The sequence below is a fragment of the Homo sapiens genome, chromosome 2 (assembly GCF_000001405.40).
Source record: "Homo sapiens chromosome 2, GRCh38.p14 Primary Assembly".
Classification (NCBI taxonomy): Eukaryota; Metazoa; Chordata; class Mammalia; order Primates; family Hominidae; genus Homo; species Homo sapiens.
In genome coordinates this window covers 205,625,964-205,908,437 of record NC_000002.12, presented here as the reverse complement: position 1 = coordinate 205,908,437, position 282,474 = coordinate 205,625,964, and the positions used below count along the sequence as shown (strand labels likewise).

The following is a 282,474-nucleotide window of genomic DNA, read 5'->3' as shown; positions in this document are numbered from 1 at the left end:
CAGTCTGTGCTGCACAAAATTGTAGTTTATAGAGAGCATTTTGTTGATTCAGCCATAAAAATGTGACCTACAATATGTTTGTTGAAGAGAATGTGCTGCTGCTTTTTTATATGGAAGAATATGCTTTTCATGTTTCCAGCCAGCTTCTCCTAAAGAGAGTCCTTTGTGGGATTCTGGTTGTTTTTAAAGTTTCTTTGTATTTTGGGGACTGAGGAAGTGGTTCCTACAAAGTTAATTTGTAGGATCAGCTGTTCATGGACACCTGTAACTTAGGAAAAAGAACCAAGGTTGGGTGTTGTAGTTGGCTGAACAATGCCACCCCTGTCCCCAGGATAGCAGGTTCTAATCCTTGGAGTCTGTAAATGTTACCTTATTTGGAAAAAGGATTTTTGCAATTGTGATTAAGTGAAGGATCTCGAGATGGTGACATTATCCTAGATTATCTAGGTGGGCCCTAAATGCAATCACAAGTGTCCTTATTTGAGAAAGGCAAACAGAAAAGAAGAAGGCAATGTGACAACAGAGGCAGAGACTGGAATGATGCAGCCACAATCCAAGGAATGCCAGCATCCACCAGAAGATGGAAGAGGCAAAGAATGAATTCTACCCCAGAGCCTTTGGAGGGAGTATGGGCCTCCTGACACCTTCATCTCGGCCCAGTGATGGTGATTTCAGACTTCTGCCCTCCAGAACTGTGAGAGGATAAATTTCTATTGTTTTAAGCCACCAAGTTTGTGGTGATTTTTTAATAGTAGCCACAAGAAGATAATATAGGTGTTCTCTTCATTCATTATATTGATGTGAGATATATCCGTGTCTATATGGGTATATATGTACATATACACATACATATGTGACTATGACTTAGAGGAAGGCACGTGTTAAGCACTGTAGAGATGTTCTTAAGAGCTTGTAGTTCAGTACCTTGGTTAAGTGGAAGGGTCAGATTGCCTTAGGTTCAAATCTGTGACTTATTAGCTCTGTGATCTTAGACAAGTTAAATAACTTCTTTGGGACTTAGACAGGTCTTTGAAGATTAAGTGCAGTAATCCATGTGAAATCAGAGTGTCTGCCTGGGAGAAGTATGCTAGCCATACAGAAGTGGCTCTCGAGGCAGCCCCAGCTCCAGCAAAGCAGAATTGGACAATTTCCACATCTAAGGAATAAACTGTTTTAAGGAGACAAATGGGAAAGGAGTGACTTTTGGCTAAGGGATTTATGAAAGCATTAAGGATGAGGTAGCATTCAGGCCTAGGCTTTGAGAAGAGACAGGGCTTGGCCGGCAGAGATGGTGAGGTGGGGACAGGATGACAATCAGGTAAAGGAGATGGTCTGGAACAGGGGCAGAGTGAAGAAAGCCCTCAGTGTTTTCATGGTTTGGAAGGAGGGTTTGAGGGACACGGGAAAAAGCAGGTGAGACAGGTCAGGGCTTGGTAGAGAAGGGTCCTTGGGCTCCTCAGAATATTTGCTGCTCTACACAGCCACAGCATCTCCAGTGAAGTCATTGGTCATTAAACCCCCTGCTAGAAGCATGAGAAAATTCTCGGCATGGGTTGCTTACTGGAGTGAAAGGGAAAAGGAGTCCTCCATTTGCAAAGTGTCAGGAAGCCAGGAGTAGCCAGACACTCCCCACCAGGCTGGACTAAGCATTACTTTGGGCCTGGCAATTTGTGGCCAGGTTTTACAGTAATTGGAGTGATGCCTTTTTTCATCTACTAAGGAATCATTTTGCCCTGCCTTAACCACAGCTCTGGAATCTACACTATTTAGTGCATTCAAGTGTGCCCATTACATAGGTAAGTTATGCCAGGAGGCCTGGAACAAACGCGGAGGATAAGTGGGCTTTTTACAAAGCAAATAGCAAACCTGGCATCTCTCATGCAGCCTGTTGCAAGTTGGAATTCTCACGCAGTCTTCTGAGATTGAGGTGCCTACGTGTGCAGAAATGAAGGAAACGGGACTTCACACTTCACACGTTGAAATGTTTTGAAAGGGTGACTAGGGCACGAGAGCAGGCTATTCTAAAATAGAAGAGAATTGAGAGCTGAGGCCAGAAAGGCAGTGGACTACAAGTGGACATGATTCCTATGCTCAGAACTAAGTTTTTTGTTTTTTTTTCTTTTGGAGACAGAGTCTCGCTCTGTTGCCCAGGCTGGAGTACAGTGGCGCCATCTCGGCTCACTGTAAGCTCCGCCTCCTGGGTTCATGCCATTCTCCAGCCTCAGCTGCCCAATTAGCTGGGACTACAGTCACCCACCACCACGCCCCACTAATTTTTTTGTATTTTTAGTAGAGACGGGGTTTCACTGTGTTAGCCAGGATGGTCTCGATCTCCTGACCTCGTGACCCACCCGCCTCGGCCTCCCAAAGTGCTGGGATTACAGGCGTGAGCCACCACGCCCGGCCAGAACTAAGTTGTTTTAACAAAGTGAAGTATACGTACTTGTGTAGAATTTTCACTGTACAGAGTAAGACTGAAAAGAAGCCCCCGACCTGAAAAGACATTAATCCTTTTTTATCTGGCTAACACTGAAATTAACTTGCTTTATAACCAATGGGTGATAGTCCCTAGTGAGGCTGAGGTCTCAGAGATGTGGGGGAAGGCAGATGAAGCCAAGCTCTGCACCTTTACTTGGGAATTTGAGAAGGAAAGATTTGTCTCAAGTTACTGTGGATTCAAAATTCTCAACACAGAAGGTGGGGTTTCCAGTGAGATGTTTTGAGTGGGAGGTATGTCACTCTATTCCCTTGCTCAGCTAAAGGTAGGTGATTTTAAAAATGGCTTTATTTGTGGGGGAGGTGGGATATTTGAAAGAAGAGGGAAGAAGATACTTTTAGTGAAAGATTAGGCTGAATTGGTGGCAGTGGATCTTGGGGAAGCACGGTTGGGGAGAGAAGCACAGATGGAAGGAAACTCGGGAGATATTTTTGGCTCCTTCTGTCTGTCTTCTTAGCTGTTTATCTCCTTTTGTTATTTGCCCCTTTCCTGTTCTGAGTCTCTTCTTATTGGTGGGTTTCCTGCTGATAGCAGGCTTGCTAATTCTAGAACAAATCTAGACAATCTATGTTATAATATAGCCCAAGACCCAATTCTTTCCAATTTTTAGGATGTCTCCAAGCTTTCAGGAGAGGTTTATAAAAACCTTAGCTTTAAATAAACTATTAATACATGCAACAACATGAATGGAGATCGAATAATTATGCTGAGTGAAAGAAGTCAACCCCAAATAGTACATACTGTATCATTCCATTTATACAAAACTCTAGAAAATGCAAACTCACCTGTAGTAATAGAAAGCAGATGGGTGGTTGCCTGAGAAGTGAAGAGGCTGGGAGGAGGAGGGGCTGAGAAAGGGAGGGGCTCACACAGAGGTGATAAACATGTTCACTATCTTGATTGCAGTGATGGTCTCATGGGTATATACATAACCAAACTCACCAAATTGTACACTTCAAATATGGGCAATATTCTATGTCGATTATACCTCTATAAAGCTATTAAAATAACATTAGCTTCAGAGCATCAGCTATTTACACATGGGTCAAGGCAAGGAGAAGAGAATAGCCAAGTGGTCGTAAGGCCGTGTGGTAAGATCGGTGATGGAGCAACTGTGCAGAGACAGGACCTGTGTAGCTTTGTGGGGATGGAGGGTCAAGTTATACCTGCCCCATGCCTGTGATTAGAGAGTGACCTCCCGCCCTCTTGCTGACCACATAGCTGTTCCCCTTGTTCAGTTCCACACTTTGCAAGGAACAAGGGGGAGAAATTCATAAGCAAGAAAGCAGTATTCGTTCGACTGGAACCAGTGACTTTTCTGGCCTGTTTCCTTTTATTTGGCTAGTCCACACTCACACTCCACATACATCTGAGACAGAGAAGGGGCCAGAGGTGCTGGACCCCTAATGTGGCCCTTCACTTTTGCTGCCTCTGGTGCTCATACTTTGAGAAATGGGGAAAATGGAAGCTAATCTCTGAAATTCTTAATCTCACTGCATGGACCCTAAGTAGAAAAATATGGGCATAGATATTGTATAATCTAAAACTTTTTCAATGATTGCTAAAATACTTATTGAGTATGTATATATACTATGTGCCAAGCAAGATCCGTGCTTATAATTGGTAATAAAATGGTGAATGAGATGGAAATTGTCTCTCATAGTAGAGAGATGACAGCCAGGTGGGTACAGTAAGGACTGTCTGTATTGATAGTGGGCTATGGAAGAACAGAGAAGACACCCCAGATTTGGGGTTAGGGGAATCTTCTTAGGGTGAGATGAGAAAACATTTGAATTCCTCTTTATGAAAATATGGAGGACAACATTTTACAAGGAGGTAACTGAGTGCCCCAAAACACAAGATTCTGGAATACAGACACGGAGAAGGGTGGAACAAAAAGGATTCTGAGGCTGCAGCGAGGTCCTGGGAGAACAGTGCCCTAAGTCACAGCTGATCAGAGGCACCGGATGGAATGACATAAGGACAACATCACCACAGCACACCCTGCTGGGCTGTGGGAGCACCTGCTGGATGTGGTGACAGGCGGTACAAACATCCCCGTGGGGCCAGGCACGGTGGCTCGTGCTATAATCCCAGTACTTTGGGAGGCTGAGGTGGGAGGACTGCTAAGCCCAGGGGTTTGAGAAGCCTGGGCGGCATAGGGAGACCCATCTCTACAAATAATAATAACAACAACAACAACAATAAATTAGCCAGGTGTGAGGGTGCATGCCTGTAGTCCCTGCTACTCGGGAGGCTGAGGTGGGAGGACGACTTGAGCCTGAGAGGTCAAGGCTCAAACTGCTGCATTTCAGCCTGGACAACAGAGTGAGACTTTGTCTCAAAAAAATAAACCCTGTGCAATGGGTCTGAGGACCCAGTGACAAGGAAGTGACTACACGGAGACACGAACCACTTTCCCTTTTCACTTGTGGAACCGTGAAAAAAATCTAAGGCGGCTGGTACGGTGGCTCACGCCTGTAATCCCTGCACTTTGGGAGGGCAAGGAAGGTGGATCACTTGAAGTTAGGAGTTTGAGACCAGCCTCACCAACATGGTAAAACCCTGTTTACTAAAAATACAAAAGTTAGCTGGGCGTGGTGGCGGGTGCCTGTAATCCCAGCTACATGGAAGGCTGAGGCAAGAGAATCTCTTGAACCCGGGAAACGGAGTTTGCAGTGAACTGAGATTGCTCCACTGCACTCCAGCCTGGGTGACAGAGTGAGATTCTGTCTCAGAAAAAAAAAAAAAAATGTAAGGAAAAACAAGGGAATGTGGGCAAGATAGCCAATCAACTGCTAACACAGACCTAGACTCAAAAGGAAGAAAAAATCACAACTCAGCTGGATTTGTGATTCACAAAAAGTTGAGCCAGTAAAATGTATTCTCCAGAGTCCATGCCTGAAGTATAACTACAGTTCACAGAAATAATCATTCCGCGCACTCAGAAGGGCTTTCGTTGGGAGATGGTGGGCAAAGACGTCACTCTCGCTTTTCCAATGCTAACATGGCTTTCTGTGATGTCCAGGGCTCTCAGCCTGATCCAGGTAGGCTGCTTCGGCTGCCCGGAAGGGCGGGTGTTTTACAGTTTTCCACAAACTGCTGCTTCTCTTATCAGCATGGTCACTCTCTAGCTAATGAAAAACATCTCTCTGGTCCAAACATGACCTTGAGGTTTATCTAAATTGTTTGTTGCTCAGCAGAACAACATGTATCAGAAGTGAAATATATGCCAAAAGACACTTCTCATGCACCATTTATCTTTTCTGTAATTGATTCTCATGCAGGACAAATGCCCTGTGGGGATTCACAGAGGACTTAACACACTCTGCCATTATGATGACATCATCTCACAGAAGGCGGCCCTTCTGGAGGCCTGATAGATGACATGCTCTTTTTTCTAAGTGCTGCTCACAGCACTGAATTTAACTATGGGATTACAAGGAGCAACTGCTCCTATCACGCGTCCCCCACTTTGTTTTCTGACTGCACTGTCCAGCTAGCCCCACACTCCAATCAAAATGAAATTATTTCAAAATCCATACCCAATGGATTAGTCTTGCCAAAAGAAAGTCTGTAACAATACATATCCATCGACTTTCAGTTTGGGTCGGTGTTGAGATTTATTGTCTCTAGGCAAATATTGAGCTGGGTGAAGTTTCGGTCAGTTACATCCTTCTCAGTCAATAAATCTAAGTGTTGACTTTGGGAGGAGTCAGCGGCCATCACTCTGTGGCTTGTGAGCAGGCATTTGTGTAAACGGGTGCGTTTTAAGACTGTGAAGGTGACGCAGAGCCACAAAACCTAGTTCAAAACTTCCAGGACCCATGGGTTTCAGAGAGAGCACTTAAAGATGTACAATAAAACCTCCGAACCACGTGGCCAGAGGATGCTCCTGAATGTCACAAAGGTAGAACAGGCAACAGCCTGACTTTGAAGAATAGCCTAGGAAGAACAGGTCTCTATTGATAAAAACCATTACTGCAGTTATATATCATGATAATATTAATTACATAATCATTGAAATGGCCCTCCCGGATGTCATCCTCTGACCTGAGGGCTGAGCCACACAAGGCAGTTTAGCAGTAATTGGTAGTTTCTCTAGATGTGTTAAATGGAAGGGTGGGCAGCTAAACCCTGTCGCCAAGACTGGGTCTTAAAGCAGGCAGGCGGGCCTTGAGAGATGCTGTCAAGACTATTATACTGGCTGGGCATCACGGGTTCATTGCCAACTGCAAGAACATCACTCAGCTAAGCATATTTGTTTCTTGAAGCGGAAGCACACTGTTTTAGCCCTGAAATTGCATTAAAGATTCTTTTCAAGTTATGAAGAGGAAAAGGGAAAAGAAACATACTGCCAAAACATGCAGAGATTCTCAGCAGAGCCAATATATATTCTGTGTTAGTCAGGATGGGCTAGGCTTTTCTGCAGTAACAAATCTCCAAATCTTAGGGGCTGCATACTGCCTATTTCTCATTCATGTTACAGTCTGGCATAATTTGAGTGGCTTTCCTTGGTGGACTCCTTCACTCAGTGACTCAGGGATCAAAGCTCCTTCAATCTTACATTCCTACCATCTTAAACATATGGACTTCAAGTTGGTCACTGAAGAGAAAGAACTGGAGGATCACATAGTTTTGTTTGTTTGTGTGTGTGTTTTTAAGAAAAGTGGCTGGGTGTGGTGGCTTATGCCTGCAATCCTAGCAATTTGGGAGGCCAAGGTGGGTGAATTGCCTGAGCTCAGGAGTTTGAGACCAGCCTGGGCAACACGGTGAAACTCCGTCTCTACTAAAATACAAAAAATTAGCCAGGTATGGCAGCGGGTGCCTATAATCCCAGCTACTTGGGAGGCTGAGGCAGGAGAATCGCTTGAACCTGGGAGGCGGAGGTTGCAGTGAGTCGAGATCGTGCCACTGTACTCCGGCCTGGGTGACAGAGCAAGACTCTGTCTCAAAACAAACAAACAAACAAACAAACAAAAAACAAAAAACATACTGCCACATGCAGCACCTCATTTGGATGTGTCTGGAGCCTTGGAAGCTTCACTACCCAACATTTTCCTGCAAATGGACCTTGAGAGCTTGTTTGGAGGTTCTAGCAAGGGAATGCAGCTACTTATATACCCTTGACCAAATATTGGCCTTCTACTGGGGAAGGTTGTCTTCTTCAACCAAGCATGCAGCTTCAGGAGGGATGAACATGGAGTGGTGAGGCTCAGGAGGGCATACCCACCTAGCCAGCCAGATCAGCCGAATCAACCCTGGTGATCAGTGGGGTGACAGATGTTGCAGCCAGACCACCGTCACATCCTTGCATGGGTTGTTTTTTGTTTTTGTTTTTTTTGAGACGGAGTCTTGCTCTGTCACCCAGGCTGGAGTGCAGTGGCGTGATCTTGGCTCACTGCAAGCTCCACCTCCAGGGTTCACGCCATTCTCCTGCCTTAGCCTCCTGAGTAGCTGGGACTATAGGTGCCCGCCACCATGCCTAGCTAATTTTTTGTATTTTTAGTATAGACAGGGTTTCACCATGTTAGCCAGGATGGTCTCGATCTCCTGATCTCGTGATCCGCCCACCTCGGCCTCCCAAAGTGCTGGGATTACAGGTGTGAGCCACTGCGCCTGGCCCTCGCCTGGGTTGTTTTTAAGGGTCAGGCCTGAAAATGACTTTAGTAACTTCTGTTCATATTCTACTGGGCAGAAGTAGCACCCTGTTTCTAATTTAGCTGTGAATGAGATGGCTTAAATGACAGGGGAGCCTGGGACATGTCATCTTTCTGTGTGCCTGAGACAAGATGGTGGACACACAGCATTGTCTCTGCAACCATCTTCTAGAGGGGAAACAAGCTCTGGTAGGGCAGATGGTGTAGAAGATGCTGCTGAAGCCCTGCCCTTTTCCCTTTGGCCCACCTCTGAGTTCACTTGCAGCTGCAAAGGCCACTCTTGTGCATGCTCACAGCTGCCTACCACAGACGCCCTCATCTCTCTGCTTCTATACCTGAGGGATCTGTCAGCCAGAGCACAGGGCAGACCAGAGACGCCTAGAATATAATTCCCCCAGAGGTGGTCCCCAGCCTGTGAGGGTTAGGAATTGGTGGATAAGTATTGCAGCTTCCTTGGCCCTCCTGGGGAAAGTTCTGAGGTGTACTCTACAGTTCTTTAGTGGGGCCAGGCCAGAGTCTCCCATCGTGGCAGCCTCCTCACCAGCTTACCAACTCACCCTTCATTGTTTGCTTCTCCCTTCTGGATTTCACTTTCCCTTCTCATTCTCTTGCCTTTCCAGGATCTTTCCCAATAACCTATTGACTCTCAGGTCCTTGTCTCAGAGTCTGCTTCCAGGAGAATCCAAACCAGGAACTGATGCGGAATGCTTAGAAGCAGCTAAAAGAGTAATCCCATGGGAGGGTGTATTAGTCTGTTTTCACGCTGCTGATGAAGACATACCCGAGACTGGGTAATTTAAAAAGAAAAAGAGGCTTAATGGACTCACAGTTCCACGTGCCTGGGAAGACATCACAATCATGATGGAAGGTGAAAGGCACGTCTTACATGGCAGCAGTCAAGAGAGGAAATCAGAACCAAACAAAAGGGGTTTCCCCTTATAAAACTATCAGATCTCGTGAGACTTATTCACTACCACGAGAACAGTATGGAGGAAACCACCCCCACAATTCAATTATCTCCAACTGGGTCCCTCCCATAACACATGGGAATTATGGGAGCTACAATTCAAGATGAGATTTGGGTGGGGACACAGCAAAATGATATCAGACAGAAAGGCCGGTGAGTGGATTCATAGGCATCTCTCCTCATTTTCTTTTTCTTTGCCATGAAAGGAAGATATTCCAGGGAAGAGGGATTTGAGTGGGAAGTCTGGGAAATTTTCTCAGCAGGAATGATGCAGTATGCATGGAAACAAAGTATTAGCTGCAGATATGACATGATTAATGGCTTCTGATGCCTGGAAAGTGGTGGGGATGTGTGTGGTTTGATAAGTGCTGCTTATCTAGAATACAATTCTGTGACTTTTCCAAAATGCAAACTGCCTTAGTCATTTGGGCTACTATAACAACATACCTTAGACTAGGTAATTTATAAACAATGGAATTTATTGCTCACAGTTCTGGAGGCTGGGAAGTCTACAATCAAGGCATTCAGCAGTTTTTTTGGTGTCTGGTGAGAGCCTGTTCCTCGTAGATGGCACCTTCTTGCTTTATGCTCACGTGGTGAAAGAGGAAGGCAACTCTCTGGGGCTTCTTTCATAAGGGCACTAATCCCATTCATTAGGGCAGACTCCTCATGACCTAATCACCTCCCAAAGGCTTCACCTTCTAATACCATTACCTTGGTGATTAGGTTTCAATGTATGAATTTTGGGTGAACACAAACATTCAGAGCATAGCACAAACATTTTGCTTAAAATTCTTCACTTAACAAGATGTAAGCAAAACTCTAGATTCCTCAAGGTGGCATACAAAGTCCTTTGTGATTTGATCTGTCTTTCCATGTCCTACTCTTCCAGCATCCGGTCATGCCACCTGCTCTGTACCCAGGCTTCCAAGAAGACCTTCTTCTCCTGTGAGGATGTCTGTAACTCTTTCTTCAAGAAATGATACTTTCAAGAACAAACCCAACTAAGGCCTTTGGTGAAGCTTTCTCCTACTTCCCCAGCCAGATTTTCATTATTTATTCATTCATCGAGTATTTTTAAAATGCCTATAGCATGCCAGGCACTGTTCAATATACTGGGGATAGAGCAGGGAATTAAAAAAAAGACAAAAACACCTACCCTGACGAGTTTCGCAGTATAGTGTGGGGAATTAGAAATAAGCATCTGTCTCTTCTCTGGTCTTTAAGCACCTCACAGACACTGGCCATGTCTGTTCATCTGTTTATTCCCAGCATCTAACAGAGTGCTCAACACATCTGCTTGATGACTACGTTTTGAGCACTAGGAGACGACCACAGAAGAGCTAAGAAGTGATAACAGTTGCATTTAGTGGAGAACAGTATTCACACCTTGTTGTCTAGATTGCCTTGAAATCACGCTCCATATTTTATCTTTTATTTTTTCATTTCTTAGAAAAAACTGTTAATCTATTTAGAGTAATTTTATTGAGGAGTCTTTTTTTTTTTTTTTTTTTTTTTGAGACAGGGTCTCGTCCTGTTGCCCAGGGTGGAGTGCAGTGGTGCAACCACAGCTCACTGCAGCCTTGACCTCCTGGGCTCAAGCAATCCTCCCACATCAGCCTCCTGAGTAGCTGAGAATACAGGTATGTGCCACCCTGCCCTGCTAATTTTTTATTTTTTGTAGAGACTGGGTCCCACTGTGTTGCCCAGATGGGTGTCAAACTTCTGGGCTCAAACAATCCCCCCGCCTTGGCCTCCCAAAGAGCTGGGATTACAGGAATGAAGCATTGCACCTTTAAAAAAAAAAAAAAAGGCCAGGTGCAGTGGCTCAAGCCTGTAATCCCAGCATTTTGGGAGGCCAAGGTGGGCAGATCACGAGGTCAGGAGATTGAGACCATCCTGGCTAACACAGTAAAATCCTGTCTCTACTAAAAATACAAAAAATTAGATGGGCGTGGTGGTGCATGCCTATAGTCCCAGCTACTCAGGAGGCTGAAGCAGGAGAATCACTTGAACCCAGGAGGTGGAGGTTGCAGTGAGCCGAGATTGCGCCATTGTACTCCAGCCTGGGCAACAGAGCAAGACTCCATCTCAAAAAAAAAAAAAGAATAAAAACTATGACATTGCATAACACTGTGAATATATTCAATGCTACTGAATTGTACACTTTAAAGTGGTTAAGATGGTCAATGTTATGTGTATTTTAACTCTAATAGAAAAAAAAGTGAGGCTGCATTTCATTCAACAGAGAGGCACTCACTATGTACCTGGCACTACTCTGGGTTTGTGGGCTATAAAGATGGATAAGTCCCTGTCCTTGGAGGACTCAGACTTAGCAGGAGACAGGCACCTGAGCCACAGAGACAATCAAGAGTTGCTCCCTGTGCCCAGGGAGAACTCTGTTCAGCCCACAGCACCTTAGCCACTAGTGACAGCCACCTGACTTGCAGCATCATGAGTACCTGGATCATCACAGAGGAACCAATCAGTTTTTATATAGGGCTAACTTTGGTGTTTTCAAAAATGTCAAGTAAAACACACAACAGAACATTGATAAGAGCAGGATTCCAAGGTATCGGTTGGACAGTAAACAGAGGGGCCCAGCCAAGCATATTCCCATGCTGCAAAGCCACTTGATATTAACACACATCTTGAAGCAATCAACACTGCCCTGGCAGGCCCTGGCGGATGGCACTTGTGAATATTTAGAAATGGGGCAGCCCTGTTTGGGAAAACTGTCAGATTGACTGTAGGTTAGGAGAGAGGGGGTAGAGACAGTAATAGAATAATCACGTGACCCCTGACATGAGGCAAGGGAGAGGCTCTCACAACCCGCCCTGCATCTCAGAGACTGCCAGCTGCATCCCACTGCTTCTTAGCAACTCAGATAGCAACGAGAAGCATTGCAGTGGACACAGAATGTATGCTGTTCTCCAATAGCAAGGTGGAGACACTGGTGTAGGGGCTGATGTGAGCAGGTCGCCTGAGAGTTTATACCACCAGGGCAAGAAGAAAAAGCCCGGAGGAAATTGTGCCCTGTGGGGACCTGGCTTGCCTGGGGGTGAGGAGCTGAGACAGGGGGCATTTTTGAAACTACAGAGGGCATCTTAATAGAAGACAGATGTGTGAGTGTTTTCTGAGTTCTGTACTGGATGTTTCCGCCTCCCCCTCAAATCCAAGAGAGTCTGATAGTGTGCTTCTGGTTAGCTTGATGATGCTATTTTTCTTTCACGGCAGAGGGAGGCTATTGGTGAAGACTGTTGCAGCATAGTTTTTCCAGTGTGAAATGCTGGGAAGGATGCTGAGAGTCTGCCTGGGATGTTTAGTGCGACACTTGCTTCTGCACCTGTATTCCTTTTGGATGACACTGTGTGATGTGTCACCTCTGAGGATGATTTTTGTCTGGGCACTGATTCTTACAGTTGGAAGAGGGAAGAAGTCTCCCTGAGAATGTGTTCAACTAAGGTCAGTTTAATTTACATCTTTCGAATCCAACTTCCATTCATATAAAAAAAGACAGACTTGTTCCTTTGAAGTTTTCTGATCTCTGCCCAGATTAGGCATGTAGGTGGCTTAGGGCAGGTCCCTTATTCTCTCAGGGCCTTCCCACATCCGTAAAATGGACCAGCAGAGCCAGTTGATTCCTTGGGCGATTCTGGCTCTAACCTACCTGTCAGTGGTTTGTTCTATATAGATAGTCCCTTCCACCAAATTATACACTCAACTGGTGACTTGTGTCTATAATTACATTAATAAAGCCCCAGAGGCTCAGACAAACACGGAGAACATCAACTGTGGGATCATTTGGAACCAAGAAGATAATGATACGCTGTACCAATGTGTTTTGTACACACACACTGACTGGAAATTTGTTCAAGTCTAAAGAGGGCTTATGGAACTCTGATTTGCTGCTAATGTTGACAAAGATGAATAATGCAATAATACTGAACATTTCTCACTGTGAAACAAATACTTTTGATGATTTTTAGCACTTTCATTATTTTTTTTCTATATATATCTGTCACTTCATAAATATCTGTTGAGCATCTCACATATGTCAGGCACTGGTGCAGGCCCTGGCAATGGTGCAGTGAACACGACTGCCAAAAATTCTTTTTTTAAAAACATTTTTATTTCTAAAGGTTATTGGGGAACAGGTGGTATTTGGTTACATGAGTAGTTCTTTAGTGGTGATTTGTGAGATTCGTGTGCACCCATCTCCCGAGCAGTATACCTGGTACCCAATTTGTGGTCTTTTATCCCTCACCACCTTCCCACCCTTTCCCACCGAGTTCCCCGTGTCCATTGTGTCATTCTTATGCCTTTGCATCCTCATAGCTTAGCTCCCACTTATAAGTGAGAACATACAATGTTTGGTTTTCCATTCTTCAGTTACCTCACTTGGAATAATAGTCTCCAATCCCATCTAAGTTTCTGCAAATTTCATTAATTCATTCCTTTTTATGGCTGAGTAGTATTCCATTGCATATATATACCACAGTTTCTTTATCCACTCATTGATTGATGGGTATTTGGGTTGGTTCTACATTTTTGCAGTTGCGAATTGTGCTGCTATGAACATGCGTGTGCAAGTATTTTTTTCGTATAATGACTTCTTTTCCTCTGGGTAGATACCCAGTAGTGGGATTGCTGGATCAAATGGTAAATCTACTTTTAGTTCTTTAAGGAATCTCCATACTGTTTTTCCATAGAGGTTGTACTAGTTTACATTCCCACCGGCAGTGTAGAAGTGTCCCTTTTCACTGCATCCATGCTAACATTATTTTTTGATTTTTTGATTATGGCCATTCTTGCAGGAGTAAGGTGGTATCACATTGTGGTTTTGGTTTGCATTTCCCCGATCATTAGTGATGATGAGCATTTTTTTTTATATGTTTGTTGGCCATTTGTATATCTTCCTTTGAGAATTGTCTATTCATGGACTGAAAAAAATTCTTGACTTTATGGTGCTTCTATCGAAGTGAGGAGATAGTTGTAAAATAAATGAGGTCACTTTAAATATTTATAACTGCTATAATGAAAACAAAACAGGAATGAAATGGAACCAAATGAAAAGGAATGACTAGGGTGAGGGAGGTAAACAATGAACAAGGGGATCAGAAAAGGCCTCTCTGAGGAGGTGACATTTGAACTGAATCTTAAATGGGGGAAAATATGCTTTTCTGGTTCCTTGTCTATTAGTCTCTCTCTCTTGGTCTCTCTGTGCCTAGGCTGGAGTGCAGTGGTGTGATCTCGGCTCACTGCAACCTCTGCCTCAGGTGTTCTAGTGATTCTCCTGCCTCAGCCTCCCGAGTAGCTGGGATTAGAGGCATGCACCACCCCACCCAGCTAATTTTTGTATTTTTAGTACAGACAGGTTTTACCATGTTGGCCAGGCTGGTTTCGAATTCCTGACCTCAGGTGATCCACCTGCCTTGGTCTGCCAAAGTGCTGGGATTACAGGCGTGAGCCACCAAGCCCGGCCTTATTATTCTCTTTCTTGACCTGTGTTGAGTAGGATCCGTGCAGATGTCCAATCATCAACAAAAACTTATAGGGGATTCATTATGTGCTAGGTTCTCTTTTCTGGGATACAGCTGAGAAAAAAACAGACAAAATCCCTGTTCAGAAGGAGCGTATGTTGCTGATATTCAAGGGCAATGCACCTGTAGAAATGTTTCCACGTAAGTTTCTCATAGCACCTTGTGGTTAATGTAGATAGGGAGGGTGAACCATTTGAGCTCTGGGATCCCCTCTGCCACTGACCAGCTGTGGGGCTTGAAAGTTAATCGAGAAATGCCTCTCGGGCTCAATTTTCTCATCCAAAAATGGGGGTGTTGGATTTAGATATTATCCAAGACTCCGCTCACTTTTAACACTTTGAGATGTAGTTTGGGGTGGGGAGGAAGTTTTTAGATGACTTAGGATTTACTGAAGTTTCTCAATCTTGGGCATGGGGACTTTCAGAACTGACTTCGTTTTGTGTTCCCGTAAAGTAACCATTTCTCAGCCACTGCTGACCCTGTGCCATTCTGCTTAGGTAACTCGTGTGCTCTTTTATGGTGGGACCAAGTAAATGTTTCCCCCAACCTGTCTATCAGGATGCCTGGTTACTGCATAAAAAGGCCAGCCACAGGCATTCAGACGGTTGAGATGTGTGGAGACAAGTCTCCCCAAACAGAAGCCGCACGTTTAATGAGTGGAATTAAAAATGCAAATGATGGGCATGATTGCAGGGTAATTACACGATTAGAGCAGCTTCATCAGACTGGGGCTCCAATGGCCTGTTTGTGCTTCTGTGTCCTGTTTAAGTCTAGGCAACTAGCCCGAGGCCTCCTCTTGCCTTGGGCTTGCCGCCTCGGGGGACCCAATCGCCACTCACCTCCTTTCCAGGGGGCCACGGGGACTAATGAGGGAGCCTTTGAGATTCACTGATAAAAAGTACTGTAAAAGTACAAAGTCCTATTCCGCTATTACGAAACCACATTTCGGCATCTGTTACCCACCAATGCCGGAATGAAACTCGACAGCCTCTCAGCCCATTTGTCAAGCGCCAGCAGGTCCCCTCCTGGCACAGGTGAAACAATAATAATTAGTGGTTGAATGTGTATCCCAGTTATTTTAATAAAGTCGATAAAACACAGTTGCGCTGGCCCCTTTGGCTTTTGCCAACTCTGGCGCAGAAACAGAAACCCTCTGGGGGATATTCACTGACTGGGGTGTGTGTGTGTGCAAGGTGCAAGCTCATAGCCCAAGCTCGCTATTTCCTTTGGAGTAAAGTGCTTGGTGGATGCGCTTGGGTTACCATGGTAACCAAGGGACAATGCTCTTGGGCGTGCAGACCCCATGTTTGCAGCATTATGCTTTAGAAGGGGGACTTAGAGATGCAGAACAAAACATAATAAAGAAGCGTCAAACCTAGTAAGACTTGGGACTGAAAGAAAGCCAGGGACTTCTGTTTAGACACCACAGCGTTCTCGCGTTGTGGGTCTGGGAACCGATCCAAGACTGAAGCTTGTTCATTATACCTCCCAGGCCGCAGGCATTCAGAAGGGCTCTCTGCATTGAAATTGCAACTTTTTCTCACCTGGCTGCAAAGAGAACCCACTGAGTTTAGAACAGTACGCGAAGGAAGAGATTTTCTCATTTAAACAACATCCTTTTGTACCTGGTCGATAAGATACAAGGAAAAGAAAAAACCCAGCTTGAATATTGAGCAAGTTGCCAAAATTGGGCCCAGAAGAACCCCATGGTGTCTTTATTGGGTAACATGAATATCATTCTTGGATATAGCCTCGTTAATCAAAGCCTCAAATGCACTAAGAGTCTGATGGAAAGGATGTAGCAAAAGGTGGCTTTCATCATTTACATAATTTTAAAAAGTGCTGGGTTCTCTTCCCTCGTCTGAGGCCTCTGGTTACGGGCAGCTGGCACCTGCTCCCTGGGTGCGTGCTGTTCTTCCCTACCAGTTCCCTTTTGTTATCTGGGGTGGCCCCACATTGCCTTGTTGTTGGGAAGAAAAAGGTAACACAACACAAAACTAAGAAAGAAATTCAGCTGAAGATTACATTAACTAAGGAAGCATATGGTGTAGAGAAAAAAGAATGGTAGTTAATAAACTTGATTTTGGCCAGGGGCAGTGTCTGTAATCCTAGGACTTAGGGAGGCTGAGGTAGGAGGATTGCTGGAGCCCAGAAGTTCAAGACCAGCCTGGGCAATGTAGTGAGACCCTGTTTCTAGAAAACATTAAAAAATTTTGGGACTATAGGCTTGCTGACATGAGCCTATAGTCCCAGCTATTTGGAGGCTGAGGAGGGAGGATTGCTTGAGTCAGGGAGGTTGAGGATGCAGTGAGCCAAGACTGCACCACTGCACTCCAGCCTGGGTGACAGGATGAGGCCCTGTCTCAAAAGCAAACCAACAAAAAGACCCCTGATGTCGAGTCCCCTGTGGTCGTTGACCTGGTGTGTGAACTTTGGCCAAGTCATGGAAACTCAGAGCCTTGACTTTGCTCCTCAAGTGAGGCTGGGAGGCTCTACTGCAAGATCTGTGAGGGTGAGGACAGTTTCCTACACATCTTTGCATCTCACACTGCTTACAGTCCCCACGTTTAAGTGTTTCTTGAATAGGTGAATTCCCAGGAGTGTATGCAGTTCTATTAGACTCTTGGCCCAGAGTTGCCAGTGAAAGTCACTTCACACTGTCTTGTTGTGGAGGCCAACGAATGGCATTCCCACGGACCTCTATCATCTGAAGCCGCTTCAGAGGCTCCTCAGGGCAGATGCAAATGGGACAACTTAAGTTTGACCTTAAAACCCATATTTAAATATTGAATTCCGTCTTGGAGATGCCACCTTCCACCAATGTGAAAAATTACTGATGTTGCTCCGGCAGGGGGGTAATCAGTGTTTTAGAACTGCATTTTCTTTATTTAATTTTTTTAAAAAATTTTAGTTTCAGAGGGTACATGTGCAGGTTTGTGACACGGGTATGTTGCGTGATGCTGAGGTTTGGGCTTCTAATGATCCCACTGCCCAAGTCGCAAACATAGTACCCGATAGGTAGTTTTTCAACCCCTGTCCTCCGACCTCCCTCCACGCTTTTGGAATCCCCAGTGTCTATCATTGCCATCTTTATGTCCCTGAGTTCCTGATGTTTAACTCCCACTTATAAGTGAGAATATATGGTATTTGTTTTCCTGTGTCTACGTTAATTCACCTAGAATAATGGCCTTCAGCTGCATCCATGTTGCTGCAAAGGACATGATTTCATTCCTTTTTATGGCCATGTGGTATTCCATGGTGTAAATATATCACATTTTCTTTATCCAGTCCACGTTGATGGGTATCTAGGCTGATTCCTTGTCTGTTGTTGTGACTAGTGCTGCAATGGACATACAAGTGCAAGTGTCTTTTTTGTAGAACAATTTATTTTCCTTTGGGTATATACCCAGTAACGAGATTGCTGGGTCAAATGGTAGTTCTATTTTTAGTTCTTTGAGAAATAATCAAACTGCTTTCCACAGGGGCTGAACAAATTTGCATTCCCACCAACAGTGTCTAAGGTATAAGCGTAGAACTACATTTTCAACTTATCTCCTCTAACAGGAGTCTCCCAATATTTTTTTTAACTGTGAGGGCTTCCTCATCATAGTTCTACCTGAAGTATTTGCTCATAGAAAAAATGGATAAAGGGCAGACATGGTGGCTCACACCTGTAATCCCAGCACTTTGAGAGGCCAAGATGGGAGGACTGCTTGAGGCCAGGAGTTCAAGACCAGCCTGGTCAACATAGTGAGACCCTGTCTCATATTAAAAAAATGTATAAAGTGGTAGATTGCATTATTGTTCATGATTATTTTCTTTCTTCCTTTCTCTCGCTCCTTCCTTCCCTCCTTCCCTTCCTTCCCTTCCTTCCCTTCTTTCCTTCCTTCCTTCCTTCCTTCCTTCCTTGAGACAGGGTCTCACTTTATTGCCCAGGCTGGAGTGCAGTGGCATGATCGTAGCTCACTATAGCCTTGATTTCCCTGGCTCAAGCAATCCTCCCACCCCAGCCTCCTTAGTAGCTGGGATTATAAGTGCACACCACCACACCCAGCTAATTAATTTTTTTTTTTGTAAGTACAGGGTCTCACTCTGTTCCCCAGGTTGGTCTTGAACTCCTGGGCTCAAGTGATCTGCCCACCTTGGCCTCCCAAAGTGCTGGGATTACATGTGTGAACCACACACCCAGTCATGATGATTTGCTTTCAAAATAAATACATCCCTGCCCTTCCTGTGCCTCCAGTAGCTGAAGTGGCCATCCACCCCCACTTATCAGTCATGACAGGACATGTGATTAGATGCGACTGTGTGGCTTAGCTAGGTTTCATGCAGCATGTCACAGTCAGAGGCTGCTCCTTCAGCCTGGGTACCTGAATGAGAAGACACGTGGAGCAGAGCAGAGCCTGCTTCAACCTGCAGCCAGGATGGAATCAGGTGAGTAATAAATGCTGGGTGCTGGAAGCCACTGGAATTGTGTGGTTGCCTGTTACTGCAGTAACCAAGCAACAACAGGAAGCAGCAATACAATGAATTGTATCTTAATCATCATAACAACATCTATAGATGTTCGAAAAATGCTGGTACATAGCAGTTGGATTGATGCATGAAGGGGTGATTGGGCAAGACATACCTTTTTTTCTTTTCTTTTTTTTTAAGTTTGTGGGCCATACTTAATGTCCAATCTGAATTAGCAGCTTCCTTGACATAACTTGGCAGTATCAAGGGTTTCTTGCCCTGTAGTTTGAGAATCTCTATCCTAGAACAATTATTCTCCTGCAAATTTGTGGCAATTCAAAAAGAGAATGAATTTTGAGATAGGGAGTGTGGGTTTGGGTCCTGGCTTCTCACATCTTTCGTGTGTGAATTTGGGCATGATCTTTAGCCCATGATCTCTCAGCCCATGTGCCCATTAAAAATGGCTATGACTCTTGCACACAGGGCTGGTTAGGGCCTTAAATGACATGAGCCATGGGGATCTTCCTTCTAATGGTTGTACATGTTATTCTTAGAGTAGCTAACCCAAGGATGGAAGAGTCTTTGAAACCACCATTTCTCCCACACCCCGTCTCCCTTCTCACTGAACCCCCAAACCATCAGTGGAATGCCCCCACTCAGTTTTGAGTTTCATGGGTGGCACTGAGAAAGCACCAAGTCCCTATTAAAGGGGCGGAGGCACTGGCAGCTCTGGCTGGGGCAGGGCAGGACCTTTCATTTCAGATGAAAGTTGATTCAGACTCTGATATCCCAAGAAAATGCCTAACCTTGAATTACCTTCCTTGGAAGTCCCACCAGGTTGACTAGTGGTGGCTTTCTCTTTTCCTGCACCCCCGCCGCCAGTGTGTCTCTAATGGTTCCCCATTCCTTGGACTTGGGTATCTCAGTCCTGGATGCAATGGAACTTATGATAACTGAGTTAATTAGGACCAAGGGGAGCACCATGCCAGGCTGCTTCAGTCACAGCCTCTGCACCTTCCCCAGGTTGGGAGGAAGCATATCCTACCACCTTGGCACCTGCCAGCAAACCTGTGCCCAGGGGAGAAGCTGGAGTGAGGGTTCAGGGTCCCCATTGTGACGTTAGCCCTCTGAGGTCACAAGGTGGATCCCAGAGGGCTCAGACTGGGGAAGAAAGTTATGCCATGTAGAAGTAAATTTAATGAGGTCAGAAGGGTGAGGGGTGTGTGTGTTTGTTTGGGGGTGGAGTATCTTTAAAATGGCAAGAGGGAGGCTGACGCTGCATCAGCTTTGGCCACGCTGCATTTTGAGAGCCTCTGGCGTTCTGAGGCTTCTTCCCTCCTTCCTCCCCACAACTCCCTCCCAGGCCCTGCATGCCTTCCTGCAGCCCTGTTTTTCCCACGTTCGGCCCTGTACAGCCTGATCTGTGGAATGGGGGTGGAACCGTGCGGAGGCTGAGCAAGCGCTGACCACCTGCCAGCACCGTGCTGAGCTCCCAATGTACACGGATTGAACCAGAAATGGCCGGGGATCACCCACTTCACACCCACAAAACCACCAACTTCATATGGTGCAGCCTGACTACCACATTTAATTTCTCAGCAATCTTGAGAGGTATAAGGATTACATCTCCACTTTTCAGATGAGGAGAATAAGTCATCACTCCAAATCAAACATTAGTGAACAACAGAGTGAGAATTTAAGTTCTGAGCCCGGACTCCAAGCCCTATTCAAAACTATTACATGACACCGATAAATCCTTTTATACTAACCTGTAAACAATCAATAACAGCTTCACATGGTACCTCCTGTGTGGGACAAGGCTGGTTCTTTAGGGCATCGCTCAAATGCTGGCATTGGAAGATCCTGGATGCGAGGAGTCCTTTGTTCCTTCAGCTGAACCTCCCAAGATGTTTCTGATTCGCTTCGAGAGAGTCTGCCTGGCTCACCTGCCTAAGACATGGGTAGGAATGGCAGGCAGGTGGGCTAGGCCACAATTCTGCTTCTTGAAAAAAATGGACTGTTCTTCTGATTTAAGAAGTAAACCCTATTCAGTGTAGAAAATGAAAACAAATATAAAATATGTAAATAAAAATGACCAACCATCCTTAGCTAGAGGTAAGGATTGTCACAATGTTTCAGGATTGTACTTTTCACTTATCTTGTGCCTCTCTCTCTCTGTCCTCCTCTCTAAGTGCATAAATACATTTTGGAAGGTGGATCTAGTGTACATATAATTTTCCTTATTTATTAAATCTCCATTTTATTCTAAAGGATTCAGCATGGATTACAAAGGCACATAAAAAATGATAGAACAAACTAAAAGTGGGGTTAAGAAAGACAAATCTACACCATAATGCCATGTTCAGATTTGTATTTTTAACATTTAACATGACATTGAGCATATGTGCCCATTTGCCATTAAATAGACTGTTGCATTATTTTTTAAATGTATTAGTATTATTATTTTTAATAGAAGGAAAGCATATGACCGCAGAGCAGTGCACAGGTTGGAAGTGAATGGCTGGATGCGGTATCTTGTGGGTTTTTTTTTTTTTTTTTTTTTTTGAGACAGGGTCTCACTCTGTCCCCAGGCTGGAGAGCTGTGGCGTAATCTCGGCTCACAGCAGCCCCTACCTCCTGGGCTCGAGCGATCCTCCCACCTCAGCCTTCCAAGTCGCTGGGACTACAGGTGTGCGCCACCACACCCGGCTATATATATACATTTTATATATATATATATATATATATATATATATATATATATATATATATATATATGTATTATTTGTAGAGATGGGATTTCTCCATGGTACCTAGCCTGCCACATCATTCTTAATGTCTCCACGGCATTCCACTGATGGGAGCAGCGCTGTGTATCTGATCAGGCCCCTCCTATTTGCTGTTAGGCCGCTTCCAAAATGGCAGATTTACAAATAAAGCTGCAAACGACACCTTTGTAAAGAAATCTTTGTGCACCCCTCCATTTCCTGAATGGGCGTTTCTAGAAGTATTTCCAGCAACACCAGAGCCATGGAGGAATCCTATGTGTGAATCCCCCACTGCCCTGGGAGAGCACAGCATTTTCTGGTGCATCCAGAGGTTGCCCAGCCCCTCTCTACGTCAGTATGGACCCTTCGCATCCTAGGCCAATCACGTCGCCTTCCAGACTGTCCCCACGTATGTCCCCATGGCTCTGCCAGCTCCCTGCCCTTACGCCTCTCAGGGATGCACGGTTGGGCTACTACAGGAGCTACTGCCTGTTGGGATGAGCACCCCCGAAGTTGGGCATTGGAAAGAGAAATAGAGTCAGATACTTGCCGGAGGTGAATGATGTGGGTGAGGGAAATCGCTGCACTTGGCTTATTTCTGTTTGATCCTTACCAAGTTTTCTGCAAAGAAACTGCCTGGGATGCTGCTTATGCGGCTTTCTCATTTGCTGAAAAACAATGTGTGTCCGGAGTAGTGAAAAGGCAACGGACCCAAACTGCCTCTAGCACCAAGAACCCGGCAGTCCACACGAGGGCGCTGTTCTCCCGCCATGAAGGACTAGGCGGGCTCCTGCTTTCTGGGCGGAAAAGGGCGCCAGGAGGCAGAGCGGGAAAACCGGCAGAGGGTGTGGGAGGGAGGAGGAGACGTTTGCCTTCCCCGTCATTCTCCTTCCTTGCAGAGCCTCTCCTTTCCCTCAGGGACTCCCTCACCACCTCTTCCTTACAGCCCCCTCACTGCTTTTCCTTGCGTATCTTTCGGATGCCACAGTCAGCTCTGGGCCCATCCATGGCTCCATCTCCTATCCTAGGGTTGTCCCGCGGCGCCCTCTTTTCCAATGGATTTTCCCTCTCTTATCCTGCACTGGCTATAATTTTTTTTAAAGTGACATATATTTACTTGTGTATTTAACAAAGTTTTTGGTGCACTTAAAAAATGTTAAAGCAGAAAAATTAATCCTTTTGTATTTATTAATTTTTTTCTGGAAAATAGAAACCCACAAAAACAAGATTATTTAAGATTTTTTCCCCCTTGCATAAGGCACCTGGTTGCCTGTTATTTATATACGTATTTTTTGTGGATCAGTGGACCCGAAGAGAAAAATGATCAGAACTGTAACAAATATAACCTAATTGTCATCAGGTTCTTGGTCTTTGATTCCTTTATATTCAGGGCTGTAAACAAGTCTGCATCCGGAAGTGGAAATAAGGCAGCTAAAGAATTCATGAATAATAGTCACAATGTATTGAGCTTTCAATAATAGTGACAGTGTATTGACCCATGTCCTCCACTACCAGTGAGGGAGCTGAGGTCAGAGAGTGTGAAGAGCGAGGCCAAGGTGACCCAGATGAGGAGGGTAGCTAGGATTTGATGCCCGCTCTTAGTGGCTTCAAACCTTGGGCCATTTCAGTAGCAACCCATGAGACCATTCAAGTGGACCTGGGCAGTGAGTCCGGCTTTAGGGTCACTTCTGCGGAACAGTAAGGTCCAAGAGGTTCCTCATCCAGCTGAATGCGGGGCTTCAGTACCTTTCTGAGACCAAGGGACAGGGGGAACCCAGACTCAGGGAGCTGAGCAAGCTGACCCCACGCCTCTACTGGAGCTAAGGGAGAGCAGCGCCATGCACAGCGCTCTTTGGTTTAATTGTAAGGCACCATTCTCGCCCACACATGACCAATGGCTGGGTACTCATTTTTCTTTAGTGATAAGGAAGAGCAAAATCAACCCACATGATCTAGAGCAGTGGTCCTCAACCTTTTTGGCACCAGGGACTGGTTTTGCAGAAGACAGTTTTCCATGGGCCCACCAGGGTGTGGGGATGGTTACGGGACTATTCAAGCCCATTACATTTATTTTGCACTTTATTTCTATTATTATTACATTGTAATATATAATGAAATAATTATATAACTCACCATAATGTAGAATCAGTGGGAGCCCTGAGTTTTCCTGCAACTAGACAATCCCATCTGGGGGTGATGGGAGACAGTGACAGATCACTAAGCATTAGATTCTCATAAGGAACATGCAACCTAGATTCCTTGGGTACACAGTTCCCAATAGGGTTCATGCTCCTATGAGAATCTAATGCTGCCGCTGATCTCACAGGAGGCGGAGCTGAGGCAGTAATGGGAGCCACGGGGAGCAGCTGTAAAAACAGATGAAGCTTTGCTCATTCACCTGCTGCTTACCTCCTGCTGTGCAGCCTGGTTCCTAACAGGCCATGGACCAGTAGTGGTCCATGTACTGGTCCATGGCCTGGGGCTTGGGGACCCCTGACCTACAGAGTTGTGTTAGGGTTAGGGGCCAGGCATGGTGGCTTGTGCTGTAATCCTAGCACTTTGGGAGGCTGAGGCGAGTGAATTGCTTGAGCCCAGGAGTTCAAGACTAGCCTGGGCAACATGGCAAAACCTCATCTCTACAAAAAATACAAAAATTAGCTGGGCATGGTGGCGCACACCTGTAGTCCCAGCTACTTAGGAGGCTGAAGTGGTAGGATTGCTTGAGCCCGGGAGGTTGAGGCTGCAGTGAGCTGTGATTGTGCCAATGCAGTCTAGCCTGGATGGCAGAGCCAGACTCTGTCTCGGGGGGTGGGGGGGTAAAAAAAAAAAAAAGGAGTTAGGAGGCTGAAGCTATGAACCCCTAAATAAAGAGCCCATTCCCAAGGTACAGCCCAGCAAAGTATTATTAGTCATTTTTACCACAGTGTGCAAATAGAGATATGTCCTTTCCCATCTCTGGTCCAGAATTTTGAATTTTAAACTTTATCTCATTGAAATGAAGGTCCCTATATTCAGTGAAAAGTATTTCAGGCCACCTCGGGGGTCAAGGGAGATCTTTGCAGGGCACTTGAAATGATGCCATGAGATAGCTGTGGCGGTCACCTCACCCTTCTCTTAAAAAAATAGTAACCTAGTCACAGTGGTAATTCATATCTGTTTTAGAAAAATTGGAAAATATAGAAAAGCACAAAGAGGAAATCAATTATAACCCTTCTCAGCTTAACACCTTTAATTTATTTCTCCAAAACAAAGAGTACAGCAAAAAGCATTAAGCTAAAGGCTATTAACATAACAAAAAGGCCTCCGGTCTCTTCTCTGTAGAACTTTGAAGATCGTGCCGGCCTCAGGGCTTGGAGCCGAATCCCACTTTCATGGCACTCAAGCCTGCCCCTTGAAACAAGTCACTTATGCCCCTCCTGTGACATTTTTGGAGGTTACAAAGATTATTCCCTTACTGGCAAACGCTAGGTGGGAAGAGAGAAGTGGATGCACAAATATAGAAATGTATTTGTTTCTACCACTACATTCCACAGTTTTTTTGGATATATTCCATTTGTTTCCAAAAATAGTGTTTTCTTGCTTTGCTGTACTTGTCAAAGAACAAATCACATTTGGAAAAAAAAAAATCTGTTTTTATAGGCATTTTCAGGAGTAGTCGCATAAATATTCCCTGAAATTGATCTTCACAAGGAGAAGACCTTACTCCATGAACAACCTAGAAACCATGGAGCAGAGAAGCAAGCAGGGGGTGTGATCTCCATCCTGTGTGGTGCCTGGGCTGGGCCGACCCTCAGGAATCGGGTTGGTCATAGGTGCTGAGGGAGGACTTCTTCTTCTCTTCGTTATTCCCACTGCTTGGGATGGCTGCTTATAATATTTTAGTGTCTCTATGGCATTTTTCTTATTGAATGTTAGAAATTTCCCTGTGTTCTGAAACCAGCGTCTTAAATTTTAAAATACGTTGTAAAAATTTTCTTGAGTCCTTCACTCCTTACAATGTCATTGTCAGTGGCTTCCGAGTACTTCTTTTTTTTTTTTTTTTTTTTTTTTTTTGAGACAGAGTCTTGCTCTGTCGCTGAGGCTGGAGTGCAGTGGTGGGATCTCGGCTCACTGCAACCTCTTCCTCCTGGGTTCAAGCGATTCTCCTGCGTCAGCCTCCCAAGTAGCTGGGATTACAGGCGAGTGCCACCACACGCGGCTAATTTTTGTATTTTTCGTGGAGACAGGATTTTGCCACGTTGGCTTGGCTGGTCTCGAACTCCTGACCTCAAGTGATCTGCCCACCTCAGCCTCCCAAAGTGCTGGGATTACATGTGTGAGCCACTGTGCCAGCCCTGGCTTCTGAGTATTCTATCATCATTTCTTTAGTTCTCTTTGTTGGGTATTTGGGTCTTCCTCCCTCACCCCCCTCAACTTTTGCTAATCATTCACAATGCTGTAATGAATGTATTTGGGTATCTGTCTTGGCACACATCCATGATTCTTTCCTTAGATAAACTCTTGGAAGTAAAATTTCTGGGTCAAGGGGTATGTACACTTTTAAGACTATTGATGTGAGTTGCTGTAATTGGCTTCAGAAAGTTTGTATCAGTTTGTACTCCTATTATCATTGCATGAAAGGGCCTTTTTTCCCCATATTCTCACCAATACTAGGTATTAGATGTTTATCAATGTTGGTCAGTGGGCAGTTAGGTAAAAAATAGTATGTTATGGGTTCAATTTTGAATTCTGGATTACAACATTGCTTCTGTTTCGTAAGTAATCTCTACCACCTTTAACCCCTGGGGGACACCATCCTCATTACTAAGGTTCATTAAACATGTACTTTGTGCCAAGCACTTTGCATATATTGCCTCAATTATTTCTCATAGGGATCTTTATATAAATTGCCCTCAGTTAAAGATGGAGTAAAACACAAAGCTGAGAGTTGAACCCACACTTGTCTGATACCAAAGTCTTGACTCAAAGTTTTAAAAAATTTGTTTCAATCTTCAACCAATCTCTTTGGAAGTTTTATTCTTAACCAAACTTCCTTCCCTCCCTCCATTCCTTCCCTCCCTCCCTCCCTCCATTCCTTCCCTCCCTCCATTCCTTCCCTCTCTCCCTCCCTTCCCTCCCTTCCCTCCCTCTCTCCCTCCCTTCCCTCCCTTCCCTCCCTCCATTCCCTCCCTCCCTCCATTCCTTCCCTCCCTCCATTCCTTCCCTCCCTCCATTCCTTCCCTCCCTTTCCTCCCTCCCTCCCTCCCTCCCTCCCTCCCTTCCCTCCCTCTCTCCCTCCCTCCATTCCCTCCCTCCCTCCATTCCTTCCCTCCCTCCATTCCTTCCCTCTCTCCCTCCCTTCCCTCCCTCCCTCCCTCCCTTTCCTCCCTCCCTCCCTCCCTCCCTTCCTTCCCTCCCTCCCTCCCTTCCTTCTCTTCCTTCCCTTTCTTCCCTTTCTTTCCTTCCCTTTCTTCCCTTTCTTTCCTAGATAAAGTCTCATTCTGTCACCCAGGCTGGAGTGAGTAGTGGCATGATCTCAGCTCACTGCTGCCTTGATCTTCCCAGCTTCAGTGACCCTCCTTCCCAGGCACACCACCACACCCTGATTTATTTGTGTGTGTGTGTGTGTGTGTGTGTGTGTGTGTGTGTGTGTGTGTGTGTGTTTTGTGGAGACAGGGTGTTGCCATGTTGCCAGGCTAGTCTTGAACTCCTGGCCCCATCCCCAGATTTAGATAAGATAGAGGAGTGTTCCTGCTGTAGTCATTGATTTTATACTTTGGGGGTTTTCATATAATTTGGGGTGTGTTATTTTCATGGTTGAGGCTCATTCCATATTTTATATCCCTCCCTCTCCCTATCATAGGACTCAGGGTGTTGGACTGTGATTTTGCATTTGCACATTTGTTTCCTGCACTGGACTACAAGCGTAGTGACACTAGGAAGCCCCCTGTTACCCCTATGTCCCCAGCACCCAGCGGAGAGCTACCAGGTGACTGCATCACCCTGGGTGTCTCATTTGCATTTCAAGAAGGAAGCAGAAGAAAGAAGAAAACATGAAGAACCAATCACATGTGTCAGCTGAGTCCACTCCCATTTATCAGGAAAAAAACAGTATCTATGAGTTCTAGAAATCCACTCAGAAATCCTTACATCTCATTGTCCAGGACAGAGTGATTTAGCCACCTCTGGAGTAAAGAAATCCAGGCAAGGAAGGGGCAGATTTTTTTGGTTTGTTTTGAGACAGGGTCTTGCTCTATTGCCCAGGCTGGAGTGCAGTGGCAAGATCACAGCTCACTGCAGCCTCGGCCTCCCAGGCTCAGGCGATCTCCCCGCCTCAGCCTCCTGAGTTGCTGGGACTACAGTCAGGTGTCACCATGCCCTGCTAATTTTTAAAATTTTTTTGTAGAGGCAAGTTCTGACTATGTTTCCCAGGTTGTTCTCACACTCCTGAGCTCAAGGGATCCTCCCACCTCAGCCTCCCAAAGTGCTGGGATCATAGGAGTGAGCCACCTTTCCCGGCCTTCTTAACTTTTCGAAGATAGGTATCAAACTCATTTTACAGGGGAGAAAATAGAGAGTCAGAGAGGCTTATTAATTTTCCCAAGGACACTCAGCTATAAGTGGAAGGCTTATATTTTCAGTCCAATCCTCAGTCATTCCAAACCTTTCTCTCCTTACATTACACCACACACAATACGTGCCCTTCCAGCAGAGAGCAAGAGGCATCATCTCGGGGCTTAGAGCAGAAATGGTTGCAGGATGCAAGGTGGGTTGAGAAGCCACAGAGCTTTCAAAGCTTTTGGACCGGCGGTGGCTGCCAGATGGGTGGGAAAAGAAAAAAGGATTTGAAAATGTTCAAAGGAAAAGAGAAAAAGAGAAATGGCAAGTGAAAGAGGAAAACAAAGCCCCGTCTGCACTGCTCTCCAGGGGGATTTTCCAGGCAGCTGAAAAGCGTGCGTGCTGAGCGGCTCCAGGTGTCCGATGGCTCCGTGGCTGCGATGACTGACTGTATTTGCCACTGGGCGTTTTTGGTGTGTGGAGCCAGGCAGCTGCACGGATCGCTCTGCTCTCTCGGAAGCACTTGAACAGTTTTTGGTACTGTATTCTGAAACCACAGTAAAGACATTTATTTGAGGTAGGTTGGGGACAGGGCTATCTGAGTCAGGGATTTTCAGAGCAACACAGCAATAGATCTTATTGGTTATAGATATTGATTTCTATACACGTAATTTATAAAAGGAGGTTTATGGTGAGGAATTAGCTCTTGTGATTATGGAGGACTTCTGCCATCTGTAAGCTGGGGACCCGGGAAAGCCAGCGGTGTGATGCGGTCGGAGTCTGAAGGCCTGACAGCCAGGGGAACCGATGGTGTAAATCCCGTTCTGAGGGCAGGAGAAGGTGAGAGGAGCTGTCTCAGCTCAAGAAGAGGCAGGAAAAAACAGAGTAAATTCCTCCTTCCTCAGCCTTTTATTCTATTCAGACCTTCAAGGGACTAGACGAGGCCAATTCACGTTGGAAAGGGCAATCTATTTTAACAGAGTCCGCTGATTCAGATGCTAACCTCATCTGGAAACATCCACAGATATACTCAGAAACAGTGTTTCATCTGGGCACCCCGTGGCCCACTCCCATTGACCCCCACAAGGGCCTTGGATATTCCAGTGGGTTCCTGGCCACAAGGGAGTTTTCCATCATAGGAGACCATCAAGCAAGACAGGAAGATGCCTCCCTCAGGGAGGGTGATGTGAATGGCATTGAATGGGAGCTTGCACCAGTTCACCTCTTGGGTCCTTCCACTGCCCAAATTTTCTGATTCTACTGAGAATTGGTGGCTTTTTCTTTCTGTTTTCAGGAAAAAGATAGAGATTAGAAATAGCATGACTTAAACATTTCCCCAAAGTGAGTGTGTGTATGTGTGTGATACATGTTAACCATAAACTAATAGTGTGAGGTTTAGTGTGAGGTTGGCCCCTCCCCTTGAAGACCTTGAGACACCCCCTCCCTTTTTTTTTTTTTTTTTGAGACAGTGTCTCACTCTGTTGCCCAGGCTGGAGTACAGTGGTGTGACCACAGCTCATTGAAGCCTCGACTTCCTGGGCTCAAGTGAGCCTCCTGCCTCAGCCTCCCAAGTAGCTGGGGCCATAGGCGTGCCACCATGCCCAACTAATTTTTTGATTTTTTTGGTAGAGATGGGTCTCACTATGTCACCCAGACTAGTCTTGAATTCCTGGTCTCAATCATCATTCTGCCTTGGCCTCCCAAAATGCTAGGATTACAGGCTTGAACCACCACGCCCAGCCCCTTAAGCCCTTCTTGACCCTCTATATCAGCATAGTGAGGAGGCCTTGGCAATGAAAGGTAGAATACACATTGTCAGTACAGGCCCTGGTAGTAATTGACCACACCCATTCTGGGTGCCAAGCAGCTGTGAAAATTCGGCTGAACATATAACACAAAATGGAAAGTTGATTTGCTGCTCCACTGCAGAAGTGTCTCTTGCCAATGTCCCAGTCAGGCCAATGACAATTGCCTGTGCCTCAGCCATCAGCCCTTGCTGCCTTGCTTTACCATGGGGTAGGAAAGTTGGGGGGAAGGGTGATGAGCTGACCAGACAGAATGTCGCAACCAGAATCTATTTTCTTCCCTCTCCATTGGTGCCTATTCTCTGTAACCTGATGGTTTGACGGCAGCTGCTTGAGAACCCTACAAATCTCAAGTTTGCCAGTAAAGCAAAATAAATATATAAATAAATAAAAAATCCATCATCAGCTCCTGGCCTCCTGACCCAATCTTGAAATGTGTTGCAAATATGCTGACGCCAGGGTTGCTGTATTTAATAGCAAACAGCATCAGACTCCAGCTCACACCTGTGCTGGGCTGGCCTCCACATTAATATGCTTCAGAACCTTCTGATGGGCCCCAGCCCTCACAACACACTCAGAATAATACATCCAGGACTGGGGAAGGCTGAGCATGGGGGAGAAGGGATCTGTCTCCGACTTCTAATTCCTACTTGAAACTGGAAGTGATAATAATGACAGTGGCCCTAATGATATCTGGAACTTCCCTTCTGCTATTAAGGATCTCAAAGAACATGCTTGATGCAATTATCTAATTAATCTTTATCTGTGACTGATGGGCATTCAGTTTTAATTTAGAGAGGCAGACAGGAAGAGAGATCACTTATTCAAGACTTATGACAAAATGACCAGGTAGGAAAGGCGGCTCTCAACCCTGGCTGCATGTTAGAATCAGCTGGGGCAACTCTTGAAAAATACCTGGGTGTTACCTGAGACCAGTTGTTCTGAATGTATTTAAAAGTTTTCCAGCCAGGAGAGGTGGTGCATGCCCTGTTATCCCAGCACTTTGGGAGGCTGTAGTTGAGAGGATCACTTGAGCCCAGGATTTTAAGACCGGCCTGGGAAACATAGTGAGATTCTGTCTCTACAAAATACTACTACTACTACTACTACTAATAATAATGTTTTCCAATAACTGAATTGAGCATAAATTTTAAAATTGAAATTAAGTCAGAATCTCTGGGGTTGGGGCCTGATCATCCATTTCTTTAGGAAACTTTCTTTTTTTTTTTTCTTTTTGCGACAAAGTCTTGCTCTGTCACACAGGCTGGAGTGCAGTGGCACGATCTCGGCTCACTGCAACCTCTGCCTCCTGGGTTCAAGTGATTCTCCTGTCGCAGCCTCCCAAGTACCTAGGATTACAGGTGCATACCACCACACCCACCTAGTAGAGATAGGGGTTTCACCATGTTGGCCAGGCTAGTCTTGAACTCCTGACCTCAAATGATCCTCCCACCTTGGCCTCCCAAAGTGCTGAGATTACATACATGAGCCACTGTACCTGGGCTGTTTAAAAAACTTTGTAAAGTAATTCTATTATGCAACTGAGATTACAGAATATATTCCTGCAGATAGGCTAAGTTCCAGCCCTCCTTGCACTTACCAATATGTATCATAACAAAATAGAAGTACTATTCTATTTATCCTAGCTTAAATAGGTGTTTTACATGCCTTAGCATCCAAGATCTCTCTGGCCACTGAGGGGAAGAGAGACCTATATTTATGGATTGCTTACTTTATGATGTAGAGTTAGCTCATCTTAGCTCATGTTGGTCTTCATAGCAACCCTGTGATGTGGACATAATCTAATTTTACATATGGAGCAATGTAAGATTTGGGGAGGTTACTTCCCAAAGGCACAGTGGGGAGGAATTGGAGTTTGAACCCAGGTCAGAGTCCATTGTGGCAGAATTGTAAATGTGTACTATTGCCTATTCCATGTGAATGATAATTGTCCCTGATGCTCTTTTCTAATAAGGATGGGGAACAACACATTTGTCAAGTCAAGGGCTACACAACATGGACCTAAGACACTGTTAATCTGTTCCAGGAGGGAAAGCACATGGTGGCTGCAACTTGAGCCTCTACCTGTTGAGTTTGTGGTGGAACACAGTTATGGTGTAGTATCTGTCTGCTTTTTGCAGGGGCCAGGATGGTGAATTAAATGGAGACATGATTGGAACCACAAACTCTGCATCCTTTAGAACAATGCTTTTCATTGTATGTATAACACAAACCATATATGTAATTTAAAAATGTTTAATAGCCATATTAAAAAGGTAAAAAGGTGCAGTAAAATTAACTTTAGTAATATATTTTAACTCAATCTATGAAAATAAATCTAATATGTAATAAACATAAAATATTAATGAGATATTTTATAGTTTTTTGGGGGGTAATAAGTATTAATACTTCTAGTATATTATAAGCCATATAAAGTTTTAGCAGAAACACTGACTTATATTTAGTTTTCATGAAATTTACAATTGAAAAAGTAGATTCACATACTCAACTTGTTCCAAAAATACTTAAAAGTTTTCCAATATCTGAATCACACACACAAGTTTTTTTTTTTTTTGAGACAGAATTTCGCTCTTATTGCCCAGGCTGGAGTGCAATGGTGGGATCTTGGCTCACTGCAACCTCCACCTCCTGGGTTCAAGCAATTCTCCTGCCTCAGCCTCCCGAGTAGCTGGGATTACAGGCATGTGCCACCACGCCTGGCTAATTTTGTATTTTTAGTAGAGACGGGGTTTCTCTATGTTGGTCAGGTTGGTCTCGAACTCGACCTCAGGTGATCCACCCGCCTCAGCCTCCCAAAGTGCTGGGATTACAGGCGTGAGCCACCGTGCCGGCCACACACACAAGTTTTAACATTTTACTAATTAAAATAAAAGAAGGCCAGGTGCAGTGGCTCACACTTGTAATCCCAGCACTTTGGGAGGCCAAGGCGGGAGGATTGCTTGAGGTCAGGAGTTTGAGACTAGTCTGGCCAACATGGTGAAACCTTGTCTTTACTAAAAATACAAAAATTAGCCAGGTGTGGTGGCGGGCACCTGTAGTCCCAGCTACTCGGGAGGCTGAGGCAGGAGAGTCACTTGAACCCGGGAAGCGGAGGTTGCAGTGAGTGGAGACTACATCACTGGACTCCAACCTGGGTATCAAGTGAGACTCTGTCTCAAAAAAAAAATAAAATAAAAAATTTGTCCCTCAAGTGCACTAACAACGTTTCAAATCCTCAATAGCCCCATGTGGTTAGGGCTACATTGGGCAGTGCAGCTTTAGATCCTTGAGAGAGGGCCTATTTTTTGTCACACTCCTTGGGCATGATTTTTTTATTTTCTTGTCTAGGAGGTAGCAGGTAGAAGTTTCTCCCCAGGGATGACGTTTACCCTGCAGACCAAAGATGCAATGTGCGTGCTAACCACCAAGCATATCAGTTCTGATTACACATTCAGGAGCTGAGGAAATAACCACCAGATGGGCTGTAGCCTCAGCAGACCTGAGAGGTGAAGCCAGCTGGGCTTCTGGGTCGGGTGGGGACTTGGAGAACTCTTCTGTCTAGCTAGAGGATTATAAATGCACCAATCAGCCTTCTGTAAAAATGGACCAATCAGCATTCTGTAAAATGGACCAATCAGCACTCTGTAAAATGGACCAATCAGCAGGACATGGGCGGGGCCAAATAAGGGAATAAAAGCTGGCCGCCCCTACCAGCAGCGGCAGCCAGGTCGGGTACCATTGAAACCAGTGGAAGCTTAGTTCTTTCGGTCTTCCTGATAAATCTTACTGCTGGTCACTCTTTGGCTTTGCACCACTTTTAAGAGCTGTAACACTTACCGCGAGGGTCTGCCGCGTCATTCTTCAAGTCAGCGAGACCACGAACCCACCGGGAGGAACAAACAACTCCGGATGCACCACCTTTAAGAGCTGTAACACTGACCGTGAGGTCTGCAGCTTCATCCTTTAAGTCAGAGCCATAGACCATGAACGCACCGTGAGGAACAAACAACTCCGGATGCACCACGTCTGAGAGCTGTAATACCGCGAGGTCTGCAGCTTCATTCTTGAAGTCAGCGAGACCAAGAACCCACCAGAAGGAATAAATTCCGGACACAGACCCAGTATCTCTTAAACCTTGGCCATGGTTCCGTTTATCATCTAGCTCCCCCAGGATCCTACTCCAGAAGGTCTCTGGATATTAGTGTCAATTTGGATCTTGTGTCCAACATTTCTCAAAATGTTTGGGTTATCTTCCTTTCCCCAATTCAGTCGTCTGAGTAAATAGTCAAAGATCCTTTTGTGGAAGAACTGGGGGAATCAAAAGTGTGTGTGCCTGCTGTGGTCTTATGGAGTCCTTTCTCGTGGGTACCTGATCATTCCTTCAGAAAACGGGCTGTTGGCGCATAAAAATGGACTAGGGATGATGATATTAAAATAACTGTCCTTAGTCATCTGATTATCCATCTGTGATTTCTTTAGTTGGTATCAACTGAGTAGTAGTACCCTTGTTGTCTGCCTATTTTGCCCATAGGTATTCATGTTCTAGAAACTAGCTGCATAATCTCTTTGCAGGCCAACCACCTCCAGCCTCCCTGCTCCAGTCTTGCCACTCACGGTAATTGAATCCACTTGGCTCCTAATGGTTCTGAATTGTCAATTTGCTTCTGTTTAGGAGTCCTTTCATTCCATCAATATTAGAGAGTATAGTTTTGTAGTGGCGTTTCCTACTGTTTGCCGAGAGAGGAGAGCCACCACTGAATTTTTTAATGACACTGAGGCCCTTCTCACCAGCAGATTCTTTCGGGTCGTCTTTTGGAACATAATCAACTTTCATGATTTTCCTGGCCTTTCTTGGTATATCCGCTCCAGCCTCTCCACTTTTCCTGAGACTTTTAATCCTTTCTTCCACCATCAGCCATGGCAAATCCGGCATTTCCACCTCATTTCATGTGAGCATTGCCTTTTTTGTTCTAGGAGCCATCTAAGTGTGGTTCTTCTATCTTCTATCATTCCTGCCAGAGTATTCGATCTTTCATTCTGGGAGAGGCTCTCAAATGTACAAACACTTATTTACCCAGGCTTATATTTCAACCTCCTGATTAAGCACCATCAAAATACAATTCCATGTGTACCCTCCCAGTCCTGCTGGTACATGCTGGCTAGGTCTTGGAGCTTCTCAAGGGTATAATTCCTTTTTTTCCATTATCAGTCACAGTATGTCCTGGGCTGGGTTATGTTGTAATTTAACTAACTCTAGCTAGAGGATTAGTGGCTAAGAAGGGAGGTGAGGGCAGATGTCTTGTGTAAGACACTTGGGGCCTTATAGGGGGAAGGCTCATAATCCCCATCCAGTGGTGGAGTGTTGCTTTTTAATAGGGAAGGTGGGCCACTATTACAGGCTTGGAAAATTTGGGAGATAGGGGATTAACCCAGCTATTCAAATTGCTTGAGTCAGAGTCCCAATTTATCCTAACCACAGCCCTGACCCTGGCACAGCAGATCTTCCTAGGTTAGGAGTTTAAACTTTGGACTCAGCTATTCTGACAATTGCGTCCTGTGGCTGGTCTTCAGTTTTCTGTGCCCTCCCACTGCAGCAGACAAGAACCTCTTTCTGTCCTACTGAGAAGGTTGGGATGAATCCTCTCAGCTTTTTCTTTCCTCTTTTCCAGACTGCAGTGGTTCCCCCTTTATCCAAGTTTAGCTTTCCCTGATTTCAGTTACCTGTGGCCAACCATGGTCCAAAAATATTAACTGGAAAATTACGTAAATAAACAATGCATACAATTTAAATTGCATGCCAATCTGGGTAGCATGATGATATCTCATGCTGTCCAGCTCCATCCTACCTGGGACATCAGTCATCCCTTTGTCCATCAGATCTATGGTGTAGATGCTACCCACGTGTTAGTCAGTTAGTAGCCATCTCAGTTATCAGATCAACAAAACACGATATCGATAGGGTTTGGTACTATTCACACTTTTAGGCATCCACTGGGGGTCTTGGAATGTATCCTCCAAGGATAAGAGGGGACCACTGTATCAGCAAAGCTTAATAATAGCCATCATTGTCCATAATTACTATTACTGTCATATTACCCAGGCCATTTACTCAGGACCTGGGATACAGAATACATACAACAAAACCACTCTCCTCAAATAATTCACAGTTTAGTAGGAAACAGACACACACAATCAATTATAATTTTAGAAGCCACTTACTTTAATAGATGTGCAGGTAAGAAGACAGACAATAGCTTTTAATTTAAAACAGTTTAAGGATCTCTGGATTCGATATTGTAGTAGACATTGGGTTGTACCACAGATTCCCCTTCAGTGAAAGACTTGCTGCCTGCGCTAGCTGCTAGGAATGCTGTTGACAGGCAGCCTCCAAAGCCAGTTCTTCAGAGAGTCTTCATACAGTTCCTGGACAATGTAGGAGTATGAAGACATGGCCATCTTGTGTCAGATATCTGATACATTGCAATAGCAAATGCATCCCCCTCTGCTGGTGTATATCCCAATAATCCGCCAGCACCTGATTTTACAACTAGATCGGACCACTGAATTGTGCCAGGGGCTCAGTGTTCCACTGTCCACAAGTGAGTGCTGGAGTCTCATTGCCAGCCAGATGGGAAGTGATACAGTCCCAAATTCTATCTCTTCTCAAGTTTTCTCTTACATTGGTGGTACTGATTGCTGCAGGTTGGGCTCCTTGGGAAGCTGACTCCAGAGGGAGTTGAGCGTGGAGTTTAGCATGTAGGAGGTTTATTAATGATGGTCCCCAGAAAGGAAAAGGAAGGAAGCAGAAGGGCACAGAGGGAGAAATTGAGCTGCTGCTGCAGGCCCAAGGACAGCCTCGGCTCAAGTCAGGTCAATTCTGGGAGCTAAAATGACTTCAGAGTTATCTGAATGGGGACGAGATGGCTGGGTCTGTATACTCCTACACTGTCCAGTAACTGGATGAAGGCTCTCTGAAGGACAGGTTTGGAGGCTGCCTGCCCACAGCATTCCTAGCAACTGGGCCAGCAAGTCTTTGATTAAAGGGGAATCTGCATGGTGCAATTCAGTGTCCACCAAAATGTCCAATCCAGAGATCCTTAAACTGTATTAAATGAAGAGTTCTTATGTGGCTCCTTACCTGCATGTCTATTGAAGTAAGTGGCTACTAAAATTAGAATTAATTGTGTGTCTCTCAGTTCTACTAAACTGAGTTCTTTGAAGGGTGGGACTTTGTCTTATGTATTCTGTATCTCAGGTCCTGAGCAAATGGTCAAATGCCTGGGATTAGACACATAGAAGGTGTTTAAGACTTGTCTGTTGTTGAACGTTGAGTAGGTTTTATGGTTGACCGTCTTTGATGGGTAGATAGGCTTTCGGGAGTACCATCGTTGGTCATGAGAATCCAAGCCCATCACTAGAATGCTTCTCCTCATTTGCAATCCTGGTAAATTAATTCAGCAAATGTTAATGATCACTTGCTAAGTGCCAGGTATGACTCTAGATGTTACAAGAAATGTGATGAACAGGATACCATTTTTGCCCTCAATGGGGTGACAACTTTAAAGAACAGGACTCAAAGGAAATTAGAGCTATATCAAGTCATATTTTGAGATTCATCAGGAAATTTTGATCTCTTGGTTGGACATCTCTGAGCTGATTCTCATAATTCTAACTGTCTGGATCCAGGCCAGGTACATGTGATAGGCTGGGCCAAAGTCAGTGGAAGAGTTATGTTTAGCTGAGAAATGAGAGAGGGTAGAACACCACTCACTTCATCCAACATAGGTGTCTTTATCAACACATCAAGAAGAATCTGTGCAGTTTGAGCCTATATAGCAATGTCTTTGATGGTGTTAAGTAGCAGTACACTGAAGTATAACACAGGCTTTGAGCATAGTGGTTTATACCTGTGCTGTTCAATATAGTAGCCACTGGCCTCATGTGGCTATTTAAATATTCAATTAAAATTAATTGAGGTTGAATAAAATCACAAATGTAGTTCTTCAGTTGCACTAGTCACATTTTAAGTGCACATAGTGACATGTGGCTAATGGCTACCCTATTGGACAGAATAAATTTTAGAACATTTCCATTCCTGCAGAAGGTGCTATTGGATGGCAATGATTTAGACTATCACTGGCTCACAGAACATTAGAGCAGGAGCTGTATTACTCAGTTATTAGATTGGGACACTGGGACCTGTAAAGCAACTAAGACTGGGATCACTTGAGTCTCAGTTCAATGATTTGATTCTTTGTTTACAGACTTCTTTCGGTTCATAGGCATGTAGATCCTCTTTAATAGTCCAAGATACCTAATATTAATATAATACAAATTATCCTTCCATGCCTCTGTCCTTCCATCCATCCATCCATCCATCCATCCATCCATCCATCCATCCATCCATCCATCCTTTCCTCCTCCCATCCCCCAGCACACTCTACTTTTCATTCTACCTGTACTGGTTACATTGACTGGGACTATCCCAGTCAATAAGACACAATTCCTGGTGAGAAGGAGATTATGTAAAACCTAATAGAGGACTTAGAAATATGATGATGCAATATGATTGGTGCTGTGGTTGAGGTCAGAGCCAAGTGCAGAGAGCCCAGAGGAGGTAAGATGAATCCTGGCTTGGGACAGGCATTACAAAGGAAATGACATTGAATTTGAGTGCTGAAGGATGAACAGGAGTTTATTAGGTAAGAAAGAAGAGAAGGCATCTAGGAAAAGGGAGCAACAGGAGCCAGAGTGTGAAGGCATGCAAGTGCACTGAGCCTGGGGACAGTGACAGTTCACTGTGGCCTCGGTGTGGCTGTGGGAGGGCTGGGGGTGTGGAAGCAATGCTAGGAGACAAGGTCTGGTCCATCTGTATGAGAACTTGTATGCCAGGCTGAGAGGTATGGGCTTTATCTAGCAGGCAATGGGAGCCTTTGGAAATAAATAAGAAGGAGAAGGATGTGAGTGGATCCGTGTTTTAAGATCAGTCTTTGGAGATGTAGGGAATGGACCAGGGGTACAATCAGTTCATCTCCCTGCATTTGTCCAACATGGAATCAAACTCCTGAATCTTGCGCAATAATGATGTTGTTACTTTCTTCTTGGAGTTATATCACAGTTAATTCCCTCCAGTTAAACATTGTAAGCATTTCTGTCTTACTTTTGCTCCTCCTCTTTCTGACTCATTACCCACAGGACTTCCCCATCAGCCTCCCGCTAAACCACACTTTCTCCAGCATCAGGTCACATGGGAGGTGGAAGGGAGTATGGGGGAGAGGCCAAGAAGCAGTCGCCACCACCATCGGAGCAACCCGAAGCATGTGTAGCCCTAATGCCTGTGTCCCTGGTGTCCTCTGTACAGCTCATTGAGAAACGCCGCTCCTGCTGTTTCCCAGACACAGGTGGATCCTGGGATGATGGAGGGCCATCCTCACTCCTGCCTGGAAGAGAGCTGAAGTCATCCACAGGGAAGAATGAGTCCTTCCTCAACTTGATTTTCTCCAAGAAAACTTAAGGAATGGAGCAGCGAGGAACTTAGAGAAACCGCTTACCCAGTGGAAGAAAATTAGGCTGTGTCCCCATCCCCTTCTCCTGAGGAGAGAATGCTTTGTTGGGCTAACAGTTATGTTGGACTAACAGCTATGACAATATGCAATTAATAGTAAGTTTCTTTGTAACAGATAATAGTCAAAACATCTTGAAGCCCATTCACAGAGACAACTTTGGGGGAAGCCTCGGCTGTCCACACACACATCGAACACTGTCATTAAGCCCTCCTGGAATGACAGTAGCTATAGTTCATTATCCCGGGTGGTGGTTGTGGGGGGTACTCTATTCTTTACATTTTCTTTGAGAAAAAAAATGTCTTTTAAAACTTAATTTGCAACACAACACAGTCACATAAATGGAAAAGGATGTGGCCTGATGATTCATGAAGGAACCCAAATGATGAGGGGCTGTGCTAATTTCTGACAACTGAGTGATTTATTTCAAAAGAAAGGCCCTGCACCCCCTAATTGGATACTTCCACTGGCTAGATGAGCATGAGTTTCTCAGCAGAATTTTACATAAATAAAATTAAGTCATATCTTTGTCTGTGGATAGACATGCTGAAACACATCTCTTAAAAACCCTATTTATTTTTATGAATAAAAATAAGCCCAGTCTTTTCATTTCAATCAACATCAAACATTGCAGTTACTGATTCAACATCTATTCTGTCTTCTTCCTTATGAAGGAATCATATTTTGTTTAGAGCAAACGTGCCTACTTAAAAATCTCACAGGAGTGGTCACTCACGCTTGTAATCTCAGCAATTTGGGAGGCCAAGATGGGAGGATAGCTTCAGGCCAGAAGTTTGAGACCAGCCTGGGCAACTTAGTCAAAACTCATCTCTACAAAAATTTTTTTTTAAAAATTAGCAGGACATGGTCACTCATGCCTGTAATCTCAGCAATTTCAGAGGCCAAGTTGGGAGAATAGCTTGAGGCCAGGAGTTTGAGACCAGCCTGGGCAATATAGAATGTGTCTCTACAAAAAAATAAAAAAAAATTAGCAGGGCGTGGTGACACACAACTGTAGTCTGAGCTACTTGGGAGGCTCTTGTGGGAGGATCGCTTCAGCCTGGGAGGCCAACGCTGCAGTGAGGCATGATTGCACCACTGCACTCCTGCCTGGGTGACAGAGTGAGACCCTGTCTCAAAACAAAAACAAAAGCAAAATCTGCTCCTTCCTTGCATGGATTTCTTTACCACAGGGGAGGCTAAGTTACTCTGTCCTGGCCAATGAGATGTAAGGACTTCTGAGTGGATTTCTAGAACTGATAGATACTGTTTTTTCCTGATAAGTGGGGGTGGACTTAGCTGACAAATGTGTTTTGTTCTTCATCTTTTTTCCTTCCTTCTGCTTCCTGCCTGGAATGCAGATGAGATACCCAGGGTGATGCAGGCACCTGGTAGCTCTTTGCTGGGGGCTGGGGACATAGGGGTGAACAAGGGGCTTTCTAGTGTCACTATGCTTACAGTCCAGTGGAGGATACAAATGTGCAAATGCAAAATCACAATTCAGCATCCTGAGCCCTAATAGGGAGAGAGAGGGATGTAAAATATGGGACCAGCTTGAACCATGAAAAAAACCTAAACCCCCAATTATATGAAAACTCCCAAATTATAAAGTCAATGACTACAGCAAGAACACCTCTCTCTTATCTAAATCTGTGGATGGGGAACCTAGGAAAACATAGGCAGCCTGTCAGCTATAACTTGGAACAAGCGTCAGGAGTGGAATGGTCCAAGTGTGGAGCAGCTGGATTTGCTTCTCTGAATTCCTAATCATGGTTCCAGCCTACATCACACCAGGCTGAGCTGGACTTGGATGTGATTCTAGGGAACACGTGAGCCTTGGCCCTCAGGAAATGTCTCTTTTTTTTTTTTTTTTTTTTTTTTTTTTTTGAGACGGAGTCTCGCTCTGTCGCCCAGGCTGGAGTGCAGTGGCGCGATCTCGGCTCACTGCAAGCTCCGCCTCCCGGGTTCACGCCATTCTCCTGCCTCAGCCTCCCAAGTAGCTGGGACTACAGGCGCCCGCCACTACGCCCGGCTAATTTTTTGTATTTTTAGTAGAGACGGGGTTTCACCGTTTTAGCCGGGATGGTCTCGATCTCCTGACCTCGTGATCCGCCCGCCTCGGCCTCCCAAAGTGCTGGGATTACAGGCGTGAGCCACCGCGCCCGGCCAGGAAATGTCTCTTTTGAGGATGACTGTACTGCCACTACTAACCTAGGAAAATGAGTGGATTTGACAGCTCAAATTGGTGGAAGAAACACTTGGACCAGCCTCAGGCACTGCTTGGGCACTTAGCCAGCTGAAACAGGCATGACTAATCACGAAGCTCATTTGGTGGCATAAAAGGGACAGTTCTATTGGGGTCAAGTGAGAGGCCTGGGGAGTATTCCCAGGCGTGTGCTTCCCAGAATCAAAGGCAAAATGATTTTTTAACAATGACAGGACGGGTGGCATGACCATTTCCAGTACTGTTGGCATATTTCTCCCTCCTAATCTTTATAATCCCAGGGGTGTTGGTAAAAACATTTAACCATCAGTGTGGTAATTGAACTGACCATTCAGAAGAGATGCTGGGTGTAACGTGGGATACGGTCTCGCCTGGGTGCACCTGATGATTTCCAAGTCTGTGCTGTCCTCTGGCTTCTTTCCAAAAGGCTCATGTGAAGTGTGCACCTCCCAGAGCACACTGCTCTGTGTGTGCTTCCAGAACAACACACACACATTTGCCTACTGAATGGTCGTAAACCAAGACAGACACACTGATGCCAGCAAGTGGTTTGGATGCTCTGTTCAAGAGGTGTTGTTCTGTGAAACACTAATCCTGCAAGACGGTGTGCTGGACCAAAAAAATCTGTTTCATGGTCAAATACATTTAGGGAAGTGCTTCATCTTCTGTTTACTTCTTGGCAATTTATAATGCACATTTATATACTAAGAGCTTTGAGAAGTCTTGCAAGAATGAAACCTATTTAATTTTGATATATAAGCATTTCCCACCTTTTCCCTTTTTTTAAAAAAAACCCTGGAATTTTCCTGCCTTCCTCCCATCCCCATAGACTCCCTGTCCATAAAACAAACTTTTGTGTTTGTTCTTGGACATATAAATAACAAAATAAAAATGATAAGACAAGATGTGAATGCACAGCAAAAGTACGTAATTATCTGTGTGTCAAGAATAAGTCTATTTTCATGTTGAACCTGAGATGGATATTTAAGGTACATATGAATTGCTGCCAATTTAGGCAGCAAGCAAATCTCAAGGCACTGTTCAGCTAGGGCTAGTGTTTTTGTGATCAATTTCTGAGGAATAAACCACCACAAGACTTAGTGGCATTAAATAACATTTATTACGCTTAAGATTTTGCAGGTCAGGAATTTGGACAGAGCTCAGAGGGAACAGCTCATCTCTGTTCCCTGATGACTGGGATGGCTCACATGGCTGGAGATGGATGGAACAGTTCAACTGGGGATATATATCTGAGGCTATGTTTCCAAATATCAGTTGGGTTTCTCAGTTTTTCTCCATGTCACGTCTGCTGGGGTTGCAATGTCCAAAGTGACTTTTTCGCTTCCATGTCTGGTGCCTTGGTTGCAACAGCTGGAGCAGCTTGGGCTAGCTGGTCATTGTTCTCCTTCCACAAGGCATCTCTGCTCATCTAGCTTGGGATTCCTCACAGGATGGCAGTCTCAGAGTAGTGAGACTTACATGTTGTTGGCTTCTCTCAGATTGAGTCTTCTAAGAGGCATGGCAGAAGCTACAAGACTTCTATAACCTAGCCTTGGAAGTTCTAGAATACCACTGCTTCTGAATTCTATGGATCAAGCAAGTGATGGCCAGCTCAGGCTCCAGGGGATGGAAAATGCTCCACTTTTTTGATGAAAGGAAAAGTAAAGAATTTGTGGTTGTCTTTAATCTACCACAGGCATCTCACTGGTCAGCTCTCTTAGACATCAGTCTCTTAGCCGAAATGTCAGTTGTGTCCCACCTGGCCTCAGATTTATCTTAAGCAATGCTTGGAAAAATTCTTTTAGCTCTGGATGCCACTCAGAAAACATAAAAGATTAATGACTGAACCCATCTAGACAAAACAATAATTTAAATGTCCATAAAACCACAGACTAGAATTACTATTGCATGTGGATCTAGCATTAATGCCTATCATCCTGTATGAGGGATGAACTGTTAGAACCTTTCTCCAGACTCCAGAAAGGGTCAGAAATGCCTCTGGTCTGGTCCTCTCTGATCTTTCTCTCAATATCCTGTTCTTATGTCCTCCACATCTCTATGATGCTCATTAGTTTCAGCTAGATCAGTCATATTTGGGCCTTTATATAAACTATCAAGAATACTCAGTTTCTGACTAGGATTGCTCTAAGATTTCTTTTCAGACACATACACATATTTAATTTTGAGAAAGTAATACAGAAGTTTACAGCTACTATTTGGTATCTGTAAACTTTAATGGCCAAAACTGCAATTACTTTTGCACCAACCTAATACATAACCAACAACCATATTCTCACTTCCCTAGAGTTTACAAATATCAACATGCTAATCTGTGTTCTACAAAGTTTATTGTTATTATTATTTATTTATTTTTTGAGACAGGGTCTCACTCTGTCGCCCAGGCTGGAGTTCAGTGGCGCGATCTCGGCTCACTGCAGCCTCTGTCTCCTGGGTTCAAGTGATTCTCCTGACTCAGCCTCCCGAGTAGCTGGGATTACAGGCATCAACCACTACGCCCAGCTAATTTTTTGTATTTTTAGTAGAGATGGGAGTTTCACCATGTTGGCCAGGCTGGTCTCAAACTCCTGACCTCAGGTGATCCACCTGCCTCGGCTTCCCGAAGTGCTGGGATTACAGGCGTAAGCCACCACCACACCCGGCCTGAAGTATTTTTTTATTGCATTTTTTCCCCCTACATCCCCAGAGGTAATCACCATCATGAATTTCATGGGTAGGATGATATTTTAAGTGTAGTGTTTTCGTCAACGATTTTATAGCTCTATTCTTCCCTGTTTCTAATTTACTGCTGCACAGATCAGCAACTGAAATTTAAGGAGGCTGACCGTCTCAAAATTCTCTCTGCTCTATTATTTGTGACTAGCTTTCCTCTCTCTATATGGTGTGCTACTGAGGGGATTATTATCCAGGCTTTGTGGAAGAGAACTATTTTTTTAGGAAGAGATACCCTGAAAATATTTCTCCGTCTGAGCAGAACCATTATCCCCACCATAAATATTATCTGCAAGTTGGTACTTAACTGTTTCTAGGCCACCACACCTGTAACCTTTGGGCTATAGTTACAGAAACCACAAGGCTTTGTCAGAAAAATGTGTAAATTCTCTGGCCTTTCCAGTATGTTGGTATCAATGTCATCTTGTTCCCACAGATGCAAAGACTGGCATGCAGCTCAGCACTCTGGTTGTGATTCTCAACTCTCTCAGACTTAACTCCTCTCTTTAAAAATACTGTAATGCTCCTTTTCATCAACTACATAGATAATACAACTTACCTTCATAAATAATTTAAAAAATAATGTAATGACCTGGCTACAATATAAAAGGGAGATAATCTTATAGTAAAATAACATTTTTCAACATGTAAATGCTTGGATACAATACCATAGTCAGATGATGGTACCTGTATGTCAGTCATCAGGAATGAATCAGCCATGGCCAGATGCAGTGGCTTACACCTGTAATCCCAGCACTTTGGGACGGTGAGGCAGGCGGATCACTTGAGGCCAGGATTTGAGACCAGCCTGGCCAACATGGTGAAACCCTGTCTCTACTAAAAATACAAAAATCAGCTGCGTGTGGTGGCGTACACCTGTAATCCCAGCTACTCAGGAGGCTGAGGCAGGAGAATCACTTGAACCTAGGAGGCAGAGTTTGCAGTGAGCCAAGATTGTGCCACTGCATTCCAGCCTGGGCAATAGAATGAGACTCTGTCTCAAAAACAAACAAACCAAAACAAAACAAAAAAAGGAACTCAGCAGCCATGAATGTAGGCTGATCTAGGTATAGTCATTAGCAGGGTGATTTTCTGAAATAATGAGCAATTTTTGGTAGAGTTTCATATAAAACAAAGTACAGATTTCTTAAAAGTTAAAGAATAACCATATGACCCAGCAATTACACTCCTAGGTATATAACCCCAAAGAATTGAAAACAGGTATCCAACCCAATACCCATCCATGAATGTTCATAGAACCACTATTTATAAGAGCCAAAATGTGGACACAACCGAAATGTCCATCAGTGGGTGAACGGATGAAGCAAATGTAGACTATATGTATAATGAAATATTATTCAGCCGTAAGAAGGAGTAATGTAGTGATACATGCTATAAACGTGGATGCACCTTGAAAACAGGCAAAGTGAAAGAAAGAGGACACAAAAGGTCTCATCCTGTATATTTCCACTTATATGAAACAAATATCCAAAATAGGTGAATCCACGGAGACAGTAGATTGAGGTTGCCAGGGGCTAGGTTGAGCAGGGAGCAGAAAGTGACTGCTTCATGGATGTGGGGTTCTCTTTTGGGGTGATGGAAATGTTTTGGAACTAGATGCAGTGGCGGCTGCACAATAATGTGAATGTGTATTTATGCCACTGAATTATTCGCTTTAAGATGGTTAATTTATATTATGTGAATGTCACTTCAATAAAAAACAAAGACTGGATGCGGTGGCTTAACGCCTGTAATCCCTGCAGTTTGGGAGGCCGAGGCGGGCAGATCACCTGAAGTCAGGAGTTCGAGACCAGCCTGGCCAACGTAGTGAAACCCCATCTCTACTAAAAATACAAAATTAGCCAGGCGTGGTGGTGCACGCCTGTAATCTCAGGTATTCAGGAACCTAAGACAGGAGAATCGCTTGAACCCGGGAGGCGGAGGTTGCAGTGAGCTGAGATCGCGCCACTGCACTCCAGCCTGGGCAAGACAAAGTGAGACTCCATCTCAAATAAACAAACAAAAAAGTTAATCTTCCCTAGATTTACAGATTAAGTGCATTTTCAGAATTCTGTGACTATTAAAACCGTGTAAAAAATGCTTGGTGTTTATATGCAAATCCAAGTTAGGATCTAGGCAAAGATAAATTATAAGCAGGTTTTTCCCTGGAGGGTTGTCTGGTGTGGGACATTCAAAAATCGGGCAGTATTTTGTCATGCGGGACAGTGCCTTTCCTTACAGAATGTCTGGATTCCCCATCCTCAAAACGAGCGCACACATTTCCAGCATGTGACCTGAGGGAGGTAAATTGGTGCCACATTCTGCACCCCTAACTACCCCGTCGCTATATGCAATGGCTATCTGCTGCCTCGATGTCCTGCTCCAGAACCGGGAAAAGAATCCACCGTGAGACCTCTGGGATGGTGTTAAAAACATTTAACTCTCTCCTCCTTTTAAAAGAGAAAGCCTGGTACATTATTCCCAGGTTGACAATCTCAGAGCTGTTAGCAGACATAGGCTCGGAGACGTCGTTACATTTCGTTTTGGTTTTCTAAGACACTAACGGCCAAAGCCACAGTGCTGAAATACGCTGTTTCTTTGGCTCTGTCTGTCTTTGGCTTTTGAGAGAGATGCTACTGCTAATGCTGTTTGGCTTGAACTGGCTGCATTGTCTTTTGGAAACCACTTTCTCTTTGCTTTTGCTTCTTCACTCCCCTGAATGCACCCTTCTTGCCAGGCCTACTCTGGTGTCAGCAACAAGGCAACCTACTGACAATTTCTCTGTCTGTTGATGTTCCTGTTTAACCAACAGACCCTTGGGGAAGAATTGCCAGGTGCCTAGAGAGCTGACCTTTAGACCTTCCAGAATGGAGTGGTAAGAGAGAGAGCTGCCTGAAACGTGACAGGTGTAACAGGTTAGGTCAGGGCGCACCCTTAGGAATCCACTCCTCTTTGGATCCTTTAAGACCTGTACAGGGTCAGTAGCTGCATCTACTGTGGGGTCCTGGAAAGGGCTGGGCAGAGGAGCTGTCTCTTGAGGGTGGAGGTCTTCTTTTGTTCTTTGGGGACCAGGCTAAGGGAATCCTGTGTGACAGAGGTGGTACAGGGCAAGAAGGGGAGGATGGAGAGAGAGGACCCTGATGCATCCCCAGGAGCCTGCCAGGGGAGCACGAGGGAGGCAACCGGAGAAGAATGCACCCAGGCATCTGTGAGTGATTTCCTCTGTCTGTCAAAGCCAATGCACTCCTCAGATGTTTTTACTCTGAGCCCAACTTTCTGCCTCTTGCCATCATTTTCTTCAGATGTTTACCAGGAGCTCGAGGCCAGCCACGTGGCAACAGCCTCATTTGTTTTTATTTAGTTCCTGTGAACGTAGGCTGTTTTGCACATAAAAAGAACCAAGTGGACATTAACTGCTAGCCACTCAATCGTCCCTGCGTACGTTCAAGCTTGGATGGTGCACATGTGTGCCATGTGGGAACAGACGGTGTTGGGTCCTGCTTCATTCATTTTGCATCATTCCACGTTCACCTGGCTCAAGCTTGCATGCTGGTACCTGGTCAGAGTCTCTCATGGGAAGACATCATAAGAGACCATCCTTTGGCTGCATGTCTGTGGGATTCCAAATTTTCTCTCACAGAAATAATTTTTCCAACCACACAGTGCCATTTTTCTAACTTTTCTATTATACTTTTAATGTATATTCTTCCCCAAAGCAATTGCCAAGTTAAAGGGCCTGAACTCTGTTACTGTATTTGCAAGTTCCTAGGTTACTCCCAAAAGATGCATTCAATACTCCTTGACCCCGGGGAGCTGGGACACCTCTTTCGTCACCATCATTCAATCATTCATCCAGTACAGGGATTTACTCAGCATCTATTGTGAGCAAATGCTGTGTCAGGAGCTGGGGGGTTCTGATCCCTGGCCTCATGGCACTCCCAGCTTTTGAGGTGGTTTCTCAAAATAAGGTTCCTGGATCACTACAATGGAATCACCTGGAGCAGGTACTTACTAAAAATGCAGATTCCTGCAACTCACCCAGTCTATTGAATCAGAATCCCTAGATCCAGAGCCCAGGAATCTGCACTTCCAATACAATTTCCTGATGCACATTAGGATTTGAGCACCATTGGGCTGATGGAATGACTCAAAGCTCCCTTGTGCTCAGGAGACAAGAGGGATTCAGAATGGGGTATGGGAGACTAGCTCGATGGTTCAGCTGGAGTGGGAAGAGGAGAGCTATGCAGGTCTTTTTGCCAGAATGTCCCCTCCTACAGGACACAGAAGAAGTCACCAAGCCCAGGGCAGGCTGTGACTAATCAGCAAACTGTGTGGATAATTTTTTGCTTCAGCTGAGCGGGTCCACCCACAGGCGGAGCAACCCAGGCCGCAGAGCAGGATAAGAGCATTTTCTAGTGTCAAGATCACTGTTCCAAATTAGTTGAGTGAAGCCAAGCAGCGCTGGGGAGGGGAACATGTGGCTTCGCTCAAGAAGGGAGCCGTGTGTGAGGTGCACGTGCCCACCCATTCTCCGTGTGCGATCTGACCAGACCAGCTGGCTGGTCCTGAGAGACTTTGATGTGAGTTGGGACGGAGAGAGAGGTGGCACCGGCAGAGGAAGATTAGGCTGCTCTGCCAAGTTAGGAAAATGTGTAGATTTCATCGCATGAGCCAAGGGAAGAGGACTTGGACCAGCTGTGTGGGAGTGGCTTGGGCATGCCGTCAAGCAGAACGGGCGGGGCTAATTGCGAGTTGTGGCCCTGGAACAGAGCAGATACAAACCTGCAGGTGTCAGGTGCATGGCCCCAAGAATTCTCCCAGGCTTGTGGCAGCCAGTGGCAAAAAACTGAGCTGTGCTTAGCTTGCTACAGATAGAGCTGACCCCTCAGATGATATACAACCTCAGAGACTTGATGGCTTCAATAGTGTCCATTCTGGGTCTCCTTTTCATGGTTCCTGAATTGACCAAATACATATGTCCAAGATTCTTTAGGCATTTTGGGTGCTGCTGTTGTGAGATGGTCCTGGGCTCACTGGCAGACTCAGCTTTGGTTTATTTCCCCATATGGAACAGCCTGCTTGAGGTCAAACAGCCTTGCACACTGCACCCCAAAGCAGGGTGTTCTGTTGCACTGCTCTTGGTAGATACCAATGTCCTCTTTGTATAGATCATAGCAAGCTGAATTTCTGATTTTGCTCAGACAGGCAATCAGCCCAGTATTCGTCTTCATTAAGGCCTGAGTCACCACACGAGGAATAGTTTAAGTTCTAGTTCAAAAATGCTCCATCTGTGGCTTTATTTCTCAAGAAAAATGAACATTACTTATTTGTTTTTCTGGCCTGACCCCCATGGTGCCTGATCATTTAAGAGCAAAATAGTTGACCCTAGTTGATGAAGCATAGGCATCGTCTTTGGATGCCAAGGTGACTTAGGGTTGAGCATTGAGGTGGAAGCATTAGGCTACTGTTCCAGGAGTGCAATTCCCCAGGACTCTTGTTCTGCACCGTGTGATTCGCTCTCATCATCTAATCAAGGGCATCTAATGTTTTCCAGCTACTGAGGTTGGGGTGGTTCGGGGGATTCGTGGAGCTATAGAAAGACCATGTCGGCATACGTGGAAGTATCTGTGACCTCATTTCTATGAACTCAAACTGCTTACCATCTGTGCTGGGAAGTAGAGGAGGTGCATGTGTATGTGTGTGTGCATGTGTTCATTGCATGCAATTCCCCAAAGAGCACAATTGTAATAATTAGTTAAAAAGTAGAGAGCTAAAATGAAAACAATCAGGAAAGAATATCTATTGATCAGCAGCAAAGCTGTATTTGGTGTCTGCTGGAAAAGAATCATTCATCATAAGCAATCAGAGAAGAGAAGAGAGGGCAGACGCTCCCCACCCTCACAGCGCGCACTGCTGCCTTTCACAGGAACACAGCTTCTCACGCAGAAAAATCTGTTTTCAGTTTGACTGAAAAACTGCCCCTTGAGTCATAAACGTCTCTATATTTGTTAGCCTCTTCACAGTTGACAAAGGATTTTGGCAAAGTTTTTTTTTTTTTTTTTTTTTGATCCTATCCACAGGGGTGGAATGATGAACCCAAGACCGCACAGCTAGAAAATGGCACCCTGGAAGCTGGATCGGGCTCTGATGATTCCACATTCAGCTCAGGGGCAGCTGCCTCTCTAAAGACCAAGGGTGTTACAATGGTGGAGAGGCTGTTGAATTCAGAGGAGGGGAGGTCTGTGTTTTTACATCTTGCCCTGCCATCTGCTCTAGGGAAGGTCTTAGCTTCATTTTACCTCCAGGATTTAGGACGATGACATGGATCTCCATCTCAGCAAGTAAAAAGTATCAAGCGGCTTTTCAAATTCTGTGAATAAAAGGATTGTGCAAATATTGAAACAACAAAAAATGCAGTTCTGGAATAGTTTTTATTTATTTATTTTTGAGATGGAGCCTTGCTTTGTTGCTCAGGCTGGAGTGCAGTACTGCAATCTCAGCTCACTGCAACCTCCGCCTCCCAGGTTCAAGTGATTCTCCTGCCTCGGTCTCCAGAGTAGCTGGGATTACAGGTGCCTGCCACCATGCCTGGCTAATTTTTGTATTTTCGGTAGAGATGGGGTGTCACCATGTTGGCCAGTCTGGTCTCGAACTCCTGACCTCAGGTGATCAGCCTGCCTCAGCCTCCCGAAGTGCTGGGATTACAGGCGTGAGCCACCATGCTTGGCCACTGGAATAGTTTTTAGATACAGCTCTTCATCTGACTTGTTGATCTCAGGAGCAATTCCGTTTTATCTCGTCCAAAGGTGGGTCACATTTACAATACTGTTAGCTGCACACAAAGAGGAATGAGACCCCGTTGAACAGCCAAAGCCAAGAATCAGTAGATTTGCTTTAGTGTGGATGGTTTATGCTTTATAGGAGTTACTGCCATCCTCCGAACACATGGGTCATCCTCATAATCATGGATGTTAATATTATTAATATGAAGCAAGAGCCTTTATAAAGTAGATACAATGTTTCATTGTTTAAATGCATTTATATTAAATGAATAAGTGATGTGCGTTACATCTAAACTGAAATATGCACGTCAACATCTGTACGTCAACTTGAACTTTTTCTTAATATTGTTATTAAGGGCTACAGACATATTCTTTTTCTATACTTCCATCAGGAATGCAGTCTTAATGTGTCATTACCTGCCTACTCTTGAGCTACATTACTGGGTTTCTATTTATATGCTTGTTCAGTCCCTATCATCTCTGGACCTAGGCGAACAGCTTATATTGCTAAGAAAATTACTTTGAGTGGGGCAGGCGCGGTGGCTCACGCCTGTAATCCCAGCACTTTGGGAGGCCAAGGCGGCGGATCACCTGAGATGAGAAGTTCGAGACCAGCCTGACCAACATGGAGAAACCCCGTCTCTACTAAAAATGTAAAATTAGCCTGGCATGGTAGGACATGCCTGTAATCCCAGCTACTCGGGAGGTTGAAGCAGGAGAATCCCTTGAACCCGCGAGGTGGAGGTTGCAGTGAGCCGAGATCATGCCATTGCACTCTAGCCTGGGCAATAAGAGTGAAACTCCGTCTCCAAAAAAAAAAAAAAAAAAATTTATGCCAAGTTTACATCAGTCATTTCCCTCATATTTCCCTAAATTTTCATATGCAGAACTGAACTGATTTAATGATACAGACCAAAGATGTGGGCACTTTTTTTTTCTTGCCTGTCTGCATTTACCATAGCGTACCTCAGAGGCAACTAACCATACAGGACGTAGAATACTTGACTGTATGTACAGTGTGGGAGCTGAACTTGGTAGTGCTGACTTCCCCACTGTTGCCACTGACAGTGAACTCCTCGGCGGGAGGAGCAGCACCCCTCTTCACATACAATCAGCACCAGCTGTAGTCCAATTAAACTCAACAGTGAACAGGTGTTCACAGTAATGACTTCCACACAAAAGCACACTTCCCTGTAATACTCTTACATCCGATACACTAACAGCCCCAATGAAAGGGTAAAGTAGAAAAGAAGACGGAATTCAGTGAAGGAAAAACAGCAACCCCCAAACTCCTCCACAATCAGTATCAGAAACCCCAATTAGCCTCAACATTTCACTGGTGTCCACAGGAGGGTGTTTTATCAGAACCTACTCAAATCAATTGTTCCCTAGAACTTCTTTGAACACATTTGGCAAAGTTTTTCAAATCCAGGCAGCTCAGTCACCCCGGTGCTGTTATTACCACTGTTTAGTGGCTTTCAGGAACATAACCCTGCTAGACACACTTGGGCAGAAATATTAATGAATCTCATGGAGATCCCAGAAATGCTCTTGACCCATTGCATTTTCCCCCAAATTCTTTTACATCTGGGGCCTATGAGCCATTGGAAATAGAGGAATGTAGGGAGCACTTGTTGAAGGTTAGTTATTACTTCTTCTCTATCCTAATTAAACAGTTATTGAACATCTACCACGTACCTTGCTGATATGGTTTGGCTGTGTCCCTACCCAAATCTCATTTTGAATTGTAGCTTCCATAATTCCCATGTGTCATGAGAGGGACCCAGTGGGAGACAATTGAATCATAGGGGTGGGTCTTTCCAATGCTGTTCTCATGATAGTGAATAAGTCTCATGAGATCTGATGGTTTTGCAAAGAGGAGTTCCCGTACACAAGTGCTCTTGCCTGCTGCCATGTAAGATGTGTCTTGCTTCCCCTTCACCTTCCACCATGATTTTGAGGCCTCCCCAGCCATGTGGAAGTGTGAGTCAATTAAACCTCTTTCCTTTATAAATTACCCAGTCAGGTATGTCTTTATTAGGAGTGTGAGAACAGACTAACACACTTGCCATGACATAGGATTGATAGTGGGAACTTTTCATGCTGGTACATCAACACTCCTTTAGAATTGGCTAACAGCTCAGGACCCAATTAGAATCACTCCCAGTGGCTCTTCCCAGGCTGGATAAATGGTGACTAATATTCAGGGGACTCTGGTAAATGAGGTGATGGCACTTTTTCTCCAGCATCCCTCACCCCTCAGCTTGGTGGCCACTAACACCGGTGGTACTGCTGGAGTTGGCACCTTTTTTGACTCTGCATCTTCAGGGATTTTTCTCCTCTGAGGAGAGTAGAGAAAAGGTATGAGTAGTTCCAGGCTGGGAAATTCAGAATTCTGCCTCCCAGTTCAGTCAGGGAATAAGGCAGCTTGTGGTGCACAAAGCCATTTTTTTCTTTTGTCAGGAGCAATTTGATAACTCACACCAGAAGGAAAGCTATGGAAAAACCAATCCCAGATGTGGAGAAAATACTGGTGAGGATGTCAATTGGTATAATCACAGTGGAAAACTAGTGAATTTCCAAAACTGAATCTGGACCAGTGACCAAATAATTCCATTCCCGTTTACAATCCCAACAGAAATTGTGGCAGCCAGACTCTAAGATGACCCCCTGTGATATCCACTTCCTGGCATTCATTCTCTTGTGTAATCCTGTACCTCTGAGGGTGGATGGGATCTGTGATTGTCTTCTAACATATAGAAGCAACTGTGATGGGATATACTTCTGTGATTGTGTTACATAAAATGCTCATTTCTGTTTTGCTAGCAGACTCTATTGTTTCTTGGCTTGCATGCTTTGATGCTGGAGAAGCCTACATGGCAGGGAAATGAGGATGGTTTGTCCATCTAGGAAATGAAGCCCCTAGTCCAACAGTCTTCCAAAAACTGAATTCTGCCAACAACTATGTGAGCCTGGACACAATCCTCCCCCAGTTGAGCCTTCAGATGAGATCCCAGTCATAGTTGACACCTGATTGCAGCCTTGTAAGAGACCCTAAAACAAAAGACCCAGCTAAGTGGCATTCGAACTCCTGACCCACAGAAACTGTGAGATAATAAATATGTACTGTTTTAAGTTTGTTGCAGCAACTGGCTTCACAGCAATAGATAACTAATACATAAATGCCTACGAATATGTGCCCAAAGACATGTATAAAAATTTCCATAGCAACATTCTTCATAATGCCAAAATAGAAAACAATTCAAAAGTCTGTGGGCAATAAGATGGATAAATAAATCTGTGGCATAATGGAACACTATAAAGCAACAAGGAAATAACCAACCCCAGCTACATGCAGCAACATGGGTGAGTCTCACAGACAAATAATTGAATTTAAAAAGCTTGACACAAAAGAGTACGTACTGTGTGATTCAATTTACATAAAGTTCTAAAACAGACAAAACTAATCTGTCACCCTGTTTTAAATTAGAATGGTGGTTACTTTTGCAGGAAGGTAGTGACAGGGAAAGGAAATAGGGAAGCTATTGAGATCCTAGTAAGAGTCCTGTTTCTTAATCTGGGAGCTGGTTACCGGGCTATTTTGCCCACTTTTGTGTAAGTGTAGGTTAAAAAAACACTACTCCAAATTCTTTTCTAGAAGGTTGATCTTTTCAGTGCAGGATGTGAATAGATGTGTGGTTAGGGGAGTGCTTTATCTTTGTAGACACAGTGTTATACATCAGGAGGGCTTTGCAAAACACTGATTTCAATTGCCTCATTTAACAGAGGAGAAAACTAAGGGTCAGAGAGGTAAAGTGAGTTGAGGAAGTCAAGCTTCCCATAATTGTCAGAGCTAAAACTGCAAAGCAGGTCTCTTACTTTAATGTAACTGGTTTGGATGTGAGGGCCATCTGGCTGTGGCCTGTCCTTCATGGTTCTCTAGGCTTGAGTCCCTTTCTTCACTATCCCATGAAATAGCTGTTGATGTTGCAAACTCAATTAAAGAAGGTTACTTTCCCAGATAGCTCAGTGCCCAACTCAGTATTGTGCTTTCAACTAGTCAATAACCAACAAGAAAGAGCTTCCTGGTACCCTTGTTTTTTTCGAGCTTCCACCCTGTTCTATTTCACTTGAACCCTCTTTGCTGTTGGCTTCCAGTCCTGCTTCTTGCACCATGGCCAGTGACCTTTCCCTGATCTATGCACCGTCTACTTCTCACCCAGTACAACTGAAACTTGATACCCTTCCCTGGCATTGAACTTGGCAACCCTTCTTGGCTTTGACTGGGATTCATCCCTCAGTGTGTACTTGCTGCCAGCAGCTCTGGGTTACAACCTTGAATGAGAGAACTGCAGGCATCTTGCTGGGTCGGCTGTGGCCCTAGAAAAAGAGGAGAGAAAGAGGGGAGAGAAATATTTTTTCAGTCAAGGATCTATAAATATCCAATCTTTTCTACTGAGACCTCCAAATAAGCTCTTACATTTCATTCTACAATAACATCAATTGGTGTAGACAGAGATGAGAGTAAGTCCCCTGCCCTTTCTCTTCTGTTCTTCTTCCTAGCTTTGCGAGCTTGATTAAAAATTTAACACAGTGGATGATGCCAGCCATACACAAGTGTACCTTAGAGATAAAATGTCCACCATGTCAGAAGAAAGCAGAGTACAGATCTGGCAGTAACTCTACTGATGGATGGCATCGGTGTGTCTAAAGGATGTGTCAATCAGAGAGAAAGCTGGTGAGCACAGAATTAAGACAGGACAGACCAAAGGAAGCCCATGACATGACTGTTCCAGCACTGATGGCTTCATCAGGCCCTAGTAGCCTGGTGACATTAAGCTTCCAACTCCTCTAACTAAATAACTCATGCTCTGATTCCAGACTCACCTAGGAGCTTTTTTATTGTAATTTGACCTCCTTAGTAGATTTTCTTCAGGGAGAAAAAAATGGTGAAGACAATAATTTCAATATTTGATCTCCTTGACAGTCACACACCTTCTTGTCAAGAGGTATTGCCACTTTGGTGAGTAGTTTTGGAGTTTTGTGATTTTAGTTCGCACAAGTCAGCCCTCCTAAGTTAGGCAAATCCTGGCACACTAAGAAGATTGAATTTTTGGACCTGTAAGTCTTCTGTCCAGACCTTGGACCGTGAAAAATTCATTAAGATAATGCCACTTTTGAATGTCTCTTGGTGGACAGCCAGCCAGCCATTTCCTGGCAATATTCAACATGGCTTTGGGCCTACTTTAAAAATCCTGATGGTATCTAACTGGCTTGAGAGGAAGGGAAAGAGGGAGCAGAGAGAAGAGGAGGTAAAATGGAGTAGTCCACTAAAATTGGCTTTCACTGAGGCTACAAGTGGAAATTAGGTCTTATTGAAAATGGACTACCTATGTGGTTTCTTAAACGAGAGTAGATGCCCTTCTGGGAATATGTGGCAACGTGCTCCAGTTGAGTAAAGATGTGGGATGAAACTCAGCACATCTTCTAAAGATTAACTTGTCCCATAGATTTGGGAAGATGGAGAAGTTAAAACATTAACAGTTACCCGGAGTGTTGCTAGGTAGTCAGGGACTATATTTTCAGCTACCCTTGCGTTTAAGTGGAGCCCTGTGACAAATTCTTTCTCATGGAATGTTGGGAGAATGGCTGTCAATTCTGGGCTTAAGTAATTAAGAGACCATCTTAACTGGCCTTTCCTCATCTGCTAGTTGAATGGGAAGGACGTACAGTCCCTGAAAGAGGGTGGAGTCAGAAGACCAAGGGGCCAGGCTATCCATGGACCAGCCACACTCACCTGGACTTTATGTTGTGAAAAATAAATGTCTAAAGTATCACTATTGAGCTTTTGAGCTTGATCTATCATAGCAGACGGCGCTACTCTAGTAGGACTTATAAGTAACTTAAATATTTCTACGTGAAAGCAAATAATTAATGATAGAATGCAAACTTTACATGAATTCTCAAGTTAAAACGGAGGTTTCAAAGACACATTTTGCTCAGGGTAGGCTGCTGGCATTATCCCTCTGTTCCCATAGAGTGGTCCATTCACTCTTCTCTGCTGTTGGGGAATGTGATGGCAAAGTTTGACAAGAGCCAGACAAATTCCTGTGGTGGGAGGATGAGAGCTACGGTTACCCTCTTGACTGGAGAGTCTGTGGTTAGCGCTCACTCATGGCAAGATGGAAAAAGGTGAAGGTAGACTTCCTGTAGGCATTCCCCAGCCCCCTACCACCAAACTCACAGGGGCTTCTTGTATCCTTCTACTGCACATCAGCGCCATATTCCCTGGCCTGCTTTTCAGGCAAAATTTTCACCATCTTTATCCCTCCAGAATGTCCGTCCCAGCTTACATTTCCTTAGGGGCCTGCTCTTTGTTGGGGATAATATATTCGAATAATTCAGGCTAAGAGGCAGGGATGGCAAATACATGGCACCCCTAGCATCCAGCCCCTTTCCACATCCGTGGCAGATATCAGTATTCCCCACAGTACTGCTTTCTGCTGAGCCAGCTGTGGCCTCAGGGTCTTTAGGACAGAACTCCAGGCGGCTCCGGTGAATCTATCAGGGCTGGCCGTTGAGTTGAATTCCATTTGCAATCCTGGATGACTGAGAGATCATAGTTGCTTCATTGGTTATCCCTCCCAGAAAACATTTGCTTTTCAACAAGGTTTTCATTACCCCATTAACCCAAAAGAGGAATCTGGAAATTTCCAGCACTCTGGCAGTTACAGTAGGAGAGAGATTTGAGGCAAGGGACCAAATTTTCCATTGCTCTTCAAATTACACCGCTAACCCGCTGCCTATTTCAATTCATTTCAATCCAACAGATATTTATTTCACTTACAGTAAAGCAGGTTTTGTCTAGAAAGTCACATCTAACACCATCACCAGCAAATTTTTATTGAGCACCTGCTGTGTACATGGCAACGAACTAGGTGCTCAGGTGTTTCTTCTGTGATTACGTTGACTTATAATCACCATATAGAGAAGCACTGTTCTTTCTCTCCCTCTCCCCTCTCCTTTCCTCTCTCCCTCTCTATTGCCCCAAGGGGAGCTGACTTCCAGGGGGAACCCTCTTGTTCTGCTGTCCAGGCCACCTGGGCTGCCATTCAGACCCCTCTCACTGCTCTTTCCCAAGATTGCTGAGTGGGGTGAGCATGCCACCCTTGTGCTGGCTTTCAGGGACAGGGTTTGCCTGCACTCTCCCCCTTCTCTGTGTTCCTAAGCTGAGGCATCCCAACGGGGCCACATTTCTCTCTGCAGGGACCCAGCAGTCTCTGCCAGTGGCCAATCACACTTTCTTGTCATGAACTTCTCCAGAGCTGCTCTCTGAAGTACCGCTGGGCAAAAAAAAAAAAAAAAAAAAAAAGCTTTTCCCCAGATATCCTCCATTTGTTTTTCTTTTGAGGGGAAGGGGCTTCAATGGCAGGATTTCTCTCCCACCCATCCATTCCAGTCGTGTTCTAGGCTGGCAAGGGCAGATCCATCCCTTACCCCCGGCAAAACGTGTCTAACTGGATGACTGTGGCTGCTCAGCAGAGCTGCAGCTATTCTGGCAGCTGCAGGAAAGCTGGGGGAGGGAAGCTGCCAGAACTCAGGCCTGGAGATGTACCCCCAAGCGATGGTCATGTGCATGGACCAGTTTTGAATACTTCCCACTTAAGCCTTGGAAGGAGCTAGGAAGGCGTGGCTAGGTGGGCAGAGGACAAAACACAGCTTCTCTTGTCTTGGGCTACCTGTTGGGTGTTTTCATATGGTTGGGCTATGAGGGAAACAGGGCTTTGGTGCCCATCATGCTAGCTGTGGGCACAGTGGGAAGGGTTGCAAATGTATGATTAGTTAATGTAAACTTGGATTTTGCAGAAAGCAGCCAAATCTGTGGAAGGGTGGCAGCTGCTGCATTGAACACATGCCCCAGGAAAGCCCTAAACTTGTGGAATCTGCATATTTTCCTCACCCCTGCCTAGAAGGGCAGCGCAGAGCAGTCATTACAGGACTTTCCTGGAGGCATCAGGAAGCCAGGGATGGTGATTTGTTTAGATTTGTCTGAGTAGTTGTGGGTTGCCAAATCACACAGACAGCTGCAGTCAGTTGCTTTCTTCTTGCTGTTCAATCCACGCCATGCATTTTATCAACCACATTTCTGCTCCACCCTGGATGTCTTGGGAAATCATCATAACTTAATGGAAAGGCAGAGCCTTGAATCTGCTCCCTTTCTGCAACATCGCTGCGTTTATTCAACTGTATCATTAGCTGGAAGATAATAACCAACCACAGCATCATCTTTTTCCAACTTTGGCATTTGTTTATTGAATCTTTGTAAAAGCACAATAGACTCTATGTGCCATTCTCTCCACTCTTCCTTCCAGAAGTAATGGTGATGACAGTGAGGAAGAGAAATCCAATTATGTAGAAACTGCGAATTTGGTGTGATGGAAATTCTGTGGGCAGCCTGGTTTTATCTGTGCAGAATTCCTTTAGATAAAAGCAAACCACTTTTTCCCCTGAATCAGGTTGGTTTTGGGGTGAGTTTCCAGGTAGGCTGGGGGGAAATCTGAGCACTCACCTTTGTTGCCATCTTTATGTTTTTCGTACAGAGTCAACCCACAATGATCATCTTACTAATTTTTTTTTTTTTTTTTTTGAGATGGAATCTCCCGCTGTCACCCAGGCTGGAGTACAGTGGCACAATCTGGGCTCACTGCAAGCTCCGCCTTCCAGGTTCAAGTGATTCTCATGGCTCAGCCTCCTGAGTAGCTGGGATTACAGATGCCTGCCACCACGCACAGCTAATTTTTGTATTTTTAGTAGAGGCGGGGTTTCACCATGTTGGCGAGGCTGGTCTTGAACTCCTGACCTCAGGTAATCCTCCCGCCTCGGCCTCCCAAAGTGCTGGGGTTGTAGGCATGAGCCACTGAGCCCGGCCTCTTACTATTTACAGAAGGCTGCAAAACTGGCACAGACTGGTACTTGGAAGTTAGGTTGTAGGAATGAATTTTATGGGCTTTCTCTTGTTTGACCACCAGTTTGGCTTAAATTGAATCATAGAATCTTATCATGAAGTGAAAACTTGGAAATAATCTTTTACTATCTTTCATTGTATAGATGAAGAAACTGAAGTAAAAAGAGAGCTTTACATTCTTAAAGATCCAGATCAATGGCAGCAATCTCCAGGTGTACCAGGTATAACCAGGTATCCAGGTGTATGGAATCTCCAGGTATACTGGGTCTCCAATAGTAAGAAATTAACAGCAATCACTAATAATAAAATAGAACACTTATAACAACATGCCAGCATTGCTTCTCTTGCACTTTGGGGCCATTACTAAGTAAAATAAGGGTTACTGGAACACAAACACTGCTGTACCATGACAGTCTATCCAATAACCAAGATGAGTCCTGAGTGACTGGCAGGTGGGGAGCATAGACAGCGTGGACCCGCTGGACAAATGAAGAATTCACATCCCAGGAAGGACAGAGTAGGACAGCAGATTTCATCACATTACTGAGAACAGCATGCAATTTAAACATTATGAATAGTTTATTTCTGGAATTTTCTGTGTAATATATTCGAATTGCAGTTGACCACAGTACTGTAGTAAGTAAAACCGTGAAGGAGGTAGGGATATTGTATTCGGCATTCCTTTACTTCCTTTGTAGATTGTTTCATCTTGTATCAGTCAGAGTGTGATCATAGAACCCTAGGAATGAGATAGAATAATAGGAAAATTAGATACAGAGGCTGGGTGCGGTGGCTCATGCCTGTAATCCCAGCACTTTGGGAGGTCGAGGTGGGTAGATCATGAGGTCAGGAGTTTGAGACCAGCCTGGCCAACATGGTGAAACCTCATCTCTACTAAAAATACAAAAATTAACTGGACGTGGGCGCACATACCTGTAGTCCCAGCTACTCAGGAGGCTGAGGCAGGAGAATTGCCTGAACCCAGGAGGTGGAAGTTCCAGTGAGTCGAGATCGTGCCACTGCACTCCAGCCTGGGTGACAGAGCAAGACTCCTGTCTCAGAAAAAATAAAAATAAAAAAATAAAAAAATAAAAAAATTAGATATAGAAAATGTCTTCTGTGGCCCCTGCTAATAAGAACTATGCAGGGAAGGGAATTCCGGGAAGTGTAGTTCCGGCTTAGGTAGTTGGCATAGCCTAAGTCCATCCATGCTCATTCAATGGTATTCCTACAAAGCTAGTTTTTTTTTCTTTTTTTTTTTTTTTGAGATGGAGTCTCACTCTGTTGCCCAGGCTGGAGTTCAGTGGCGCGATCTCGGCTCACTGCAAGCTCCTTCTCCTAGGTTCACACCATTCTCCTGCCTCAGTCTCCCGAGTAGCTGGGACTACAGGCGCCCGCCACCACGCCTGGCTACTTTTTTTTGTATTTTTAGTGGAGACGGGGTTTCACTGTGTTAGCCAGGATGGTCTCGATCTCCTGACCTCGTGATCTGCCCGCCTCGACCTCCCAACGTGCTGGGATTACAGGCGTGAGCCATCGCGCCCGGCCCAAAGCTAGTTTTTTAAAAAAAGTTATTTAATTTTATAAAAAGCATGTTATGCTGTATGGGTTCATTCAGGACTTACTTTTTAAAAACATTATATTTTTAGAATTTCTATATACTGTGGTGTACAGCTATAGCTCATTCCTGTTGACTGCTCTATTATGTTCCATTGTGTGAATATACCACAATTTATTCATCCACTCTCTTGTTGAAGGGAATCTGGGTTGTTTCCAGGCCTTGCTATTGTGAACAGTGTTCATATGAACACACTTTTCTTGTAGATGGCTCCAGGTGTTCATGGGCAAAAGTCTCTCATAAAGTTACACCAGGAGTAGAACTGCTGGCCAGAGGGTGGGTAGGACAGTCCTAGTTATGCCTGTTGTCTGAGAATAATGATATATTTTGCCTTTATCTTCTTGTCATCTGTAGCTTGTTTTTCACTTTCTTTTGACAAATAGGGGTTCTTAATTTTAGTATGGTCAAATTTATCAATTTTTTAAAATAGTTAACACTTTTTGAGTATTGTTTATGAAATTCTACTCTATCTCAAAGTCTAAAAGAGTTTTACTAAGAGTTTTAAAGTTGTTTTTTTTTTATAGTTAAGCACTCAATCCATCTGGAATGAATTTTGGTATATGGTATGATGTAGGGATCTAATTTCATGTTTTTCTGTAGGCATAACCTTTTTTATCCAGCTCAATTTATTTTCCCACCGGTCTGGCAGGCCTCTGTTATATATACTAGAGTTTCATGCATGTGGTTGTCTATTTCTGAGTGCTTTATTCTATTCTGTGGTCTGTTTGTCTGTCCCTGTGCCAATACCATCGTGTCTTAATTACTGTAGTTTCAGAAATAAAAAAGCATGTTATTAGGTGGGGCAAGTCTTTCCTCCACGCTCATCTTTTTGACAAAAGTTCTGCCTGTTTTTTTTTTTTCTTTTTATTATTTCATGTAAATTTAGAATCAGCTTATCAAGTTCCTCAAAAACACATGTTAGCATTTTGATTGGAGCTTTATTGAATTGCGGAGATGAACAGTACTATGTGATCATCTTATTCACAATGTGGTATACTCTTCAATGTATTTGGGTCATCTAACTGGCTATTAATAAAGTGTTATAATTCTCCCTATAGAGGGCTCCAGTGTATTTTTATATTTATTTCTAGATTCTTGGTATCCTTTGAAACTACTGTAAGTGTTGTCTTCTCTTTAGTTACATTTTCTGGTTGTTTATTCCAAGAGTACAGAAATGCAATTGCCTTTTGCTAAGCTTTCTTATTATTTCTAACAATTTGCTCATACATTCTTTTTGTTTTTTGGTGAAAACAGTTATTTTGTTTGAAAATAATGACTTTTATTTCTTTCTTTTCATCCCTTCTTTCTTTTTCTTCTGCTTTTGTGCTGGCTGGGGCTGTCAATATCGCACTGAATAGAAATGATAAGACTAGGCCATCTTACCTTATTTTTGACTTTTAAGGAAAGTATCCTAATGTTTTCCCATTTAGAATGGTGTTCTAAATTTACTTTTTATTTTTTGAGACATATTCTCACTCTGTCACAAGGCTAGATAGAGTTCAGTGGTGCCATCTTGGCTCACTGCAACCTCTGCCTCCCTGGTGCAAGCAATTCTCGTGCCTCAGCCTCCTGAGTAGCTGGGACTGTAGGCATGTGCCACCACGCCCGACTGATACTGGTATTTTTAGCAGAGATGGGGTTTTGCCATGTTGGCCATGTTGGTCTTGAACTCCTGGCCTCAAGTGATCCGCCTGCCTTGGCCTCCCAAAATGCTGGGATTACAGGCATGAGTCACTACACCTGGCCTTAAAGTTATTATTTTGTAGGTACTCTTTCTCAGACTAAGGAAGTTTCCTCTATTCTTAATTTGGAAAGAATTTTTTCTTCTGAAAAATTTTTATTGTGGTAAAAAATATATAACACAAATTTGCTATATTAACCACTTTGAAGTGTACAATTCAGTGGCATTAATCAATTGCCTTCACAATGTATGCAACCATAATCACTATCTCCAAAGCTTTTTTATCACCCCAAAAAGAAACTCTGTAACCATTAAGCAAGAACATCCTGTTCCCCTTTTCTCCGAGGCCCTGGTACCTCTATTCTACTTTCTGTCTTTATAAACTTGTCTACTCTAGATCTACCTTCCTTCTTTCTTTCTCTTTCTTTCTTCCTTCCTTCCTTCCTTCCTTCCTTCCTTCCTTCCTTCCTTCCTTCCTTTCTCTTTCTTTCTTTCTTTCTTTCTTTCTTTCTTTCTTTCTTTCTTTCTTCTTTTCTTTCCTTCTTTTTCTTTTCTTTCTTTCTCTCTTTCTTTCTCTCTCTCTCCTTCCTTCCTTTCTTCCTGTCTTTCCTTTTCTTTTTTTCCTCTCTCTCCCCCTCCCTCCCTCCCTTCCCCTCCCTCCCTCCCTCCCTCCCTCCCTTCCTTCCTTCCCTCCCTCCCTCCCTCCAACGGGGTCTCACTGTGTTGTCCAGACTGATCTCAAAGCCCTGCATGCATACGATTCTCCTCCCTTGGCCTCTGAAAGTTCTGGGATTATAGGTGTCAGCCACTGTGCCCAGCCTAGATATTTCATATAAGTGAAATCACATATTTGTCCTTTTGTGTCTGACTTCTTTCACCTAACATAATGTTTTCAAGGTTCATCCATGTTGTAGCATGTATCCAGATTTCACTCATTTTTATTGCTGAATAATATTCCATTATATGTATATACCACATTTTATTTATTCATTCATCTTCACCCATTCAACTTGGGTTGTTTCTACCTTTTGACTATTGTGAATAATTCTGCAGTAAGAAATTCTTTTTAAATTTTGAATTTGTATTGAATTTTATAAATGCTTTGTTTGCAGCTACTGGAATCATTATGTGTCTATATATTCTTTTAACCTGGGAGTGGGTGAATGACATTTTAAATCATGCAGAGTTTCAATCATTTTACTTCTCATGCACTTTTTCTCAGGAAGCTACTGGAAGATGTGCTCCACCAGACTGAGGTTGCAAACCAAGGACATGGGAGATAGTTAACAGAAGACCCAATAAAGGAGGGAAGAGAAGGGACTAGCCAGGACCATGGTGACAGCCATGCACCCAGAACCAAGGAGTTGAGGGCAACCTGGAGGAGTTAGGAGGACCTATGGGAGTTTTTCACTCAATAAGGTAACCTCGAAAGTCTCTCTATTGCATCCAAACATATTGAGAGATGGGGAGCCTGGGATTGGATTAATGGCAACAATATTGATAACAAGAAAGCAAAATAAGATAACTCCAGGCAAAACAAAATGTGTGCAGGCAAGGAAAACTAATCATAGGATAGTACGTGGCTTATCTGTAAATAGCATTTAGTCATAGATATAAATACAGAATATTAATCTATCTGAAAAATGTGATGTCATGTCTTAGGGACCTGTGGGGCAGGGGGAGTCCATGTGTGTGTGTTAGGGGTAAAGGGAGTTGGCAGGAGTGCTAAATCCTCATCTTCCCCAGCGGGAAGTTCGTAGATAGTACCTAAAACAGACCAATCAGGAATTAGACATACACGCATGTTATGTACTGATATGGACACAAATACTAACAAAAATTAATGGTAAGAATTAAAATTAGTTGCCTCTGGGGAAGGAAAATGGGGGCAGGGACTGCTATTTGTGGCAACAAGTCTTGTAGAACTATTTGACTTTTTAAAGTATGTGCTCATGTAACCTTGTTAAAAACTAAATTAAAGGGCTGGGTGTGGTGGCTCACGCCTGTTATCCCAGCACTTTGGGAGGCCGAGGTGGGCGGATCACGAGGTCAAGAGATTGAGACCATCCTGGCTGACAAGGTGAAACCCTGTCTCTACTAAAAATACAAAAATTAGCCGGGCGTGGTGGCGGGCGCCTGTAGTCCTAGCTACTTGGGAGACTGAGGCAGGAGAATGGCGTGAACCCGGGAGGCGGAGCTTGCAGTGAGCCAAGATCGCGCCACTGCACTCCGGCCTGGGCGATAGAGTGAGACTCCATCTCAAAAAAAAAAAAAAAAAAAAAAAAAGAGGAATTGAGTTGTGTTTCCCCCTTTGCTATTTTCTGGGCACAAGTCTTTTATCATGTGCATAATTTGAAAATATTTCTCCCATTCTGCAGATTGTCTTCTTACTTTCTTGATGATACCATTTATAGCACAAATATTTTTAATTTGGATGAATTCCAGTGTGTATATTTTTTCTTTTGTTGCTGTGCTTTTGAGGTGATATCTGAAAAACTATTGCTCAATCCAAGGGTATGAATATTTACTCCTGTGTTTTCTTGCAAGAGTTTTATAGTTTTAAGTCTTACATTTAGATCTATGATCCACTTTCGAGTTAGTTTTTATGTGTGGTGTGTGCTATGGTTTGGATATTTGACTTCTCCAAATCTCATGTTGAAATCTGATTCTGATTCTCAAGGTTGGAGGTGGGGCTTAATTGGAGGTGTTTGGGTCGTGGGGGCAAATCTTTCATGAATGGCTTGGAGTCATCTTCAAGTAATGAGTTATTGCTTCATTATTTCCTGTGAGAGCTCGTTGTTTAAAAAACTCTGTCACCTCTCTCCTCTCTCCCTTGCCTCTGCTCTTGCCATGCAATTTCTACACGCTGTCTCCCCTTTGCCTACTGCTGTCAGTGGAAGCAGAGGCTCTCACCAGAAGCAGATGTTGGTGCCATGTTTCTTGTATAGTCTGTAGAACTGTGAGCCAAATAAGCCTTTTCTCTTTATAAATTCCCCAGCCTGAGGTATTCCTTTAGAGCAACACAAATGGACCAAGGCAGTCTGAGAAAGGGGGCCAAATTCATTCTTTTGTATGTGGATGTCCTTAGTACCGTTTGTTGTTGAAAAGACTGTTCTATCCCCATTTTATTGTCTTGGTACCCTTGTTGAAAATTAATTGACCATCAAGTAAGGTTTATTTCTCAACTTTCAATTCTATTCCATTGATTTCTATGTCCTTGTGCCAGTACTGTATTCTTGATTGCTATAGCTTTACAGTAAGTTTGAAATTTGAAGTGTGAGTCCTCCAAATTTATTCTTCTTTTTCAAGATTGTTTTGGCTATTATGTCTCTTGTACTTCCATATGAATTTTACAGTCAGCTTGTCAGTTCCCCTCAATCCCCCAAAAAAGCCAGCTGAAATTTTGCTAGGGATTGCATTGTGCCTATAGGTTAATTAGGGAGTATTGCCATTTTAAACTATTAAGTCTTTCAATCTATAAACATGAGCTGTCTTTCCATTTGTTTACATCTTTACTTTCTTTCAACAATGTTTTGTAGTTTTCAGTGTATAAGTCTTGTCCTTTTTATTCCTAAGTATTTCAATTTTTTGATGCTAATGTAAATGAAATTGTTTTCTTAATTTTATTTTTGGATTGTTCATTGTTACTGTATAGAACTACAACTGATATTTATATATTGACCTTATGTCCTACAACTTTGCTGAACTCCTTTATTAGTCTCATTTTTGTGTGAATTCTTTAGTTTTTTTCTAAATAAGAGATCATGTCATCTGTGGATGGAGAGAGTTTTACTTCTTCCTTTCCAATCTGGATGCTTTATATTTCTTATTCTTACCTAATTTCTCTGGCTACTCCAGTATAATATTGAATAGTAATGGTAAGAGTGGAAAACCTTGTCTTGTTCTTAGTCTCAAAGGGAAAGTAATCAATCTTTTATCATTAAATGTGATGTTAATTTGTTTTTTCATAGATGCCCTTTATTCTACTACTTGTTTGCTGAGTGTTTTATTGTTAAATAATATTGAACTAACACTACATCAATTAGGCTTTGGTACAATAACAGTGAATTATAGGTAAAAGGATGGTAAGCTCAGACTCTATTTACTAGGTAGTATTTAGAGAAATCCAAAGATAATAGGGGGACAGAATCAAAGACAAAGGAAATTTATCCTTTGACGCCTGCAGTTATAGCAAACAGTAAACACAGCCTTGCTCCTAGCATAAACGAAAACCTCACACTAAAGGCCTGTTTAGTGCTCAGTTCCTTTTACCCAGTATGTCATGTCTGGCTTTCAACAAAAAAAATTATAAAGCATGCTAAAAGACAAAAACACAGCCTGAAAAGAAAAAGTTAAGCATCAGAACCAAACCTAGGTATGGCAGATATTTTGAATTTATGAGACTGGGTATTAAAATAACTCATTCATATGCCAATAGCTCTCATAGAAAAGGTTGACAATATACAAGAGATAGAAACCCTAAGAACAAATCAAAAGAAAATGCTAGAAAGAAAAAACACCATAAAAGAAATGATGCCTGATATGGTTTGGCTCTGTGTCCTCACCCAAATCTCATCTTGTAGCTCCCATAATTCCCATGTGTTGTGGGAGGGACCTGGTGGGAGATAATTGAATCATGGGCTCAGGTCTTTCCTGTGCTATTCTCTTGATCGTGAAGAAGTCTCATGACATCTGATGGCTTTAAAAACGAGAGTTTGCCTGCAGAAGCTCTCTTTTTGCCTGCCGCCATCCACAAAAGATGTGACTTGCTCCTCCTTGCCTTCCACCATGATTGAGAAGCCTCCTCAGCCACATGGAACTGTGAGTCCAGTTAAACCTCTTTCTTTTGTAAATTGTCCAGTCTTGGGTATGTCTCTATCAGCAGTGTGAAAATGGACTAATACAATGCTTTTGGTGCATTAATCAGTAGACTGGACACGGCTGAGAAAAGAATCAGTGAGCTAGAAGACATGTCAATAGAAACTTTCCAAACTGAAAAAGCAAAGATAAAAATGAATGAAAAAATTAGAATGGACTATATAAGAACTATGGCACAATTACATAAGGTATAACATACCATTAACTTATAATTATTTTTATTTTTGTAAGGTCGGTAGTGATGCCTCTTTTTAAATCCTGATTTTAGTAATTATAATCTTCTCCCTTTTTCTTGGTATCTAAAGGCTTGTCAATTGTAGTGCTCTTTCAAATAACCGATATTTAGTTTTGTTGATTTTTTTCTATTCTCTATTTCATCTATTTCTGCTCTATTCTTTAGTATTTTCTGACTTCTGCTTGCTTTGGGTTTAGTTTTCTCTTCCTTTCCAGTTCTTTAATGTGAAAGACTAGGTTATTGATTTGAGATCTGCCCTCTTTTTTAACATAGACATGCATAGCTGTAAACTCATCTCTAAGCACTGCTGTAGATGCAACCCCCGTTTTGGAATGTTGTGTTTTAATTTTCATTCATTTCAAAGTATTTCCTTATTTCTCACATGATTTATTTTTTGAGCCATCGATTATTTAAGAGTGTGTATTTAACTTCCAAATATTCTTAAATTTTCCAAATTTACTGATGTTATTGGCTTCTAATTTAATTCCACTGTGGCTGGAAAACAATTTGTATAATTTCAACCCCCTTAAATTCACTGAGGTTTGATTTATGGCCTAGTATACGGTCTATCCTGGAGAATATTCCATGTGTGCTGGAGAAGGACATGTATTCTTCTGTTGTTGGGTGGTATATTCTTTAGATATCTTCTATATGCTTGGCAATTTTCTCTCTAGTTCCTGTATTCATTATTGAAATTGAGGTATTGAAGTCTTCAACTATTATTGAATTATCTTTCTTCCTTCAATTCTGTTAATGTTTGCTTCATGTGTTTTCAGTTTCTATTATTAGTTGCATATAGGCTTATAATTATTATATTTTTCTGATGGGTTGATAATTTTTAACATTATGAAATGTCTTTTTTAATCCCCAGTGACATTATTTATTTTAGTGTCTGTTTTGTCTGATATGAATATAGCAACTTCATTTCTTTTATGATTGCTGTTTGGATAGTATATTTATTTTCATTTTTTTTTTTTTACTTTCAACCATTTGTATATTTGAATCTAGCATATATTTTTTGTTGACATAATATATTTGGGTTTTGTTTTCTTATTCAGTCTGCAATCTCTGCCTTTTGATTGGATTGTATAATCCATTCGTATTTAGTGTTTCTATTGTGTGGTTGGATTTATGTCTGCCAATTTACTTCTTTTTTTGTATGTCTCCTTTTTTTGTTCTTCTGTTATTCCTTTGCTGTCTTCTTTTTCATTAAGTGAATATTTTCTAGCAGAAAATTTTAAGGCCTTTAATGATTTTTAAACTACATATTTTTTGAACTACATATTATTTGAACTATTTTCTTCATGGTTGCTCTAGGGCTTGAAAATACATCTTATCTTTTACTTATCCTTTTATAATTTTCAGAACTTAAATGGTATTTACCTGGGGAGAGGGTCTGTCTGCCACACTCCTCACATTGCCATTCCATAGTCAGTCCCTACCATATCAAACTTTTTAACCTGTTTCATGCAGCCACATCCAATTTTTGAACATCTTGGAAATAGTTTGAACTAATTTCTGTATAGAGAAAATACCAGAAAATACAAGTCAATTACTCTTCTACACAGCAGAGTTGCACTTTATCTCCTGCCAGCCACTTCAAACAAAAAATTTAGAACCTCAGCCAAAATGACATGGTGATGGATTGATCTGATGACTCCTTTGTGGTCACAGCTCTCCATTGTTACCTGTTCTTACATTCCGAGGCACACTCCTTTAGCTCTGCTTTGATTTTTGAAATGTATTTTAAAGAGCATTCTGTGCCTACTCCTAGTTCTGTGAGTGTTGAGAGGGCCTTTGTCCAATTGCACATAAGTTCAGATCTATGACAAAATTCACATGCAGGGAACAATTAGTGCATAATTAAGGACAAAAGCAGGCGGCAGTGTGTTGAAGTGCAGCAGAAATTCAGATAAGGGAGATGTTACCTTAGGTTGCAGGAGCTGGTGGAGGCCCCAGAGGGACTCAAGCAAAGCCCTAAAGGATTAGATCAGCAGTGGAAGGAGTAGGGGAGGGATAAGCACCTGCACCTGTAGGACCCCAGAGTTCTTTCTTCTTCCCTGGAGAAAATTAGTTTCCAATTAACATCCTTTGTTGACTTGATTGAAGATAAAGGAACACATTTCTTTCTTTCTTTTTTTTTTTTTTGAGACGGAGTCTCGCTCTGTCACCCAGGCTGGAGTGCAGTGGTGCGATCTCCGAGCTCACTGCAAGCTTCGCCTCCCAGGTTCACGCCATTCTTCTGCCTCAGCCTCCTGAGTAGTTGGGACTACAGGCACCCGCCACCACGCCTGGCTAATTTTGTTTTTGTATTTTTAGTAGAGACGGGGTTTCACTGTGTTAGCCAGGATGGTCTCGATCTCCTGACTTTGTGATCTGCCCGCCTCGGCCTCCTAAAGTGCTGGGATTACAGGCTTGAGCCACCGCACCCGGCCTAAGGAACACATTACTAAACTTTTCTGGTAGCTAGGTCATCCTTCAAAGGCAGTGGCTTATGTGATTTGCAGACCAACAACGCCAGCATCGCTTTGTTGTTAGAAATGCCAAGTTCTTGTTAAACATGTAAATGCTCAGACCTTATTCCAGACATATTAAATCAGAACCTTTTGGGGTGGGCCTGAGAATTTGTGTTTTACCAAGTTCACAAGTGGTTCTCAAGCATGCTAAAGATCAAGAACACTGTTCTCAAGTGTTTTACCTGCCCACGCTTTGCACCCAGGGCATATTTTGAGTGAAAGAGTCGAGACCTGCATCTAGAGGCCCCTAAGAATGGACTAAGGCTGGGCAGGTACTGATATCCAATTAGCACATTATGTAAATGGAAAACTGCATGACTGCACCCAGGCCAGCAGACTAGTTAAATAAGTAAATAGAAGGACGTCTGGCTCTCATCTCCCACAGCTGCCTCACATTTTTCAATCCAGGCACCGGGCAGCAGAAGCAGCGGGGGTGGGGTGGCTCCCTGGCATAAGGTAATCTGGCTATCTGGGGAGAAAGAGCAGCCATTTAAAATGCCCTCATGAAAATAACTCACCATCAGCAAGGTTATTACTCAGCGCTCATTCCCCTACCAGGAAGGCAGAACCATAACCAACACTCCCAGTCATCCTGTCAACCTAATTTCATACTCCCTCCCCTATTCTTTTTGTTAGCACTAGTTTGGGGAGAATTTTCCTGATTCACTGAACCTCCAAGCCTATAAATTATTGAATCTTTCTGTGCTCCCACTCCGGATAGGGTTTGGAGAGCATGATGAGAACCACTTGCATATTCTCAAACGAATATTGGTTTCTCAACAGCCTCTTTTAACACAATAATGCTAAGAGGGGCTTAGAGGGGGAGGGTCTCCAGGGGAGGTCAGGGTTCCTTTGAGAAAGGCCTGTCCAGATGGATGGGCTCGGCTTTCTAAAGCCCAGCAGTTTGGTTTCCAGTGGTGGTTGGATTCAGCTGCCAAAAACCCAAATTAGGAAAGGTTTTGTTGATAGCCCATAAGAGGACACTCTGGAAGATGGATTGAAGTTTATTGCCAACCCCGGACAATAAATAGACATATATACAACCCAGAGAAAAAGCGTGTGCAAATATATATGTGTAAATATATATATGTGTGTGTGTGTGTAAATATATATATGTGTGTGTAAATATATATATATATATTTATGTATGTATGTATGCTGTGTTTTACCAAAATAAATGTGTTTCTCACAGTCTTTGCCATGGACAAAATGATCAAAACCAGCTGCTCCGTGGAGTTCTTCATTGAAAGGAAGAGAGAGGTGGAGTTGGCAGTGAAGCGGGATCTGCAGACACACTTCAGCATCAAGCTGACTTATCACTCCTCTGGAAACGGTTAACATGCCTGGTCCAGCCACCCGTCATGTGGATGTGATGTGCCTCTCAGCAGTTCTGAAGATGACAGGTATTTACTTCACCCCCAAATCTGAGAGGCAAAGGGTCACATCACAGGGGAAGCTGGTTTGCTTCTGAGCCAGTTCATTTGCATTTCTCATTAATCCAGGCTAGACCCTTTTCCAAGTCTCCACCATAATCTATTCACAACAGTTCAAACATTTGACTTTGTTTTGGTTGAGTTTACTCTAATGTGGTTTCTGCATAGCCCTCTCTTTTATGGTAATCAAATGTTCTGCCAGCATTTCTTCTTCTATGTGCACCAGCTAAGGAAACCAGATGCTTTGGGTTGGTCTTTTCAATGTATCTGAGTGTTGTTTTTGTTTAGTATTTCAGAGGTTTGGCTAAAGAGCACTGTTTTGTAAATCTGACCCCTGATGCACCCCATTTCCCAACCTACTAATAGTTTTGGCTACTGCTCCCATCTTGATTTGAAACTGCTCCCCATCACTATGCAGATTATCGTGTGGAAAGACAAGCTCATTTAATTCATCTTGTTTGATTTGCTTAATTTTCTTTTTGACCATTTATTCCTTTCTGCAGTTTAAAGAGGGTGGATAGAGAAGCTGAACAGCTGACCCAGAACCACGCCCTCTATTGTCTCTCAACCAATCACAGACCTGAGTGGGATTGGTCTCTGATGTGTGGGGATTTTTCCCTCCTCACACTATCAGTGTGGGAAGGAAGCAGGCCAGTTCTCGTGGGAGTGTTGGTTTATAATGCAGACTGAAAGTGTTTCAGAAAAGTAACTTGGCATTGAATCAAACTAATAAGTGGAGCTGTTTGTCTGTATGGATTGAAGAAAGACTTTCTAGGGCCTCAAGACTGTGTGGGAAAGAGAAGAGAAGAGGGCTAAGGTGACTCTGTTAGAGGAAGCTGAGTGAAATATGGGGCTTGAAGTCAACATAGTAGAAGGATGCTTTACAAATGGGGTGATAGAAAAGGAAACAATCTGGGAACTTTAGCCCTCTCTGACCCTGGTTCTATCCTCTTGGTTGGTGGCTATGATTCTCTGCTTGGCTTTATGTCTGCTTGGCTTCTTACAGAAAATTGGAGGGGAAACTAAAAAAATCAATGACCTAATTCAGGAGTCAAAGAAAACCAAAGAAGATCAAGTGGTCCCCAAAGACTGGGCTTGGATACCTGAAAGAATATAGAGAGAAGCAGCATTTGAGATTACATATGGCGGTTAATAATGACTGAGCCACCGAAAACACAGAGGGAAAAGGGCTAGATTTATGCTAAACAAAATCAGTGGGATGAGGAGTTCTCCCTCCAAGGACTTTTGACGTTTGCTCCGAGACCTGGAATTTGAGGTTCTAAATGACACAGGGTGAGGAAAGCATAAAAGGGAACAAAGTTCAAAAAAAAGAATAGAGGTCAACAGTTAATGGGTTAAAGTTAGTTTAAGGTTATGAGTCTAAAATCCAGAGAAAAAGCACCAGACATTGGTTTTTCGAGAACAATAGCTACCACCACACACATACAAACCCAAATACAAATTTGAAATCTCTAGGGAAGAATGTTCAGCACAGAGTCTTGGCATTTATTCCAGATGTTCAAAAGACTGCACTTTCCCACTACAAGTTTGTGCCTTTGTGAAGTTTTGAAGTTTACTAACAAGGGGTGGTCCGTTTGAAATGGCCCCATACCACCACAGTAAGGAGTAAATACTTGTTAAATTTCAATTATGTGCCAGAACAATGTGGGGAAGCTGGGAGAAGAGAATAGTGGTAGGGACAAAACCCTTGTCCTCTAGAAATGGGCTAAACAGGAGATAAGGCAAGGAGGTGGGCATTTTTGGCAGAACAGCAAGCAAGGGTTGAGAATAAAAATGAGCAAATTCATGAAAAATGTTTCCATGTTTTAGCCCAAGCAGGATACTATATCTCAACTACAGGCTTTAGTTCTATAAATTATTGACTGCGTCTGGATCTTGTTATAATTTTCAAACATGCTTTTGAAAATCTAGGCACATGTGAATTAGACAGGGTTCCCTAGAGGGACAGATCTAATAGGATATATATAAAGGAGAGTTTATTAAGTAGTATTAACTCACACTATCATAAGGTCCCACAATAGGCTGTCTGCAAGCTGAGGAGCAAGGAAGTCAGTCCAAGTCCCAAAGCTGAAGAACTTGGAGTCCAATGTTCAAGGGCAGGAAGCATCCAGCATGGGAGAAAGGTGTAGGCTGGGAGGCTAGGCTAGTCTAGCTTTTTCATGTTTTACTGCCTGCTTTATATCCTGGCCATGCTGGCAGCTGATTAGATTGTGCCCACCCAGATTAAGGGTAGGTCTGCCTTTCCCAGCCCACTGACTCAAATAGTAATTTCCTCTGGCAACACCCTCACAGACACACCCAGAATCAATACTTTGCATCCTTCAATCCAATCAAGTTGACAGTATTAACAATCACAACATGTATTTTACTCATGGGCTGTAATGAATTTAGCAAAGGGAAAACTATCTTGCTTGAGATTTTTTTTTTTTAAATGAAACACATTCTCACTCTGTTACCTAGGCTGGAATGCGGTGGTGTGATCTCGGCTCACTGCAGCCTCTGCCTCCCAGGTTTAGGTGATTCTCCTGCCTCAGCCTTCTGAGTAGCTGGGATTACAGGCACCCACCACCATGCTTGGCTAATTTTTGTATTTTTAGTAGAGATGGGGTTTCACCATGTTGGCCAGGCTGGTCTTGAACTCCTGACCTCAAGTGATCTACCTGCCTTGGCCTCCCAAAGTGCTGAAATTACAAACCTGAGCCATCGTGCCCAGCAAGATGATTAATTTTCATAGCAAGCATATCAATAAGATCTAGATTAATGAGTTTTCCAACAATTATATATGTAGTGAGAGTTGGATATACAGCATGATTGAATGGATTGAAGATATTATATTTGACATTCTCTGAGTTTTTCAGGGGTTAGCTCAATGAGAAGACATAGATAAACTGGATTTCAACTACTGTGTCATTAAATGTTGTTCTTCCTTTTCTTCCTTTTTCATTTTCTACCATTCTGCTGTTGATTCTCCTCTACTGTTCATTTTAAAGATGTGCACACTAGCCTGTACATATATGCAAAGGTTGGTGGAAGGGCATGACCAGAAACAGAGATTTCTGCAAGAGGTGGAGAGGGTCAAAGTGATGCTCCCAGAAGGGGAATGTAGATGACTTGCAGGGGTGATGGATCCCTGGAAATGCAGGTGTTTGTAAGGAAATGATTTCAAGAGCCTAGCCAGGATGTGATATAATCAGACAATGCTGAGATTTTGAAGTAGGCTGAATGATGGTTTTGAAGTTCAAATTTTAGGGAGCTGAGCATCTTGGAATGCTGATAGAACTGCCAACAAGTTCAGAGAAGGAGGTTAGCTTTTTCTTTGCTTGTCTGTGTATGACGGCCGGACATTTATGCAGAGGTGTAGTAGTAGAATAATTGGAAAAATTGTCCCAATTATTTCCCTCTCTGAATCCATATTTCTTAAAATATGATTTTGCATCTCCTTCCATCAAGAGGAGTGCCTTCTTCCCCACCCCTTGAATCTGGGCTGGTTATATGTCTTGCTTTGGTCAATTAGAATTATGTGGTGGAAGTAACAGTGTTACAGTTCTGAGCCTTGCACAGGTGTGTTTACTCTTTTGTAACCCTGTCATCACCATATGAGCAAATCCCGGTGAGCCTGCTAGAGGGTGAGAAACCAGGTGAGCAGAGCCAGGTCATCCCAGTTGTCCCCTCTGAGTCCATCTGAGATCACCCAGTTCTTACCCACCCACCACGTGACATGGATGTGTGAACACACCCAGCTGAGATCAGTCAAGTTAGGCCCACATCACAAAACCATCCAGAGTATTCATACACTCATGAGCAATAAAAATCAGTGACTGTTTTAAATCACTGTGTTTTAAGATTGTTTGTTATGCATTATTATTATGGCAATGGATAACTGATACAGGTATCTTGGACAGAATTCACTTGCAGATCTAAAAGAGACAAACAGAAGCTGGAAATTGTACATAGAGTTGATAGGAAAACCACCTGATTACAAATCACTTATCGGAAATGCTATGTGGAGAAGAATTAGAAGACATGGTCACTGAGCAGGAAGAGACATGACTCTGCCAAGGTATTATTGGAAAGGTTGGAGGTGATCTACTATATGGAAGCATCTCTGAAGTCTAGACATAAATCATCACAGTTCTAGAAAAAGTGGAAGAGAAAACACACCTTTGTAAAAGGACTGGAACATAGGAAAGTGATTGAGTTTGAAACACCAACAAAACCATATAGGGTGACGGACAGAAACCAGATTATAAGGTGTTAAGGAGGGAGGAAGAAAAGACAAATCAAGGTTAGTATGATTTCCTATGCATTCTAGAGGAAAGATGTGGTAGTGTTGTAGGAATTCCTTCTTAATTCAGCTAAGAGCTTGATTCTTGTCACATGGCCATGAAATATTAGGCTCACAGACAGTTTGAAGGGTGAGAATAATGGAATTTATTGGACAAAAAGGAAAAAAGGGAAACAGGGACCCTCCACAAAGCCAGAGTCCTGCTAGTGGGCAGATTGAATTCCAGGCTCCACCTAGGAAGAGGAGGGGCCAGGCTCCTCCCCGCTGCAAACAGCACAAACTTCTGTGGCTCTACCCCCCTCAATGTGCACTCCTCCCAGTGCACAGGCCAGTTGGAGTTTTTGCAGGAACCCCTTTGCACTTGGCTGTCTCAGTAGGGACTCTGATAGATGGGAGAATGGAGGGAAGGCCTTTTCACTAGAGGGACCGACATGTTCTTAAACACAGAGAGGTCATACCAGACAGGAGAGAGATGACTTAGGGGAGGGGTGATGATACTGGGGCTACTAATGTCTACTTTATAATGATAAGACCATGAAGAGAGCATTTGACTTGAGGGCCTACAGCATTTGCAGATATTCATTAATTCTGTGAAATTCGTCTGTGAGATTTAGTTACACACTCTAAGTTGGGAGCAGTCTGAGCGCCAAAAATAATGTGGCTATCATATTATTTTACTCATGTTACAGATGAGTAACTTTAGATATCAAGTAGTTAAATAACTTGCCCAAAGTCAAACAGGAAGTCTGTTACTGAGTTGCTGAAAGATCCCAGTTCTACAAATAAACCTCTAGTCTACTAGCTTTTCACCAAATGAGTTAGAAGTCAGGTTAAGTCCATTTATTTTATGGATCCATTGACATAAGCAAAAAAAAAAATTATTTCTTATGAGAGGTTCTAAATATCTAAGATGGTGTTTACTTTTCCATCTTTTTATTTTATTTTATTTTTACTCTTTATACACCTTTACCTTATACACAGATATGTTTGGCTTCTCTCTGTGTTTTAAGATGGTACATGCTAGGTCTGGGTTGCAACATCCAGCTTTTCCTGATCTACATTGACTTTTTTTCTTTTTTTCAGATGGAGTTTTGCTGTGTCACCCAGGTTGGAGTACAGTGGCATGATTGCAGCTCACCACAACCTCTGCCTCCTGGGTTCATGTGATTCTCCTGCCTCAGCCTCCCAAGTAACTGGGATTAACAGGCACCCGCCACCATGCCCAGCTAATTTCTGTATTTTTAGTAGAGACGAGGGTTCACCATGTTGGCCAGGCTGGTCTTGAACACCTGACCTCAAGTGATCCACCCACCTCGGCCTTCCAAAGGGCTGGGATTACAGGTGTGAGCCACTGCATCTGGCCCACATTGACTTTTTATAGGCAATAGAAAACTCTTGAAGGCATTTATTAGGTTCCAGAGTTTAAAATTCTTAATGTTTCAGGGAAATCCCTTTGATCTGCTAGTGTCTAGGCTATGAAAGGTGATCGCCATTCTTGGGAAATACACCTAGATGAATTCACCTGTGAAGGTTATAATGATGCTTATCACTTTGAAGCTTAACTTTCTCCTGCAAGATCATCTCTCAGCTTTGCTAATTTCTTTCTCCTTGGTTGGTCCAAGGAAATTTGTCCACCACACCAGAGCTTTCAGACCTCCAAGTTCTCTATAGAATGAGAATTTGATGCTTTAAAAGTAGAACCTACCAATCAACTAGTCTGACACATGGAAAGGTAGTATTTTTTTTCTATTTTTTACTGCAGATTAAGAAAGCTAATGAATATTAATGGCAATGTGCAGTCACCTATGAAACGACCTTGCACATGAGATGCACTCTAGCTTCCAAGACAATTGGGAGAAATGCAAAACTGGGGAGAGTCAAAGTGCCAGACAAGAGAGAAGACAGAAGCTGGAAAAAGTGGACAGAAATTTGATAAGAAGGGAAAAGCAACTAGAAAAAGAGAGGAAATGGAAAATGTAGAAAGCAAATGGAGTGGAAACATATATCAGATATAAGTAGAAGGGAAACTGATTTTCGTATTTCAAAAGACTGAAAAGGTTGCATTTCATGCATGGGTGTGTATATATGTATGTGCGTGTACCTGAACAACTACACTTAATCTCAAGGGTTTGAAATATACCATGATGATATTAATTTAACTAATCCTCTCTGGCAACTGTGAAACAGATCTGCCAACTTCCTTTCCACTGGGGGAAACTGAGGCAGAGGAAACAATGCCTCACTCTAGGACATAAGTGAAGCTGGCAGAAGCCCTGGCAAAGTGATGCCAATCCTCCTTTTCCCATGGGGCCTGCCCAGAGGGGAAGACCATTTGAACTTGGCATTTTATAATAATTCATGGTATGTTATTTTCAGTTGTAATTGTCTTATGTCTAATTTTTATTTTTATTTTATTATTTATTTATTTATTTATTTTGAGAGGGAGTCTTGCTGTGTTGCCCAGGTTGGAAGGCAGTGGCATAATCTTGGCTCACTGTAGCCTCTGCCTCCTGGGTTCAAGCTATTCTCCTGCCTTAGCCTCCTGAGTAGCTGGAATTACAGGTGTGTGCCACCATGCTCAGCTAATTTTTGTATTTTTAGTAGAGACGGGTTCACCATGTTGGTCAGGCTGGTCATGAACTCCTGACCTCAAGTGATCCACCCGCTTCGGCCTCCCAGAGTGCTGGGATTACAGGGGTGAGCCACTGTGCCTGGCTTACATCTAATATTTTAATTAGCATTGTAATGTATCTTACTTGAACCCCAGAGGGCATCATTGAAAGAATCAAAAACCAAGAACCCAAAAACACACAGAATGAGTGAATGAAAATTAAAAATACTCCTGGGAGTTCCCGGCCTTCTGGCTTGTGTTCTAACCATTAGATGCTGCTGCCTTTCTCCAATCCCCTCCACATCTTCTTTTGCCCTGGGCTTCCTGGTTTCCATGTTGATTCTGGTTGCTTACAAGGTTGCTTTGCATTCCATCTCATCTATACAGCAAGGAGCAAGCACAGCTTTTGTTTCCTTTCTTTGGGGATCAGTTTCAAAGTTCCCTCCACAGCCCAAAGTGTGTTGCTGGTGTCTTTGTTGTAGGCCTCTGCTAGCCCCAGCCTGCTCCTCTCTCCCACCCCCACGATCTCCTGCCCTTTTCATCCTTTATTTGCAGTCCCCAGTCCGCTTCTTCCCCGCCATGCCTCTGCGGCCTTGCCTCTCTTTCAAGTCCACGTTCAGATCTTTTCATCACGTTGACTCAGCCTGAAAGGACGCCTATTTTTTCCCTCTCCTCGCTTAGATTTATAGCCCTTGTCAGGCCGTCCTGCCATGGCCTCTGACAGCCCCTGCCTTTCCTAACATCAGATTCATTGCTGTTCCTAAGGTCCTTTAAGATTTTAATGCTAAGTCTATAAATTTAGTTTTCTTTCTGCTTTAACCTTTCTTCAGACCTTCCCATTGTCTGATGGGATGTCCCCCAGGCGTTGATTTGCAGCTCTGTTCCTGCACTTTAGGAGCAAGTTGGCAGAGGAGGGGATTGGTTTGGAGGGACGGAAGGGAAAATGGGGAAACCAAAGGCTGAATTTAGATTTCCATCAGCTCCAACAATTCTTCAGGGTTTGATAGGAATTGACATTTTCCTTCAAAGCTGTGATTTGCTGAGGACTTGTGGTACCTTTACATTAAAATAGTATCTGAGAGTTAAAAAAAGTGAGGGTGGGGGGGAAGTTGCTGAGCCGATATTCAACCTCCCTTAATAAATGCATCTGAGCTTACATTTTTCCCTTCTGATGTGTCAGCTGGGGATTCTCTTCCATTTTCTACACACATGGGCACTGCTTAAATCATTCTGATTTCTCTCCCAGGCAGACTTCTGCCGAAGAAACTTTTCACACCTTAAGATAATAAAGCCCCCAGTTAGAAGGGTGGAAGTGGCAACCGGCTTGAAATTTCAGGAGAGAAGAGTAGGTCATTGCAGAGAAATAAAGAGCTTGCCAGCTCCAGGAAGCGCAATGAGTACATTGGAAGTATGATTTTTGAATTCATTTTGTCTTTCCTTGGCCTTGGAGGTGTTAACAGCACCGTTGGCCTAGCTTTTTCTTTTCCCTGGTTCAGGGCAGCTATAATAAGGAGCAAGGTTGGCAAAAGGAGTGGGAGAGAAAGGAAAGAAGTACTTTTGTGTCCAAATCACTTTGATTCTATTGCTTGTTGGATCTGAAATTTATTCAGGGTGACTGTAAAAGTTGAAGGAGCAAACCATTAATGGACCATTGAAATATGTAAGCAATACGTGGAAGTCTTGTTTCCCCAGGCCAGACTCAGATGAGGTCAAGGCTTTTGTCCTTTGATGGCATTTGTCTCTAGGAACCCATTCCCTTTTCTAGCTCGGATTCCAGGCATTGGAATCCTGGGGTCACTGATGCTTCACATGCTTTTACTTCAAGTTCTGGTGTAGGCTTCCACTGCTTTGATCTGAATTTTGTTCCTACTGGTGTTGTCCCTGTGTCTCTAGCTGTTGCTGTTGCCATTGTCCTCAAACCTCCTGCCAGGGTTCCTCTCTGCAGCCCCAGTCTTGAAAAAGTGGTTCCCCAAACCCCCACAAATAAGAGGTTAACACATTTTGAAAGCCGACTTTAGGTGATTTGACATTCAAATAAAGGCAGCTTAATATAGAATGTGGCAGAGACTGGCTAAGCAGTTCATTTTTTTTCTTGGGCACATGGCTAGATTGCATGTGTCAGTCTTCTTTGCAGCTATAAAATTTGCAACTGTATGACTGAGTTCTAGCCAATAGGATGGAGATAGAAGTGATGTCTGCTACTTCCAGGACTGGCCCATAAAATTCCTACACAATCTTCCATATCCTCTTTCTTCCCTTGACTAATGGTCAGTTTTAAAATCTGCCACGAACTATGGAGGGGAGAACTAGAGCATCTGAAAATGTCTTATCTGATAGTGAGGACTGCATAATTGTCTTGGAACCCATGCATTTCCTCTGCTAAGCATTAGAAAAGCCCAGGGAACTTCATAAACACTTACTTTGATCTGTGTTTTTTACAATATAATAAGAGTTACCTTGAGTGAATTGGGTCACATTACTTAGAAGAACATCCTTTGCTCTAGAAAATTATGAAAGCTTGTAGAAAAGCTAGGGAGGGATCCTTACCATCTAGGATTGAAGAATGAAGAGGTCTCCTGTGTAGGGGAAGAGCTGAGGTAGATTGTTTTAGAGTTCCCAATTCTTCCCCCTCCCTTTATCTTTGTCCTTTGCCATCCAACTTTGAAGCACCTTTTACCAGTAGTGGGGTATACTTCCTGCCCCTTGTCCTTCAGCTCAGCCATGTGACTTGCTTTGGCCAACAGGATGTTAGCAGACACTATGCAAGCCAAGGCTTTCAATGCATTTGTGTATTGGCCTTGCCCTCTGCTTCTGCTATCCCCATGAGAAGAATATGCCCTGTATTAGTCTGTTTTCATGCTGCTAATAAAGATATACCTGAGACTGAGTAATTTATAAAGAAAAAGAGGTTTAATGGACTCGCCATTCCACATGGCTAGGGAGGCTTCACAATCATGACAGAAGGCAAAAGAGGAGTAAAGTCACATCTTACATGGTGGCAGGCAAGAGAGCATGTGCAGGGGAACTTCCCTTTATGTATACTATCAGATCTCGTGAGACTTATGTGTTGTCATGAGAACAGCACAGGAAAGACCTGCCCCCATGATTCAATTACCTCTCATTGGGTCCTTCCCATGAGACATGGGAATTATGGGAGCTACAATTCAGTATGAGATTTGGGTGGGGACACAGCCAAATCATATCATGCCCTGTCTAGTCTACTGGTCTGAGGAAGATGAGAGACATGTGAGGCAGACCTGTATCCAATTTGTAGCCTCAAACCAAGCCCAGCCTAGCTCAGACTAGATCACCTTACCCCCAGTCAACCCACAGATTATGTGACTGAGAAATAGTTCTTAAAAAAAGCCGTTGCCCTTTTAAAACTTAAATTTAATTTAATTTTTATTTTATTTTTGAGACAGGTTCTCACTCTATTTCCCAGGCTGGAGTACAGTGACACAGTTTTGACTTACTGCAGCCTTGACCTCCCAGGCTCAAAAAATCCTTCCATCTCAGCCTCCTGAGTAGCTGGAAGCACAGGCGCATGCCACTATGGCCAAATAATTTCCCTCCCTCCCTCCCTTCCTTCCTTTCTCCTCTCTCTTTCTTTCTCTCCCTCTCTCTCTCTTTCCTCCCTCTCCCTTTCCCTTCCCCCTTTCCCCTTTCTCCTTCCCTCCCTCCCTCCCTCCCTCCCTCCCTCTTGTAGAGATGGGGTTTTGTAATATTGCCCAGGTTGGTTTCAAACTCCTGAGCTCAAGCAATCCTCCTGCCTTGGCTTCCCAAAGTGCTGGGATTACAGGCGGGAGCCACTGTGCCTGGCCCGAGTTTTTTTTTAAAATCGAGGTGCAATTAACATAAAAATTAGCATTTTAACCTTTTTAAGTGTACTATTCAGTGGCATTTAATGTATTCACAATGTTGTACAATTATCACCACTCCTAGTTCACTCCCAAAGGACACCCCATACCCATTGAGCAGTCATTTCCCAATGCTCCCACCCCAACCCCTGGCAACCAGTAATCTGCTTTCTGTCTCAAAGGACTTGCTTATCCTGGATATTTTACATACATGGAATCTTACTATATATGTCCTTTCATGTCATTTAGCATAAAAGTTTTGAGGTTCATCCATGTTGTAGCATGTAGTGCTTCATTCCTTTTTGTGCTTGAAAAATATTCCACTATATGGATTTATCACATTTTGTTACCAAATTGATGAACATTTGGGTTGTTTACACCTGTCTGCCATTGTGAATAGTGCTATTATAAATATTGCTGTACAGGTTTTGTTTGAACACCTGTTTTCAATTATTTTGGCTATATACCTTGAAGGGGAATTCCTGGGTAATATGGTAATCCTATATTTAATTTTTGAGGAGCTACCTAACTGTTTTCCATAGTGGATATACCCTTTTATATTCCTACCAGCAATGTAGGAAGGTTCCAGTTTCTCCACATCCTCACCAACACTTATTTTCTTTCTTTAAAAAAATTATTACAGTTATCCTAGTGGGTGTGAAATGGTATCTCACTGTGGTTTTGGTTTGCATTTTGCTAATGACTAATGATGTTGAACATCTTTTTCCAGTTCTTGTTGGCCATTTGTATATCTTTTTTGGAGAAACGTCTATTCAAGTAACTTGGCCAGTTTTAACTTTTTTGTTTGTTTGTTTATTTTAATTGTTGAAAGTTATTTATATATTCTGGATACTAGACTCATCAGATATATAATTTGCAAATATTCTTTCCCATTCTATGGATTGCTCTTTTATTTTGTTGATATTGTGTTTTTGATGCACAAAATGTTTAATTTTTTTTTTTTTTTCTGAGACGGAGTTTCACTCTGTCGCCTAGGCTGTAGTGCAGTGGGGTGATCTCAGTGCACTGCAACCTCCACCTCCTGGGTTCAAGCAATTCTCTGCTTCAGCCTCCTGAGTAGCTGGGATTACAGGCGCCCACCACCATGCCTGGCTAATTTTTGTATTTTTAGTAGAGACAGGGTTTCACCCTCTTGGCCAGGCTGGTCTTAAACTCCTGACCTCAGGTGATTCACCCACCTTGGCCTCCCAAAGTGCTGGGATTACAGGCGTGAGCCACCATGCCCTGCCAAAATGTTTAATTTTAATGAAGTCCAATTGATCTTTTTTTTTCCTTCTGTTGCTCACGCTTTTGGTGTCATATCTAGGAATCCAAGGTCTTGAAGATTTACCCCATGTTTTCTTTCTTTCTCTCTCTCTTTCTCTCGCTTTCTTTCATTGTTTCATTCTTTCATTCTTTCTTTCCAGAGTCTTACTGTGTCACACAGGTTGGAGTGCAGTGGCACAATCTTGGTTCACTGCAACCTCCACCTCCTGGTTCAAGTGATTCTCCTGCCTCAGCCTCCTGAGTAGCTGGGACTACCGGTGTGCACCACCATACCCGGCTAATTTTTGTATTTTTAGTAGAGATGGGGTTTCACCATATTGGCCAGGTTGATCTTGAACTCCTGGCCTCAAGCGATCCCCCCGCCTTGGCCTCCCAAAGTGCTGACGTTACAGGCATGAGCCATTGTGCCCAGCCAACCCTTATGTTTTCTCAAAAAGTTTTACAGTTCTATCTCTTACATGTTGGTTTTTGATTCATTTTGAGGTAATTTTTGTATGTAATAAGAGGCAAGGGCCTAAGTTGTTTTTTGTTGTTGTTGTTGTTGCATGTAAATATTTAGTTGTCCCAACAAAAGCCATTGAGTTTTGAGGTTGCCACACAGCTTTGTTGTGGCAATAGATAACTGACGCAAAGCTTACCTTTTCTACTTCACATCTCATGTACTCTCACTGCTGATATATACCATGTTCTGAGATGCTATGCTGAGTCAGCATTTTGGAGGCTCATTTTAAATGAGTAAGTAGGATGTGGTTGTCTTGAGAAAACCTCACATTCCTCCTGATTCATGTTATTAATTGGTCCTGGAGAAGAGCTGACTCCCAACCATTTTTCACTGTGATCCTCAGCTGGATACGGATAAGGTTTGGGAATGCTAAGAAAAGTAAGCTGATTAAAAGTCTCTTCACAAAAAAACTTCTCAACAACAATTCCTAGTATTAATGATAATTATTAGGATACAAAACATCTCTGTTAACTTTTATGCTGAGTTTGCAGCCTGTCTCTGGTCACTTCTCTTCTTCTCTGTACACAGCCCACTCAGGGCCCAGAACAGACGTGAAGGTGGTGGTGACAAGCTCTTCTGTGAAGGTGGTGACGAGCTGAAGCATCCTTCGCTTCCTGATCCACGACTAAATAAATTCAGGCACGATTCTTAATCATTTTGCACTTCAGTCTCCTCATCAGAAAAACGGAGCTAATAGTAGTACCTACCTCAAAGGGATGTTATGAATACTTAAGGAGTTGGTATTTGAAGCCTTTAGAATGGCACCTGGCACAGAGCACACACTATGTCGATGTTTGTTAACTAAGTTTAAAAACTCTTGCTGCACATGGGCAGGGGTTGGTGTTGGGGGTAGGTCACCTGAATTCAAGCGACTGACTTGACTTGAGCCTTGTTTCCTGACCGGGTCCTCTCTCTCTAAACCTTTTCTATAGCCTTCTTGACTGTTTCTCCAGGAGGTGTGGGAGCAGTTCTTTCCGTTGGGACCCTTTTGTGGACCCATCTGGGCTTAAGTTTGGACAGCCCTGTGAGGGTGGGGATCAGTGATATAGACAAGTCCTGTGGAATTTTGTCCCTGACTCTTCCCTTCCTCCTCCAGCTGAGCTTGAGGGGGCCAAGATGGCGGGTTCTTCCCCGTCAGCCTTTCACTGCAGCAGGGGTGAGCCTAGCAGGTGTTCGAATCACATCCGCGGATTGGTACATGGCACTGCTGTTCCCCTTAAGGTGTGAGTCAGATAGATCCTGGAGACCCTTTACCTGGGGTAAAAAGTTAGAAAAGGTTTTCATCGGTCATGGAATTAAGTCGTGGGTCTCTCCCAGCTTATTTATTATGTAGTCTGTTTGGAGACGTACATGGAAAGAAAACAAATGTTTCATCCCTAGTTTTTCCACCCCCCTCTTTTTATTGTCGAAGTTGAATACAGCTGCTGTACTTTTCTACTCCAGCACCGGTGTCTGATAAGGGCACAACTGATTTATGGTGGGAGAGCCTGGAGGTGAATTATTTATTCTCCTTATGTAAGAGATTAGCTATTTCTACTTTAATGGATTTTTGTTGTGGCGTGTTTATGTATTTTTAGATGGATTGAGAAGTCTTCTGACCTCTAATATCATACCACACAAAGCTATTTGCAAATCATATTAAATGGCTGACTTGAAACCAATGAAAGCAAAGAAATGAAGAGTTATAATACTGAGTCTGGGATCCAAGAGATTTTTCTTAATTTATACTCTTGTGTCCCAGAAGGAATACATGCGTGTACACATAGGATCATAGCCCAACAGACTGTATTAAGCTAGTCAGCACAGGGGTCCAGCTCTCTAGGGACAGTTTCCCAGCCCAGGCCAAAGTGTGGAGGGGAAGAAGCCTGGAAAATGGGGACTAGGACTGTTCAAGATGGCGAACTTCCAGGGCATCAACTTCAACCATAGCTCATGGCAGGCAAATAAGCGCCTCAGAGAGAAGACCAGGTTTTCTTTCCTTTCTCCTTGAAAAAAAGATGGTGCACGCTCTCTCTCTCTTTTTCATCTATGTTGAATAGACAATAAAAAGTTTTATGGTAAAAAGTTTTCCTTTTTACCCTGTTTCCCCTCACCCACTTCATTGGCCTAATTCTCCATTCCCTGCCATGACAATCATTCCTCTTAGTTTCCTCCATATCTTTCCAGAGTTTCTTAAGGTAAAACAAATAGAAGTATACATTTTTATTCCCTGCTTTTTTATACAGAATTTGAGATGTTTTGTACACTGTCCTTATGTGCCTTATTTTTTTAACTTAGCAATATATTTTGGAGATTTTCTTATGTAAGTACATAGAGGTCTTCCTCATTGAAAATTTGGTTCATCGCTGTATAATATTCCATTCTATGCTTATTACAAAGTTTATTTAGTGAGTTCCCTACTGGCAAACACTTGGCTTATTTTCATTTTGCCATTTCAAACAAGACTGCAATAAACAATCTTGTACATATTACATGTCACATGGGTGCAGAGTTAATCTGTAAAATAAACTCTCCAATGCAGCCTGCTGGGTTGAGAAGTCTAAGTGTTTGTAATTTAAAAAAAAATATATATATATATATTTTAAGGTGGAGTCTTGTTTTTTCACCCAGGTTGGAGTGCAGTGGTGTGATCTTGGCTCACTGCAACCTCTGCCTCCTGGGTTCATGCAGTTCTCCTGCCTCAGCCTCCTGAATAGCTGGGATTATAGGCATGCACCACCACACCTGGCTAATTTTTGTATTTTTAATAGAGACAGGGTTTCATCATGTTGTCCAGGCTGGTCTCAAACTCCTGGGCTCAAGTGATCTGCCCACCTTGGCTTCCCAACGTGCTGGGATTACAGGCGTGAGCCACCATGCCGAGCCATGCGTTTGTAATTTTGGTAGCTGTTTCCAAATTGCCTTCTGTAGGAGTTGTGCTTCATACACTCCCATCAGCAGTGCATGAGAGCGAGGCTATGCTCTCTCACTGTGTGTGTGTGTGTGTGTGTTTGTGTATGTGAGAGAGAGAGACAGAGAGAAGAGAGAGAGGAGGGGGTGGTTTAAATTTCCTTGCAAATTGTGATAGTATTTATTTTATTATTTGTAGTTGATAGTATTTAAATAAGAGGGAGGACAGGACAGAGGGAAATGGGAGAGGACCTTCTGGATGACCAGAATGTGAACAAGAAGCAACAGTGACTCTAGATAATGATAATAACCCCAATAGCTCATACTTACATAGCACTTACTAAGTACTTGGCACTAACTGCTATACTAACTGCTTTAACTTTTTCACTTATGAGATTAGACAGGGCTCATTTTCGTTGGATTTTCTTCTGATTCTTAAAAACAGGTATTGAGTATTTACCACATGCCAGATACTGCTAGGTGTTGGTTGATGTAATTTTGTTGACAGAAGTCCTGCCAAATGTCAACAAAAAGGGAATTTTGGAGGGAAGCTCTTACTCACCCCAACCAAGATTCTGTAGAAAATAACAACAGATTTGTAATTATACTCTTGTTTCTGGTCCTGTATCATGTTTCCTGAAGGATGTTTGCCTTAGAAGCTGCAATACAAGGCAAGGTGTGTGGTTGTCTCACCTGGTGATGCTGAAGCAGGGCAAGTCACGGTGGCTGCTTTACCACACACGTGTGCTGATGGTGTGCTTTGTTTCACATTTCTTGGTTTAATAATTATAGTTTGGGGTTGGAGGAGGTGGGAAGGGGGAGGGAGAACTTGATTAGGTGTGTGTGTGCTGTAACACTAAGCTAAGAAATAAATCCAGTTCAGCTACATATCAGATTTAGTCAATAGCTGGCAGTTATAATTAGTACATGCAATGTACTCTTGCAGAGGAATATTGAGAAGGCAAAAAATTCTGAATGCACATAATAAAAAATATCTTCGGCCAGGTGCGGTGGCTCATGCCTGTACTTTGGCTCATGCCCAGCACTTTGGGAGGCAGAAGTGGGCAGATCACGAGGTCAGGAGATTGAGACCATCCGGCTAATACGGTGAAACCCCGTGTCTACTAAAAATACAAAAAAATTGCTGGGCGTGGTGGCAGGCGCCTGTAGTTCCAGCTACTTGGGAGGCTGAGGCAGGAGAATGGCGTGAACCCGGGAGGCAGAGCTTGCAGTGAGCCGAGATCGCACCACTGCACTCCAGCCTGGGCGACAGAGCGAGATTCCGTCTTAAAAAAAAAAAAAAAATATCTATATCTATATCTATATCTATATCTATATCTATATATATCTATATCTATATATATATATCTATATATCTATATATATATCTATATATCTATATATCTATATATCTATATATATATATATCTCCTAGACCTTCAGGAAAATATACTGATGTTGAATGGCAAAAGTATCAGAGGCCAGAATTAATTAACTTTGAGAGCCAGTTCCTCCCATTCTTTCTGTAATCTTCAACGTTGCTCCAGAACCTGTTGTCCTTCCCTTCTGTCTCTGGCTTCTAAAGTTCATCCGTAGGTTTGAGGTAGGAGCTCACCTTCCCAGTCTCCTTTGCAGCTGCAATGCAGATATGTGACCTGGGCTCTACCACTCAGATATGCTGGTAGGAGCATAGGAACCTACTGTCTTGCTTCCTAATGCCAACCTGTCTTACGGGGCCAGGAGATGATTACTCTTTGTTCAGCTGATCGCTTTTCCTTACATTCCACACCATGGGGCCAGAATACCAAGTTACCCTTTTTTTTTTAGGATGAATTTGAGTAATGAAGGGGATTGTAGGGTGGGACAACTGTCGTTAGAGTCTTAGACACTGGAAGATAATTTTGGGGAGTTGTAGAAGCTAGGAAAAACACTCGCAGTAGAAGATCTGTCTTTTGTAGGTATCAATGCCATTTGGAAATAGAAAAATAGGGGACTTTAGTAAGGAAAATAATTTAAGGTAACTGAAGATTGTTTCCAAGTCAGAAGCAAGAATTGGGCTCTGACTCTAGAAATCTGGGATAATGCTGTTTTTGTCAAGGTGCATTCAGATAAATGTAAAATCATGGCAATTATTTCAAACAGTGGGGAATTTAATAGAGGGATTTGGATATAGGTATTATATATGGGAATAACTTGTCTGAGCTTAGAATCAGCTGCTCTCTTTAGACAGGACATGTCCTTTCCTGTGTGCCACAGGCCCTACCTGGCCCATTGACTTAGTAGTAGACTGGGCTGGTCTCTGAGTGTGGGATCATTATTATAGAAGAGTTTGTACTTGGAGAATCAAGACATGTTTCTTTGATTAATGTGTTTCACTTTTTTTTTTTTTTTAAATAGGTGAACTAGATTTTTGGTAACCATTGATGAGTGGCTCCCCTAATTTTTAGACCTATATTTGATACTCCTTAAGAACAAATCCAAGGTCCTCTCTGGTTCTCAGGCTATATTCTTCCCTAAGAAATCCCATTCACACAGTTATGTCAATTACGCAAGGACTCTTCATGACTTCAGCCCAGTCCTGGATTCTAAGTTCCAGATCCGTTAATATGCAACTGCCTCATGGATGCCCCAAAGGCAACTTATTTAACACATTTGAGACTGAACTTGCGATGTCCCTACAAAATCTGGTTTTCTTTCAACATTCTCTCAGGGATGGACACCACTGTCTATCCAGAGGCTCAAATGACAAACCCAGGAGTCGTCTACGACCCCATTGCATTTCCCCATATCCAATCTATTGCCAAATTCCCTCTATTTTTACCTCCTAGATATCTTCTGGATCTGTCCTTTTTTTCCTGTATCTCCACCCCTAATTCCCTTGTCTAAACTACCATCAACTCTTTCTTGAATTACTAAAACTGCCTCTGACCTAGTCTGTCTGCTCCTGTTTGATCCCCATAGACTGTAAGATCCTGGGGGTACTGGCCATGTCTGCCACTGTGCTAAGTATTGTGGGAAATATTTGCTGAGTGCACACAGCAAGCACTCAGAAAATGTTTCCCACAATACTTAGCACAGTGTTTTGCACATAGTAGGTGCTTAATAAATACTAGATATTTGTAAATACTAAATATTAATTGAGTAAATTAAGTTTCAAAATGGACTGATAATCAGTTTTCAAACCATCTAAAAGTACTAAAAAAGGTCTGTAACCCTCTATTTTTCATGGGCTATAAGGGAATACTTTTCAGGGTTTTTAGATGCAAGTGACAGAAGCTGAGTCTGGCTAATTTTGCAGAGAAAGTGTTTGTTAAAAAGAGTTTGTAAAATCATTTTAAGAGCTGGAGAACCAGGTAAGAGGTTAAACTTCCAGAAACATGCCTACGACTGTGCTGTCAAACTGGTTTGATGGGGAAGCTTCTGCTGCCACCATCACGACATTGACACTATAATTTGCTGTGTTCAACTTCTGCACCAGAAATCAGACTTGTTGCTTTCACCAGAGCATCTGATTAGTAGATTCCAGGTCACATGTCTGCCTTGCCCCTGCAAAGGAAACTAGGAAAGTGAGCTCCTCCCCAAACATAAGAAGCATACCTGAAAGTTGTCAGGCAGCCACCAACATGAGCAATGTCCTCCACAAATGGACATTCATAAAGTCTTCATGTGCTCCTAGCTCATAATTATGCCTCTGGGTACTGGCATGTGCACAGTAAATGGAGTTATGGAGATAAATGATAAGATAAATGAGTACTCTAAACTCTCCCTACCTTTGCAGCTGATTTTGCATTTCACCATTAGATGCTTTGGTTTAACCATCTAGAAAATTAATGTAATACCATCTTCCAAATGCTAAGAATCAGCAGTAATAGTAATGTATTTTGAGGTCCTTGGATAAAAAGCAGTCTAAAGATTCACTGTATCATTATTTAAAATAGATGATTTCTAATGAAAATGCTAAGTTCAAAGGGCTTGATGGCTTCTCAGGATGCAAAATGGGCAATGCCTGGTATATTAGCTTAATAAACCAGTCCCAGGGATGCTTGGCTGACTTTCCTTCCCACTCCTCTGTGGGCATTAGAAGGCAGAAATATGCAGGCTTGGTAATAGCTGTAATCAGTCACAACAAGTGAGCTTATTATATTGGCTGCTTGCACAGTCGGAGCCTTCCAAAGCTAATCACAGCCCTTTTGCAAAGTTCATTGGGTTGGACTTTCTAATACATCCTTATCCCAGCTATGTTGAGAGACAGAGAAACTGAAGATGAGGCCCCTGATAGCACCAATTACCCATGTGTTATACAGCGTGAGAGAATCACATGTGAAAAACACCAATCTCTTTCCTTTTAGTCGTGGGATCTGCAATATTTCCAGCAGGGTAGTATCAGCAATTGATTTCCTGTTACAGCTCTCCTTTTTTTTCTAGTTCTTTTTTCCCTTAAGTGCAGTAGACTTAGCTCTCTTCTTCCCTACTGCTGTCAGTCAGTTCTTTGTCACTGCCTTTTCTGCCAAAAAGGGCTAGCCCCAGCCTTTTAATCGCTCTTAGTCTCTTGCAAGCTGCTACTTCTTTCATGCATTGCTCTCCACCATGGAAACACCTTCATGGATCCTCATCCTCTCATTAGCCCTCCTTCTTTTGTCTCCCATTGATTTGTCAAGTCTCAGAACTCCTGCACACATAGTGAACTTCCAAGGATTTGCAAGATAAGGTCACGATGTGTCTATGTGTCTCTTCTGTTTCTGGTCTGCCGCAAACCTTTGTCACTTTCTCTTTTCCCTTTCCTCTCATCAGCTGGCACAGATGCTTCTGCCCTTCCTGTAATAGACCATGGTTCTGCAAACAAATGGACTCCCATAACATGGGCTCCCATAAGGTGCTTTACATGGAGTGTGGCAGGTTCTCTTTGTCGTTCAATAAAATGGGCCTGTGGAGAAACAAATGCATCAGGCCCCTGCATCATGTTGCACCGGTTGTGCCAAACTCAGCCTAGGGATAATTTAGACAATACACCTAAGCTAATTTGACGGCAAGCTTATTTGGAGGAAAAACGAAAAGCATTAGGAGTTCTTTTTTGGAGCAGTCATTAGATGCAGATTCTCAAAAAGGTTTTTCAGAGCTGAGTCTGGCCCCTGATCAGCCAGCGATTGACTATGACAAGAGAGGGAAAGGCACAAACATCTCCTCAGATGGCATATAAATTATAGTGGGGTGGCCATAGACTGAGAGGATGTTGGAGGGAGATTGAGTATTTTTTAAAATATCTTTTGTCAGCCCGATTTATTTTTGTCTTTCTTCATAAGACGTGAGAGTTTTGCATCAGCGCATCTAAATGAAATAATTTGCTAAAGGTCAAATGCAATTCCCTCCAGCCAGCTTTCATTTACCTTCTAATTAATAACTAAATGCTCACACATACATTAGCCCGAGTCTCATGCATAAAATAATAACTACCATTTATTGAACACCTATTACATCCCAGGCATTTTGCATGTATTACTCAAATTCTTACAACCCCACAAGGTAAGAATACCTCTTTAATAGAGGAGGAAAATGATGCTTAGAGAGGCTAAGTAATTTGCCCTTGGTCATGTAAATTACTGTCTAAAGCCAAATGCTCCATGCTTTTTCATGCCATGCTGTAAGGCAGCTGCTTCCTGCAAGGGTTGGATGCCTTGTGCCATCTATTGTTGCTGATGAATGGAGAAATGAGAGGTTGGTATAGCAGTATCTTACTTCCCAAGTCAAACACCTCTCCATGGGAGGAAGCTGTGTCACCCAGAGCTCCTATTCCTTGATGGTTGTCATGATATGTATTTGGGAGGGGGCAAAATGCTGTCTGGTACAGACTTCCTTTTCATTCAATTCCATTTCCTTCCCACATCCTCCCACATGAGGGAGAGGTTGCAATGGAATCAGAAGAACATACATAGAATGAGTAAGGCAGGTTTGGACATGCCTTACCTGGAGAGATGTGCAAGTGGGGCAAAACAGATTTGCAGCCAAATGGTGACTTCTTAAATCAAGCATAACAAATTGGCTTGAGGTTAATTATCAGCCCATTACTTCCAGCGAGAAGCAGGAAGAATAGAAAAGTAGGTAAAATGTGTTTCTGTGGCTTTCCAACCTTCCTCCTGTGTCCTGTTTCTATGTGTCCTAGACTCTGAAACTTTATAATAAATTAGTCATTATACAAATCCACTGCTTATTTTTCTCCCACATTACTTTTAGTATGAATTTGTGAACATCATTCAAACCTATTTTAATTTTCTTAATATTTTAAATTTGAATAAGCCAGGTAAGCTTTGAAACATTTATAGAGTGTTATTTGACAACATCACAGTTAAATGACAAAATCACTACACTGATTTCTCGGTTCTCCTTTCCATTATGCCTGTAATTTGGTAAATTTCCAGTAGGTGGCGCTTCGTTGCTACAGCTGCAGAGATCCGGGACAGTACCTGGAACATATTTAACGAGAGTAACTTCTCAAAAGTGAGGTGTGAATCACTTGCATTAAATTATCCAGGCCCTATTACCTTTACTTTGTTAAAACACAGATTCCTGAACCCCAACCCCATACCCAATGAATTTGACTATCTGGGATTAGGAATCTCCATTTTTAAAAGACTTCCTTGGTAATTCTGATGCAGATAAAGTTTTGAGAATCACTTGTTTTGAGAAAAACAGAAATGCAAATTAAAGATAACTATAGGGTGGCTCACTCCTGTAATCCCAGCACTTTCGGAGGCCGAGGTGGGCGGATCACCTGAGGTCAGGAATTCCAGACCAGCCTGGCCAACATGGTGAAACCCCGTCTCTACTAAAAATACAAAAATTAGCCAGGCATGGGTTGGCAGGTGCCTGTAATCCCAGCTACTTGGGAGGCTGGGGCAGGAGAATCGTTTGAACCTGGGAGGTGGAGGTTGTAGTGAGCCGAGATTGTGCCATTGCACTCCAGGCTGGGTGACAAGAGCGAGACTTAGTCCCCCCCCCCAAAAAAATCTAAATATAAAATAGTAAGAACAGTATAGAAAGTAATACTCAACGTAGAACAACATACAAAGAAATACTCTACCAAAAAATCTGTCTTCAGGTTAAGTTCTTTATCCCAGTAGACTTTGATTATTATCAATCATTGTTTAAAAGTAACTCTACTTTTCCTTTAAGTAAAGGTCCAGATTTTCAATTCCTGTTAATGTTGAAAATCCCCAATCCCTTGGTCTCTTCTTATAAGCTACTGGCAGACTTTCTCATCCTGCAGCTTTTTTTGGAAATCTTTAATACTTTGACCTTCTTGTAATGTCTTATCACCTGGCCAAGTTTCAGCTAATCTCTTTCCTAAGAAAGTATGACTTTATCAATTCCATAAAAGTCTCCAAATCACCTTTTTGCTTCCTGTATTTCATTGCTTTGAAAGAGGAAAGAGAAAAAAAATAAAAGATCGAATGGCAATTTGCATAAAATTAAGATTTTCTTCAATATGGAAAATGTCCTTTTGGCAACCAACCCACACTTTCCCTCTACAACTGGTTTCTCCAGATGTGGCAGAGGAAGTATTTTTGCTTAGATGGATGATTATTCTTCAACTAAATTAGCAACTACACAAATCCCAGCTGCTTTTATTTTCTTCTACACTACTTTGGGTATTGAATTTGCAAAAATCAGTCAAACTTCTTTTCTTTTTCTTAATATTTTAAATTTCAACAAGCCAAACAAGCTTTAAAGTATTTATTGAGTAGTTACTTGACAACATCACACAAACACATTTAAGCACTTCAAGGGCAATATATTAAGCTGATCTGCAAAATATTCCCTTTTATTGCATTCAAGTCATTTTGTTTTCACTTTCCAAGTCTTGATGAGGAAATCTGATATTGGTTTGGTTTCATCTTTGGCTCCTGCCTCCTGGGAATAGGATTTCTAGCAATTATCACAAAGTGTCATTAGAATAAAAAACATTTGAATATTTTATTGGTGAGCTGCAGGGAGAGGTTGAATTGTCATAATGAGATATTACTTGCATAACATGGCTATTAAGGATTAAGGGTGTTTATCAATTGACTGATGAATCATTCATTCATTCATTTGCCATTTCAACAAACATATATTAAAGACCCATCTTGTGCCTTGTAGTGTTTTTTGGTTCTGAGACAGAAAGATCTGAAATTGGCTTTCTCATCAAAGTAGACACCACAATTTGGTAGAAGATAAATGCAGGACAAGATAGATAGTACAGATATGTGTACAGTACTCTTGTATAGATACTTGTTCTTGGTGTCTTAGACAACTTAGAAGGGGGAAAGTTCCCAGGGAATGTTGGGGTTTAATTCCACCTTCATACAATTTCTACGGCCAATTTGAGCCAAGGCCTGGAGTCTTTTCCTCAGCCCAGGAATGTGAACATCTGCCTCTGATCTTGATCTTCTGTGACTCTAGATTATTTTCTTGACTTATCTGTACTCTTGGAAGTAATTCCTCCCTCACTCTTCTTAACTGCCTCAGCCTCTTGCATCACTTGGAGATCTTGTGGGTAAGTCCCTAGGAAATTGTTTCCAAGAGCTGTCAAGTTGCCATCATCTTAGAAATGTTGTTTCCAAAGAATAGAGAATTCAGGGCCATACTGAACACTAATGCAGGCCTCAAGCAATGGTGAGCCTAGCATTCATCTGACTTGATGGCACAAAAGAATTCATAGCCATATTTACCAAAATAAAAATCTGCAGCCCTTACTTCTAAATTATCCCCATTGTGTTCTGGAGGGTAGAAGATTTTGTTGAGTGGAACGGCTAAGATGATGTACTACATTTTAGCCAATGATCTTTACTATATGGATCATTTACTTGAAAAGCGAGGCTTCTCTTCTTTGTGATTAACGGTTGAGAGTATGGTCTTTGGCGCTAGAATGTCTGTGTTCAAATCTGGCTCCTTCCTTTACTTACAGGGCAGTGTTTGGCAAGTTACTTCTCCTTTTTGGACTTCTCCTGATCTATAGAATGCAAAAAGCAGTAGAATCTGCCTTGCAGGAATCGTGAGGATTAAATGAATAATTCATTTAATACATTGTAGGTACTCAATACATGCAAACTATTATTGATTTGATTATTTGTGGTTCAGGAGTGATATGGTTTGGCTCTGTGTCCCCACCCAAATCTCATGTTGAATTGTGATCCCAAGTGTTTGAGGTGGGGCCTGGTGGGAGGTGATTGGATCATGGGGGTGGCTTCTAATGGCTTAGTACCATCCCCTGAATGCTTTCTTGTAATAGAGTCCTCACGAGATCTGGTTGTTTTAAAATGTGTGGCACCTCCTACTTCTCTCTGTCTTCCTCCTGCTCCCACCACGTAAGACATACTGGTTTTCCCTTCGCCTTCCCCCATGATTGTAAGTTTCCTAAGGCCTCCCCATCCATTGCCTCCTATACAGCCTGCGCAACTGTGAGTCAATTAATCTCTCTCTCTTTTTTTTTTTTTTTAATAAATTACCCAGTCTCGGGTAGTTCTTTATAGCGGTGTGAGAACACACTAATACAAGGTGCCTCCCATTTCTCTGAGTGGCACCATTGTGGAGACACACAAGTGGGTCTTGTCAAACTGGAAGCACCTTGTTATTTCTGATTATTACTGTTACTGTGGATGCATTCATCTAACCCACTCTTTTAATGAGATTTAGAGTCTCTCTGCTCAGAAGAGTAGCACTTATTAACCTATAGGGCAGCTGTGAAAATAAGCAGTAGCCCATATGCCCGAGGCCTACTGAAGTTCACAGGGGTGAGAGGAACCTGATAGAGATCACAGAGTGAGAAAACATTTTCTGTTTTATTTGGCTTCATAGAAATCTATGTCCAGTGGCAAGCAAGTGACTGGGTGAGAAAGAGGATAGCTGTTGCTTCAGTTATTATAATCAGATGCTTCTGTTCTCATAGCTTCTTCCCATGCACAGGACCTCCACATAGCAACATGTAATCACTGATAAATGTGAATGGGATTCCACGTGTTGCTTAGGGTCTGCATGGGGTTTTGTGGAGCCCTGAGGACTTTTTTAAATTATTTAAATTTTTGAATAGGTAATTCATTTACATGATTCAAATATTGACAAATATAAATAGGTATACAGTGGAAATTCTCCTCCCTCTTTTGTCCTCCTTCCTCGTAGTTCTCAGCCCCCCTGCCCATAGGAAAACCGTACTTATTTCTTACTTAACATTTTAGGTTTACTGCAATGGAAACATACCGGCAGGACTGACTGCGTGGGAGTGTGGAAGATACACAGGGCTCTGAGTGCAGGAGGGTGGTGCAGTTGATTTCATGCTTTGCTGTCACTGGCTTGAAATTCTTAATAATTTTGAACCCTATAATTTCATTTCACACTGGACTCTGCAAATTACAAATTACATATCCTGCATATTAGGCATGGTTCTTCACCTTGATTTTTTGTTTAACTGTATGTCTTAAAGATCTTTTCATATTTATACATAAAGAACTTTCTCCTTTTCTTTGTAGCTGTCCAGTAGTTTATCCTTGAGAATTTAAAAACCATATACATGGTCACCCAATAGGAACTCCTTTAGGGATGTGTGTCCCAATTTTCCAGCTCTGATGCTTCCAAACTTGGGAGAGAGAAAAAAAAATGGAGGGAAGTACCAGGAAATCTTTCCTCTGGCTGAATCCCTCATTCCCCGCTGCCTAGTTTTGGAAGCCTTTGGAAGCAATGCTCATTTCTTTACCAGCTAACTGCTGACCATGTCCCTACTGTCCATTGCTCTTTTCCACCATCCCCACCCTATTCCACCTGTCAGCCACCCCATTATTAAAATGCTTGGCAAGCAATCACCTGAGCTCCATTAGTCACAGCAGGCTACTTCTGTCTTTGCTTCAATCTGGAGGAAAATACTTTGGGCTGAATGAAACCATGGCCTCCAGAGACCCACCTTAAAAACTCCTCTTCCATTCCTTCTTTATTAGTACTCACCATCATTTATGGATAAATATATGGTCAGGGCTCAACCATGTGGCTGCTTTTGAGAAGGTAGCCAAGGCTGTCTCTGCTAAGGGATCTCACACTGTTAGAAGGCACCAAGTGGTGTTCTGAAACCTGTAACTCATTTTGAAGTAGCCAACAGCTCTGGCTCCATTGCAGATCTAGTGTCATACGGGACTGCTCACTCATTCAAGATAGTCCCGAGTTTAGAAAGTGCACTGCGCCATAGCTGTTCTGAGCAGTGTTCTTTTGAAAAGGACAGACCATAAAGTTCACATTCACTGAGAGGCTAGTGCTGTGGCCCTTGCACATGAGCACATGCCCTGCCCCTCCCTGCTGATTGTGGCTTGGGTTTGAGGACATGGATGCAGGATATTTGTGCCAAACTATGTTGTAAGCATCAGCAGTGATGGCAGCCCTCCTGCTGAGCTGAGTGAGATGCTGGCAGCCGAGGGCAGGCAGCCGTCACCAGACCTGGCATGTCCAACAGCTGGATCATGCCCCCAGTGTCGAGCATTCATGTGGCACAGACACAAGCATGCAAACAGTGGAGCAGAGTGAATGGAGAGAAGATTCACAGCCTCGCTATGTTCTCACTTCTGTTCCTTACCAGGCAAGGCAAGAGTAACCACAAATCACCCAATGGCTGCTCCCTGTTTCAATCAAGCCATGCCCTCGGCACCTGAAAGGAAGATTAACTAGATGCTAAAAATGCACTTTTGGAGTCCATTTCCACTGCCAGGAAAAGCTTCCAGGTATCTGCTACCCCTCAGGGAGAAAACAGGCTACAATTCCAATTAAACACCATATTGAGTACTTTGGTCTCAGTATACTCCACTTGTTTAGTTTATTTGAATATTTGATAAGAGAAGTGCTGGGGTGGCAAGAAAATTAATTAAAATAAGAAAGAACAATCTTAAGAGAGAAAGGGGACAAAAAAAACTAAGAAGCTACAGACAGCTTCTCCCCACACCTGCCAGCAATGAATTAATCACTAATCCATTCATTATTTCCAACTTAGGAATCTCTGTTCCCTGGACAAAAAAACAGGGTTATTGTTTTTAAATGTCTAATTAAAACACATTGAAAGACAGTCTCTAAAATGTGCTCGGCCAGTTCTAATCACATGCGTAATATGGTTGGGAATTGCTGAAGTGCAGTCTTGCGGCTTTCTGGAATGGGAGGGATCTTTTCTCATCGAAATGCTGAGTCTTTGAGCCCTGTTTTCCTCATGGTTCACCACGTGCTGCATCTCATTCAGGTACCAGTGGGTAAGGACAAGGAGAGAATATCAGCAATGGTCTCCTCTGCATCCATGTGGTGGGAGGGCGGCAGGAGGGAGGGTTTCTACTGCAGCTGTCCTGGGCTGCTGATTGGAGTCTATATATTTATAATAGCCTTATTGAGACATAATTCACATACTTTAAAGTTCACCCTGGATTATATTTTAATTCTGTGCAATGAATTTAGGAAAATCCTGTGGGCATTTTCCTTGGGCTGAGAATGGACAGATGGAGATCTCCAAATCAGGCCTGCCTGTCCATCCATCCAGGTGAGGCCAAGCGCCTTGTCCATCCTGGAACTGTCCAGCCCACACAGCTGCTTCTCCCTCTGTTTTTCTATTACCTGCTCGCCCTCCTCTACTTCAGCAGCCAAGAATCTTTACCCAAAGTGATTAATGGCTGTGTTGTGTTGGGACAGCTCTGACACTGATTGAGTCCCTTATCTCTCTTCTGTGTCCTCCCTAAGACAGCTACCCTCTCAGGTATCAATCAGTGCTTTGGCTCTCTATTCCTGGGTGAGCCAGAGACTGTCAGCGATACATTCTGATTGTCATCTTCATCTGAGCTGCCACCTGCCCTGCACAGCTTAAAGGGTCTTTTTAAGGCACACAGGGGAGGGGAGGTGCCAACAGTGCTCCTAACCGCATCTGCCACGGCTGGGGACAATTCCATGTGTTTTGGACAAATTTGGGGAATACAGTTTCTAAAAGGCAGAACTGGGGACATTTACGTGTATCAGCTGCTGAACCTCCAAACCTGTTTGGGAAGTGGAAGGGGGTGGCAGCAGCCTCACCTGGCAGTCCCCCCAGGGAGACCCCACTACCCCCGTAAAAATCAATATCGTGGGCCAGGCATGGTGGCTCACGCCTGTAATCTCAGCTACTCGGGAGGCTGAGGCAGGAGAATGGCTTGAACCCGGGAGGCGGAGGTTGCAGAGAGCCGCGATTGCACCACTGCACTCCAGTCTGGGTGGCAGAGGAAGACTCCGTCTCAAAAACACAAAACAAAACAAAAACGACACAATCAACATCATGTTCTCTAGCAGAGGCTCAGTCACAAAGAGGACTTTGAGAAGTGAAGAAGGTGAGCGAAGGACACACAATAAAGCGGGCCAGAAAGACACCAGGTGAACACAGGAGTGGAGTGGGGTGAGGTGCAGTCCCTGAAAACACCGCAGGAGATAAAAACACCGGGGCTGGGGAGAACGAAATAGAACATTTGTCTAAGCCTGGCTTTTGAATTGGCCCCAAATGCAGTGACATTTTCCTTTTTGGCTGCTTTGAAAAAGGAGGAGAGGAGAAAATGTAGACTGTGACATTAAAGATAGATGGGCTTGGACAAATTGAACCGTTTTGAAGGTTTCCCTGATGCCCAGAAGGCTGAGGGTGAGTCTCCACGGTGAGCTTTTGGGAGAGGCGAGCTCTCTTCTTCTTAAGCCCAGAGAAAGCTGCATAATGAAACGGCGGCTTTCAGCCCAGGCCGGCTACAGGGAGGTTTAATATTTAACATCGCATTGGCTGGTGAGTGCGCTGGGGTTGGCTCATCCACTTCAGGCTGACATTTGCTACAGGAACTCACCGGGCCTCTCAGTGGCGAGAGGTGGGGCACAGGAGTGAGGCCAAGACACTGAGTGTTTTGGGCTCCTTAGGAAGGCACCTGTCCAGAGCCCCCCTTCCCAGGCAGAGCCATCCATCTTGGGCCTGGCCGTGCATTTGACTTTAAAAGTAGGTCCCTTTGGCCGGTGCCTCTGCATGTGAATGGCATCTTGAAGGAGCAGAAATCCCATTAAGGAAGAACTGTTGACCCTTCTGTCTCACGCAGTTGCCTCTCTGCTGACCCTCCATTTGTGGCCCGTGAATCCTTAATGTGGGAAGTGGTAATTGGAGAAGGGAGATTAGAGGGAAGAACGAGACATAGACTGCATGTGACACTGGAGAGCAAGGACCTAAAGGCCATTTGATTTATCAACCTCTACAAATGGGAGGTGCTCCGTCCCCATCACCCCCGAACTTGTTCCAGAGCAGCTCCAAGCCCAGCATGTCTTATTCTTCTTGGCTACTCCACAGTCTCTAGCACAGCTTCCATGCTGGCAACAACTAGGTTCCCCGTCAGTGTCTGTGTGAGAAAAGGTTAAAAACCCAAGGGAACTGGGTGCCAATAGGGATGAGGGCCAGGGATGAGGGTATAGGGAAACAACACGCTCTCTCCATAGGAAGCAAGTTACATGAACAGCTAACAGAAGAGTCACCCTGTGTTCGTGCCACATCTAGGTGCCCAAAGATGACGGTCCTAACCGGTGCAGGCTGGCAGAAGGGATTTCATGCAGTGCGCAGGTCAAATCTGCTTCGCTTGGCTTTGGCTGCCACTGCGTCCCCCTTTTTGATTAGTGCAGCAGAATTAACCTCCCCCGCCTGTGGGCTCTGTTCCCACCATGCAACACAAATTGAAATAGTGGGGTGGCAGGCGGTGGCAGTGGGGGCTGTGTTGGGGAGGGGACCACAGGGACCTTCCATCTTGTTAATGTAACACTTCCTTATGTGATGGGAGCTGAGAGCAGCCTGTAATGAATTTCTCCTGTGGTAATCATTCACCAGTGCATTGTGACCCGTGTGTTTTTGCTGTGCTACACATTTCCAGACTTTTGCAGTGACTTGTCAGCACCTAGTAAAAATGAATTGGACGCGACCCATCACTTCGTGCTATGCCCTCCCAGCTGTCTTTCATTCTGTTGAGAGAAGGAGTAGGTGGGACCACCTGGAACACCACTGCAGACTCTGGGGCTGTGGCAGGATGCTGAGCCCATCTCACAGGCAGGTTGATGCAGGCACACCAAGTTTGTGGCACTTGTTATGCAGAGTCATGTTCTTTGGTCCAAATGGCTCCAAAGTGGCCTTTGCCTTTTGCACCTGTTGTTTCGTGCTGCACAATGAGCTGTTCAGGCGGTTTCTTTCTTTGAGAAGGCATGGGTGCAAATGCTGGTACAATTAGGCATCTGGGCACCCCATGGGTTCTTACCAACTCTGGTGTGAAGATCCATTGATGGCAGGGGACAAGGCTATCGTCTGAGTCGCACGCATGAGCATCGCCATCTGCAACTGTAATTCTAGCCACGTGGTCAATCGTAAGAAGGGGTTTATAACCAGCTTTTACAGCATTTGTGGATCATGATGATTAAACAACAGATGGGAAACCAACCAAGATTTCTAATCTCTACCTCTTCATTGATGGAGTGAGCAAGGGCTGAGGGAGTCACTTTGTGGCCTCTCTCTATGGTTCAATCTATAATTAGGGTAGGCACGACTCCTCCTGACTTTCTGCAACTGTTTTCTACACTCTTTATTATCAAATCTTAAGCACAAATTTTTGGTTTGGGAAATATGGCCCTGAAATTTTGGTAAGGTCCCAGGAATCCCATGGTGAAGAGAAAGCTCTTCAATTAGGATTATCAGGTAAAATATAGGGCATCTCATCAAATTTACATTTCAGATAATGAGCAATTTTTCAGTTTAAGTGTGTCCCAAGTATTACAGGGGACTTAAAAAAAATCAAGATGCTCTTTAAAAAATTGTGGTAAAATCTACATAACATTTACCATTTTAACCCTTTTGAAGTATACATTTTAGGGGTGTTATACATATTCACAGTGTTGTGCAACCATTACCACTATCCATTTCTAGAACTTTTTCATTACCTGAACTCTATACCCATTAAAAAACAACTCCCGGTTCTTTCTTTTCCCCAGCCCATGGTAACTTCTAATCTACTCTTTGTCTCTAGAAATTTTCCTATTCTAGGTACTTTCTATAAGTGTAATCATATCATATTTGTCCTTTTGTGTCGGTTTATTCCACTTAGCATGATATTTTCGAAGTCCATCTCTGTGGTAACATGTATCAGAATGTCATTCATTTTCAGGATGAATAATATTTCATTGTATGTGCACACCATATTTTGTTCATTCATCTGTTGATAGGTATTTGTGCTGTTTCAACCTTTTGGCTATTGTGAATAATGTGTCTATGAATATCAGTGCACAGATATCTGTTTCAGTCCCTGCTTTCAATTATTTTTGGTGTATATACCTAGAAGTGGAATTGTTGGATCATATGGTAATTCTATGTTTAACATTTTGAGGAACTGCTGTACTGTGGCTGCGTGGGACATTTTTATGTGCTAAATCTGGCAACTTTCCAACTGTTTCAACAGAATTTTAATCTGAATATTATATTTAGCCTAAATTATCATATTTAAGCAGAAACTAATAGTGCCCATTTCCATGCTGAAACTTATGGCATAATCTCTCCATACAGACTCCTGGAAGGTTACTTGCACATTTTCTACTACAGTGAAGAACAGGTAGCAAGAAGCAAGAACAAAAACACTTATCTTTTAGTCTGTACAAACTGGGCAGCTTGATGCCTGTCAGAGGGGAATTTATACAAGTCATTCATTCATTCATTCAACAAATACTTATGCACAGGCAGTAGGTGCCAGGTGTGAGCCGGGGATCCTGATGCAAAGGTGAATGAGACATTCCTCCTCACCCCCTACTTCGCTCTAGCCAAGTTTCCTTTGGCTTCAGCATCTTTGCCTTCTCCCCCTGCTCACCTGACTCATCCTAGGATTTCAGCTCCCATAAGACACAATGCTCAGGTCCCTGCTTACACACGCGCAGCTCTCTGCACTTTGCTTTGGAGCTCTTGCCATATCGTTATATTTGTGTGGTTTCCTGATTCACTTGTGTGTTTCCAGACTGTAAGTCCCCGAAGACAGAACCAGGTTGTTTTGCTGATCATGTCTCCTAGCACCTAGCGAGGCACAGTTTAGGCATTTAATCTAAAATAGGCTTATTATATAAATGAATGGATACATCAGTTCTTCCCTCAAGAGGTCATGGGGGATGAATATGCATGTCAGTTTCTATGTCAGTAGACAGGAATGAAGGGCTCTGGGGAAAAGAGCAGTTCTGCCTCTGGGGAGCTGGGATTGGGGTCCAGCTCCACGATAACATCAAGTCAAGCCCAAAGATGCCATCCCCACCGTCTGTGCAGAAGGGAGCCTGAGACAATGTTGGGAAGGGAGCATCCGGAGAGCTTTGCCTTGCTGGGCTGTGCAACACACATACAGACAACCAGCCAGAACCACCCCATGGACTAGGATGTCATAGCATAGCTGAGGGCTCAAAATCCATGTAGCCCAAACATCCACTTTACAGATGGGAAAGCCAAGATGTGTTGTGGCCTTCCCAAGGTCACACAGGCAGAGGCAGAACCGAATCTTGAACCCTGGTCTCCCAAGCCCTGAGACAGTGCTCTCCGCCTCCTCGTCATGTCCACATTCAAGGGGAAAGGAGCACTGGGGGATTTCAAAACCCTACAAAGCTTTCTTCGAACTCCCACAGGCATTAAAAATAGTCAGCTGGGAATAGAAACACGAATGTTCAAGGCGAGATGAGATGAGGGGTGAGAGGAGGAAAAAAGGTGAAGACAGAAGGCAAATCTAGAAAGGCCGCCTGCCACCCTCTCTGGAGTCAAGGCCCTGTCGGGCAGTTCTGCCTGAGGCTTGGCAAGGCGGAGGTGCAGCAAGGCTGTGCTTCAATTCCCAGTGGAGGCAGTCAAGGGCTTCAGGATGAGATTAATTAGTGGGGCTATGCTCCAAACCACGGCATCCTGGCCCTGCAGACAGTTCTGAGAAGCCTGAGGGGCTGTGGAGGCTGCAGCCTGCACCTTGCAGACTGAACGGCACTGTTTCTGGGGAGGCTGTTAGAGTCTCAAGGGTAAAGAAGGGTCCATGCCTGAACACAGCTGCCAGGGCCTGCTGGTCTAGTGAGGGGTTTGCTAAGGGACCTAGAACCAAGCACCCCAAATCCTCACATGTTGAATGCCCAGACCCCAGGGCTTTGCCTCTCCACTGGTGAAGGGCGTTCTGCAGAGGCCTAGGCACCTCAGTGTGCACGTGAGCCTGACAGGGCCTCAGGTCAGGGTTTGAACACTGTGTGGGCCCTGCTTGGGCTGGGCTGTGTCCTCTGCAGAGAGGGCACCCTCCTGCACTGGTGCCACTGTGTAGGAGAGGGGTTGAGGGAGGGCTCAGACTCACTGTGGCCAGGTGGGATATGTTTTCTTAGTGAGAAGGCCTCCTTTTCTTACAGCACTTGTAAAACTGTGATGACAGGAACAGCACTCACACACACACACACACACACACACACACACACACACACAAACGCACACACACTTGTCCTATAGGGTTTTCTGACAAGGAAGGGTGAGGAAACAGGTGTTATTCTCTGGATGAGCTGCAGAAGTAATCTGGTTCTTAGTTCCCTTGGAGGTCTCTTGCTTGGGCCTCCAGAGAGAACATGAGAGGCATTGTCTTTCCACCAGGAACTGCCTCTGAGGGTCACTGAGAAAACTCAGGAAGGAAGAGGACCAGCCTTGGAAGATGGGGTGGGCAGCAGGCGAAGGTGGCTCAAGAGTTCTGAGAGATAGGAATTCAGGGGCAAGCCCTGCCTTTGCCTCAGCCTGGGGCGACCTGTAAGCTTCCAGGACTCTTCCCATTGTGTTGATGGGAATGACTGTTAAGTTACTGTGAGCCCCTAGGGTGGATGGTGAGGTAGCTCTCAGCCCCCACCACTGGTTGCATTTGCTGTTCTGACCATCACCCCCTCCCACCACCCCACTCCCCATCTCACACCCTTTATCCCCCGGTGGAGAGATCTTTTTCCCAAGAGTTTTGTTTAGCTCAGCCTGGGATTAGAGCCTGAAGGCTGTGAGAACTGAAATTGAGTCATCTTTCAACCTCTTCAGGTTCCCTCCCACACCCCCATCAACACCACCAACGTCACAGGGGCAAAGGCGGCCTCTGCATCCAGATGGGTCCTGTTTTCTTCAACCATGGTTCTGTTCCAACCTCATTTCACTGGCCAGCCTGCCTCCCCTGAGTTTCATGTAAACATTTCCAGAAGGATGTAGATTAGAAAAAAAAAAAAAAAAGGTCTTATGTAAACACTTGCTGGCTAGGGACCAGGAGATATTATTAGTTTATTAGGGCTTTAAAAATACCCAAAAGCTCAACTAAAGGAGAGAAGAAATTTGTTTTCATTTTAACCTCTGTTATTGTTGCTAGGGTCAGTAATACAATAGAAGCAGGCATCCCAGGATACACAAGATATCGTAAGATCACAGGAGGGTCAAAGAGGGAAATTGCAGAGATTTGACTATGGTGACATTATTGGTCAGTGAGGAATGGGTGGTAGTGGGGGCTGCCCTTTTTTATCAATTAAAAAGAGCAGAAGAATGATACAGAAGAGAGAGCACTTCCTCACTGGGGCCTTAAGGTGCAGTGTGTCCTGGCCCTTTACCTTCCCAGCCCCATCTCCAGCCCTTCTCCTTTGTTGATCATGTTCTTGCATTTGGCTGTTTGCTTCCCGTCCCCTCCCTGAGTGGAAGCTCTAAGAGCTTACAAAATCAGGAACTGCTCAAAAACATTTCTTAAATAAGAGACCGAAACAAATTTCCTTTTCAGGGTAAACAGAGCCCCAGGATGGTGGCAAATTTGGCTCAGGTTCAGAGCTTCCATGGGGAGGGAGGTTCATAATGAAGTGTCTCCCTCCCCCTTGCCAGGGAACTTATTGTACTACCTAGGTAGTTTTGAATCCAATAACCAATAGGTGAAAAGGTCCTCAATCACCTCAGTCACCTGAGGCCAGGATAGTTCTTCCACTAAAGGCACTAATCCCATCATGAGGGTGGGACCTAATGACCCAGCTCATGACTTAATCACCTCCCAAAGACCGCACGGTCTAATACCATCGTGATGGGGATTGAAGCTTTGATGTAGGAATTTTAGGAGGATACAAACATTTTCATTTCTACTGGATCAGTGGTTCTTAAATTTGAAAGAGCAGCAGATTCCCCTGGTGGGCTTTGCTGAAGCACAAATCCCTAGACCCCACCCCCAGAGCTTCTGATTCAGTAGATCTGGGATGGAACCTAAGCATATACATCTCCTCTGACAAGTTCCCCAATGATGCTAACACTGCTGGCCAAGAACCACACTTTGAGAAGCACCATCACAGATGCTGAAACCACCAGAGATATTGACAATCAAGGGTTTGACCACAAAGGAAGGAGCAAACAATCTAAAGTTGCAGGGCCTGGTGATGTCCAGGGAGGAAGAGTTTGTACAGGTCACAGCCTCTGAAGTCTACCAGGTAGGACTCTGAGTTAAAGTAGCCCATCTGGCCAGATGGCCCATCACCCATTCCCACACTATCTTCATTTTATAAGAAGCCAACCTGCCCATTAGCCTACTGCTTCAAATGCTGAGAAGAAACATTATCCCAAGAGGATGACTTACCATCTCAGTTTGCCCAGGATCGAGGGGTATTATGGACTGAATGTTTGTGTCCTTCTAAAATTCATACATCAAAGCCTCAACTACCATTTTGATGGTATTAGGATTTGGGGCCTTTGGGAGGTAATTATGTTTAGATTAGGTCATGAGGTGGGTCATTATGTCCCACCCTCATGATGGGATTAGTGCTCTTATTAGAAGAAGAAGACAGAAAGATCTCTCTCTATGGAAAGGCCAGGTGAGCACACAGAGAGAAGGCAGCCATCTAAAAGCTAGGAAGAGAGCCCTCGTCAGACACTGAATCTGTTGGTGCCTTGATCTTGGACTTCCCAGCCATCAGAACTGTCAGAAATGTATGTCTGTCGTTTAAGCCACCAAGTCTGTGGTAGTCTGTTATACCAAGCTCACTCAGACAAAGGGTTTTCCAGGACACAGTGATAGTGACAGGAGGCAAGGAAATACTGGGTAGAAGAGGGTGGTATCTGGTAAGGGTACCACCCTCTTCTTTGGTACTGCGGCCCAAAGTGAGAACATACATTCTTGTTTTCCTGCCTGAATGTTACCTTTTCTAAAACCACCCTGTCCTGCCCTGTCCCCCATCCTGTACCCAAAGAAAACCCCAGGCCCCACCAGCAGAGCAGCAGAGCAGCAGAGTGGCAGAGTGGCAGAGAAGGAGAGAAGCAGCAGCCAGATGTTGGAGAGAAGCAGCTTGACTTCAGAGGGACAACTTGGTAGCGGGACCTCGGAGAAGAGTTTGGCCAGGGATGCCCAAACTCCAGGGGAAGACCACCTTCCCACTCCATCCCCTTTCCAGCTCCCCATTCCATTGAGAGCCACTTCCACCACTAAATAAAATCCTCCACATTCACCAACCTCAAATTTGTGAAACCTCATTCCTCCTGGATGCTAGACAAGAACCTGAGTGTGGGTGCAAGAGGCTGTCATCATGACTCTACACTGAGCTGTTTAACACTTAAGCCATCCGTGGATGGCAAAGCTAGAAGAGCGCACTGTAACACAGGCCCTCTGGGGCTCCAGGGGTCATGGGCGACCCCTAGACTCTGCCGCAGGCCCGCACAGGGTTCTGCTCCTGCCGGTTGCCCAAAAGTGCTCATCCTGGCCTCTGCGCCTGCTCTCCTGTGTTCTCCCCCTCCCACAAGGGGTTGAGAGCTGCAGGCTGAGTAAGCAAGCCACCCTATCATGAGTCCTGTGAATGGGTTGAGGGAACTATCCTATTTCAACAGGACATTCAGTGCTAAAAACCTGAAAAAGTCTCAGGCAAAGTGGGACAATTTGGTCACCCTTATCCCGGATCTGTTTGTCTCCAATAAAGACAATGCAGAGAAAAAAAAAAAAAAAAAAAACCACGATGCAGAAAAATATCTCTGGTATAATGTTTATTTAAATAGTAATCTTAAAAAGGCTTTATACAAATCATATAAACACAGTTTGACATTGTTGTTTATTTTTTACATTGAAGAATCACAGTAAAAGCTCTCAAGTTCCCGTGATCTGGCTCAGCCAGTGAATGGTCGAATACCTCTAACTGCAAACCCTGAAAAAGTTAACCTGCTATGTGACAGGTTAACTCTTTCCCTTGTTTTCTTGTCATTCATGCTTATTCCTTGGACCCTCATCCCTGTCAACTCCCCTGCCCCACCAAAGACAGAAAGCAACCCTGTGGCCCTGTTGACCACCTAGTCCGGGAGAGTGTGGAGGTAATGTGTCATTCAGTACAAGGCAAAAAGGAGATCAATACTGGCAGTGGGGTTTCCCAAAGGGAATGACTCAAGGAGATGGGTCAGCTAGCCTACCCACAGATAAAGATAACAAACACACCAAGGTGTCCCCTGGCCAAGTCAAAATTGGGCCCAGCGTCTTTCTTTCTGTCTTATGACAGACCAGCCTCCAGCCTTGGTGTGGTATCTACATGTAGCCCTGCGTACCCTGCTTCTTTTTAGCATTCAAGGCCCACTCAGGGCCTCAAATTAGCCAATGGTGAATATGGATATAGGACTTTTAGAGGGATGCAGGTTGAGTTGTACATAACTTAGAGGTGAAGTGCAGGTCCGAAACAGGGCTAGACTTTGGAGAACTGTAAAATGGCTCACTGAGCATGACAGCATCAGGACCCCTGGAGTGGCTTTCAAACTTACCTTCTTCTGCAGGCTACTTCTGGAAATCCCTAGGACTTACCAGCTTTCTGAACACTGCGCATCATGGGAGGGTGAAGAGGAAAAGGGGCTAGTTAAAATCTTGCTTCTACTGTGGGCCGAACTCAGGAGGAGCCCTAAAGCTAAGCCCTTGGGCTTGACAGCTCTACTTTTCACCTCTAACTACCACTGTGCCAATGAGTGCCGAGTGCCAAGATCAGCTGTGACACTCGGACCCTAGGTCAAAGTCACAACACCACCACTGAGTCCCACATGACCATTCACATACACAGTAGATACAGAGAACTCAAAGCAGCAAAGACACACACACATGAATAAACAGCTGTTGGTTGAACTCTTGCTCTCTGCATACAAAACACTGTGACATTACCATTTGAACTAGCATTTCCATAAGTTAACATTTAAAGGAACCAGCCAGTCCCATTCACCCTTCCCCTTTCACCTGGGTATAAGACAAATGAAATCGTGGGTGACCACAGCAGCAAAAATGGTCTGACAATGATATGCAATAGGCTGGGCATACTGGTTGAGTTTCAAATATATTTCCAGCACACAGGCAATCCTTAGGCGTTAATATGAAATCAAGATTTGGATCTTGATGCGAACAATCTTATCCTTCACACAGTTTCATTCTATTCCTGATGCCTCCCTTTGAAGAGTAGTTGAGAGTCATCTAGGGCTATGACTACCACTCGGGTAGCAGGACTCATTCCTTTAATAGGATCAGCAGTGAGTTGGGGTACTTGGGAATGGAGCCATCGGGGTTAGGGAAAGAGGAATGCCTTAATTCATAAGATATTCACTAATTTTTACATAAAGGGAAAATACATTTTTCTTCATTTTTTCAAGGCACTTAATAAAAACATAAATTGGTGTGCATGCGTGCGTGCGTGCATGTGTGTATGTGTGTGTGCGTGCATGTGTGTATGCGTGTGTGCATATGTGTAAGAACCTAGGTCTCTCAAGGCTGAAGCAGCATGGTTAAGCATTCTTGTCCACAGTACTTGCGGACTTCTGGTTAGAATCAGTTCTTGTACATCCTAGCTCTGACTCTCCCGAAAGGTTGAAATGGTGTTTGTAACCCAAAGGAGAAGTCGGTGTTTACTAGTCTATTTGAGAGACAAATGCATTTCAAAGGGTCTCTGTCTACACTGCTCAGCCTTGGCCCTCATATGATCACAGAGGTTGGGCTTCTCTTTCCCTCTCCTCTGTTCTCCTTCCCGTCCAGTGGTGACCAGTTACAATAACTCGCTGATGGGGAGAACATACCAATAGTCTCTATTTTTCCCTCTATTTTCCCCTGCCTCTGAGAATATCACACAATGCTGCTTCCAGGGGCTTAGAGACCTGAAGAATATGTGTATGTGTGTATGTATATATGTATATGTTTTAGAAGAACATGGAGGAGGGAAAAGAAAAGGCAAAACCACCACCAGAAGCCCCACAAGGGAAGCCCCACCACCAGACACTGTGGGTCTAGAATTAGCGAATGGCTCCTATTCACTCACAAAGCACTTTAAGCCTCGTCCAGGCGCTTCTATGGATTTTGACGTGTGAAGTTTCCTTTCCAGTTTGTTTTAAATCGCATACAAGAAAGAGCTGTTCATGCTGACCCTAAAATGGCAATTTTCCCCTGGATAAGAAAAGTTAAAGGCAACAACATCCTACTTAAATGCTAGGACTGGAAATGGCAGCTTGTAGGGTTGGCTGGCAGAACCTACACCACAGTAAATCCCTTAAGTCAGAAGACAATCAGAGGATGGGATAAGCTGGACGGCTTTTTTGAGTTTTATTTGTAAAGATGGAAAGGCTGAAAAGACACTTTGCTTTTCAAGTGTTGATTAGAAAGAGAAAGCGGAGAATAATGATCACTGCTCCACTTCTATTCTGGAAAAGTCATTCTCCTCTTCTGCCTCTTTGAGTTGCTCACAGACCAAAGAAATAAAATATAATAATAATAATAATAATAATAATAATACAAACTCACAAACAAAATAGAACTGTGACCCCAAAGAGATGAGCTCCTGTTTTGTCCCAGCAGAGAACACAGCCCCGTTCCTGCAATGACTTAGCCACCGCGGTCCTAGGAGGGTAATCATCCCCTGTGCGGCTGCATCTCCCTTCCTCCTGCGACTCGCTTTTCTGTCCTGTCCATACCTTCGGTATTCTGGATCGGTTTGATCGAGATTATGGCATTCAGTTTCCAAAGGAAAAAAAAATGTAATCTTCCCCAGCCCCTCTTGCTGGAATGAAACGTCAGATAGGATTCAGGTGCAATCCGTCATGCCTCGGAGCAGCACTTTTGGTGGTTCATCTTGACCTTGTGCTTAAGGCCATCGTAGAGCTCGAAGTTGTAGTTCTCCAGTGTGGTGCAGCTTCGGGAGCTCAGGCCCGAGTAGGAACAGGTGCAGTAGAGCAGGAGGCCTGCACAGGTGGCCCCCAGGAGGACGCCCAGTGAGCTCATGGCGATGATGGTGATGAGGATGGGATCCAGGGTGTACAGCCAGCTCTTTTCTTTGTCGGTCGAGGGGGCGCCAGACCCTGAGGTTGCAGAAGAAGAATTGCTCCAGTCCACCTCGTATTCATCTGCGATACATAAAATTCATGAGAGATTGCAGGCACTGCCTATGTCAGGGTGAAGTGACTGAGCCTCCCCAGCCCAGAGGCTCTTCAGAGCACAGTAGTTAGCAGCAGCAGCTCTGGAATTAGACTGCCTGGGTTCAAAGCCCAGCCTGGCCGCATCCTAGCTGTGTAACTTTGGGCAAGCTATTGAACCTCTCTTTGCTTCAGTTTTCTCCTCTTTGAAATGGGGATAATAGTAAAATCTGCCTCAACTGGGTTGTTAGGAGGATTACATGAACTAATATTTGTAAAGTGCTTGGTGTCTGCAACATAGTAAGTACTAAGTATCCGATATTTAAATAATTTGAGGCCGGGCGCGGTGGCTCACGCCTGTAATCCCAGCACTTTGGGAGGCCGAGGCGGGCAGATCACGAGGTCAAGAGATCGAGACCATCCTGGCTAACACGGTGAAACCCCGTCTCTACTAAAAATACAAAAAATTAGCCGGGCGTGGTGGCGGGCGCCTGTAGTCCCAGCTACTTGGGAGGCTGAGGCAGGAGAATGGCGTGAACCTGGGAGGCAGAGCTTGCAGTGAGCCGAGATTGCGCCACTGCACTCCAGCCTGGGTGACAGAGCGAGACTCCGTCTCCAAAAAAATAAATAAATAAATAAATAATTTGACTTACATTAGGTAAGCTCTGATTTTAACAGCACCTTTGGGGTGGCTTTACAGCACCTAGGATGGCCTTGTGTTCAAGGCAACCTCTACATCCCTCCTTTCCAACCTCCTCAAGCTAATGAAAGGACAGTCTGGGACTATTTGCACATGATGAGTTTCCTAATTTGGTATTCCTGGCCATATAAGCAGCAGATTTTTCCCAGCCATCAGACCTCCTTTAATAATAAGGCATCGTGCCTTATTGTTACTGGTTGAACTGTATCCCCCTCCCAGACACTTAAATTCATATTGAAGTCCTAACCCTCACCACCTTATTTGGAGATAAGGCCTTTACAGATGTTATCAAGTTAAAATAAGGTCATGAGGGTGGACCTTTATCCGATAAAAGTGGTATCCTTAGAAAAAGGGGAAATTCTGAGACACACACATGAGAGAACATCGTATGAACAGGAGAATGGCCATCTCCAAGCCAAGGAGACAGAGCTAGAATAGATCCTTTCTTACAGCCCTCAGAAGGAACCAACCCTGTCCACATGTTGATCTTACATTTCTAGCCTCCAGAACTGTGAGAAAATATATGTCTGTTGTAAGCCACCCAGTCAGTGGTGCTCTGTTCTGGAAGCCCTAGCAGACTAATCTAATTACGTTTCTACACTGTGGCCAAGGCATGCCCACATCTGGGCATCATTTTTTGAAATATCCTAATAATCCCATGAAGAAGGCAGGATATTATATATATTTTAATAGGTGAGGAAACTGAGGTTTAAAGAAATTAGGCAACTAGGTAACTCACTCCAGGTCACAGGCTTAGCAAGCAGTTAAAGCAGGAATGGAGATCAGGCTTTCTGCCTCCTTACCCATTGCCCTTTCTACTCCATTCCAGTGCGCCTCTGCCTGATCTACTGCGGTCTCTCCATGTAGGTTGGTCATGCACTTTTGCCCATAAAAGGAGTGTTGGACTGGGTTTTGCAGGGAGAGTCTGCAGTCAGTTAACAAGGTGCTGTTTGGGTTAGTCACTCCAGTTTCTATAACTACGCATGAAGTTTCTGATTAAAGGCAGGTTAAAAGCAGCTGCTCTATAAACTGTTCCTCTTAAATTCATCAATCTTAGTCTACAGTTATTCTTTAAGTGGAATCTTGCTGTTGAGTCTGTTGGAGATCAACTCTGGTACTCAGAGAAGCCCAGAGAGAGACCTGTGCTATTCTGAGTTGAGGGAAGAAATTACATCTACATATTTGCTCAGCAGCCCTCTAGCCTCTTGAAGTATATGTGTTTGCAGTGGAAAAATAGAACTTGGAATAAATATAAAGATACGAGATGGTCAGTGTGAAAAAGAAACCGAAATCTTGCAAGAAGCTCCAAATTGGAATCTTGAATAGTGTGAGGAAGGTTTCCCCCAAGCCAGGGAACCAGAAACCACAGCAGGTCTGGGAGAATATTCACATTATGCTCATTCACTCAGGCCATTTTTGGGAGAAGGTCAAAAGATTCAGACTATGACACGTATGGAGGAGCTGATCTTTCACTTGTAAAGGGTTTATTCAGATTCAAAGTCCATCCAGGTAAAAAGTTACTGGAAAGAGGGGATCTGTTTCAGATTAGGCAGAGGAACTCAATAAACTTTCTAAACCTCTAAAGTTGACCCTGACAGATCCATTGATGGTTCCCTCATTTTTCTCCAGATTCTTTTATATATTTCTGACTGATAGTTCTAGATTTGGGCCCTCCGATACCCAGAGCATTATTTTTGTTGACACCTTTATAACCAAACTTGAATTTTACGATTACCTGCTAAATCATAACAGTACTCACCATCAATTTCATCTTCATATCCTTCTCTCTCATGTATTTCTGGGATGTCCACTATAATATAAAGAAAATAAAAACAAGTTAATAACAAGTTCTATCACCATGGCTAAAAGGCAGGGAGGCAATCTTTACGAGAATGACTCCCCATTCTGGCAGGCAGCTAGAGAATCACCTCTACTTCTAGATCATTCATTATGGACATTACTGGATTGTTCTCCTTCAGATGACCTGTGTCTTCCTCCAACCACAACCAGTAACACAGAACTAAGAAGAAACTCTGGGTCTTCAGTGCCAAGCAACCCCTGCCACTGTGCCTTTTTAATGACTGGCATTCATTAGGAACACAGGTTTCATTTAAGGCACCTTCAATGGCATCTTATGCCCAACAGCAGCTGCCTTTACTGGGATGTCCATTTAGTGTATCATGCTGCACCTCTTCATAGGCACGCATCTCAGTGGGCACAAAAGCATCAGAGTCTTTCTCCTCTGGATTTCATGTAAACATATGGTAGTTTAAGGAAGTCTTGTTTCATCATTATATGTTTTAATTTAAGAGCAGAAATGGAAGGCATGTCATAATGCCTGTTGACCTTCACATATCTGTGCTAATATTTCTCATCCTTCCCAAGTCTATTTTTCCTATTAGCTTTCTTCGTGGTTTAGAATAGATCAAAGATGGGCATCCAATCTGACTAGCCAGGCTAAGTTAATTTACTATGAGTTTTCTCCAGTATTATCACTGTCTATCTTTTTCTTTTTCATGATAATTTGGGAGGGTGATAATACAGGTCTCTCTATTCACTGTGCTGTCCAACTTATAGAAATCAGAACCACTGAAAGTTATCTGTCTAAAATGGTAAAACATTAATAGAGAACATCAAATGCATGGCAAAGAGCAACATCTTATCATTTCTTCCTATCTCACAAGCTAATTATGCCTTTCCAAGCTGTCAGCTCAAGACAGCCCCAGTGAATGTGTATGGCCCTCTCAGAGTTTTGTTCCACCAAGTCAGATAAACAATCTTGAAGTCACTACTATAAATTGAAATCCAAAAATCAAGGCTTAAAAGAAAATCAAAATCCCAAACGGCTGAAGTATCAGACAAGAGGGAGAAAAAGAACTTTAGACCATCCCGAAAGCTTCCTTCATCAGCACTACATCTCGGGGAAGATCTACTTGACCATGATCTGAACTGAGCATTGATCCATCACTGTCACATTTGAAATTCAGTCTTTTCCTGGAGGCCATGGTTTCAATCATGTTAGAAGTCTTTCTCATTTCTGGCCAAAGTGCTAAAGCACATTCTCATCCCCCTCGGTCCCTAGTAAGGGATGCACAAAACAACTTGCCAAGACCCCACTTAAAAGATTGATGCCACATGGCACTAATCCTCCATAACTCCAGCCCATTCCTTGCATGTTTAAAGCACAGCAAGTGGCACCTGCAGGCCACGCCAGCCTCCCCACCTCAACGCCCATTCCCTGCATTCTCCTCCAGGCCCCAACAGAGCAGGTTGTTTCCTTGGAAGGGAGATGTGAACATGAATCAACAAGAGGAAGGTGGTGTTTGTCACAGGGATCAAATCGAGCTTGTGAAAGTCAACCCACAGGGTTTTTTTCCATATGAAAAAAAAAAAAAACATGGAAGAAAACCGTCACATTTCCAACAATTAATTGGTTTGATGGGCTGCTCATATGTCTTAACATCTTCACCAGTAAAAGAGGCAGAACACTGGATAAGAATATGTGAATCAGCCTAGGATGAGAACCACGGGGCTCCTGCCAGTGACTTCTGGGCCAAATCCTATGCTTGCTTTTAGGGATCTTGTTTCTGCCAAGGATGTGATGAATTCTTGGAGGCTAGAATGCCATCTTGCTCCATCTCACACCCTCAGGGAAGAAGTCTTAGGATACCATAGATCACTGGCTGGAAAGGGGTGAATGTGGCATTGATCTTAAAGGAAAAAGGGTAAAATGATGCTAATGATTTTGAGAACATTTTATCACAGGAGATCACGGCCTCTTGTCTCTGGAGGTTGAGGACTGGATGAGATGATTTCCTAAGAATTGGCCCATTTCTAAGACTCAATGAAATCAATTGCCCAGATGCAGCTGAGATTTCTGCACCTGGAGAATCAAAGGCTACTTAAGGTGAAGAAGAACACTTTAGTGGCTTGACTTGGCTTTTTATATAATCACTGCTCCCCTGAGTTTGAGTGAGTGGGAAGGGGGTCAAAAAAAGGATAAGTTAATCAACATTTTCAAAAGCACATCTGTTCACCAAGCCTTAAAGAAAGAATGGCACACTGGGGAAAACACAAATAAAGGGAACATTTGTACAAAAAACCATTTACTTTGATAGCAATTTTCTCTAGTCCCCTTGCTAATATTCTTGATATCTGTGTTTGATTAAGAGCTTTCTCTCTCTCAAAAGCATCTTTGCCCTTTACCAGCCACTTTCCTTTTCTGTTGAGCCTGGTAGGTAAACTGCAGCCTGTTTCCTTAGGAGGCCAGCAGGAAGGAATGTGGTTCTCTCATTAGGTCCCTGTAGTTCTAGCAAAGAATAGGCAAGGTGTGGCAGGTAAGATGCTACCAGGAGAACCAACGGGTAAAGCTACCGGCCTCTGGGAGGCAGAGGGGAGAATGATGAGCTAGGAGCCCAAGGCAGAGGGTAGAGGCCACAGCTCCCTGGAAAGGGGAAATGGCAGCCACAGGATGGCAGACCTAGCTGCCGAAGTCAGGGCAGACATCAGGAGAGAGTGGGAGAAAGGAACCAGGGACTCAGAATTTTGTTTTCAATGGGGAAAACTTGAAGAGGAAGTTCCAGGACTCTGTTTTAGTGGGTGGGTGTGTTGGTGAGTGTGAGATGGGCTAGGGAGAGTGGAATGGGCCAAACCTCTAGAAGAATGCAGGTCAGGAAGGGATCTTACCACCCACACGAGTTCCGCTTTCAACCTTTGTGCTCCCATGACCCTGTTTCCTTCTAGGCCCCCATGTGGATTCAGTCTCAGGTCAGCCTGACTACAAATACTGACTCTCAAATAACTGTATTAGGGCCAGGGTGGATCCCCAGTCTGCATTCAAGTTCTTTGGGTGTGGCTGGGACACTGTAACTACCACCATATCCCTACTGCCCCCTTCTAATAAAATAAAAGAGTCTGCCTTATCTCAGATCCGGATTGGCTGGATACACACTTTGGTTGCCTGTTTCACTGGCTCACTACTTTGATAGAGTAGGGCTTTGAGGGGCTTCTCATGAACATGAAGAAGTGGGGATCTGAAATTTGGGGTTTCATGCTTTCCATGACAGGCATCACCCAGAGCAGGAAACTAAATTACATTGTTCTTCAAAGGGCAGTTTTCATTAACCAACTAACCAGCCTAACACCACTTAGTAAGAGGGCTCACTGCATGCCCAGGAAACAAACTGATGACTTTGGAAAATAAAGATGTAAGGGACCAGGTGTCTACCATCAAGGCCCTTCAGGGTGGTTGGGAAGTGAAGACTCACCCATGCCAAATTAGCATGAAAGAAAGTGAGGCATTGCGGAGAGGACTCCCAAGTGCTGCTGGAGTCCAGGGCAGGGATTGGGCAAATGAGCCTGGGCCACTATCAGGAAGGAAAATGTGGGAGTGTAGAGGAGGATACTGTGGAATTGAGGCTGCTGCAAGTTGGGCATCGGGGGATTTCTGTTCCCTTTATCTGTCTGATTGATAGAAATGCTTTCAAACATGGCACCTGATCTCTTGTCTTTTGGCTTGCATTCATTCGTATCAGGCTCATCAAGGAATTCAAAGCGATCACCTAGCTTTGCCACAAATCTTCCACCTTGCATATATCTATGTGAGAGTCAGACCTCTGCCTTCCCGATCTCCAACACCCATCCCTTCCCCAGCTGTTGCAGATCAGCACAGTGAGAGAAAGAGGTCAGCTCTGAATGAATGATGGGAAGGGGTTTTACAGAGCTTGAGTAATCAAGTGGGCACAGTAGCTACTGCTTAAAAACAAATACAACCCAACTTCACAAAACTCTGGTCATTTTCATATGAAGATCAGTCTCAGGCCAAAAAGTCACCTTATTTTGGTCAGTGTCCCTTCTCTCTGCATCATCGAGAGACAGAGTAGGTACACGGTGAGGCATGATTCAAGGTCTCACTGATCTCCTGCTGTCCTGATTTTTTGGAATGAGAGACCAGGGTGGCTAGTTATGAAAACACCCACAAGACTGTTCCAGAAACACCCTCCACCCTGGAAGAGTCAAATATTCTCTAGTGTGCTTGTCAATACATTGCAACACTACGGCACAAAGGGTGAACGCCATATCCAGTCACAAACCCAACCTCTTCTAATGAAATAAGCTTTTCCCTGGAACACTGCCTGGTAGTGTAAGACCACACATGCTGCTCAGGGGAAACACCCCCAAGACACTCCAACCTGCTGCCTGGAAATTCCTACTGAGAATGATTTAGTCCTCAAATAAGAAGGCCCTCTCTTATGGCCCTTTCCATTCTTTCTCACTCTCTCTTTCTCTGACACACACACACACACACACACACACACACACACACAGACACTTTTTTTTATCTTTCCTCTCTCCCTCATTTTCTTCCTTCTTCTAAGTTAAGATTATTTGGGATTAGCATTCCTTCATTAGTTTGCTTTTCTGCAGTTTCTTACAGAAAATTCTCAGCCTTCGCTCTGTGTCTACACAGAGCATATTGTATGAGTATATTGGCCTCGACACTGTTTACTTCCCGCATTGTAAAGGAGCTTCACAATATGGCCAGGAAAGTGAGAAGTCTGCCCCAAACCACTGGTTACTTTTGGGTAAATAATTTAAGACAGCCCTGGGACACAGATCATTTCAGGTCACTAATGTGCTGGTTTCTTTGAAGAGTCCCTTCCATGCCAACCCTGAGCAGTGGATTAAGAGGTCTGCTTGAAGCTGATGACAGGCTTGTCATCTGGAGTGTACAGCAGAGACACTCAGAAGCCTGGTCAGTGGCAGCATCACCCTGCACTGAAGGAAGCGGCGTGGGATGTGGAGGGCCCTAGGCTGGGGGCGGAATGCCTACCTCCCATGTGGTTCTGCCTCAGGTGTCAGAGCCTTGACCAGTCATTGACCTCCCTGGGTCTCTGTTTGCTCCTCTGTAAAGTAAACACTGATGCTCTCCTCTCCTCTAGAATTCCCTTGTCTTTACAGGAAGGAAATGAGAAAGGTACGAGGGCCTTTCTGATGAGGGTTCTTTGAAGAGGGTGATGGTTGAGGGAGACAAGGCAACTTCTGAACAAAAGGGCTCCATTGCCCCATGATGCTCACTGCCCCATTCTTCACCCTAACTCTGTCCTCTCCTGGGAGTGGCCACTCCCTGAAACCATTTGTTTTAAGGTGTGCACAGAAAGAGAAGACCACAAAAAGGACAGGTCAAGAGAACCCATGAGGTTCTATGTGTTCAATACTTGCCCGTTTGGCTCAGGACTTAGTCCTGCTAATTGGTGACTGAGGAACTGACAAAGTGGGTAAATTGTGCCTATAGTTTTAAGCCTCTGTGTTAACTGAGGCTGGGCTGAGAAAACCTCATGGAAAGCCAGTCTTAGCACATCCACTTAACCTACCACATTTCAACCAGCCTTGAAGGCAAGGATCGAAGAGCCTCTTACACACAGGAAACCACTGAAATCATTCATTTTCACAGGTACCAGGTGTCATCACTTTGACTTTAGAGATGAAATTGAGGAGGGAGGGTAGAGAAGTGCAATAAGTCATTGAATAAATCAGCAGTAGAACTGAGAGTAAGCCATAGATTTTCAACACCTTGTTTGGGGGCTGTGATTTATTTGGGATAAGCTCTTGGCCACTTAGTGCCTTTGTTGAACTTGATTCCAAGTTTCTGAACCCCATGGGCCAGTTAAATCGCTGGATTTTTCAGATGAGTAGCCTCCAGAAACTTCTCTCAGCCATTCTCTTTTAATCCCAGCAGGAAATACAACACTGAGACCTCAGTAAAAGATAAATAACAAAGGACTAAGGAGATTCTTCTTGGCACTTCAAAATTCGGTTTAATTCAGTTTAATATTTAGTATTGGCTGAAGGTCCGCCTTCCCCACCACACTTAATTTCCCAATTCAGTTTGTTCATCCAAGTTGCAATAAGGAGCCAAACATTCAGGTGTTGATCTAAACTTTGCCAAATCTCCTCTGTTAAGAAGTCGGGCTACTTGAGAGCCATTCATTCCTTGCTGGGTTTGGCTTGAGTTTAGAAGCACCATCAGAAGAGCCTTTATCACAGGCTTTTATCTCTTGGGCTACAGCCAAATCTAGGCACGGTCATGGAAAAAATATTTTTTGGAATTTTTCAAATGGTTTCAAGTGCGGAAAAAAAAGGAGGGGGCTTGGTGTGAGATTACTGGAAGAGTTTGATCTTGAATTTAGCCATTCGTTTCTATTATTTTTAGTTGAATAACTAGAAGGAAACACTAAAAAGAATTGGAAATACTGACTGCAAACAAGAAGACTGTGAAATGACCTAGTAATACTTTCAAGTGTGGAGGCGGATGAGCAGCTGAGGCCAGAATGTCTCCAATGAGCCCCAACAATGGCATGAAAAGAAGAAAAATGCAGCCAGAGACATGTTTGGCTATAAAGATAGGCTTCACAATTGTGCAGACTGGAAAAACACAGCAAAGCTGATGAAAGAAAATTCTAGAACCTCTTTTTTACCCCAAGTCTTTGAAAAATCAGCTATTCTCCATTGTTGTAAGTAGATATGTGAACAAGCAATTGGCTCTTTTCATTTCTTTTGTTGGCTACCTTCTCTTAGGGCATGAGGGTGGGAAAAACAGAGCATTTCAAGGAAAACCTGCTGTTTTTTCCCCCTCTTGTGTAGTCTTATTTTTTTTCCTGGGATGCTAGGGGAAAAAGTCATGTATCTTCATATTTCAGGGAGTTTTTTTCCAGTGGGCTTTGAAATTTCTCCCCTCCTCTAGTTCCAATATTTGAGGTGTGGATGTTAGAAACATCACTATGTCACTCAGATGGAGTGGTTTGGTACAACCTTGGACAAGTGAGAAAATGGAGTTGAAGAATCAAAACTGCATCCATTTCCAATGTGAAGAAGAATATCTTCTGAAAGATAGCCCCTTTTATTTTGTAGGTCCTTGAAAAGAAACTGTACACCTGTATGTCACTAACAGAATTCACTGTACTTAAAAGATGGGCTCTTCTTCTGAACACAAGAATGAATGAGAATGAATGACTCTGTGATATCATTTTACAGCTACCAAAAATGTACCTCTCTCTGCCCATTCAAGAGATGATTTCCCCCAATAGCTTGCTGGTGGCCAAGGACCGTAATTACTAAGAGACCTGGCTTCAGGTGTGGTCCCCTGTAAAAATGCAATTATTGGAGGAAGTAGCCATGCGGCATTTGTGTGAAGGAATCTGACCCATGCTTTTTTGAAGAAGGCATTGATGGATGAAGGGAAAGAGAAAGTGTAAGGATGCCAGAGAAGAAAAGGGGTCAGCAAGAGAAGGGGAAGGTGCAGAAAGGGGATTTTGGAGGTTGGAGACAAACTGCACCTGGCACAAAGGCAGATGAGTGGTGACCAGCTCCTCCACAGAGAAAGAGGTGGAGACCCTAGCCACATCAGGAGGTGCAGAGCCAGAAAGCAGTGATGGGTTTGTGGGCCCAGGACCCCTGTAAACACTAATATGGGGCTCATCCTCTTAGGCCACAGTTGGCCAAGGCGAATGAGGCATCTCTGGGGCTCCTTTCACACACCCATGTTGGCCCCATCTAGGTTGTAATAACTACCATCTCACTCTCAATGCCAGCTGTGGGGCTGCCCTAGAGAAGCCATGGGGAGGCCCACACCAGCCCCTGAAATCCTCATGCCTGTTCTCGCAGGCCCTGGGTGGCAGCAAGAAAACACAAAGAGACAAAAAGTTTCTTTGTGCTTAAATGAAGCTTCAATAACTAGCAGGCTTTGGAGAATGAGACTTTGGTCAAGGCTGCCTCTAGCTCAAGGCTTTCTGCACACCCATCGTTACTGGAGCTGGCTGCTCTTTAATAAGTTGCAGGGAAGTCCAGTCCAGGCATCCTGTTAATGAGTCCTGCTGCTGGAGAAAGAAACTGGTATTGCTGAAAGCCGTGGCATGGTATACTATCATTCCAATTCTGGAGCAGAGCCTTTGTTTTGGGGAATGTTCGTGATATTTAAAGGATTTAATTTTGCGCAATTACACAGAGAAGACAAAACAAGGCACTGTGTGTGTGTGTGTGTGTGTCAGAGAGAGATGCACTCTAGTTCATCCAGATCTCAACTCATGCTGCTTTCTTTCCTGAGTTAAATACTCATACCTCATGCCCAGGAGGCAATGGTCCTGGATTTTTGGCAGGTCAGGGAAAGCACACACTGGACCTATATAGCCACACACACTCCATTATGTTCAAAGTCAAAGCCACTTTGTTATGACACTTTTCTCTCAGCACACCACAGAAATGAGGGCAGTGCTTTTGCTAGAAATGGTGTTTGGACTGACAGGTCTCTGGGCTTCTCCTCCACCCGCCATTCCTTGCTACTGGCCCCTGTGGGGGCTAGTAGCTTTGCCTATGCCTATAAACATCCCACTAGAAAACCACCTCACTGCCTAGTGCCTTTCCTTTGGGTATTGCAGCCCTGAACTTCCTCAGAAGGAAGCCCACAAGGTCTGCCCCTCTTGGGGCCAGTGTGGGGGCCTGTGGTCCAAGGCCTCTCAAATTTGAGACTTTTTCTTGGTGTGTAGGTTTACCTCTGGCTGCTGGGATAGTTTAGTCTGCAGCACAATACTGCATACTGACCTTAAGGGATGTTTTTTACATAAATTTTTTAGTAGAAAACATAAATAAATAACAGCATGGCACAGCACAGGCATTCTTTGAAGAAAGCAAGTGGAACTCATTAATCATGGAGAACAGGACTCTGCCTGATGAACCCAGGGACAGAATTAACTCCAGTGACACAGCCACCACAGCTCTGGGGAGCTGACACTTAGAGCCAGGTCCATATTCCCCGTAAGTTGGCAGTTAAAAAAAAGAACGTTCTGAAGAAACACTCCCTGAGTTTAAAATTATCTTCAGCTAAAAGTGCCCAAGGTCTTCTCTTGCAAGCAACACACCCACTGTAGAGAAAGAGAGATAGGCATAGAGATCACATGGGTTGGGCAGATGTGGCAGGGGCTCTACAGCCAGGACGTCCACTAGTTTCTGCTATGCTCTCAAGCAGGGACAGGTTAATTTTAAACGGCAAACCTCAGCCTTTTATAGCACCTACTAAAATGAAAACAGGGATGTGTTTGACCCAGAAATTCTATCCTTTGTAAAACATGTGCCCAAAGAAGCAATTTCAAGGATGTTCATTGCAGTATTGTTTATAATAGTAAAAAAAAAAAAAACTAGACACAGTCTGAACACTCATCAACAGGGGAGCAGTTAATACACTCTGGCATATCAACACAATATGGAATGCTATGCTGCAGATATAAAGGATGGGGTAGATGCATTAGTATGTACTGAATTACCCTCAAGATGTCAAATGAAAAGAAGCAAGTCATCCAATATAGTAAGCAAACACTGTGCTACCATTTACACAAAACCAAATGAAACCAAACTAAACCCCAGCTTAACCAAACCACATAACTCAACATGAACATACATGTTTGTAAAGGTATAAAACAAGGCCTGGAAACATACTCCTCAAACCATCCCTCACAGTTACCTCTGGGGAGGTGACTGGGATTGGTCAACAATGAAATCGACTTTGGCTTTTTCTGTATTATTGCACTTTTTGAGCATGTTTAACTTGTGAGTTAAAGAAACCCAGCCAGTTACTATAAAGTCTCCCTCCAGCAGCCTCCCTGTATCATCAGTATCAATACACTCTCAAGCAATGAAACTCCGAGAAAAGAGGTTTTCCCACATAACACTCAGTCCTCCCTCAAGTACCTCTGTTGTTGACTGTTCAAATGGTCTTTCCTATTTCTTGGTCCAATGCCCACGGGACTTTAGCTTTTTGGGGCTCTCAGGGGTCAGTGGCAGAAAAGGCCAAGAACAACTGTTTTACCCAGTAGAGAGGAGATGATTCTAGGTCTGTTATCCACTGGGATTGGGGAAAGAATGGCTTCGGCTTGGTTGTGCTGAAGCACCTAGATTCTCCACTGTTCCATACCATGCTAAATAAGGTTTTGCTCTTGGCGATTTCCCAAATCTTGTCGCTCTTCAGTGTTTAGGTTTGGGTCCAAACAGAACACCTCCAAGCAGTCAGGGCAAACATACTCTGGCCCAGGCTTGTGGCCTGAAGACCCCTAAGGGTGTGGGTTTCTGATTGTATCTGACCTCTATACATACTGTGGTGCACCTGATCTGTGTCAGGATTAATTAAATCCTACACTATTCCTAGCTACTAATTTATTTGTATGAGGCAATTCTTTTCCCTGCTGATTGTAAGATCATCAGCTGGTGTTCCCCTCGCCCCCTCCCTTTTTCTCTGGTTGGATTTGTTTTGTGTTTTCTTTGGGCTGTCACTAAAGTGTATGAAAGGCAAATTACAGCTGTGAGAGCCCCAGTGATCTGCACAATTAAAGAGAAAAAACAAGCCTTCACCTACAGATCTGCAGTTTGGCTCAGATGTGTAGCCCACAATGCAGGCAAGTCAAAACTTCAGGATGTAGCTCTTTTCATCAGAGATTACAGAAAGGCCACACGTTTGTGCAGAACAACTGCAGAGGCCGTGAAGAGGGGCAAGGAAAATAAACACTGTGCCACCTCAGCTTGGCTGGGTTTCGGTTATCTGAGCTAGGGGGGCAGTGGGTGAAGAGAGAACACACACTGAAACCATCACAAAGAACCAGGTAGGAGCAGAAACAGACCGGCCTAGGCCTTGACATCTGGTATTTATGATCCATGGAAACAAAATTTCTGAACATTTATGCTTGGGCTACATAAGAAATGCCACACTGAGGAGTGTTTGGTGGTAACAGTGCCCTGTTTGACATCTAAGATTGGAGTCCTAACAGTCCTTGCCCTTTTAGGGGGAGTAAGTACCCTTAAAATAAGTCTTGGGACTAGAACCAAGGTGGGAAAATTCCCAAACATGGTTCCAAAAACAGTAATGCCAACAAAGCATAAGTGATGGCTAATTTAGTTCAGTCCGGCAAGTTTGGTCCCAGGTCAGCTCAAGGAAATGTTGACTGAGCCTGGGTCTTTGTTTGAAATCAACACTTTTGAGATATTTTTATTTCATTCTTTACTAATGGGAACAAATGGCTTTAAGGAAAGCCAAATGTTATTTAGACAAAAGGGGTAATTGAGCTTGTCACTGGGGAAACAAAAAATGCTCTGATCACTGACATTCTACTTTATTCTCCTGCAAGGGACAGATAGTGACATCTATACTGAACCATCTGTACTAACAGAACTTCCTGTAAGATCTAAAAACCGGAAGCCTGTCTCCTTTTAGCAGCACTTGGACAGGTTTTACAGCTGTAAAAAGCACTCCTTCCTGGATCTAGGTTTGGATAGGATGAAAAGCAGGACTCTGACAGAAATAGGATCTTCTGAACATGTACATTTTCTCAGGACCTTTAAGGATGGTTCTCGGACCCCTGAGGAGGGCTCCCAGGTTGTCAGAAGGCCTCTGATAAATCCCATGAATGGGGTTGGTGGGAAATCCTATCTGCAAATAGGATTAATGTGACCTCTTCTTGACCACTATCTAGAAACCATGAACTGCTGGGAGGCTGCCTTTCCTAGATTTTCCCCCACCTGGCCCAACCCAGTTCCCTTCTGATAGAAATATTTTATATAACTGGGTCACCATCTAAAGAGGAGGACCAAAGAAAAATACTCATCAAGAAAGACCTGGCCTTCTGAGTAAGTTTCCCCAAGTGCCTCTCCTCAAAGTTTTATAGTGTTCCTTTCATAAAATGTTCCACTCTGATAGTTCTATGTCCACAGTCATCATCTAATTATCTTCATTACCTGTTCAAAAATGAAGTCTAGAATATCTTTCAGCCCTGAACATGCTACAAGTTCCCGTTTTGTCTGGGAAAGCGCTCGTAAATGGGAGATTCACATCCCTGTGGAAGTAATAATTGGGTAGGTGAGGGGTAAGATGTCACTGCTGCTTCTTCAAAGGAAGTGATCTGTCTCTGCAGAGCTGGGTACAGGATTCAGCTTAGCTGGTACCACTCTCCCGGAGCCCTTTGAAAGTAGAATCTAATCTCCAGGGATTTGTCATCAAGAGAAATTTCGTGGAATCTCATTTAGCAATTTAGCACTTAGCAACTTTTGCAAAATCCCACACCAATCATAAAAGTTGTCTCAGCTGCACAAATTGGATAAAAATCCTAACAAGCAGTAATAAAAATAAAAAGAAGGAAAAGTTGGCATTCAGCCTCAAGGAGAAAACCCACCTACCTCCCACAGAAATGCCCTGTAGCTCAGAAGGTGATGTGTAAACTTTGGAAGCATCAGTTTGCTCAAAGCCTACATTTCAACTTTGTTCTCACAGGCAAAGGGAAAAAAAACCTCACATGTTTGTATAAAAATATCATCATTTTATTACATTCCACACAATACATTTTCAAATAATTTCCAACGTCCACAAGTTATTTTGACACACAGGCAACTGAGCAATGCAAGGGGTGTCACAGTAATAAGGAAAGGAATAAGAATAGGAAGTAAAAATCTTTAGGTTTTCTTGTTTCGTTGTTGTTCTTTGGTAATTTTCGATTATTTAGGTGTTTGCCTGCTAGTTTCATTTTAAAGACAGGGTCTTCTTAAAGATCGGCTATCAACTTCAGAAATAGTACTGTATTTCCTATTCAATTCTGGCTTTAATCCCAAAAATGTGGGACAAGGGAAAAGACAATTTTACTTTATCTTCAGCATCCAGTTTTGTCAATGACAATGCTGATTTTTTGTTTTCTTTTTCTGCCTTCGCCAGGAACTAAGTGATGGCAATTGCTAGCATAATATCATGGAAGGGGAGTTCAACCCAGAAATAAGGGCTTCCCTCCTGAAGGTGTTGACATAAAACCTCTACTAAGGCAAAAGCTTTATCAGCCCGAGCTAGGCCTTCAACTCATTCACTCATTCATTCATTCATATTTTAATAGTTGCTATCATCTCTTTGTCTTCTGAGAAGCAACTCTAAACACATGCATGCATGCATTCGCCTGTCCAGTCTATTTTTCTTAGAAGAGAATGACCCTTCCCTCCCTCCATGAAATACAGAATTTTGCTTTTTGAAGCTGCGAAGCATGGCATTTTACAGAAGAGCTGACCTTTTAGCACAGTACCTGGATAACACTATGAAAATTGCTGGGGTAGACAGAGCAAAGGCAGAGGTTGCAGGATGGGGAGTGACAGAGAAGGTGACATCCTCAGCTGAAGTGTGAAGGCATTCACAAAGATTAGAGCAGTCTCATATTCTCAACTAAGGCATGTACATAAAGATGATGCCACTTGGGGCATCAGATAAAGATATAGAAAGTTCACAAAGTTGTTGTCACCTTCTGTTACAGAAGGGGAATCATCAGGGTATATGGTAACTCAGCTGGTCACTACACTGGCTGTATTTTCCAGACATAATTTCTCAATGCCACACCTCTATGGGGCACCTACAGGAATGTCAATCATTTCGCAGGCATGCCTGGCCCCAAATGCATGACTGGATGTGGACAGCCGAGGTAAAAGCCCTTAATGAGTGGCATATTAGTCATCACATGGTACCCTGGGCTGATCCCCTCTCCACTCCCCGTTTCTCCATCTTCAGCTGAGGTAGGACACTTCTTGAAATCTCAAGGTAGCACATGCTCTAGCCTTTCATCTTGCCTTTTCTTGGCAGGGCTGCTGTGGTTGAGACAGAGTAGCTCTTTGAAATAGAGTAAGAGTGGGAGAGCACCGTTCTTTCGGGAGGATGAAACGAACCAGATGAGAAAGTTGAGTGTGTGTGCTGAAGGGACATATCTGGATATCGTGAAAGAATGCTGAAAGTCTCTCCCAAGCAGCCAAAAAAAAAAAAAAAATCATTAGTATTTTGTTCTCAGAAGGAACCTGGAGGCTTTTGGCCCAGGCAAACTTCTTTGGAGTGAATTTTATACCTCCCCAGTGGATTTTTAGCAGGAAAGTAAAAAATAAATGCTCCCGAGGCTGAGACCTCATACACTGAGAATCTTAAAATTTGCATTTTCTATCAATGAAATTGACTTCATTATTTAATCCATCCTTTGTACAGTATCATTAGCAACTTCTCTCTTACATCCCGCTCCCCTTGTTGCTTAGAGAAGACACATGAGCAGCAATGGTTACATCTTCATTTGACCTTCTCTGTGATGATGCGGCAACATCTGAATATGCCAGGCCAGCCTACAAGGGTCTATTTGCCAGATGCCATGAATGTTTTAAGGGGCAGCACATAGGTACACTTAAAAAGTGATTACTTTCTATTCTCTGATAATATTTAAATAAGTCAGGTGGACAGCCTTACATTTTAGCGGCTATAGATTCAGGCACACATTAACACCATGAAAGGAAAGCAAATGATCCCTTTTCCCCCCATATTTTACAACTGCTATTACAATGACCAATATAATACCAAAGTATATGTTTTTTAACCTTCGTACTCAACCCCATCCCAAGTTGGGCCCAATAACCACCCTGGGTGAGGAGACATTTCAGTTCTTCCCTCTCCTCCCTTCTCTCGTCCACCTCCTCCTCCTCTCAACTTAAACAGACTACTGTTTTTCCTACGTCAGTCCCAGACTTGTTATTCTCTATGACTTATTCCAAGATTGGATGTAACTGATAAAGGCTAAACATTCATTATGAGCTTCTCTTTTATAAGGCAACATGAGACAGATTTGCTTTAGGGCTGGAGAGGTGGTTCCGCAGACACCCAGTGGCTGTTATCTTGACATTTCAAAGACACCAGAAGACAAGGGGGTCTTGTTTGAGTGTGCTAGGGGAACCTTCTCTTGGGTCAGGTGGGTTGGGGATAGGGATGGGAGAAGCCACACTGCATCCCATGTGGCCTCTATTTCTTTAGGTACCTGGAGATGACAATGACAGCCAACAGAAACCCAGCCAGAGCTAGATAAGGCAACAAAAAGCTTCAATCTCTTCTCCAAGTAAACAAAACTTGTACAGTATATTATTTTCTTGTAAAATGTACCCCAGGAGAAGTAACATAAGAGTTAAAGGGGCCCTCTCTGAACACTCACCCCTCGCCCAAACACACACACAATGAACCAGCCGCTCTCTCACACACCCACACACAGAGAGCTATTCACACACACACATGTCTACTATGTACATACACACAGATCCAGGCTTCCCCTCACGTCTCCTGGCAGACTGCCCACTGAGAGGAGGTATGGGATAAGGCAAGGGGAAAAAACAAGCGAACCAGTCTCTGGAACAAAACCAGCTGAGCCTTGAGTTGTGGAGTGCTTGGGGGTGGATCTCTTCGGATAGTCCAAGATGCAGCATTAGAGTTGGGTTTGTTGGTTTGGAATCAACAAAAAGGAAAAAGAAAAACCAGAAACCAAAATGAACCCAAGGAGGATGGTTGGGATTGATAAGAGTGCTCAGGGTTGGGGATCCGGGAAAGAGATGTCTGAGAGTTCACACAGAAACTAGGCGAGGAGAAAAAAGTGCAAAATCGAGGCAACATGTTTGCAGTCTTTCTCGTTTGTTTTGGGTGCTGTTCTTGCTTCGGCCCTCAGCAGTGCGAGCCACGGTCTTGCTCTAGCTTAATGGTTAGGGTGGGCTCCACCGCCAGAGGGGCCCCGTTGGTGTAGTGGGAGGTTTTGTAGGTGATGGAGTGATCGGTCTTCTTGGCCGCATAGCGGAACCGGTGGTAGTGGAGCACCAGGGCCAGCGCGACGGAGACCAGCACCAGCACGGCGCCCCCGGCGGCCATTACGTAATACCAGTAGGCTGGGATGGGCTGCATGGGCACCGTGTCCACTGTGGGCTCGGTCCCTGGCAGGAGGGTGCCCCCTGGTGGAGAGACACAGAAGAGTGTTGCTAGGCTGAGAGCATGCAGACTAATCAAAAGACTAATTTAAAAAAAGAAAGAAACACACACATGCTTTGGGACATACAGGGAAGGGTCTGGGGGACTAAGGTGGTACTCAGTCCTTAGCACCTGCCAAGCACTTCTCAACGATTGCATTATTTCCTACTTACCCCCTTGGGAGGTAGCTATTGTCAGACCCATTTTACAGATGAGGAAACAGAGGTGGAGAGAGGTTAAGTTAAGTGGTTATACAGCTAGTTAAATAGTAAGTATGGGATTCAACCAAGAATGGTAGAATTACACATCTCTTCTCTTTCTGTTCAACCACAATCACTTTATAATATATGGAAGTGTTCTAATTCTTTCTCCCTCCATCTCCCTCTCTCTCTCACACACACACATACACATACACAAATACATACAAGTAAATGATGCTGACATGACTTCCGGGATTCAGTGAGGCAGATTTCCTGAGTGGTGGAAACACCATATTTGGTCTGGCTGGCCAGCATTCTCAGCAACAATGTATTAATTAAGCTGGCTAGACTTGAAGGTAAATTCCACTTTGGCTTGCCAAGGCTTCTGTGCCCATTGAAATTAGCCTGGTCTTGCCTAGACAGGTCAATCACCACTGTTAAGTCATGACTAATGCATCCTCATTTTTTAATTGGATGGAGGATTTTTAAAAGCAGATTGGAAGGGAAGTTGCAACAAAAAAAATGTGGGCACAAAATGACAGAGGGTATGTGAGAGCGAGAGTGAGTGAGTGAGAGAGAGAGGGAGGGAAATCATTCTTAATGACAGAAAAGACAGAGCAGGGAAGAGAAGCTGGCAGAGTATTTAGAAGGCAACCACGTTCACTGGCCGCTGCCGGTTGCTATGGAGATGATGTAGTAGATTTAAGCCCAGGGTAACTCTGGGGAAAGACTGGCTGGAGTCCCACTTGATGCAAAGCAGTGTTACAACTTGATTCTCCCAAAGATTTACATCAGATGAGAATCTGGCCCAGAAAGGGACTAGGAGCTTTTGAGCTTGCCAAAACCAGACATGATCTTTACTTCTGAAAAATGATATATGCTTCTCCTATGAAAAATGCCTCCCTAGCTGTTTGCATTAAGCCGGAAAGATGCATCCTCTCTACTCATGGGGTGCCCCAGCAGGGGAGCCATGGGTGGGAAGTGCTGCGGGCTCCTTCATGCATTAGTGGTCCTACCCTGTGAGCAGAGGGTGGTCCCCCTCTGCTCAAGATGCAAACGGGGCTCATTTCTATTTTCATGCCTCCTTACACTACCCACCCTAAGATTCAGAGCTCCTTAAGCAGAGGAACTCACTCTCATCATGAGGAACTTGCTCTCATCCATACCTAAGGGTTTATACAAAGAAGGCACTCAATAAATGCTTGGTGAATCAAACACTGAACTGAGGCTAAGACTCCTATTTCTGAGTCTGTGTTCTCTAATTCCTGCAGCCTGAACATCAGAACTCCTCTCTTTGATCTGGGGAATAGGTGGGAGGTGGGTCAGACCTTCTAATGTCTTCTCAGAAGTGATAGAAAAATGAGAACATTTTTCTTGGAAAATATTTCAAAGCCTGCTCAACTTCTTAGCTCTTAATCACTGCTTTCTCCTGCTGTATGAATCCCCTTCCGCTAGGGTGCAGGTTCATTGGCACCTCTTGGGTGACCAGAAGTCCCACAACATTGGCAGAGCTTTGACAAGGATGTGTTGCTCTGCACACACCTTGACAGCCACATCCACAACCCCTGGGGTAGAAATGACCCCAGAATCCCAGGATCCCCTGAATGTCCCTTTATACATCTTCCTCTTCTCCCACCTTATTGCCTGCCCTCTTTGTCTTTGTCCCCAAACTAATTCTGTCTTTTACTAGTTTCATTACCATAGCTGAGAAAGGCCTCTCTCTCTCTCATATTTGTGGCCATGGTGGAAATTATGCATAGAAAGAGAGGAAGAGAAAGCAAGGTGCTGGAAATGGCTCCTTGAAGTGGCCAGCTTGCAAGTCACAGTCAACTGGTGTCAATTCATTATTCAGGTCACCAAGAGGATCTGCTGCCTGGCAACCATCCTGCTGCTGGATTTTCGATATGAGCTTACAAAAATGCACAGGAAACATCAAAGTGTTAAGGGATGCCCCCAGAGTTCCTCAGAGACATCCCTTCTCTCCCCAAAGGGTGTCCTGGGGTTTGTCTCTGATTTTCATGTGGCTCCACAGTGAGGGCCATCCCCTAATGAGGCTGCAGCTCACCCATCAAGAAAAGGGAGGTGATAAATCCTCAGGGATTAGCTTTCCCTCTAAAGAAGTACCTGACCAGACCACAGAGGTGGGAGCAGAAATTTTTGTCAAGCAGAACATGGTCACAACTACCCACATTCCCTCCATCACTACATCATCTTTGTTCAAAAGTCTGCTTTCCTTCAGCCAAAATGCTGGTTTCCAACACAAAATACACAACCTATGGCTTAAAGTGCTCAGGCTGGAGAAGGATGAAGCCTTCATGTTTCTCTTACAGTGTTTCTTACGATAAGAGACAATGTTAGGGCACAATGGAGAGAATCAAGGGGACCTGCTGGAGGAAGGTGAAATCCTAGTACATGGATTACATATTTAGAATCAGAGACACAGACATAGTCTCTCAGAATCCTGCTCTACTTGAAAGACAAACTCCACTTTAAGTAAGACCCTCTTCTCCTTCTCTACTTATCCTTCTCTCCCCTGAAATTATCAACATGTAGAAAACTTCAGTGACAAAAGCTACTTGGGGGACATTATACTGGCTCCTTAAACATTTTCTTTGGGCATTTGTTTGGAGAAATGAGAAATAGTACTATGTGAATTCATGTTTTAATGTCAAGAGGTTAGAAATAACGTTAATGTTAGAAAAGAGAGGATATGACTAGCAAACCCTTCCTGATCCCCTACAAGCAACTCTTGGTTGACTTGCAGCTGGGGGCTAGAAGTTTCTCAGAACATTCACTAGCTAAAAAGACTCAACTCCAAAGGCAGGTGGAGTGTGCTGGTTTAGAATCTGGCCCTGTTCCAGCCTTGGAGAGCTGTATGCTAATGAGGCTGTGGTTTGCCAACTAGAGAAAAGGAAGACGATAAATCAATAGGGGTTAAATCCATACCCAAAGCACCTTCCCAGACAACATCAGCAATCCAATGAATGCCAGATGGATGGATGAATAGATAGGTGGATGGATAAATGGACGGATGGCATAGGGGAATATATTTGGACCAATGTTCAGACTCCCTGGAAAATGTTGATGACCTACTGGTACTTCCCTGGAGAGTTATTTTCAGAAAGTGCTAGAGATTTTGCTAGCTCATGTGGCACCTCTATGGGAAATTAGAAAAAGGTGCCCACTTTAGGCAGATGTCACCTGCACCAGATGCCCGAATTGCTGAGTTGTGCAATTTTAGCTTCACTTGCCCCTTCAGCCATCTGGGGGTGATCGAGCCATTGCTTGACAAAAAAGGAGCCTGGGCTAGGTGGGTGAAAGTGTAGGTGAGAATTCAACCTTGCCTGGAGTTGGTTGATCTGTTGACCTGAATTTTCCCTTTGATTGATCTAATTTCTACCGCTTACTCACATGTCTTTTTTCACCTGGAAAACACTTTCAATTCCTGAACTATTTTTCATTAATTCCCACCCCAGATTCTCTACAAAGTTTTCCCATTGTGTGAGATAATCAGAAACAGATACTTAAATAGTCAATAACTGAACTCCAAGTGCATTTGCAAGGTTGCACAGGCTCCCATCTGTAAAAATTCTGAGCCCCCTGGAGAAAAGCAATGCAAACACAAAGAATTTGAATTTTGAGAAACAATAAAGTTTGAGAAACCAGGCATGGGAGAAAATAAGAAAAACAGTTACACATGAGGTAGTGTTCCGGTCATTCCTATCTGCAAATAGGGTCACTATGCAATTGGGAAACGTGTCTGTAACAACGGCCACCCTGAGTGGACATTTCCTGTGTATTAACCATTGGTCTACGGGCTTCACATGAATCAATTTTGTTTATTCCTCATGACCCTCCAAAGGGAGACCTGAGTACTTGAGAGGACAAGTGATTTTCTCCTGGTTTCACTTGGAGGATAATTGTGGAGAAGGGCAGAGAAGCATTCAGTGAAACCCAAGAGATGGCCCAGGGTCCCCTGAGGAACTGTACACTGCTAGCAAGTGTCAGAGTCACGGCTAGAACCAGGTGGACAAAATCCCAGCCTGTGCTCTAACCCAGGGGTCAGCTCACTGTGGCCTATTGGCCAAATCCAGCCCACTGCCTGTTTGTGTAAATCAATTTTTGTTGGAACACAGACACCCTCATTTGTTTACATATTGCTTATGGATGCTTTTATGCCACAATGGCAGAGCTGAATACTTGCAACAGAGACTGTATGTCCTGTAAAACCCAAGATATTTACTATCTGGCCTTTACAGAACAAGTTTGCAGATTCCTTGCTCTAACCAAGTAGGGAGGGAAGAGGAAACAGTCCTCTTCCTTTCTGCCTCCTATTTCTGTCTGAACCTGTCTGAGGATTGGCGTGTCTCAGTCAAGTCAGTTTCTCACTGAATCTCTGAAATGAGAAAGCATATACTATAGCTGCTTTATGAAATATCATCTGGACCTGGGGGAGTCACCCAGGTTTCCAGAAGAAGTGTTTTGAAAGACACCAAGGGTAAGCCTTCTCTCTTTCTCTTTCAAAAAAGGCTCATTGCATGTCAGAATTGTTTTAGGACTGGCCTGTCTGCACAGTCCTTTCTGTACAGGTTAAAAATGAAGTGCTGGTGGAGGAACATTTCACATAAAGGTTTATTTAATTTGTGAGATTAAACAAACGAAAAAGGTTGGCTCCTCTAGAGAAGTTTACAGAAGATAGTAGAAGAATGTGGTCACGCCCTCTGATGTGTTTGGAAAAAAGACGCACAAGCACAAAGGCATCCCTGAGAAACGACTCTTTCCATCTGCCTTATGAGCATGGTGTGGCGGGAGGCGCCGGGATGTTTTCAGTAAGTTGGCAGAAACCATGTGGATTGCTCCCACATCTAGAGGCATTTTTAAATGCCTCCGAATTCAGATCTCTGACTGGCTGAAGTCTCGGACGCTTCACACTCTTTGGTGGCACTTATGCTACTTTCTGTAAACTGAGTCTTGTCCCTGTGTTCTTGGAGAGAAAAGTTGGTGAAAAACATTTTCTTCCACCCATAGATAAGCTGGCCTCGGCAGTTGTTTACATGAGTGGTAAACTGATGGAGAGGGGACGTGTCAGGCCTCTGTAGCAGGAGAGGTGGCATGCTCCAGCGAACCTCACAAAGAACACCTCTGTGTCCCCTGGGGAAGGATGGCCGCCAAGCAGTTACCCGCTTCACACATCTGATCTCCATGCTTTCTTGCTCAGCAACACCTAGCCTTAATCTGGCAGCTGGAGACATAAGGGGGTGGGGGCAAGGAGGAGGATTCACACACTACAGCTGCCTATCTGGAACCCCGGCAGGGGTTAGGAACACTTCTCTGCCTTTCATCAGACGGTTATGTGCAAAAGCACCATTTAACCCTCTCTGCATCTCAGAAGTGCTTCTAGGAGAAGGAGGCGTGGGAGGAAGGGAGTCCAGGGAGAAAGGGAATGTGAGGCCAGGCCCTGGGATGGGGGACCTTACCCTGGTGGACAAAGCCTTGGGAGGCAGGCAATAGAGGGTGAGGGTGGGAATGGGAAAGGAGAGAAGGGGGTGCAAAATGCAGAGATTGGCCAGTTGGCACCAAAGAAACAGAACTTAAAGCCTAAGGAATAGAGTCAAATGCCAGCCAGCATTACCCCCAAAATGGGCCTCTCTTAATACTGCTCCCCTCTATGCCCAAGAGACAGCTGTGGATGTGCACTTTCTCCTGGTTTTGTCTGGATGAGAACTGTGGAGAACTGCAGAAAGGCACCTAGGGAGACCCGAGAAATGGGGCCCCTGGACCTTAGGAATGGTCTGAGTCATAAACCCCACATTCCCAGCTGAAACGGGAGACATTGATGTTCCTTTTAGCATCCACTAGCGTAGGACAGTCATTCTGAATCCTTCCCTCTGACAACCACCTTCCACAGGTGCACCCAGCTGGGATTTCCGTGAGTCTCTAACAGGTAGGGCACCAGATCGTCTCTCTGCCCGTGCTCTGCTCAGAAACCACAGCCTCTAACACGAACAAAAACTCTTGCCTCCAAGGTGAGCTGCTAAAAATAACCACCTGGTCAACAAACCCCAGAACTCTGATTATGGGCTTCATATATTTTTACTGGCTTCTTTATTGTTCTTGTTTCCTTTATTGAAAAAAGAAAGTATTGGGTAAGAGGAAATAATCCATCACCTTAATTACACCACTTTTCGGTTCTTTTTCCCCCCTTTATACACACGGTTTTTCATTTGTTAAAGCTCAAATCCTAGAAAAAGATACATGACGGCACCATGTTTATAGCCACTGCTTTAAAAAAGAAAAGAAAAGAATGCACACCCAGGCTACATTGTTTAAAATGTGACTCATAACAACCACAAAAAAGGGTCTTTTTAAAAAATCACATGACAACACAGTTTATTCATTCTTTCTTCTCTTTCTCCCTTCTCAACACAGATCTCTTTTTCTTCCAGGCTTTTCTTCATTACTGACTCACATCCTGGCACACAATGTGTCTGTGTGTGTGTGTGTGTGTGTGTGTGTGTGTGTGTATGTATGTATATACACACACACAGCAGAAAACACAGGATGATTTAAATTTAAAATAATATTGCATGGCAAGAAATCAGTAAGAGGCGGAAAATGAAAGATACTTCCAAATATAAAAGATTGCGACCATCTAATAACTCCAGGTCCAAAGGCCACTTTTATTGTATTTCACTAAAGATTTACCTGTACAGTGATTGCTCCCAAAGAATGAGATTACCTTTGTTGCATGATTAATTTATAAGGGAAAAGAAAAACACTCTAATTTGAAAAATGTATAACAATGTAAATGCCTATGGTTGGCAGTGTTTCAACATCAACTTTCCATACCTTGCCTGCCCCCTGATTTCTCTGTTTCCATTTTTTGAGTGAAAAGGCTGATTTTATGCCCGGATCAAGAGAGGACTCCTGCTGTCCTGACCATAAGAGGAATAGTATATGAGTCACTAGGTTAGATGGAACACACAGTCCTCTCCTCTCTCAAACAGAAAAGTTTGCTCAAGGCAGAGTTGCATGCTGTGGTCAAACAGGTCTCAGCCAGAAAGAAGAGACCCATGGCACTAGGTTCATCTGGTTACCAACTCAGATCTCCATGTAAAACGTGCCAAGGTGAATGAAATTCTCCATTCCCAATTCAGATTCTGCTCTTTACTGTGTCCATTGGCCAAGTCTCTGCTCCCCAAGCCTTGGTTTCTTCTTCCCAAAGATGCTTGCCATCCTCCAGGACGAAAGCCATGGCCTAATCCATGCAACTTGTGCACTGCCTTTGCTTAGCCTCAAAGCGGCCCACCAGGAGCACCCTGGAAATTCTTACCTTCAAGTTACTAAGCCCTGTGTTTATTTTGGCTAAATGAGCACTGCTGCTCAGATGAGATTTTATGTATATATTTTTTACAAGAGAGCATGACTGGCCTGTGAAGCCTCATGGTAAGCACAGTTTCAAGGAGAGTGTACGTGCCCTGGTCTGCTTATTCTCTTACGGAAGTGAAGCACTTAGCACTTAGCCACTGTACTTGTCAGTCATGGCCCGACACGGTGTGCACACAGAACAGTGTCTGCAGCAGCTGCTGGCACGTCTTTACCCAGCCTTTCTGGGAGCTGTGAGTCTCCACAACCCAAAGAGAGTCAGGCGAAACAACATCCACAGCTTTCACTTCACCAACATAAGCATTACCTTGGGTCCTGAAGGTTAGAACTCGAATTCGACTGTAATCCAAAGTCGTTCAGTTTGGCTCTCAGCTTTCCTCCAATACTTTGGATTTACATTAACATAAACCTCACCCCCAGAGAGCACCAGTGTATGCACATGAATACTCTTAATACTTTTAGAACTGTGGTACAGGGAGTGGGCATGGGGTTCAGGGACACGAGGAAGGGTAAGAAAGGCAATATATTCTATGTCGGTCTGTCATTCCCCTGTCGTCTGCAGCTTTGTTCCTCACTGGCTGTCTTAGAGCTGATGAGTGGCAAATTGGGTGAGATGATTTGGAGTCAGGGAGCATATCTAGGTGGCAAACCAGGAATTCATCTCTTTCTAGCCCAGAGCTGGACAGATTAATGAGAGTGAAGATAACGAGTCTAGACGGCAGATATAAAAATGGCTGCCCTTATCTCTGCAATGCTGCCACTTGTAGGGGTAAGCCCAGCCAGTACAAAGAGGGCACAGCAATCCTCACAATTGCTGGCATCAAACAGGTCATGAAGAACCCCCATCATTTGGTGAGGGTGTTTTTGTGTGTGCTTTTACACTCAGGCCAACTGCAGTGACGCATTTAGAGTGGCTCCTAAATGTTTGGCATTAGAAACCGGTGTGGGAACTTCAGCAGTGTCCGCTAATAGGTTTGCAAAGAGGGCAAAATGTAAAATCTGCTGCATTGTAACAGCACAAACAACATTGCCATCACCCAAGGCTGGAGGCCTTTTTTTTTTTTTATAACCTGGATGAGGCAAGCATCCCCAATTCTTCTCACTTTGCTCTGCTCTCTCTGCTTTCTCGGGGGAGAACACGTCCTTTCTGATTTTCAGTCCTGCATTTAAAGTGCTCTAGCTCCAGTCATCGAATGCACCTCCTTATTCCCTTGACTGGACACCGGGTCCTAAATGTGGCAACTCTTTCTCCTGAGGCCACCACTTCTGTGTCTCTTTCCTAACTTCCTTCTCTTACAAGCAGCCTGCCACCGTACCTCACTGAGGTATGGTGACTGCAGGTACTGACTGCAGGCTGTACACAGAAGCCCCTCGGCTCTGTGGTTAACTGAAACCGCTGCCTTGGTACCCTGGAACTGGAAAGAAACCATCTTCAGGCTAAAATAAATCATTGCCACCTCATTTCACTTTTAATTTATACTGATTTTTTTTTTTTTTTGGTTCAGTCTTCCCACAGTCTCTCCTTTCTCACCACCCCTGCATTTTCAGCCTCATTGCTCCCCGTTGGACAATGCAAGGCTGAAAGGTTTATCTGTAACCTATTTGTCTCTATTAATAGGTTTCTAAACTTTAATTAAACAAGAGACAGTGAGGCTCTCAATCCCCTTCCCGCATCTACAGGTGTTGCTAGTGCCATCTAGCGGCAGGAAGGTGTGGCGTCTCTTTTCTCTTGCGAGATTTGACAAATTTGGAGGTTGATTCCCCCCATCAAATTCACATCACATGGGGGAAGGAAAAAGCATGCAAAAAAAAAATTTTTTTTTACCTTTAAAATTCTCACCTGCAAAAGCCGAGATGGGTTCTGAAAAAAACAAACAAAAAATTGGACTTAGTTAAAGGCAAGAAACAATTGGGTGAACATAGAGTGAATAATTGGATGAATATGATGATAAACATGACTGCACTCGGTTTTTTTGTACCACTCCATGGAGAGGGCCCCCCATCTTCCACATGTTCTAGGCTGGCTCTAACACATCATCATCATGGGGTGGTGATGGCGGAGGAGGGGGGATTCTCAAAGTTGCTTTGGAACAAAAAGTCCTTCATCAAGAAATGGGTCCCTAAAGTATTGTAATCAGTTACTTACTGCTGATTACTTTCTCAGAGCCTGGATTACTTTTAGATGCCTGGGGCCTGAGAGTTGCCCGGAGGGACTGGGGTGGTCCCAGGTGCTTCTGACATCATCAAGCACACACACACCAGGGGTCGTGTGCCAAGAAAGGCAGTTGGTGAGTTACTGCAGCCACTCTGCTGACTGAAAGCAACCCTCATGCCTTCTCAGGGTTCCTTTCTTGGTTTGGGAAATGTCCATGGCTCTGATGGGACACAGCCAGGGTGACCTCATCTGCAGCAGGAGACCCTGAAGAAAATGCGTGCCTCTCAGGTGGACTGGCTGTTCAGGTGCTTTTGACCAAGATGATGGTTATGATATCCTTCTCGTGCCAGTCACCTGGCCTGCAATGTTTAATCCTACAACAACTTTGGGATCTTGGGCATTAGAGGTATTCGTTTTAAAGAAAAATCTGAAATCTTACTTCAAATGCCACAGTTTGCTCTGCAATTCATTCATGTAAAATAACTACTCAGGTAATTGTGTTATCACTCTTACATAACATATGTACTATTTTTGCTCACCAGTGAAGGCTTCCATTAAATCCATCAAACCTTTCCAGCATATAATTTTGACTGGCAGTTGCTCTCGTCCTCTAGCATTTTCTTTGCTAAAAGCTGGGGTTTGCTGAGGGGGTCTTGGCACCCTGAACCTCTATGTACTTAGTGCATGTCTATTTCTGATTGGGAACAGGGATATAAGCCGTCCCCTTACCTCACACCCCTTCCCACCCTGAACCCAGCCTAAGACACAACTACACCCACACCTTACCTTGCAGAGACTGTGGCTGCCCCACCCACTGGGTAACGACTGCATTGGAAAATGGTGTCCTGCCTCCTCTTGCTTATCCCAGCCCTTGGGGTCTTATTTGAAAGAACCATGAAGAGACAGATATTCACATACCCATGCAGTTCTCCAGTGGGACATCAGTGCTTATCCGAATGTCATCAATGGCAATCTCTCCGGAACGTCCTTTCCCTATCACTCCCTCGAACACAATCTAGAAGCCGGAAGAATAAGAGCCATGGTTAACTGAGTCTCCTAGTCCAAACGGTGCAAGGATTTCCAAGTTTCTGTTAGCTGCAGCTTAAAGCGTGTGTGTGTATGTGTGTGTGTGTGTGTGTTATTGCACCTGGTACACATCTGTTGACCACATGGCTACAGCTCTTGAAATCTTAATTCAAAATGAGTTTGTTCAAATCAAACGCATATTTAAGGGGATAAGAAAATATAACAAGGGGGTGGATATTGTTGTCCAGTAACTAGAATGTATTGATTAAAAGGGCCATAATCAGAGACTATTGAAAGGGGGGTTGAAACTTCCCTCACTATTTTCGAGGTTCCTGTCTCATAAATCTTTCAAATGCCCAATCCAGGTATTTGAAAACTCAGAAGACACAAGTAGGTGGGGGTAATGTGAGAAATACAGCACATAGGTTTTGATTTGTGCTCCTTATTATAAGTTGCCTTAGGGCTTCATTATTACAACTAGGAGGAAAAGAATTTGTTTTTTCACCAGCCATTTACTGAGCACCTACTATGCCCTGGACATAAGGATAGTAACAAAACCTAGTAAGACAAGATCTCTGCCCAGAGAAGCTCACCCATCTAATGGCTGAGACACAAATGCAAACAGGTAGTTACAATACAACACACTCAGGTGAGTAAGTGGGAACCCAGATGGGGGTGGGGAAGGTCTCAGGATGCCTTGCAACCTCAAGGGACAGGGACTGCAGGCTGTACACAGAAGCCCCTCGGCTCTGTGGTCTTCAGTCATTTCTCATGCTCGCCCTCCCCAGGTTCCTCTCTGCAAACTAGCACATGTCCTCTGGCAAGCTGGGTGAGCAGTTGGCTGCTGCACCAGCCATCTGTTGCTGCTCCTCGTCTGGGGAGGAGAAGGTTAATGCTTTGGCTGGTTCTCAGTCACCTCTTCCACAGTGTGTCTACTCCTACCCAAGTTGCAACCACGGCTGAACATACCCATCTGTGCCTCAGTCTCCTGCTCTGTGGGGCAGAGATAACAGAACTCCATTCCGGGAGCTGGTGAGAGAGAGAGAGCACTCACTCTGGAGCCTCTCATGTCTGCCGGCCACTGAGCGCCAACAGCCCCCGCTCCCCTTCCTGTGTTCTTGCTGCCTGGGACAGGTCTGGGAGATTATCCTATTTCCTCCCCAGATCTGAAGGGGCTCCACAGGCCTCTTTCCTTGTGTGTGGAGGGTTTGTTTGTGTTTATTTCTCTGGCTTCTGTGTCCCTTTGTCAGCCTACCTGATAGCAATCTAAAATAAAATGGAGAGGAGAAACATTTGTTGGAGAAGATTTCAGCAATATAAAAGGCAACAGGAGGAACAAAGAACCAAGTCTGGGTGTAGAGATAGGCATATTCTGAATAACAAATAAGAGTGTCATTCAGTTGCCATGGCAACGTGAGAAACACAATGAAAACAGTAGCGCTTAACCACGTTCCCTAACGATGAATGGGCTCGGCCCTTGAAATATTGAAATACGGATCACAAGATTCCCTTTTTGCTCACCCCACCTGGTACTCCATGTCGTAGCTGGGCAGGATGATCCGCCCGTGCTTCCACTCGCCGCCCTGGTCCTCACGGATGACCCACAGCAACTTGCTCTCCTGGCTGGCTTCCCGCACCACCTGCAGCGCCACCCCGCGGCCGCCCGTGGCCTGGTACTGGAACTCCATGCACACCGGGCTTCGGGGCAGGTGGACAGGGGGGCTGATGAGCCGGGCATACTGGCCCTCTCTCTGGCTGTCACTCTGCAGCCGCAAGAAATTCCTGTCATCTGGCAGAAACAAACCCAAACAGAGGTTCTCCATAAACACTCGGGAAAGACACCAGTGTGCTGCTGTGGCCTCTCCAAGGGAAAGTTGGGACTGAGTTTCGGTGTCTTTGGTTTATTCATGTCCTTGTTCTCCAGGCTCTGTGACCCTTTCTTAAGGCTCCTTCAGAGCCTTGATTCAAATGCTGTGTTTTCTTAAGAGTCTCTAAGTCAAATCGGTCCCTCCTGCCTATTTCTCGGTATCATTTCCTTTCCATCTCTTTCACATGGAGCACCCGGCACAGCTGCCTTATGTCTTGGCTGGTTGTGTGCGTGCCCTTCTTCTCCCTCTAGATTCTGAGAGGCCAGACCCACATCTTATTCATCATTAACTCACCCAAAGGGCCAGTGCAATCTGATGAACTGAATTACAAGGGGACAGATTATAGGGGGTGGGGGGCTGCTAGATTGGAGGGTGACTATGACCAGGTGGTTGATGCTTCCAGCCCTGGCCATCTTGGCTGGGCACTGTCCAAATGGCTGACATTTAAAACCTTCTGTCTCCATCAGTGCTCCTAGATGATGCTTGGGCTCTAGTGACTGTGACTCAGAAGCCCAGTGTCACCTTCAAACAGAACAGAGGGTGGGAGCTGAAAGGGATGATTCAGGGAGGCTTGAACTTGGCCTTTCTGAGACAGCCAGGCACATATGGCTCCAGTGATAAAGGTGCTGTCATTATCATTAACAAAGGCTGTGTGTTTAGCAGAGAATATATGTGTTCTGGGAAATTAAGGGTTTACCAATCCAAATGTTTGGAGAATGGCCTTTTTGGCTGATTAGTTTCAAATTCATCAGACACTCATGTGGAAGACCGAGTTCTTGTTGCTGTTGGCAGACTACGTGCCTTGCAGAACACAGGTGTGACCTGCACCTTCAAATCCAACTTGTACAGGACCATTCTGGCCACTTGTACAGAGAACAAGGTGGCATTTGGTGAGGAAATCTCAGTACCTCTTTTTGGCCCTGAAACATAGGGGCGTCTTAGGCTGAATACTTCTGCAAGATGGCAGGGCCACTTTTCTACCACATATGCAGCATGGAATGTGGGCACGTCAGATGCCTTAGGATCATGTTAGTGTGAGGTCATGTTAACCTGGGACAGATGCACAGAGCTTTCTTACTCCACAGGGACTGTGAATATCCTGGACTTGTCAGGGTAGATGGGCTAGGATTCTAGAGCCTAGAATCAATGCAATACTCCCTGGACCACTGCTTTGCTGTTGTTAATCCTGCTGACCTCAACTTTCTAGGTGAGAGCTGAGCCTGTGCTGGACCTCCCATCAGTGGCCCAGAAACAGCTCTTTCCTTCTTGACTCCCCAGCTGCCTCACCTACCTCCCTGCTCCCCTAAGCTCCTTCCTGTTTAGGCTCTCTGGGATTAGTGCTTCAGAAGCTATGCTTCCCTGAAGTCAAATGAGACCAGTTTAGTATGCGTATATGGGATTCCAGTTTGTGCCTCTTCAACCATCCAAAGCCACATCTGTCTACATACCCTACAAGGTGTGACCTCTGCAAGGCCAAAATCAGCACAGATAACTAAAAGGCAGCTGTCTACAGAAGAGAATTAATAATGGTGTCTGCTGAGGGAGGATACACTGATGCCAAATCAGACCCTCAAAGATCTTCTAAACCTATGCTTCCCCTATCAGATCTTACTATTACTGCTGTTAATGATAATAATTAAAGCTCATTCTTGCATAATGCTTTACAGGTTACAAGCACATTTACATGCAATATTTCATGTCATCCTTTCTATATCCTTGTGAGATAGGACTTACTAACCTTACTTTGCACATGATGAAGAAACTGCTCAGAAAGGTTAAAGTGATTTGTCCAAGGTAGAGAGGCAACTTCAATGGCAGAGCCGAGACCCCTGACTGCAGGTTTTCCACCTTCATGCAATAAGTTCTTTATTTCAGCTGCTCTGCAGGTAGCTTGCCCCAAGTCCTTGCAATCAATCACACTCTGTTTGAGGCAAACTGGCTTCCCCACTGGGCCCGTTGCTGCTTTTTCTCCTCTTAGCTGTAATTCTCCACTCCCTGAACCACTCCATCTACCCCGTCCCTTTGGCTAGTTCTTCTCCTAACTATTCTGGCACATGCAACATTAATCCGCTTCTTTTCTCAACAACTCTAGCATTTACTGACTGTACTGCTGATTTTATGTTTTTAAAAGGACTTCAGGCAGGCCATTTTCCATGGATTTCAGCAGGTAATCACTCACTGCCTGGCATTATAATTTAACTGGTTTTTTCATGTCTTTTTTATCACCCCAGTTATATTGTAAATGCTGGTCTTACAAATAATAAGGTTTAACATTGCTTCTTCTCTCTACCCCTAGATAGTGCTATATATATGCCACTCCTCAAGAAAATTTTGTTTCTATGAATGAATGGATGAATGGAGAATGATAAATACACGGTTAAAGAATGATATGAGGCTATACATTGGAAATGAGGACAGGAGAATCAGCTAGCTTCTCATAATCCCTTAGATATAATCCCTTCACAATTCCCTCTACCCTCCCAAGCCAACAGCCACTTTCAAAGGTGAGGTGCACCAGTAATGACAAGGTGGCTTGTGGAAGCACCCAGTGTACCGAGACACCAGTGAGAACCCTTTAAATGCTCCCACGCTTCCGGTAATTTCCAAGCCCTTACTGTTGCCACCTCATATATAAAGGAAACCAGATTTTAGAGATTTATTATTCAGCCTTCTTCCTTCACAGTTTCACAAATAAGACCCACTTGCTGCCTGAAAATTGTTTGGCAGAGATACTGTCACTTGTGTGAATTTACATTCTTAAGCGGCAGGGAAATCATGGCATCATGGTTAGAATTTGGTAAGTGAAATGTGTGTGGAAGTGTGAAGAACTGGGCTGAATGGATTGTATCTGGGTCTGTTCTACTTACCCTTCCTGTTACTGAAACTCCAGGCACAGCCAGGCCAAAGGTTTCACAGTCTGCCCCTTCCAGTGACCCACCCCACCAGGTAGCCCCTTCCCCTCTTCTCTCCTTTCTCCTTCTCTCCCATCTCCCTCTCACGATAAAATGACAATCTCTATGCATGATTTAGGGGAACATTGCAAGACCAGGGAGTTAATGCTAGTGACATGCTTAGCACAAGCAGCTGAAGGATCATAATTCAGTGCTGACATCTGAGCTAATCCACTAGTCTGCAGAATCTCCAGACGAGCAGGCCTCTGGATTTCACTTCGTTAAATCATTTGTGCCCCACTTGTCTGTTAAGTGCTATGAGCTCCAGGGAAGAAAGATGATATGTAAATTTAAGGAATTAGCAGTAGACATCAGTCAGAGAGATGCTGAGCTGCAAAGCGCCTGTCACTGACAGAGGCCTGATTAGAACCAGGGACATCATGAAGGAATGACTCAGACCAGGAAAAGCCCAAGGAAGGGAGAAGAAGAGCAGGGGGAAAGGAATGAACACATTGAACACCTGCTGCCTGTGCGCGATCACACGGGAGGCTTTACCTGCCTCCCCTGATGTCACCTTCCCTGTGAAATCTAGCTCTGCAAAATAAATACCATCTTCTCCATTTTCACCAAAAAGAAACTGAGGCTCAGAGAATTGGAGTGACGTAGGATTTGAATCCTCATTGGACTCAGTAAACCTGCCACAGCATAGCTTCTCATCTGGATTGGACTCCCAGCCTAACTCACTAAGCTTTTAAAGCCTCAGTCTTTCCATCTGTAAAATGGATACAAAGACAGTCTTACTGCATAGAGTTGGGGGAAGAGTAAATGGAATGAGCCATGTAAAGTGCTTTGCACAGTAACAAGGACACATTAAGAGCTCAGGAAAAGTTGTTACTATTAATATCACTCTACACACTCCCTCCTATGCTTGCCTTTATTTTACTAGGAAACAAAAAGGATAGAAAGACCACCAATAACCCAGGAAGGCCAATCCAAGACTCAAAAAGAAGTATGTTTGGCATGAGGGCAGTAAAGATGTTCTCTGGACAAAGACTGGTTCCCCTTATCTGCTCTTTCTCCAGAAACCAGCCGGCCCCAAGTTTTCCATCACCACAGGTCTTTTGTGTTGCTTCACAGTAGATGAAATAAAATATTACATGATCCTGGAACAAGAGTGGGACCTCAAGTGATCTTAGGGCAGGCCAGTCCTGCCTCCCGGAGGAACCGTGCCAAAAGCATCCAAGAACAGCTGTCCACCCTTTGCTTTAAATTCTCCAGAGAAGGAGTTTCCATAGGCCACGTCTGTAGTGTGTTTTCTAGGTTACAACCCTAACCATCAGAAACTTCTTAAATTCAGTTTAAAGTTTTCCTGCTGTCATTTAGAGACATTTCCTCCTTCTACCCCTGATGGAGCATAGCCAATTTCTGTTTTCCAACTTAGAGACATTTTCACTTGTGAAGAATTAAGACTCGTAGTCTTTGCTTCCCTAGGAACCCTTGCCCCTTCAAATGTCTACTTCCTAGGGCATGGTTCAAATGTCTACTTTCTAGGGCAGTGTTGGTTTTCCACTGACCCTTCTTCCAAGCTATTATAAATGCTTCAGCTCTTTTAAGTCATGGCACCCACACATAGATATTGAGATCAAACACGTGCTGCAACTGAAGTTTGTTCTTCTGGAATCTCCCGATTTATGGCCCACCACTGTCAGACACAGAAGATGTTCTAGGTATACAGTGGCTACTGATTACTTGGACCGTCAAAAGAGCTGGTATGGTGGGGGCGGGGGGCTACTTTTTTATTTACTTGAACCTTGAGGTAAAGCCCTTTGGATTGTCAAGAGGTCGCCTGAACGTGACAACTGACCAGCTAAGAACCAGCCCTGCCTGTTCTTGTAGCTGATGGCTATGATGCCGGCAATGGACAGCTTCCAAGAAAAAGACAATGGAAAGGAAATATGTTCCATTGCTGAAAGAGATTGAAGAAATAATGTCCCAGAGATACAATTCCTCTCCTCCTGGACCTGACATACTTGGGAGGCATTTCGCTGGGTCCTTGACCCAAAACATCTGTTGTTGCCAATGATACAGGGAAAACAATCGCCTGGGAATGAACAACAGGAGTTCAAAAGGGTGAAGAGGAAGTACAGAGGACAGGGCCATTCAGCATTTTAACCTGCTGCTGTCTCTGGAAAGGTCTCTTGATATTTCACCTGGCGATTTACGGCCGCATCTGGCTTCAGCTGCTTAAGTGTCATGTGAACACGTGACTGCGACTGGCCCAACAGCAATGGAATCAGTTGTGTCTACACCTCACCAAACCCTGAAATAAATCACCAGCTTGATCCTCCTGGCTATCACAAAGCCAAACACACCATCTGTCCAACACGCACATCTCCTGGCTAGCATCTTGCCCTCCTACTAGAACGACCATCTGAAAGAATATTTAGTGCTGTAGGAGATGTAGTCTCTTTGCATAGTCCATGCTTAAAACATGAGTCAGCCCTCAGCTGGCCTTCCAAGGTCTGCCTATCTCTGCTAAGGTCCTCAAATTAGCAACCAGTTAAGGGAAACACTGACTTTGGATAAACTTAGCAAGATGTTCTCAAGGTTTACAATAGACCATTTTGTGGACATGAAGGTTTCAGTCCTAGCCCTTGCAGGAATCTACCCAGAGCTGTTTTTTCACTCTGCCGGCTTTCATGAAGGTTTTGCCATTGAGGCTGTCTTGTCATTCTGCCCCTTCGTTATCAATCCACACACTGCTGGGGGACTCAACCAATCATGATTTGCAGGAAAAAAAAAAAAAGGGTAAAGAAAGCTTCTTCCTGCTGTTATTTTTTTCTGCAAAGCCTGGGATGTTTTTCTACCTTCCTTAAAGAAGGGCCTCTATCCTTTTCTTTTCCAGTTGAAATTATTCCTTGACTATTGGCTTTCTTTTAGCCAAGCTGCTCCTGATCTTTAATTATCTATCATGGTCCAGAGCCCAGGAAGTTCTGTCTCTGGATTTGCAGTGTCTGTGCCCCAGCCAAGCCACAGCAACCTCTTTCTGAAGACAGTTCAATCTAACAGCAATTCAATGGATTGTTTGCTGCCATCGGTCCCACCTGATCTTTTGAACTCAGAGTTGCTTTTCAATTCAGTCACCACTTGCTCACTGTCTAAAATCAAGCCCATTATGAGTAAATTCACTCATCAGTTATTTCCTCTGATTTCTCTGCAACCATCCACTCACCATACCCATCCACACTTCACTTAATCTTCTTGTGTGCGCCTCCACCGTGAATCATGGCTAAGGTCTCCCACTCTAACGGAATTCATTCAATGGCTCAGTCTGCATCAAAATAGCCCCAGTGAGGTGTTAACAATCTTACTTCTTACATTTGAAGGAATAGCCAGCCACTGTTTGTAAAATTTGGGTATTTTATAACATTAAGATTCTCGACTTACTCCCATTTGAGCTTGTTTTTGAGCCTAGAGTAAAGGTTCTGTTCCCTCAATCCCATAGGCTTTGACCAGGCAGTCAAAGCTCTGTTCAATATCAGCTTCGCTTGTTTTCTTTCTATCACTTTCATGATTGAAAGTCATTGAAGTAATACTGTAATCAGATTTCACAAGGCCAACCCACGAATAAAAGAGCACAGATTTAGGGGGAACACACACTGGAGGATTCTGAAGCTGACCTGGCCTAGTACCCTTTACCTCATCTTCTTTGTCTCATTCCTGACAATAAAAATGACACAACAATCACAATGATGATGATTATTGACCTTACTTAGTATTAATATTTACTTACAATGCTCTTTTTGATTAATCGCAATAGTTCCTACACCATCTAATGCCATGTTACTTGCTTACTTTACTGTAGTTATCTAGTGAGGGAGAATGAGACAGCTATAAAGATACCAGCCACTGAACACTCCATCAAGGGATCCCACAGAAGACACATCCCTCCATTACTTGCTTCTTGGTTCATACCAAAACCAGGGAACTAAAGAATCATCAAGGGCCCCTGGTGGTTGCTCTCATGTGAGTGTCCAAAGCACTGGAGCAGTGTTGTCCAATACATTCTGTGATGATGCCGTGTATACAGTGACGTGCCCTGTCTATGCACTGACCAATACAGTGTAGCTACTGTGCCCTTGGAATGTGGCTGGTGGGACAGCAGAACCGAAGTTTTGGCTGTAATCATTTTAATTAATTAAAATAAAATTGCCACACATGGCTCATGGCTACAATATTCAATGCTGCAGCTTTAGATACCTGCCCGCCCTATGAGTTTTTGTCTCGGTTCTTAAAGGCTGGGCTTTGATCATTCTCAAAACTCTGTCTATGTTCAAAGCACCTGAGAATGTAGGAAACATGCCATCTCCTAGTAAGGGGGTGCTTCCTATGTCATTGTCACTACAGAGGAAAGCCAAAGTGGCCTCTTAGAGAACACTGAGTGTTCCTCCGCAGCTAGCAGGGGTCACTGAATTTGGAACAGGGTCCCCAGAGGCTGGTGTGAACACACTCCAGGCAGCTAAGCCACAAGCAAAGAGCTAAAAACAGAAATTCTGACTGGCTTGAAAGACTATCTTGAAAAACAAAAACAGTGGAATGAAACCAGTGGGTGCTTTTCAGCCTTAGGCAACCACTGGCCAAAAAGAACAGAACTAATTGCTTACTTAAAAGGAAAAGGAAAGGAAAAAAAAAGAAAGAAAATATGAGAAAATAATGAAATCAGAAAATATCCGAGGAATGTAAGCAGTTTCCACATAGGGCCCGTGTTGGGTACTTCAACACGGCTAGCTCCTCTCCCATCCACCTTTCTCTTCACCCTGACGCCCCTCACACTTGACAGAGACACCTCCTTTCTTAAATTTCATTACTTCTGTTTGCCTATCTCATCAGGGGATGAAGCATATGGCACACGCTCGTGAAGAGTGGGACGGTCCCCTCTGTGGATGGCAAAGTGTGGCACACAACAGGCTTTCAGGCTGACTCTGTGGGCGCCAGCCGCTCTGAACCCATTAGCAGTTGCTCTGCCCCCAACCAAGCCAGCTGCTTCCCTTCTCCCCAATCCCCTCAGGGCCTCCCCCTCCTTTTTTTTTTTTCCCTATGGAGAAGAAGTAAGGACCACCCTGAACAGAAAGGGCTTTCTCTCCTCTCCTGCTTAAAGCCCAATATCAAGCTCTGTAGGGAGAAGGAAAATGGGAAATACAGAGAACGGTTCATAAAGTCATCAGAGGATAGAGGGAAGGGCTCTGAGAACAATATTATGATTTTGTTTCCTGGAGGCAGGTTATAAGTGCCACTTTCCCAAACTTCGGGATTCCTCTGGAATAGGAAAATAATTACTTTCCCTTTCAATATCTTAAGGGAGGAACAACATTAGATTTAGCAGTTCCTTATGGCCGTAATTTTCTCTCTGTCCCCATCCATTCAGCCAAAGGTTGGAATTCTGCCCACTTTGTGAGCTTGCTCTGAAAAGCCCTCCCAAACCACAGGGTATAATGAATCAACTGGAAGGAGGACAAAGACTAGAATTCCCAACCAGTAGCAAAGGTCAACCATAGGGGCTTTCGGGTGAAGGCCAGGACTGGACGAGGAGGAGGCGGTGGTGAACGGGTGAAGAAACAGAGGTCCAGGCCAGGGTCAAAGGGAGGTCACTTAAGCTCCCCTGGAGCTGTGACTCAGTAATTGGTGGCCTTGTGGCCTGGGTAGGGCTGCCCTCAGACACTCCCAGAGAAAATATGCTTAGAAGAGTCAAGGGAGGAGGCCAGAATCATTAGAATGAACCTGAGGACAGACACTGAATAAGAGCCAGCCAACCTCCCCAGCCTGCAGAGGACCCCGGCTATATCCTTTTATTCCAAGCGCCTCTGCTGAGGTACATACCACACAGACACACACACACACCCATGCACAGAAACCACAAACACACTCATGCACACACACATTAACACTAGAATACCCACACCTACACAGACCCCACAAACCTTCTTTACATTCAGATAAAACATGGGGGTTGGGAACAACCATGAATTAATTGGATGCAGTCTCAAAGGAGTGGAAATGAAATGAAAAATCCAGGCTGGGTTATAAAAATAAGTATTTTTTCCCAACGTGCAGGAGGCTCATTATATTAATTAAACATTATTGCAGTGAACAGAGAAGGGAGGGTGATTAAGGCTGGACTGGGGTAAGTGTTCTCTTCTTTTGCCTGAGGCTGTGGTGATCTTCAGATATTAATCTCTCTGAGCACTCAAATGCTGAAGAGATAAACACTTGAAATATGAAAATGTTTTTCTCCGGATCAGGCACTGTGACCCTCCAGGGAAGCAAGTGTGGACTGTGTCAGGAGGCCAGCTCCAAGTGTTCTCCTAGCATCTGTCCCACTGCCCCCACCGGGAAGAAGGGACACGCCAGTGCTTGGGGTGAGAAGCAGTTCTAAGGAAGCCTGCAGAAGGGAAGGTCCCTTTCCCTCTTTTATTTTCTAGCCTTTTCCTATTGTACCCTGGCAAACTGATCTACTAAATTTCCGGAATTCACCCCTCTCCTCTCCAGTGCTTATGGAGGTCTCAGGTCCAGGCCAGAAGTACAGGAGAATTCAAAGTCACTCAGTGCTGTGCTAGATCCAAGGTGTACCAGCTTGTGAGAGCTGCTTGTCAAGTGTTTTGCAAGCCAGTTGTTAAATGTATTCATTAGTAAAAATTAAATTATATAAAGCTATAATTCAATAAATTGTATTAAAAAACAAAGGTAACAAATCCTCAAAACTCAACACTTGCTAGTTATCTTAATACATTTTATCAGTAGCTATACTTCTGGAGTCATTTCTGTCTACTGTATTTGCACAATGGAAAAAAAAACTATATAATGCTCTCTTACTGACTTCTCAACTCCATCTCCATTGATGTTGTGTTGGTAGCTTAAGCTCAGCTATGGTAAGGGTATTTACACCACTGAAAGTGACAAACGTTAAAAAGCAGTTTATTTTTTAATCCCTAAAAAGCCTATTGTTAAACATTTACCATCATACTGCTGTGAAAGCACGTAACAGCAGAGATAGCAGACAACTCTTGCTACCTGTTTAGAAGGGATAGAGGCAACCCCTTCTTGTCAGCAGTGCCAGGAGAAGCTTCTGAAATCTGGCTTTCTGAAACTAAAATGGTGGGCTTAACAATGTATCCAGGACTTACAGCAATACTCTTCTAGAGGCCAAGTGCCAGGCAGCTCTGCTAGATACCCATGGGTGTGGCAGCATTTTGGTCCCTCAAATTGACTTGGTGTAGAAGCAGTGGCACCCTCAGAGACGTATAAATCAAACTCAAGGCCAGTCATCTCCCAATGAGCCATTTTAGGAACAGTACCCAGCTCGAAGTTGACAAGGGGCTCTGTGATAATAGCAGTGGGTGCTGGCTATGGGAACAAGAGGACACTGACTCGTGCCCCATCTCCTAGGGCCTCCCAATTGTCCCTTTTTTCTTTCTCCTCTTTCTTCTATCTTGGCTTCCGCTTCTCCCTCCCAGCTTCCAGGCTGTGCTGTAATCACAAGAGAGGCTGGGAACCACCAACTGGCTATTCTTTGAGGTGACGTCTTGAGCAAAGACTGTGGTGGTTTGTGGGCAAAGAATAGAGGATTGCTGTGCGGTGGGAAGTTATGAAGCTTGTAAGGGAATCTGGGGTTGAAGTATGTGGAACAAGCTGGCCTTAACTCTTTCATATCTTCACTCACAGCTGGCTTACCTGGAAACGTCCGGTCGTTTGGGCTGGAGCTGCTGGCCCAGGTGGTCCGGAGCCACTTGGCATGGTCATACATCCAACCACAGGGCTCCTCGAGGAAATCGAAGTTGCAATTGAATCCCGAAGGGAGCTGCAAATCTTTGTCTAAAAGGGGAAAACAATAACCCAAAGGAAGGCAAATGAAATGGGTTCAGAGAACAGCCACAGTGGTACTATTTAAATGGCTGGCAAGGCCTGAGTGGAGAGCAGAGAAAGAAGTGGCTTCCTTTGCTTATTCATTTAACTCATCTTGGCGATCGCTGGCTTTCGGGTCAGGCTTTGGTCTCATCCTTCCCAGGCATGAAAGCCAAGTCTGCCAGTGGTTCCCATAGTAAGCAATTATGAATGAGGCTACCAAATGGCTTCAGGCTCTAATCAGCCTCTTCTGTCCACCTCGGAGAGCAGACAAATGTGAAAATTGCTGTTCCCTAAATGCCAGAGAAGAATGTCTCCCCAGTGCCCTGGTGGAAGGCTGGCTCCCAAAAAAAGTATTATCTCATCTCCTGCCAACCTGGCTCTCAGAGGAGATGGGGCAGCCCATTAGCATCCAGAGAGACTGAAATCCCTGGGAGGTTCTGCCCAGTGAGGAGAAAGTGACCTCAGAAACAAGGAAGGCTTGTTTGCTACACTTCACCTCTTTGTGATCCGTCTCTATTTCTGAAGACTGGGACAGTCCAGCATCTCCATGGGGAGGTATGCCCGGTGGGAAATTTGGCATGGTAAGAGCAAATCGAAGGGACCAGACCAGCCAGCTTCTCAGCTCAGTGCTGGCCAGGAGGAAAAATAATTTCCCATCATGCTGAATCCCTGGAGGCTGCGACCCCGGGAGGTAGAGAATGCTTTCCCTATGGGAATCCAGGAACTAATGACACAGTGGTGTCCTGTCTGCTTTGATGGTTCACCTGCCTGAGCCTGAAGACAGAACCAAGAGAGTTTCTTCTGAGGTTCCACCCAGCTCCAAAAATCCAGTATGAGCTAATGCCAAATATGTGACTAAGTGGGGGTGGTGTGGACGTGGGGAAAGAGGAAATGGGAACCCAGATTTGGTTGTTTGCCGGCAGTGCCTGCGGAGACAGTGGAAAAATGTTGGCTAATGTTGGTAGCAGGGAGAAAGTGGGGTCTCTGCCCTTCTCACTTCCCTTCCCAGGGTTCTTAGAGAGGAATTTCCCTGGGGAAGGCTTAGAATGCAGGTTAGGAAGTCTAAAGGGAGCCACGGACTGGTAGAAACAAATTACTCACCCTAGGGGTGAGGAGGGCTCACCTCATGGGGGGCAGGGCACTGCTGGCGTCAGAGGGAGGAGGAAGATTGCCACCAGGCCCTGTAAATGCCTTCCCTTTCCAGGACAGGATATTTAATGTTTGCCCACCCTTGGCCAAAGTCAGCTTGAGTTTAGAAGAGACACATGGAATCTATTACAGAAGCATCAACCTGTGGCTTGGAAAAGTCAGCCCTTAGCCTTTACCACCCCTTCTCCTGACAATTTCTGAATTTCTATTTTTCTCTTCAAAAATACGAAGTAATTCAATATAGCATAAATCCTCTGTAATGTTTACATGTATACTGTATCTCAGGAACCAAATTCTACAAAAAAAACTTTTGCAAAAAGAAAAGGGAGGAACCATCAAAGAAACCTCAAATGAAACAAACCACTAGAAACGGGAAAATCATATTAAAAATAAACTTCTGAAATTTTGCAGCAGAACCCTTAATTTTTCCTTTGATTGTCATTTAGCTAGAACCCCCACTCCAGGTCCCCCAACAAGCTAACTCTGTAAATCCAATATCGTATGTTAACTCCCTATGCATTCCACTTTTGGCTCTCAAACTATCTGAAACATGTCTTGGAAGATTCTCCAAGTCTCCTTCTTCTCTCCATAAAACAAAAACAAGTTCATTAAAATGTCAGAATTCTGTATTCAACTAACCCCGACCAACAGTGTCCCCCACCCACACAATAATATGAAAGCACAATCCCCAAAGCATATGCATTAAATTATTGCTTTTTCAGTCACATAACTTCAGCATTTATTCTTGGCTTTCCTCCCATTCTTCTTTGTAGCCATTTTCTGGAGTCATCCACTCCATCAGTGTAGTTCCTCTAACTGTCAAACGGCTGTGCTTGCAGGTTCCACAGATTTTGCCATCTACCTATATCTTTATGTCTCCATCACTTCTCTAGTCTCTTTGCCAATCTTCCCTCATTTTGTTTAATGAACATTTAATAATGATCAGTAATTTACTGTAAGTTGAGGCTGTCAAGCTTAACATTCTAGCCAAAATGCCAGGTGTTCCAAAATTTGTGGTTTCTTATAAATGTCCTCATACTTGGTGACTTTAGCAGTATGATTTAAAATGTGACTGACTTTTGGATTCTGCCAATTATTGTTTTTATCTAACTTGGATATACTCCGAAGATAAATGAAAAGAATTTCCCATGTGATGGGACCCATCCAGAAATGCGGAGCCCCTGAGTTTTGAGGGAACGGTTGAAGATGCCTTTTTACATTTCCGCCTTTGTCTCTGATCTGCACTCCAGTTATAGAGGATACAGTGCACTATCTTATAGAATCATCACTGTTATACTTTCTCAAATTGGTGGCGGTGAAAGACACAGGGAAACACAATTAAGTCACAGGTAACTGCTGGATTAACCCAACTATCGCGCTCCATCACCCAGATGACTGCCGTATCTTCACTTCGCTGTAGCATACACACACAGCTTAACAGGAAAAACTATCAGAGCTGTGAATTCTAAGGATAAGAATGGTTCTCCTTTAGCAGACAAGCAAGATAGTGAGGGCTCAACAAATGAGACTCCTCAAAAGAGGAGTTCTCTTTGGAGTCATCCTTGTCTCACCTGATGTCTAGTGGGTTCACACCAGTAGGGCTGTACTGGTTGTTACACTATCCAAATGCTTCTACATTGGTTGTAAACAGCCACTGCCCCAAACCCCTAAGTGCCCCCACCTCTCTTACCACTTCTTTGAGATCCCCTGGATCTCTGATCTGGGGGACCACTAGGTCCCTGTCCAGCCACAGGCCAGCTCCCACTCTGACTAGTCCGCACCCATGCCATCTGGAGGCAATTTGTGCTTACCATCCTCAAAGCTGCAGTTCTCCCCACACTCTGTGGCCTCCTCTTCGGTGGGGTAGGGGGTGGTTGTCTCTTCGCTCTTCACAGTGGGTCCCAGCGTCTCTACCGTGGGCTTGGAGTCTGTGTAAGGGCAAAGGAAGATAAGAGAATGCTGTAGCAGCCTGTGTTGCAACCCAGCAGGAGGAAGATGCCAAACATCTCTAGAGAAGGGAAAGAAGATGCACACATGTGCACGGAACTCTGAAGTCATGTCTGTGTGCTGTCAACGAAGTCAGGGGCATCACCATAGTAGAATGAGAATGGTCCTGGGTTGCAGAACCAGCAGTGACAGAGGTAGGGACACAAACCCACATTCTTTACTCCACAGCAGAGGCCCCGAGTTTAGCACAAAAGGCCACGAGACAATAATGGAGGGGGCTACAGGCGACGCTGACTCCAAGGAAGGACCAAAGCACACTCTGGCTCATGTTTGCACAAAACTGGATGGACGGGAATATGGATTTAAAGAGGCTCAGACCCTACATGGTGAAAGTGATTTGGGGCTATGTCTTTAGGTCAGGGTGTGGCAAGTTCAAGTGTTTCCTGGATCCAAACACCTACTGTAAGTGAGGAAAGCAGACGTGGTTGTGAGGGCAGGGGAAGGTTGGAGAGAGAGGAGGTGGTGAAAGCTGGGATCTTACATGCCTGGTTTAAAGGTGGCCTCCATGACTGGCTCCAGCAGACTGGGGCCTGGAGGGGAGGTGGCCCAGTGTGGCCAGGCCAGGTCTTCCAAATCTTTCCCCCTTTCCTTCCCCCAACAAGAAAGCAAAAATCCCTAAGTAAAATCTCCAGACTCTACATGTTGGCAACTTATTAAAAATGTTATACTAAGTAGCACACAATGAACCCTGGCTAGGCCAAACCTGGCTGCAGGCAGGGGGTTTTGACCTCAGCTCTAGGTGATTCATTCACCTATTCATTTGCTTATTTGCTCATGCCCGTCATTCATTCAGCAACTATTGAGGGAGTGAATGGAGCTATGAGTCAGGCCCTGGGTGGGGTGAAAGGGGTTCTGGAAACTGGTGCTCAAGTCCATGTGTTTTGGGGTGGTGTCTTCATCCCAGAGCTGTCCTCCAACAGGATGCCAGTGCCTTGTCCCTCTCATTTCTATACATGCTCCTTTGCACTACTGTATGTGATTAGGCGCCTTTGTCAGGCACCCTTCAGGATACCATTTAATAAAGCCAGGAGCTGGAGGAAATTGCTAAATACGCTGAATAGCTTTTTCACGGTCGGCTTCCCACCTTTCTGCTATTAAATACTACGCACATAACCTTTCATACTTCCCTTTGCTGTGTCTGCCTTTTGCTCACAGTAAATAGCAAATAACCTCGAAGTGTCCTAATTTGTAAGTTCAAGTTTGTCACTGTGTCATAGAAACTCGATTGTAAAGCAAACTATGGGGCAGTAAGGCAAAACATAATTATTTGAAACACAAACCAACTAACAGGTGAAGCAGCCCTGTCAAAGTATTTAGCTGCAGCAGCTCAGCCCAGCCCATTATTTTTCCTGTTATCCTTTGGGATAGGGATGAAGAAGTGAACCGAAGATGAGTGTGAGAAACAGATGGAAATTCGAAAAGCAAACATAGCCACGTGACCTATGGAGAACAGTTTCTGGAAATGTTAGGTAGCAAAATGGGTCAGCTGATTGGTGTAAAGAATGTTAAACCCAGGGGCCAATGAGGCACCGGAGGGCAGGGCGTGTAAATGAAAGTGGAGGAACGGCGGGCACCGAGGCCTCGGTGTTTATACTGTTTGTACTATGTTTGTACTGGGTGCTCCAAGGTAACTGCCCATCAAACAGCAACGCTACCCCTGAAATTGAAACCAGATGTCAGAGACTTCAAAGGAAAGGAGGCTGGGCAGAGGGGAACGCTCCTCAACTCTGATCTTCCAAGGAATGGCCAGGCAGGGCTTTGAAATAAGAAACCTGTCACTGACCATCACCAGTGTAATTTGGGGCATGTTGGGATTGGGGAGCAATGAAGGAAAGAGGTCATTAGCAACTGTCCCACTGGCCAGACTGGGAGGGCATGGCACTGAAGGGCAAGGGATGGGGGGAAGAATGAGGTGGACTTCATCCAGCTGAGTGACCTCTGGCAAGTGACTTCTACCTTCTGGGGCTGTTTCCTTGTCTATGAAAGAGGAATTGGCCCAGGTCTGTGATATTTCCCAAACCACGCATCACTCTCATCATTGGGTTGTGGAATCCGTCGAATAGGTCATGACCAGCTTTTAAAACATACCGACTATAATATTTTGGAGTGCACTTCCATGGTTAAGATGACCATTGCTTTGGGAACCTTTTGTTTCAGTTACAGTTATTTATCATAACAGGTTTGCTGGGTGCAGGCAGTAGTCTAAGTATTTCACATCCATTCATTCATTTAATCCTCACAATGACCCTATGGGGTAGACAGACTATTGTCCTCTCCATTTTTCAGCTAAGATAACCAAGGCGCTGAGAGACTAACTTTTCTGAGGTTATGCAGCCAGCCAATGGCAGGGGCAGGACTTGAACTTGGCAATCTGTCTCCAGAGTCCAAGCACTTACCCATACACTGTACCCCGTATACACCACTGTGTGTGAGTGCTTATAAGTGAAGCGGGTTGTGAAGGAAAATTATTTTAAATTGTGTATCATGGGCAGAAGTGTGTGAAAGCCACTGGCTTACAAGCTCCTGGATCCCCTACAGCGCTGAGCCCCTGATTCCAGGGCACATAAATGAAGCCAGCTTGTATCGGGGGGAGGTTTTCTGCACCTGTGAGAGGACGGGTGACACACGTTTAGCAGGCTGCAGGGAACTTTGGCCTCATCCCCAGGTAATGGGGAGTTAAGTGTCTTCCTATGAAGATGTGTTCGCTGGGGCTGCCTTCAATTCAAAAGTGAGGAGGCTAATTTGGGCCCAATTCCCAGCCCGTGTGCCTCAACAGGGCTCCTCTGCGCTGCTGTAGCCAGCATACAGGCAGCATTTTTCTCCCTGGGAGCCAAAAGCACTTCTCCGACATGCCCTTATTAATCCCTCATGCCATCCTGCCGGCTGAGCCCGTGACAGGTACGGCACAGACAGGAAAATGGGGATACCTGGGGCTCTGGCGGAGGAGGGCAGGATAGCTCAGGCTGGTGGCTGCTCCTGCTGGCATCAGGCTCAGTCCCTGAGCCCCAGTGGCTCCCACAAACTCCTTTTGGCAGGCAGTGAGTGAGCTCTGGGTAAGATCTGGTGCCAGCTCTGCTGAGGGAGGAGGGCTGGCGACCCAAGGAAAGGAAGGTAGGGCCTGACTCAGAAGGGCAGGGCCCTCCCTCGGAAACCAGGAAGGCTGGGCACCCTCCGTGGGCCTCACCCTCATTTGGAATGATGAGAGGTGTTCCCCAAGGCCTGGGCCACCTGGCAGGAATGAGCAGGACAATGAGAAGGAGTCCTGCCCCCATCAGCTCCCTGCAACAGGGTCCCTCCTGAGCAAATAAATGCCTTTTACAGATGTGGCTCCGAAATGAAAATGAAGTCTCTTAGCCACTGACATCTGGAGGCCAGATTCAGACATAAACCGATTACTTTATTATCATGAGGGGTTTTTTTCTTCCCTAAATCAACAGCCACAGCCCTCTGGCCTGAAGAGCCAGGGTCTAATTGAATTTGGGTGGGTGGTGTGTGGTTATGATTTGTTTTTGAGAGACTCGGGTTGGAGAACTGAAATGATCCCTTAAAAAAGACAAAGTACATCCCTTGAGAAACTGTCCCAAGTCCAGAGGCTGCAGTACCCGTGGTCTGAGGCAGGAGAACATGGCAGGGGTCTGCAGCATTTCCAGCTCCTGGGATGGCTGCCCCCTCCACAGCCCTCCCAGGGCCTCGTGGGATGCCAGGGTCAGAGGACCATGTGGGTGAGATGCAAAGAGGAGGAAATGTCATCTTACCTGTCCAGTCACAGCCCAGCACCTCCAGCCGCATCCCAATCCCCGCCGGCGACCACCTCTCCGGGTATACCCGCACATACTGTGCCGGAATGGGGTCAAACCTTCGGATGTCAGGGGTGTCATAGTGCATGTTCCCTTCGAACAGCTGCAGGGAGAGAGGCCACTCAGCCCTTCTGGTGTGGGACCCAGTCCCTATCACCTTCTTCCCTTTCCTTCCCCTTCTCCTCCCTGCCCCGCACGTCCTGCTAGGAAGGCAGCTTCCTAGTTGATTCCTGGTCACTGGGACATTCTGATCCACGCGAGCTTCATTTTCAGACCAAGGATTTTATTCATTTGGAAGGTGGTTATGGACCCAGAATTATGGAAAATAGGAAGTAAACAAAGGTGGCAATTTCCAGGTTGTGTCTTTTACCTGGTGACTAAAATGGAGTATCTGGGGAAGAATTTGGCTCCAACTGCGTTTTCAGCTGACTTTGGCTAGAGAGGGGGGAAGGCAGTTTGGGCGATCTTTGACCGTTCTGAATTCCTGGTCTACAGGGAAAGGAACACTTCTTTTTCTAATGTGTGAAAGCCTCCATTGAGGTAACCCAAGCTGACTGATAGTTCCTAGCTCACTGAGAACCTTACGGGAAAATGACCCCTAGGCCAATGACACTGTCTTCTGGTCACACATCGATAGTCTTAGACTGTTTCCCAAACCTTTGTTTAGGGAAAGCACTCCTGTCAAAAGAAACCTCACATGGAGCCCCAGTACATAAAACTGATGATGCGGGGAGCAGGGGGCTGCTTTGGAGGACCAGCCTAGAGTACACTTGGAGACACTCATCCGGGGGAAGGACAGGAGTGGGTGGCCAGGGCCTGCAGCTGATTAGCCCCCAGAAATTCAGCAGGACCGCTCCAGTTTTCAGGATGCCCTGCGTCCACAATTCTGAACCAGAAGCACTGTCTCGGATAGGGCTGTCTCCCACAATGGCAAAGATCAACTTCTTTCCCAAGAAAAACCAGGCTCAGCTCTCCATGGGGAAGCCTGCGGTCCAACTTCTGCTCCATCGATGCAAGGTTCCAGTTACCAAGCCCTGAGCCTTTCTAAGCCTCTGGAGTTGAGAGCTGGGAGTTTACCTCAGCATCGCAAAACCTCCAACCCAACTCTTGCCTCTGTATTCAGAATGGAGACATTTGCTTAGCAAAGGTGGCCCCGAGACATGCAAACTCCCTCCTTTTTTAGGGACCTGTTCTTTTGAGAAAAACAAGGGGTAACTAGAGATAAGAATCAGAGAGCCTGGCCTGCCAGGAGACTGATCTGGGGAGGGACAGAGGTATGACGTCTCCTCCCCTTCTGGGGCTCCTTGTGTCTGTGTTGAAGGCTGACCTTCACTCTGGTGGCAGGGGAGTAAGCTGTACTGGCCTGAGCTTCTGGCTCGGGGTGAGTTTCTCTTGCTTCTCCCTTGCCTCAGTCTGAGAGGCCGGAAAGATCTAAGCAGTCAAAACTAGGAGAATACAAAGGAATGCAGCGACATTCAGAAAAACATCGTTATTTTTGGAAGTCATCCTCTAGTTTCTATAGCTTGGCCTCCAAAAACCACATCCCCTTTAGATGTCTGGCCAATTTCAAGGAAACTTTATCTGAAAGAGTGTATAAAGAGTGTTGAACTTTATAAAAAGGCAGTGTTCAGTAGGGGTTAGGCATCTGGACTTTGGAGTCAGACTTCCGGTTTCTGAATCGGCTCTATCACAGGTGAACTGTGTGACCCTGGGCATGATATCAAGTGTCAGTTTATCATCTCTAAAATGGGAGTGACAAAAAGATCTACTTTGCACAGATGTTGTAACGATTAAAAAAGAGTCCAGGCCGGGCGCGGTGGTTCATGCCTATAATCCCAGCACTTTGAGAGGCCAAGGCAAGTGGATCACTTGAGGTCAGGAGTTCGAGACCAGCCTGACCAATACGGTGAAACCCCATCTCTACCAGAAATACAAAAATTAGCTAGGTGTGGTGGCGGGCACCTGTAATCCCAGCCACTCAGGAGGCTGAGGCTGGAGAATCGCTTGAACCCTGGAGGCGGAGGTTGCAGTGAGCCGAGAACAGGCCACTGCACTCCAGCCTGGGTGACAGAGACTCCATCTCAAAAACAAACAAACAAACAAACAAAAGAGTCAGAAATAAGGTATTTAGCACAGTGCCTGGCACAAAGTAATCTCTCAAACGATATTTGTTTTATTGGATTTCAGGAGTTGGATGACGACTGTTTAGATGGGACATCATCAGTCTCAACTCCCTGTACCACACTTAGCCTCCCTGTTGAGGGTAACGTTACAGAGGCCTCCAAGAACAGCCTACCTTTGGCTGCTGGGTCCTGGGGTCCTGAATGTATTCCCAGTCCTTGCCGTTTAGGCTGTAGGAGACTTTGAACTTGCGCACAAATGCTCTGGCTTCCACAGCAGTGATACTGTCTCCTCCGCGGGCTCCCTGGATGATGACACCTTTCACTGTCTTGGGTGTTCCCAGATCTACCTGAAGCCACTCCTCACCGGGCTGGGCCTGAGGGATTCGAGGGAACCAGCCCGAGCGGCTGCTAACCAGGCGGGCTGCACTGGGGCTCCAGAGGTATTCCTGGGTGGAAGAGGCGGAGATCTGGGAGTCTGCAATGAGGCCTGAGAGCATCCCCAGCATGTTGGAGCAGGGAGCATCTGCAGAGAGGAGAGGAAGATACAAGAGGTCATGGCTGACACCTGCTAACCAGGGACCACCCGCTATAAGAAGGGAGCTGCAAAAGAGCCCAACTGTCAAATACTAAGTCAGCACTAATTTCTTTGCATGGTGAATGTGTACAGCACTGTGGTTAAGAGCCTGGACTCAGAGCTAGACTGCCTGTGTTCATGTTCACTCTGCCACTTACTAGTCAGAGGGCCTTGGGCAAATTATTTAATTGCTCTTTGCCTCAGTTTCCTTAGATCTAAAGGGGAGCTAATAGAGGTGCCTACCTCTTGAGGGCTGTTGCAAGGATTCTGTTAGTTACTAAGAGCTCACAGGATGGTGCCTGGCATATTTAAGTATCCAATGGCCATTAACTATTTGTGCTTACAGCTCTAACCAAGGACTCTCAGAATGTGTGTCTGCACATCCCTGTCGATGACACTAGTCCCCACTGACCCTATCAGGGACACTGAGAACAGGGGAACTGAGCTAAACATTGAATTATTTCCTAGTAATTGTTTTGCCAAGTAGAAGGAAACCTTCCTGGCATCAGTATCAGGTCTTTACTTCCCAAATAACTGCTCTTTACTGCCTTGGATCCTTCCCACATGCTGTTCCCATTACCCCAAATGCTTTTCCCTTCAGTCACCCCCAGACTAACATTTTCTTACCCCCAAGCTCAAGTGTCATATCCACAGAAAAGCTGTTCCCAAATTTTCAATCCTCACTAAATTGGTTTCCCTCAGAGCACCCTGTTCTTTTCCTTCATGTGCACATTCTAGTTTATCCAGTACTTGCATTTGTTTATTATCTATCTTGCTCAGTAGCCTGAAAGTTCTACGATGTCAGAGACCCCATCTATTTTGTTCCTGTCTCTATGTCCCATTCCCAGTGTGTGCCTGGCACATCAGATGTGTGGAACAAATGATTGAGTGGAGAATGCATGAATAAATGATGTCAGGCAAGGCAGGGTCTATAGTCAATGTGCATTTCATACTTGCAAACTGAGCTATGGATAAAAAAGATCCTCCACGTTGTTCCCCTTCTTCAAAATCACTGGTTCTCTCCTTTCAATCTTCCAGAGAATGACCTCTACCTAAATCTTTGCTGATTATCCTGGAACAGCAACAGGGAAGGGACAGAAAATAGTCCCCTAGACAGGATTAGCATAAACTGATCCCATTAGAAGAAAATGGGTCTTTGTGTAAATGTGGTAAGAGCAGAGAATTTGAATTGAGAAAACGTGGGTTCAGATCCTGGCTCTGTCACCTCCTAGTTGAATGACTTTGGGCAAGCTATTTAGCCTCTTTGAGTCTTGGTTTCCTTATCAGTCCCTGGCCCACCTTACCTCACAGGGTTGTTAGAAAGTGTAGGCAAGATGATAAACAAGAAAGGCATGTGGAGATGCAGAGACTGTACAAACACAAGGTGTTTTAACTAGAAACCTCAAACAGGGTCAGACCTTGGAGCACTCCCTGTCAGAGCTGGAATGATTAGGGGAAAGGCACGTGGATGGATGTACACTGAAGACACTTCCAGGTCAAAGAGGCAACTTGCCTGCCCTGGGCTGAGCCCACAAGATAAAGGGGATTGGTCTGTCCATAAATTTCTGGGGCTAATCCAGCCATCATCATCTCCCATCTGCACCCCCTGCATTGCCTCCTATAATGTCCCAACTCCCACTCTGGTCTTCTCCAATCTACATGCCTTGGGTTTCAGCCCACAAGCTGTGTCCATGCTCCTCACTTCCTCTTTTGGTCCCTCTTGCCACCGTGCCATTGAGAAAGCTGTGACCATTGCCTGGTGCACCTTCCCTCCCTTCTTCACCAGGTAATGTCTGTTATTTGCCTTCTAACCTCACCTCAATCATCACCTCCTCAAAGAAGTCTTCCTTGAGCTCCTAGGCTGGGTCAAATCCCCTACGATGTACTTCCAAGGACCATAAGCCTCTATGTCCAGACATTGATCATAGTTTTGATTTTATATTTATTTATGAGTTTATCAGTATGTCTGCCCAACTTGTCCATATGCCCACACAGAACAGTCTGTTGTGCCCACCTTTGTGTCCACAGCACCATGCACAGCTCTTGGCCCCCGGTTGAGGCAGCAGAGAGTGTTATTTGAAAGCAAGGGCTTTGGACTGGAACTGCCTAGATTCAAACCATGGCTCTACCACTTACTGGTGAGTGACCTAGCTCTTTAAGTCTTGGTTTCCTCATCTGTAAAGTGAGGAGAATAATACCCATGGAGTCCTTATGAGGATAATAAAATATGTTACATCTTAGGTGCTTAGAATGGCATCTGTACCTAGTTAGCATTCCATAAATGTTAGCTATTAATAGAAATCGTAGATGCTTAATAAATGTATACTGAATGAATGAATGAAAAGACAAACTCTGGTAGGACTTGAGTCCTTGAGCCAGTCTTTCTGGGAAGGTCATGTGGTGCAGTCATGCTGTTTGCAGAGAGTTGAAAGGGAGCAGAGCCTAGGGCTCAATCAGCACCCCAACCTCATTGGAGCCCCCACCTCACCTGTGACCCGGCAGCCGAAGAGCTCCAGCCGGAGGGCGATACCTGAGTGCCAGGTCTGAGGGCGGATTCTAACAAACCTTGTCAGCAGTGGAGCGTGGAGCTTGTTCAGAACCACCTCAGTTGCATCGTTGTTGGCTTGAAATACCTGTAGCGTAAGATGCAAAACCATGTTATTGAAACCCCTGTTTGTAGTTCAGCCACTTGAGCAGTCTTTGAAGGGGATGGGAAAGTTCTGTCAAATTTTCTTTCCCTCAAGCTTAAAAATAATCAGTGGGTATGTTGTTTTGGGCTTTTTAAAGAAACACTGTAAAAAAAATTAATTTCTCACACTGTTCTACTTGAAAATTATCAGTGGTCTTCCCAGAAACTTTTAGAGGGAAGGAAAATTTTGCCTCCAGGCTGAGAGCAGGCAGAAGAAGGAAAACACTTGAGAAGCTAAGGAAGAAAGAGAAAAGTAGAATATCTGTTTAAAATGAAGTAAAAATATCATCTTTTAGGGCTACCAGACCTCACTCACTAGCTTGAACTTGACACTCCCTCTTCCTCATGTTGCAGGCACCTAGGAATATTTGCAGAGCATTTTCTAATTGCAAAGTGCTTCACGGTTGTTTTTGTTAGTTACTTGATGCCATCCCACCCATGAGCGGACAAGATGATGAGGGGCACCCTCTACCTACAATGGCCCTGTGTCAATCAACACTTTCTTGGTTCTCTCTGATCTTTGTGGCAGGGTCAGGGTTGCAGACAGTCCTTCAGAGTCCTGCTCCAGCTTCCTCTCACTGTAGTCCTGCCCTGTAATGAAATCCATCCCTGTCCCCATCTGACCAATACATCTCTTATGGGAGGGAAGGCTTTTTGGAACAGCTTCTGATCCTACATGGTGGGAGCAAGTCCTGGCTTTCCAGATGGCCCAGATCAATAACTGCCATATGGACCTTATGCTTTTTTGTGCTCTCTGCTCAAAAAAAAAAAAAAAAAAAAGTAACTAGAGCAAAGTATATGTGAGTTTCCCTTGGTTTTCCTGAATAAGGGTAGAGGGAAAAACCAACTAACCAACCATCACTTCTAAATCATTTCTGTCATAGCTGTAACAACCAAGGGACTCTGTAAATCTACTTACAGCCAACTCTGCAACCATCAGCGACTTCTCCTGCTTAGGAGAACTAGATGTTTCGGCTCCTGATATTCAGACCATGCCAAGTGTTTGGGGGCACCAACAGGGCTGGGACAAGAGAACTGGGGAAACTGGTATATTTGAAGACTTTTCAGCCAGATGCAACAAAATATCTTTGAGTATAAACAATTATATCTATAGTACCCCAGAAGGTAGATATTCTTATCTCCACTTCATTGGATAAGGAAACTGAGGCTCAGAGATGCCTGTCTGGATCCAACATCCTTGCCAAGTTTTTAGGTTTTAAGCTTGTAGTTTCTTCTAACACATTTGCAGTGTTTATGCTGGTGGCTGGGAGTCATGGGGCCCTTAAAGTCTCCAGGCATGGGCTGAATGGAGGTAGAGTCACTGTCCAGTGATGTGTTTCCAGTGTGAGTTTATAATCCCACCTTAGAATGGCTTTGAGTAATGGCAAAGAGCAGCACAGAAGTCTACAGCCAATTGACAACACAGTCCTTTCTTCCCCATGAACTGTGAACTCCATCATTTAACAGCCCTATTTCCTGCTTGCTAAGGTTAAAAGTTAGAGCCATTTAATAACACACCACTGAAGACACCATACCTTTTGCAAGTAAATGAAGGGAAGTGGCTGGCTGAAGACAAACAGGGAAGCAGATTTTCGCTGGTCCACCATATTCAGTTTAAACCATTGATCTGGTGCGAAGTCCACCAAATCTGGGGGTGCCCCCTGCGCACCCAGCCTGCTGCTCCCTCTCCTCCCCTGGGAAGTCCTCCCACCCGGGTCCTAAGGTTGACAGCAGGGAGCACCGGGAAAGAACTTGTTAGTCATGCCTCTCTCCCAGGTTTGATTTTGCTGCTTCCTGTATAGCGATTGTGGATGAGAAGGAGTGAGAAGACCAAGTTAGCGAGGGAAGGAGAAAAGCCAAGCAAAGGGAAGGAAAGAAGGTTAGGGCCAGACACCCTGGAGAAGGCCCAAGGGGAGTGGTGACTGACCCTACTTCCTTCGTACTGAAAAAGGGCTCCACAGCTCTCAGGAAAGGGATGGGGAACTGGATCCAAAGAAAAGAGATTCATCAGTTCTCTGAGAATTCAGCATGAGGCAGAGGCTTTCTGTTTTGTTTTGTTTTGCTTTGCTTTGTTTTGTTTTGGAAAGGAAGAAGCAAATGCAGCACTTTGCTTATTTCGGATGGGTGTTGTGAGCAGCAGCAGGGGGGCCTCCACTGGCTTGCTCTCTGAAGATGGTGATGGGGACTGTGTGTGTGGTCGCCATCAGGAGACGCTAAGGAGTTCACATTGGGTGAAAAAAGCTTTACTTGTCACGTGAATGCATAATTGGAAAGTTGAGTGGATCTGAACTTTAACACTGCCGCTAATCCACAGCATACACACCACGCTGGTACCGTTTAGAAACACAGCATGTCTTATGTGTTGTTAATATCCAATTTTATCTTATCCGACCCCTGCATTTCTCAGCCTTGGCAGGCAACGCTAAGAGACCTTTTCTTTCCTCAATGAGTAAATGATTGTGTATTTGGACTGTCTTTGGGATGGCGGTGTGTGCATGAGTGTGGCTCACATGGGCATGGGCTGCACGCACTCGCATGTATGAGCTGAGGGAGGGGGTCAGTCTTCCCATGGATACATGTGGCCACAGGCTCTGGGTGAACCCCCTAATCTCTGCTTACAGTAGCACCACTCAGGAAGGGAGGCAAGCACACAGTTTGTGTCCCCTAGGCCATCTACCTGACTGCTTCAATTGAACTTCAGTCTGCCCTTTCATTTTGCCCACTCTTCTCCCACCCTTGAATCAAATGAAGGATCTTTTCAACTTAGCTTCAAATTACCCTTCACGTTTCCAAGCCTAGTTCCTGAACTGTTTTCTTGTCTGCTCTTGACTTTGTGTTCACATCTGCCTTCTGTTCTTTGGATGGTGAAGGAACACCATCTTATTAGATTTTTTAACACACCTCTCACTCTGAGTGTGGTATAGTGGGAAAAACAACACACACACACAAAACACTACTGAATCAGAAGCCAGGAGCTGTGCTCTGCGGCTAATTAGCTCATAAGTGTGGGCAAATATCTCTACCTCCCTCGGGCCCCAATTTCCTCCTCTGTTAAATGAGGGGATTGTATGAGTTGATTTGTAGGGTTCTCTCTGGTCCCCTGCTTCTAAACCTTTCTTCGCATGACTTTTTGTGGTTTGAACTGCTCTAACAGTGTCCATTTTGCAACAGGGCACTTTAGTTACCCGTTGTCCCTTACAGCCTAAGTGCTTTTGCAGACGGTGGCTGTGGACTTTTTATACACTTTGAATAGTGCCCAGAACACATGGGGAGTGCCCCATTCACAGGGCGACTATACCTTGTTGATGTGTTGGTTCAATACCAGTTCAAATTATTAATAACAAAGAGTAATGAATAACAACGCCTTAGTCCTTACATATTGTCTTTTGCCCAAAGATATCAAAGTGCAATTTATGAAAATCCATTTTTAATGAAATATTAAGCAGTTTCTATTTATCCTGACCCAATGGTTTTACAAGGTCTCTATTTTTCTCCCTGCATCTCCCCTATTTATAGCTAGTAAATGCTATCATATATTATACATCTTTATGACTTTCTCAATGCTTCTGTGGTTTTAGAATCACCCTTCATATGTTTTCTGATCAAATTCACTGAGATGGATTCTTGGCTTCCAGTCTAGGCATTGCAAGGTAAGGGGTTGTGTGCATGGGAAATGACGCCAGGAAATTGGTTTTATTCCCTATTCCCTGACAACTCACTGAATCATTATAGGCAAATCAATAAACCTTAGATACCTTGGTTTCTCCTTCAGGAAAATAAAGTCGATAATAGGCTTGCAGATAGACACTTAAGTTTACTGGCCCTCCCTCCAAGGCTTGCATAGCACCCAGGACAAATGTTAGCGTGTAAGCCAGGTCACAAGTAACAAGTGGGTCTTTGCACAGGTGGGAGAGTTTAAGTTCCAAAAGCCACGACTACTCCCAAGTCCCACCTTCAGGCCAACAATTTTCAGATGACAACTTTGCAGTGAGGTATCTGAGAAAAATCGGTGGGTTGCCTTGTATGTTATACTCAGATAGGAATGTTAACATCTGCTTTAGAAGCTGGATGTCACAGAGGACATATATTTTTTATTTATTTAATTTAATTTATTTATTTTTGAGATGGGGTTTTGCTCTGTCACCCAGGCTGGAGTGCAGTGGCACAATCTTGGCTCACTGCAACCTCTGCCTCCCGGTTTCAAGCAATTCTCCTGCCTCAGCCTCCCTAGTAGCTGGGATTACAGGTATGCGCCACCAAGCCTGGCTAATTTTTATATTTTTAGTAGAGACAGGGTTTCACCACGTTGGCCAGGCTGGTCTTGAACTCCTGACCTCAAGTGATACACCTGCCTTGACCTCTCAAAGTGCTGGGATTACAGGTGTGAGCCACCATGCCTGGCCCACTTTTTATTTGTTTTAAAAGAAAGATCTTAGTATGGTTGTTTACTACCCAAAGGAAAATCACAAGTATGTTCAAGGTGACCCTAGCTTTCTGATGCTAGTGTTGATTATGTTGTAATTATTAAAAATATATGTGTGTGCGTATTTAAAAAGAGCTAAGTTGAACATAAAGATTTCTTCAAGTGCATCTCTGCAAACCAAGTTTAAAAAGCGATTCAGGGCACAAAGTGGTCTGGATAATCTATTGGGTGCCTCTCTGAATTCTGAATATAATCCAGCATTTTTCAATTGATTCTTGAGACCTCTGATTTGTTTTCAGTAGCCCAGAACCTGAAAACCATCAGCATTTCCTGGATTTTCTGATTTGCACCTCTAGGGGAGTGGGGGACCTGCCAATTAAATCAGCTGCTATCCAGCATCCCAGTTTGGTTGTTATCTACACTCCCAGGCAAAGAAAATCAGTGCATTTTGACCATTCCTGTGAGTCCACAAGGCATGGACAATATAATTCAATGTAATATATATTATAGAATATATTCATTCTATATATTATATAGAATATATTCTATAATATACATTATATATATAATTATATATATATATAAAATCTAATAAGAAGCATCCAGCCAGAACGCATTACTGATGGTTTCTGAGGCCATCTCAGAACATTTTCTCTGCTTCCCACCCCATTTCTAGTCACAGTCACCTCTTCTTTGCTGACCCCTCCTTAAGTTGTCTTTGAAGAATATGCAGTGACTGACATAGCTGAGGACAGTGAGCTTTGCAGCCTTCCTACCTTCTAGGCCTCTAGGCAGAGGAATTTTTCTGCCCAGCCTAAAGCCTTTTCTTATATACCATTCATCTTTGCTATCAATACCCATGTGCCCAGGACAGTGTAGATGCTACCTGTCATCATGCCTGCCTCTGGGGCCTAAGATGAAGATTCTGTCCAAGTCTTTGAGCTCCTTGGAGGAGAGACACGGCTGGCTGTTTCACCCTTCCCAAATGAGGCGGGCCCTTTGGGGTACAAAAACAGTCTCTCTTCACGTGCACCACCTCTCATGTGAGTAGCGCTTCAGCACTCAGCTTGCACACTCCCATCTCTTCATTACCTATGGTGTGAACTACTGTTTACTTCTATTTTGCTGTAAATATCTGAAGTCAGCCAGCTCCAGGGACTGCAAAGAAAGCAGGGAAATATTTCCAAGACAGCGCAGTGCTGGAGCCCTGGGGTAGACATTGTGCACGAGATGTTCCTCTTCTTTTTTAAAATAAATATTTCTCTCCACTAATAAATGTTTCATTGCCTCCAAAGTTCTCCCTTTCAATGTACTTGGCACAGACACTCAAGAAGGGGGAAAACAAAGCAGGCAGAAGAGAAAAGTGGCAGGAATGCAGGACAGAGGCTGGGGGAAGCCAGAAGCATGTTTTTAAAACTAGTGTCAGGAACAAATGTGCTGACTCATCCGCTCACCCTGACTGCAGATCTGTGTGTCCTCCCTCTCCCACCCCCTTCCCTTGCATCTGCTCTGAAACCAGCCATTGGGTCTACACGTAAAAATAAATTGCTAATCAATGAATGCCATCCTGTTTAATTAATTTGTTGCACAAAACAGTCAAGTAGGGGGAGGGAACTGTTGCGATGCGGGGTGGGGGGGGGCGGTGGGAAATGATATGAAGGCAATGGGCTTTTTTTGTTGTTTGTGAATCATGGTCCTGATCTTTCTCCTTTAAAACTCCCCTTTAAAGACAATTTAAAAACTTGTTTTAAAGCTTGTTTCATTCTAGTGGATGTGGGAACTTAGCCAGATATAGAGTTAGAGGCATGTGTGTGTGTGTGTGTGCACGTGTATACTTTACATAGATATATGTATATATATATATATATAAACACAGAGAGAGATTAAGAGAAGGTAGGGATGCCGGTAGGCAAAGAAGCTGTCTAACAACCAAATGCACATTTAGGACTCTGATGACCTCTGCTCTCATCCTCCTTTACTTTCGGGCTGTTTTTGTCATCAGGCAGCTTTCCTACATGAAGGAGGAGACAGAGGCACAGGGGCGGCTGCGTTCTGGGGGGCGGGGATGTGCGCATCCCCATCTGTGTGGGCCTGCGGGGCCCGCTAGATTTACTGCGGGATTATGTTACCCCCATCGAGACGCTGAGGCCTGGAACACAGCATACTAACAGGATTAGGGTTTCAGGATTTGAGACAGGAACGCATCAGGGAGGAGCGGGGAGGAGGGCAGCTCAGGGGTGGGGCTGGAGAAGAGCAGGCGGGGGAGGAGCACAGGATCAGAGCAATGAGCGGGCTTGGGGGGAACAGTCAATGTCCTAGGAAGAGGGAAGGAGAAACTCGGACATTCTAGGACATTCTAGCTGGGTGGGGTGGGCCCTCCACCCCTGGAAACCTCCTAACACAGATGTTTGGGTTTTCTTAAGGAGGTGCCTTTAACTCCCAGGTGGGGAGAGATTGAGGGAACAGGGAGTGAGGTTCCAGAGACCTCTGCCACCTGCCTGCCTCTTCAGGTGGAGGCTCTGCAAACCGGAGCAGGGACAAGGTGACATCAGAGAGCAGGACAATCTACCAGGTGAGGGCTTCACTCCAGTGCTCATCTACATTAGTTGGGGTTGGGGCAAGGAACATGATTCCACAGCCCAAGCAGAATCACAGCGCCCTTCCACATCCCCTCTGTGTGCTCCTTGTCACTGGCCTCTGTGCACAGCCGGGGCCTTGGAGTTTAACATCAAGGCTATCAGCGCCAGGGAGGCGCGCCTCAGCTACTGGAGACAGTTCAGCACCCACGGGAGCTGGGTGACGCTGGCCGCGGGAGCCTGATAGAGAAAAGGTTCAAGCTTCTGTATAATGAAATTTTCCCCTGAGCTTCCTAAGTGGAGAGGCTAAAGGTCTGAGCTCATCCCATGGCAAATGGATAAGGGACAAACTTAATTACCTAGGGCACTGGATCCTTCTCCATTATAATTGAGAGGGTCAGATAAACTGAGGGACTTGAACTTGGAAGGGGTATCAGCCCCCTTCAGAGCACACGCAACATGACTTCTGAAGGCTGGTGCCCATTACAGTGTGAGGTATTGTCCTCATCTCATATTCAACAAACAAAATTACTACCACAAAAGGAATAAGGGGAAGCCCATCATCTGCCAGGAGGTTTTTTTAAAAAAAAGGTTTTTCCTGAAAACTTAAATGATCAAGTAGAAGCATAATTGCATCCCTAAGAGAACAGTGAGGCTGGGATGGATGACATTTATCTGAGGCAGCTCAATGCAGGCCCCATCAGATGCAGGGAAAGGTCTGGATGACTTATCATGGTCCATTCCAGGCCTATGATTTTAAAAGAGGCCCATAAATATCCCATGGGGCCTTCTTACTTTTTAAATTGATAACTTGCTTCTGCTCAAGAAGAGCTTTGTGGGTCTACTCCATTAATTATATCCGCGGAGAGCCTTCCATCTACAGATCTCAAGGTGCTTTGCCGATAGCAGCCGCAGCGCCATTCCATTTGGACTGGGTGGAAACGCTGAGGCGTGCAGCCACTAAGAGATGTTTCCAAGATCACACGGTGCCCTGTTTAAGAAGATCTGAAAATAGACATCACGTGCCTCTAGCTGTTAGCCAACTGATTTGAGGGTTTGGTTTTCTGACACCACTCTTTCTCTCCTCCCAAGTCTCTGATTTAAAAATGATTTGTTTTAATTTAGAAAATAAATATGGGATAGAGGATTTTTGAAGTGGAGTGTTTATTTGTTTTGAAGGGATGTGGCCAAATCAAACAAATGGCAACTCCTTTCAACTCTCCATCCTCATGATTCTGTGGTGAAGCCCAGCTCCACAATAATGAGCCTAGTGGGTTAAGCCATGTACAGGCTCATCCTGCATGCAGAACTTCACTGAAGAGGAGGCTTTCCAGGAAAATGTGTACCTCTCAGTCCTTGGACTGAACATGTAGGAAGCCAATTTCCCTCAAGATGAAGAGTAAGGCCTAGGGCGGATTGTGGAGAGCGCCAGTCTGGACATCCAAGTCTGGTGACCAGGCGCCGTCCATGCAGGCTCCAGTTTCCTAGTCCCTGCAGCAAGGCACTTAATCTCTAAGAGCTTCAATTCCACAGTTGTGAAACTCTGTGAAATACTCTAGTGAATAAGCTGGTGCCTGAGGATTTTCTGAGTCCCTTGGAGGTCATCCTTACATTAATGTGATGAACTCAGTGCATTCCTTCCACTCCTGGTGGGGTAATTCTGAAAATTCTTGGACCCAAGTCTTACCTCATCCCTATCTTCACCCATCCATCCTCGATCTGGCCAATAGCGTGCATTTGGCACCCCACAGACTTTCTCTTTTAGCCCAAATTTCTTCCAAATGCATCAGAATAGCCCAGAAACACTGTGACTAACTAGAGCTGTGTCAACAAGGGAGATCCCCACGTTTACCGAATGAGAGGGAACTGAAGATAAGGGCTTTTGCCTAGACAAATAAGGGCAGTAGTCTCTCTCCCCCGTGTCCTGTCACCAGCTGTGGTTCCATTCCCGAGGCACAGCCTATCCCCAGTGCAGAATCATGGAATCAGCATCTCAGGAGGGCAGGAACTAGACCAAGACCTTGTGCCTCTGAGCTCTTCCCATTGCTCTCCATGCGCCCTTCTTGGTATGTATGTACATAATTGTGCCTATAATTATGTAAACATACATGAACCTTCTACTGTTGTATTAACAATGCCATGTCTGCATCTAGGGTGTTATTAATATAGCTGGGGAAACCAAAAGCAGTAATTTCTGCTTGTGGTTTCTGAAGAAATGTATGCAAAGCAATTTGTATAATCTAAAGGAGCACGTGGGTTGGATATGGATTCCATCAGGCAGATGAGCTCTCTGCCTTGTGGTTATGCCATAAATATACATAAGGCGGGCCCACCCTGTATGAGAATCATAGGTTCCATATTTATGGCATGTGGAATTGGATAAAGATTTGGGATGTGCTGTGCATGTGGCCTGTGTAACCAGGCTGCGTTTGCCAGGAGGAGGCTTGCAATGCCCCAGCAACAGTGTGACTGACCACTTTCTCATAGGCGACCTCATGATGACCTGTTGGATGGGAAGAGACCAAGAACAGGCTGCTGCCTGGCTAGGGGAGGCTGGAAAAGAGTTCCTTAGTCTTTCTCACCCACTGGCAGTAAAAAGGAAGGCATTCTTTCAGAGGCCTAGGCCTTGCCTCAGCCCCGTCTGGGTCCACATTGTAAACAGTGTTTTGCAAAGACATAGGACAGCCCTCCCCCGCCACCTTGAGCACTCATTAAACTTGTTTTTCTCTGACTTCCCCAATTCCCTGGTCTTTGGTATGCTGCATTGCTGTTGACAGTGACCAGGGAGTTGAAATCGAGTTCCCACATTTCTGTCCCAAATGTCACTATTCCCTCTTCCTTCCCTGCACACCGGGAAGGCATTTGCAAACCTTCCCTCTGCTCTGAGCAGAGCAGAGCAGAGCAGGCGGTTGCCTTCATCTCTGCTTTGCTTTTCTGCTAACTCCTGTTGTCTGAATTTCACTTTCAAGCCCACCACTTAGCACCAGTTAGCTTGGCACAGTGCCCACCATCCAGCAGCTACAAAGAGAAACTCAGTGGTGGCACTCGGCATGGACGAAGCCTCTTCCTCCACTGCCCCCAAGTCCCTCCCCAACCCCCACCTCCCCCCATGGCATCAAATCAAACTGCGGCAGACTTGACAAATCTATTTGGCACGGTTCACTCAACTACTTCAACCCCAACAGCCCAGAGAGCTGCGCTGACGCACCGTGAATGAGGGGGAATCTGCACATTAAATACAGATATCTGAACGAAAGATCTGCTAATGAAGGGGCAGCTGAGACCATCCTTGCAGGGGAGACAAGGAAAGCCCCTGGGCGTCCACCACACCCGCAGTGGGGTGAAGGAGCTTGGAGAGTGGGGCGATGCCTAATTGGCAGGCTCTCCATTTTCCTGCCTCCTTCTAAGTACACAAAGGATGAATTTCTAATGGGGAAGAGAATGGGCTTTTCCTCTGCCCCAACTCCATTTATTTGGGCACGACTAATTCAGTAAAACAAAAACAAAAACAAAAACAAAAAAACTCTCAAGTTACCCCTTGGCTGCTGGGGAACTAAATCTAGCCAAGTGGGGAAAGAGGAGGCAAAAGAGAGAGAATATATCCATTATGAAAAAGTTGAGAAAAATAATTCTGAAAACCAGAAAGCTAAATTCAATTTCAGGAATATCTTTCCTGAAGAATGAATACCAGGGATAAAGCCAGGGAGGACAGCATTCTATGAAAATGTGCAGTGCTAAGGTATTTCCAAAAGCAGATTTCCTACAAATGATGTTTTAAATAGCATCCTGGTCCATCTGCATGCTTTTAAAACAGCTTATGCTACAGTATCCCTCTGGGCCTGTGCTGCTTAGTCATTGCGCCTGGACAGGGAGACAATCAGGTGAGCCCCACTCCTCTCCCCGGGGACCACCCCTGCCTGGCTTCTGGCCCTCGTCTGCTAGCTGAGCTTCCGAGATCTACCGGTTTATAATTGAAAAGGGTGGGGTGGAACCAGGTCTCAGCCCCCAAGCTCCTGGCACCCAGTGCCAATTCAGGCTGGGCATTCCCAACGGATGCTTGGTAAGTCTTTCTGAAACCAAGTCAGTGGGAAACCAGACCTGGCCTGGCACATCTTTCAATTGCTAAGTACCTCACTTTCCTTATCGTGGAAATCGGGCAATTGTGTGCATGTGTGTGAGATACCTGGTAATATCCAGAAGCCATGGTTTTCAGATGAGTGGTACCCCGTTACTATGGTGATTTTGATTTTTTAAAAATCTACTCCTTTTCCCGTTTCCCAAGTGAGACTGCCAACATCACAGTTCAGAATTTTCTGGGTCTGAGGTTTCCAGCTGCACCAGTCAGAGCAAGCTGCCTCGGGGCAGTGACAGGGGCTGAGGAGATTCCCTTTGGAAAAGATCTTTGGCCTCCCTAGGCTTGGCCACATGTGCCCCATTTTGATAATTCACACTCTGACAGACCAGGGCTTGGTGGAACTGTAATGCTACAGGAGAGACCCTCTTCCTCCCTCCCTACCTCCTTTTTAGGGAAGGACAGGCAGCCCCTAGGAATCCCCCAGACATCACACTCTCCTTCCAGACCTCTGCACCAGCTCCTGCTCTGCAGGGGGCATCGTGCCCTGTGTTCCCATCACAGATACCCCAATCCTACCCACACAAGCCCCTGGCTGTTTGCAATAAGCCCCCATGGGCTGAGTGTGCTGTGTATATACACATAGAGCCAGCACATCGCCTGTGCCAGCTGCAGACCCAGAATGTCATGTCTTAAGAAAGTGGAGTGCCAGACATTCATCCATATGTATACAACAAAAGCCCCACATCACCCACACAGACCACACCTCCGGGAGCCGCAGATGCGGGAGGCACCAGCAGAGAGAATTCAATGCCTCGCCGCTAAGCATGATTGCCAGTTCAGAGCCCATCCCCAACAAACTGAATTTCTCCTCATTATTTATTGTCCTTTTTCTTCTCCAGGACATTGTGATTCCCTCTCAGGATTTGTGCCCTTTCATTTCCAGAGCTCGGTAACTCCTGAACTATAGTATCATGTGGTTTTGTGATTGTTAACCCAGCATGTGGAAGGGACTCAGGCCATAAATGTTCAGTGAATCCTGGGTGGGGAGAAGTGGACTGGGGACATATTTTCTCCTTCATTTGAAGTCAGAGAACACTCTGCAAGCTCTCTCTCTCTGCTGCGCAAGATGCAACAGCAACTGGCTGTCAGAGAAACGGTGTTTTCCAATCGCTTTAGCCTAAGAGAGAAGATTTTCAAGGCCAGCACGACCCTTGCCTCCATCAATTATCTGAGCCTGACTACACAAGGCCCTCTCTCCTGTAGGAGGTCGGCTTAAAGCTCCCCTGATCCCATCCCTCCTGCCCTGGTCCAATGTGCCTTTAAGGTAGGATCATGGATTTACCTTGTGGTTTTTGCCATGCCGGTACACCATCCAGTCCTCTCCATTAGTGCTGACTTCCAGCTTGTAGGATTTGACATAGTAGCCATTCTGTGTTTCCCTGGAAATCGCTCCCTGTGTTGCGATGGCCGTGAGCATGGTTAAAAAGCGCAGGTCCACCTGGGGAATAGAGGGCTGGAGTAAGAGACCACCATTCCCAACACAGGGCAGTGTCTTGTTTTTTTCCAAAGGACACAATCATTAGACTTTGCTTCCAACCTGTATCTGTGATTCACTGAGACATACTTGTAATTAGTATCAGTTTGCAATTCCATTGGACGATTAAACTCACATTATCTTACACTAAATCAGACACCTTGAAAAGTTAGGTTATTTTTCTTTTTTCTCTCTTTTGCAAATATGAAGGGACAATACTCGATTTTTCTCAATCATTGAACATCTAGAGCTATAATCCCTTCTTAGTAAATGATGGCCTGCCTTGGACTGTGGAAGCAGATGCTGCTTTAAAGAAACAAGGTTGAATCTACTCCACTCTACTCCTGTCCAGTTCAATCCAACTCACTTATAATGCCCTAGTTCCAAAAGTCACACTCATAGAGGCATCCCCTCCCCACACCCTCTCGCTCCATTGTGTATTTAGTTGCTCAGGTCACTAAGGGGTCAAAGGGCATGTAGAGTCTGCCCAAGCAATTAGGCTTATGCACCGAGTCCTGACCTTTTGCTCTATGAGGAGGATGGCCAACATTTTAAGGTACTTCCCCTCCCACAATGCCAAACCCATTTGGAAATTGCTGGATGTCATTCCTTTGATGGCCATGGTGTTTCTTAATGGCAGTCTCCATATGACCAAAATGTAGCTAGCACACACTGGCTAAATTCAATTCAGTAAGCACTTATTGGTGACCTACAATGTGCTCAGCATTACTAAACATTTGAATAAGTAGTACATAGTGCTGTCTACACGTATGAGAAACAGGTGGATAGCAATAGGCGAAAGTATATGATTAAGGTCAAAGATAGGGGATGCCAGTTATACAGAACTTTCTGGAAGTTTTGCAGGCTGCGAGGAGATGGATTTTTGGAGAGGCAGAGAGAAGAGACAATGACAAATGGCCCCAGGGCTTACTGTTAGAACCTCTGTGGACTCCCTGGAGTTTCTAAGTGGTGTTTCTCCCTTTCCTGTTGTCTGCTTTGCAATATCCTTCTTAGAGCAGAGGTCACTGTGTCGCCTCAGAGCTAGGACAGGCTTGTCAGTGGGTCACAAGGCTGTCTTACGTGTGTCATAAAAGCAGTCACTGCTCTGGTGTGGAACTAGTAGCTTGCTTTCCCCCTGTTTACTTCTTCCCAGGGGATGAGAATTGGAGCAGTGTGCAGTGCGGGAAGATTACTCAACATGAGCTGCAAGGTTTATTCAGAATAAAGCAAACAATGGTCTGAAGAGATGCTGCCGAGCATCTGGGGCACCTTGAGTTCTGTTCCTGGTAGTGACATTTTCCTATGTGTTCTTCTGATAGCTCTGTGCAAAACCTTCCTGGCAGGGCTCTCTCCAATAGCAAAGATCATGAGAAGCTGTCATGTGCAGCTAGCACCTCAACAAACCTCCCCTTAGGAGAATGCCCCCCATGTCCCTGATGCCTCCCTGTGCCAAGAATGAGGAAGATCCAAACAGCTTATATAATGTTCCTTGGATATCTATAGTGATAGGGCAAACAGCATCCTGGCCAAACAACTTCTCCCCAGGCCCAGTAATCCCCACAAGGGCAGGGGCAGGCTCCCTCTGATCAGTGTATGCCAGCATGTAACCCAGTGCCTGGCATACACATCTGTTTGGATGAATGAATGAATGGAGTTCTCAGGTATGCTGTGTTTATTTTCTTTGTGTCCTCTGCCTACTGTATTTGAGGAGCTACCCTCCTACCCCAGCAATACATACACACTCTCACATCCTCTGGTATCTGCACAAGTACCTGGAGATACTCCTTGTTGGAATCCAAGTTGGGGGTCCAGCCATTGTCATCACCATGGAGCCGGCTTTGTTGAGGGGTCCACCTCCCATCAGAGTAGGTAGATGAGGCACTGATCTGTTCATTAGCAATCCGGCCAGACTCCATGCCCAGAGGAACATTGCACTGAAAGTCTGGGGAAAGCAGACGGTCAAATGCAGTTAGGCCTTCCAACCTCATACCTCGGGATCCCCCAAATGCTGCCTCCCTTCTAGGGACAAGTCCTTGCAGGCACTTCCTCATTTAAAAGACCCTAATTATATGCTCACATTTTAAAAACAACTACATCAAGTCATGGAGCTTGACAACCCCTCTGGGTCTGAGAGAAACTAAATGGGACCTAAAAGAAATCAGGCTATGGATAAATAAGAGAATCATCATACAGATTAAAAATACAATCTAAAGCACAAGAACTGTTATTGCTGCAGGCTACAGATGCCAGATGCACCATTACTGCAATACAGGTAAATGTGAGATAGACTCGTGGCGATTTGGGTGAGCTCATACATCGTGGGAAGCCTGCTTTATTAATAAACACCCAGGAGGCACTTTTGCTTCTTTCTTTTTTCACTCAACTGTCTTGTGAGTTCTGGCACAGAAGACAGACATTACAAAGCATAAATACTTGTCTTTGGGAAATCTCTCCATGAGCACATGCATGTCACTCTCTATTCCCCCGCACCACCTGTCTGGACAAATAGACCCAGAAGTCACTTACTCTGGCCCTGTGCTGTCAGTTGCATTGCTGTCCTTCTATGAATGCCATCAACACTGATCGATATGTGTGTGTGCATGTGTCTAAGATCGGCCAGCAATCCTTATCAGGTATCAACCTATTCTTTACTCTGTGACTGCACTGACCATTCACGGGACCTGGTGCAATTTGCCATACTGTTTCTTTGTCACTCAATCTTCAGAAGCTCTTTGATGAAAAAACAAATGCAAAACCCAGCAACCTTCCTGCAGGCCAGGCTGCCGTGTCTGTAGTTATATATATGGTGAGTTGTCTGCAATCAGGGTAGGATTTCCACAGCTTGAATCTTTCTTAAAAGTGCTTCTTCAGTCTTTAAAGTTATGTGGGGCTGGACATGGTGGCTCACACCTATAATCCCAGCATTTGGGGAGGCCAAGGCAGGCAGATCACTTGAGGGCAGGAGTTCGAGACCAGTCTAGCCAACATGGTGAAACCCCACCTCTGCTAAAAATACAAAAATTAGCTGGGCATGGTGGCGCATGCCTGTAGTTCCAGCTACTCGGGAGGCTGAGACACGAGAATTGCTTAAACCCGGGAGGTGGAGGTTGCACTGGGAAGAGTGAGATTGAGCCACTGCACTCCAGCCTGGGCAACAGAGAGAGACTCTGTCTCAAAAAAAAAAAAAAAAAAAAAAAAAAGTTATCGTTTGGGTTTTTAAGTAGAAATGGCAGCATATTTGAAACACATGTCCAAGAGCAGCTGATTTGAAGATGTTGCTCAGTGCTGAGGGACTGCAGGTCCCACAGCAGCTGTGATCAGAGTGATAGTTTTTAATTCCTTGCTTGGTGCCTGGCACATACTAGAAGCTCCACAAACTATCTTTGGTGGAAGGGTGAAGTCCAAGTCTAAGCAGTTGTACCAATCTAGTCAGGAAAACATTACCCAGGCCCAGAGATGGTTAATGTCAAAAAATCCAGAGAAAGAGAGGTTTAAAATGGTTCACTTTTGTGACAATTGCCCCTGAGATTTTGAGAGGGAAAAAAATGGCCACAGACTAAAAAAATGTTAGCACAGGAGGGGCCCTGTATAGATCATCCTAACTAGCCTCTCTTTCATTCATAGATGAGGAAACTGAGGTATGAGATGGTACCATGACTTTCCCTGAAAATAACTAATTCTTGTTACACACATATATATATTTTTTAAAGAAAGAAGCACCCAGATTGAAATGTGTTCTTTTCTCATCAACCTCTTCCTGGCAAGAGGATGTGGGCACCTCTAAACTCAGATGCCACCATAAATTCCGTAGAGTTCCCATCTCCTCCCTCATAAGAGCTCAGCCCCCCTTCACCTGTACACCCTCACAGCCCTGACGGAAGGACAGGACAGAGGTTCCCAATCGGCCAACTCACTCTCTAGTGGCTCTTGGTGGACCAGGTAGTAACGCGCAGAGAAGCCATCCTTGGCCACCGCCATGTCCGTGTGAAAGGTCAGGGAGAGGATCCCCGTCGATGAACGAAGTTCAGAGGGTGTTTTGGTCCCACAGTACTTGCCAATCAGGGGGCCAACTGGACATTCAAGACAAAGAGAAGTCAGTGGAAATCAAAATGTCAAACTTGGTTTTCACTCCGTTTTCCCTTCCCCTCATTGCATTTCATTCAGTGGAGCACACTTTGTACATCTTGCCATAAAAACCAAAGATATGTTTCAAGAACAATGGCTAATATTTTTCCTGCACATCAAAAAGCACTTTCACTTTTTCATTAAAAAGGTACAGGCCACTTTCACTGGCTTCATTCTGTTCTCAGTGGCCTGGAAGATGAGCTGGAAAGGTATCATTACAATGTCTGTTCTACAGAGGAAGAAACTGAAGTTTGGAGAGCGCATGTGATTTCTTTATTCTTACTGCTAGGAAATAGCAGAGCTGGGCCTACAACCCAAGTTTTCTGACTAAGTCTTGTGATTTACCCAGGAAATGAAATTGCTCTTTTTGCTTAGTCATCAAGTCTCCTTTATATTAGAAAAAACTTACAATGACTACAAAAGTGAAAGATTTGTTCCTCTCCAATACTAATTAGACCCAAGATCCATGTTGGTCTTCACCTGCGAAGTACTGGTGGCTGTTAGCCTTGGGTGATGTACCTTTTCAATATTTATGACTATATTAATGACAATTTTAAAATTATAGTAATAATGATGATGATAGCAGCTAACTTAACACAGATAAGGCACAGATAGGGTAAGGGATTTGTCTAAGGTTGCACAGCTGGGGAGTAGCAGAGCCGGGAGTTAAGCCCGGCCAGTCTGGCTCTGGAGTCCTTCTGTTTTGTCACAGGGGTTAGCCACTGAGCCACCTTCTATCCTGACAATTTGGAGTAGAAATGAACACTTTAAGTTTTCTCATCCTTTCCAAGTATCTATTTAGTCTCCTATCCTTTTCTAAAGAAATATTTCCAAGAAAGTAGACAGCCTTCCTGTAATTTCTCTCAAGCTATCCTTAGTGAAGGGGAAGAAGAGAAAGTCACCATGGGTCATATAAGAACTCATAGGAGCTTTGAAGTCTTTGTTCTTCCTCTTTATCATCACTAAAGCAATTAACAGGCAAAGGCCAAGCTACTGAGGAATGCCTCATGACATCACTCACCATGTGGAATGCCATCCCAGATGTCCAGCCAATCGTACTTGCAGTCCCCCTCTCCCACCTGCAAAGGGTCATGCTCCAGGTCAAAGATCAGGAACTGCAGGATGATCTCCATCTTGGGTTTGGCCAGGATGGTAAAGGTGCAGTCCAAGTTGTGTGGATACTTCTCAGGAAACCCAGGAGATTCGATGGTCCCGTTGGGGCTTGTGAAGTTTTTTGAGCAATCTTCAGAGCCTGTATGTAAAAGAGAACTGTAGCACTAAGAAGAAGATGCCTTTCTTTGTGGCCTCTGTCACATGGGTTATTTAAATGTTTGGCCCCAAATCCCCCTGCTCTTGAGGTTTTTGTTGCTACTGGAGTGGCCCTTGAAGCAACATACTCTTCACATGCACGTTTCAAGCCCTCATAAATTAGGGAGGCACAGCTGGCTTGCTCTACATAATTATTAGAGTGAGAGCAGCAATTGAGGAATTGGGGAGTGGGGTGGAGGTACAGAGAAGTGTGTGTGTGTGTGTGTGTGTGTGTGTGTGTGTGTGTGTATGAGAGAGAGAGAGAGAGAGAGAGAGGGATTCTCTTGAAAAGAGGAACAGAGTCTTCTTTCTCAATTACTCAGCTGCTCACTCCAGAAATGTAAGTTATTTCAATCCTTAAGGAAGCCTTGCTGATTGCCAGCAGGGAAAACAATGTTACCCCTTATTTGTTGCTGACCTCAACACTAGCCCCTATTGTACCACAGCCAACGAAGTGCCCCCTTCTCCCTCCAAGATCCAAGGTGCCTCAGGGGAGGGGCAAAGGGGAGCTTGGGTCTCATTCATGTCATGACTATATTAAAACGAGCTGCTCTGTAGTGGTCGGACAATTAACAATCGATGTTTTTAGCTGGTGGATCACAGCAGGCCGTTGGGGATGTTAAAGGCCGCTCCGGCAACAAGTTTGGAAAAATGCAGCAGTGCATTGACATTTGGAAGGCTTCTGGCTCCTTTGTGGTGTGGATGGCCTTGTTTCTCTCCTGAGCTCTTGCGTCTGCTTTCTTGGGACGCATGGAGGCATCCTGATTAAATGCGGCACACATTCGCATCCTGGTGCGAGCTTGGATGGCAGCAGGAGCAGGAACAGGAGCTCATAAGAGGATTACAGCCACCCTATCTCTTAATGCCTCTAGGTGGAGTCATATTAAAAGGGTCCTTGTGCTTTAACCAGCCACCATTTGCCAGGGCAGCACCACAGATGGGTCCCGGGAGCACTGCAACCCAGACCCATGGACCCACGAAGCACGAGCTCATGCACATTCACGCAATGAATGAAAGTGCTGGACAATTAGAATTGATTTCACTCGTTATGTTCAGATTTTAAAAGAAGAAAAGGAAGCAGGATTTTTGAGGAGGATAATAGACACTCTAAGCATAAAAAACACAACCAACCAGAAATACTCGATAAACTGGGTGTTTACTGTCAGGAAGTGTCCTCTGGGGCTCACACTGAAATATAACTAGGTGATGTCAATACACTGATCTGAGCCTGCAGCGATGCCTTTATCCGCAGCTCCTGTAGGGGGCCTCTCATTGAGTCTCTTTATTGATGACAGCATTCTGGAAAGAGGCAAATGTCTGATTTGGAAGAAGTGCCATGCAAATAAATGCGGATGGAGGAGTTGCAACTTTCTTCAGCACCAGACAGAAAATTCCAGTATCTCCTACCTATCCATCCATCACTTCCTACTTTCCACCTTGTGCTGTGCTTTGGCAGGGTAGGGACTAGGAACACACGAGGGCAAGGGCTAACCTTTGCATGGGTTCTGTGGAGGCTCTAAGCAGCGAATCTCAGAGGCTCTGCACCCCATCATTCATATGCATGGCAGCAGCAGGTCAGGCCGAGTTTTCAATGGGCAGCTAGTCCTGGAGGGATGAGCTGGGGCTGCCTCCCCCAGCTTTGTTTATGATTGGGCTTCGGACTCCTGAGGGCCTCCTCAATGGCCCGGGATGAGGCAATTCAGCAAAGCCAAGCCAGCTGGCGGGTCTTCAGGGGGCCAAGAGGAATTTTGAAAAGGTTAGAGTTTATGGCTGCTGTGCAGCATTCTTCATGCGGGCCACTCAGCTGAGCCTCACACATGGTTGTGAGGAAATTAACTCTCTATTCACTTCTTGCTTGAGAGCTAGAAAGAGCATCCTGACATGCCCTCTTAGAGCTTGCTCTATTGTCATTCCCTTAGAAGGCAAGGGGAATGTCCACCCCCCTGGGAGTGGGGAATTTTCTGGCGGAATCTTTCTTTGGTTCCTGTCATTGGTAGGGCACAAGTGCTTCCACGATGGACATCTAGTGAGTCTAAGAGAGGCTTGGAGAATGTGAAATTTGAAAGTATCCATAGTTCCCAGGGTCCTGAGCTCCTGCATTTGACTGAAAAGAAACTTCAACCTTAGGTACTTAAGGCAAAAAAAAAAAAAAAAAAAAAGAAAGAAAAAAGCATTTCTGATATATGGCTATAAATGGGTATATCCTTTGGCTTATTTTGAAGGCGGTGGAAAAACTTTTGTCCAGTTTTATCTATTTTTATGCAGAAAAATAAAACCTGTCTGTTAACATCATGCATTCATCTCTAATCGTACCATCTCACTGTTTGCAGCATCACAAAAGCAGCTGAATAGCAGATGCCAGGAAGAGATCTCAGAAAAGGAGGCAGAAGCTGGCTGGCTCTTGCAGACATCTGCCTTATCCAAGATCCTTTTCTGAGATGTGTTAGAAGGTTTAAAGGTTAAACGAAGAACTCAAGTCAACAAATACTCAAGCCCACTCAAGGCTAAGATTGTCTACAGAAGCTGGGGGATTTGGGTTGCAGCGAATGATTTCATAGGAAAAGACTCTGCTATGAAAAATGTCCACTCTGTTTTTCCGCTGTGAATTTTACAATAACTCTGCAAGTAGAAGAATCTATAGGTATCAAGACATTTAAAACACAGTGGATTTACCCAAAGCTGAGTTTGCCTTCCCCGCAGAAGGTGAATTCAGTTCCTGAATTCAGGAAGTGGAGGCAGTAGGCACTCCGAGTTTTCTCTACCTCTGTGAATGACCCCAAAAATGTCAGTTTCTGAAGTGTCACAGGCAAACAGGAAAGAAAACCTAATCTTGAACTTATGGTTAAAGGAGCTTCTGGAAAAAACCAAACACACACACACACACATTTTCCACTGATTTTGTTTTCAATGTGACATTTTACGTTTAAAAATTCCTTTTTTTTTTTTTTGTTTCTGTTCTGCTCATGGTATCTTGATTTGAGATCTTTTAAGTATGTAAGTTGTTCTGGCTTACCCTTTTAAATGTAGACAGTCTGGTAACATATAGAATCTTTTATACACCACTTCACTTAGGGCAGACATGAACCTTCCACGCCAGCCACATGCCCTGGTCTGCACTCACACTGTGGGTCCTACAGCAGAGCCTCACCAGGGTAATGTACCATCGAAGGCTTCTAGAGCCCTCTGTATGGCTATTTGCGTATCTGTGTTTACAGTTTCCCCCGCTTCTTCCTCTCTATGAATCCGACTAGCAAACATAGCTGTGTTTGTTTGGATTTCTTCAGCATGTCCACCCATTTCTTTCATGTTCTGTGGATGACGTAAACTTTGTATATTTTCTCTCCTGACTCCAACAATGGAAATGTGGGTATAGGACAAGGCACCTGCATGAATGCTCATTTTTCTAAACTTCTCTGTTTTGAATTTTGCTCCCTTGCACATTTCTGCACTTTATACAAGGTTGACTTTTTTTTTTTTTTGAGATGGAATTTCGCTCTTGTCGTCCAGGCTGGAGTGCAATGGCATGATCTCGGCTCACTGCCACCTCCTCCTTCTGGGTTCAAGTGATTCTCCTGCCTCAGCCTCCCAAGTAGCTGGGATTACAGGCACGTGCCACCATGCCCGGCTAAGTTTTGTATTTTCAGTAGAGACCAGGTTTCGCCATGTTGGCCAGGCTGGTGTCAAACTCCTGACCTCAGGTGATCCGCCTGCCACAACCTCCCAAAGTGCTGGGATTACAGGTGTGAGCCACTGCGCCCGGCATATATAAGACTGACTGTCATGCGGACAGTTGCTCTTCCAGCAGCAGGTGGGTATGACGGCAGGTACGAGTGGCCCTGAGAAGTCTATGGGCTCTCATCTGCTCTCTTACATTGCCAGGAGTGTGGCTGTTGTTGGCAGGGCTTTCTCTTACAATCTCTTCACTAGGCAACCCCAATCCTTAAAGCAGGCCACCCCATTTCTCCAAGCTGAAGCCACCTAGCTCCGTTGGCTGGCACCATTGTTTCTAGGCAGTTCACAGACTTGTTGCTTCATTTGAAATCCTGCTTCAGCATGTCCTCAAGACAGCGATATTGAATTATGATACCCTCTTACATGTTTTATCTTTTAATATCCTCCTTTCAAATTTGCATGATGGATAGAGTGAACATTGACTTTTCCTGTGGCTTTCTGGAGAATGTAGCATGATGCCTTGTGAAATACTAAGTTGGGTGGTGTGAGACCAAGGCTGAGTTTTCATGGCCCTGCTCACCCTTGTTCTGACTTCCCTTGGCCAGCTTCCTGGAAGATCTTGCTTGGAGCTGTTTTCCTTTCATGGCCAGCACAGTGCAGCCGAGTGGCAGCATTAGCACTAGGGACCTTGCTATTGAATAGATTCTCTGGAGCCCCTCGATTGCTAAGCCACTTGACTGCTCCCCCATTTTCATAACCACCACATGTCAATTGTACCTTTACTTTGCACTTATTCATTCTGCCTCATATCATAGTTTTCCTTTCAATTTACATACATACTCATCCAATAACATCACCTGCGAATCTGTTACGTGCAAAGGGTTTGCACACCTGCCTCTCCAACCCGAAGAGAGCAAGCATCCCCTTTTATTTCTTTCTCTTTTATTCTCCCCACTGCTCGGCAGCAGAGGATGCTCCACTGGTGCTGGTGGCATTGATCTGAATTTTGCACAAGACTCAGGGGAATATGGATCAAGCTATTCAGGGGCCTCACAACAGCTTGAGCCACTGGACACACAGATTGTCAGCCCCTGTGACCTCATCATAGTCAGGAGCATGAAAACCCAAGGCAGAGAAACCTTCTTGGGACCTGTGCCCTGCAGCAGCCTGGGCTGCCACTCTTGCATGACACAGTCCCCTTGCCCCACCCCTTCATTTGATTCCACGTTCTTGTTCTCGGGCAGACAAATCCGACAAATATTTAGACAGAGTGGATATAAAAAGTGCTTTCAGCAGCTACCACTTCCTTTCAAGAGCTGTTTAGTGAAAAAGAAAATATATATGAATAGTTCCCCTCACACTGAACTCAACAGGCGCCGGTCTTGGGCCTCTTGATGACAAGGCTGACAACCTCCCCTCGAACCAGACTCCATCCACGAGTTGTAAAACTTGGGCTGCTGGGGGGAGAGGGGAGACACACACATAGATGGAAGGGGAGCCTCTGAGGAAGGGAGTGGGTGGTGGGTGGGGAGGACTGGAGGACATGCTTCCCTTAGCCTCGAGATAACAAGCTCCACACATCACAGAAGAGGACACACCACTGGGAGAGCTTGAGTGTAGCTGATGAAGCGGGGTCTTGTGAATAAAAGTCTGCTGTATTTAGTTTTGGAAATGAGCACTGGCCCATATTCTCAGGCCCTAAAGTAATCTAAGGGGGACCTGATGGAAATCAAGCAGTCAACTTAAAGCAAGTGCAGTGCCCTCTGACTCTTTTTCTGCTATTTTTTGATTGCTTTTCAGGGAGTCAAGTTCATTGGCATTTAGAGAGTAGGGGTTCAATGGACAGAGGTGGTAACATGGACTGCCAAGGGGAATTTCTAGGAACCTTATTTTAATTTAAAAGCTATGGTGTGACCCCATTTGGGAGGTCATGGCAAGATCTTTAGAGACTCCAAACAATGAAAAGATTATGTCCTCAGCCCCATGTAGTTCCAAATAAAGACATCATTAGACCATGAAGTAATCGTGAGAAAGTCATCAGAGTTTTGCTTTTTCCCATGAAGATTATTTTGATTTTAAAAAACATACAAAAATCCAATTCTTTCAAGAAGTGTTTTTCTGTTTGTCTAATACCACAAACAATGGCTGTTTTGACCCCACCCCCACCCCCCCGCCCACAGCCCGCCCCCTTAAGCTGGTGGATAATCTGAGCTGGCTCTTCTTCTCATGATGTTTGTGGGTTCACCTTGAACCTCTCACCATGCTCAAGCTGGATGACACTGTCACCCTTACCCAGTGCCTCAGCCCACTGGGTGCTGTCCCTCCTTCTTCTCTAAGACGCCCATCTCCCGGCCCCTACGTGTGACCACACTGACCTGTCTTGAAGATCTCGTAGCGCAGAGAGAAGCCTGCCCCCTGCCGGGCGTAGTCGGAGGTGAACTTGATGTAGAGCATGGAGCCCGAGGAGATGATGGTGGGCGGGGCGATGTTCCCACAGTGTTTGCCCAGGAGGTCTGCGGATTCACTGTCCCCATCCCGAATCTCGATAAAGTCATACCTGGGTGGGGATGGCACAGACAAGAAAAGATCACTCGAAGGACATGAGAAGGACCACTGTGTCGCTCCCACTTATGTCTCTCTATTCATTTGCAGAAGTTAAGGTGTTTCAGATGGATAAGCGAAGGGCACTTATGTCTGCTTGTACAGACTGGCAAACAGAGATACTGCAGGTCGTTGTGCTTTGTGAAAGCCACAGAGTGAATAAACACATGGCTGGAAGGCCTTATCTCTTGCCCACGTAAGAGCAGGAGCATCGTTCTATCAAATATCACAAAACACATTTTTTTCTTCCTTCAATAGCACCATTTTTATTTCCATTATGCTCTCTCAGAATCTTAGTCTCTCCTTCTTAGCTCTGTGACATTGCAAGCTGCTGAACCCCTTTGAGCATCAATTTCTTCATCTGTAAGATGAGGATAAAAATATCCACTCCACAAGGCTGGGGAGAAGATAGAATGAAAAAAAATATATATGTAAGGGGCTAGGCACTGTGCCAGGCACACGGGGGATGTTTCAGAGACATTTGTTTATTTTCCCATCTCCCTCCAGCCCCCTGTTTCAATTTTCCCCTGGGCCATCCCTTCTTTAATTGTTAGTGACAAAGACTCCCCACCCGTGGGCCACCGCCTCCCTAAGATGACTCTGCGAGGTTCCCATCAGCAGTGTCTAGTCAACATGTGTTCTTAAAAGGAATCAGCCTCATGTTAGATAAGGCGATAAAAACCTTTCTCCAAAAGCAGGGGTGAGTCTCCAGGGGCCCACTGTCTACGTGCACACAACTATTAGCCTCAGTGAGAGGCAGGGCAGGCTGCCCTCCTGAAGTGGAGGCCTGTGCTCATTTGAAGCAGAGTCAAACTGGCCAGGGCTGGGAAGCAGGCACCTCAAAGATACCCTTGGCTCCGTTCATGGGAAGGTGCAAACATAATGCACCATTTTATCTTGACAGACACACATTTTCCAGCCCCGGTATGTGCTCTGGCAGTCCTCACTGTGCTGCGTTTGTGCTGCTTTTGGGCTCCCAGTTAATACTCCTGTCACAACTGCTTAGGTGGGAAACTTCCTCCCACCAGCTCCCTTCCAACTGCTGGCCGCTGCACCATTATTTACTGAAAACCATCCATCTCCCTCTCCCTCCCTTTCTGTTTATTTATTTTGCATCAACCTGTTAAAGCAACACTTAAGAAATCTCTTCCTTGCGGGTAAGGAGAGGGCTGGGAATGCACCCTTCTGTGGGATGTGCCTGCCAAAGGATCCTGTCACATACAAGGATCTGGGGTTGCCGGCTGCCGGAAGGAGTGGCTGGTGTGAGCTGGGGAGGCCTGAGGCCTCACTTCAGCCCCCAGGAGCTATGTTACTTAGCCACTTTCAAATAATAGGCCTGTAAAGGAAGTCTAAGGAGTGGGCCAGGATTAATTCATTCTTAGACCCCACAGGGCTGGACTCCCACAGTCCAAAAAGAACCGCTGAAGCTCCTTAGAGTCTGGAGAAGTCAAAATGGCAGTTTCAACCCCCAGGGAGAAATGGAGAGATGGTCACAGATTGAGAAGACCGTGAGGTTGGGGAATCTGTTTAGGTCTGTGGTTTCAGTGTGGGAGATGGTGCTGACTTTGAAAACATGCTTCCTCATTTCCAAAACAAAAGTAAAAAGACGCTTCATTTGTTCTCAGGGGAAACTCCCAAACCTTCCAGAAAACCCCTCCGTGCTATTTTCACACTAAGGCAAGCACTGCTGGACAGACACATTCCTGTGAGCAATGGTGATGCCCTGGCAATGTGCACAAAGGTTGAGAGGCTCTGCTACCCATGTTCATTAATCAGACAACTCATCTGGACTAAGAAATGCATGGCCCAGAGCGCAAGAGTCCCAATCCCAGAAGCAGACAGAGCTGGGCTTGCACCCCAGCTTGGCCACTTTTTAGCTGGGTGACCTCAGGCAAGTTACTGAACCTTTCTGAGCCTCAGAAATGGGGAGAAAAAGAGTAAAGTAGGGATATTACAGTCTTCTCCTAGGGTTGATGTGGGACTTAAATGACAAAATCTAATCTATCTAAAGTGTTAGTCCATAGTCTGGCACTCAGTGAGTGCTAAGTAAATGTGAACTGTGATTTGTTGTATTTTCACACCCATTTCACAGGCAAGGAGGCTGAGCCACAGAGCAGAAGCGACCCTGTTTTCAGAAATGGAACAAATGAGCAGAGGTGTAGTATCAGCGGGAATGGAAATCTGTTCAAACATTCTGAAAGGCATTTTGGTGAAATGTGACAGAAGTTAATATGTACATAGCCTTTAATCCAGCAATCCTACTGCTAGGAATTTTTCCTAAGAAAATAATCAGACAATTGTGCAAAGATGCATATGCATCTTTGTGCATATATTTTGAAAAAATATAAAAAGTGGGAGGATATTTTGCTTATAAATGGTTTCAAAGCCCAACCGTAGAGGGAGGGTGAATCCATCTGGGATATTTATAAAATGGAATACTCTCCTGCTACAATCAATAGTCTGCAGGTCTAGAATTTTTTGTTTTTATGGAAAAATGTTCACGCTATACTGTTAACTTTTTAAAAAGGAGATTTTTTAAAAGTATGTTTTAAAAGGTATACATACATTTCCTCACATAAACATACAGAGGAAGTCTGAAAGACTACTAAAATATGAACAATGGCGACAGACATGGGTGGTAGGATAATTGGTAATTTTTTCTCTCTTCTTTGTAAAAGAATCCAGCTGTCATGATTTAGCAGATGTAGAAGGAAGTTCATCATCATCACCATCATCATCCATGTCACAGAACTGGAGTGAGGAATAAATGAGACACAGTAGGTCGGGACATCTGGAACAGTGCCAAGGACATGACCCACATTCAATAAATAATTTTTTAAACTTTTTTTTTAAAGCTTCACCAGATAGTTCCAGTCTTTGTGTTGCCAATTTCTCTAGGAAGGACAAAGAGAGGCCCTGCCATCCCACTGGCTTGTTCATCAGAAGTGAGAGGGTTTTATCTGGTTGCCTAATCACCCATGGAGTCATTTAGGGGATTAACAGAATCAGCAATGAAGCAGGGCTGCCCAACAAATGCCACTGTTACAAGCTTGCCTCAATTTACTCAACGGATACAGACCACCCCAAATCCCTTCTTGTAATGCTGCCTGCAACAAATACATCCTTATGTATCTAACACACATATAGAGAAGGGATGCATTTTTGAAAAAGCTTCATATAATTCAATCATACTATAAATTTTTTCTCTGAGCTTGTTAGTTAAAGGACCCCTCTGCTGAATCCTTTTGTGAAGCAAATAATCAACAAACCTTACTTGAACTTCTTAGAAAAACTAGATTTTTCTATAAGGTTTGCTTGAGGGGAAGTGACACAGAGTTACAGTTCGGCAGCTGAAATCCCCCCAACTTCCAGTCTTCTGGTTCTGCCCTGTGGACAAGCCCCACTTAACCACATGGTCTTCTGGCTGGGCCTTTTATATAAAGGGCACACTCCAAATGACATGCTGACTTCATACAGAATGTCTCATTTACCTCCTGTGTGACTGACTCATTTGGGGAAATTTTTTATTATGAGGGATTTGCTACAGCTGGAGTAAATCTCCTTAGAAATTTCAGTGTTGTCAGGTTCATTTGTGAAGAGTTAGGCAGAGGCTTAGGAAGTTTCTGGCTTTGGAATAAATACGGCTTTGCATCTAGTGTCTAATATCCAGTGTTTGGTAAAGGAATCCGGGGTACAGACTCAGAGCTCACCCCAACGATAGTCAAGTAGGATAACTTGAAAAGCTGCTCCTCTTAGAACGTATCACTCGTTTTCCAGAAGGCAACATAAACCAGCTAACAGACATATTAACTAGAGTGTTTGCATTTCATTATCCATAATCTCTCCTAAACGAAAAATTCCTTTCAAAGCTTTAACACTACCTTGTATTGTTTTATTTATTTTTTTCCTGAGCTGAAGTAGCCATCTCTACTCCCAGTTCTTTATTTTCTCTCTAAAACGGTTCCCCGAGTGCCTTTTTATTTGTCTCCTCACAGATTCTGAAGTCTGCATGGTGAGCATTTGTCTAGAGAATGCTTTCTCTACTTTCTTTCTCAACTTCAAAGTCTTACATTTCTCTCCCCAAACCTACATTTGGGCCATGGGAAATTTTGACAGTGAAGTTAATTTTAAGAGTCCACGGGAGAGATATGAAAAAGCAACAATCTCATCTCTTCCTCTCATCACTAGGCAAACATGAAAAAGGGCTTTCTAGTTTCCATAACTGTCTCCACGCTTGACACTTCCCAGCAGGGCACCAAAGGCTGGGTTAGTCAACGGAGCCTGTGCTGGAAGATTCACCAAGCTTAGGTCCTTCTCTCAGGGCACCGAAATGTCTGGCCCTTGTCAGAATCCAGCTTTAGGGATGCCACACAGAACCACTTGGAAGGGGATTTCTGTATCGAAGATAGAGTACTTAGGTCTTCGGAGGAAGAATACTCTGCCCCTTCTTTTGGGTCTACGTATCAGAACATCTCTGCCCAAGTCCTGACATCATAACCTTTGCCAACCAAGCAAGGCCTCCTTTCACACTGCTCATCATAAGATCATAAGATGTTGAAGACATTTTGTATATGGTGAGCTCTTTCCAACCCCAGGGCCTTTGCAAGCGCTCTTTCCTCTGCCTGCAGTACTCCTCATTGGTGCTTTCCAGGGCTGGTTGTTGCTCATCCTTCAGGCTTAAGGACAAATGTTACCTCCACAGAGAAGCCTGCTGTCACCACCCTATTTCAGATGGCATGCCCTTATTCTCTATCTCACCATCATCTTACTTCTTTCATAGCTATGATTATAATCTGGAAAGGTCTTGTCAATATACCTATTTGTTTATGATCTGTCTCCTGCACCAGACAATAAGCACCATGAAGGCAAGGACCTTGCCTCTTCACTGCTGAATTTACGACACTTCCCTGGTGCCTGGCATGTAGGAGGTCTCATTCACTTTTTGTTGAGTAAATAAATGTAAATGAATAAGGGACTTCAGGCTGGTGTTCCATGTTGAGAAGAATGCGTGCTACGATGATGCTTTCCGTGGAGTTTGATCCATTTTATACTCTCTGTCTTTGTGCCCCAACACATTTACTGAGCTATTCTGGTTGTATCTGAAAACCAAAATGTTGCCTTGTGACTCAAAAACATGAAATATAACATTTTGAGTGGAAGAAACATCTCAAATCATGCTGACAGCATTTTCACTATTAGCGGCAAACAAATCAACTATAATTAAAATGCTGTCAAAGTGATTTGAGATTTTTCTCACACTTTCAAAGTTCCATATTTCATGAGTAGATTATCCAGGCCAGAGAATTTATCACCTCCTGGAGTGCCTTTCTTCCAGGAGGCTCAAAGACATCTACAAACACTGTCTTATTAATCCTTACATTAAAACCTGTGAGGAAATTAGGAGGAAAAAAAACAGCACTGTCACATACAACTTCCCAACAAAGAAGCTGCACGATGTCTAAAAAGGCTGCAAGGCAGATCTGCACAATGCTGAGGTCTCTGGTCGGTTCAGGCCTGAAGCCAGGCCACCTGCTCCTTAGGCTCAGTACAGTCACCTAGCCTTTATGGAGAAGTCAGCTCACTGTCAGGTCAGACTTTTTAAAGTAAATTTCATTTCCTTGAATTTCTGCCTTGCATCTGTACCACCCATTTACTAAAAAGCTGGTATATCTGCAAACTGTTCACATTTTATTGAGCATTTACTATGGGCCAGGCCATTGATTCAGATATTATTTCATTTAATCCTCATTTCATCCAAACCAGGCCCTGTTACAATTACCATCCATTTGCAGATGCAGACATCGAGGCTCAGAGCAGTTAAGTGACCTGCCCAAGGTTACATGAGGAGGAAAGGTCAGAGACAGGCATTGAACCCAAGTAGTCAAACTCCAGGGCACAGAGACCTTCCCTTCCTCCCTTTGTCTCCTTGTGGGAGGAAGATCTGAGGGCAATGAAAATACCGGATTGCCATAGCACAATAGCATTAGCAGGTACCAGGTGTAAAGAATCCTTAGGGCCTCAGTTAGGTTTCCACAAAATGGGTGTAAGATATGTAAGAGACTTAACAGAATCTTGCTCTTTTGAGTTGTTCTGTTTAAACAAGGCTGAAGGACTTACCAAAATTAATAGACAAATCACCAACAGGAAAAGTGAGCGGATTTGGAATCCATGATTTCAAGACTCACCCAGCAGAAATCTAGCTTGTAAGAGTTCAGATGGGATAACATATTAATTTTTGTAAGTGGAGTATTTTTATAAGCACATATATATCCATATGTGAACATATGGCCCATGGAGTGAGAAAGCAGCATCCCATATATTTATAAGCTCTTAAGTTATCATCTAGAGCACATATTCTTAAATGCGGGGATTTCTCCTAGGGCCTACACACAAGTGTAAGTGGGTTGGGGAAGCTCTATCTTTGTTTGCCGAAATTTTGTGTTTGTGAGTAGGCACATTTTTCTAGGGAAAAGGTCTGTGACAAAAGAAACGTTAAATTACTGTTAACGGAAACATACCTAAGAGGGTGTTGTGTAACCTGGGAAGTGTAGCATGTGGGCTTTGTGGACAGACCCAGTTACTTTCTGGCACTTGCTCATGGTGTGATTACAGACAAGGTATTTAACCTCTCTGAGTTTCAGTTTCATCATCTACAAAATGGACATAATAACAGTCTCCACCTTTGCGGGTGGTGGCAGGATTGCGAAGGTACATGCAGGCCCAGCACAGTGCCAGATGCCTTAAGGAAGCACCTGAGAGCCCCTGGCTATTTTTATTATTACCAGCATAAAACAAAACAGGATGGTGGATGTGGAGAAGAGAAGAGTTACACACACATGACACCTTGGGAGCCAGACAGGAGAAGATGAAACGAAAAGCACAGTTAGAGGCAGTCTCAATACCCTGCTTCTTGGGGCTGGGTTTCTAAAAAATCATCCCCCTGCACAAATCCATCAACAGTGTTTCAGACACTTGAGTTTTCGAGATTTTATTTCAAACTTGTGTTTCTGAGCCCAGGCTATGTTCAAAACCACCCGTCCTCCATCTGCTGTCTTAGATAGCAAGGTGCTCAAGCTCCCAAGAGGCTGGTGAGTTAATGCATATCAATGGGTCAGCACAGTGTATGGCACACAGTACATGCTCCATGAATAGCCATTTGTTGTTACTGCTGCTGTTATTCTTGTTTGCTATTTAACGCCAAGGGCTCAAACAGTTACCAAACTCTGTATTTGTTTGGGTATCTGCATCAGTACCAAGCGCCTTTTTAATAGTGGCTGTTTGCAGTTGTATTTTCTTCCTTCATTTCTTCCCACCACAAATCGCTGATATTTTGAGCTTCTTATCCACAATCCCCTCACAACCAGGGTCACCATGGCTCTTCAGAAAGGAGGAAGTCTGACCACCCACCAAAGGAAGTACACGGAGAGAATAACCCAAAACAAACTGAAGGAATTATTCCAAAAAACCTTGAAGGCAAGAAAATGGAAACGACAAATAACATCTATTTATAATTGCTGGCTCTTTTTCCGCAAAGGCCCTGCGATGATGGTGAGGGCCCCGCCAATCTCATTGTTCCTCATGGAGCAGGCTGCCAAGAATGCCTCCTGACGTGAGGAAGGAGGCCACTCCAGACAACGCATCTGATAAGTCTCTCTGAAGGTGAACTTTCAGAGAATTAAGGGCACGCAACAAAGCCTCCCCAACTTCTGCACTGGTCCTTTGGGTGAATACCATTTCCCTCGCTGACCTGGCTGGCCAGCAAGGCGCATTCCTGAGGCCGTGTGGTCACGGGTCTGCTCTGCTTCTGGACCAGCACACACACTGGAGGCCACTTGGATGAAACATGTTTGCTTATGTAAGGAATGGTTTTCTAGGCAACCGGTGCCAATGTGAAGTTTAAGGCTTTGGGGGCAGGCTGCTTTCAGCATGAGTGTTGGGTCTTTCGTTGGTCTGCTCTGTGTCTATAAAATCCTCACCCTCTGCAGTCAACTTAAAGGGCCCCTTGGTAGCATTCTGGAATGATACCAGAGTGCAAAGGAAGAGTAGTCCACAATTTCTTTCCATTTCTGTTTTTCTCAGCGGCAGCAGCAGCACTAGCAGGTGTAAAGGTGAATCCCAGCAGGGCCAGGACTTACTAAATTTTCCTACGCTGGCCTGGATCAATCATGCTTGTGTGCCTCAGTTGGCCTCATTTGACAAAAGGGAACAGGAATCATGCCTTTGTGCCCGGTGGGGCTGCCTGCATGGGTGGTCACTGAAGGGCAATCAGAGCACAGCGTCTGGGGCCCCTGGTGTGCTGGCAGTGCCCCTTTACTCGGCAGGGTGAACAGTTCCCTCCGGAATAGGTGTTCACACTAATTCTGGCTCCCAGGGGATCCAATTGTGAGGGCAAATCATAACTTCCCCGTCTGTCCAAAAAACGGGAGCCTGCTGGGAACGGAAGTGTACTGGGCACCAGGGAATCCACCACAGCAACAGAAAAGTCCTTTTTGTTTTTCCAGGGATTTAGGCTCCATATCATTTTTCTATTCCTCTTTGCTGGCATCCAGCCTCCCTAACAAAACTTGGAAGATGCAAAACTCATCTGAAAAACGTGCCATGCAGAAATCCAAGTAGGGGACAGTTTGGGAGTAGGTGGCAGGTGTGATGGGCCTCCCTTTTAGAGTTCATTTACTTGGAGCTTCAGATTACAGAGCTTGGAGCTTCTCCTGGCTCCAGGGGCAAACTTGTCACTACTGTGCAAAAAACACCATGGTGTGGAAATGATGGGCCTGCACTAATGTCCAAGCAGGAAAGGGCTGCTGCCACGCCAGGGCGGAGATTCTGAATCTAGCACTCAGGGGCCAGTCAGCTGGAACCGCTTCCGTTTGTGACTATGCTTTCGACAGCTGCATTCTGAAGCATCATGCTGCACAGGCAGCCCGGGCCATGTGAGGCATGTTAAAGCATTCACCTTCTCTCCCCATCCCAGAAATGCCCTTTCCATTCTGAGAGAACAGGTTGGGGTTTGTTGGGGGTGGAAGAAGCAAGCATTTAGGAATGTTGGGTGCTCCTGGCTAGAGCCTCATAAGACCATGAAGAAAGATGTTTAGAAAGGACATGAGCTTCTACAAGAAAGGGAACCAGATTACAGGAAGTCTCTAAGCAGGATGGGAGCTGTGTGAGTCAGACCTTGAAGGATCTTTATTCATCTCACAGCCAGAAGCAGGCTGTTTGTTTTGCGCACAGAGCTTCTGGCTGGTTGGCCACAATATTGTAGCGACCAGTGGAGGCCCTGGCAGTGTGGGAGGAGGCATCAGTGCCGGGGATGAGCTTCAAGAGCCACGTGTGTATAAAGGCCCAGGCAGTGAAGAGTACAGCAGAAAAGGCCCCCAAGAAGATAACTCAGTACCCCACCATTTAACCCAGCAGCCTGCCCTGAGGCTTGGACTAAATCTTGTATCTGCTTGGACCTCAGTTTCCCAGCAGATGACCCCCCAAAATAATAGTTTCTTACCCTCCTACCACTCTCAAAAGATGACACATAGATAAATCGCTTTGAACTTTTAGATGAAAGGTGCTGTATAAACCTGAGGTCTCATCAACTGTAATTGTTACAGTAATTATTTTAATGATAATAATGATGATAATGGGAGAGGGGGGTCGGGTGGGGACGAAACCTCCTACTTTGAGACAAAGAAAATCTCTTCCATTAAAACCTGCATCACGAATCCTTCTGCTCCAAGCTCTCAACCATCTCTTTCAAACTGCCAGTTCCTGGGCTGAAATATTATTTATTCCTTTCCTTTCCAATAAAACAATTATTTGTTCCACCATTTCCCCCCTCGTTCACTCTCCGGTGTGTCTGGCTTCGTCCTGACAGCTCGGCCACGGACTGTTTACATGTCTCGCTCACCCTCCAAGACTCTGGTTCAGCTCCATTGACACTAAAGGCAGGCGAATTCTCTCGGTGTGAGGAATCAATTACTTCCGCTGACACTCTATTACTGGCCCTCACATCTTTGGACTCCAGATGGAGAGTGAAGGTGGTGGTGAGGATGGCAGGGAATTTGAAGAGGATGGTGAGCGGGGCTGTGGGGGGATTGGGGGAGTAGGAGGTAGGTGACAGGGAGGCAGAGAGAGACGATGGACTGAGAGGCCTCTGGCTTGTATTTAAAGACACAGAAAGAGATCTCTCTCCTTGACTGCCCCGCTGGCATCCGGAGGTGACTGCATGGCAGGAAGAGGCAAAGAAAAGGAATAAAAAGAGAAAAGGAAAAGAAAAGGCTTGTCAAGGATATCTAAAGAAATCAGAGAGGCCCCAAATACCTAAGCACTGGGACAGCAGATGACAGCTCCAAGCAGATTGACACAGGTATACAAAGGCAGCTTTGGGCTGCCTGGCTTCAAACCCAGCCCCACGATTACTATCTGTGTGATCTCTCAGGGCCTCAGTATCTACATCTGTTAAATGGGATAATAGTAGTACCAGTACCAGCTGTGGCGGTTAAACATAGAAAACTTAGGGTAGGACCTGATGTCTGGCAAGAGTTCAATAAATGTTTGCTATTGTTGTCTAATTTTGAGAGTTCCTCCACGTGACCCACAAACATACAGTTGAGTCCCCAGTGGGAAAAAGTAGAAAAATATTAGAGACTGCCAAGATGCTTGGCTACAAAGCTCGAAAAGAGGCATAAAAAAAGTCATGCTTTTCTGCTGCCCTCCCAAACCTAAGCCCAACTCACATTTCTTTCTCCTTTTCCTTTTCCTTCTTCTTTTTAGAAAATTTTATTTTGACCCAGCTAACATTTTTCAGGGATTCTCCTTCTAGGAAAAAAATTTTGATTATGTAAATTAAATACAACCATCTACTCTGCAATCAACTGAGATGAGTTGTGAGGCACGATGTCCCATAATGAAGGACGATTACAGAAGCTCTTTTCTGGAAGGAAAGACAAGGGCAGCTGATATCTTTTTTTTTTTTTTCTGGAATTATTTATCCAGGCAGAAGTATAAGAATGGAATTAAATTATCTTTTGAGTTTCTCTTAATCCAAAGGCTTAAATCCCTTGCCAGTAAAAAGGACAAAACAAAAAGAATATAAATTTTTTTCTATAGGACTCATGACTCCAGGAAAATACACAAATCCCTTTTTAGAAAAATCTGATGTTTTCACTTGGTATATTTCCATCTCTTCTTTATCCCCTCCACACCTGGAGCTCCCACTGAATTTCTTAAGACAGACTCTCAGCCGGTGTAATTAGATGGGAGAATTACATGGAGTTACATGGGGTGAGATGCTGGCCCTCTGGGATCTCTGGGTTCGGAGAAGGTGCCAGGGTGGAGAGGCAGAACAAGTGGGATTGTGCATGATAACATCTCAAGTGATTTTCTCAGTCAGAAGATAAAGCATATTGTTAAGAAGGGCATCTACAGCGAAGCTTGCATTGAGACAGTTACAATTGCAACACTCATTTTTAAAAACAAACTGCCCAAAGTAATTCCAGCTGCGTTTTAACCTTGGTAAGAGGAGAACAGTCTGTGAGTTGTTTTTCCCCCTGATCCATGGGTGAGGTGGAGTTGCTGGGTGGACCCTGTGGTCAAGGTTGGTAAGTGTGGGGCCAGCAGCCAGCTGCTCCCATTCGTCCACCACGTACCTGGAGGTGGATCTGTTTCTGTCATTAGGAGGATTGTTGCAATACAGAAAATTATTACTGCTCACTGGCTCCTTAGGGGAATCAGAATATTTCTGTGGTTGGGCAGGCAGTAAATAATAACGTCAGTAATAGTGTCGTGAGTGATCAAGCCAACGGCCTCTCCTCAACAAGCACAAGGCACCCTCTTGAACCACACAGAATTCTCACTATGCTTTGTTGGCTTTTCAGACTTCAACGGAGACCAGCTGAAGCCACACCTCCAACTGGGCAATCTGGCCTCCCGCCCTCTATTCATAGGAAAGAGACTTGGATTCAGAAAGTCTTGTGTAGCAGGAAATTGACAAGAGGAGCTTAATCTGAAGTGTTACCTGGACTTTCCCAGGCCAAACCCCACTTTCAGGCATTCCACTGGCGGCGGGGTGGGGGAGGTCGCTGGACATAGGGTATGAGGCTGCAGAGACCCTACAATGGACAGGGAAGGTGGGGACAGCAGAGAGTCCCCATCATCTTAGTCTTTCCTGCTTCCTGACCACCCTGTCTCCTAAGGAGATGGTGGAAGTTGTCTGGCCAGGAAATACAATTAAATAGTATTGCTCAGGCACCTCTTCACCGGGAAAAGGGTTTGTGTCAGCAAGTCACAAGGACAGCCCCTTTTAGTCTACCCTTACAATGCTCACTGGTTAAGAAATTGGGTTCAGGCATGTTCAATTATTTTGGTTCCTGAAGGCATCAAACCCTCCCTCCTTCTTGTCTTTGGGCATGCTGCTGTCTGCCTATGACACCAGCCAAACACACTCCCTGCTGCCTGGCCAAATTCTTTAGAATTCGTATAGGCGTCACCTCCTCCAGGGAGCCTTCCTTGATCTTCCCAGCTTAGGCTGGACCTGGATGCTGTGGGCCCACGTAACAGGTCCATATCATGTCCCCTGCCAAATGCATGATGCCGGGGAGGCAGACAGCACAAGAGTAAAGCAGAGATTGAAAACTAGGGTATCTGGCTTCAAAACCCTTCTCTGCCACTTATGGGAGTAGAACCTTGGGCCAGTTGCTTAACTTCTTTGAGCCCAAGTTTCTTCATCTGTAAAATGGAAAGAGTAACAGTGACTTTAGGGAAAAGAATATGATTTATTCATCACTGTATTCCCAATAATACCAACGTGCTTAGCACATAGTAGGTGTTTAATAGCTATTTCCTGATGAATGAATGAATGGTCTATTACCATTTTGTTGGTGAGAGACTCATGTCCCAAATCAGTTAGTGACATTCTTGGCCTGTGTCCTACCCCCTAAGATTATGTCATATTCCCAGAGGGACAAATAGGGAACACAGATCTGTCTGCCTTCCAACACAGATTCAGCTCATGCTGACCTATTGCCTGGCATTTCCAATGTAAAAAATATCACGAAATCACCTGCACACACCTGCCTAGCACCCTCCTAGACTAGGCGCCATGGGAGTTTAGATATGAAGTACATGCTTTGTGCCCTTGTAGAATTTACTTGCTGAGAACTCAAGATGACCACATATGAACAAAAAGCAAGGGACTCAGGCAACATCAAGTGCTCTGGGAGTTCAGAGGAAAGGGTGATAAAAGGGAACTGCAGGAAGCAAGGAAACTCAGGGGAGGAAGATGGGAGCTTGCAGCTGGACACTGTGGAGGGAGGGAAAGGAGGGCTGGAGCCCTGGGAACTCAGGGGGCTCATGCAGATGCAAGACTATGCTTGGTTGTTTGCAGGGAATCGAGGGTGTTTACTGAGCACAGGGAAACACTGCTGGCTGAATGGGGAGGGGCCAGATGACTAAGGTCTGGTCTGATCTCTCTGTTTACTATGATCAGGTTATCAACTGGGAAACTGCTACCTTTCTAAGATATCATCTCTTACTTTGGGAGAAACAGACATATCTTCTAAGATATAGAGGGCCCCTCTGGCTGTAAATAAACACAAGAGCACCTTGTTTATCTAGGACACTTAGAGGCAAATATCCAAAACCTTAAATATGCAGAATATAACGGTGTGGGGGAGTTCAGAAAAAAAGATTGTGAGCAGCTACACTGATGTTGAGAACTCCATCCTCTGTTGCTCTTACGCTTTGTCACTTGGGGATCACTCCCCAGTCCTAACTCTGCTGCAAGCTTGGCTGGCTGAAGCCAACTGGAAATGCTGGCCTTGGGATTGCACTGGCTTGAGCAAAGCTTAGGTCCCAGAACTCAAACTTCCCAAGAGACAGCAAGGGCTCCTGAAGCAAAATTGATAACCCCATAAAAAAGCAAAAACAAGTCAGAATGGGAAGGCTACAGGAGACAGGCATACTCGTAACAGGATGTGTGAAAGCAGGAGGATTGATAGAAAATAGTCCCAAACTGTCCCCTGACAAAGTCCAATGATGCTAACACAGTTGCTAACTTATTGGGCATCTACATAAAAAGGCAGAGCAATCTTGCAAGATATTTATTATTATGACAGCTTTGCAGATGAGGAAACTGAGGCCTGGGAAGTTTAAAAGGTCAATAAAAATTCAAATCTTAATCTGCCTGTTCCAATTATGGCAATACTGGCTGCTGTCACAAAAGTGAAGCTTAGAATTAAAAGCCTGAATCATTGAGAAAAAGTTGACTCCTCTCAATGTAGGTTTTAAAAAGACAGGGAAGTGCAGCACATGATTTAGAATGTTCTTTATCAGAAATCCTTTAAAAAAGAACTCTTGGAACTCTTTAAAGTTCTCTTTTAAGAACTTTAAAGGTGGATATTTCAGTATCTGGACACTTCACCTAAATGGAATGTCATTCTTCAATGATACGTGGTATATGAGATATTGCTGGGCTGAACATAGCACATACAATCATTTATGTAGACTTCCTTGAGGATTTTAGCCTAAGAAATGTTCTTTCATTTCTTGCTAGTGGGTTTTGCTCTTTCTGAGACCCATCAAGGTACCCATCTAGAAATTACCAATTCTTTTTTTTTTTTTTTTGAGACAGAGTCTCACTCTTTCACCCAGGCCGGAGTGCAGTGGCACAATCTCAGCTCACTGCAGCCTCTGCCTCCCAGGTTCAAGTGATTCTCCTGCCTCAGCCTCCAGAGTAGCTGAGATTACAGGCACGCACCACCAAGCTTGGCTAATTTTTTTTGTATTTTTAGTAGAGACGGGGTTTCACCATGTTGACCAGGCTGGTCTCGAACTCCTGACCTCAGGTGACCTGCCTGCCTCGGCCTCCCAAAGGGCTGGAATTACAGGTAGAAATTACCAGTGCTTAAAAGGACCCAGCCTCCTGGTTTTGGTTTTATTTGGTTGAGCCTCTGGGATGGGGTGGGTGCTGGGGCTGTTTGAGAACTCCTGAACAAGCTGTGTATTACATGCAGGTGGGTGTTTTAAAAATACATACATTTTAAATTTTAGAAATGGAAAAAACCACTCAACTTTGTGTATGGGTTTCTAAAACCATAACATTCAGTCTGTTGGCTGATGACTCAAGCGAAAGGCCTCTGTCTGCCGGAGCAGCAACATCCTAGCATCCTCCACTCCACAGGGAATAAAGTGGCTTCTCTCTGTTTGCCCAGACGGCCCGTAGTCTCGCCCTTTTGTCCTTTGGCTGCAGGAGTCCAGCAGTACCACAGTGGCCTCTGGTTTCTGCCCACAGCTTCTATACAGGCCCCCAAACAGCCTGTGGGTGCCCAGGATTTGCATTTCTGCAAGTGGCTGGAGGGAGGAGTCAAGGGAAGTTCACCAGAGATGGTGGCCTTGGATTGCACTGAGTCAGGCAAAGCTGCGGCTTGTGAGTGAAATTTTCCAAGCAGACAGCAAGCTTCAATGGAACAAAGTTAATAAGCAACGGTTAGGGGAAAAGGTCTATCTGGGGTTTACTCAGCAACCGTCTCAACCTTTGGGATGTAGAGTTCAAGGTATACAGGGAGCCAAGGGCCCAGGGGCCACAGCCCAGGATAAATTCTTTCATATCAGGGCCCTGTTTCCAGGCTTTGGGGCAATCTTTGCAGTTAACCCTGCACGTAGGAAGAACCCGGGCAAACACGAGGTTGGGTGTGCTGACCACTGCTCTGTCTCCACAGCTGAGTTGGCTGCTTCTCCTGACTTTCTTGCTCAGTTCCCCTTTTTGCTGGGGCATTGCTGCTGTGCTCTGTGATCGGAAGACCAGCCCAGGCAGTTTTCTTTTGGGAAGTATCCACCTTATGGGCCTGCAGAGCCAAATCCAATTTGAAGCATGCACCCAAAATAAAAGGAGAAAGCAGGCTAATTTCCTTGGAGAGTGAGTGCTTTCCAAACCCAGGAGCTCCCTTGGAACGAAAATGCAGTATGGAAGAGAGAGGGAGAGCCGGAACAAGACAGAACTTCCAGGACTTCAATTAGATTAATTGTTCCTTTCACAAGAAAGTAAAACAAGGCAGTGGGGAGGGGAAGCCCATTTATGGCAAATGCAAATGGCCAGGGGAAATGTCAAAAATACCTTGAAGAGTGAGAGGCTGAGAAAACCAGATGAGTCTTTCTAAATACAAAAATTAATGAGAGAGAGAAAGAGAGAGAAATGGGGAGTGGGGGAGAAATGGGGGGAGGAACAGAGAATTAATGACAAGGTTAAGTGGATGAGGCTTAATCCCAACAGAGCCTCTCTGACAGTTTGGCACTGGGAGAAACAGACCCCAGAAAGATTTTTTTCTGACCTCCTTCACTTTTTAGGTTCAAACCAGACACATGAGGTCATGGAATGGGGAGAAAAACAGGAAGTGATTTAGCGAGGATGATAAGCCAGAAGATAACCCTGTAAATTGCTGGCTTCCCCTACTCCACCTCCAGCAAGGGGCAATGCCTTCTTCTTCCCCTTGTCAGAGTCTCTGGCAACCTTCAGTTCTCCCCATCTCTGGGACTGAGTCCTGTCCATGGAAGGGGTACCCTGCAACCCAAAGCAGGGCCTTTCTGGCCTTTCGTCCTTCCCAACATGTTTTAAGCCATGCTTACTAGCTCCTAAGTTTTTCCTTCCAAAAGCCATGCTTTCTCCCTCTGCCACTATGAATACAACATAGGATGACCTCTTGGCAATTTCCTTGGGAGATTTGCTGTCATAAGCATAACAGAATTTGGCCCTTAGTAGAGAAAGGTGCTTAGTCAAATTTCTCTGAGCTTAGACCCAGGCTCTCTCTGTACATTATGCTTCCATTTGTGCCAACCTTCTGCAGTCCAGCCAGAGGAATCAGAGCCCAAAACACCTTATAAAGAAGCTCTTCTAACAGAAATCTTTGATAAAGTTCACTGTCAGGGAATCAGAAGCCTTGGGATGCTGAGCAAATGTATCCAGGGTACTCATGTAACTTAGACAAAGAGGAACTGATGAGTTTCCCTATGTCATCCGTTGAGTCAAGAGTGGATCTGGGATTAGAAACTTCATCTTATGACTCTTCGTCACATGAGGCATTCATCCGGGAAACCCTTTGGTTTTCAACAAAGGCTACCTCTTGTTAGGAGAAAACCATTATGTAGGTGCAAATTAGCCCTAGGGGGATAATAATGACATCAATTCACTGAGCCTCACAGTCTAGCACTAGTTAAAGAGGGGCCTTGTTTCCTCCATGAGGAAGTGCTGGCCCAGACCTGGCCTGTAGGAGTTTTGCCTTCTCCTTGGTACCTGTCCTGCCAGCTGGCCCCCTTATTAATTTTTCAGTATTTGCAATTCCTTGCTTAATAGCAAGGAATGCTTAGACAATTTATGAATCACATGGGAGCACTGAATACTTATCAGAGTAACAGCATTCCGTAGGCGCTCATTTGGGGCAGAATATGACTGTTGGCACATTCTTTTCTGCACAAAAACTCTCACTTTATTTCCAATGAGAAAAGACTTTAAGATGGAGCTCAGTAGACAGCTTAAAGCACATCTGCATTCTAGACATGCTGCCTGCTTCCCAACCTTAACTTTTAGGGACCTCGGTAGTAACATGGCATTTCTAAAGTACTCCCAAGTGTCTAAATGTCCACTTGGGAGTTCCTAAGCCACACATTTCCAGGGTGGCAGAACCAATGTTGTAAGACCAGCTGAGTCACCTTGGGTGACTGACCTAACCTCTCTGTGCTTCGGTTTTCTCTCTTTTGCAAAATGGAGATCATAATGGCACTAACTTCCCAGGGCCCACTGTGCAAAGTAAATGGATTAATATTTGTAATGCAATTAGAAGAGTGTTTGTTAAATAAATCCATGACACTGACTTTGAGACTCTACTTGTGTAGCACAGCTATCAAGAACCAATGTGAATCTTAGAACTACTTAGATTTTTTTTTTTTTTACCCTTTTTTTTTTCTATAAGAAAACCAGTTACCGCTATATAAGGTAACAGGCTGATCCTGCGTGGCTGGATGCGAGGGAAGTCTCCACTTGGGGATACAGCTACTATCTTATTAAGGAAGTGGGTGGGGTTTATACATGTAGCAGCTGTGGAAATGGGGAGATCTCCAAGTGCAAGGTAACCCAAAGTCAAGAGTAGAGTTTTGTAGTCCAGCCCCTGCCACCACATGGAAATTCTCCTCCACTACCGGCCTTTGGAGGTAGGTTAATATTCTCTACTTTTCACTCAAGAAGGCTCTTTCCACCATACTGTGGGATCAGCCACACCTTTATTTCCCTGGAAAGGGAATGCCCCTTGAGGTTTTCCTCTGGGGCCAGGATCCACCACTGGTTAGCAGCAGGTCTTGGGGTGAGGGGTGATAGAAGTGACAAGAGCAGGGGTGGGGGCAGGGCGTGTGCATCTCATGGATGGGATACACAGTGGGACAGGACGGTGCTTACTTGCAGTCGTGCTTCTCGATTTCAAAGTGAGGGTTGAAGTTGAGGACAATCTTCTGGTTGGGTTCGGGGGCGTAAACAATCCACTCGCAGTTCTGGTGGGAGGGGTAGTCCTGGGGGTAACCGGGAGAGGTGATATAGCCAGCATCTTTGGAATTCAAACGACCTCCGCACGGTGGGTCTGAAAGAGAAATCAACGACCCAAAGAACTTCAAATATGTTACAACTTTCTTCCCCCCACACTCCCTCCTTCTCTTCTGTACCAGTGTCTGATTAAAACTATTTTACAGACCTTTTATGGCAGTCCAGAAGACTAACCTACTTACTCATTCGGTGGAAGAGATTATTCCGGCTCATCCCTCCCCCTACCCACCCAACTACACACACACACACACACACACACACACACACAGATGAAAGTATTCCAGAACATGGCCATAAATATTCTCAATTACATGGTCTGTGATTAAAAAAACAAGAGGACTGCAAACTCAACATGCCTCCCTGCCTTTCCTGCCTCCCCTCCTTGGCCCATCTTCCTCTCCTCATTCAACCTCCTATCTCTATCTTTATCTCATAAATCCTTCATTTTATTCGGTGTCTCCCAGCCCAGCCCAGGCAGCCAGCAGTCAGGGCTCTGGGAACTGACAATGGTGGTTTTGTGGTGCCGACCCACAAGCGAGCCTGGTAACAATTACATGTGGTGCAGAGGAAGCACTTTCAGCTTTGGGCCAGAACAGGCCCTGGAGGGTGATTGCAGCCTTTTTAAATTTTTTTTTAAGAAAAAAAATGCAAACCCCCCAAACATTTAATTCCATATATACCACAAATTTGATTTATTATTTCATTATACACCGAATGGAAAAATCTGTATTAGAGAATCTACTGGCTCTAGCCTTGGAATTTCGACAAAGGTGCTTTGTGTTGAATGAACATCTGTTTCTTCTGCGCTGTCTGCCCACTGTCCCTCCTGCCTGGTCACCACCACCAGAGTGTGCTGCTGCTTTGTCCAGCCATAACTGGCCGTTTGCAGGAAGGGCTGGCTCCCTGTACCTGCAGTGCCTGGCTGGAGGCAGACAGCTTCATGTGGCCTGGGAGGGAAGGGAGCCACCTTCAAAGGCTCCAAAGGTGGGTGATGACATTTGAGGAATCTCATCTATTCGGGAGTAAAGTTCTGCAATCCCCAGCAGGGATTCTTGGGAAATAGGGAGTTTTGCTTAAATACCACAGTAGAACAGAAGCTGGGAAGGCACATGAGACATGGAAATATTCAGAAGCCTCTCGGAGACCTTCCTGAGATGTGTGTGTCTCTTAGCATCAATCACGATTTAATATCGCCATCTGCATGGAGCAGCATGGGCCCGTGAATTATGTATTACGACTCAGCAGCCGCCCTCCAGGATGGGTCTTTCTCCTGTGTTCACTCTTTGAGGGAACAGGTCATGCATTTTTTAACTCTACAGGTGCACTTTACTATTCCCCATGTCTGTTGGCATTACTATCTCCCAGACCTCTGCTTTAGACTACCGGCCTGACAGGCTTTAAATGCATAAAAGATGGGCACGCTGCACACGGGTGGTTGGGACACAAATCCACACAAGTAGCCTTTTCGGCATCAAGCCTCCACGAGCTCAAACTGTGCCGTATTGAACTGCCCAGAATGGAATGAATTCAGGTCCATTTCCTACTGGGTGGAAAACAAAAGCAGCCGTTTCCTCAGGCTGGTACACAGCACATCATCTTCTTACCTAATGACCCTGCACCCACCCCAGCCCATGAAGACAATGAGCTCATCCCTCCCACCCAGACCACATGAGGCCAGCCATGAGGCCCAGCTCCTCTGCAGCCAATACCCATAGGCTTTCCAGGTGCCCACACCACTCACCCATGCTGGGAACCTAATGTCATCTAGCCAGCCAAATTGAGGCCCGTTGGTCCTGGCTTATGCACATGAAATAGGGTGGAGTGGTCCTCTGAGAAGGCAGAGGTGTGAGGACATAGATCACCAGCTGCTCTTACTCAACTAGCAGAAGGGGGAATTTTCTACCGGGTCCAGCTCCTCTGCCAGATATTTTGCAGAAAACTGCAGCCCTGCCACCAACTCACCCCAAACCACACTTTTTTGCCTTGGAATTCGTCAGAGGAAACCTGAGCTGAGCTCCTGTTTAGTAACTGTTATGGTTTCCACATACTCTCCACTCTCCCTACCCACACTCTCTCCCTCCTTTCCCCATCCCTTCCTCTACTTCTCTCCAATTACTCTTGAAAGGGGAACTTTTCTCCCTCAATTCCCCACACCCCAGGTTTAAACTTTTAGTAATTAGACCAGGCACACAGATCAGCAATAAAGACAGGAAACTTCTTCGCAGGAAGGTTTAATTTCTCATCTACAGCAGAAGTGATCATTTCTTCACCACCACCACACAAAAAAATTAAACTATATATATATCCCATAGCTGATAGTCTGTACTGTCTGCTGTTAAACCAAAAGAAAAAGGAGTCATCCATTGCTTTTTTTCTATCCTTTCTTTACCTGGAGAAAATCAGGGCAGTTATTGAAGTATCAGAGAACTCATTAGAACATCTGCTTCAGTTGTGTGTTGGTAACCTTTTCAATACTTACAAATTTATAAATTCACATTCTTGTTTGGCTTGCATTCACACCCAGAAACACACACAAACATAGATATTGAACATACTTCAAGTACATATACATATCAGTAATTCACACTTTAGTCCTATACATACGTTCACACCTTCTCATAAAATATCACACATCATTTGCACAAACATATATCCACAAAGATAAATACTAGAATTTCTGTTTTTATTTTTCTTGGAGAGAACAGAATTCTTGAAACATATCAGTAAAAATTGTAAAGAAAACACACTTAATCATTCTACTTCTCCTCTTGATAACTGATCTTTCCTTTCTAGGGTTGGGGACACATCATTTCCTAAATACAAACATGTCCCAATAGAAATTAGCTAAAATTTCTTCTGAAGAGCTATACCATCCATTACTTTGTAGGTCTTTATTGTGTTCCACAATGAACTTTATACATGGTTGCTGTTCTGTTTCAGAGGAGTCAAGCTAAGCCAAAGGAGAGTTGAACTCAAGGGCAAAACCCTTAAGGCCAATCTCCATGTACAGAGGGGAAATTGACCCTGTTTGAGCTACTGAGCCCGCTGGGTGAGTTGACAAAAGACTTCATTCTGCAACTATTTTGTGAATACCTTTCACCTGGGGCAAATTCATCACCCGAAGAGAGATAGCAAAATCCAGGCTTGGACTGTTAGAGCATTTTCTCCTATACCTGGGAGGGAAGGCTGAGGGATGAGCCAGGTCAGGTCTGAGAAAGGCCCAAGGCTGAAAGGAATAAAGTGACAGCTCCAGATGTAATTGGAAATAAAGAGAACACTAAGTTCTGAAGTCACCAAGTTCTGATTTTCCTCTTATAAGTACTACTTAGGTGTTTTTATTTGAAATGTAAAATATCAGATTGTTTTAAACTCTTTCTGTCTTGCTCTTTTTCTCCTTCTTAAGTATTGTTGTTTTGCTGGTAGTCTAAGTACCATCTGCCTCTGCCTAGGGGTAACATAGCCCTGAAAAGGCAAAGGGATGTTGTACCCCTTCACTTAGGAACTCACCTTCCTACAGAACCCAATCACTTTCCTTGCGAATATTTAATTTTTAAGAAGTATTAAGAATGGGAAAAGAAGATCTTTTAAAAATCTGGTCTGCCTTCTAGAAAAATGTAGTTGGCATTGTTTTAAAGGAACACTGGATAACCTGAACTTGACAATAATATTTGCTAAATACTGAAGCCTGACTGTAGCAGATAATCTGATTACTATAGCTTACTTCACGACAGCTTGGTAAAAGACCAATCAGATCCCTCGCTTTAGTTGAACTGAAGGAAAAAGTCCTTGGCGAAACCAGGGAAACTTGGCCATTGGCTGAATGTGGGATTAGAGGGCCCAGTTGTTGTAAAAGGTGAGTCTGGGGTGATGGGACTGGGTTACCAGGAAAGGGAGGGATCGACATTAGCAGAAAGATGGGAGATGGCACCCAACTCTTAACTCACTCAATTTGACCTTTCTGGGGCTCAGCTTCACAAACTGTAATTCAAAGAATGGACTGAATTAGGTGTGTAGCTTTCAAATTTATTTGCTTTTTTTGAAGTACTTTTTTTTTTTCTTGAACAAAACTCTACCTAGACCTCCCATGTACAAAGAACATAAAAGGGAGCTCTTCTTGGATGCTGGGAGGGAGGTAGCCAGAAGCATTGTAGTGTCCAGGCCTCCTAGTTCCTGCCCTCAGCTCAGAAGGGCTTCTCTGCAAGTCCACTGGGGCTTCCTGGAACATGGTTTGAAACCCTCTAAATGGGGCATCTCCATTCCCTGTTACTTTAAAATGCTATGGAAAAGAGAAAGAGCAGATGACTAGGAGACATCTATTTCCTATGTATACCTGAGGGCACTTAGTGGAGAAAAGCAATCGGTCTCATTTCCTCTGAAAATAATATACTTTATCTACTTTATAATTTATTTCTTATCTACAGCATAATCCCACTTTGTCCCTATTTCCACAGCATTGTTTTCATTTAATTATTGGTAGCAAGGCAAAGAAGAAACTCTTTCTTCTACTTAAAAAGAAAGGAGGTTGTCACCTTGCCACTTACTCCACCAGGAAGTTTATTAGAAATAGCATTGGAGCAGGATTTAAAAGCCTAGTAATCAAGTCTAGTCTCACCACTAGCAAGCTGTGTGACCTTGGGTAAGCTAGTAGACAACTCTGAGCCTTTGTTTTCTCATCTATAGAATGAGAGGGGTGATTCTAAAGGTCAGTTCCAGTGCTAAAATCCAAAGCCCATGTAGTGAGGTGGGGAATAGATCTTATAACCCACAGATTGAGCCAAGAATTCAAAAGATTCTCTACCCTCCTAGACAATAAGACATTTACTCAAGGTGCTACCCCTGTTCTATCTGCTTGGTAAGCCTGAAACCAAACTCCAGGATTCTTCAGAAAACATGTCTGTCTTGCATTACGGAGAGTTCAAATGTCTCCTTTAATCACATCAGGTCTACTAACACGAGTTTCTTTTTGTAACTGAGTCTGTGGCTGCATATTTATAAATATTATGGATACACAGTTCTGTGTGTGAGCATGTCAACAACAGTGATGCATGAAAAGAAAAACCAAAAGGAGTTTCTTCAAATCCCTCACCCAGATCATCTAAGTCGTTGGCTCAGGGTTTTAACCAAATTTTGCTCACCAACCCGGGATAAGCTGCGTTTTAAGAATTATTTCTGTGAGCTGAGGCTGGATTTTGTTTTATTCAAAGCAACTTCAGCCTGTCACAAGACAGTCTCATAAAATCTGTATCTTGGCTTAAGCTGGGAAGAAATGAGCCAATCCATCAGCCCAGGAATGTGGCTGTTTGACCACTTCCTAAGGCAACTGGGAAGGGATGCAATCTACTCAATTTATGGAGACTGGTGGCAGTGAATGATGCACTCCTGAAGGCACAGCAAATGGAAATCCTTCTGAACTTTTGAAATGATAAAGTTCAAAATCTGAATAAAAGGGCCATCTAGGAGGGAAGGAGAGAGGGAAGCAGAGAGCAGGAGAGGAAGCCAGCATATGAGTTTGGAAATGAATAAAGAATGAAGCAAATTCCCTCTCTTAAAACACCTCCAATGAATTCACTTAGGAGAGAACTGGAAATTGGGTCTGGAAATGGGGCCTTTTGAACATCTCTCCCCTCAATCTAGATTCTAAAAATGAAGCCTCATTTAATCGGTAAAATGTAAGTTTGATGCGATTACCTCTCCTGACCTCGAATCATGCCACCTGTGTTAACCTTATTATTTGTCATCTTATATCATAAACAAATGCAATTCCAATAGGGCAGCCGATATAATGTCATTAGTTTATATTTATGTCCTCTCTTTTCCAGCCCTCATTGCAAATGCAATTTTGATGCCATTGATGAGAGATCTGGGATTACAATTCCTGACCATTTTAGGAGACATTTGGGGAAGGAAACAGAAGAATAATTTTGAGGTCTCTCCAAAAACCAAAGGAGAAAAAAAAGTAATATAATATTGTCTTCATTTATTTTGATTAACTGAAGCTTATGTTGAAACATTAATGGCTCCCCATTGGTTAGCAAGTGAAACCCAAACCTCTTTGCCTAGCAATTTGGGCCTTGAATTGAGCCCAAGCTATTATTTATAATCTTGTTTGCAATTATTTCCCACCATACATTCTAAACTGCAGCTTCTGAGTGTTCCCCAAACCAACCCAGCATCCATTTCTCTACTCACACCTTCCCCTTCCCCTGGTATGCCCTTCCCTGCTCTAAATCCCACCTACTCTCTCACTCCAGGCTGCCTCTGCCCTTTCTCCTCTCCCATACTGGGAGTGGTCTTTCTCCTCTGTGCATCTGAGAGGCTGAAGCTCTTTAGCATCTTCTGAGATGTGTGAGAGTTCTGGAGGGCCTCATCCAGTCTACTGAGCCACCAGCAACTTGAGGTCATGACTCCTTGCTGATCCATCTTTGGCAAGTCTTACAGGATCAAACCAGAACCTTTCCCAAAAGTCAGACTCATCAAGATTTGGTGAATTAACCAATTAAGAAGTGACCAAAGGAACATCAAAGGTATCACTAGATAGGACAGACTCTGAGAGTTCTATCAGAAATTATTCTGCGGCCACAGCTACTGCGCTTCCCTCCCCACCCCCAGCTGTTATTAAGTGCAAATGTTTCTTAGTGGTGAATTGAGAGTTTGAATAACTTGTCTGGGATAATAATACCTAGTCACAAGTAGGTCAAGGTAGAGTTAGTGCGAACTATGTCTCCTAGAACACCCTAAAGCAGATAATAATGATAAATTTCAAAGCACATTCACATTTTATTTTATTTTATTTTATTTTTTGAGACAGAGTCTCACTCTGTCACCCAGGCTAGAGTGCAGTGGCACAATCTCGGCCCACTGCAACCTCCGCCTCCCAAGTTTAAGCGATTTTCCTGCCTTAGCCTCCCAAGTAGCTGGGATTATAGGCGCCCACCACCATACCCAGCTATTGTGTGTGTGTGTGTGTGTGTGTGTGTGTGTGTGTGTGTGTGTGTGTGTGTATTTTTAGCAGGGATGGGGTCTTGCTATGTTGGCCAGGCTGGTCTCGAACTCCTGACCTCAGGTGATCTGCCCACCTCCTCCTCCCAAAGTGCTGGGATTACAGGCATGAGCCACCATGCTCGGCCATTTTATTTTTAATACTAGTAAAATTAATTTATCTCAGGGGTTTTGTCCCCTTCACTCCAACCCCCACACTTCCAAAGGCAACTTTAAATATTGGTTATCTGTACCACCAGGAAGATGCTGACTATTACTTCATCACTAAGCCATTTGTTGGTATTGGATTTTCTTGTGCTTGGTTTCAGCAAACCTCTCTTTACTCAACCCCCTCCTCATTTTCCTTTCTGTAGCCCCTAGAATGCCTTTGGGGAACATCTGTTTTATTTTTTCTCCTGTATCCAAACAATTATTATTAGCATTCGGTCTAGTAATTTGCAATTCCCATTATCTTCTCTGCTGAAAGACTCGCCAGAACTGGTTACTGGTTATCGCAGGATTTGTGGAGGCGGGAGCAGGGTACCACGGCCACGTGCACTCAGCTGGCCGGCAGCCTCGTGCACTCTGTGCTACCGAGAGCTTCTCTTTTGTTATTCCCAGCCCCTCCTTTTTTTCTGGATTAGATAATGACTCCTTTATGAAGACCCAGAGGGAAATGGGATTATTAAGACCCTTGCTGGGTAAAAGCTATTTTGTCTTTATGATGACTTTTTTGAGTTCAGCTGCTGAAGGGCCTTAGTGCCAGAGTAGAAGTTATTACACATTCGGGAGAGCGCCTTAAACACGGTGTTCCCTGCTGAGCACACTCTCAGTGTTGAAGGATGGAAGGGGAGGAAAAGGAAAGGAAATGAGAGATTAAAAAGAAAATAGGAGGTAAGAATACTGAAAACAGAGGAAGAAGGAGGGAAAAAATGCAAGGGAGACATAAATCTAAGATAAGAACTCAGCAGAGAATATTCTCTGAAGAAGAGCATGGCGAGAGATAATATGGTGCTTACAAAACACAGAGGTTTGGTGGTGGAAGAACTGAGAATAAGAATTATTTTTTAAATCTCATAAAAATCAACTTACCACAATGGTTATAGTGTGCTTTCTACGATCACGAGATTCCACTAACCCCACTGAAACAGTTTTAAAGATTCAGTGACTTCAGAATGGGCTTCATATGTGCCAAACAGTATTCTACATAATCTGACATAGCCCAACAACCCTATGAAGTAGGTATTGTTACCAAACACATTTACAGACAAGGAAACCGAGGCACATAGACTAAGTATCTGATCACACAGGATACTGGGATCACAGAGCCAGCAAGTGGCTGAGCTAGATTCTAAACCCAGGCAGTCTAGTTCCCATGTTTCAGAAGCTGGGAAGGCCAGGGATGATCCCCACAAAACTTCTCAGTGGCAAACCTACTTGGTAGCATTTAGGGAAAGACAAATATTTTGCCTGTTTGAAAACCCCCTTTTCTCTGCCTGTGCCAGTACTCTGTCTGTGTGAACAATGAGAGATGTGTTTGAGGCTGGGGTGTGAGTGGGCTGGAAGCACTTAACACCTTCTCCACTCCCTGTACACACAGGCACTCAGCTCCTTGTCATCCTGGCCCTCTTTCCTGTGTTCTGGAAACCCTAGGCATGGGGCCGGGGAGGGCGGGTGATGGATAGGAAGTTCAGGTCTGAAACCATGTATCACAACATCGAAGGGTTTTTTTGTTTTTTTTGTTTTGTTTTGTTTTTTTGTTTTTTGCCAACTCCTATTTCTCTCCTTTCTTCTCAATCCTACTCTTCTCTATCCTAAATGCCACATTGTTATTGTTCTACTGGATAGGAGTAGCATTTTCAGAAATGGGGGATTTATTTTTATAGCACAGCTGGTCTGCCAAAGGTCACATAATTTGGCAATGTTCCCAGTGGTTAAAAATTAATTTCTCCTTATTAATACAACCAAGGTCCCAGAGGATCGGAGCTCAGCCTTATCTAAACTTGACAGCTTCCTAAACCTTTAGAAGATGCTTTCTCCTGGAGGGCCAGCCATGATACAAGGCCACTGTGTCCTGGAATCCTACTCCACTGAATCCTGTTAGGCAATGAAACCATTAAGCCTCTGACCATTTCTCATCAAGGCAGATAAAGCTTTGAAAAATACTGTAGCTCTCCAGGACAAACTTCTGCAGCATCTTCCAGAAATGGGTTAATTAAAAAACAAAAATCAGCAAACAGCCAAGTCCTTACCTGGAAGGAACAGTACAAAGACTAACTTCTGGTGATCAATATACTTATCTGCCACTCAAGGAAGGTATCTCAAAGATTATCCAGTTGCAAGTGATGGTCAGATAATAAAATACCTCAAATATGTTAATAACACTACAAGCCATTGCCCAGATGACACTTTTCAAGTCCTTTCTTGTCAGTTCAAGAAATTAAAAAGATATTCTTCTTTTGCTCTATCTTTTAAGAAAGGAAGATCTCAGCTCAAGTTCCTAAAGTCTTTCCAAACTGGACCTTTGGAGAATATATTTGGAAACCTCTTTACCTGGCTCTTGAATTCTGTCAACTCAGAATTGTCTTACACTCAGGTCATCCTGAGTCAGTTCATTTTCCTGATTGCTTTAGGGAAGACTTGAGTGAAATGAAAAACACCAGGGTCCCCAGAATCATCTGGTCCCTGGTGTCTCTCCTCACTGACCCCAGACCCCTCCCTCACTGTCATTTGTATTCGTGCCTCACTGCATATGAATTGGCATTTGGATTCCTAGCTTTTTCTATGCCTGGAAGATAGGAACTGGCCTTTCTGCTGCAGAACGTGGACTTGATACATTCAACAGCAGGGGATCAGAGCCATTTGGTAGACAGCAGGAGTCCTGTCTGGGTAGCCTGGGTTCCAGTCACTGCAGCCTTCCAATCTTTCATTTTGCCAGTTGAGTGCTCCGTAGCTTAATGTCTGAGGGCTCTATGGGATGACATAAAACTCCAAACCTGATGTGCACTGGCGCATTCACAATTCCACCAGGCACCGCTTGGACGAGTAGGGGCCTGCCCGGGGCCCTTTGGGGAGTGCTCCTCTTGCCACTGTCTTGCACTGTGTGCTCTGCTGGCAACTGGCCACAGCTTCCCTACCTCCAGGAGCTGATCACGGGGGAAAAATGTTTACTGGGTACCCATTTAATGTGGGCATGAGACCAATCCCTAGAGCCCAGAGCAGGCCGTCTGCGTAAAATCTAGGAGTTTACAGTTTACTTGCAAATTATTATGCTCGCCAATGGCCATCTCACATTTTGGGGAGACAGGCTAAAAGAAACACTTCAAACCCTTATCCGGCGCCTAGACCGTCATTGCTTCTCTTTCAGGATTTGTCTGAACCCAGACCTGTCTCCCACAGCCAATTTACACCTCTTATCTGATCATCCAGTCCAGACGGAAGGGTGAATTGACCGAGAATCTGCGCGTGTCCATGGCAATGGCGTTAAAACCCAAGCATAGATCAAAGCTCTCCAGACGAGGAGGGGAGGGGTAGATGGTTATGGGGTCTGGGTTCTTTTGGCCCCAAGCGATGTGTCCCGGAGGTGGGGACATTAGGCCTGGGAGTTGCCACCATTTGAAGAAACCCATTGTCAGGACTTGAATGATTTTCTGAGCAAAACCCAGTCCCCCCGCAGATCATGATTAACTCTAGCAAAGGGGACGTTCGTAGTGGGCGCTGATCGGGAATGGCTAGCGCCAGGGGGCTCTCCTCTCTGTCTGAAACCGAAAGAACAGGAAGTGGAGGGAGGGGAGCCGAGCAGGGAGCACACGCCAATAAACCTGAGCGTGGATCTCCTATCTTTTAGAAGAAATTCAGCCGGAGCCGCAGAAGCCGCAACGCATATGGGCAAGATCCCCTAAAACTTGGTCTGGAAAGCTGATTCCCGAAGGTTCCCCAACCCAGATGATTCCCAGAGGGGCGACAAGTCTATTCCAAATCCCTCCCCCACCTCCAAACACTAGGGCTACCGGCGCCCGCCACCCAGCCGCTGGACGCCTGCGACCCGGTGGGAAAGACCCCCGGCACAGCCAGCCCGAGTCGAAGGGCGGGGGCAGCCCTTCAATCAGAGCGCGCCTTGCCTCCATTAACTTGTGTTGATATTAAAAAGAAATCAATCAGTGAAAATGAAGCATCGGCCGTGAACATTTCTTTTTCTCACGTGGAAAAGCAAAGAGCGAGGCGGCTGGGGAGGGGAGGCGGGAACTCGCCGGCGGCTGCAGGCAGAGGCTTCTCCAGAGACCAGCGCTGCAGCCGAGACCTAACTTTCCGGCATAGGGCAGCGTTGAAGAAATGCCGCAGGCTTTTCCCTGGGGGTGTCCTTAGGAGGAGGAGGAGGAGGAGGGCACAAGCATGGAGTAGTTGGAGGCGGCCAACTTCGCGGAGGCTTCAGCCTCGGTTTTGCTTTCGCTGGGAATATTTTTGCTTAATAGAATGTTTATGGATCGCTGGGCTCTGTTTCTGCTGCGTAGCCCAAACAAATCGATGCGGCGTTAGAGAAGGCGCTGGGGGGCGGGGAAGGGGAGGGAGGGCTAGGAGGAGAGCTGAGGGGCTATCACGTCCCCACCACGTGGATGGCCGCACGCCGCGTGCTCTTCACCTGTTCCTGCGCACCGGCGGGCGCTGGGCGCGCGGCGCTTCTAGAGGCTGTGCAAGTTGCGCGCATTCCTGGGGCTCAAGCTGGTTCCTTCCCGCCTCTCTCCGCCCTCCTCTCCGAAATCCCACCCCAGTTTCCTCTCACCTAGTTGGGCCAGCGCTTGGATTCCCAAGCCAGCCGGCCTCGGCCTCCCGCCACTCAAAGCCGTCTCTCTAGGGGTCGCGGCGAGCCTGCCGCGCAGAGCGGAGCGCAGGGGACTGGCGGGGGCGCCCGGGGCAGGGAGGGAGGCAGGCTAGCGGCTGCACTGCGGTCTGGCGAGGCGGCGCAGTGAGGAGAGGGGCAGCCTGGTGCGCGTCGCCCATGCGGCCTCCCAGCCACGCGCCAGCCCAAGGTGCCGCGCGCCGCGACCGCCGTGTTATTTGCTCAGTTGCTCCCCCGCGCGCACCTTCTGCCCCATCTTGCTCCTTCCCAGAATTGGTTCTCGTCGCCGGCGGCGGCGGCTGAACCAGGCCCCCTTCCCGGCCGGCGCACACCGGGTGAGTCAGAGGTATGTGGCTTGGCCTCGCCCTGGCCACCCGCTGCCGGCTCCCAGGGTGCCAGTGCTTTGCTCCGCCTGAAAGCCTGAGCAGCTCACGGCTTGAGATCGCATTTTGGGGAGCTGGAGGTCCCTGGCAGGTCCCAGCTTCGAATCCCACCCTGAGATCCCACCCCGGGTCCGAGGTTGCCCCGAACTCCGCGCCTCTGGGCTTCTCTGGAAGTGACGCAGCACTGCTGGGGATTGGGATGGGAGGGGGTTCTGCAGAGAGCGCGGCAGGCAGGTGGCAGAGCGGGAGTGGGTCCAAGCGGGTGTCGCGCACACACGTACACACACTCCAAGCAGCGCTCGGGGACAGATGTGCGAACATCTGGGGTAGGAGATGGCCCCTGAGTCTTCACGACCCCTCCCGCTCCGCACAGCACACGGAACCTGAAGTTGCATGTGTGTGCGCGCCAGTGTGAGTGCCAGTGTGTGCGCGCTCGCGCGCTGGGGCCTACTGGAGTCCGTGTCTGAATACATAATATACTGTGGGCATCCTCACGGCGCGCGCGCGTGTGCACACACACACAGCGAATCACACAAACATACATAATTTACGCAGCATCCAGGTCTGTGAGTGGTAATTTAATTCCGCTTCAAGCTGGGAATTTAGAAATAAGGCAAGGGGGAACGGCGGAGGCCCAGAAAATCTCCCCAAGTGGGACCCCCACCCATCCCTTTGGCAGGATTTGCAGCTGCCCTGAAGACCACTTATGGCAAAGAAAGAGCTGCAAACGTGCGGATCTGGGTGGCAAAGGCATTCCTGAATTTTCTTCCCCCCTCAAATAAATGCCCAAGCTTAAAGTGGTGTGTGTGCTGGTGGGGGGCGTGAGGAGAAGGAAGGGTGACAGTACCAGATGCAAGGCTAGGATCCACTAGCTGATGTTCTGGGGATGCCAAGGAGGCTGCAGAGTTAGCTCTACCACTGCCGCCATCGCCTTGCAAGTGCCTTGGGTGAGGGCACTTCAGGAAGGCTTTTTCGCCTTTCTTTCACCCATTTCCTCCATAGATGGTTTCTCCATCTCCAATCACCTGTAGCAGCTGCTAAGAGTTTTGTTGTTAGATTCCAGACACTGTTCTCAGAGGGGTAGGGAGGCTCACTCTAGAGAGTGGTCCGAGAAGGAAGCACAAACCCCACTGCATTCCCCATGGATTCCCCTTTCCAGAGCATACCCCTTGCCGCTCCCCACAAATGCGGTCCCCAGACTGTTCTGGGCCTCGAAATGCTTATCTCCACAGCAGCCTGTCCACACACCCTTTTTGGCAGTGGTTGAGAACAAATTCCACTCAAAAGTTTCTAACCACTTCACAAGAGTGAGAGACCTTCGAGGGCCTGCAATTTGTTTTAGCTAATAATAATTTCTAAAAGAACGTACGATTTACTTTCCCAGACAACACATGGATGAAGAGAGAAGAGACCAACCGTCTTGGTTGCCAGCAGCACCCAACCCCAAGCCCCTATCTCAGCCACAAGCCAACTTGCTCCACCAGCCTGAGCCTTATGATTCTGAAGCATAACCAGTCATTCTCCAAAGAATCTACAGCATCTGAAAACCAAAACTAAACTCTTGTCTTTCCCAAGCCCTTCAGTTAACATTGCTCAATGTAGCTAAGTGGAGGGAATGCAAATGATTTATATTTCACTGGCTAGTTGGAGAAACTCAAGGGAGATGTGTTCTGCTTCAAGACAGGGAAAAAAAATTCCCAAAAACTGTAATGCAAAGGCTTTGTAGTATTTTTAAACCTTTGATTCAGTCCATATGTGACATATGAACACCGCCAAATTCTGTTTCAAAACACACTCACACACACACACACACACACACACACACACTCCTAGCAGGAGAGGAAAGTTGGGTTTTAGCAGCCGTGGTGGTGTAGGAAGGGCCGGCTGGGATCTCTCTTTAAATTATTGAGTACTGAGGGAGCCTTCTTCTGTGCCGTTCTGCGTGGCCTTCCTGCTTTAGCGGTCACTTTTAAAGGGGAAACCATGTTGCAATAAATAGAAAAACTTTCAGTGGCTTACCTGGTTGGCCTCTCACTTGGTGTCTTGAAAAGTAGAGGGCTAAGAAAACCCAGGTGAGAGGAAACATATCCATTTTGGAGAAGGTGGCTCTTTCCAGAGCTGGGTTCGTAGGTTTCTTGTTTAAATCTTTGTGTTTTTCTCTCTTTTATTTTCCTCCTTACAACGTCTTATGCAGAGGTTTCTAATGGTCAGCGTTTCCCTCCTGAGTCCTGGTGGCTTGTCTTCACCTCTATTCTTGCTGGAATTTCCACCTCACCAGGAGGAGAGTAGCTCCTGAAATCAGCAAAGAGGGAACAAGCCGGGAAGAGAACACGGTTTTCCTCTTAAAAACAAAACGCATATATGTTCTCTCCAGTTCCTCAAAGTGTCATTTCCTTTATCCTACAAATATCACGAGTATTTCCCGAAAGCCAAGCGTAACAATAATGATAATAATAATAATTAAAACCAAGACTTGCCTTGGGCATCACACGGCCCCCAGGCAGCTGTGTGATCTCAGAGGCGTAAACTGACACACATCCCGCGGCACCCTTGACGGACACACGGGCGGAGGCAGCCGCCGCCGGACAGCCCGAGTGGAAGGCGGCCGCCCTGCTCTTGTCCTCGCCGGGTTCCCCCGGCGGGAGCCTCCCCCAACGGCTACACCCGCTTGGCCAGCCTCTCGAGGGGAGTCTGAGGAAGGAAGCTGCTGCTGCTGTTGCTGCTGCTGGTGCGGCGGCGGTGGCGGCTGGGATCGCCTGGGAGTGAGCGAGCCCCTCTCCGAGTTCGCTGGCGCCCGCCCTCACCTCCACCTCGCCGAGTGTCTGTGCGGCTGAGGATGTGCTGGGGGCCGGCTGCAGGCTGGTGCCTCGCTCGCGATCTCTGCCTCCCCTCCGGCTCCCCACTGCCTTTTCAGGCCGAGCAGCATGTGGATGTCAGAGCCGCGGCAGAGCTATCCGATTACGCGCCGGCTCAGGGCCCGCCCCTTCTGTGTTCCTGATTAAAGAGGCAGCCGCGGAGACGCGCGGCGCAGAGCAGAGTGCCGCGGCACCCAGCTCGGGCGGGGCGGCGACGGCTTCTCTCGGGCCGCCGCAGGATCGAAGTTAAGGCGGCGCCCATCCCACCACCCCTCGCCCGCCCCGCATCTCCCGATCGCCCCCGCGCACCTCCGCGCCGGGCCGCCGGTGCGTAACGCCCTGGGGAAGAAGCGCCCCCGGGCACCCCCAGGGCGCGCCGCCTTGGCCGTGTCGCCCCCACCCAAGGGAGACCCCGGGGGGACGGGGGGAAAAGCCTTGTTCCCCCTAAATTCCACGACTCCGATGCCACACACGCAGAACCCAACACAATGCCACGCGCGATGGCGTTACAAGAGGAGTTGGGTGGCGTACGGTGTTTGGGGTAGCGAGCCGGTCGGCAGCTCAGCCATGCGTTCGAACAGGCAGCGGTGCGTGGCGGCGACACACACCGTCAGCCCGGTCTGAATAAAACCCCAAACACTCGCTGCGTTTACTACTCAGATCCTTTGTTATGTCCCAAACATGCTCTGCTCCTCTCTGGGTTAGGATTTCGTTACCCCTGCGCCTTTAACTGTAACTACCCTAAAAAGAGGAAAGACTTTCTTCAGCAAATAATTTCTTCAGGTAATTAAATTGGATTCCATCAAGTTCCCCCGAAAAAGTATAGGTGCTTGAAGGCGTCTCATCCAAATGCTACTGTAACTACGTCTATTCACATTTTCCCCCATGGAAACGTGGTCACAAAGCCTAGAGAAAGAAAACATCATTATGCCAACTATTTTTAAATGGAGGCGTGAAAACTGTTTAGAGGGAACTGCAAGCTAACAGTTGGGGAAACACTTGTATCTTTGTTTCTGAGGATGGCTTTGTGGATTCCAAACTGTCTTGCTTCACCAGACACCTATTACTACATTATCATAAAGACTGCAACAGAAACAGCCTAAATTACACCCTGCACATGTACACCTTTTCTGCCACAAAAGAGGTATATGAAAAATAAGAAAATTCAGAAAAATATTTACAGATTAAGATTTTTTTTAAATTAAGAAAGTAAAATTTTCTGTAGATTAAGAAAAATACAGTTTCGGTGACGAGAAACACACACCTGACTACCCATTTTCTTCTTGGCTTGTACTTGTGGATTCTTCTGGGTGGTTTCCCTCCTTATCTGGACTTGCCCATTAGCTTTATCACTTTTAGTGTTTGAAAAATCTGTAACTCCCACTTAACTGTTATTTACACTGAGATAACCAAAACAAAATTGAATCAGAAGTGATTTGCAAATAGTTGAGCCAAGCTGTGTTGGGGGGTGGCGCGGGATTTTAGAGTGGAAATCCACAGGCTGAGTATCACACTGTTAATCTCAGATGCCTGGTTGGGAAAGGCACAGCACAGAGGCCTCTGAGTTCTTCCAGGGAGCATGTCTCTTGGCTAGCCTAAATGCTACCTTTCATTCCCTCTTTGCCTCCCTCCTTCCTCTTCCTCCCTCCTTTCCTTCCTTCTTCCTTCCTTTCTAGGCTTGAGAGCACATCCACATTATTAAAAACTCCAGATTTACATTTCTCCTCTTTAAAGCTCAATTGTAAAGAATGACTCCAAGCCTTAAATATTTAACAAAGTAAAAGAGCAGTTTGGATTATTAACCTTAAGCAGAGATCCCGGTTTATGTCATTGCCAAGATGCTAATCTAAGGACAAAGAACGCTATCTGTAGTGACAGTCCCTGAATAGAGAGGGCCATTTAATATCACCTCTCCCCACCACTCACCAGGCATGCCAAACCATTTTTGCCAGTGCCCAATGTGGGAGACTCCTGTTTGTGAGAATAATGTAGCCAGGGTTTAGGTGAAGGGCACTGTGAAAGGGGGAAAGAAGAGAGAAAAGGTAAACCTAAGCCCACTGGAGAACCATAAGAATGACAACCCTGGACTTCTGGTCTTGGGGTCTCAGGGATGAAGGTCCCCATCAGGCTGCTTCCAGAGTAGAGAAAAGTAAGAATCAGTTTTGTTCCTGGCCTGGTTGCCTACACTGTAACTTTTCATTTTTCAGCGGTGTCCTACAGGGGACGCTCACTTACTTCCTGGGAGTCCTCTGTACCAGGGCTGCAAGACTTCCCACTCCCCTTGAGTGAAGGCCTCATTTCCTGCAGTTGGACAGAGAGTGAGTCTCAGGTTTCCATCCCTGGGGACTCAAGCGGCCAGACCATTTTTCAATCCTCTAGGGGGCAGCACTCAATAAATAATGGTAACACCACCCAGGGTCACACTTCTGGTGGTGCTTTTAATTCCAAGGAGTTCAAAGTGCTTTATCAGACCAGGGAAGATTCAGAGTGAGGCCGATCTCTCCCCAGCCTACTCTGAACAAGACCCCACCGGCCCAGAGAGGGCTTAGAATTGTTTTAACCTAAGACTTCCAAGGACTCTTGGGAACTAAACACAAATCTCACATGTGCCACATGGAAAACAAATCTTTAGGGAAATTCTTCACACTGGGACTGGCTCAGACCTGCCAGTCTTGTTTCCCTCTAGACTGGGATCTCAGGGTTTGACTGCAGTTGGTCTGGTTTCCACCAGAGGTATAGTGGTAAAGAGCTAGGTAGGCACCGTGCTTTTCAGTATTTTGTGAGTCCACATCCCTGGCCCATAGGGAAGCCTGCCTACCTAAAGGCCAGTGTCAAAAATCGGGTTTGTGATCAAAAACACTGAGCTGACTAGATAACAGCTAATTAGCGAAGCTGAGATTCCTGGCCACATCACTGACTCACCTAGGATGTTTCATGTCATTATCCTTAGTTGTAAAATAATACTAGATAATCCACTCCACATTCCATTCCTTTGACGGGAAGGGATGTGGGGGAACATGAAACAGGTTGGTAAATGATGCTAAGAGAAAGCTGTTACCAAGCCACACCCCTGTGGAAAGTTAAGTGTTCCCAGCTAGACAGTCCCAAACCTTAGGGTATATCAGCATCACCTGGAGGAAGTGTTAAAAATTCTGATTCCTGGGAACCATTTTCCTGCAGGTGAAATTCCTTGGGTCTGGAGTGGTCTTTGGGAATCTGTATTTTTAACACACATCTTAGGTGATTCTGATGCAAAGCCTCCACAGACCAGTAGTTGGGAACTTCTGATCTGATGTGTTCTATTTACACACAGCCTTCCATAAATGCTCTTCCGTTGAAGGAAACCTGGACAAGCATTCCTTCACATTTCCTCTCTGGGTACTTTTCAATATGGGGCAGATGTTTCAGGTTTCTTGGAAAAACCACCAAGAACAAGTTCTCGAAAATGCTGCAGTGGTGGAATTCCCAGATTTACCTGTGACCTTTAGCAGCAACTGCAGAGAGCCAATTTGAAAACACCAAAAGCCTCGCCTCATGCAGGCAGGAGCTTTGCAGGGACATGTTCAAAGTAGCGGCTGATGGGTTTATGAGCTGGAGCCAGACCTTTCATCACCAGCCCACTCAACCATTGGTGGTTACTAGAGGTTCGTTTCAGGTATGCTTTTCCATCTGTGTTCATCCCACTGTACTTACGAAATGTTCATGGATGCATGACTATGCCAGAGGTATGCGAGCAAGACAGAGATTTAGGTCTTGCCTCTCGGGAACACAGGATCTAAAAGCTCCAGAAGTTTCATGCTTCCACAATAGATATCACGTGTCACATGGTGCTTCCCCTTATCGGAGCCCTAACATCAATAAGCTCTCACCCTGAAAAGGAAAGATCTAAGGCATAATTGCATCTTAATCTGTAATTTAACACACTGCCCTAGTTAAGGTTTAGCTACATCTGTCTCAGAAGCAAAGCTTCAGTTAAAATGGAATAGGTCCTAATTTATTATTCTCTCTTTTGTTTGATGTCAAAGTCCAGGTTTCTGGTCACTAAGGGTTTTTTTTTTTTTCTTACTCGCCTTTTAAACAATCAACTTTTTTTTTTTCCAGCACACTTGAATATTGCCCAGTAGTTTCTATTTGACATTTCTATTCTAAATTGATATTTCTAGTATATTCTATTTGGTGGGTTTCTGGAATCCTTACAGATTTCCATAAAGTATTGAAATCTCCTTCACTCCATACTGGGTGTATATCTCATTTCTTCCTCAGACACAAACACTGGATCTGGTAGGAGGGGCCCTTATGAAACAAAATTTAAAAAGCAGCAGCAAAATGTGCAAAATTCATTCAGACCTCCCTGGAATCCTTGGAAAAAGAACCTAAAGAAGCCCTATTGCTTCTTCCAGTCTGCCTGGCTTTAGCATGAGTCTGATCTTCCTATGCTACATTAATTTTTCTACCTTTGAGGCAATAAGCGTATCAAAAAGACCCAGTCAACCCTCTCCCTTAAAACAGCACTCTCCATTAAATCTTCTGCAAGGACGGTGGTCTCTGTGCTGTTCACATGGCTACTGCGCACTGGAAATGTGGCTAGTGTGAGTGAGTCACTGAACTGTAGGTTGTATTTAATTTTATTCATTTAAATGTAAATTGCCGCATGTGCTTACCAGCTACCATGTTGGACAACTCAGCCTCAGAATCAAAAGACCAGAGCTGAATAATTCCCATAGAAACCCATAGAAATTCACACCCTTATCAATCTCTGTGGTTACCATACTTGTTTGCCAAGAAAGGAACCCCAGTATCAGCAGAAGTTCTGATTACCAAGGCAGCATTTGAAAATGCTCACTGTCTGTTTGGTTAAGGAAGAGAAGAGCTAGCTTATATTCATATTATTGTCTATCATCCCATGTTCTTTCTACGCTCTCTTGGATGACTTTCCCAGAGCACTCACCAGGAGTCAGGGTCTTTATGATGCTCTCCCAGCTTCGGGCCTCAACTCCACTCGTCAGTGGAGACCACCGCGGAGAAGCAGGTGGGGGCAGCAGAAGCCTTGAGGACAGGGCAGCTGGACCTTCAGTCTCTACTTGGGTGTCCTTGAAAATTCTGTTAACCAATTTGGAACCACTTTTCTCACCTACAGAATGATGGGTTGACTTGAATGATTTTTAACCTTATCTGGTTTTGAGTTTTGGCTATGACTCTTTCCTGATCGCATTCTCACTCGTGGATTTAAAACAGGCTTTAGTCTGAATTCTGTAGGCCAACCTAAGCAAGTTGAAATTAATGCTCTTTTATCCTTAAACTGTTAATGCATGGATGGGGCTTCAATGGATATTCCATCATCATAGTATTTGCATTGGGTACTTTTCCCAAACAGCGAGTGCTAATGAGTATGTCAGGCATCTTGGCAGGGCTTTTTGAGGAGATATTTTTCAACAAGGCTTTTTCTAGCCTATCATAAAAAATACAGATTCCACTTGGCAATCACAACCAAAGGCCAAGAATGTATTTGTAACGTCATAGCACTTATAGGTTATGCAATTGGATATTTTAGGGCTACGATATGAAATTTTTAATCATTCAGAAATATTTTGAAGAGAAAATTCCCATTCTCTTACTAAATTCATAGATGAATTTTCTTGGAAACTTGAATCTTCCACCCACTAGTGCACATTACCTTGCCTTCATTCACATGCATATGTACCCTATCAAATCCCCCACAGATTTGTAAGGGATTTTTTTATTGTTGCTATTGCTGTTTTCAAATTTGTAACCTGTGACTTATGGTGCCTTAATTAGACATCTACATGTCAGGTGATTGTTACATTATGATGGCAATAGCTGCTAATTTGAGCGTGAAAGTCTTGATGGAAAGGCAGTAGTCAGGGAGCTGACCTTTTGCTATTGAGGAGACTCCAGGGTGGGTTAATTCACACCCACCATAGTCATTAGTTCCCACTCTCCTCCGTCATATTTACTCCTACATAGTTTACTGAGCTGCCAATCAACCCTTAGTATCTGGATGAGCACACTGATGGGGAGGGGGCTGGCATGGCGCTTGCTTTCCTGCTGCAACCAAGAAATCATTTATAGAGGCAGTCTCTTTTTCAGTCTCCAGACTCAGATACTATTTATTTATTTCAAAATTAAATAAAAAAGAAAATAAGTAGTACACATCTTTTAAAAATTCAAATTACACGAAAAAGTATCCTGTACAAACTTCACACCTGTCCCTTAGTTTTCCAGTTCACTTCTTCCCCATTGATGCAGGTTTTGCATATTCTTCCAGAGATATTGAGACGATATGGCAAAGTTAAAAGCAAAGACACATTTTATGTTTCTCTCTAACTTTCCTTCTCTAGCTCTTTGCCTCCCTCTTTCCTCTAGTCCAAAGCAGTAATGATCTTGAAAACCATTAGGGGGCAGCTGTGACCAGAAAAGGAAACAACAAGCAGAAACGAGGAACTAAAATCCTAGAGGAAGAGAGATGCAAAAGGAAATGAAAGGAATGCTAAGCAGAGAGACCAGCCAAAGAGAAAAATGGAAAAAAGAGGAAGACGAAGAAAGAAAGAAACACAAGCATTATAAAACAAAAGGAAATGGAGAGCGAGGTGATGATATTAAAAAGCTAAAGGCAGCGTGTGTGTTAGGGGAGGGATAGCTTATGAAGGCCAGGGATTATCTGAGGTTTTGTTTTGTTTTGGTTTGATTTGTTTTTTTTTAAAGCAAACCTGTGGAACCCGATTGACTCAATGTTAGCAGAAAGTAGGAAGTTATCTTTTTCAGAACTGGAAGGCATTTATTGTGCTGGACTTTACATTCTTAGGACATGCTTCAAACTGAAGGGTTCTGAGCACCCTCTGTCCATTTGGGCTTGCGACGTGGCGGGCAGGATGGAGAGGAACAGCCCGCTTCCCTTACATCTTCAGAGTGCTTAGAAATGCTTTCAGGCCTCAGCAAGACAGCAAAATTAACCTGAATATAAAGGTGTAATTCTATTTCTCAGGGCAGCAGAGCTAAAAAACGAAGGAAGGGGCTTCTTTTGAAGCCGATGCGATAATCAAAGTGCTTTCAGGTGTACTTCGGGCATACCTCCCCTGGTTTCAGCAGGCTAACTTCATTAAAGCGCCTAGCTACTGCTTTAATGTTTTCTAGGCTTTCCCCCAGGGTACATTAAGCAGAAACAAGCTCTCATGGGAGCTTGTTCCCTGATGTTTTGCATTGTGGATGGAATGCAGGGGCAACATTTATGCTGGAATAATATTAAATGGGAAATCGTTTCTAGAGCACAATAAATATGATCACTTTCAGCTAGTAACCTCTTCTCTCTTTCTAATCCAAACTTTCCCTCCCCACCTTTAAAAAAGTGACAACAATTTTAGGAAACTCTGGTCTAGAGTCACCAGATAAAGCATGGACCATATGCCTCCATTTATTATTTGCTGAATCTGATTCAGAAGGTAGAATACTCCCCAAGCTGCCCCAAACTCTATGCCCAATGCTACTCATCAAAATTCAGTGAAAACTTTTATTTTAGGATCAAAGGCACCAGCTCTTGGTCACATTTGTTAGACTCATATATTTACTGAAGATCCAAGATGGGTAGAGTCTACTTTGGGTATGCTGGGGTTATAAAGAAAAAGCCTGGGGTGCACCTGCCCTAAGGAACCCTTAAGTCCTGGGCCAGATCAAACTGGGGCTTTCTCCAGTGGCCATTAGAGTTTTGATGAATTACGGTAAATTGCAATTTGACCTATTTTGAACAGTGGTCATTTTCCAGAATGTGAGGTTTCTCCTGTAGCTTAAAGTGAGAAGCTGTCTCTAATCCCACCTCTCTCTCTCTCATTCCCTTTTTCTGTGACATGGATTCCCAGAGTTGAGTTTCTAAACTGTTTTAAAATTCATACTGGAAACTTGTCCAAACAAAAATCTCTGACCAGAAGCAATTTGCTTCCCTTTAAAAAGTACCCTAAAGTTAAATTACATATTTACTTGACTTTGTGTTTCTTTGCTAGAATTTGGCAAGGATCTAGGATGTGAAAACATTTCCCATTTGATTTCTCATTTCATTTGATTATAACTTAGAAGGAATAAATGTAATTTTTGACCTTTCAACACACCTGGAAGTATGTGTTCCTCTTGCTGTATTTGACTGACAGTATTCTCATAAATAGTGTGGCTTCTCCAACACTGAGCTCCCTTACTCCTTAGAAAATGGAAGAGTTGGCTAGGCGCCATGGCTCATGCCTGTAATCCCAGCACTTTGGGAGGCTGAGGTGGCAGATCACTTGAGGTCAGGAGTTTGAGACCAGCCTGGTCAAGATGGCGAAACCCCAACTCTACTAAAAATACAAAAATTAGCCAGGCGTGGTGGCAGGTGCCTGTAATCCCAGCTACTGAGGAGGCTGAGACAGGAGAATCACTTGAACCCAGGAGGCGGAGGTTGCAGTAAGCCGAGATCGTGCCACTGTACTCCAGCCTGGGTGACACAGCAAGACTCTATCTCAAAAAAAAAAAAAAAGAAAAAAGAAAATGAAAGAGTTACACTTTAGGGGAGAGGAGTATTCTGGGGCAAGTCAACTTAATAATATTATTAGACTAAAAATATAAGACAACATATCATAGGGAACTCATGGCCCTCAACAGGGGTCAAGAGACCTAGACTCCGGTTCTGGCTTTTGTGTTGATGCTGTGTGCGCCTTGGCTACATCGTTTCATCTTCTTTTTCCTCCCTCATAAAAGGCAGGTTGTTATTCCACAGCAATGACCCTACCAAACTATTCAATCGAATCTACACTTGATAGAAAGCAGGGTCGAATCTACAGCCCTCCTTGTTAAAAAAAAAAAAATGTATGGAACATATGCTATATGCCAAGCTCTGCATGAGTGGAATAACAGCCAGTACATCTGTGAAGGTGGCTGTTCTCAGGAGCTTCACTTCCTTAAGGGAGAGACAGATAACACTCAGGACAGCAATGAGCAGGATCATTTCAGATGGTGATAATGAGTTCTAAGAAGAAAATAAGATAATGTGATAGACCAGGAAACCAGCAGTCAGGAAATCTGGTTTAGCCCTTCCACTAACCAAGGCTCTAATGTAAGCAAGTAACCTGGCTCAGGCTCAATCTCATCTTTAAGATAAGGGGTCATGCTGTTGTGTCACATTAGTGTTTTTCAGAGTTCAGACTGCCATTCGTTAATGGGTTATAAAACCAATTTAGAGAATTGTGATCAGCATTTTTAATGTAATAAATCAGAATAAGAGTATGTATTGTTTCATGAAACTGGTTTGTACATACATATATATATCCATACATATATAATATGTATATAAAAGGATATATATATGTAAAATATACATATAAACATACACAACTGTTCTGGGTCCCATGTAAAATATACTTTTGTGTGTATGAGTTGTCATAGATTAGATGACCTCTAAAATATTTTTAAGCTTTCCAACTCTGATTCTATTAAATTTTTATAGCAAGGGCCTAATGTAGCATAGTTTTTATTTGATTTTACTTATCATTAAATAAATGGTAGTATTGCTCTCATCAGAGAATTGCCGTGTTTAACTCAGTTTCAGGTACATGATTGGTGCTTGATAAATGTTTTTTGAATTAATGGAAATGAGATTTATACACTAGGTCTTAAAATAAATACAGCAACCTGATACGAATCACCAAAAAACTTACCAGTCAATGCATCAGAATAATTTACTATATCTTCCTAAATGCCAGCCATATAAACCAAATTCAAAACTTTATTGCCCTTTCTTTTTGTGATACTAGGAAAAGCCTTTCCTTAGAATTCTCAGAAACTCTGTTAATATTAAAAGAAAAAAAATAAGAGCTTAAAATATTCTTCCCCAAGAAAGGCAAACTGCTTTTTTCTTACTTATAACTGTAATTCAATAAACCTCTAGACTGTTTAAAGAAATAAAAGAATTAGTGCAGAAATTTTTCTATTTCTTTTCCTTGAGGACCCAGATAATTCTGCCTCCCTAAAAATTCCCCTGACCTTGCGAGTTTTAATTTCTTAAGCCACCTTTTTTTAGCATGCCAGTAATTTTACTTTAATGCAGACTTGTTCCTTAGTTACGGCTTAAGTAGTAGGCTTCTCAGTCTCAAAATTATTTTTTTAATTATACATTTGATTAGAGAATAGATGACCCAAGTCTTCCATCCTTCCTTTCCAGGAAGCCTTGTTGACATCCATTGGGATGGGAGAACCAGACCAAGGAGATCCCACTGAGGAATCAATGATACATCATCCTTAAGAAAGAAATGAGTAAATGGACCGTGCTCAGTGCCCAATGCACATTCCTATGAGTTAACTTTCAAGTGTATTTCCTTAATTGCCTGAAAACACATGGTCAGGCAAATTGACTTAGAGTTTAGCAGCGCTATACCCAATCTTCTAAATCCATTCCCTCCCACCTTCCCCAATGGGGCAGACACATGTATACGAAGAAGCAGCATCAGTAAACCGGCACCCTAGATGAAAGGCAACTGCTCATCCAGAAGGCACCAATAACACAGTCATGTTTCCATTAAGGGGCACCTTGGCTTATGCAAAACTGTACTTTTGAGATATGACATAGAAAATCACATTTTTGTGAATCAAAATGTAAATAATCTAAAAAAGGCACTATTTGAAGGGAGCCCAAATTTTTAACATGACTAAGGGCTCCAGAACTGATCAACCCTGTAAGTTTAGTTTGACATGGAATTAAGTATATTTGCTTGAAATTGGTTCTGAAACTATTATTTAGACAAAAACGTGTAAAAATCTTTGAAAGGCCTTTGTATCATTCTATGGTCTTTATTTGTATTGTCGTTATTATTACTCCTGTTATTAGTGATGAATTTGCCCAGGTCAGGGAAATTCAATGTATTTATGCTTTTCTTCACCTTGCCAACTGTAAGTCATATCAAATGCAAATCCATCCCATCCATTTCCCCAAGTAATTCCGATTTTTGTACATTTTTTTTCTTGCAGAATCTCTCATAGAATCATTTTAACAATTATACTCTGGTGAAGATATGCTAAGATTGGTAATTTTTTTTTGGTAGCTGAAGTTAACAGCACTTGTCATTCTGAGATACAACGCCCAACTGACACTGAGAAATGGCAGCTTTCAGTTAAACAAATGCAAAGCTGTATTTAGGCTCATTTGCAACATTGTCATGGGAAGAAATCAAAGCCTCCTCTGCTACTATTTAAAAAATCCTCACCAGGGCGATTCCATCAGAAATACTGTTACGATGGCTTTCATATCTTGATCCTTCATTTCCAAGGGTAACATGTTAGAAGAAACCCTAGATCCAATGAAAGTGATTTTTAAAAGTCAATTTGAACAAATGCTGCTGTGGTATTTGTTAGAATTTTTTAAATTCTCAGAATCTTTCAAAAGGTGATGGTGGGAGGTTTGTTTAAAGAAGGAGGCACGCACAGCCAGTGGAAAGAGTGTCAAGTCTGGGATCCTAACTAAGTGTTTCAGACAAGACCCTTTACCTTTTGCTAATTGCAAAATAAACAGATCCCCCTGCTCTAGAGTTGTTTAGACAGTCTTTCTGCCTACGGGTACGGGGATGTCAGTTTATTTGTCACACAAAGAGTTGTTGGCTGAGCAGGAAATTAAACTCTAAACTTCTGACACCAAGTTCTGTACTCTCACCAGAGGGCTACATTCAGACTCCAAACTCCAGCTCTTCCTACCTTTCTTCCACATGGTTTATTTACTCAAGTGTCTACAAAAGAACTTAGGAATAGATTACAAAATAAATCTTGCAACATACCACAAATTAGCATCAGCTGGCCAACATGGGGTCTGTCACCAGGATGTTGATTAAAAAAATATATATATATTTATCACTGTAGTAAAAACATGTTACCCTACAACAGCATTTACTAAGAACCTAATTGCTCCTGGGGCATAGTTGAGGCCAGGCAAAGAAACAACTCCTCCTTTAGTGTATCTGTAAGCATAGACATACCTAGACACACAGACTGCCAGTGAGCACCGGCGGGATGGGCCCAGGCATGCCCTATATGGATAGTAAGAGTAACACTACTGGGTGATAACTTGTCTATTGCTGTGTCAGATCTCTTTCAGGCACAAGAAGATAGGGTGTACTTAGGTGGGGAGAACCACTGAATGTTGTTTCCACTAGTTCCACTGGGAACTAAGTTAAATAAACCAACTAACCAACTGCTATCTAAGTAAGGACAAGTTGCCATTATTTGTCATGCAACATTCTCAAAAATCAGAATATTTCAAAGATTTTCTTGTAGAGAGGAACTTTGGAAACTGTACCAATATGTGGAAATTAAACAGCATACTTCTGAATAACCATTGGGCCAAAAAAGAAATTAAGGAGGAAATTAAAAAATTTCTTAAAACAAACGAAAATCAAAACACAGCATACCAAAATCTATGGGATACAACAAAAGCAGTGCTAAGAGGAAAGTTTATAGCAGTAAACACCTGCGTCAAAAAAGTAGAAAGATTTCAACTAAACAATCTAATCGTGTACCTCAAGAAAGGCAAGAGCAAACCAAACCCAAAATTAATAGAAGGAAATAGATAGTAAAGATCAGAGCAGACCTAAACAAAATAGAAATTTACAAAATACAAAGGATCAATCAAACAAAAAACTGGCTTTTTTGAAGAGATAAACAAAATCAATAAACTAGCTAGACTAACCAAGAAAAAACAGAGAAGACCCAATAAACAAAATTAGAAACAAAAAGAGACATTGCAATTGATATCACAGAAATGAGTCTCAAAATTATTTTTCAAAATAATACATTTGATTAGATGATCATCAGAGACTATTATGAATAACTAACAAACTGGAAAACCTAGTGGAAGTGCATAAATTCCTGGACACGTACAACCTACCATGATTGAAATAGAAAATGTGAACAGGCCAGTAATGAGTAATGAGATTGAATTCATAATGAAAAGTCTCTCCCAACCAAGAAAAGCCCAGGACTGGATGGCTTCACCGCCAAACTCTACCAAACTAACACCAATTCTCCTCAAACTATTTCAAAAAATTGAAGAGGAGGGAATTCTCCCTAGCTCATTTTATGAGGCCAGCATTACCCTGATACCAAAACCAGACAAAGATGTAACAACAACAACAACAAAACTACAGACCAATATCCCTGGTGAATATGATGCAAAAACCATCAACACAATACCAGCAAATCAAATCCAACAGCATATCAAAAAGATAACATACCATGATCATGTGGGACTTATCCCAGAGATACAAAGATGGGTTAACATATGCAAATCAATAAATGTGATATATCACATCAATAGGATGAAGGCCACAAACCATATGATCATCTCAATAGATGCCCCAAAAAATGGATAAAATTTAACATCCGTCTCTGATATGGTTTGGCTTTGTGTCCTTACCCTAATCTCATCTTGAGTTGTAATCCCATAATCCCCACGTGTCATGGGAGGGACCCAGTGGGAGATAATTGGATTGGAGGGGCAGTTGCCCTCATGCTGTTCTCATGATAGTGAGTGAGTTCTCACGAGAGCTGATGCTTTTATAAGTGTCTGGCATTTCCCCTGCTTGCACTCATTCTCTCTCCTGCTGCCCTGTGAAGAGGTGCCTTCTGCCATGATTGTAAGTTTCCTGAGGTCTCCCCAGCCATGCACAACCAGGAGTCAATTAAGCCTCTTTTCTTTATAAATTACTTAGTCTTGGGTATTTCTTCACAGCAGCATGAGAAGGGACTAATACACTCCCTTCATGATAAAAACTCTCAACAAACTAGGCATAGAAGGAACATTTTCAACACAATAAAGGCCATATATGGCAAAACCACAGCTAATATCATGGGGAAAAGTCAAAAGCCTTTTATCCAAGAACTAGAACAAGAGACGAATGTCCACTTTCACCACACTTATTCAATGTAGTTCCTGAAGTCCTAGCCAGAGCAATCAGATAAGGGAAAGAAATAAAAGGTGTCCAAATTGAAAAATAAGAAGTCAAATTATCCCTCTTTGCAGATGACATGATCTTATATCTAAAGAAACTTAGAGACTCCACCAAAAAGCTCTTAGATCTGATAGATACATTCAGTAACGTTGCAGGATACAAAATCAAAATACAAAAATCAATAGCATTTCTATACATGAATAAATGAACTAACTGAGAAACAAATCAACAAGGCAATCCTATTTACAATAGCTACAAAAAATAAAATAAAATACCTAGGACTAAATTTAACCAAGGAAGTAAAAGATCTCTGCAAGGAAAACTACAAAACACTAATGAAAGAAATTAAGGGTGACACATACAAATGAAAAGACATTCCGTGTATCTCATTCCATGTTTATAGATTAGAAGAATTAATATTGTTAAAATGACCACTACAAAGCAATCTACAGATTCGATACAATCCCTTTCAAAATACCAATGTTATTTATCACAGAAATAGAAAAAATAATCCTAAAGTTTGTAAGGAACCAAAATGAAGCCCAAATAGCCAAAGCAATTCTGAACAAAAAGAGCAAAGCTGGAGGCATCACACTACCTGATACATTGCAAGGGTAGAGGAGGCAACACAGCGTGGTATTGCTATAAAAATAGTCACATACACCAATGGAACAGAATAGAGAACATAGAGATAAATCTATGCATGTACAGCAAAACGATTTTCAACAAAGATGCCAAGAACATAAACTGGGGAAAGGATATCTTCTTAAATAAATGATGCTGGGAAAATTGGATATCCATATGCAGAACAATTAAACTGGACCCCTGTCTCTACAAAAATCAACTCAAGGTGGATTAAAGACTTAAATGTAAGACCTAAAACTATAAAACTACTAGAAGAAAACATAGGGGAAACACTTCAGGACATTGATCTAGGCAAAGATTTTATGGCTAAGACTTCAAAAGCATAGCCAACAAAAACAAACATAGACACCTAGGACCACAATAAACTAAAAAGCTTCTGCACAACAAAGGAAACAAAACAGAGTAAAGAGACAACCTGTTGAATGGGAGAAAATATTTGCAAACTATTCATCTGACAAGGGACTAATATCCAGAATATACAAGGAACTCAAACAACTCAACAGTATAAAAATAAATAATCCCATTAAAAAGTGGGCAAAGGATGTGAATAGACATTTCTCAAAAAAAAAAAAAAAAAAAAAAAAAGACATAGAAAGGCTGGGCGCAGTGGCTCACGCCTGTAATCCCAGCACTTTGGGAGACCGAGGTGGGTGGATTACGAGGTCAGGAGATCAAGACCATCCTGGCTAACATGGTGAAACCCCGTCTCTACTAAAAATACAAAAAATTAGCCAGGTGTGGTGGCGGGCACCTGTAGTCCCAGCTACTTGGGAGGCTGAGGCAAGAGAATGGCATGAACCTGGGAGGTGGAGCTTGCAGTGAGCCGAGATCGCGCCACTGCACTCCAGCCTGGGTGACAGAGAGAGACTCTGTCTCAAAAAAAAAAAAAAAAAAAAAAAAAAAAAAGACATAGAAGTGGCCAAATTTGAGAGATTTTGAAGAATGCTGAGAAATGAGAAAATGTTCAACATCACTAATTATCAGGAAAATGCAAGTCAAAGCCACAGTGAGATATCATCTTACTTCAGTTAGTTAGAATGCAAATTATTAAAAAGATAAAAAGTAACAGATGAAGGATGTGGATAAAAGGGAATTCTTACACACTGTTGGTGGCAATATAAATTAGTACAGCCACTATGGAAAACAGTATGGAGAGTTCTCAAAAAACTAAAAATAGAACTATCATATAATCCAACAATCCCACTACTGGGTATTTATCCAAAGGAAAGGAAAGATATGGAATCAACCCAAGTATCCATTAATGGCTGAATGGATTAAAAATGTGGTATATATGTACAATGGAATACTATTCAGCTGTAGAAAATGAAATTCTGTCATCTGCAGCAACATGGATGGAACTGGAGGTCATTATGTTAAGTGAAATATGGCAGGCACAGAAAGACAAATATCACATGTTCTCACTCATATGTGGGAACTAAAAAAGTTGATTTCATGGAGGTGGAAAGTAGAATGATAGATATCAGATGCTAGGAAATATATATAGGTGGGCTAAGGGTTATGAAGAGAGGTTAGTTAATGGATACAAATGTATAGTTAGAAAAGTTCCAATGTTTGATAGTAGAGTAGGGTGACTATAGTTAACAACAGTGTATTGTGTATTTCAAAATAACTAGAAGAGAGGACTCGAAATGTTTCCAACACACAGAAATGATAAATACAGGTGCTGGATACCCTAAGTACTCTGACTTGATCATTACACATTCTATGCATGTAACAAAATATCACATGTACCCATAAATACGGACAAATATTATGCAGCAATAAAAATAAAACATATCTCCTTGTGAGTTTGTTGTCTCCTAAAAAAAATTACTGTGCTTAGTTCAAGGCAGGACATGGCAAAGCTTTAAGAGATAAGAAATCTACTTCCTGTCATTCACCAGCCTGGCAAGCAAGTTTTTCTTGACTTTCTGGATTTCTGTTTCTTCCTCTATAAAATGAAGGGGTTGGAATCAATTGTTCTGTCTAGAAGACTGGTCTTCATTCCACTCCATGGTTCTATGAGGCGGGAGCTCACTGAACATTTGTTTAAACAGCCCTCTCTCAATGTGTGTTCTTTCATGAGGTGGTTGGCTTTATATGATTTCAATGGTTGGCCATACTTTGGAAGAAAGAAACTAGCAATTTATAGGTTAGCATCCTTTGTCCCAAACAGCAGGATTAGGCACCGGGGCGGGAATGCAAACATCATGAGGGTCAAAGGTCATAACCTTTCTGGGTGGAAACCAAGACAACTGCATACCTAAATGGCACTAGGGTCTTGAACTGGGCCAGTGGTAAGGTCCCCTCTTGCCAGAATATTCTGTGAGTCATAGGCTTGGGGGAGAGGAGCTCCTTGTCTGATCCATCAGAGGAGACTGGGTGGGGTATGCAGTGTTCAAACTGGAGTTCTTTATGTAACTATAGAAAGCTTGCACTGTTTGGCCAGACGCAGTGGCTCACGCCTGTAATCCCAGCACTTTGGGAGGCCGAGGCAGGCAGATCACCCGAGGTCAGGAGTTCCAGATCAGCCTGATCAACATGGAGAAAGACCGTCTGTATGAAAAATACAGAAAAATTGCCAGGCATGGTGGCGCATGCCTGTAATCCCAGCTACTTGGGAGGCTGAAGCAAGAGAATTGCTTGAACCCGGGAGGCAGAGGTTGAGGTGAGCCGAAGTCACACCATTGCACTCCAGCATGGGCAACAAGAGTGAAACTCCATCTCAAAAAAAAAAAAGAGAAAGTTTGCACTGTTCACAATAGCAAAGACGTGGAATCAACCTACATGCTGGGATAAAGAAAATTTGGTACATATACACCATGGAATACTACACAGCCATAAAAAAGAGTGAGGTCATGTACCCTGCAGCAACATAGATGGAGCTGGAGGCCATTATCCTAAGTGAATTAATGCAGGAACAGAAAACCAAATACCACATATTCTCACTTTTCAGTGGGAACTAACTATTGAAAACACAGGTACACAAAGAAGGGAATGATGTACCCTGGGGCCTGCTTGAGGGTGGAGGGAGGGAAGAGAAAGAGGATAAAAAAAAACTACGTATCAAGTACTATGCTTATTACTTGGGTGGCAAAATAATCTGTACACCAAACCCCCGTGGCACACAATTTACCTATGTAACAAACCTGCACATGTACTCCTGAACCTAAAATAAAAGTTAAAAAAAAAAAAAAAAAAAAGACAAGACAGTTTGGTAAAGGGAACCATGAAGGTCCTGGTGCATAGAAGCATTGTTTTGGGGATGATCTCAAAGTGTCATTGTGTGGCAACAACCCTGAGCTATTTCTCTACATTATATGGGGGCTTAAACAGAATTATGAAATTGTGCACCAACAATAAGGAACAGTGCAATGCCGGGAGAAGCACACTTGGACATAAGATTGAAAATGCTCATCTGTACTGAGCATCTTCTGGGCAGGAGGATGGTCCTGAGAGTTATAAAGAAATAATGGCACTTTTGGAAGAGAGGAGGAAGGTGGTGGTGGTGGTGGTGGTGGTGAGACAGTTCAACAGATGTGGATGATACCCTGCGCAGGGCTCCCATATGACTGAGTGGCAGAAATGAATTTACTTATCCACTGCAGTCCAGGCAAAACAAATAAACAAAAACTGGAACACACACATACACACACACACACACACACACACACACACACAGATAAATCTTAAAAGTGCAACCACTGGGCATGTCTTCCAGAGACAAGTTAATAGGAAAGCAATGCATACATAACCAAAGGTGGTGAAAGAGACAGATAACATCTTAGCATAGGAAGGAACAGATCTGGGTGTGGTGGCTCACACCTGTAATCCCAGCACTTTGGGAGGCCAAGGCGGGCAGATCACCTGAGGTCAGGAGTTCAAGACCAGCTTGGCTAACATGGTAAAACCCCGTTTCTACTAAAAATACAAACAATTAGCTGGGTGTGGTGGTGGTGCATGCCTGTAGTCCCAGCTACTCAGGAGGCCGAGGCAGGAGAATTACTTGAACCAGGGAGGCGGAGGTTGCAGTGAGCTGAGATCACACCATTGCACTCCAGCTTGGGCAACAAGAGTGAAACTCCATCTCAAAGAAAAAAAAAAGAAGGAACAGAAGCTTTGCTAGCAGGGAGAATATGAGTCTCACCTGTAAACTCAGGGAAGTCCATTGGCAGAAGGTAAACTCTTTTAGTGTGAGATGTCTGATTTATGTTAAATATGTGATCATAACTGAAGAAATTCAGAGCGAGAGCAAATGAAAGCAAGCTGCCTCCTGCAGTCAAGACCATGCTATGTCTTGCCATCCTTCCCTCACCATAAGGACTTGAGGCCTCCCCTTACCTCATCCAGCAAGGGAAATGGGAGCAGGCAAGGACATCTGTGTATCACACCTCTAGGCACTAGAGGAGGCTTTGGGAAGGATAACAGCATGGAAAAGAAGGGGAGGTAGGAAATTTGGGAGAGCAGAAAAAAGCGAACCCAGGTGCTATGTGAGTGTGTGTGGATGGTGAGGCAGACAGTGAAGGGGGTGGCATGACGAAGGGACAGGAAAATCTATGGAGGACACTCAGTGCTTCTGGAAGAAACGGCAGTGAGCTGATGCCCCCCACATCTGGACAGTGAAACTCTATGATAGGTTATAATTGGTGTAAACAAGTTAGCTCCTCTATGGGAGTCTTCCCCAAACTATAATGTCATCAACTGAGGTTGATTGCTTTATTGGTCCCAATTCACCTCACTCACTGCAAAAGGATTATACATCTCTCCTTTGCTGGATAGAGTAGTATCTGTCCTTCGCTAAGCTGTAGTGTTCGTCCCCACCCCTTTGACATCAGACAGGGCCATATATGATGTGCTTTGGCCACTAGAACGTAACAGTGACATACGCCACTGTGAACAGATACTAGGAGAGCTATCATGAGGTTTGGACACTGCTCTTTGCCTCTGTCATGACAATGGCATGTACCAGCCAAGGGATCCTTATCAGCCTGGATCCCCAGCAGTTGTGAGGGGGAAAGTTGGGCTGCAGACGGGCCATGCTATAAGTCCCAGTGCCTTTGTGCTGTAAGTCACTGAGGTTTGGGGGTTCCAGCAGCATAGTCTAGTGAATGCAGACTGACACACCAACTTTGCATTATGTGGATGTTCCCTGTGATGCTGGAACAATGCGACAGGTGGCACTTTTCACAGTTCTGAGGGATTGTGTGCCATTGGCAGAAGAAGGTGCCCTTGACCCACACAGAATAGGTAGAGAGAGAGAGAGATCAGAAGTCTCTGGCACTCAGCTGGGCAGCTAAGCTGTCAGCTCAATGTCTCTGCCCACATCCTCCCAACGCTCCCAGGGGAAAGCCAGAATAACCCCTTGTGGATGTAAGAGAAGGACCTAGTGTCTTATTCACAATTATACAGTCTTTAAAGCAGAAATAACCCAGGGAACAGACCCCCAAATGGGAAGTTTGAGGCAGGAAGATTCTGTGGACAAAGTTTGGGAAATTCCACTGAATCAAGTGTGGCTGACAATGAAATGAGCAGTTTTCATCTAGAAGTGAGGAGGTGGCATAAAGCCAGGGTTCAGAGAGCAAAGGCTTCTGCTTTTCCAGGAACCTTAAAAAGGAGAAAAAGCTAGAAATGCCCCAGGTATTGCTACTGAGAGAATAAACTCTCTTTATGCCCTGGTAGTGGGAAATTATCTGGGTAACTGGTGACAGAGTCTTTCCAGATGGAATAGAACTTTTCTTCTTCACCTACTGGGAAACTCACCAAGCTTCAGATCTTAAACTAGGGTGTCTCATGAGCCACATGATGAGAAAAGTTTTGTGCAGTTTCTTATGATCTGTTATAGAGCCAAGGTAGAAAGACCACTGCATTTCACTGGACAGGCTATGGTGGAAGCTGTACTGGGTGGGAGGTAGCCCAGATGACCTATCAGACTCTTTCAGCTCCAATAGATTAATATTTATTATTTAATGCTACGGCTCATGACATTAAAATGTCAAAATTGACTTAATTAGGGCAAACAAGTAGAATTAAATCTGAAATGCAAGTAAAGATGAAACAAGTAGAATTGAATCTGAAATGCAAGTAAAGATGAAACAAGTAGAATTGAATCTGAAATGCAAATACACCATCTTATCTCGTTTATTCCTTTAAGCCACATCAAATCATTTATAGGAATAAAGTGGGGTATAAATAAGTGAATGAAAGAATAAAATGTTATGTTGCAGCCTAAAGCCATATTCAAACTAATACGAGTGAGCAGTAGCAAGTTTTGTGAGGTGCAAGAACATGGAAATAGAACCTTTGCTCATGGAGAAAATTCTAAGTCTTGGGTGGCGGAGGGAAAGGACTGACAGTGTGTATTAGGTTCATGAGTTCCAACGCTTCCACAAAACACTGGAAATGATTCAAAGGGAAAGTGAACCATGAGGTGGTTCCCAGCAGGCACTGGTGCGTTCCAATGAGAGACGTGTCATTGCTATGGCTTTACATTAATTTCTCATCCCAAATGTTCATTTTTGTCTCCTGAGAGGATTCTTTCCTCCAGTGTGACAAATTTTCCAATTTTGTAATGGAAGCCAGGAGAAAATGGAATTCTCTTTATAAAAATCCATTTTATAGCCAACTTTCTTGAGATGCATCTATCCCTGAAAGCAATTTCCTTCATCTGGGTAGACGTGGCTGAGGTGTTTAGGGCTGGGTAAGTGGATCACTGACAATTTGCTCTTAGAGCTTGTGGGAGATTTAACAGCAAGACCTTGGGGGGAAATGTGAGGAGGGCCGTCCTCTCCAGGCCCTTCTCAAGCTGCTCTGAGGTCTTTTTTTAGAGCAGCAATTTCACTAGAGAGTAGACAGGATGTGGGGGCGGGTGGAGCTGACAGTTGCCACGACATCTCAAGGCACCAGTGTCAGTTCTCCAGTATCTCTCCAGCATGCCCAGGAATCTAGCTGCTAAACCGCACAGCTCACCAGGTAGGTAAATGAAAGACAAGTCAACAGACCAGAGTGGTGTCAAGGTATGTCCTGCCACAGATCTGAAAGGCCACTGAGGATTTGTAGGAACATGAATGAGGTTGTATAACTAGGACTAGATCTCATGTCTGGTTGGCTCTTTGCCCTGGCTTATGTTCTAACACTGCCTCTTTGGGGGCACATTTATGATTACGTAATGGCAAAATGAAGGCGTTTGGTAGTAAATTAAATCAGTTTTATACTATGTGGGTGACTCGCATGCAGTGTATACCGCCAGGCTTTGACACATTCCAATGTGGGAAACATACTTGAAGCATAACAACTGGCTCTTCTCCATCTGTTCATGTTCCCCATTTGACTCATCCCTGCTCTGTAAATACTCTCCGACTTGCTAGCAAGTTGAACAAATTTCAAAGCTCTATGAATGAAGTGCGTGGAGGTCAGGAGGTGCCTTGCAGGAGACTTCAGAGGACATACAAACTTGCCTTACCATGAGAAACGTTTCATCCATTCGACACTTGTGAGCAAGCTCTGTTTCTCACACAAGCAAGAGGATACAAATACAGATCAGATGAGGGCTGATGGGGAAGGAAATTGGTGAAAATGTGAAAGTTTATGTCCATAACTATAGAGACTGAAAATCTACCATTGGGACTTGATAAGGAAAAATAAATGCTCACGAAGGTAATAAACGTGGATAAAATGTTGACAAGCACATAAATGAGGAGCTCTGTGATTCTTCACGGAAGCTTGATGGATATCTCAGTCTCCTCTTGCTCGTTTGCATCACGGTGTCTCAGGACGCCATCTGTGACTTGCCGTGGTGGTGACACACCATGATAGGCTTTTATGAGCATGCCACCTGCTGCCCAGCCCCACAGGATGGTGATTTTGTATGGAGAATCGAGCAGCTGAACCTCTCAGGCAAAACAATCAAGAAAAATATGAAGTGCACCTTGTGTAGTAGAGAAGAGCTGTTGGATTCTGTGTCTATACACTCAGATGAATGAATACTCTAAGCCAGAGTTCATTCATAATAATACAAACTTAAATTTATTGAGTATTTGCTGTGATCCAGGCACTGTTCTAGCTACTCTACTGGTGGAAGTCAATTTAATTTTCACAATAATGAGGTTTTATTTTTGTTCTTTTTACAGATAAAAAGAATGAAACAGAGAGATTATATAATGATTCCCCCAAAAGCCACACAGTGTGTGAGGATTCAAACCCAGGTCGATGGGTACCAGAATTGAAGCTTATAACCATGCACTCTAGCACACATGTACCTCAAACCAGTCAACAAAAAGCCTGTGAGTTAAAGCATGTGCATGTACACACACACCCACACCCACACACACCAGTTACACTTGAATGCTTTGGCTTGTGTAACCAATCAGATTGATCTCAGAATAAAATATTCTTTTGTGCCTTAGCCTTCCCTTAAATCTACTGAGTGGTATGTCACATCCAACACCAATTTAACGAATGCAAGATCCCACCATGTATCAGGCAGTGCGCTAAATATTCAGGAGTTCCAACCTTTTCGCCAAAGAGTTTTCAATCTATCCACAGGGCAGTACCTAACCCTATTGCGAATATGATGCAAATGGCAGAGCAATGACAAGAGAATGAAGACTTCTGATGCGGTAGAAGTAGAAAGAGATGGGGAAGCCCAAACAGAGGAACTAATATTAGGAAAATGGATACTGGTTGACAATATACTTTAAATATAAGAAGCAGGCAGGGAGAATGGACCCCAAGCTTCTAATGATGCTCTGCTCTGCTTACTATGTGAGAAAGCCAACTATATTCCCTTTGAAAAACAAGGTAATTTCAAATCATTTTTTCTATCCACTTCATAGGTACCATGAAAAGAATCACAAAGCAACTGCTTCATCTAATCATGAAGGTTATGTTTATGTGGCTCACCTTCCCCCAAAGGTGAACTGATAAATCTTGTCTGCTTTTCATTGGTTCATGACAGTATCAGTAAGCATTTTACTATTGCAAGGAGTAGATATTCAACTCAAATTAGCTTAAATAAAATGGGAATTCATTGGCTCATATACTTGGGAAATCAGGAGTCAAGTCACGGTTTGACTCAGGAACACAAGTAATGTGAAGGCATTAAACCATTTCCCAATCATACACATGTGTCCTCACTAATCATCTCTGTCTTGCTTCAGCTTGTCTTTGCTTGGTGACACTCTCAAGCAGGCTTTGTTCAAGTAGCAGACAACTCACATCCTCCCAGCTTAGCAATTTCAGTGGACTTTCTCCCAACACTTGTACATCAATCATTGAAAATACCCACAATTGGCCATGCTTGAGTTGACGCCCATCCCTTAGGCCAGAGAATGGAATATTCTGATTGGCCAACCTGGTTGCCCACCCTATATGAGGGTGTGGAGGAGACTCCACACATAAAAGTCCAACCAGGACTACATGGTGTTAGGAAATAATTCCTCAGTGGAATTAGGAGACTAGGTGGTGGTGGCAGGGTAGGGTAAGATGGGGAAAGGCTAGACCAACAAAACCATGTTCTATAATCCATCTGATAATGCTGAAGATTTTCAGTCTTAGAACTCTCTAACTTCCCTATCAGTGCTACTTAGCATAGATAATAAGCACACCACACCTTAGAGGTGGTTACTGCTCAGTGTGATTTATGATTATGAACAAGTCTGTCTTCCTATAACTGCAGGGTTCTTAAGATGACTTGACTCCTGCTATTAGCAGTCACTTACACTTACATAGCTTTCATGGTTTACAAAGCACTCCCACATAAAAATGCCCTCGTTTCATCTATACAACATAAAACATAGGTTAGGTTAGGGCAGCCACCATTATTCCCATTTTATGGATGAAGACGTTGGGCCTCAGAGAGGTTAGTGATTTGTCCAGGGTAACATGACTGGTAAGTGGTCAACCCAACTGGGAAACTGAGTCTTCTAGTTCCAAGATGTGCACAAGAGAAATTGGAAGCTTTATGTGAGTTTAGGAAATGCTTCTGAGGTCACATGATGACTCAACCTCTGAGATATAATTAGAGTTGGAAATCATGATTTTTCTTCCCAAATTTTCATGACTAGAAATTTGGCCTCGTGGGGAAATTCCTGTCTTAAAGCTTGTCCAGAACCAATGCCAAAATGTTCTGTTTCAAAATGCCTTTGGTAAGGACTGTGCAGGCTGATATTTCTCCAGCACATACCGTCCCCCTGCAATGTTACACATGCTCACTTGATTTTCAGACTCCTTCTAAAAGCAGCCAATACAAGAGATTTGTGTTTATGAATTACTGCACTTGTAATGAAAAAAGAATTACAATACATACTTAAGATGCTCACATGTTAGACGAGGATGCAGCTTCCAGATTGCTAACACGGCATCTAACTGTCCATCCTGTTAGTAAATCCTTTATGATTTTTGCTAAAGGTAAGTTAACTTCTTTTGTGGGGGGAGGGCTGTTTGGTGAGGGGAAGGGTGCAACCTGTTTCTGGAGTTATAGATGCTAAGGAATAGGATTAGAAGGTGTCTCAAAACACCGTAACTCATTACAGTTGCTAACTGGGCTCTCCTCTGACAAGCACCTTATTGCTTTACAAAGAAGGGAGAAAAATAAAACAAGCAGCCCAGACAATTAGGAACCAAACAAAATTAAACAAGCCCTTATAGTCATAGGTATGGGTGTATAGTGCTTTGCCTTGCATTGTTAGCAACTCATGTATTATGAAGCACTTAGGGATGCTCACTAATGGAGTCTTTCTCCCTCCTGGAGGGCGACTTGAACATTAGACTCTGTGACTCAGGTGCAGAAACTCTGCCGTATTAGTGTGGGCAGAATGATGCTTTCCCCCCTCGCAGGGGTGTAGTGAGGCTTAATTAATTGTTGGGGAAGCACTAGGAGATTCTGGGATGAAAGGCACTATATAATGATAATAATTTGCATCGACAAGGTACCTTTCTTCAGTGGAATTCCAAGCACTTTACAAACATTAATTAATCCTCATAACACCCTGGCAAGGCAGGTAAGTTTTCCCAGGATACACTAAACAAATCCACCATGTTACGAGGGGGAGGGAGGCTACTGCTATGAACTCATTTTATTATTTATTCTTAGCAGGAACTTCCAGAAAGGCTGGCGTGGACCTTGCTTCCCATTAGTCCAAATGATCTGCCTTTCGCTTTTGATTACCCACAAATATCGTATTCTGCTGCAGTGCTAATCATTCTGCTTAGGGGACACGTGTCCTGAGCAAAGCAAGTCATAAACAGCTGTCATTCCAATGGATATTAATGCCTATTGTCTCCCATTCTGGAACCCTGCGCCTCCCCTAAGCAAAGAGAATGGCAGGGGAGTGGGTGACATCTGTTCAAAGACAGTCTGCAGCCATACTGGAAAGCATGCACCCGGCTTCCGCTTTCAAACCCTTGTAACCAGTGGCTTCCTAGCCCTTCTTTGTCACCAACAGATTTCATATTTTACATTCTGGATTTTCATCTCCATGCAGCATGGAGGTGTGGAGTTGAGGGGGTGGGTGGTTCTGGGCTGCATACAAACAGGGCAACCAGCATTTCCAGCATCATGAGTCTGTTATAAATCAGCAGTGCAAAAGCAGCTCCAGTGTCAGAACCCTAACAGCTCCCCAAAACCTCAGCCATTCCACAACTTAAATAAACCTCAAGGGGAAAAACGATCCTCTAGCTAGACAAATGACTTCAGCATGCTGAGTGCTCGACTTGTCAGTCTCTCTGATTTTACCTCTGTTCCTATAATCTGGCTTTAATTCTGCACATACTCATTGATTGCAGCTTTCCAGATTGAAAAGAAAAAGAAAAAGAGCAAACAAACTTGCTCGCTGTCATTCCCCATAGGCACCCGCACTTCAAGACGGTTGTCTCTCAGCCATCCTCCTGGGCTGCAAGAGTGTAGGGCCAATGAATCAACCTGTCATCCAGGATGATGTAAGTGAGATCCCCTGACAAGGGAGGGGGGGTTCTTTTATGGCTGCCCTCTGATCAACAGGAGGTAACAAGGCCCCCTGGCCTGGCATTTGATTTTGACCGAGGGCAATTGTTAACACCACTCCAGCACAGTCTTTGAGTGAATCACCCCACCTCTCTAGCCTCAGTTTACTCCTCAGTGTGAAATGAGGGGATTGGAACGTATCATTTACTAAGGTCCCTTTTAGCTCCAATACCCTATGGTGAGTTGACTTGATAAAAATCTCCCCACTTGCTCCTCTCTGTAAAGCCTCCCTACCAGCTTGTTTTGAAAGGGGCACAAGTGTGCATAGATACAGATCGTCTCTGATCTCAAGATGGCCAAAGTGTCTGAGAAGGTCTCCCCGCCTCATTTATTTACTCTGGGATGCTCTACAAATATTGTTATTTTCTCTGTGTGCTATGTCATGAAAAAGGTTGGAAAATGCTGCTCTACTGATTAGTCGCCAAGGAACACTTGAGTAACTTGCCCATCACTATGTAGCGAGTCATAGATGTGAGTAGATGTGAGTCTCATTGATTCCAAAGATAGAGTTCTTAACTGCTACTCTTGGCATTCCCAAGCCTGGCTGCCCATTAATACAACTGGAGGAGCTTTAACAAAAATACTCATACTTGGCTCCAGAGATTCTGATTTCACTAATTGGAGGCAGGATTTGGGCATTCATATTCCCTTTAGACTCCCCAAGTGATTTTGAACATGCAGCCAGCCCTGAGAAACAATGAGGAAGTGGAGACAGGGCAGGCGATAAAGTGCTGCTCCCAGTGAGGGAGTAACCTCCAGGCTCTCCAACTGGATGGTTACTTCTCTCAGAAGAGGCAAGACGGGAGGCCCAGAGCCCGGCTTCATAAGGAGGGAGCTACTGCCCACAGCTCTGCTCTAACAGCCAGACTCAGACGCCCACTACTGCCTTGAGGGAGGCCAGTTCTGCCTCCCGGTTGTGGTGTCCCACCAGCCCCATCCAGCAGGAGCTAGGAAGATTACAACCCTCCCGACAAGATAGGTGTCTTACTCTGTTTTCTGTTGCTTATAATAGAATACTTGAAACCGGGTAATTCATAAGGAAGAGGAACTTATTGCTAACAGTTATGGAGGCTGAGAAGTTCAAGGATGAGGAGCTGCATCTGGTAAGGGCCTTTTGCTGATGGGGACTCTCTGTAGAGTCCCAAGGCAGCACAGGGCATCACATGGTAAGGGGACTAAACATGCTGGCTCAGATTTCTTTCTCTCTTCTTATAAAGCCACCAGTCTCACTCCCATAACACATTAATTCATTAACCCATCAATCCATGAATGAATTAATAGAGCCTCTTAAATGCCCCACCTCTTAGTAATGCCACATTGGAGATAAAACACCAACATAAGTCTTAGAAAGGACAAACATTCAAACCACAGCACTGGGTTTTATCATCTCCATTTTGGAGGCGAAACAACAGGCCCACGTGGTGAAGAGATTGGCACAATTCATACAGCTAGGAATTAAGTAAAAGAGCTAAGCCTTAAATCAGGCTTGTTGGCTCCAACTCCAGTGCCTTTATTTCTGAAATCAGCATGGTGGATTGGAATGATCATAGGCTTGAGGTTCCTCCTGTCAGTATTCGTACGACATTGGACAAGGCACTTGAGGTTGTAGTAGATTACATGAAGTAATGTACATGGAAGTATCCACCACATGGACTAATAATAACAGGTGCTCAATAAATGTGCTAGGCATGGCGGAGCAGAAGTAGGGGAGATAAACAAGAAAGAATAACACTGAGTCTTGGCCCTTAGGAAGTTAAGTGTTTTGAGAAGCAAGATAGTGTAGCTTAGGCTCATGGGCTCTGGAGCCACACCACCTATGTTTGAAGGCTGGCTCTTCCTCTTTCTAGCTGTATCACTTTGGGAAAGTTACTTACCCTTTCAGAGCCTCAGTTTTCTCATCTGAAAAAATGGGCATAATGGCAGTAGAGACTTTAAAGAATTATTGTGAAGGACTAAATGACTGAATGCATGTAAATACTTTGGACAGTGCCTGATACACAGAAGGCTCTCCATAAATGTTAGCTGTTGGTACTATTATGTAAACTTGTAAAAATGTAAATGAAAGACTTAGATAACAGTCAACAAAAACAGTGGAAGACCTGGCACAAAGAAAAATGAAACTTTTCAAGGAACTAATGTATTCCTTAGATATATTCTAAAGAACACATTTTTTACTGGAAAATGCAGGTACAATCTGTGACCAGAGGCAAATGATCTCATTGCTAGTTGATCATGAAAAAGACCAGAAGATGGTACTAAATATTTCTTTGAAAAATTACAGTCTTTCTTTGCTTCTTTTCTCCATCTGGGGTATGGCTCTCTCTGGGCATCCTGCTGCGAAGTCGACGCCTCTGAGCTTTTCATGTTCCATCAGAGAAAGTCTTTTGTATGAAGTGTCGTATTAGTTTCCTGTTGCTCCTATAGTGAATTAGCACAAACTTAGTAGTTTTCATCAATATGAATGTATTATCTTCCAGTCCTGCATGTCAGAAGTCTAAAAGCAAGGTGTTGTTAGAATTGCATTCCTTCTGGAGGCTTTAGAGGGATAATCTGTTCCCTTGCCTTCACCAGCTTCTAAAGTCTGCCTGCTTTCTTTGACTCATGGTCCCTTCTTCCACCTTCAAAGCCAGCAGTGTGGCATTTTCTCTCCTTTCTGACCTTCTGCGTCCATCCATCTCCAATTTCATAACTTGATCACATCTGCAAAAATCCCTTTTGCCTGTTAAGGTAACATATTCACAGAATTTGGAGGTCAGGACAAGGGCATCTTTGGGGGCCATTATTCGGCCTATCACAGGCATCTATAAGTCAGACACATCTTTCTCTTCCTAGTCTGGATGGCCTTGTTTAGAATAATTAGCACATGTTATTATGCAAATTCTGCATGCACCATGGATTAGGAGGGGTGCCAATGGTGACAGGGAGTGAAAACCCTGACTGATCACATAGCCATATCATCATTGCTATGGGAATTCTGGTTGGGGCAGTAAGTCAGAGAAGGCTGTTTGCTGGGACTAAACATTTAAAAATATCTTGAGAAATAGGTTTTATTTACTCATCAAAATAGTTTTATAGAACTTCATGTATGCTAGGCATGGTTCTAAGCGCTTCGTAACTAGTCATTCAATCCTTCTATCGGCACCATGAAGTACACTATTATCAGTTAAGAGCTGTTCTTAAGGTCATGAAACTAGAAATGGTGGATCCTCCTGAGGTGGTCTCAGAAGATGTTGGGTGGCAGCATGCCTGGCTCCAGGCTACCCTTGGGCACTCTGCAACAGGGCTCCAGGGGTCCTGGAGTCCACGATTCCTACAGTGTCCTGTCAGAATGGCTTTTTGTTAGATGGTGCAGTGTGAACAGGGGAGAAGCAGTTTTTACCTAGTGGAGTGTCTTTATCTCACCTCTGGAAAGAACAGGGGCTCCAGGAAAGAAAGGAAAATCAACTATTTTTCCAAACAATAAATCCTTGAATAAAATTACCAGAACATTGTGCCATATATATCTGGTGATTTTAGTATCCCCCAGACCCATCTTTGAGCAGCACACCAACACCTGTTTAAGGGGTATGGACTCTAGCCCGCTCATTCATAAGTCTAGGCTCCAAACTTCTCAGATGGTGGTTTGGACCTGGCCTGGACACTCCATGGAGAAGCAGAAAAAAACTGAATGCCAGCTCATGAAATGCATGAGACAGGCTGGAGCAGCTTTCTCTCTCTGTCATCCCAAGTCGGTGTGAGGTCCCAAACATTCAGTAAAACCCCCTGGGTCTCAGTAGCCAGCTGTCAAGTTAACCTATATTCAACATTTGTAGGGACAAGAAAGTTCAGTCCTCAAAAGGCTGTACACATGGAAGGGCCCAGTTGTCAAACTGTGACTCTTAAGGGCTGAGTTCTTACTCTTGCCTCGAGAACTGCTTTGCATCAGATCCTCCAAGTTGGCATGAAAGAAGAGGCAGTGACAGTACACAAGGATGTTGGGTTGAAGCTATGAGCAGAGAGTGACAGTGCTGAATCCCCTTAGGACTGGAGGGGTTTTAGCTTGTGTGAGAAGCAAATAGCAACCTGTTATTTGGCAGGGGAGAGCTATGTTTCAGTTCAAGTTCAATGGGTTTTCCCAAGCAGAAATTGTAAGGGCCAAATTTAGGGCAGAAAAGGAACAAGCACACCAAAAAAAAAAAAAAAAGCAAAAGTATGTGTTCAGTTCTCTGTTGGCTCATGGGGCAGATGGTAGATTCCTTCTAGTGACTGGTCACCTTCAGGTCTGATTACCAATGCTAGAAAGCGTGGCTCCTAACAGATCTGAAATTGGTCACTTAGGATTCTAGCAGGCCGAGGGTCACTCAGTGGAGAGCTTGTAGCCCACACGTGAAGCTTCATGACTCTTTATTGATGCTTAGTCTGGCAGAGGGCAGCCTAAGAATGTGTTTCTGTCTAGGGATGATGTCCAATCAACTTGGGCAGCTTGCACTGAAGAAAAAGAGAAGGTGATGATGGGGAGGAAGAAAGACATTCTGGTTTATATTCAATCTTTGGTTCTAACTGGACTTGGGGATAAACCACAAATGTTCAAAGAACCATCAACTATGAAAATGTATCCCAACCTCAATCTAAAAAGCAGGTTAAAAAAAAGAACCAAGTGGCTTCAGCATGACCCTAAGATCAGAAAGAGGTAATGCCACTTTGCCATTCTTCTTGCTGTTCAGAACCTCATGTTAGATCTACTCTTAGAAATATGGTTCTAATCAGTAATGAAATCATACGAAGAGGCGGATACGATGGGGAAATCCAGGAGTTGCACCAGCGGCCTCTTGGTTTCAAGACTCAATCCAATGGAGCTCCAAGACAGAACATTTCAGTTCACGCTCTTCAAGGGGATTCTCATACAGAGCTAGAGAGTGTTCAGACCCCTCCTTTGAAGCTTTTGTTTCTCTAAAAGACACAATTATGGAAGGATCCAAAAAAGGAAGGCGCGCAGCAGACTGGGTGTTACTATGAACAGATGACAGCTCCGCAGGCAGAAGCAGAACCTGAGGATGGCCGGGCTCCCTTTGCTTCCTCCCTGGGCTGGTGCTTGGGGGACTATCTATGCAGACTGGAAAGCGAGCTTGGCCCTGGTCTTTGAAGCCTCTTCCCGTTTGAGGTTTCTGTGGAGGGATAATGAGTAGATGAAAGGTCTTTTTAGCTGGGGCTGTGAACAGCTAGTTCCAGATGAATGGACATTAGCAACACAGGGCAGCCTGTGAGGCCCATTCCAGAGGGGGTTGGGAAGAACAGAGCAGGCCTTTGGACAGTGTCTGCCCCCAGCACTAGCCCTGGAAACAATTAGTGATGGGAGGGGAGCAAGAGTGAAGCAAGGACGGAAGGAAGGACAGTCCTCCCAGCCTGAGTGACTCACTTAGCTGCAGGGTTTACGCATTTGAATGGACTGACAACAATAGAGGGTGTGAGCTTGGAGAAAGAGGCAGATTCTGGCAAGATCTCCCTCTTGCCTAGATGAGAACCCTTTTATCCTCCTATATTTATGGACCGAAGCTATAATCTCCCCAGTTAGGGCCCAAGAGTAATCTCTCAGACTCTCCAAGCTCGAGGATGTCTCCTCGTTTATTGCTAAGGAAATCTCCCTCTCTTTCCTCTGCTCTTACCTGTAGGAGCAAAGGCCTTGGTGCTTCTCATTATCCATGAAATCCATCCACTCTCAGGCCCTTACATGGTTCCTGTAAGATTGGGCCACAGATGGTAGTCCTCAGATGGGCTGTGTAGAGTTCACGTGGTGTTTAAGGCTGAATTCTGTATTGTTTACAATCAGATTTCCTGTTTCAGAAATAATCTTAATTCAGAAGCCCAGCCAGCACCTCTGATGGAGCAGGAGTGTTCTCGTTTCCACAGCACAACCTCTGCCCCCAACCCAGATTTAGACCCTAAGCTAAGCCTGTCCACTGCTGTTCTTGACCTTCTTACACTCTTCTGCGCTTCACATAGCCACACAAGCACTCCATAAGCATTGGAGTTTGTGACCTTAGATGAGGTTTGGTAGGGGGAACTCCTCATCTCCCCCACTTTCATGTTTCTAAGTGGAGATGGTTTCATTCCAGTAATACTCTTGGCCTCTCTTGAGCCTCAGTTGGTAAATTTGAAAGAAGGACCCAGGTATGCTCAGCTCAGCCCCTCCATGTTCAGACTTGCCTGCCTGCAGGAGAATCCATAACTGCTCTTCTCTAGCGCAGAAGTGAGAGTTCTCCTTGCATGGGACCACTGAGACGGTCTGTCACTGCCTGCGCTGATTCAGGGTGAAATGTTAGCATGCTGCATTGGCTGCACTTTCAAAGCCCCATTCTTCAGTTGGCTTCGTCAGCCATCCATCAGGTAGTCTGATATTTGGTTCAGGAAAGGTGATTGCCGTGTTTCACATGATGAAGGCTCTAGTTTGGCTGCAGTTATGTGCTGATGTGCTTCTAGTTCAGGGACCAGCAAACTCCTTATCCCAACTGCTACATGCGTGTGCACTACCTGAGATTCCCCAGGCCTTATTGATCTGTGCACATCCATAGGCCGCTGGATTTAACCACCCAGATTTCACTGGCCCATGCTCCCTTACCTGTATGGCACAGGAGTTCAGCCCTGGGCAAAATCCCCTCTCTAAAGTCAGGGGGGTCTCAAGGAGCATCTCTCTTGCTCTCACCCATGGCTCAGGTCCGTATAGCTTCTGTCCACCTGATGACGTCCACTCTCAACTAGTTCCTCAGCACCACCTCTGGGGCTGGAGTCCTCCCTGAGACAGCTCACGTCCGTTCCCATAGCACTGCCTGCTGGGGACCCCCATGTTCCTATCCTTGCTGTGTCTAAGCTCTCCTGGGTTCCCATTGGGGCTCGGTGCATGAAAGCACTGAGTAGCTACACAAAGTAGCCCCAGAGCAGCTCTGTGTGTGTCCCCATATTTCACTGTTGGCTGCAGCCCTTCTCTGTACGGCCCTCTGTTGGGCTGACTATGGGGCCTATTCTGGCATGGCTATTTGGCTGTCTTTCCCATCTCTGGGTCTTCCTCCTGCCTCATCCCAGGTTCCTTCAGTCAGAATTTCTCCTGAGCTTCTACTCATGCAAGTTGGCTTCTCAATGGCCCAATAATCATGTCCAGACAAACTGAAAGATAAAAGCCAACATTTAATTGAGCCAGACAGTGTTCTGACCACTTCACCTGATCTTCACGGAAGTCACTGAACCCTCCAACGACTCGGTGAGATAGGTACTGCTATTATCATCCACATTTTGTGGAGGAGGAAACTGGCTCTAAGAGCCTCAGAGATTTGCTCCAGGGCACCTGCCTAATCATTTGCAGAGCTGCTCCTCAAATCTGGGTGGTCTGAATCCAGAGCCTATCCTCTTAAGCCTCTTTGGACTGAATCTGTGATGTGGGCCAGGTAAGAGGAAAAAACAAGGAGGTAAGAGGAAAAAACAGGGAGGAAATTAAGAAAAGTTAAAGACGGGGTGGGTGGGGGGAAGAAAAGGGAGAAAAAAGGAAAAATTGGCATGTGCTCTATTAAGAGCAGAATTGTCCACCCCTACTCATCATATATTGAAGGCCTAACTTCCAGTGCTCCATACTGTGGCTGAATTTGGAGATAGAGTCTTTACAGAGGCAAGTAAAGTCAAATGAGGACATTAGGGTGGGCCCTCATCTGCTCTGACTGGTATCCTTATAAAAAGAAGAGATTAGGACACAGATCCTGGTAGACTAAAGGATGACAGTGTGAGGACACCGCAAGAAGGTGGCTGTCTGCAAGCCAAGGAGAGAGGCCTCACAAAAACACCAACCTTGGCAATACCTTGAGTTTGGACTGACAGCTTCCAGAACAGTGAGAAAATAAATTTCTGTTGTTTAAGCCATCCAGTCTGTGGTATTTTGTTATGGCAGCCCTAGCAGACTACTACATGCCCCCAGCTGCTGACACCTGCATGCGAAATCACTCCAGCATGCTCTATTACATAAAGCTAGAAGGATGCTCAGAGAATTCAGCCTTCTCATTTCACAAAAGAGAAAGCTGAGACCTGGAGAGGTGAGTAAATTGCCGAAGATGAAAATATGTGTATTTTGAGAGGATAAAGGAAGGCAAATGAAAAGAGCTTCTAAAATTGAGATGGCTCAAATCTTTGTTTTGCTTTATAAGTAGAAAAGCAAGACCCAGAGGGATGAAATAACTTGCTCAGGATTAAAATATGTGCATGTCAAAGAAGATAAGGAAAGGGGACCAAAAAATGAAAGGAACTGGCATGAAATCACTTCTGAAATGAAGATTGCTCCATTTTTGTGTTATAAAATTTTTTTTAAATGTTCTATTAAATCAGAGCAATATATTAAGTGAACTCAATACACTGCTATTGAGTAATGGTGAAAATGGAAGGTTTGTTTATTGATCCTTTTGGGCATCATGTCAAATAAAGATATTTTCTAGCCAGAATTTGGGGCCAGATGCTCTTACATTTTGTTAATTAAAAAGGGCTTTTGTGGCTGGGCATGGTGGCTCATGCCTGTAATCCCAGCACTTTGGGAGGCCAAGGTGGGTGGATCACAAGGCCAGGAGATCGAGACCATCCTGGCCTACGTGGTGAAACCCTGTCTCTACTAAAATTAAAAAAAAATTAGCTGGGCATGGTAGTGTGCACCTGTAAGCCCAGCAACTTGGGAGGCTGAGGCAGGGGAATCGCTTGAACCCGGGAGGCAGAGGTTGCAGTGAGCCGAGATCGCACCACTGCACTCCAGCCTGGTGAAAGAGCAAGACTCTGTCTCAAAACAAACAAACAAACAAAAAACAAAGAAAGGGCTTTTGTTGGGTATCTCACAGGGGCTCAGAATTGTGCACCAGGAGCTCACTTGAGGAGAGCGCATAAATCCATGGCAGTATGACAATGACAAAGGTATGCATGGCTTTGGGCTGGTGGTGCAAAATCCACCTGTGCTTAGGCATCAGGATAGATCAATGAGTAGGAAGCGCAACACATTGCAAACATCAGGTAAATGTTTAAACGTGAATCACTGCAAAAGGCTGAGGTTAATGTGAGCGCCTTTCACTTCCCTAATAGAAAATCGAGCCAACCCACGCCTTTACCCACAGACTCAGTGAGGCCCGTGTGGTTTCCGTGTGGTCAGAAGCATTAGTTAGGGTCTTGTCCACATCTATTAGGAGAGAGGAAGACCATTTAGCAAATTAAAATTGTTTTTATTCCCCCAGCTAATTGTTTTCTAATTGTTTAAGTAAAAGGTTTTGGTCTTGATTAGAGGCTTTTAGTAAATTAGATCTGTTCACATTTTACAAGTCTAATATTTAGATCATAGAGAGGAGTAATGGTTTGCCATGGCAAGGATTTTGAAATATAAATGTTGATGCTGAGTGGGCCTTAGAGATTATCTGGTTCAACACTCTCATCTTACCACTGAAGGAATGGAGGCATGGAGAGGCTGTGCAGTTTGAAGAGTGAGAGAAGCGAAGCCAGGGCTGCCAAGGTCGGCTCTTCCAGGCTAAGCAAACATTTTTTGGAGGTACACCCATGGTCAGTACAGAAGGTTTTAATTAAACAATTAACCTCCAAAACAGCCTAGACGTAGAACAAATGGGGCACGCAGAAACATTAATGAATGTGTTTTACAACTTAATGTAAATTATGTGTTTCACACTTTAATGTAAACCGATCAATACCTAATATTTAACTGAGCAGTTGTTATGGGAAAATTTAACACACTGTTGTGAGAATTTGAGCTAATTGACCAAAAGCTATAAACACTCCTTAAAATACAATTGATATATTCTACTATTTTTTTTTAGAACAAATGCGAGTGAGGGGGGTGAGGAAGAACGTTGATGTGATATAGAATTTCCCAGTGTATTCCTTGGAACCCCATATAAATCCATAGAATTATAATAGATCATGTAAGGGGGGAAAATGATTTCATGGTCAAATAAAGTTGGAAAACACTAGGTTAAGCAAGGTTAATAGATTTTCTTTTATTTTCCTCCTGTGCTTTGCTTGCTTATTCCTTCATCCTTCCTCCTCTCCCCTCCCTCCCTCCCTCCCTCCGTTCCTTCTTTTATTCTTTCCTTCCTCCCTCCCTTCCTCCCCTTCTTTTCCTTTACTTTCTTCTCTTCTTTTTTCTTCTATTCTTCTTATACTCTTTGAAATTAGGCCATTCAAAGACTTCAATATTGTGAATCACCCAGAGGGAAGGAGAAAGGAATATAGCATTTTATTTCTGCCTTCCTGACTTTTCTTTAAAAAAAATTATGGGGATTTTACATGCTAAAGAAATTGCCAAGTAATGGAAATTCTCTAACAATGTGGCAGGAGTGTTGGTTGGTTAAATCTATTTTGGAGAGCAATTTGGCAAAATGTCTGGGAAAGTTGAAATTGGCTATAGAAACTTTTTTCTTGGAAGTAGTTTTGTAAGAAGTGAACTTTAAAGGCCATAGTAGACCATCATCCTGGTTTCCCCTGTGTTTGAGTCAGCCCCAGCTGTAAAGTGGAGCCAGACATGGCAGATCAATCTCTGGGACCTTGTTCTTTGTGGTCTCCTGCGTCCCTTCTCCTGGGAAGCCATTAGACACCACAGATTCAGATTAGTATCTTTTCAAATGTAATAGTAAGTATCACATGATTTTATTTCTACTGTAAAGTAACTGCTTTTCTATAAGCAATAGGGAAAATCGAGATTCCAGCAAATCACAACATTCTTTCATTTACCAAACATTATTTAGCTCCACTATGTGTCAATTACTATGCTTGCCATTAACAATGCTGAATAAAGAAGACTTAGCCTCTACCAATGAGGCGTGCACTGTTATGTGATGGTAGACAATAAGACTCATCATAATGATCATAATTCTTGTTGAGTGCTTACTATGTACAGAACATTATTCTAAGCTTTTTTTTTTTTTTTTTTTTTTTAATGAGACTGAGTCTCACTCTGTTGGCTGGAGTGCAATGGCACGATCTTGGCTCACCACAACCTCCGCCTCCCGGGTTCAAGCAATTCTCCTACCTCAGCCTCCTGAGTGTAGCTGGGACTACAAGCACGTGTCACCATGCCCAGCTAATTTTTTTTTTTTTGGTATTTTTAGTAGAGACAGGGTTTCACTATGTTGGCCAGGCTGGTCTTGAACTCCTGATGACCTTGTGATCCACCTGACTCGGCCTCCCAGAGTGCTGAGATTACAGGCATGAGCCACCACCCCTGGCCTATTCTAAGCTGTTTTTATATAGAAACTCACTTAACACGACAACCCTATGAGGCAGGTACTACTGTTGGTCCCATTTTACAGTTGACTCAAGAAGTGACAAAACTTGCCCAAGGTTGTTTAGCTTGTAAGTGGCGAGCCAGGGTTTGAAACTAGACAGATCAGCTCTAGAGACTGCTCTTTCAGCCTTGGCTCTAGACTGCCTCCCTAGGGAGTGATGTGTGCTCTGAGTTTAACAAAAGGCTTTGGGAACACAGAGGAGAAACAACGAGCTTGTATGGGAGACATGAAGAAGGTTTTAAAGAGGTAGTAAAATTTGACGAGCATCTTGAAGAATGAGTAGGTGTTTACTGATGGAGAGGAGAGACCTTTTACTGTTGGAGAATAGAGACTACTGAGAGAGAGGAGAGGAGAGCAAATAGTACTGGAATAGAGTTCTGTGTGGGCGAGCACCTCTTGGTTTCCATCTGGGACCTGGGAAAGGCTGGCTTGAGTTACACTCCACATTTTTCTGGACTGATTCACCTGAGGCTACTCACCGCTCTACCCAGTCTCAGCCTTTTCCTCAGATCCCACCCGCATCTCTTTTTTTAAACCCTCTAGCCTGGATGTTCTCTCTTTTCCCTTTCCTCCAGTGTCTACCGCAAGCCCACTTTGCCATCAGGCTGGATGATTCCCATAGATACTTGAAAACTGGAGGGCCATGCATCTTCTCATAGCAAACAAAGAGGCACCTCCTGTTTACATTCAGTCAGGGACACACAAGCCCATTTTCTTGGGGAGTCTGGTGGAGTACAGTCCTATGGCAGCTGTGAATCCCATGAAAACACTGTGCCTCAAATGCTCTCCTGAATCCAGGATGGATCTGTAAGGGGGCCAAGGATAGACACAAACTTTCTCCTTCCTATACAGTCACTTTTGTTATTAACAGTCTGTAGAAATAAGCTTCCCTGCCTTGAAATATGGAATGACTGAGAATATGGCCCCAGGATTTATTGCTCCACACGGCACGCAGATATATTTTTTACTCGGCTGCTGTGATGACAAGTTTCAGTAAGGCATTAGGCAAGTAAGTCTGAATTACTCGGCTAAAATATGGGATGTCCCTGGACACTCAGCTCCCCGGAGAGGATACCCGATTAGCCTTGGCCCCTCTGGGGGCAGGCAGATGTGTGCAGTCTAATTTCCATTAGGCTGACTTGGAAAGGTGGGGACCAACTTGGCTGAGTCTCTCTCGGGATTTTTGGAGGACGGTGTAAAAAACAAAAACTGGCGACAGACCTGCCACTCAATGTCAGTCGCTAAAATCAAAGTCAGATTTTAGATAAGAGCTCCCTCCTTCTTTATTGTCTCCCTCACTTAACCTCTGCCTTGTTTCTTTTTCCTCCCCTCTGGGACTAGGAGAAGGGGAGAGTGGGAAGAAGGAGAGAGAGGGCTTTCCTTTCAAGCTGGTAACCATTTTAGTTCAAGTCTGCAAATAAAGGTTAACCTGAGAGGGAGCCTGAGTGAGCACAATAAATGCCCACTTGAGCTTATCAGGAGCTCTCCCTGCACTGGGAGGTCTCCCCAAGCCTCCCTGGAAGAAGCAGCTGCAAAGATCAAAACCTTTAGCTATTTGGTCTTCTGAATCTGATTTGACTTGGCCCCACTATCGCCCCCTGACATTTGAAACGTGTCTATTTAAAAAGGAAAAGAAAAAGGAGCAAAAATAGGAGGGAAAAATATGCCAAAGATGCTGTATCCTGCTAGGCAAGAAAAAGAAATATCCGGCTTTGCAAAGATTGATGGGTGTGTGTGTGTGTGTGTGTGTGTGTGTGTGCGAGTGTTTTGTTGGTTTTTGTTTTTCCTTTTTGTCTTGGTCTTTTCCTGTGTTTAGGCCGTCACACTGCCACATTTATTAACATGATGATAAGGATGACTTAAACAGTCTGAATTTTTTCAGGATGTAGGAGAAAGGGAGGGGCTTGGGAAATGGATGGGCTGAGCCCACCCTCTGCTCAGTCACAGGGCAGTGCTTTGAAAGGTGTTCTTTGGCCCTGGGTCCCTGGGTAAGGGAGGTCACTGGAGGAAGTCGGCTGTCCTGAGAAAAAGACAACAGACATCTCCAACACAGGAAGGATGTCCTAGACCTGGCCCTCAAACCCCAGAGCAAGGGATAGGCTCCTGCAGACTTGCCATTGGTGGTCAAAGAGCACTGGAGGTGCCCATTGAGAATCTGTCCACAGGGCATCCTGAGAGGGGGCTGTCTGGGGAGTGTGTAACTGGGGATTGCTTTCTGGTTGTTTCTGGTACCTGCAGGTCTTCCAGTCTAGTGCTTCTGAATCCTGTTAGAGTGTAGGTTGTCACCCAGTCAGTCTGGGGTGGGATCTGAGAGTCTGCATGTCTAGCTCCCAGGTGATATTGCTGCTGCTGGTTGTGGTTGTATTTTGGGTAGCAAATGTGCTTGGCACAAATGTAGAGATGCAGAAGTGAGGCAGAAGAGTTAAAAAGGCTTTTCGTTATCTGGAGGCATAAGAGGGTGACACTCAGTTTTCCCACACTTACCATGATGGCCAGTACATTGGGGAGCTTTCTTCTCAATAAGGAGTGGTTCATGTCACTGTGCTTCCCAAAGTGCTGCCCTTGGACTGGCTGCAAAAGAATCACTTTGGGGCCAGTTGCAGTGGCTCATACCTATAATCCCAGTACTTTGGGAGGCTGAGACAGGCGGATCACTTGAGGTCAGGAGTTCAAGACCAGCCTGGCCAACATGGTGAAACCCCATCTCTATCAAAAATATTTAAGGCCGGGCACAGTGGCTCACACCTGTAATCCCAGCACTTTGGGAGGCCAAGGCAGGCGGATCACCTGAGATCGGGAGCTCAAGACCAGCCCGACCAACATAGAGAAACCCCATCTCTACTAAAAATACAAAATTAGCCGGGCATGGTGGTGCATGCCTGTAATCCCAGCTGTTAGGGAGGCTGAGGCAGGAGAATGCCTTGAACCCAGAAGGTGGAGGTTACAGTGAGCCAAGATTGTGCCATTGCACTCCAGCCTGGGCAACAGAGCAAGACTCCATCTCAAAAAAAAAAAAAAAAAAAAAGAATCACTTTGAGAACTTGTCAGAAATGTAGATTCTGTGGCTTTTCCCAGACCTCTTCAATCGGAAGAGGTTGGAGGTAGGTGGGAGAGGGGGGAGTCCGGCAATTGGCATCTATCAAGCTTGCCAACTGACCCTTGGGCTCAGGGAAGTAGTTAAAGTATGAGGTTCTCAGGTCCCATGATTCTTTCTTTGAATCTCAATAGAGTAATAAGCACCACAAGAAAGCAGAACATTAAAAAAAAAAAAACCTTAAAAAAATACAGAAAATAGAGAAATTGAGAAAAGACAGAAAAGCAAAATCAAGATGAAATTCACCTATAATTTACGATTTTGATGTATGCCGTTCCAGATATTTTCCCCGTGCATTTTAGAAACAAAAATGGATGCATAATTGTAGTAAGATGGTAACTGTTTTTTAACTCCACAGTGCATTGAAAAACTCTCTTTAAGCTGCTGTATTTCTTCAATGGTAATTAGATCCTCTTGCATTTTTCTTTTTAAAATCTATTGTTCATGAGCACCTTCTCTTTTTAAACATTGCTTCCTTAAGTACTTTTTTATTGTTTTTTAAACTTTACATTTACTTTACTTTCACACACCAGGTGACAAACAAGGTTTGAGAGTTTTGAATTAACTTCCTAGGCTCTGTTCAGTTCCCCTGGTGACTTGTTGAGTCACCCGGAGGATGGCTCTTGCTTCCTCTTAACGTTAGTTTCTTTATCTCTAAGATGAGACTAACGATGCCTGCCCTTAGCTCACCCACAGAGATATGTCCAGAGTTATATTAGGAGAAAATCTGCAAGTGTCTTTGAATTACTGAGATCCAGTGTTAAAAATCCAGGGCACTATTGTTATTTCTTTAGTACTTGTCGCAGAATTCCCAGCTGTTGTTCTATAAGACTACTTTTAAAAATTAACCACTTTAAAGGTGAAGATAGAACATCCTTCTAAACATCATCCCTATGCTTCTGCAGAGACACATTTAGTATCTCTCCTGTTAGATAACGGGCATGACATTGGCTGCAGCGGGGCTGAGACAGAGGGAGCCTATTTATATGTCATGTAATTTAATTCTACTCTGAATCTACTTTCTATCACACGGACCAGGTAAAGAGTTGTTGAGTAGAGTCAGGAGGAGACAGAAACATAGCTAAATAGATAGATTGTATATACATGAATTGGGCTGGCTAAGCAAGTTTAAAGTCTGTAGAGAAGGCCATCAATAAGGGAAGCTCATGGGCAGCCTAGAACCCCACAGGCACAGGCTGAAGCTACTGTCCACAAGCAAGAATCTCTTCTTTCTCCAAGGAAAGCCTCAGCCTTCCTTAATCAGTTAGAAGGCCTTGAAAGCCTTCTAACTGATTAATCCAGGCCCCCCAGTACAATCTCTAACTTAAGGTCAACTGATTAGGGAGTTTAATTACATTGGCCAAATCCCTTCACAGCAGCACCTACATTAGTGTTTGATTGAACAAATGGGGGCTGTAGCCTAGCCAAGCTGACACATCAGAAAGCTATCACAGTCCACTTGGCATTCGTACACATCTCCTTAAATCATACTTCATCTCCAAGTAATGACTAAATTATATTCCACCTAACATGATAGAACGATCCAGAGGACAACTGAGAATAGCTGTGAAATTTGGACACCTCTCTGCTTACTCTGCCACTTTTCAACTCTACAACCTTTTCATATTCTCTCATTATTAGCACATCATTTGTTAATTTTCACTTTTCCCAAATCTCTACCTCTTGTTGAAGCCAATATTCCTCTTAGTTTCTTTCCACTGTCCATTGTTTTTGTTATAGAGAACCAGCTTAATAAGACAGTGCCCAACTTTTTGATGGCTCTCTTCCTTGAGGCATTTTTCCTTGGGAATATACCTATATGTGGAATGCTTATAATTAAGAGGCCCGGTGCTAAACATTGTTTATACAATATTTCATTTAATATTCATAACAACCATAAGATATAGGTATTATTATCTTCATTCTCTAGGTTAGGAAACGTGAGCCTTAGGGTGGCTAAATAAATTGCCCAGGATCATACAGCTGGCACATGGCAAAGCTGGGATCTGAACCTAGTGATATTGTATTTCAAAGACAATGATTTAAACACAACTAAGATATTTTGAACATTCTCATTAGTGTCTCTTTACGGGTGGTCTTTAGACCATGTATATGAGAATCATCTAGTCTACATGTTAAAAATGCAGATCCCTGGGCCCAACTCCAGACCTAGTGAATGTGCATCTTTGGAGACCGGCCCAGGAATCATTAGTTTTAACCAGTTTCCCAGGTAATTTTTATGTGCTCCTGGAGCAACTCTGAAGTAGGTCATAAAGGGGAGCATTTGCAAAGACGGGCTACCTTGGCTGTTACTAGGCTTCAATTATTCTTGTTGTTGAAGAAAAACATTGTCAAATGTTGAAAACAACCTCCTAGAAGGGTTGGGCCAGCAAGCAGGAGATTTTCCGTGGCTTGGAGATAGGTTATGCTAACTAGGGAAGTTTGTTCTTTATGCAGAATAATTTTCCCACTTTCCCTAGAGGTTCGAGGAATGGGTCCCTGCCAATGCCATGTATCACATTCTTGGAGGACCAATCTCATTCTATAATATATCAGTTGCCCTGATAGATTCAGACACGGTTATGAAATGCTGTTATTACTGTTCCCAGACAGCATTGGATGGGCTGATAGGTCAGATTACAATGCAATTTTTGGTAACAAATATATACTCCAGAGATTTATAAGACCTTTTCATTATCCTGCTTTTGCACATAAAGGCAAGGGTGGGGGAAGGAAAGGAGACCAGAAGGACTCTGAAAGGCATATGATTAAAAAAGAAAAAGGGAAAAAAGATGCCTATTCTCATTCCCAAGCCAGATCAATCATTATTCCAAAGTGATCTCTAATCAAAATTCAGCATATGGTCTTTATTAATTTTGGGGCAATTCCCCTACCATCTAGTGCAATAAAAAATATATCACAAAAGATTGATATAAAAGATTGTAGCATCCCTTATCAAGCTAGCAAACAAGAAGTATAAAATCCAAGATAATGAAATAAGTTGAATTGCTTTGCCCTTCCCTCCCTGGTTTTTCTTATTATAATTATTATTATTTTTTATTGCTAGAAGTTCTGAGGGGAACAGATTTAGAGCTGGGTTATGAATAGATTATAAATCAAGTTCATTTCTAGTTGAAGCTGACACCAAGGGCCCAAACTTCTCAACAGCCTCAGTGGGGAGAAAACAAAGTACTCTCTTTAAGCTCTGATTTGCAGGAATGATTCACCCATATTCACCTTCCTGTTCTCTGAAGATAGAAAAAAAACAAGCTTCTGGGGTTTTGTTGTTGTTGTTGGTTCGTTTGATCAACTTTTGTTCCCTTTAGTTTACTATGGGTTCATATCACTTTCCCCAGAGCTAAATCTTGGGACATTGGAGACCATTAGTCCTCCCACCAGGCAATCTTAGGTTCTCCCTCAGGGGAGGCTGGCTCCTGAGGCTTTCTAGATCTGCCACCGTGAACTCCTGAAACACAGCCTCTAAGTCTGACCCACTCAGATGGAGCTTGGGGAAGAGTGAACTTTGGTGATGCCAGAGGAGATGACACACCTACCTCTGGGAGTTGCTAATTCATTGTGGAGAGAGGCTGGGAGGAAGGGGCAGGGCGAAGGAACCTGGCTGGGTGCTGTGCGGGGTGTGTTTACACAGGTATCTCACTCATCTTCCTAAGCAGCCTGCGAGGCAGGAATTAGTACCACCACCTCGTAAATGAGGACACTGTGTCTCAGAGAGTTTCAATAATTCACTCAAGGTCACACAACTAGTTGGTGGTAGTGCAAGGATTCCAACTCAGCCTTGCCTGACGAGACGAGAAGGGCAGTCTTGCTCTGCCTACTGGTGCCTGCTGAGGTGACAGAGTTTTCTTTCAGCCACTACAGAGAGGGGAGAAGCCAGAAGGTGAAGGTGAGAGGAGTCTTTCTGTTCTGTTTCCTGACCTGCAGCTCTGGGTGGAGAGAGGACAAGCTTGGCATCACCTACCTCATCTTGGGATGGCCTGAAATTGGCTTTTCCATAAGGAGAACAGGTTAGTTTAGGGCTTACCAAGCTGAATGATGCAGTGTGTGTGTGTGTGTGTGTGTGTGTGTGTGTGAGTCAGCTCTAGGTTTTGGAGAAAAATTCTGACCCACAGAATTTTGGTTTGCCAAGCTGTGAAACACCCTCCATCACTTTACAGATTGTCATAGCATGAGCATTCAAAAGAAATGACCATAGATGGGGTAATTCCTAAAGAAGAAACGATCATGCCACATTTTATGGATGAGGGGGTGTCTTAGTCAGCGTGGGCTGCTATCACAAAATGCCACAGACTGGGTGACACACAATGGACAGTTCCTTCTCTTAGTTCTGGAGGATGAGAAGTCTAAGATCAGGGTGTTGGCAGGTCAGGTTCCTGGTGAGGGTCCTCTTCCTGGCTTACAGATGCCCACCATCTCACTGTGTCCTCATTTGGTAAAGGGGGGTGGGGGGGAGGAGGGAGGGGAGGGAGAGGGGCAGAGAGAGAGTGTGAGTATGTGTGTGTGTTCTGGTCTTTCTTTTTTCATGAAGACACTAATCCTATCATGCAGGTCCCATGCTTATGATCTCACCAAAACTTCATCACCTCCCAAAGGCTCCACCTCCAAATACCATCACACTGGGGGTTAGAGCTTCAACATAGAAACTGGTGGAGGCACAGACATTCCGTCCGTAGCAGAAGGGGCCACTGCCTTGATGAGATGAAGTCTGACCACTTTCTATTCTCCTCACAATCTAATCTAAGGCTAGGTATGACAGGAAGAGGCCTGACTGTAAGAGAACAGCATGTGAACAGCACAGTGGTGAATCTCTTGTTTCTGCTTCCTTTGCAGAGACAGAAATTCACCACAGTCTCTGCCGTTCTTAAATTGCCTTGAAGCCAAAGAGAAGGTTTGCAGTTGGCTCTTCCATGGGCTCTAAGGAAAGCTCGCAGGGATTCTTTCCAGCTGAACGAATTGTCTCAGTAAGTGGGCACATAGAAATCCTTTTCCTGTCATCTTTAAGTAATTTTTCTAAACTTGAAGCTTGGAACAGAAGAATTTCCTTGCAACCTCAGCATCCTGTTTTGAAAAGTTGAGAAGCATCTCAGGATAGCTCATGGAATGCCCTGTGTGACTTGTGGGGCATGAACGAAATTTAACATGGAAGGAACATTCCCTAGATTAAAATGCAAGAGAACTGTTTAGAGAGAAGCAGACAGCATAGATAAGAGTTTGGCAGACAATAGGTGTCTCCCTAATAGGGCTAACAATTTAGAGGAGAATGTCATCAATTGTAATATAAGTTTACTTTTCATCTAATGAATTTTAATCGTGGCTTTTGCCATTACCTCCAGGAATCTATAAGAAAAAGAAAAACCTGCCTGGAAACTTATTTGATCGCCTCTAAAGCAAAGTCTCTGGCATTATCTCACTCCATTTCTAAAATGCATTATTTTCTCACAAAACATTTTAAATATACCATCAGAAATATTCATCACATCGCTTGTACTCACTGCAACCTGAATGCAGGCTCTCTTTGAGAAGTCTTCTTTTTTTTTTTTTTTTTTTTTTTGCCTATCTTATTTTGTTATTCAAACGATGAAGCATATTGTGCATGAAGTTACACCTTTTTAGAGGCAGATTTTGTTCTGGAAAATCGGTGCAGAATTTCCATTTCTCACATCTTTACATAACTGGTTTCTTGTCAGCAGATGTAACCGTGTTTGACAAACCAGCCCTGTAATCTGGATCTCTATAGGTAGTGGGCTTCAGTGCATTGCTAAATCTCTAATTAGGAGAATACACCTTCCCCAGGAAGAATATTAAAAACGGACAGGTGTTTCTCAAGATCTAGAATATTTCTTTCACCAAATTTTGATTCAAAATACAGACCCTTGTCACCTAAGAGTCAACTTTGTCCTCAATTTAACCTTTGGATTTAAACCTGACTGGCTTGCAGAAAAAGAATGTGCTCCTCATTAGCCTTGATAGAGAGAGTAACTGGGCCACACAAAGTCTGCATTGACCTGGCTTATCTGACTGTCGAGGTTCAGCTGAGAGAGGGAAACCCACGAAGCTTTCGTTTTTGTTCTTTTTTTAAATGGAGTTTTTGACATTAGAATGGCATTTTGCACTCATTATCAAATACCAAAATCACTGGACTGAAAGCCAGGTGCTTTTCAGAGAGGTTGGCTGTACAATACCAATGCAGACATTTGCCCTGCTTATCCCTGGCTCTCCAAGCTCCAGCCAATATTCTCGCTATGATCCCACATGACCCCTCTGACTAGCAGGCTTTGCATTGCACTACTGTTGGGGGGCACTGTTCACATTCTATTCTGCATGAATGGCACCCCTGAGGCTATGTGAATGGTGCCCCTTGAGTCGCTTACCAGGTGAACCCTGCATACTACACCAGAATAAGTTTACACCATAGGGTGAGAAAACGAGGCACTGAACATCTTTATGATTCCACGAGAGGGTGGGACTCTTGGTGACCTTCATATGCAGCTACTCAGTTTCATCTTTAAAGCCCCTAGGCTAACTCTCTGGACTACGTCTGAAATCCCGTTATTACTTGTATCAGTTTTCTATTGCTGCTGTAACAAATGACCACAAACAATGGCTTAAACAACACAAATTGATTATCTCACAGTTAAGTAGGTCAGAAGTCCAGCCTGGGTCTCATGAACTCAAGGTGCTGGCCGGGCTGTGTTCCTCTTCGTGGGCTCTAGGGAAGAATCCATTTTCTTGCTCAATCAGGTGTTGGCAGAATTCAATTCCATGGGGCTGTAGGATTGAGATCTCCATTTCCTTGCTGGTTGCCTGCTGCTAGGGGCTTCTCCTCCGTAGCAGCCTAGAGCACGTAGCATGTAGCCTCCTAGAGCTCAGAACAGCAACAGAACACTGAATCTTTCTCATGCTGCCATCTCCCCAAACCTCTGCCATTGAATCTCTCTCACTGCAGTCAGCAAAGGTTCTCTGCTTTAAGGACTCATGCGATTAGAGTGGGTCCAACCAGACAATCCAAAGTAATCCCCCATCTCAAGGCCCTTAACCTTAATCACATCTACCAAGCCCTTTGTGCTATGTAACATATGTACAGGTTTCTAGGATTATGATGAGGAAATTTTTGGGAGGCCATTATTCTGCCTACTACATGATTGATGTAATTATGTTGCTTCTTAGAGAGGTTAAACATTAAAGTCAATTATTTATTGAGAACTTATGTTTTACCCACTATTAACTGATTGTTATTGTTTTCCTTCATCCACAGACACATATTTCCTCATTTAATCCTTTTGATGACCCTATGAGGTAATATCAGTGTGTCAGCCAAGAATGAAATCAGCTACAAGTAATGGAAATCTTAAGCAATGCTGGTTTATTATTTTAAAATAAAAAGGAGCTATATAGCAGCTCAATGCTGCCAGCAGGACCTATGAACCCTGCAGCCCGTTGCCTGGGGTCATACAGGTTTCATCCTCTAGAAATGGGGATAATAACATGCTCAGCTAATACTATTGATGGAGTGAGTTAATACTCTTAATGTGTGAGAATCATGCCTGGTGCATATTAAATGCCCAATAACTGTTGGCTCTTTTGAATATGATAGTTGCTTTATTATCTTTAACATGTGGGGTTTGGGCCTCATATCTTCATGCTTATCATCTCCTGGTTGCAAGAGGGCTGCTGTGCTTCTAGTGATCACATCTGGGTTCCAGGCAGGAAAGAGCAAGGAGAGGTAAGGGAGAAGGAGGCACGTGTGCTACATGTATCAGACAGTTCCTGGAAGTCTCCCGCCATTTCTACTCATTTCTCATTGGCTAGAACAGTGAGCCAGGCCTTTCCTGTGCAGAAGGAGAGTCTGGGAAAAAAAAGTATTTTGTTTTCACATAATGAGGGATCTGGAAGAACAGACTCACATTGTTCCCATCCCTTGATTACTTTTCCCCAGTCCACCAACAAAATTGTAATGTTTTCAGAAAAGAAGAGGGAAGAAAAGGAATACAGGAAGGCACTAGCAGGGTTTGCGCAGTTATCAGGAATTCAGTGTACGTGAGTCTTAGGTGCACGCTGGGCAAAGCTGCACACGATTTTGATGGGTGGGGGCTGCTGAGAGGTGCAGAGATAGGGGCGACGTCTGGACATTAGCTGTGTTGTGGGTTGAATTGTGTCTACACAAAAGAGAAGCTCAGGTTCTAACCTGCTTGGTGCCTGTGCATGTGATCTTATTTGGAGATAGGGGCTTTGGAAATGTAACCAATTTAAAATGAGCTTGTACTAGATTAGGAGAGGCCCCAATCCAATGCTTAATATTCTTACAAGAAGAGAAAAATTCGGACAGAGAGACATGCAGATAGAACAACACCATATGACAATGGAGAGAGAGATTGGAGTGATGCATGTATAAGCCAAGGAACATCAAGAACTACTGGCAACCACCAGAAGCTAGGAGAGATCCATGAGACAGGTTCTCCCTAGGAGCCTCCAGAAGGAACCAAAGCCGCTGAGACTTTGATTTTGGACCTGTGGACTCCAGTACGGTGAGAGAATCAATTTATGTTGTTTTAAGCTACTTAGGTTATGGTAGTTTGTTATGGCAGCCTTGGAAAATGAAGACAGACACCTTGGAAGCTGGTGGTGAAACTAAGAGAGGCTCTCATCAAGGAAAAAAAAAAGAGAGAGAGGGAGAAGGCTGGGATTGAAAAGACAAGAACTTTTACAGCACTCCTTAAGGCAGTGGGTCCCTGACATTTTTGGCACCAGGGGCCGGTTTCATGGAAGACAACTTTTCCACAGTCCAGAGGGGTGGATGTTTGGGGATGATTCAAGCACATCACATTTATTGTGCACTTTATTTCTGTTATTGGAATATATAACGATATAATTATATGACTCATCATAATGTAGAATCAATGGGAGCCCTCAGCTTGTTTTCCAGCAACTAGGTGGTCCCATCTTGGGGTGATGGGAGACAGTGACAGATCATCAGGCATTAGATTCTCATAAGGAGGGTGCAACCTAGATCCCTTGTGTGTGCAGTTCACAATTGGGTTCAGGCTCCTATGAGAAGCTAAATGCTGACACTGATCTGACAGGAGGCGGAGCTCAGGCAGTAATATGAATGATGGGGAGCAGCTGTAAATACAGATGAAACTTCACCCGCTCACCCACCACTCACCTCCAGCTGTGCAGCCTGGTTCTCAACAGGCCACAGACGGGTGGTCTGTGGCCCATGGGTTAGGGACCCCTGCCTTACGGGCTTTAACTTCAGGGAGTTGTCCTCTCTTTATAGAAGACTGTAGGCCAGAAGGGGCTAGGCTGTTTTTCCAACAACATGAGACTCAGGCTCATTGAGTGGATACAATTCAATTTCATGTGTATTTATTGAGGTAGGATTCAGCATCGTTGGACCTTTTTCAGGCTTTAGGATTCTAGTGAACCTCAACTAATTACCAGGTGGAACTTTTACTTCCTAACAAAAATGACTAGCTCTTCAGACCTCTGGTTATGTTTCTGTCTTTTCCAGTTTTTCTCTTTAATCAATAACTGGAGCCACATTATTTTTAAATGGCCTTTCCTCAATTTCAGGAATACCTGGTATGGATTCTTCCTTTCATAATGTAGTATAGGGGAAAGAGCCTTTTATTTGGAGTCCCAAGGCCAGGGCTGTAGTCTTAGCTATGAGGCTGGCTAACTGGGTGACTTTTTGCAATTCATGTCATTTTCTGGGTCTTACTTTCTTCATCTCTGAAATGAAGAAACTGAATGAGGTCAAATTTTTTCTAATTGTAGATTGCAATTCATACGGGTCACAAAACCATTTAACGGGATCTTGACCAGAATAAAAATGCATACAATAAAGAATTATATCTAAGTTAGTACCATTTTGTGAAACTTTTTTATGCATAAATGTACCTTTGTAATAGGTCGAGATGTGAACTGCATGCCTTAGTATGAGCCAATGTCCAAGCGTGTTTGAAAGGCAGTAGGACAGAAGAACTTTGAGGCCTGCTTTAATGCTCAGGCTTTGGGGAGAAGAAAGTTTCCATTTAATCCTCTATGTCAGAGGTCCCCAACCCCTGGGCCACAGAACAGAACCGGTCTGTGGCCTGTTAGGAACCAGGCCGCACAGCAGGTGGTGATGGAGGGCAAGCAAGCATTACCGCCTGAGCTCCACCTCCTGTCAGATCAGCACCGGCATTAGACTCTGGTAGGAGAGAAAACCCTATTATAAACTGTGCATGAGAAAGATCTAGGTTACATGCTTCTCATGAGAACCTAACAAATGTTTAATGATCTGAGGTGGAACAGTTTTATCCCAAACCATCATCATCATTCCCCCGCAACACCAGTCCATGGAAAAATTGTCTTCCATGAAACCAGTCCCTGGTGCCAAAAATGTTGGAGATCACTGCTTTACGTACTTGGGTGCAGCCTGGTTTGTCTCTGGCTTTTCCAGGAGAATCAGCCAGTGCTCCTGCAGCCACCCACGGCTTGGGGGGTGAGAGTAAGAAAAGGGCCTATGGGCAGATGGTGAAAATCCAGCTGGGAGCAAGAAGGGGTGGGAGCCAGGCAAGATCTCCCTTGGGGAAAAACTCCTCAGTTTCTGAGACAGTCTCTGTCTCAGAACATCCTGGCCTCATGGCATTCCCCTCTAGCTTACCCTGGAGTCCCAAAGTTCAGCCAAATAGCTGGCATCCTCCAGGAGTCACTCCACTTTCTAGAAGCTTCAGAGGCCCCTGGGGCACCTCTCCGTGGTGTAGCACAGCATTTCTACACTTCATTTTCCTACCACACCATGATTGTTACTATATCTAGCTGTACCATCTGTTACTTCATATTTACCTAAATATTAATAATTTTCACAAAACCTTCTTTACTACTGTAAGTGAAAAAACTCAGGATCATTTTTTTCCTAAATAGGAGACAATCATACAATTAATATAATGAAAGCAAATCAATGTTACGGAATTCCAGTTAGAGCCGGCAGAAATTCAAGCTGAGGCCTGCTGTCTGTGAGTATAATAGATTAGCAAGTTTTAGGGGGATGTTGAAGACATCCTAGCACCTGATCAAGTTTTTCTTGTTGACCAAAGCTGAGGATCAGAAAGGAAATAGCTTTCTCATGGTGATTATGTGCTACTTAAGTACCACCTAAAACCAGATTCTTTGTGGAAGTAAGGATGAATGATGGTAAATAACCCAGAGCCTCCATCAACTACTGTACTAAATGCTTCATGCAGTCTTCCCATCACCCTGTGAAGTCAGCACAACCACCACTTTAAAGACAGGTGGGTGAGGTTAAGAGATGGCCAGGTTAAGGGTCACCCAGTCTGTCAACGCCAGAGCCACAGTAACCCATCCTCCACACGGCCTGTGGTGGCTCATCCCCCATGGAGAACTGGGGGAGGAGGGTGCCCCTGCCAGTTATTTCCCAACCTTGACCCAGCATGACTCTGCTTATCAACACTGCTCCAATGAGTTTGCTGGTGCAGGGACATGATGTAGGATTCACTCCTAAGGAAGGCAAGCCTGAGAGGTCCTGATGCAGGTCCCTGGGGAGGACCTCATTGCCTCTGAATAGAATACACAATTTTCAATTGTCAAGAATACACAAGTTTCCCCATCTCTGGCCTTACTTGGCAAGAGCCTGGTTTGTGTGTTGTGGCAGGGGGTGATACATCAACAGAAGCAAAGATTCATGTTATGGGACAAAGCCTGACTTTGCACACTCCAAACCTGCAAGACAGTTCACCTGCAGATATGCAAATGCTGCTGATGGAATGTGTCTTCTGCAGGGGCCCTGCATCCTGTAGCTTGATATTGCAGATACTCAAAGGCACAGCCCAGAGGGCAGGTGCCTTTGAAAGTGGGTGTGTGTGGCCACACCTCTCAGAGGCTCCCCCTTTAAAGCCTGGATGGAAAAAAAAAATCACTGTGAAGAGGCACAGCTCCAGGGCAAACACTGTCACATGGAGAAGGTCAAGAGAGGGTCAGGAAAAAAAAATGAAAATTGAAAAGCCACCTGGAGAGCAGGCCTGCGCCTGAGTCTCCATCACCCCCTCCCTGCCCCACCATTTCACACCTAGGGGGTCGGGAGGCAAGATGGTGGGAGGGTACGAGGCACAGCCCCCACTTTCCAATCACCCAGAATGCTACTTATCAAAGGGATTCGACTCCTAGGTGGTGGAGCTGTTGGAAGCCTCAGAGCTGGGAAGGTATAATATGACTAAAAGCTGCTTTAATAAAGCCCTGGGCTGGGTTTGAGCTGCCCTCTCCATAAATCAGAGGGCGACACCACAGCACTCTCTGAAGATCAGCAAGACAGCGCATTGTGGAGCAGGGGCGGCTCTTAAATCTAATCGACAGCTCTTTGAGCAAAAATACTGCCGTGACTAGAGGACAGGGGTGGCTGCAGCCTGGAAAATATCCTAAGGAGCACGCACATTTCCCAAGTGAAAAGAATGCTGAATGGTTCTGAGCCGAGAAACCTTGGAAAACAATTAGCTGGAGAGGTAAGATCACCTGTTGAAATTATGGCCCTGCGCTTTACTGCTCCTAATAAGTGTTCTGGCAGCCTCTCTCCAATTCAGGGTTCTGGTCTGCTTATACCTTTAACAGTTGGGGGAATTAAGTCATCAAAGTTTCATCTACCTGTCTGACTTCAGCCAGAAGTACAACTTATTTGCCTGGATACCTTTCAAAACTGCTGTCTTCATAGATTATCATTTAATATATAGTGGAACTAACCCAAGGCTGCCTGTTTCTTCAGTCTAAAATGTCAAAATCTGCATTTACATGTTCTGAATTGTCAACATTGCACACACTTTAAATAGTAATCACAACGTAAGCTATGAAGAATGAAAAGAAATTACATTGAGATTTACTTTTAATCTCCACTCCTCATTGGTGTAGCAAGGAGGACAGGCCGTGGACTCCCAGCTGGATTTGAGATCAGCACTCCCATTTTACTAGCTACAGCTGGTTCTTAATCTCTTGGAACCTCACTTTTCTTGTCTGTAAAGTAGAGATAGTCACCTGATTGGTGTGAAGAGAAAATGAGATAAACGTAGGGAAAGTAACTAGCATAGCTCTTGTATACTCAATAAATATTAGTCCCCCTTCCTTTCTACTAAGGGCTGACGATTTGTTGAGTTTTTCCAGTTCAGTTCTCATGGTGGTTTCCTGGGGCCAATTTTATGTAAACACCCATTTGTGTGAGTGACTTTTGTAAGTACCAAAGTAAGCCCCTAAGTAACTTGCTCTTGTTGGATCTGAAATTCCAAGGGCGAGTTATTTAATTCATTTAAGGCTGTGTTTTCTTACAGAGTTTGAGGATTAAATGGGATAAATTATAAAAAATATTAGCTATTATTATCACTCACCTACAACCCTCCCTCTACCACCCAGTCACACACATTCGGGGAGTTCCTGTCTCCATGCAGATGCTTCTATTCTGTTCTTTATCTGGAAAGCCAATATCCTTCTTTTCTTGGCCTATTTACAGTCTTCCCATCCTTTAAGGCTATTTCAGATGTCATGTCTCCCACGAGACCTTCCTGACTCTGTCTACGCCCAAAGTCAAAAGTCAGCCTCCCTCTTGCAGGCTTCCCAGTTATAAGGTACCTCCCTCAAGCACTGATCACATTCAGCCTTGAGTTCTGGCTCTTTGTGAACACGTTTTTCTCTTCTACTCAACTCTCAGGTCACTGGGAGTAGAATCCAAGGCTTGTCTATGGCTGGGATCCTCTGTAGCATTTTACAGTGTCTGACATAAGTATGTGTTGGGCTAAAATTAAATGTCATTTTATTTTTCTACTTCTTAATAGACTAAAGAGGCAGAAGAGCTACAAAGTCAAGGGTTGTTAGGATCTAGTTAAAACTATATATGTTTGTGTGTGTTTCTGTCTATAAATATATACATATACACATGTATCTCCTCTCTATATCTAAATCTATATCTATCTATAGACAGAGACAGGGTCTCGCTCTGTCACCCAGGCTAGAGCACAGTGGTGTGATCATAGTTCACTGCAGCCTTGACCTCCTGGGCTCACACTATTCTCTGGCCTCAGCCTCACGAGTAGCTGGGACTGCAGGTGTGAGACATCACACCTGGCTAATTTTTCAGTTTTTTGTAGAGACAAGGTCTCATGTCATGCAGGCTGGTCTCAAACTCCTGAGCTGAAGCCATCCTCCCACCTCAGCCTCCCAAAGTGCTAGGATTACAGGTGTGAGTCACTGCATGATGTCACACATTCATGATAATACAGCAAACTTAGTATTTGGGTTTGTGTGGGGATTGTTGGTAACAACCAAATATAAAGGTTCAAGTTGAAAGGATGATCTTTAAAATGTTGACAGCTGAAGCATCTCTCTGCCATTTTCAGATGACTTGGGTCATCTTTAACCATGACAAAGGACCTCTGAAAGTCCAGTGATTAGGAAGGCACAGGGTTGAGGCACATTGGCCACAGGCTAAGGAAGGATCTTTTCATGCAATCTGAGAGGTACCCCTCACACTGCAAAGCAGAAAGTCCACTCAGGAGCTAGCACAGAATGCCTGGAATATGGTAGGCTCTCAAAAATAACAAATAAAAGAAGTTTAGCTTTCTTTCCCCACTGTGTAGCTCTGGATTGCCTGGTTGGCTTCTTCTTCTTTATTTTGAGATGGAGTTTTGCTCTTGTTGCCCAGGCTAGGATGCAATGGCACGATCTCGGCTCACTGCAACCTCTGCCTCCTGGGTTCAAACGATTCTCCAGCAATGGTGTGATTTTGGCTCACTGCTACCTCTGCCTCCCGGATTCAAGTGATTCTCCTGCCTCAGCCTCCCAGGTAGCTGGGATTACAGGCATGTGCCACCACACCTGGCTAATTTTTGTATTGTTAGTAGAGACAGGGTGTCACTATGTTGGCCAGGTTGGTCACGAACTCCTGACGTCAGATGATCCGCCCACCTCGGCCTCCCAAAGTGTTGGGATTACAGGTGTGAGCCACCACGCCTGGCCGGCTTCTTCATGCCTCAGTTTCTTCAGCTATTAAAAAAAATATAAACCTGATGTTCTTTGTGTGAGAAGCAGAAATTACTGTCATCAGGCAACATGCAGCATGTAATGCAAACAAGAATTAGAATAAATATGGCCACTAAAAAAGAAATCTCAGTTACCAAGACACTTACAAAGTAATTTCTAGTTTCTTTGGAATAAATAGCTTTCATTAAATCTTTTTTTAAGTACCACTGTATAGAGGACCCAGTTTCTTTATGGGAAGTCAGGGAATCATTCCAACTCACCATCTACAGTTGTTGCAAGGTGCTGGTAATACAAGTGATTGCAAAGCACTTGCCTAAAATTCAAGGAGTTATACAATAATAATAGTAATCACCTGTCGCTAAAAGTATTTCCATCTTAGTAGGTTGTAAGTAATACATTTTCGATTTGCTCAAGTCCCTCTTTACTCTCTAAATAATGCATTACCCATTGCATTTACAATCTCCTGGCCTGGTTCCTCGTGTTTTAAATTAGAATCCAGCCTGTCCACATGAGCTAACACCTTTCACCTCAAGAATAGT

At 44.3% G+C, this 282,474-nt stretch overlaps 1 protein-coding gene, 2 long non-coding RNA genes and 1 pseudogene across 20 annotated transcripts, besides 22 other annotated features; 1 reads left to right on the top strand and 3 right to left on the bottom strand.

Annotated features, from left to right (window-relative positions):
- On the bottom strand, positions 7,479-7,808 carry RN7SKP178 (RN7SK pseudogene 178; annotated as a pseudogene).
- Positions 20,043-20,543: an enhancer, noted in NCBI's record as "H3K4me1 hESC enhancer chr2:206752619-206753119 (GRCh37/hg19 assembly coordinates)". NCBI's record gives its function as "activates a minimal SCP1, AML or CMV promoter by ChIP-STARR-seq in primed H9 embryonic stem cells {active_cell/tissue: H9 hESC(primed)}" and the evidence as "EXISTENCE:reporter gene assay evidence [ECO:0000049][PMID:30033119]".
- Positions 20,544-21,044: an enhancer, noted in NCBI's record as "H3K4me1 hESC enhancer chr2:206752118-206752618 (GRCh37/hg19 assembly coordinates)". NCBI's record gives its function as "activates a minimal SCP1, AML or CMV promoter by ChIP-STARR-seq in primed H9 embryonic stem cells {active_cell/tissue: H9 hESC(primed)}" and the evidence as "EXISTENCE:reporter gene assay evidence [ECO:0000049][PMID:30033119]".
- Positions 61,057-70,492, bottom strand: LOC124907969 (uncharacterized). Its single transcript, XR_007088058.1, has 2 exons — positions 70,292-70,492; positions 61,057-61,235 (listed from the first exon to the last, which is right to left on the bottom strand). It is a non-coding gene; the product is annotated as an uncharacterized LOC124907969 (long non-coding RNA).
- LOC105373847 (uncharacterized) lies at positions 65,089-109,590 on the top strand. Of its 3 annotated transcripts, none has more exons than XR_923802.3 (4): positions 65,089-65,214; positions 72,617-72,827; positions 76,781-77,163; positions 109,538-109,590. It is a non-coding gene; the product is annotated as an uncharacterized LOC105373847 (long non-coding RNA). The 3 variants fall into 3 exon arrangements; XR_923803.3 differs by lacking the exon at positions 65,089-65,214 and adding an exon at positions 70,638-70,686; XR_923801.3 differs by lacking the exon at positions 65,089-65,214 and adding an exon at positions 71,562-71,696.
- Positions 71,948-72,449: an enhancer, noted in NCBI's record as "NANOG hESC enhancer chr2:206700713-206701214 (GRCh37/hg19 assembly coordinates)". NCBI's record gives its function as "activates a minimal SCP1, AML or CMV promoter by ChIP-STARR-seq in naive H9 embryonic stem cells {active_cell/tissue: H9 hESC(naive)}" and the evidence as "EXISTENCE:reporter gene assay evidence [ECO:0000049][PMID:30033119]".
- On the bottom strand, positions 110,307-225,937 carry NRP2 (neuropilin 2). 16 transcript variants are annotated; one of them, XM_047446170.1, is made up of 18 exons: positions 225,533-225,937; positions 225,075-225,347; positions 210,717-210,894; positions 192,064-192,245; positions 185,730-185,960; positions 184,498-184,653; positions 182,356-182,525; positions 180,392-180,547; positions 167,775-167,919; positions 164,886-165,235; positions 162,548-162,692; positions 158,597-158,713; positions 155,463-155,603; positions 144,502-144,764; positions 142,868-142,964; positions 141,620-141,655; positions 116,153-116,203; positions 110,307-113,684 (listed from the first exon to the last, which is right to left on the bottom strand). In XM_047446170.1, the coding sequence occupies exons 2-18, from the start codon at positions 225,145-225,147 to the stop codon at positions 113,380-113,382; spliced, it is 2,796 nt and encodes a 931-aa protein (XP_047302126.1). In that variant the 5' UTR covers positions 225,148-225,347; positions 225,533-225,937; the 3' UTR covers positions 110,307-113,379. The 16 variants fall into 16 exon arrangements, 14 of the variants coding, with proteins under 14 accessions (XP_047302126.1, XP_047302128.1, XP_047302127.1 ...); XM_047446172.1 differs by having other exon boundaries at positions 141,635-141,655; XM_047446171.1 differs by having other exon boundaries at positions 225,860-225,937.
- Positions 111,372-111,873: an enhancer, noted in NCBI's record as "NANOG hESC enhancer chr2:206661289-206661790 (GRCh37/hg19 assembly coordinates)". NCBI's record gives its function as "activates a minimal SCP1, AML or CMV promoter by ChIP-STARR-seq in primed H9 embryonic stem cells {active_cell/tissue: H9 hESC(primed)}" and the evidence as "EXISTENCE:reporter gene assay evidence [ECO:0000049][PMID:30033119]".
- Positions 126,806-127,029: a silencer, noted in NCBI's record as "fragment chr2:206646133-206646356 (GRCh37/hg19 assembly coordinates)". NCBI's record gives its function as "represses an EF-1alpha promoter that drives an FKBP-Casp9 reporter gene in an ReSE screen in phorbol 12-myristate 13-acetate-treated (for megakaryocytic differentiation) K562 erythroleukemia cells {active_cell/tissue: K562(+PMA)}" and the evidence as "EXISTENCE:reporter gene assay evidence [ECO:0000049][PMID:32094911]".
- Positions 154,954-156,153: an enhancer, noted in NCBI's record as "CDK7 strongly-dependent group 2 enhancer chr2:206617009-206618208 (GRCh37/hg19 assembly coordinates)". NCBI's record gives its function as "activates an origin of replication core promoter dependent on BRD2, BRD4, P300/CBP, MED14 and CDK7 cofactors, with strong dependence on CDK7, by STARR-seq in HCT116 cells {active_cell/tissue: HCT116}" and the evidence as "EXISTENCE:reporter gene assay evidence [ECO:0000049][PMID:35650434]".
- Positions 158,413-159,035: an enhancer, noted in NCBI's record as "H3K27ac hESC enhancer chr2:206614127-206614749 (GRCh37/hg19 assembly coordinates)". NCBI's record gives its function as "activates a minimal SCP1, AML or CMV promoter by ChIP-STARR-seq in primed H9 embryonic stem cells {active_cell/tissue: H9 hESC(primed)}" and the evidence as "EXISTENCE:reporter gene assay evidence [ECO:0000049][PMID:30033119]".
- Positions 159,036-159,659: an enhancer, noted in NCBI's record as "NANOG-H3K27ac hESC enhancer chr2:206613503-206614126 (GRCh37/hg19 assembly coordinates)". NCBI's record gives its function as "activates a minimal SCP1, AML or CMV promoter by ChIP-STARR-seq in primed H9 embryonic stem cells {active_cell/tissue: H9 hESC(primed)}" and the evidence as "EXISTENCE:reporter gene assay evidence [ECO:0000049][PMID:30033119]".
- Positions 159,660-160,283: an enhancer, noted in NCBI's record as "NANOG-H3K27ac hESC enhancer chr2:206612879-206613502 (GRCh37/hg19 assembly coordinates)". NCBI's record gives its function as "activates a minimal SCP1, AML or CMV promoter by ChIP-STARR-seq in primed H9 embryonic stem cells {active_cell/tissue: H9 hESC(primed)}" and the evidence as "EXISTENCE:reporter gene assay evidence [ECO:0000049][PMID:30033119]".
- Positions 161,250-161,801: an enhancer, noted in NCBI's record as "H3K27ac-H3K4me1 hESC enhancer chr2:206611361-206611912 (GRCh37/hg19 assembly coordinates)". NCBI's record gives its function as "activates a minimal SCP1, AML or CMV promoter by ChIP-STARR-seq in primed H9 embryonic stem cells {active_cell/tissue: H9 hESC(primed)}" and the evidence as "EXISTENCE:reporter gene assay evidence [ECO:0000049][PMID:30033119]".
- Positions 173,679-173,973: an enhancer, noted in NCBI's record as "tiled region #14521; HepG2 Activating non-DNase unmatched - State 22:ReprW, and K562 Activating non-DNase unmatched - State 8:EnhW". NCBI's record gives its function as "activates a minimal TATA promoter and a strong SV40 promoter by Sharpr-MPRA in HepG2 and K562 cells {active_cell/tissue: HepG2 | K562}" and the evidence as "EXISTENCE:reporter gene assay evidence [ECO:0000049][PMID:27701403]".
- Positions 187,066-187,629: an enhancer, noted in NCBI's record as "OCT4-NANOG-H3K27ac-H3K4me1 hESC enhancer chr2:206585533-206586096 (GRCh37/hg19 assembly coordinates)". NCBI's record gives its function as "activates a minimal SCP1, AML or CMV promoter by ChIP-STARR-seq in primed H9 embryonic stem cells {active_cell/tissue: H9 hESC(primed)}" and the evidence as "EXISTENCE:reporter gene assay evidence [ECO:0000049][PMID:30033119]".
- Positions 187,630-188,195: an enhancer, noted in NCBI's record as "OCT4-NANOG-H3K27ac-H3K4me1 hESC enhancer chr2:206584967-206585532 (GRCh37/hg19 assembly coordinates)". NCBI's record gives its function as "activates a minimal SCP1, AML or CMV promoter by ChIP-STARR-seq in primed H9 embryonic stem cells {active_cell/tissue: H9 hESC(primed)}" and the evidence as "EXISTENCE:reporter gene assay evidence [ECO:0000049][PMID:30033119]".
- Positions 199,084-199,243: an enhancer, noted in NCBI's record as "active region_17021". NCBI's record gives its function as "activates an Ori minimal core promoter by ATAC-STARR-seq in GM12878 lymphoblastoid cells {active_cell/tissue: GM12878}" and the evidence as "EXISTENCE:reporter gene assay evidence [ECO:0000049][PMID:35858748]".
- Positions 199,535-200,311: an enhancer, noted in NCBI's record as "H3K4me1 hESC enhancer chr2:206572851-206573627 (GRCh37/hg19 assembly coordinates)". NCBI's record gives its function as "activates a minimal SCP1, AML or CMV promoter by ChIP-STARR-seq in primed H9 embryonic stem cells {active_cell/tissue: H9 hESC(primed)}" and the evidence as "EXISTENCE:reporter gene assay evidence [ECO:0000049][PMID:30033119]".
- Positions 201,187-201,486: an enhancer, noted in NCBI's record as "active region_17020". NCBI's record gives its function as "activates an Ori minimal core promoter by ATAC-STARR-seq in GM12878 lymphoblastoid cells {active_cell/tissue: GM12878}" and the evidence as "EXISTENCE:reporter gene assay evidence [ECO:0000049][PMID:35858748]".
- Positions 201,697-201,836: an enhancer, noted in NCBI's record as "active region_17019". NCBI's record gives its function as "activates an Ori minimal core promoter by ATAC-STARR-seq in GM12878 lymphoblastoid cells {active_cell/tissue: GM12878}" and the evidence as "EXISTENCE:reporter gene assay evidence [ECO:0000049][PMID:35858748]".
- Positions 207,690-207,859: an enhancer, noted in NCBI's record as "active region_17018". NCBI's record gives its function as "activates an Ori minimal core promoter by ATAC-STARR-seq in GM12878 lymphoblastoid cells {active_cell/tissue: GM12878}" and the evidence as "EXISTENCE:reporter gene assay evidence [ECO:0000049][PMID:35858748]".
- Positions 212,140-212,974: an enhancer, noted in NCBI's record as "H3K27ac-H3K4me1 hESC enhancer chr2:206560188-206561022 (GRCh37/hg19 assembly coordinates)". NCBI's record gives its function as "activates a minimal SCP1, AML or CMV promoter by ChIP-STARR-seq in naive H9 embryonic stem cells {active_cell/tissue: H9 hESC(naive)}" and the evidence as "EXISTENCE:reporter gene assay evidence [ECO:0000049][PMID:30033119]".
- Positions 223,312-223,942: an enhancer, noted in NCBI's record as "H3K4me1 hESC enhancer chr2:206549220-206549850 (GRCh37/hg19 assembly coordinates)". NCBI's record gives its function as "activates a minimal SCP1, AML or CMV promoter by ChIP-STARR-seq in naive H9 embryonic stem cells {active_cell/tissue: H9 hESC(naive)}" and the evidence as "EXISTENCE:reporter gene assay evidence [ECO:0000049][PMID:30033119]".
- Positions 226,417-226,536: a silencer, noted in NCBI's record as "silent region_12261". NCBI's record gives its function as "represses an Ori minimal core promoter by ATAC-STARR-seq in GM12878 lymphoblastoid cells {active_cell/tissue: GM12878}" and the evidence as "EXISTENCE:reporter gene assay evidence [ECO:0000049][PMID:35858748]".
- Positions 228,824-230,023: an enhancer, noted in NCBI's record as "BRD4-independent group 4 enhancer chr2:206543139-206544338 (GRCh37/hg19 assembly coordinates)". NCBI's record gives its function as "activates an origin of replication core promoter dependent on BRD2, P300/CBP, MED14 and CDK7 cofactors, and independent of BRD4, by STARR-seq in HCT116 cells {active_cell/tissue: HCT116}" and the evidence as "EXISTENCE:reporter gene assay evidence [ECO:0000049][PMID:35650434]".

Excerpts from the sequence above, each read along its gene's own strand:
- NRP2 (NM_201266.2), bottom strand. The coding sequence starts at position 225,147 with ATGGATATGTTTCCTCTCACCTGGGTTTTCTTAGCCCTCTACTTTTCA. Across the intron at positions 180,548-182,355 it reads CCAACAAGGAGTATCTCCAG|GTGGACCTGCGCTTTTTAAC; the intron begins GTACTTGTGCAG and ends TCTATTCCCCAG. Across the intron at positions 113,685-116,152 it reads ATATGAAGATGAAATTGATG|ATGAATACGAGGTGGACTGG; the intron begins GTGAGTACTGTT and ends TATGTATCGCAG.